Genomic DNA, 269,546 nt, shown 5'->3' on the forward strand with positions numbered 1-269,546 from the left:
TGCTAGCAGTGCAATCCTAGGCATATCTCCTGGAGTCTACTGAATTCAGTAGGGTTTATTCTGAAGTACCATATTTTTCTGTCTATAAGTCGCCCCTATATAGGATCCTCCCCTTTTCTTACTCAAAATTCAGAAATCAATATTTTAAGCAATCAGAAGTTTCACTTGTGAGGCTAGTTTGCAGAGATAAGGTATTGGTGGTTTAGCAACCACAGTTCTTCCCTTGCCCCCCTCCCCCCACCTCCCGGTGGATAAGGCACCTCTCCATTTTTAGGTAAATATTTTTAAGAAAAAGTATCATCTTATACATGGAAAAATATAGTAAGTAGGTTTTTGGAGATGAGTGGCAACACTCCATTAACTGTTGCTTGACACTGCTCATTTTGATTCACATTTCTATAGTTTTGATTCTAAATTACAGCCTGTAGACATCGCCTATATTCCACATATTAACAGGTCTAACATATTTCCAAGATGTCTAGTTATAGCAATGTCCCCCAATCCTTCTAGTGCTACTTTAACACATGTAAAATATCAGTACCTATCACAAAAGTGATGGATCTAATGAAAAATCAACATTGTTTGATAGCTTTCAATAGTGATGGGTGGGGGTGTGCAGATCAAGAATATAAATAGGTATTAGGAATAGGTTTTCAATAATCTCATTTAGGGCTCTAAGGCTCAGTTATAATGTCAAAGAGGTGGGAGAAACTATTTAGTTAAGGCCCTCAAAAGAACTGCAGCTAATACTGTGCCTAAATTAACTGTTCCCAGATGACAACCAGGTAAGAATTTGGACATGCATCTCCTATTAACCAGGTAAAACAAGATTATTATTTTTATTTGTAATTAGGCAAATAATTAGGTAAAATATTAAAATGGAAGCTTTTTGATTTAGTATTTAAATTTTGCAGTATAACCATATTTAATGACTCTAGTGCGTTAGTTTATAGTTTTATTTTTGATTTTTAAAAAATAGGTCTTTGAATTAAAGATGCCTCTTCAATTTTGTACAAGAATGTAACATAAAGATTGGGGAAGCATCTTTTTATTTTTCTTTCATCATCCAAATAATCTAAAGCTAAACCTAACAAACCCATTTTAGACATTATACAAACATCTAGCTCTTTAAAAAGGTTTTAATGCTTGAAGCGCGGAAGGAAAAAGAAGAGGATAAACAGCAACTAGCAATCAGTGTCCTGGTGGAAGAGCTGAAGGACCAGGTTAGGGGCAGATATCATGGAGGAAATCTATCTATGTTGTCTGCAAGAGTAAATATCAACTTGATAATATGTAATCATTCAATCAAAACTAGCAATGTTTTGAGAATCTATCTCTAAGAAGACATAACAAAGGCAAGAAATAAAGACATCAGAAGTAACTAATGCACACTTGGTATATCTTAATCCAAGGGTGGACAATTATGGCCCCACTATGACCTGTGGCCTTAACTCTCAGAATTCTTGAAGTAGCCATGCTTTACAAGGCATAAAAGGGCCACAGTTGTCCACCCCTGTCTTAATCCATTGTATTAATTTCAAGTTACTCAATTACTTCAGACTATATGGACTATATGGCACCTTCCCTGTTGCTGCTTGAGTTAATTGTTCAGGAGAATCTATATATACCAATGGAGAATGAAATACGATGATTAAATAGCACTTCACAAATTATTAATCCTGGCAATGTCCAATTAATTAGAGCACCTTAATTAGAACAGAGAAGCTATACTCTAACATCTTTGTAGCAATCTAATGGAGGATTTGACTCACATTTCCATAGTTTTGATTCTAAATTACAGCCTGTAAATCAGAATGCCTGATCCTGCTTCCTTATTTGCATGATAGAAAGAAGCTACAATTAGAATGATGCAGCAAATAGTTCAAGGTCAGATATCATCAGTGATTACAACAAAGTCTACCTTGTTACCCAAAGTTCCCAATAGTTCCCAAATGTTGAAACTATGGAAACTGCAGATGTCGAAACTATGGAAACTGCAGCCCAACACATCTGGAGCTATCAATCTGCAGAAAGTTGGTAATGACACACACAGATTATAGGCACACTAGAATTAAGCAGTTAGCTCATACCAAACTCCACAGATTTCAAACTGAAGCTATATGCAGGTAACACTTACTGCTAGGGTTGGCTTTTGATGATTTACATCATTAAATATTTAAAACGTAAAACTTGCTTGCCAATCTTCTGTTTTGGAACGAAGCTTCACTGCTAATGAAAAAAGAAAAAAATACTCTACCTGTATTTTCCAAGAGTTTGGCACTAAGTTCCTATTTCAGTTTGCTTGCTGATTCATTAATATGCTAGCTTTATCCCTTAAATACAAGTTTAGAAATACTAATGTCTTATATCAGAATCTTCTAAGCTTAAAGACACATATTTATACCATGGTCTTAACAACTGTTTTTGATGTCTGAACTACACAAGTTATGGCTCCAAACTAGAAAAAAGAATTAATTCAGCTCATTCAGAAACAAAAATTTAGAAAGGGGATATTTTTCAATGAGCATGGATCTTAAAAGCTATCTGCTGCTAATTGTTTTTTTTTTTTAAGAAACAAAGGCATGCACACAAACCTTAGAAACATAGCAATGGAAAAGCTTAATTGTTTAATGCTAACGATATAGCAGGAAATATACCAACGGAAAGGAACAGTAGTTATCTGTTATGGACCCATTGGTACCTCCTTCTTATGAAACTGTTAGCTACCCATTTTTGTTCTTTCTGCAGTTTAACTAAGCAGATGTAGCGGTATGAATGAGAGGATGTGAGAATGGATAGTCACACTGGCAAATCCCATGTCAGTTTTATCAACTGGTTCCAAGCAGTGAGCTGTTCCTATCGTGTCTCAGCTGCCCAAGTCCAAACACAATTCTAAGCTGTTATGTGAAGACAAAGTGAATTGCAGCCATTTGGAATCTTTGAAGCAGGAGTCACAGGCCTTTATAACTGAAGGATTTTTCTAAGCTGAGACCATTAGAGATCTAGAGCAGGGGTATCAAACTTGCGGTGTCATGGTGGCATCCCATGAAGTATCGGGACTTTTTTTCCCTTCGCTAAACCGGGCAGGACATGGCCAGCGCATGATGCACCCGGCCTGCAGGCCAGGAGTCTGACAGCCCTGATCTAGAGAATAAAAGGTACAAAATCCTTTTCATTTAAAAATAAAATAAAATAAATTGAATGGTTGATATTGTTTACTGTGTTTTACCAAAAAGAATGCCTTTTCTACTCTCATTTTTGGATTGTACAATTTTAATACTAATATACTTGCTACCACTGTCTACTGTGTTGAAGTGTAAAGGTTAAATGAAGAAGTTTGCCAAGTGAGAGGCAGAGCGTGGTATTACTTTTATTTCTCTTTCTCCCCCGTTTTTTTCTTTCTCTTTTTTTTACTGGTCTTCCGCTCTATTGCTGCTTTTGAACTTAACCACCATGACTGTAATGTTGTCAGGGCATCCCCTATAAAAAGATTGGAGCACTATGCTCTTGGCTCCAAAATGTGGCTCATCTAATCGTTCTCTGATGAACCGCACTGCTTCCTCATTACTAAATGCATCCCAGAGCCCATCAGAAGCTAAGATCATGAACTCTGGCTGGAGTTTGTCCAGGTCAAAGGTCAAGATATCTGGATCAGGGATGACAACATTCAGATTTTTCAATGGGTAATCCCCAAGAGAACGAGACATGGCCAGGATCCCCTGAACACGCCAGGAACCATTGAAACTGATGAAGCCACCTAGAAGAGAGAAGCAGAGAGAGAGAAAAAGAAGATTAAATGGTGTTTATGGGAAATTGCTCTCAGAAGTTTCCTTTAATAGGTTATTAAATCAGTCAGAAAAAATGATTAACTTCACATTTTTTTTCTTAAGAAAATCCTTTTTTATAATTTATTTGCATATCTCTTGCCAAGACATAGGAAGGAAATCTTGCTCATCAATTGATCCTTGTCTTTTTCAACACAGGGGAAGGATTCCACCACTTAAGGCAAATATAGTCAGAAAGCCATAATTATATGTCCCCTGTCTATTCCAAAATCACCCAGTATTTTGAACCAACAGGCACATCTGAAATTTGAGAGCATACTATGGTCACAAAACACTTTTTTTAAAACCATACAATACAATAACTGGTCAAAATGCTGCCTGCATGTCAAAACTGCTAGGATTATAAAGAGTTTGGAGACCTACCCTATGAGGAATGGTTAAAGGAATTGATCAGTTTTAGATTACAAAAGAGAAGACTGACACATAAAAACTGTGTGTGTGTGTGTGTGTGTGTATGTGAGACTGTGTAAGTGTGCATACCTTCCATTCAGTCAGCTTTGACTCTTGGTAACTATATGGATAAGTCCCTGATTATCTAGGCAACATTTTGATAAATGGCTTGCCATTATTATCTTGGCAGGGCTAAAAGTTTGATGACTGGCCCAATGTCACTACCCAAGTATGGTCTCTATAAATAAAAAGAAAAAGAAAAACAGAGAGAGGAACTTTTTCTCTGCTTAAAGGAAGGATGAGGACCAAGAGTTGAAATGAAAGGAGATGCAGAATGAATATTATGAAGAATTTTTCCACATTAAGAACTCTGTTGCAAAGGAACCATTCTTCTAAAGTTGAACTCTTGTCTCACGGATGATTTTCAAAAAAAGTTGAACTCTTGTCTCACGGATGATTTTAGTTTTGAAACTAAAACTAAGTTGGGATGGTTTAATGGATTTGTGCACTGAGCAGAGGCTTAGATTTCATCTCTGAAAAACCCTTACAACACATTTTTATTTTTATTTTTAAATTTTAACAAATGGAACACAATAAATGAGGTAGCACAAAAAGCTGGAAAGATGCTAAGGGAGATGTTATTGGACTCCCTTGTGTTTATGTGATCCAGCTCAAGGCTCACCCAATGTTCTGTACAGTCAATTTACATACTCGTAGCCCCGCGTCGCGATTGGCTAAAGCGCGCGGCGACCGGATTGGTCGAGCGAGCCGCACTGATTGGCCCGTTACGAATCCCCCGCGATTGGTGGAAACTAATCGCGGGAGATTCGAAGCGGTGCCATTGGCCGCGGCCGCCGCGGCTCGGAAATAAAAGCCGCAGTTTTTCCCTCCAAGCTTAAGCTGTAACCGGAGCCCAATAAAGAGCTGAAACCAAGTCACTGACTCCGAGCTTCCTTCCCGCGACGGACACGACACTGGCGACGAGGGTGGGATCCAGAGAATAACCACCGAGCACGTGTCCCGAGGAAGACAAAGACCGACAAGATGGCCAGCATGACCCCACCAGCACCCTTCAACCCAGCTACCGAGGACTGGGAATCGTACACGGACAGATTCCTAATGTTCCTCGAAAGTAGCAATTTGAAGGATGCGAACGGGCAGAAGAAAAGGGCCGTTTTCCTCACACACTGCGGGCCCGCAGTGTTTAAGATGGCCAAAGCCCTCGCGAAGCCCGAGGATGTGAAGGCGATGGACTGGGCCGATCTCGAGCCACTCCTTCGGAACCACTACGCCCCCGCTGTGCCCATCCTCATCCGGCGGGATGAGTTCTACCGGCGAAACCAGCGGCAGGACGAGAGCATCAGCGACTTCATAGCCGCCCTGCGGGACCTAGGGGGGATGTGCGAGTTCCGGGACCTGGACGATGTCCTCCGAGACCGCGTGGTCCTAGGCCTCAGGGATCAGGCACTGAAAAGTCGACTGATGGCAAAAGGCAACATCGACCTCGGGGACGCCCTGGCCGAAGCTTCCGCGGCCGAAGCCACCCGGAAGTCAGCAGCCAGACTTCGGAGGGCAGACAACGGGGACCGCACTGAAACCCCCGAGGCAAGCCGACGAGAGACCACCACACACCACGGGGACCTGGACCCCGCCTCCGAGACCACGGACGAGGAGGAAGACGTCCACCGGCTACAGACAGGACGGGACCGGCGAGATCAACGGGGTCGTAAGTCGGGAAACCAGTGCGCCGGGTGCGGGGGAAATCACCTTCGATCAGAATGCCGGTTCATCGACGCGATCTGCCGGCATTGCAACAAGAAGGGCCACATTGCCCGAGTCTGCTGACTCAGAAAGACACACAGCCCCCGCCGGCGAGAACCAAGCAACCGGGGACGAGACGACACCCCCCCGAGGACCAGAGATCGCCAAGCCGACAACCGCTGGAGCCGAGACAACCGAGGGCGACGGAACGGGGAAGGCCGCCAGAGAGAAGAAACCCACCAGACGGTCACCATCGGCCATGCCGAAACCACTGATGCCCGGAAGGTCTACGTGGAGGTGAGCATCGAGGGCGAGCCATGCCGGATGGAGGTAGACTCCGGATCCTACCTCTCCATGGTCGCATGGAATGAACTCAAGCGACTGGTGCCAAACATCCAGAAAAGAGGACTGGAGAACCAGAAGCTAATCATCAAGGACTATCAGGGGAACCGCATCCCCGTCATTGGGACCGGACAGTTCGAGGTGACTTTCAAGAACCGCACCGCGACGCTTCCCCTGACTATCGTGGACCGGAACCGACCCAGCCTCCTAGGACTCCAATGGTTCGCACCACTCGGAATCGAGGTCACGGGAATAAACCACACCACAGAGGCCGACTGGGAGCAGCAACTGGCGAGGGATTTCCAAGAAGTATTCGACGGCACCCTAGGCAAGTACCGAGGGCCCCCTATCTCCTTCAGCCTAGACCCAAATGTCGCCCCCATACGCCTAAAACCCAGACGGGTGCCTTTTGCACTCCGGAAGAAAATAGACGAGCAGATTGACAAGCTCGTCAAACAGGGGGTTTTGCAGCCAATCGACCATGCCTGGTGGGAGACCCCTATAGTCACCCCAGTCAAGCCAGATGGGTCAGTAAGGATCTGCGGGGACTATAAGGCCACCCTCAACTGCGCCCTGCAACAAAGCGCCTACCCCGTCCCAGTAGTGCAACACCTATTACACTCGCTGGGGGGGCAAGGTCTTTGCGAAGCTCGACCTGGCGCAAGCCTATCAGCAACTGCCGGTCGATGAAGAAACCGCCGAGGCGCAAACAATAGTCACCCACCGGGGAGCGTTTCGTTGTAACCGACTCCAGTTTGGAGTCAGCGTGGCCCCAGGAATTTTCCAGAGCCTCATGGAGAGGCTGCTGCGAGGAATCAAGGGGGTGGTCCCCTATTTTGATGATGTATTAGTGTCGGCAGCCAACCAGGAAGAATTAGAGGGTCGCCTAAGGGAGGTACTAGAAAAATTCAAAGGGGCCGGGCTAAAGGTGAAGAAAGAGAAATGCCAGCTATGCACAGAGCAAGTCGAGTTCCTGGGGTACCTCCTAGACCGACATGGCATCCACCCAACCGGAAGCAAAATCAAAGCCATAAAGGAAGCCCCCACACCCAAGAACAAAACAGAGCTGCAGGCATTTCTGGGACTGCTAAATTTTTACAATGTGTTCTTGCCCCAAAAGGCGACCGCGGCGGAGCCTTTGCATAGGCTCCTGGACAGGACGGCCAAATGGACCTGGGGGAAACGGGAGGACACCGCATTCAAGAACACCAAAGACCTGCTCACCTCGGATGCCGTCCTCATTCAGTATAATGAGACCCTACCCATCGCCGTCACATGCGACGCCTCACCCTTTGGCGTCGGCGCCGTCCTCAGCCATACACTTCCGGACGGAAAAGAAGCACCCATCGCTTTCTTTTCGAGAACACTCAGCAAACCCGAAAGAAACTACAGCCAGTTAGACAAGGAGGCACTGGCCATCGTCGCAGCGGTAAAGAAGTTCCACGAGTACCTCTACGGCCGCCGATTCACCATCATCACGGACCACAAGCCACTGCTGGGCATCCTGGCGGGGAACAAGGCCACCCCGAACATCCTATCCCCCAGGATGACAAGGTGGTCCGAGTTCCTCGCCGCCTACGACTACCGGCTCACACACAGACCCGGTAAGACGATCTCCCATGCAGACGCGCTGAGCCGCTCACCGCTTCCCGACCTAGGCGACGACCCAGCTCCCACGACGACCACCCTCAGCATAGAGACATTGCCCGATCTACCCATAACCGCGTCAGACATTGCCCGAGAGACTAATAAAGACAGGCGTCTGGCGCGGGTATTACATTGGGTAGAAAAGGGATGGCCAGAGAAAGACAACGATGAAGCATTCAGGACATTCCGAAACCGGCAAACAGAACTGTCACTACAGAAAGGTTGTTTGCTATGGGGGGACAGGGTGGTCATACCGGAAAAATTGCAAGGGAAAGTATTAAAATTATTACACGAAGGGCACCCGGGGATTGTGAGGACTAAAGCTTTGGCCAGAAGCTACGCTTGGTGGCCAGGTATGGACAAGGAGATCGAGGCCTGGGTAGCCAAGTGCTCGCGCTGCCAAGAAACCAGACCAAATCCCCCCGCAGCACCGATATTAGAATGGGAAACGCCCAGGGGGCCATGGTCGAGACTCCATATAGATTTTGCCGGGCCCACAAAAGGGAACACATTCCTCATCACGGTGGATGCTTACTCCAACTGGCTGGAGGTAAGCAACATGAAGACCACCACAACAGACGCGGTAACCAAGGTCTTAAACAAGCTTTTCGCAACCCACGGCCTCCCGGATGTCATCGTGTCAGACAACGGCCCCCAGTTCACCTCGCTGGAATTCGAAAAATTCCTAGCGGAACGAGGCATACGACACGCACTGACAGCGACGGCGCATCCGGCGGCCAATGGTAGGGCAGAACGGATGGTTCAATTTACAAAGAGAACCCTCCAAAAAATCGAACACGGGGACATACAAGAAAAAATAAATAAAATGCTCCTAATACAACATATAACCCCAAACACAACGACAAACAAAAGCCCGGCAGAATTACTGATGGGGAGAAAACTAAGGTCACCACTCGACAGACTACACCCCACATACAACCCGGAAAAACCCCCGGACTCATCAAGCAAGCACCAGGTTTTTGCACCAGGCGACGCAGTCTATGCAAAGAACCTTACCGGAGACCCACTATGGGTACCGGCAACTATAACCCAACTGACAGGACCCCACTCCTACCGGCTGCAGACAACCGACGGACAAACATGGAAACGCCACATCGATCAATTAAGATCAAGAACAAAAAAACACAACCGACACGCAACCAAACACAGACGACCCCATTAACACAAACCAAGAGGGGAGGGAAGATACAGGGAATCAAGAAAGAATAGAAAATAACCAGCAATACTCACCAGTCAACAGCCAGCCCGAAGACTCACCAGGAAGAAACAGCCAGGCCAGCTCAACCAGCCCGGAAAGACCAGGCAGGAGCGGCGAAAGTCGCAGCTCGACCAACCCGGGTAGACCGGGAGGGAGCTGCAACAAGAGGCCCAGCGACACCTTCCAGGAGGTTCCATCGACAAGGCCAAGAGAAACAGAGGTCCCGACCGAACCGGCCGGGAGCCAAACAACAACTAATCTGCGCAAGTCAAGTAGGCAAGTACGAAGCCCCGCCTACCTACGGGACTACGTTACGTAGGACCGAACCAAGAGGGGAGGGGTGTTCTGTACAGTCAATTTACATACTCGTAGCCCCGCGTCGCGATTGGCTAAAGCGCGCGGCGACCGGATTGGTCGAGCGAGCCGCACTGATTGGCCCGTTACGAATCCCCGCGATTGGTGGAAACTAATCGCGGGAGATTCAGCGATGCCATTGGCGCGGCCGCGCGGCTCGGAAATAAAAGCCGCAGTTTTTCCCTCCAAGCTTAAGCTGTAACCGGAGCCCAATAAAGAGCTGAAACCAAGTCACTGACTCCGAGCTTCCTTCCCGCGACGGACACGACACCCAACACTCAAGGTTTTGTCTGAAAAGATGGACTCTATAGCGGAACTTCCACTTTCCATAGCTCTGGATCCTGACTGATCTGTTTTCAGGAAGTTTGGAGAACATTCTGGCCTTTGAATTATATTTAGTTCACAATCCCTAGAGCAGATGTTCCTTCCTATACTAGTTTTGTCTCTAGGTCTTACATGCATACAGAGTAAAAAGAAAATGGCACTATTAGAAAAATGGAAGCATATTCAGTAACATCTGTGATTAATGAGACCAGAGTTAATACAGTGTGAGCATATCCTTTTCTATCATGATGCATTTTATGTTATGCAACTTAAAGCTGATGCAGAAAGTTCAGGAAATATCCAAACATTGCCACGAGGAGTTAAGATTGAATCAATATCCTTGCTGTTGCTATTGAAATGGTTGACACGGATTTCTGTAGGCAGGTTCATCCATACATATGACAAATTGCTGAATAGGAGGAAAATTCAACCTTCATCTCTGTTTGCAACATAAAGGACATTTTCTTGCCTATGCTCAGGTAATCTCCCCCTCATTTTAATCATGTACTGCAGTGGCCCCCAACCTTTTTTGTGCCGCGGCCTGGTACCGGCATCACAAAATCATCTGCGGCCCGGTACCGGTATCAGCAAGCATGGCAAGGAGAGCCGAGCGACCGGCCAGCCAGCCGTCCCCCGCTTCTCTTCGCCACCTTCAACTCCTCCTTTGTACCTGTGTCGATGGGCTTCGGACGGCTTCGGGACGGTCGCTCGGCTCGCCTTGCCATGCATGCTGAAAGAATCCTCGCGCCTTAGTTTTGTTGAAGCCGCCCCCTCGATGAAACTAAGGCGCGAGGATTCTTTCAGCACCCAAACGCCGCTTTCTACCCGGAAAAGCTCACCGGAAGCACTTTTTCATCAAAACAAGATGGCGGCGCGCAGCAAACCGGCGGCCCGGTAGAAACTGTTCCATGGACCGGTACCGGTCCGGGGACCGGTGGTTGGGGATCCCTGATGTACTGTATATCCCTCTGGGATAATTCAAGAAGAGATTCAGACTCATTTGCAAAGATTATTATAATGGATCTCTGTTGTTCTATAGTGAGAAAAGGCTTTATTGTTATTAAAAAAAAATCATTCCTTTTTCTCTCTTTTTCCCCTACAATCCTGCCTCCCTCACATGTTGCTTATTTTCTGGGTTTTTTGGTATCTTTTATTACTACAGTCAATCTTTCCTTTTGCTATAGATTAAAATGCCCTTTTTAAAAAAAGTGGAAGGATTTACAGTTTCTGAATAAAGGGAAAATTTCATCTCCTTTAGTGCATGGCAACAGAAAAGAACTAATGTTCATTTGTAAAGTGCAAATTAGTCTTCCCCAATTATAACTTCTCAGAATTGTGTTCAACATTTTCTCCCAGAACTTTGCAGCAACACCACCTAACAAACTCAGAAACCGAAGCAAGAACAAATTAGTAAAACGGAACAAGGTTGTTTCTTTTTATTTATAAACTTTTATTTATTATTTACTCATTTTAAACACGTCTGCATTAATAGAATTCTCATAGAAATTTACAATTAAACCATTTTTTTGACTTTACTTTTTGACTTTTGATTTTAATTGCACTGATTTTATTGTGTTTTTTTTATTTTGTATTCTAAAACTGTTGAAAGCTACCTTGAATGTTTATAGAAATGGAAAAGGACAAAACCAAGGATAAATACAAATAAAAATAAACTGTGTGTAATCTGCACTTCTATTTTTACAACTATGTAAGCTCTCATTATCCCTATGTTCTCAACTACCTTGCCACATAAAATATATTTTTATTGAGCTTAGTTTATGCTGTTTTACGTTAGTAAAATGCCACAATGCCTAAAGCCACAGAGTAAAGAACAATGGATGATAACTGGATGATTTATTCTTGATAATGATCATAAAAATATGGACAAGTGTAAGAGGAATGGCAAATATTTTCTTGTTCAGGTTTTAAAGTTTGCGAAAATATATTTGAATACATTTTGAAGCCCCAAAAGTATAATTTTTATATTCTCTCTTCTCTCCTTGTCTCATTTTTACATAAAAGAGATGGCTGATGTAATCAACTCTAGTATCCTAATCTTTGAGGCCAACAGATATTCCTAAAAGGTGTTTTGCCTGAAATCTTATAACTTAGAACAGTGGTTCTCAACTTGTGGGACGCAGACCCCTGGGGGGGGGGGCTGTTATGTCATCACTGAGGGTCCACAAAGGTTTGAAGAAATGTTATGATTTAAATATTGAGTTAAGTCTTGGTGGTCCGTGGCCATAAAAGGTATTTAAAGCGTGTTGAGAACCACTGACCTAGAAAATTTAGTGTTCCCTAGTATTGGATAAGAATAATTTTCTAAGATTAAAATAAACCCTCACCAACCAGTTTTAGAAAGCACTCTACACATCTCAAGTATTCTTAAAAATTCTCATTATAAATCCAAATATTGTGTATGTCGAGATGCTGTTGAAGAAGAAATAATTTCTGATTTAAGCACAGCTGCATATTATAAAAGAGCTCAAGCTGAAAGTAACTGAAAGTTTTCCCTGACTAAACTCAATTTATATAAGGAACAGACATTTTACAGCTTTAGAGCCTAGCAAGCTCTCAGCAAAATTTTCATATGGCCGCAATATATACTCAGAACTGAATAGAAAAGCCCCTGTCCTGATTGCATGTCTAAAAAGGCATCACTAGAGTATTGTAATTTTATCTTTGGAGAAAACCAAAAATAACATGTCCTTCAATGTCCAGTACAACTTAATATTGGCAGTATTCCCCACTGGCTAATGTATTCAATCTAGCATTTCCATCTTGTGATTGACTTTCTGGCTGAAACAAGTAGAACAGTTCTGGATTTTCCTGCTTTTTTATTCACATCTCATTTTTTGTAACATTTTACCCTGATGAAGAGTTATGGAGAAGTCAAAAACTTTTACATTTGTGCCATTTTGGGTGGCTTCAATCAAAGGATGTATGGATTTTGCAGACATAACCAAAAGATTCCTCATAACAACTTGCCTAATAGAAAATATACATTAAAAAGTTAAACTAATAGCACATTAAAATAGACATGATTTTAGAATGACAGGTATTTTCCCTCTATCACTCAATACTATAAATTGGGATCATTCAATGAACTTGTTTCTGGCCAGGCTGTTCATCATACAACATGTAATGAACTTGTGGAAGGGGTCGTTTTGGGTTACGAGATATTGTGAAGAGGGCACTTAACATGAATTTTAAAAATGCGACAGGACCTGCACAGAATATATTGTAGCCTACAGAATTCCGGACATCCCTTCTATTTAACTAGAATTCCAAGGCCATTGAACCTGGGACAGTTTCCATTAGAAGTTTTATATTTCCTAAACCGTCTTCTTTCCTGTGCGCGGAAATTGGCATTGCTTTTTTGGGCCATGTAACAATTTAGACATGAAGACCTGAATTACCATGCACCAGTTGAACTCTTCAGTGTTTTAACATCTTGTTATCTCCACTTTAGGTCTACTATGCAGATCCTTTGACTGCATTTGTATGACTTGTAAGACTTTATATGACAGGTTAAGGAATAAATAATACTGATAAATAATACTCATAAATAATACTGAAATTAGGGCTACCATGAGAGTGAAGCTGCTGTCAGAAGCTGAAAATAATAGACACCAGGAATCACGCAGAGTGGGTCTGCTTTGTTTCCTTACAGTTACAGCTGAACGAAACCCATCAGCTTGACTTTGGGACATGGAAAGACAAGGGTAGACATTATTTCCAACTTTCCTCACAACAATTTGTCTAACACTCCTATTTCTTCTCTCGTCTCCTATACTGTTCATCAGTGGTGGGATTCAAATATTTTTACTACCATTTCTGTGGGTGTGGCTGGTGGTCATGGTGTGGCTTGGTGCACGTGACAGGGAAGGATACTATAAATCTCCATTCCCTCCCCATTTCTGGGAGAAAGTTACTGCAAAATCCCATTCCTTCCCACCCCACTAATCTGCTTTCCAGCTCCATCCTCCTGCGCAGAGCAACAAAAGAAGACCCAGAGGATTAGCTGGGACTTGGGAGGCAGAGAATAGATGGGGGCGGGGCCAGTCAGAGGTGGTATTTGCCAGTTTTCCGAACTACTCAAAATGTCTGCTACCAGTTCTCCAGAACTGGTCAGAACCTGCTGAATACCACCCCTGCTATTCATCCTTTATTTTGCCACAATTCTCTAGAAAATTCATTACCATCACATTGCAATAAATAAAACGATGAAAGAACGGGACAAAATAATAAACAAATACAATGTTCTGACATGATATAAAACAAAGAAGCAAACTGAACACCTGTTTCAGAAACTTACCAGCTCTTTTAATCCTCTTTCTTTCTTTCAGCTGATAGGGCTTGTGATCATGAGACAAAGGAATAGCATTTCCATCCTTATCGCACAAAACCCCCCTTGAATCTCCAACGTTGGCCACTGTGAGCTCTTTATCGGACAGTAAAGCAATCAAACATGTTGTTCCTGAAAAGAAAAGAGGAAGACCATAAAGACAATGGAGTGAAAAATCAATAGTGCTTCCTTCATATTCTTTCCCTCATCCTCCTTATTTGCATTCGGGAGCCGTCAGGAATGGCAGCTGCATTTGTATCTGAACAAAACATCTAGTACTGGGATGACAGACTGTTTCATAGCACTGATCAAATCTGACAGACAATTTATTCTTTCCACAATATTTTTTTTTCCTGTATCTGATATTTGGTTGGCATTTCAGGGGCTGGTTCTCACCTAGCTTGTCATTCAGGAAACCTGCAAGAAAAAATATATGGCCCCGTGCCCCAATGGTATATATGGTATATAATACATTCATCCTTATTCCATTTGTTTTCCTCCCAATACAAACTACATGACAAGTGCAAAAACACTTGGTAAAACATACAAAGAGAAAGTTTTATTGTGCACAGTAAATGTCATTGAAAAGCAGATTTTACATTACAAACCACAAGAGGACTATATTCCCATTGATAAACTGTCTGTCTTCTCCCACTGGGCAAGGATAATAAGGGGGAAATCTCCTATTGACATATCCATTTCCTTGTAGCTGTATGTGATTTACAACAGCTTTGGCTTTACCAGGTGTAGGAATATTGTTTAGCTGGGACTCTTGATCCCTATCGAAAGGAATGACATCAAAAATGATGATATCATTCTTCTATTGGTTTCCATTCCATATTATACTATTATTTCTTTATTTGCATAATTTAATCATTTGTTCTGAAGTAGACTGCAAATCCAGTTTTTAAAATTCAGATGAAAGTTTTCTATCATTATTATGAGTTGTTAAATTTTCACTGATAATTTCTTTGCAAGTGTTACACCCGGTCATGAAAATGTTCTTTTATGGGCATTTCTCACATATGATTTATTACAATATTTATTGAACATGAGTAAAGATTGTTGGAGTTTTGACATTTGGTCAACATAGGTACACAGGTATATATAGTTAACAGTCAGGGGAATTGTTAATGTGTGTGAAAGACCAAAGAAAACATTACACAGGCTTTTCTCTGAGGAAACATTTCACATTCTTAGAAATAAGGTGAATATACTAGGAGTATGAAATTATGCATGGTTTGCTGAAAACAAGCAGAAAAAGAAATGATGGTAACATGATTCTTTGGAAGGGTAGATATTGAAGCTGAAGCTCAAATAGTTTGGCCACCAAATGAAAAGAGATGACTCACTGCAAAAGACCCTTTGTTGGGAAAGACTGAAGGCAAAAGGAAAAGGTGGTGGCAGAAGATGAGATGGTAGATACTGTCCTCAATGTAGTGGGCATGAATTTGGGCATACTGTGGAAGACAATGGAGGATGGTTGGGGGGGGGCTGGTGTGCTATGGTCCGTGAGTTGCAAAGGGTCGGACATAACCTAGCAACTGAAAAACAATGATACCTCCAGGATCAGAGAAAATGTGTTTCTCAATATAGATATGATTATGAGGACTCTATTCTGTAAAAAACTTGCCTTGCCAGGGCTTAGCTGAGTCTGGCATTTTGTTCCTCTCAAGAGGCCATCCAGATGCCTTTGGGCTGTTCACAAGTAGGATATGGAGATATGGAGCCTTTTCTCACCACTGATTCCTTGCAGCTAATATTTGAAGACAGGTTAATCCCCCAACCTGAGGTATTAATTTATCTGATCCTATTTAAGTCCATCCTAATTACTGATCATCACTATGCCCTGAGCTAATGAATTTCACAGGCTTATATATTTTGCATGTGAAGGCCCCTGGCTGGCCTTTGTAGAAACTAAAAACAGTTAGTGGGTCTCCGAGTTTCATCCAGCCCTCTATTACTGCAAAAGCAAACACATTCGAACACGAAGTATAGCAATAAACTCAGTTGTACAGAACCAAAAAGAAGACCTTTACTTCTATCAGCAGAGAGCTATACTGACAGAATATATACCTACACTGACAGGGCATGCATAAGTGCACCAACGTGCCTACCGTCCCTGTCCTACTGTTTCTTTTTTATTTGTATCCATTTCATGTATTCATAACCATGCTTATACTTATACCTGTTATCTAATACTTGCTTGACAAATAAATAAATAAATAAATAAAATAAAATAACTCATAGTCTTTTTTTTTCCAAATTGTTTAAGGGTTTCTTTTATGAGGAACACAATGTTTTAAAAAGCAGTTAAGTATTTCTAAGGAACAGAGCTGACATTTAACTTCCCCTATATGAGAACTGCTAAAATTAATTTATTTTTTACAACACTGCAATTCATGTTCCAATTGATCGTTTAATGGTAAATAAAATTAATTTCATGCTTGCATTCTTGTACTTTTGAGTGAACCAGAGGAGTACAAGGTAAATTTTCACCTCAGTTAGTTAATTTACATCTGATTCATAAGGTTGAGACATCTGCCTTTGCATATAATGGAGTTCGGGGGGATTATAAGTTAAATTAAAGGGTATTAAAGTCCTTATTAATGTATACTAATAAAATAAGAGAATCATAGTGGAAGATCTGATCCTAAAATTCTGGTGCCGTTCCAGGTTATAACATGAAAGGGATGTAAACCATGTAAACATCAACAAATCTTAATGTTGCCAAAACTGAGATACACCTTCAACAACCAGCTTCAATACAGAAAATGTCATCCATAAATTAAAAAAAAAAAGTAGGATGGCTTTAGTTTACCTCATCTGTAGACCATGGCATGTTAACCAGAAGGTCTTGAGGGAAAACATTTGTGTTGATGGCTACATCACTATAGATGCTCCTGAACAATTATGCCCTTACAGGTAGCTCTTGACTTACCACCATTCATTTAATGACCGTTTGAAGTTATAAAGTTCACAGAAAAAAGCACTTAGGAAGGGTCCTCACACTTACAATTACTGCAGCATCCCAGGGTCATGTGATCACCATTTGCAATCTTCCCAGGGGGCTTCCAACAAGGGAAGTCAATGAGGAAGCTAGATTTGCTTAACAACTGTGGCAAAAAGGTTGTAAAATCAGGTGTGACCTCACTTAATGCCTATATCGCTTAGCAACAGAGTTTTGGTCCCAACTGTGGACATTAATTGAGACTACCTTTAGAGATTTATGATAACACAAAGGTGCCCACTTATGCTGGCTTTTCATTCAAATCTTCCACCTAATATGAAAAGAACTACAGAAATAACAAGGAAAATATCGGTTAGTGAAGAACATCACAGCCATATGGACTTATCAGATATATCGGCGTATAACACGCACTTTTTTCCCTGAAAATAGGGGGCAATGATGTATGCGTGTTATACGCCCGATATAATGTTAAGAAGCTAGCGGAGGCCGGGCGAAAAGTAGCTGGAGGCGCAAAGCGAAGAGCGGAGGCCAAGCGGAGGCCGGGCGGTGCGAGCGGAGGCCGGGCGGTGCGAGCGGAGGCCGGGCGGTGCGAGCGGAGGCAAGCGGAGGCCGGGCGGTGCGAGTGGAGGCCGGGCGGTGCGAGCGGAGGCAAGCGGAGGCCGGGCGGTGCGAGCGGAGGCCGGGCGGTGCGAGCGGGAGGGCAAGCGGAGGCCGGGCGGCGAGCGGAGGCCGGGCGGTGCGAGCGGAGGCCGGGCGGTGCGAGCGGAGGGCAAGCGGAGGCCGGGCGGCGAGCGGAGGGCAAGCGGAGGCCGGGCGGTGCTTCAAAGTTTTTATTTAGAAATTTAAATTTTTTCCTGAAATTTCCTCTTAAAATGAAGATGCGTGTTATACGCCTGTGCGTGTTATACGCCGATAAATACGGTACTTCCCTTTGTTTTTGCTATGCATTTACTTATATACAATATACAGAGCATCTTCTTCATAGGTTTATTCAGCCTCTGTTTCTATCACGATATACTCTAATGCAGAGGTGTCAAACTCGGGGCCCGTGGGCAGGATGCATCACATGCTGGCCACACCCACACCGAGTTTAGCAAAGGGGAAAAAAGTCATGATACGTCACGTAACAATACCGTGACAATGCAAATTTGACACCCCTCCTCTAGTGTGATATCTGTGCAGCCACAGAATCTCCCTTGAGTACAATACAGGAACCTAATCTGTATGATCCTTCTCTCCCTTGGGAGTTGGAAAAGCAAGGGGACAAATTCTCTCAAGTCACATATTTATTATATGCATTTAATGGAACAGTTTTGATGCCCACTTTTTAATCACAGAAAGAAAACAGCTGTTTGAGTTAGTCCATGATTCATTCAAATGTATTTAAACATAGCTTAAAAACTGAACAGACCAATCTTCATCGATCTGGAACATTTATAAATCACCTACGCTAAAGACCAATCAGAAGTCAGCACACCTGACTGTAAAGACAGGAGCCCGGTGAATCTCTGCTAAGTGGACTGTGTTCTGCCTAATGCCAGCCACAGTTGCTGGGAAAACATCAGGTAATCTGTTGTCTAGACCAGTGGTTGCCAATCAGTGGGCTGGGGACCACTGGTGGTCCATGAGATTGTGAGCAACATGAGGTAGTGAGGGGAGGGGGGGAAAGGGAAGAGGGAGGGAACTTGCCCCACTCACCCCATGTGCCTCGCCTGGCCAGCGGGCCGCTTCTTTCCACTTCTTTCTTCTTCTGCTTTTGGCTGCATGCAAGGAAAGCAGCAAAAGTCTTTCTTTCTCTCCCCCAAATTCCACCAGAAATGAGTCTTTGGGACCATGCAAGGCCTCCTGTTCCAAGAGGCTGTGCCAGCAAAGACTCATTTCTGGAGGAGATTGGGGGAGAGAAAGAAAGACTTCTGGTGCTTCTGCTGCTTTCCTTGCATGAAGCCAAAAGAGGTGGTATTTGCTGGTTACTCAAAATTTCCACTACCAGTTCTCCAGAACTGGTCAGAACCTGCTGAATACCATCTCTGAACTGGTTCATAGTTATGACCATTTCTGAGTCCCAAGGTCATGTGATCTCCATTTGCGACTTTCTCATAAGCAAAGTCAATGGGGAAACCAGATTCACTTAACAACTGGGTTCCTAACTTATCAACTGCTGTGATTCACTTAACAACTGTGGCAAGAAAGCTCATAAAATGGGGCAAAACTCACTTAACAAATGTCTCACTTAAAAACATAAATGTTGGGCTCAATTGTGGTCATAAGTGAAGGACTTGTACACTATTTCATAAGATACAGGTAGTGTCTACCTTCTGAACTTGCTAAGGCACAAAACCCAACCAACGAAAATAAACACTAACCAAACACACAGCGTATCATTTTTACATAGTTTCTACCTGACCTATTTATGTATAAAGCTCTTTACTTTTTAATGTAAGGTACATTTATTTTTATTTCTTTTATCCTATGTAGAAAAAGAAAGAAAAAACCACAACACTAGGATAACAATATCCAGTTTGATTTATGAAAATGTTGAAGCCACTGAATGCATCTCGCAGCCTGCCAACGTGTGAGGAAGCAAACCTATTTCGCTTTGTCTTCACTGCCGTCTACTGTGATTTAATCCACTTAACCTTGTATTGTGGGGGAAAAGGTTACTCTTCTCAGTTGTCTCCACATTTGATGTAAGTGTCCAATAGATAATTCCAAGAATACAATGTGCTGAAATTAAGAATACAACCCCAAGTAAGTGCATAGCAAATGGCTGTAGAAACTGATGGGAAAGAAGCCATTAGAAATTTCAATCAAATCATAGGCTAGCTAGAGCTAAAGCTACCAAGCAAGCTTAGCAACTTTAAGCATAGACTTCAACTCCCAGTCAGGCTGGCTGGGCAATTCTGGGAATTGAAGTCCACACATCGTAAAGATGTCAAGGTTGAGAAACATTGCTCTAGATCTAGAAAATGCTTTGTGAGTTTGCATAGGTTTATTTTTTTATTATTATTTTTATTTATTTATTTGATTTGCCAATTGTTTACAAGATAATAAGTATAAGTGTATACATAGTTGTGAATACATGAAATGGGTACATATAAGAAAAATAAAAGAAGAATAAGAGAAACAATAGGACAGGGACGGTAGGCACGATGGTGCGCTTATGCACGCCCCTACAGACCTCTTAGGAAAGGGGTGAGGTCAATAGTAGACAGTCTAAGGTTAAAGTTTTTGGGGTTTAAAGTTTAGAAAGCACTTTTTTCATACTCATTGTATGCATGTGATTGTGTATGAATATATGTGACTGTATAAATGTGTATATCTATACATCTTTATTATTTACATTTAAATGGTTGTAACTGCAACCTTTTGACCACAGTTACATGAAATTACATTCAGACTAGGTTTCAGGATTAACAACTAACTCTAGCCAGTTACACAGCATGAAGTTATAAACAGCAAGGTAAGGACAATAGAGCTGAGTGGATGCATCTAATATCTGGGACCAGATGCCTCCAATTTTATTAATGTAATCATCAATCAATTAATTGTATTATATTTATTTTTTATTTATTTTAGATTTTTTTAAATCACATCTTTATTATTTTTAGAAATAACTCAAGGTGGCGAGCATGCATAATAGTCCTCTCTTCTCCTATTTTCCCAAGAACGACCTTGTGAGTTGGGTTGAGCTAAGAGAGAGGGACTGGCCTAAAGTTACCCAGCCAGCCTATATGCCTTAAGGTGGGAGTAGAACTCCCGATTTTCCAGGATTTTGAGCCTGGTGCCCTAACCACATCACCAAATTGGTATACTATTAATTATTTAAAATATCCATTTGCGGTTATTATATTCCTGTATGTCAAATCTCTATCCCCCTCTGCCCAAATCCTAAATTCACCTGGTGAAGAAAAATACTGTACTGACTTTCTAAAAGCTGGATGTTTTTGTCGTTATGGCAACAAAGACTCCATAAATTACTATGATCAATAGAATGCCAACTGCCTGAAATTACAAAGAGGGCTTTTCCAGTTTAAGACTTTCTTTTTTGTGCTGTTGCTCAGAAATTGTCTTTTTAATTAACTACAACAAGGAGGAAGAGGTGGAGAAGGAAAATGTATTACTCAGGCTTGGGAAGGGGGGAAAAACAAAGGGTATTGTCAAGTTGTGCCATCTAAAGAGTGAAGTCATCTGCTATCAAATTAAGGTATTCTCTTTTCATTTTAAATTCAGCATCTTTGTGCAGTCGGGTCTTATAAATATAACGGACTTGTCCCTAATTTTGTGCTAGTCTCCACAGTCTATATGGAGTCAAAAGGAGCCTAATTAGTTGAGCTTTTGAACTAGTAAATTCAACTTGAAATACAAACTAAGCCATGAATATCGATGAACTTTTTTCATCTATATGAAGGAGAATGGATCTTCATTTTTCCACTAGTACCTAGAGTTCCTTGTTACATCAAAATCTGAGGAACACTAATTAAATTAAACCGAGGATGGAGAACCTGTGGTCTTAAAGGTAATGACTTACTTCTTGTGGAAGTACAACTCTGATTAATTCCCACTCTTAGTGATTCGAGCTAGGACAAAAATAGTTCAGCAACATGGGCAGAGGACATTGGTTGTTCATCTGGGTTGGGATCTTATAAGTTATCTTTTAAACTACCAGTCAACTTGTACTCTAAGAAGGCAATACTCCTCTCTTAATAGGCTGGTCTGGCTGACAGATTGCTGGTTCAGCAGGGAGGCTCTGATTACCACCATTCATTACTATATTCTCTTTCTTCTCTTTTATGAGCTGGCTTCTCCTTCCAAAAGCTCCTCCTATTTCTCTTTCAAGCAGTAATCAGCAATTCAATAGGTAATCAGCTACAATAGAGAAATATCCAGCAACAACAGTTTGCAGTTTTCACCTTCATGCCACTTTTACTCTCTTTTTCTTTTTCCTCCTTCTCCTCAATTGAACCCTGTTGTCAACTTCCTGTTTACTCTCCTGTTCACTTGTCCTGTCACCATTTGTGGACTGCAAATGTGACAGAAGTCAAAAACAGAACGCAAGAATTGGAGGATTTGTAGAACCTGCAATTGGACTAGGTAAAATTCAATAGCACAGGAAATGGAAGTTTTGCAAAAAGCATTATTCATTGCATCAAATTGTTTCAAGTAATGTAAATGGAAACTGTGCACCTTGGATACCATCTGAAGGACAATATCTGAATGAAATAGACTACGTAAGAGGAAACACTACGTAAGAGAAAACAGAGAAGTGCTATCTTGTCAGACAGGGCATCTGCAGTGCTTATGGAACAAAACGTGAGTTACTAACAAAAAATATATACAGGTTAAATTTAGAAAATTAAAGAACAAGTGTGCCAGCAAGATATATCCTGGAAAATACATAATCAGAATATAAGGCCAATGTATGGAACAGGTTTATAGTACACTTAACTTAGGCACAAGTAGAAAAAAATAAGAAACATTGCTACCTCACACCTGAAAGTATTCCAAAAATTTCAAAGATGAAAAGATCAAAAGGCTGTCAGAATAAGCTAATGTGATAGACAGAGAAGCATAAGCACCAAGAAGAATACATGAGACAGTAGAGACTTTCAACATCAGACAAGGACAAAAGAATATATTTCCATCAAGAAAAGGGGATAAACATAGCAAGAAAAAGAAAAGGAAAATCAGAAAAACCAGAGAATGTTATAGATCTGTGATGGCAAACCTATGGCACACGTGCCACAGGTGATGTGCAGAGACATTTGTGCCAGCAAACGAGCTGCAAGCAACTTACCTCACTGCACATGTGCACGTCTCACAGATGATTTTTGGCTGGTTTGAGGCCTTTTTCGCCCTCCCAGATGCTTCAGGAAGTCTTCTGCAGGCCAAAAACTAGGCCCGTTTTGTTTTTCTGGAAATACCGGAAGTGATGAAACGGGCCTAGTTTTCTGCCTGAAAAGCCTGCAGAAACCTTCCTGAACCTTCTGGGAAGTGAACAAGGCCTCAAACCAGCCAAAAATCCGCTGTGAGACTGCAGGTAAGGGGGCAGTGTGGGAGGTGGGGGTTGTGTTAGGAATGATAGTCACCTAACAGTTGGGTTGGCAATATATAAACCAGGACAATCATTTAATACTGTTGTATCATTTAATACTGTTGTATCATTAAGAGAATGCTGTAATTGTGATTGGCTGAGGTTCCTCCAACGACCATAAGATGGAGCCAGAAACCTGGTTTGTTTCTTCCTGTATTTCCCAATTGCCTTTTGCCTGATCGTCATTCTGCTTGGATTGCTGTGAGTCTTGCAAACTGTTAGCAAACTCTGTTTATACTGAACTTTGTTTATGATATTGGACTTTGTTTTTGGATTATCCCTGGACTGATTGTATTGAATACTACCTGCTTTAACCATGTATGATTTGGACTGTTTGTTGGACTTTGTTTACCCGTTTACTGGAAGTAAAACCTACATTTTACTTTTCAGTGTATCTGTATGCTGCTTGTGTGTTATTCCTCACTATTCTCACTATGTTTCCCTGAGTGCACTCATTCTCATAACGGGGAATACCTCAACAGGTTGTGCACACAACAGGGGGCGTGGGGGAGGCACACATTGCCTTTTGAGTGCTGGCATGTAAGCGTGTAAGCGTGCGCACAATTTTTGGCACAGGAGCCCAAAAAGGTTAGTCACCACTGTTATAGATAAACTAGAACTAGGACCAGTGTGGGAATTCATTTTTTAAAAAATTCTGTGGGCATGGCTTGGTGGGCATGGCAGGGAAAGATACTGTAAAATCTCCATTCCCATCCCATTTCAGGGGAAGGTTACTGCAAAATCCCATTCCCTCCCTACTCCACTAACCTTTCCAGCTCTGTTCTCCTGTGCAGGGCAACAAAAGAAGACCTAGGCGATCAGTTGGGACTCATGAAGCAGAGAATAGATGGGGGCGGGATCAGTCAGAGGTGGTATTTGCCGGTTCTCCGAACTACTCAAAATTTCTGCTACTGGTTCTTCAAAACTGGTCAGAACCTGCTGAATACCACCTCTGACTAGGACTATTAATGGAATAGCTTTCTTATAAGTACAGTAAATGGAAACACTGTGCTGAAACCCTTTACAAATGGAATTGCATTTGTGGAAAGAGAATATATTAAGGAACTGACTCCATTAGAAAGTATAATATGACAGGCAATAGGACACCTGTCAAAAGAAAAATATTAGATACAAATTAAGTGCCTTATTTAAAAATAAAGGAACAGAGGCTGTGAAAGTGCTAACAGTTCCACATGGACAAATTGAAAGAAGACTAAAGTCTGGAACATTTTCTTTTATTTCAGTGACAGCGTAACTATGAAATCTGGGAACTGAGAAAGAACAAAAGCAAGAAGATGCTTTTACATGGGATAACTCAATGCGATAAATGTTATCCACCACTGTTTCTTCAATGGAAATAAAGTCAAAGAAACAGTAGTGGATAATATTTATCTCACTGAGTTATCCCACATGAAATTGTCCTGCAGTGAGTTGTCCTGTAGTAAGTTGGCTGCAGCAAGATGGCCATGGCGAGATGGCTGCAGTAAGATGTCCCATTCTGTTGAAAGTGCCTAGCATGTATTTCTCCATTACAATTTTCACAGAGGTCCTTGTGAATTTTATTTAGTGGCTTGCAACTCTTTCACAGTTGAGACGCATAGATGTTTTGGAATACAGTCCCTACAAGGTAGTCACTGGTTATTTTTGTAGTTGGTGCGCTGGAGAGAAGAGGCAGAGGCAGGTTAACGCTAACAAGGCTTTATTGCTAACTTGTATCTCAGCTGCGGCTAGCCGCAAGCTCATGGCAGCCAGCTGAGAGAGACAGCTGATTCCGTTTGACAGCTCCTTTTATATGGAGCTGTCAAATGGTTCAGCCAATCAGGCTTCTCTGGCTCCTGCTCAAAGAGTGGACTGGAGTGAAGACTTGCTGGACGCAACACTTATGTTTATTGGATTGGGTGAGATTTGTAGTTGATAACTTCTGGCTAACAATGAGAAAGATGCACTCACTCTCACACACACATTTATAATTTTATCTGTCTATCTATCTATCTATCTATCTATCTATCTATCTACCAACCATATTTATTTATTTGCTGCTTTTATTATTTTTATAAATATCTCAAGGTGGTAAACATATCCAACATACCTTTTGTTAGGGATAACATGGATACCTAACTTAGTTTGGGTAAAATAATATATATAAACTATGATTGTGTGTATCACTTTAAATGCAGACCATGTATTTTCGGTGCGGTTGTAAAATCACCATAAGAGGGAGCAAGAGAGCTCACTGTTTGCTGGCTTTTACTGGATTGCTGACAATGATGGATTGATGGTGATAACTGCGTGTTTCCTGTTGCTGAAGGAAGAAAGGAGGTTTTTTACTTCTTCTTATCTCTACTGCGAAGAGATAAATTACTGGACTGATATTTTGTAAGTTTACTGACCTCTTTTTCGACACTGGACTTTGCTAATGGATAATCCCCGGACGGACTGAACTAAATGTATGATATATGGACTGTTTGAACTAAATGTATGATATATGGACTGTTTGACTATGCTAACAATCTTACTGGAATGAACTATTTAACTAGCACTGTGTATCTGTTTTACTGAGTGTAAACTACAACAACGTTTATCTCACATATCTGCCTGCCTGCCTGACTGCCGTTGCACATTCTGCTAGGGTGTATATCCCTAACACTGGTTATGGGCCCAGGTGCACAGTCAGACTAACCAGGATATAACAGGCTTATATAAAGTGAGAGTTTGTGTAGTTACACAATACTGTAAACAGACAGCTGTGTTTTATTAATTATAGTTTAATATCCAGAAAAAGATGGCACAAGTCAATTTACAAAGTTTGTCTCTAATATCCAAACTGGATGGAACAAACTATGTTTCATGGTCTATGAAATGCAGCCTGCTTCTACGCAGAGAAGGTTTGTGGAGTATAATTCAAAACCCACCAGAAGTAGATGCATGGGATCCGGAGGATGAGGATGATGCCCAGAAAATACAAGAATATCAACTGAAGAATGAGCAAGCTCTCTGTATAATAGGACTGACACTCTCTGACCAGCAGCTTGTCCATATTCGTGGAGAAGAAACAGCTGCGAAATGTTGGGAGAATTTAAAGAAGATTTATGTTCGGGACAGTGTAGGAGCACATATAAATCTTACACGAAAACTGTTCAGAACACATCTTCAAAAGAATGGAGACATGCTGAATCATATAAACACTATGAAGAGAATTTTTCAGGAACTGCATGAAAAAGAACTTATCTTCACAGAACTCCATCAAGTTTATATAATTTTGTCTTCTTTAGATGAGAGCTACGACGACTATGTAACTTCATTTGAAGTTCTGCCAAAAGATAATCTTACATTAACTGACATTACTGGCAGATTAATTGAAGAAGCCAGGAGACGGCTTGAAAGGGAAAAACAACCACAATGTGAAGAAGAGAAAATATCTTCGTCAGCCTATACAATTAGAAAATGTTTTAATTGTGGAAGAAAAGGACATTTGGCTAGATTCTGCAAGAAAGCAAAAAGCCAAAATGCCAGCCAGAATGCTAAAAGGCATCAAAAGGATAAAAAATGCATAGAGTTAGCCATGTATAGCAACGAAACTGTGAATAATAATTTATGGGTTGTAGATAGTGGAGCATCGCACTGCATAACGAAAGATAAGAAAAAATTTGTTAAGATGTCCACAAGTTCACAACAGATATCATTAGCTAATGGCTGGAAACTGAAAGCTAAAGGTGAAGGTATAGCATATTGTTCTTGCATAAAAGAAAATGTAAAAATGTTATATGTACCACAACTTAAGTTTAATTTGCTTTCGGTTAGAGTTTTGGTTAAACTAGGTTATGTAATTACCTTTAGGGGAGAAAATTGCATAATAGAAAAAGAAGGTAAAAAAGTGACTGCAACTTTAAAAGGTAAATTGTATGTGTTAAATGATAATTCATTAGAGGTAGCTAACACAGTTTATAATAACGTTAAACCTCATGATGAATGCATACATTTGTTACACAGACGTTTAGGGCATATAAATTTTAAAATGCTTAAACAAACAGTAGAACTATCTAAAGGTATAAAACTAAAGCCTTGCAGTAAGTATTTGCACTGCAATGCTTGTAGTCAAGAAAAAAGCAAGGTAATACCAGCAAATAGATTAAATGGATTTAAGACAAAGGAACCTCTAGAGGTCGTATTTGCTGATATTATAGGTCCTAAAAAACCAAGTGTGGGAGGTGCTCGTTACATACTAAGTATAATGGACCATTATTTCAGATATGGTTTCTGTTATCTAATGAAGAGTAAAACGGAAACATATCAAAATTTCTTTAATTGGCTTAAATTTGCAGAAAGAAAAACTAAAAGGAAATTAGTAACTCTTATAACTGATAATGGTACGGAATTTATAAACAATAAATTCCAAAACAGACTGAAGATGGCAGGTGTTGAACATAAAAAGTCTGCACCAGATAGGCCACAACATAATGCCTTTATAGAAAGACGAGGCCAAACAATACAAGCAATGGCTCGTACTATGTTGTCAGATTCAGGATTACCTGAAACTTTGTGGGGAGAAGCAATAATGTGTGGTAATCATATATTGAATAATGTTAACTCAACAACAGGTGAATTACCATTCACACGGTGGCATGGCAGAAAACCTGACCTAAGCTACATGCATACATTTGGAGCACCAGCATGGGTGCATATTCCTACACAACTGAGACAAAAGGGGCAGCATAGGGCTAAAAAGTTATTCTTTGTAGGTTATGAATATAATCACAAATCATACAGATTCTGGGAAAAAGGTACATCTAGAGTTTACTGTAGTGCTAGTGCACAATTCCTGGAACATGTAGGATGGGAAAAACTGGAGCAAGATTCAAGTAAGGAAGTAATTATAGAAACCTACAAAAGACCAAAAGAACAAATCAGTAATAAGAGCGCAATTAAAGAGGAAGTACATGAAGAGCATATAGGACCAGAACAGGAAGAAATAGTAGAAGAGGAAGAAATAGATAACCAGGAACAGGTAGTACATGAAAGTCCACCTGTAAGCCCTGTAATACCTAGATGTTCTACACGTGTAATCAGACCACCTGACAGGTACCAAGCAAGTGTAGTTTGCCAAGTTAGTAAAGTTCCAACTACTGTTGAAGAACTTAGGATGTATCCTGCAAAGGAACAGGAAAATTGGCATAAGGCAATGGAGAAGGAACTAAATTCATTAAAGGAAATGAAAGTTTATGAAAATGCCAAATTACCTCCAGGTGAAAAGTCCATTGGCTGCAAATGGATATTTAAATTAAAAACTGGTAAAAATGGGACTGTTACCCATAAGGCTAGGTTGGTAGCTCAAGGATTTAATCAAACTGCATATGATTATGATGAAGTATTTGCACCGAGTTTAAAAGCAACAACCTTGAGAGCAGCTTTAGTGTGGGCAGCTAAGAAGAATTATATCATAAATCATTTAGATGTAGAAACTGCCTATCTGCATGCACCATTGCAGCACACTATATATTTAAGGAAACCAGTAGGTATTAAGGATAATAAAACTAATAATGACTGTTGGAAACTTAAAAAGAGCCTCTATGGATTAAAGCAATCTGGTTATGAATGGAACCAATATATTGTTAAAGAGTTAAACAATATAGGGTTTAAAGCAGGTTTAGCTGATCCATGTTTATTTAAGAGAGAGACTAATGGAACAGTATCATTATTATTGTTGTTTACAGATGATATTGCAAAGACTAATAATGAAGCTACTGAAATAATATCATTATTAAGTAAGAGGATAAAATTAAAGCAATTAGGAGAGATAAGACAGTATTTAGGACTGACAATAAACAAAACCAAGAGTGGCTTTAAGATATCTCAAGAAGATAAAATTTACCAATTGCTAAAAACGTATAAAATGGAACTTTGTAAGCCGGCAAAAACTCCAATGAGTCAGGAATTTTGCAGAAACTGATGCTCAAAGTTCAAAATTCGATAAGACTATTTATCAGTCATTAATTGGTAGTTTATTGTATATTAGTAATTGGTCAAGGCCAGACATTGCATATGGCGTTAATCAATTGGCAAGATTCAATGCTGAACCCACTGAACAACACTGGCAAGCGCTAAAGCGTATATTAAGGTATCTTAAAAAGACAATGCACTATGCATTGTATTTGGAGCCAAAAGATGATCTGATTTTAAGTGCATATGCTGATGCAAGTTTTGCAACAGACATAAACACTAGGAAATCAACTTCAGGTATGGCTATACTATTAGGTAAAGCACTGATTGGTTGGAGGTCAATTAGACAGCAACACATAAGTATGTCCACAATGGAAGCAGAATTTTCATGTCTATCTTTATTATGTACTGATTTAATTCTGTATAAACAGTTGTTATTAGATATGGGAATAACTGTTAATGATGCCATTGTAGTGTATGAGGACAATCAAGCAGCCATACGGTTGGCTACAAATATTGCTGTAAAAAGAGAACTAAGCATACTGATCTTTGATATTTGAATGTAAGGCAATCTGTCAAAAATGATTTAATAAGTCTGGAATATTGCATGACTGAAGAAAATTTTGCTGATCAGTTTACAAAAGCCCAAGATGCAGTAAAGCACAAGGAAAGTTGTGAAAACTATGGGTTAAAGTTGTAAATAGATATATATATATATATATATTATATTACCCAAAAGGGGAGAATGTTAGGGATAACATGGTTACCTAACTTAGTTTGGGTAAAATAATATATATAAACTATGATTGTGTGTATCACTTTAAATGCAGACCATGTATTTTGGGTGCGGTTGTAAAATCACCATAAGAGGGAGCAAGAGAGCTCACTGTTTGCTGGCTTTTACTGGATTGCTGACAATGATGGATTGATGGTGATAACCGTGTTTCCTGTTGCTGAAGGAAGAAAGGAGGTTTTTTTACTTCTTCTTATCTCTACTGCGAAGAGATAAATTACTGGACTGATATTTTGTAAGTTTACTGACCTCTTTTTCGACACTGGACTTTGCTAATGGATAATCCCCTGACGGACTGAACTAAGTGTATGATATATGGACTGTTTGACTATGCTAACAATCTTACTGGAATAAACTATTTAACTAGCACTGTGTATCTGTTTTACTGAGTGTAAACTACAATAACGTTTATCTCACATATCTGCCTGCCTGACTGCCGTTGCACATTCTGCTAGGGTGTATATCCTAGGGTGTATTTCTCCTCTTATTTTCCCCACACCACCCTGTGACGTGAATTGGGCTGAGAGAGAGAGAGGGAAACTGGCCCCAGGTCACACACAGCTGGCTTTCATGGCCAAGGCAGGATTTGAACTAGTAGACTCTTGCTTTGTCTGGTATCTGGTGTCTTAACCACTAGGCCAAACTGGCTTTCCCAGAATATATACAAGATTATTGGCTCTTCCAATATATGCTTTCAGTTGTACATACTCTTTGCTTTGCAATCACACTTTAAAAAAAGATGTAAACATGATTGGGTAGATGATTTAAAAATCTTTATCTTTTTAATTTTATTTATTTGTTTGTCAAACATGTACAAGATAACAAGTACAAGTATGAACATAAACAAAAACAAAGGAAGTAAATACAGATAAATGGGAACAGTAAGACAGGGATGGTAGGCATGCTGGTACGCTTATGCACTCCCCCTTCAAGGACCTCTTAAGAATGGGGTGGATCCACAGTAGATAGTTTCAGGTTGAGGGGTTGAGGCTGTAACAACGGAGTCGGGTAGGGCGTTCCAGGCATTGACCATTCTGTTGCTGAAGTCGTATTTTATGCAATCAAGTTTGGAGCAGTTTACCTTGAGTTTGTACCGGTTGTTTGCCCGTGAACTGTTGTGATTGAGGCTGAAGAAGTTTTTGACAAGTAAGACGTTGTGACAGACAATTTTGTGTACTATGCTTAGGTCAGACCGCAAGCGGTGCAGTTCTAGATTGTCCAGGCCCAAAATTTTGAGCCTGGAGGCATAGGGAATTCTATCTTGCCAAAAGAGAGAGAGAGAGAGAGAGAGAAAGAAATGAACGCACTCAAATCTAAATGTGCTTAAAGGAAGGAACTTGGTAATCCTCCTTTGGAACTAAAAAGAAGTCTGAAATCATCCATTCTGAGATCCACATAAAATAAAAATAAAAATATACATTTGTTTTCTACCTACCTGCCTTTTAATGCTTCTTTCACTCTTCAAATGCCTGCAGACTGGAAAAGATACCCTGATAATGATTTTCCTTCCCCTGGTTGGCAAAAGCTGAATATTAATTACCATTCCTAACTGTGTAAGCAATACTTCCAGCTACATTGCCATCTTTTGCTATCATTACAGTGTTTCAAAACGCCTGTGGTGATTCTGCATAATTCATTTCCCTCTTCTGGTCTGACTTCTGAGCACTGCAAATGAGAAACTAATAAAAAACGAGAATTAATCTGTACAGTGGTACAAGAGGAAGAACTGCTTGATTTTTTAATTCTGCTTCTTTGAAGATAGTATCATGGACATTGAATATTTGCAATGGAAATTGTGCAAGAAATTTAATCATGCCTGCATTCTTAGCTCACCGATGATCAAAAGGGACAGGCTGGGCTGGAGGATGCTGGCAGAGGATGTTGGAACTATCACTTTGGATCTGTTGTATCTCTCAGTAAATTCCTCCCCTTCTAGACAAGAAAGTGGGAGTCAAAGTCCATTAAAATGAAAGGGAGCTTGCATGTTGAACAAAAGAATAAAAACCCCATGAAATATCAGAAGGATAAGGAAGGAATGTGGATACATGTGGACTTATAGTTGCCAGATTAGAATGAAAAGCAAAAAAATAATGGGAAGGGATACTAATTTATGGTCAAAGACACATCCTGAGGGGATTGGGAAGAAATGTCTATCACAGGGAAATAACAAAGATATTTCAGCAACAGACAAGAGTTTTCCAAGCCAGCAGTGACTGCTTTGAAAAACTGAGCATAAAGACAGTAATTCTTAATTTGCTATTTCTGGTATTTAGAAGAATAATACACCTGGATTTGAATGTTTTTATTTATAAGGGAGCCCTGAGTTCATTTGGACGCAAAGTGTGTTAATATGCATTCTCTGCATTAATATGCTGCAGTTGTCTAAATCTGTGAAATTGTTTTTTGGTTTTAAAACACCCCCCTCCCCAAATGAACACACATTTAAAAAACAAACAAACTCCGGGTGAGATATTTTTCTAGGAGAAGAAACAAAATTATCATGGACCATTGTCATCCTTCCAGGATGCAGCATAACACAAATGAACTAGAATAGGGCAAATGAACTATTAAGGAGGGGAAAATATGCCAGTTATTTGTGCATCTTTCTCAGTGTACCAACCTATTCTCACTTGCACACTCTTATTTCAAGAGTGTACGCTGATGCGTGAAAGATGGCTTGGAGCAGATGTTGATGCTTCTCTGATATTGTGTTTCTTCTACATTATATGGTTTGATGATATTTATGGATTAGGCCAGAGATCTTGTGTATTACATACTTAAAATGGTGTTTGAATTCATATAACACAGTAAGTCATAATGTAGTTGTCTGTCTTAGCTGAGCATATTGTGTGAATTAAGAGACTGGAGTGAACTATCTTTTGATAGCCAGATTCACACTAATGAAGTTTGCAATGTGTTGATTTTTTTCCGGATTCTTCAGATCTGGAGATTCAAGTCCTTTTTAAAAAAAACACTCATCTTAAATCCATTTTAGGACTCAAACAAGCTTTTCTTGTGATTCTTGTGGAGAAATAGACTTTATATTTTTAGCAACTGGGTTGGAAAGAGCCCAGGAACTATAAAAAGAAGATCTGAAGACCACACATTACTTTGGGGCCTCAAATTGTTCATTTTGTTTTACATTTTACTATGAAAAATTAATCCAGCTGTATCTTAAGCACAAAACTATGATGAATCAAACTGTGGCCAGTTATTTATTTATTTACAATATTTGTTGGCCACCCCAATTGGTTTAAAACTATGTAGTGAATAAGAAAGCCTGAGTGTAAAGTTAGTCAAGTCGAGTTAGTCAAAACTTGGCCAAAAATTTCAGATAGGAATGGCTTCAAAGGAAATGGTATACTATTAGACTAAACAATATGTAGAAAGTAGTTGAAGAGGCAGTGCAAGAGAAACAAAAACAAATCTTTAGCTGAAATAGATTATTACAAAAAACACAAAATCTTCCCAAGCCACAAATTATTAGAGATCAGCTTGCCACAGAGTTACGCTGATGGGCATAATAGGAAGTTGTTTGTTCACTTTCTATTATTTCACAATTAAACAATCTAATGACCCAAGTTAGTACATTAGCTTAAACTGATATTATGAAGAGAGAATTAGTACTGGCTCAAGCAATTCATAACTCTGGAGAGAATGCAGTTCTCTGCAGAACTTGACTGGCCATCTGGTTTTGAAAGAAGGGAAGAAAATAAACATATACATATTTCCAGAAACTAAATATATGCGCATCTCATGATTGCTTCCTGATTATTACATAGCTGCTAAGTAGCAGAAGTGCAAAAATATCCCGCTTCAAACTATTGACCATGTCTCCTCAAAAAATAATGAAGGATTGATTAAACAACAGATGTGCATCTGACTGGACTGTAGATGTATGTAGTTCGGGACAGCATGATACAATATTGGAAACTCTATTCCAACCAGTTAGCCATGCCCTCCAAGAAGATAGTCCATTCCGTTTCTCTCACATGCCTCTTCCCTCCCTCTAGACCAAAATACACCCTTTCTAGCAAAGGCTGGTATCTCTTACAGAAATTTCAATTATTGGTACCAATCTCAAGCTACAAGAGAAAAATAGCTTTGTCTGCAAATATGAAGTGCAGTTAGAAATGAGCTTCTAATTTTAGATATAGAGGCAACGAATGGTTTGAAAATGATACGGTTTCTCCATTTTGGTTTTAATGGCAAGCTATAGTTCGTCTGAACTCCAGGAAATTATGAGAAGGCAAAAAGGAACATGTAAATTGGCTCTGATTCCTGAACTTAGGGCCTCATTATCTGAAGGACCACTTATTTGTATATGATCTTTTGTGGAACACTGAGAGCTGTCCCCACCTTCAAATAAGTCATTATTTCTCAAAATCTACTTGTAGGCACATGGGACTTCTCTTTTTAAACCTAAGCAAGGGAATGCACTTTCTCTTTCCATTTTTAGAAAAGAAGTCAAGCTCTTCCATCAATTAATGTTTTATTTTTTATTTTATTTGGTTTGTCAATTGCTTAAAAGATAATAGGTACAGTATAAGTAAAAACATAGTTATGAATACATGGATACATATAAGAAAAATAAAAGAAACAATAGGACAGGGACGGTAGGCACGTTGGTGCACTTATGCACGCCCCCTACAGACCTCTTAGGAAAGGGGTGAGGTCAATAGTAGACAGTCTAAGGTTAAAGTTTTTGGGGTTTGGGGAAGAAACCACAGAGTCAGGTAGAGTATTCCAGACATTGACCACCCTGTTGCTGAAGTCATATTTCCTGCACTCAAGTTTGGTGCGATTAACCTTGAGTTTGTATCTATTGTTTGCTCTTGTTTTGTTATGGTTGAAGCTGAAGTATTCATTGACAGGTAGGACATTGCAATGTATGATTTCATATACTATACTTTGATCGGACTGAAGGCGGCGTAGTTCTAGGTTTTCTAGGTCTAGAATTTCAAGTCTGGTGGCATAAGGTATTCTGCAACGAGTAGAGGAGTGGAGAACACTTCTTGTGAAATATTTCTGGACTTTCTCAACTCTGTTAATATCAGATACGTAATGTGGTCCCAGACTGATGAGCTGTATTCGAGTATTGGTCTAGCAAATGTTTTGTATGCTTTAGTTAGTAGTGTAATATTACCAGAAAAAAAGCTATGTAAGATTAGGTTAACAACTCTTAACGCCTTTTTGGCTATGTAGTTACAGTGGCTATTAGCACTTAGATCATTAGAGATGAGTACTCCAAGATCCTTGACAGAGTTTGGATCGTCAACAAGGTCTTGACTATTCAGCCTGTATTTTATTTTCTGAATTTTTTTTTGCCAATATGTAGGACAGAGCATTTATTGGTTGAGATTTGAAGTTGCCATTTGTTTGACCATTCTGATACATAGTCAAGGTCTTTTTGAAGGGTAGCAGTATTGTCTGTGGTGTTGAATAGCTTTACATCATCAGCAAAGAGAACGTAGTTGCTCTTAATATCATCACAGAGGTCATTTATGTACAGTATGAAGAGAGTTGGTCCTAGAACACTGCCTTGGGGGACACCACTGTTAACAGGTACAGAATTTGATAGGACGCTCCCAATTTTGACCATTTGTTGTATGTTTGACAGGAATGCTTCTATCCAGTTATGCAGGTGTCCAGAGATATTGTAAGATTTTAGTTTTAGGAGTAGTTTGTCGTGTACCACTGAATCAAAGGCTTTACAGAAGTCTGTGTAGATTACGTCTATTGCTTTGCCCTGATCGAGTTGTGTAGTCCATATGTTTTTGTAGTGTAAGAGTTGCAGATTGCAGGATAGTTTTTTTTTCTGAAACCAAATTGTATATTAGAGAGTAGGTTGTTTGTCTCTAAGTGGAGGATAATGGATTGGTTAATAATTGATTCCATGACTTTACAGGTGATGCAGCATAATGAGCTTGGTCTGTAATACCCACGAAAACTTAAGAATATATATATATATGTTCTGTCTCACCTGTATCCACAGGTGAGAATCCAAAGTTCCAAAGTTATACTGCTCAAACAAACGAACACAGACAATGCAGAGTTAAATGTTTCTTTTTACACAATCCTTGGCAGTCTTCCTAGAATCTGTCTGGCAAGTCCGAGCTGACTATAAATCACGATGCTGCATCCAAGAGGGTTAAACGTATTCTTCCGAATCCCAAAATGCACTTTGCTCCAAGCAAAGATTGAGAGCCAGCACGCCTCCTTAAATCCCCTGGAGGGGCGTGTCAGTCTCTCTAATTAATCCCTGGCTTGACGTCTCCTTTCAGATTGTGATTGACGCTTCAATCTTCTTCTAGTCCTAGCATCAAGCCAACATCCGTCAGTCTCATCCTCACTTGAAGCCTCTGGCTCATTCTGTGGATCAGCTGCTGACACATGAGGTATGAATGAAGTGGAAGGTTCTGGAGACGACCGTGTCTCCGACACTCCTTCATCCTCCTGGCTCACATCTGTGTCCTCTGATGCCTCAGATTCCAAATTCACGGCAGGCTCAAAGCTTCCATCTTCAGATGCATCAGATTCAAAACTCCTAGCAGGCTCAATCCTTCTAGTCACAACATACATACATACATATTCTTAAGTTTTCGCGGGTACTTACATGTATGGTATTCAGCTTTGTTCGGGTATTTTCCCACGTCATTGTAGTTGTGCTTTTAAAGTTGTAGCAACGTTTTGGCAGAATCTCATCTGCCATCATCAGGCTTCCTAAGAATCCCCAAAGATAAAATTGACCTGGAAAACCAAGGCATATATGAAGTCCCCTGTGCATCATGCCCTGCCACATACATTGGACAGACCAATAGAAGAATAAGTACCTGCCTAGATGAACACAAAAATGCAGTAAAAAAGCTGGAACACACTTCTTCACTAGTCCAACACATGAAAGCCACAGGTCATAGCATCGACTTCAGTGGCACCAAAACCCTAGCCACTATAGAAAACCCCAGCTACAGAATTATCAGAGAAGCCATAGAGATTGAAAAAAGACCTGAAAGCATGAATAGAAGAGATGACTCCACCAGACTGTCAATTATCTGGAAGCCTGCACTCTCAAACAAAAAAATCTCCACACTACAAACCAGGCAAACACCTGGGCACAAACAGATCCCCCCTGATACCTCCAGCTCAAACACACCCCAACCAGGCACCCAGATGAAACCTAGCTTCCTAATAAATGATAGCCGTCCATTTACTTGGAGCCAAGCTGCACTAAAAGCCTCCAATACAGGAACACAATGTTGCCAGTCAATCAAGACAAAAAAAGCCACAAAACAGACAGAAGATATTAGAAACACCAATCAAGCAGAACATAGCAAACTCCAAGACCAATGAACACAGACCAGGACTCCCAATCAATCAGGATGAAGAAAAAACTATTCTGCACAGCAGTAGGCTAGCCCCAAATTTAAAACTGAATTGGCTGTGAAAGTCTGACTCACAGACGAACACAATACAGAAGCCTGATGATGGCAGATGAGATTCTGCCAAAACGTTGCTACAACTTTAAAAGCACAACTATAATGACGTGGGAAAATACCCGAACAAAGCTGAATACCATACATGTAAATACCCGCGAAAACTTAAGAAAACACCCACACACGCACACACACACACATATAAAAATTATATTTAATATAAAAAATATGCACACACACACACACACACACATACTTATTTAATTATAACAAAAACGTAAATGCTTAATGATAACAAAATAAAACGTTCTGAGCTGGAAGCCTCTCCCCACCTGGCACCTTCCAAAGAGACAGAAGAGCGGAGCTGAGGGTCCTCGGGGCCACTGCTCCTGGGAGAAGCAGAGGCAGAAAGGGGGCTTTGCTCTCCTTGGGGGACAGCGCCCCTCAGCCGCCACCCCAAGGGCTTCTCAGCAGGCATCTGCCTAAGGAGGACTGCTGCCCTTGGTGATTAATTGGGGGAGGGGAGGGGGAGAAAGCGCCAGGTGGAGGATTAAGAGAGCTCAGACCTGCAGCCGAGGAAAAGCTGGGGGGGAGGTGGGTCTTTGAGCCTCACCTGGAGATAGGCAAGGAAAGGTGTACCTGGGGGCACTTTGCTCACTTTAGCACTTTGCTGCCAAACCCAGCCACAGCCAGTGATTATTTGGGGTGGGGGAGGGGAGAGAGAGAGAGAGAGAGAGAGAGAGAGAGAGAGAGAGAGAGAGAGAGAGAGAGAGAGAGAGAGAATCTTTCGTGTTACCAGGGGAGGAAAGGAGGTGAAACAAAACTCACTCTTTCACCGAGACCTACAAAACACCAATCTACCGCGTTCCAGGAGTTCTTCAAAACCATCAAATGCTCCCACTTGCAATTCCCGCGCCTCCCGGCTCAGGTCCCTGAGATGCATGCTCCCACACACAGCAATGGCAGCGGCAACAAAAGTCCCCTCTCCCAGTGCTCATGGTTAGCTCTCCCCAATAGTTTTCTAGCTTTGAATAGCTCCCGGCTCTCTCTCTTTCCTCCCCCCCCGCACCCACGTGCAGGCAGGAAAGGAAAGGGAGACGGAGCCATGCGCAGCTCTTAGCTCTTCCAGCCCTTGCTGCCTCTCCCAACATTGAAGCCTCGGAGACTCAGGCAAAGCTGCCACAGCGGTAGTGCCCTGAGTTGCTTGCTTCTCCACTACTGCCTCCTCCCCTTCCAGCATCCTTCTCTGGGTAGGGCGATTCTTAACTAACCGAGCATGCTAAGGCAACTCAGGACACTACCGCTGTGGCGGCTTTGCCTGCGTCTCCGAGGCTTCGATGTTGGGAGAGGCAGCGAGGGCTGGAAGAGCTGAGAGCTGTGCATGGCTCTGTCTTCCTTTCTTTTCCTGCCTGCAGGTGAGCGCGGGGAGGGAAGGGGGAAGGAAAGAGAGGCGGGAGCAATTCAAAGCTAGAGAACGAATAGGGAGAGCTAACGGTGGGTGCTGGGTTTGGGGATTGTTGTTGCCACTGCCACCATGTGTGGGAGCTGGTTGGCATGTGCATCTCAGGGACCTGACTTCGGGGTACCACAAAGAGCCGGGAGGCGCGAGAACTGCGTGGCTCAGATTAATTGCTTTTGGGGGCCATTTCTTCTGCGGCCCACCAAAATTTTTCCGTGGCCCACCGGTTGGCGACCGCTGCCCTAGCAGACTTTCCAGCAATGGGTGAGCAAGGAAGATTCTCTCTTGAAGGCACACTTCTTAACATAATTTAATTTAGTTGACTAGAGAAGAATTCAACACCTCTGTGCTATTGCAGTTTATTATTATTATTTCCATTTTCTTCCTACCAATTTGGCTTTCTACAGCTGTTGGGACAGATTGGAACAAGAATAAATAAATTCCAGCTGAAAGAAACAACAGAAATACTAGGTAAAAATACCATGAAACTAGCAATAAAACTTTTCTAATAACAGCTGAGTAACAAAAGTGAGGATACTGAAAACACACGCTTAATCACACAAAGGTTGGAGTGAGGGAAAATAGGGTTTGGGAAGCGCTTTTTTTGCAGTGAGGGGAGGAGGAGAGAAGCTCCTAAAACATTTTTCCCTCTCAGCCATGATAACATGCCGCAACAAGTTGATAAAGACTTTCTTTTAATAAAGCAAACTATACATTCATAGTTTTATTTTAAAAAAAGTGTGTATGAATTATTGCACAGCATTCACTTCTCGACAAAGACCTCATCATCCAAACCAGAAAATGGCGATTAGGACCTTGCTGGGATACAGCTTCCTAACATAGCTATTTCCCTATTTCATGTCAGCACCTCCATCTGTTATAGAACATGATGCATTATGATGTCTTTGTCTTTATGCTAAAGCCTATTAGATAAAGAGGGGGAAAAACTCTACAAAGTTTTAGTAGGCAGGTGTTCCTATTTAATTCCTATCAGGGATAGGTTTAATGAGATTCCATGGGAGTAATTTTTGTATTAGCACTTTCTATTTTGTAAGCTCACCCCACACTCCCAATTATATCAGTATGCTACCATTACACTGATGTGGATTCTTTTTAATCTGACAGCAAACGTTTGATATAATTGATCATCAGGTACAGCTATAACAATAGAAGAGAATACTTGCTGCTCAGGGTTAACTTGGTACTCTCTGGGCTTGATTATTACAGGTTACATCATCAGTGCTAGCTAGATAATGCTGTTACCTAGTTTGGTAATGAAGTGTCTGTAAGAAAACCACCGTGTTCAGAGAGCACCAAGGACCCCATAGCTATGCTCCTGGTTATCCTCAAGCACCTGATTAGTTCAGTTCTTTTTATCTTCTGATACTTTTGCACGATTGGTTGGCAGATTAAAGCCCCAAGTATTTCTCTTTATAGAAGTAAAAAAAATCAGGAATCTGGTAGCACCTTTTCCAACTAAAATATTTTATTAAAAGGAATCAGATACTGCCTTTTTCTTTTATCTTTACTGCAGATACTGCACTGTGGCAGTGAAAATGATGGTGCTATATTTCTAGTCTGCCAAACCAGGTAGAGAATTAAAACGATAATATCTTTCCGTTCAAGAGAAGTTGCTCTCGTCTGACTTCCACTGATTATAATTCAAAATGGTCTTCTGCCTAGGAATTACACTTTTAACATACCTAGGAATTCACAATTCGTATGTGGATATATATGCATTCAACCTGCATATACAATTTACTGAACACTAAAACTATCTAATTCTCTTACGAACCACAGACTTTCTAGATGTGTTAAGATATAATTAAGGGAAGGTGGAAAGAAAGACAAGAAGATGACCAGCAGTAAGGTGAACAGATGCATTTTCAGTGGCTATGAGTGCACCATTGGAAGACCAGGTTAGGAACAAATCCTCATGGGGAAAAAAATCTACTTATGTGGTTGTAAAGAAGTTAACAGTAGCACAATAGAACATAATCATTATCCATCACCATTATCCATCACAGGTACAGTGGTACCTAGGTACTCATCATTAATTGGTTCTGGAGGCACGTTGAGTAACAAAAATGATGAATACCAAACACATTTTCCTCATAAGGAATAATTTAATGATTCACGAGACAGCCAATGTCAACAAGTTCTAGCTTGTGCGTTGAGTACTAAACAAACAATGAGTACCACGGCAAAATTTTCTGGTCAAAATGCGTTAAGTACCAAATTTGATGAGTTTGAAAACAGTTGAGTACCAAGGTACCACTCACACGCTCTATCTACCCTGAATAGGGACTGTAAAAAGGGAATGCCATATTTTAATTTTTAATTTATTTGATTTGTCAATCACTTAAAAGATAATAGGTATTAGTATAAACATAGTTATGAATACATGAAATGGATACATATAAGAAAAATAAAAGAAACAATAGGACAGGGACGGTAGGCACGTTGGTGCCTTAGACAGTCTAAGGTTAAAGTTTTTGGGGTTTGGGGAAGAAACCACAGAGTCAGGTCGAGTATTCCAGACATTGACCACTCTGTTGCTGAAGTCGTATTTCCTGCAATCAAGTTTGGTGCGGTTTACCTTGAGTTTGTATCTATTGTGTGCTCTTGTATTGTTATGGTTGATGCTGAAGGTGGGACATTGACAGGTAGGACTGACAGGTAGGACATTGCAATGTATGATTTTATATACTATACTTAGATCGGACCAAAGACAGCATACTTCTAGGTTTTCTAGGTCTAGAATTTCAAGTCTGGTGGCATAAGGTATTCTATACAGGTATTTCCCTGAAAAGTTCTTTTGTGAACAGGATTTGAAATTATTAAAAAAACTGCCTATATTCCATACAGCGGAATATATATAGTTGTAGCTAAACACATAGGGCTCCTGCCAAATTTGGGGTCCTGTACAGTCAATGGAAGGAACACTTCTATCCAAACATTTGTTTTACCTGCAATCCCTTCCACTGAAAGAATATATCTGCCAGCATGTGAGCTCTATATGCCTTTAACATTTCTCCTTTTGTGTATGGTTAACCATCAATCTTTGCCTTGTCACATTAATTTATAGTATTTTAAATTATATACAAAATTACATTGGAACATATATTTGTAAATATGTTTTCTCTCAAAATTTTAATGTTAACTTAGACTTTTTTTAAAAGTTAGAGCCTGACAGCTCTGTTGAAACAGATGGAAAACATGGAAATTAATGACTAACTATGTTTTGGGAAAGAACAAACAAATTAATTTGTATCAATATTAATAAAACTTGAATTCTGTAAACATCTGCATTAATGAAGATTAATTAATTAGGCTCACATCACCAGATTCCTTATGACACCTCAGTAAGAGATTATTTGTGGAGTTGAAGTCAATGGATTTTTAATCTTTTTGAAATGATTATTAAGCAAAGAAAGACTAGCTATATCTCCTGTAAATTACCTTGTGCAGCCATCTTATAAGATGCTCAAGATTGTATAAAAAGAAATCAGTGTAATGCTGGCTTAGGAAAACTGGCTGTATTAGCACAATTTCTAGATGACATTACATAGTGGTTTAAGATTACAATTGTACAGACACTTATCTGGGTACAATATCCATTGAATTCGATGGATGTTACTTCTAAGTGTATTATATGACATATGAAAAGTCCTATCAGAAAACTGTTGGACAGCTATATTTGGAACAGCAGCTTTTCTACAAGGTCTGGGACTTTTAGGAAAGTATACCTAGAATACCTTCTGGACTATGCAAAATCTTACATGTTGTATAACATATAATTTAGTGTCATCTAGTGACAATGAAAGATTCAGGTCAAGGACTACCTGTACTTGTTTTGGAGAATTTAGTTGATTTGTGTACCATGTAATGCCACGTATTGTAATAATTGGTTGGCTGTTTCCAATATGTTTTTGACTTGTGGTCATGTTATCCTTTTCATAGATTGTGTTGGTTGTGATATAGTGGGGTGCTTTAACTGTAATTGCATATTTTATCATGAGTTGCCAGGAGTCTTTTGGGGTTGTGGTGGGATGTAAATGTAATGGATAAGTAAACAAATAAGTAAAATACATGTGCTGAAAAATTTCAGTACCGTTTAGGAAGTGATTGCTACTACTTGTTTCTGGAGAAATATTAGGAATTCTCCTGTTTGCTCTTTTTAGAGCATTTCTGATCAATATTTAAAGGTCATAGGACAAAGTCTAAAGATTTGTTAAACAAATAATAGCAACCAAATCGTAGCATACAGTCAACATCACCGTAATAAAATTTTTAACGGAACAGCTCTGGATTTGGGACCTTCTCAAAAAAAGACTTTGGAGTCTGTAAGCTCATCCCTCCAAAAATCAAGAGGCAGCCTGTTATGGGGTTCTTCCAAACTACAAAGGAAACACTGCAAACATTATTGTTACTACTTGGAATTTTGTACCCTAATGTTTGCACAAAAATAGCAGAACGTTTTAACTACAATTGCAAAAATAGTCACTATTTTTGTCTATGCTAATCTTAGCTTTTGCATCAATTGCATCAAAATGATGTCCAAGATCCTGGAAGGATTGGTAACACATCATAAAACATAGTATTATATTAGTTATTTGGACCATGGTTATAGAAGGCTATAAATTCCATGGCAGAAAATATTAAGGCTTCAGATCCTACACTCAGATATTTTAGGGTATGGTAGTATATTGGGTACGCGTATCTATAGATTTATATAGCATATCTGCCAATAAAATTAGAAATCTGTAACCAATATTGCTAACTGATAAAGGCATATTGGGTGAGAAACATATATCTATAATATGCTTAGTCATGTAGACTTATTTATGGAAGAAATGTTCTTTCTTTACAGATTTTATAGAGTTGCTTCCAAATTATTTTATTAAAAAATAAATTGTTCTCCAGTTTTCAATTTCTAGAAGAAACACTATTTTTGTTTTTAGAAAACATACATAAAATGTTATTACAAAGATATATAGATAACCATAGGCTGCCACATGTTGTATTTTCTTGATAGAAGGTGATTTAGTTGAGATGGGGAAGGTTAAGAAATCACATACCCTCACTTCCGGTTTTGCCAGGCTTCGGTGGCGGCGGGGTTTCGCGATCTTGCGCGATCCCTGTTGCACTAGCCGTCTTGGTGCCTCCGATCCCGACGGGTCTGGAGGATAAGGCTGCCCCGTAGAGGCAGCCGAAGATAGGGGGGATCCGGACAGGGGTTTGGGGTTTTCGCAGACCCCCTCCCCACCCGGCATAACCCCCTTTTCTCAAGGCGGTGGAGCGGCGGTCAGTAATGGCCGCCACAAAGAAGCCGGCAGCTGGACAAGATTGTGCTGGAGGAAGAAGGAGAAAGTTTTGAAGCGAAAGTTTTTTGGCTGAACTGGGACTATAAGATGCATTTAATATCCTGAAAATCTTGATTTTTTTGAAAGATACAGAAGATTTTTTTGAAAGATACAGAAGAGATTTATAAGCGGTGAGTGAAAGTGCTGAAAGAGAAAGTTTACTCTCCTTCCCTATAGAATTAACAAGTGGACATTGAAAAGCCTGCTATTTTATAGAAGGTAAAAATTTAAAGCTTTTTGTTACAAGTGGGAAGGGAGAGGACAAAAGGAAAATTTATATTAAGATTTTGTTGGAGGAGATGCCTGGAAGATTTTGAGATCGGAAGTTAATCACAATAAGACTTTAAAATACAGATTGGGTTTTTTTTCCCTTTCCAATTGATATTACCCCAGGAAGAAAAAGTATGAAGGGAAGAACTTTGTGCTCTGTTTGGATTGTTTGATGACTTTGGGATTTTGGGGAATTGTTGTAAGCTTTGAATTATCTTGGTTGTTCTAAGAAGAAGAAGAAGAAAAAAAAGAAGAAGAAAAGGTTTATAATGGCTTTATCTGTTGATGAACTGAGAGAGGAATATGGTAAAATAAAGAAAGAAGGCAAAGACGCTGTGAAAGAAATTTTTCGCTTTTTAGAAATGGCGCGTGCTACTTATCAGCAAACACAACAATTGATGGAGGAGGAGGAGGAGGAGGAGGAGGAGGAGGAGGAGGAGGAGGAGGAGGAGGAAGAAGAAGAAGAAGAAGAAGAAGAAGAAGAAGAAGAAGAAGAAGAAGAAGAAGAAGAAGAAGAAGCCATCTTTAACGAATCTACAAAGTTGATCAAGAAAGGAAGGAGAAAGAGAGGAAGGAAAAAGGACATAAGACTTAAAAAAACATCCAAGAAAGAGAAAAATAAGATGCAAAATCAATATAATGTTAGAAAGCAAAAGAAAAGAGAAATACAACAGAGAGGGGAAGCTAAGGGGGGTAAAAAGACCAGATGGGATAAGATAGGAAGGAAGAAGGGGGGGAAAAGCCACAAAGGTATGAAACAAGATGTGAAAAAGAAATATTTTTTTAGGGATAAAGGGTAATGTATAACTTTGTTTCAAAAGGATTCTGCAAGGTACATAAGATAGTATTGTAGCATTTGTATTAGAAATAGAAAATTAGAATTTTATAAGACTTAAGTAAAGATTAAAACATTAAAGGTTTAATAATGATAGATTTTAAGATTTAATAAAATACTAAAAAGAATGTTTAAAATATTTAGTTTAAGTATAGAGTTTAATTGACTATTGTGTGGATGTTAGTATGAACTTATTATTGTAGCATTTGTTTTTGAAATAGATAATTGGAATGTTATGAGATTTAATGTTTAATTATATATTTAATTACTTTATGGATTTATTATTTTCTTTCTCTTTTAAAAATTAGTAGGTAGAATGTACTAAGCAGAATCAGATAGGGAACTAGGTGTTACCTTAAATGTTAATTTAGGGGAGCGATGGAAAGGCATCATACTTCGATTAGTTATTTCAGGAGAAATCTTTTTTTTTCTACTATAGGGAATGAGATAAATGGATAATTGGAAAGGAATGGACAAAAGATACAAGTATAATGATTTAAATTAAGATGAAATAAATAAAATAGAATTAAGAAGAGTGGAAAGCGGGGAGAAGTTATAATGAAGATATAGAATGGTAAATAAGATAGGTAATGGTATATATGATGAGCATAAATTTAATTGAAGTCCATATAAAGAGAGGTAATCCGGGGCCAAGCTACTTTTTAAAAAGAAGTTTTATGTTTTTGTGTTTTGTGTGTGTATGTCCATTTGAGATTTAATAAAACCTTGGAGGAAAGCTAGAGGAGAATAATTGCAAACAAGACAGAGGGAAATATGAATATGATGATTATAAAATGGATAAATATAGAAGAAATGTAACTGAATAAGAGCCAAGAGAAATAATGAGAAATCTGCTAAAAGATATTTAAGTGGAAATGGGATATATCAGAACTATATTGTATAAAGCAATGTTTTATCTGTCTTGTAAAAATTTATAATGGAAAGAGGTTTAATGTCTTCAATGTTTAATGATGTTTTGTTTGTCTTTAAAAATTAATAAAATTTGTTTAAAAAAATAAAAAAAATAAATCACATACCCTAATGGCAAACTGCTTAACTTTTTGCACAGTTTGGAGAACCGGCTAATTCCACCACTGGCTGGCTCTGCCCCTCCCAGGAGTCCCAGCCACTCCTTATCTCGCCTTACCCGCTTTGGCCACAGCATAGCTGCTGCTGCTCTCTAGTTCTTTCGCTCACTAGTTTGCTTACCTTGACCACACAGCCCTTGTGACCCAGCCCACTTGCCTATCTTCACCCTGGCCTCCCATGTGGCCCAGTTCCCTGCCTGACTGGTGAGCCTTCCTTTGCCATTTTGCCAGCGCGAATGGCCTGCCACCACCACTGCCTCCTCCTGGCGTGTGCATGGCCTGCCGCTGTCACCTCTTTGCCAGCCCAAACTGCTGCCTCTTTGCCAGCCTGAACCAAGGCAGCAGCGGCGGTGACAGTTTGCACCAGGAAAGAGGTGGCTACTGCAGGCCATTTGTGCCGGCAAACAGGCTGTGGAGGCAAGCCGTTCACCTCGGTAAGAGGCGGCGGCAGCAGGCCAGTGTCTTGGGGCAGAGTTGTGCCCAGCTGCACCAACAAAGGCTGGAACTAGCCGCCCGCCATTTCCTGTTGCAAAAATATTTTTTAAAAACCCTCTTGGGCAGTGAGACCCAGCAACAGATGAGGTGTCAGAGAATCACCATTGCTGTTTCTGCAGAAAGGTAACTCTAAGGCTCCAGCCATCCCCACCACTGCTTTGGCCCGCCTGAGCCACCCCATCTTGCCATGAGTGACATCAAGTTGGTCACGCCCACTCAGTCATATGACCGCCCCTCCAACAGACTCATCCAGTCATTAGGAAGTACTCATTGTTAAATTAGTTGAATCCCACCACTGCTCTAATAGAATTCCCTTAGTCCTCTTTCTGCCTCATAGGCAGCCAACAAGACTTCCCTTCTTTCTTCTTATCTTCTTTAGATAATTGGTCAAGGGTAGAATTCTTTCCTACTATTTCTGGTTCGCCTTGATTAAAAAAGCATATGGAATGAATAAAAAGGGAAAGAATAAAGGGTGAGACAAAAGCAAAATACATTTGTAGCAGTGGTAGGTTTCAAAATAGTTTACCACTGGTTCGGTGGGTGTGGCTTGGTGGGCACGCTTTGTGCACGCGCACACACTTTGCACGTGCCTGTGTGCCAAACATGGTGTCAAGCATCCAGAAAGTATCCATGATATCAATCACTCTGAGACGTTATCTCTGCAATTGATTTATTAGGAACAGATCTAGCATGTCAAAAGCAATTTCCCAAGTGAAAGCTTTTTCGCGCGTTACACGGAATCCACCTTCTTTCCTCCCTTCTCTCCTCCCACTTCTACACTTCATAAATCACGAGAACCAATTAACTGCAACTGGAAATTCATAATACAACACACAGAATAACCTTGAAATTTTCAACTCCTCTAACTCTCTAAAAAAAATATGTGGCAGCTGAATTTCAAAGCTGACAAATGCAGGCACAGGGGCTTTCCAACTCACCTCCTGCCATTCTGCACTCTCCCTGTCACTTCAGCAGCTGATGCGCGGCAATCTACTGTGCTGCGCAAAGCAGCTGTGCTTCAAAAGCAGGACAAAGGTGCCCGGGTGGTTGGGCAGGTGGGCCCAACAGCAGCTCCAGCAGCTCCTCAGAGAGAACCAGTTTGGTCTCTGCCTATCTTTGGCGCTACCAGTATGCCAGAACCGGGCTGAACCAGTAGAATACCACCATTGATTTGTAGCCTATGAGTGTGTGTGTGTCCACATGCGTGCATTTGTGTACATGTATGTATGAAGGAAAAATATCCCTACATTTTTAGAAGTCCCTTTAAAAAAAAAAAATCACTGTCTCAATCTTTATCCAATTTGTAGAACCAGAACATTTAATTTTTTCCTACATCACTAAATATCACCTGATATCAGGGGTGGGATTCTACCAGTTCGCACAAATTCGCTAGAACCAGTTGTTAACATTCTAAGCAGTTCGAAGAACCAGTTGTTAGAAGAAATGACTGGCCTAATCCTGTAGGGAAGGCAGGAAGGAAACATTCTGGTGTTGCTTACAGAAACTGCTTCTCCGTTAACTCTTATTATATTCTTGGCAGGACTAGACTTCCTGTCTCAAGAACTTCTCTGGAACTTCTCCTCCTTTGCTGGTACTTTGCTTGTGTGGAGTGACCATTCAAAGTTACAATGGCACTGAAAAAAGTGACTTATGACCGTTTTTCACACTTACGACTGTTGCAGTATCCCCAGTCACGAGAGGCCAGGCAAGGAGATGCGTGCCATGATGTGAGTGATGTTGAGTTGGCCATGCCCAGCCAGTCACATGACCACCAAGCCATGCCCACAGAAACGGTTGTTAAAAAATTTGAATCCCACCCCTGCCTGATATCAGTATCATCTGAAATGGAGCTGGGAAAAATCTTGGAGGGCTGAGGCTTTGATCCTGTCCCAAATCAATATTTTTACCAGAACATTTAGGGTTACAGAAGTTGTAAAACTGAAGACTAACAATGATCACAGTGTTTGAAGATAAATATTAAAGTGGTCAAGAGGATTCTGTGGTGCTGATACATTTGCTCTCTAGGCTTTCAATAAGCATCTCAAGCATGGTCTCAGCTGGTAAGTTCTTGAGTCAACTCAAGGGATTTAATTAGCAGTTTCATCTCAAAAAGTATAAATAAAGCCTCGTTTGTAGTCCTTGCAGACATCTCTTGATTATTCAGTCAGATACAGGGTGAACAGCACCCATCTGCTGGAAAAATCCCCCCCTTTGGGATATCACATCTGACAAATTATTTCAGCCACAGACATGCTATCCCTGGGCTCTGACAATCAGGCTTTATGAAGGACTAGGAGACATCAAGCAACAAAGCCACTTATCAGATAAGCAGCTAATTTCATCAGGACAGTCATAAATAACTGTCCATTCTCTTACTGGCTTCAGGGCATTTCAATACAAAGGCTGCTTACATTAAAGTCCTTAACAACTGGAGAAAAGGCGTCTATTAGCGTGTGAAATTGTTAGAGAAGTTTCTAAACCAGAGCTCTTTGAAAAGCAGCAGAAAACAATTTGGACTGTGTAATCTAATTCAGAAATGTGACCAAGTGAGTCAAAGTCACAATAAAAGCCACGTTATTGCCATAATTGGCATCTGGGCTTGGGGTAACTAAGGAGCTGCCCAAGGCTGTCCGTATCAAAAGGCCCCATTTGCTCTGATGTCTGAAAAGAACTGGGGTTTTTGAAGGAGTCAATCCTTTTCATTCCATGCCATCTTAAATCACCCAAAATGCAATATCTGACTTGATGTCATGCTGTTGTCAAATTTGGAATAACATCTAGTACAGCTTAAATGAGAGTATGACATCACAAAGAGTGGATTAAATGCTGAATTGGTTGTTCAGCAATCCAAGGACATAGGGACATTTGGTGAAAAGGAGACAATGAGGCATATCTGTCAGGCACATAGAATTGTGACCATTTATTAAATTGCAGTACAGAAGATTTAATCAAGTCTATACACCAGAATCTGGTCAATTAAAGTTCAGCACTAAATTGGTGCCAGAGAAGGATCAATGGAATTCAAGAGAGATTGGACTTGGATTATTTATGGCAATGTAAGGACTCTAAGTTGATGACAAATTTAACTCTGCCACCTCAGTTCTGCCTGCTTTTCTCCCACAATGCCCTAGCAATCCAGGTCACTGCTTCAATACTGCCCCTATGTTGTGCTTGTACCATTGTCATAATGGGTCTGAAAGAATATTGTTTGTAAATGTGTCTAGGAATTTGCATATGGAAATTCTCAGTCATCCAGGTCATGGTTGTCCCAAAGATGCTTTTTCAAGAGGCAACTGGACTTTCTGTTTTTTTTTCTTTGAAGATGTTTCACGTCTATCTAGGGATTTCTTATCTGTTCTGTCCATTTGCCCAGCCCATTTGCAAAGGGAATGTAATGATATATTATATTAGGATCATTGTATGAAGACAATTGTAAAGCACTGTTTCATAGCAAAACAGAATTTTTGTGAGGGACATCATGCTTAACTTTATAGGGATGGAGATGGTAATCAATATTTTATTATTTTAATTTGTCCTCTTCAAGCAATTTGACCTTCACCTTTTCAACAAAAGCTAGAATGTTATATAGTTCAATATTTTATATCTTAAGGGAAATGATATTAATAACCATTTTCTAGGACACAAAGACTCAGGAAAATTAAAAAAAGGTTTCTTTATGTGTGAAACAAATAATAAACATAAACACTACGCTAATAATAAATTTAACAATTCCCTTGTTTTACTGAGGAAATGTACTTTTATAATAGGAAGAGAACAAAACTGTCTCATGGAAACTATTTATGCTTATGTTTCACAATTTCCTACCTGATCCAAAATAGATAATACCTGGGATATTAATAGGTTCTACCTCTAACCAACCTAACGACTATTGACACAAGATTAAACAGGAGAAAATATCTGATTTCCTCTCCCCTCCCTCTGAATCTTTGCCTTCTATTTTTCTGACCAGTATAAATACTAATTTGCTCAAAGATCCAGTGCCATATTCTGTTTGACAGAGCTTCAAGAATATCCAACACTCACTGTCTGTTGGAGTCCCACTATTGAACATCACTATCTAATATTAGATATGTCAACTTGTACTGACATAGCTGGTGCTCTGGCAAACAAAATATCATGTAGTTGATTCATATCCTCCCTTGCGTCATTACCAAGCTTTACTAAATGCCAACCTGGGTCAATTCATAATAGAACAAAATTCCATAAGGCATTACATTGCAGTTAATAATTTTCCTTTGCCAAAGAAGAATCTCTCTAGATTGGGTCACAATCTATAATACCATATTTTGGACATCAAAATGAACTTTCTTGGAAAAAAGGAGTATAATGCCCTCAACTGTTTTGTTCGCAATTGCTTTTATCTTGAAAAAAGCAGAATTTTGAAATGTAGAAGGTCGCTAGATTGTTTATTTATTAGCCACCAAAGTACAAATTAAAGATCTATTATTTACTGCTTGATCACTCAATAAAAATATCCCTTTTAATTTTGTTCTGCGTGAAAACCTCTCTTTGCAATCTTACCTGAAATTATTTATTCAACATCAATTTTGATATAAAAATACATCTAAACTATTTGTCATTTTTAATTCTAGCATTCATACAAAAGTATATATTTGATTGAGTAAAGTTATTTGAGATGTCGTAAGTGGGAAAAAAACAGCTTTTACTAGATATATATAAAAACTCTTCTATCAGTGATTTTCATGTTATTCTAGTAAGATCTTAAATTTAAATTGCATGCAATTCCAGGTAAGGCTGAAGGGTTAGAATGATGCAATGATTTGTGTATATTTTACAAAAGTTCACTTGATAGTTTATAATTTGCAACTATAGGTTCACATGTAGCCACTAAGACATTTTTCTCATGGCTTCTGGAGGTGCCTAAGACAATAAATTTGTAGGCATTTTGCTTTTACAGGTAGGGAACATACATAAACTGTGTTGTAATATAATCTAAGAATACATCTCCCTTTTGAAAAAATAGAAAGAAATCCCAGATGCGCATAATGTGATCTTTCTACTATACAATACAGCCTTTACCATGGTGGCTCTTATTTACCTCCAAATTCTAAATATAATCTTTGGCCACCCACATTTTTCTACTCTTAAAGTTCTTGGTGAGCAAATAGCACTGATAGCTAGCTACAAAAGCTTGGCAAAATTTTATGAGAGAAAATTGAAATCAGAAGAGATAATGAATATTAGAAGGGCAATGTCTGAGAATTGATCTAGTCCAGAAAAAAGAAGATTCGAATGGATGGTAAGGATTCAATCCCAAGTCATACACACAGTATTCAGCAGAGTTATTAACTAATGGTTCATGAGCATATGATTTATGTGAAAGTTACAAACACCCAACAGATTTATAAACCACATAAATTAATTTCAAGTGCATGGATTAAAGAATCACTGAATACTGCATATATAAATACACATTTAATTATAGTAGGAACGAAAGCATCATTGTTAAGTGCTGTACAAACAAACCAGAAGACATCCATGTCCAGGCTGGCATAAAATAGACCCTCCCAAAGGTTATTTTACAGGTGTGGGCATACATGCTGTCATACAAACAATCTGCAAGATCTAAATAAAAGCCCACACAAGTGCTTTTGGACCAGAGCCTGAAGGAGTTTGAAGTAACAGCTAAATGTAACCCTTTCCCAAGCCTGTATGTTCCAAAGATATAGATCTGCAATTCCAAAAAGAAAAAAGCTTCTTAGAAATTCTGAAGTAGTAGATCCCACTTACCAGAAGTTGATGAGAACTTCACCATTTAAGGTACCTTCTCTAAAAGGAAGAACTACAGCTTTCCTTGGTGCTTGTTACTCCACCAGGCATTCTCATCTGCAAAGACTTTCTCCAGTGTTACAGTAGAACCACCACTATAAGCTACCAATTAGATACCATCAATTCCCCCTATAAATGGTTCTCTATGTGTAGCTCCAGTAGCTGGTTGGGTAGGAAATATGTCTGCCAGTCTGAGTAGTCCATGATTCCAGTGCCTATGAAGTACCCGGTGATATAGTTAGTGCTCTGGACAGTCAGGTATTTTAGGCATAATAAAACATGTCATGAGCAGCAGAATAGCAGGACTGTAATTGGGAAATACTCAAATACGTTGGCCACCTAATGAGAAGGAAGAACTCACTGGGGAAGAGACTAATGCTGGGAATGATTGAGGGCAAAAGACGAAGGGAGCGGCAGAAAATGAGGTGGATGGATGAAGTCACTGAAGCAGTCGGTGTGAGCTTAAATGGATTCCGGGGGATGGTAGAGGACAGGAAGAACACTGTCCATGGGGTTGCGATGGATCGGACACGACTTCATGACTAACAACAACAACAATTGGGAAATGGCAGAGTTGGCTCTCTATCATAGTCCATCACCAGAGGTAGCATCTTTAGTCTGCTTGTTGAGGGTAGTCTTGTTCTTATTTTAGAATTCTTCCATTTGGGATTATTTATATTGAAGTGATGTCTCACTAAGCTAGCCTGAACAAACTATGTGGAGGGAAAAAAGCCAGATGTATCAGCGCCAATGTTTTCTGATTCATTTTCCTCTCTATTTGGAGAGTTGGAGTTTATTTTTGTTGAAAACCCTTTGCTAATATCCACTGAGGTGGTGGGATTTGGGAGATGAATTTACTGATCTACAAGGCTGACATCTGAACTTAACGTGTTTTCCACTTTCATTATTTCAACAGTAATCTTACAGTGCTTCATAAATACTGAAGAGATTGATCTCCTTTGTGTATTTATAAAGCCACTATAAGGGGTTATGGCCAACACAATCTTTGCATCAGTCAGAAATATCAGTTATAAAATGCAGTAATTCTAAATCTGGATTTGAATCTTTCAATGGCTGGAGGTAAAGAGGAAAGGCAGAATGAATCTTTTGGAATACATATTTTAGGTAAACTACTGATATTCTAGAACAGCATTTTTTAATGTGCATCCAAAATGAACTAACTCTGCAGTAGAATCCATCTTTGTTTAGAGAAGGCAGATGCAGAGTAACACTCCAGATGAAGAATTAGCATCAGGGAAAAACAACCTATGTATATACAGTATTTATTCCTAAAACTGGTAATTGCTTTAGTTTAGTAAATACAGCCAAATCTACACTAGCAGCTCTGCTAATGACACATTTGATGCATGCATGTTATTTCAGATTCCTAAATATAAAACACAGTTTGAACATGTTTTAATACAATAAAAAGGACTGACTAAACTGGGCAACACTTTTTTAAAAGTTCCTTTTCTGTTTACAAAAACTATTAACTGGTAGTTCCTGTGTTACAGGAGGCATCCTTGCCCATTCTTACATAGATTAGACTGAATCTTCCATCATGAGTTTTGCAAAATATGCATCCAATTGATTGAAACATTCCAATCCTTGCTGAACTGCACTTCTTCAGAGCAGCAGAAGATGCAGGAGTGGTGTTTTGTAGAAGAGCATTAAGGAAGGGAAGATGGGCATTAATATTCTTGTTAGATGGATTTGGTTCTAAAATGCAAAAGAGCAATTTTGTGTACAAATGCTTTTCATGTATAGATCCATAAAAAAGACCTCGAAAAGACCTTGACTATGTATCAGAATGGTCAAACAAATGACAACTTCAAATCTCAACAAATAAATGCTCTGTTTTACATATTGGCAAAAAAAATCAGAAAATAAAATACAAGCTGAATAGTCAAGACCTTGTTGATGATCCAAACTCTGTCAAGGATCTTGGAATACTCATCTCTAATGATCTAAATGCTAGAGCCCACTGTAACTACATAGCCAAAAAGGCATTAAGAGTTGTTAACCTAATCCTGCATAGCTTTTTCTCTGGTAATATCACAATGCTAACTACAGCATACAAAACATTTGCTAGACCAATACTTGAATACAGCTCATCAGTCTGGAACCCACAGTATCTGATATTAATACAATAGAGAAAGTCCAGAAATATTTCACAAGAAGAGTTCTCCACTCCTCTACTCGTTGCAGAATGCCTTATGGCAGGGGTTGCCAACCTTTTGGACCTCAGGGACCACCAAACTCATAATTTTAGATCCCAGGGACCACTAACTGGTTTTGTGGGCTTGGTCTAATTTGTGGATGTGGCTTGGTGGGCATGTGACTGGCTGGGCATGGCTTGTATGTAAATATAAGTATTTATATAAATATTAAATTTTTTATAAAAAGAGCAACTTTTACCCAAAATCAGGCAAAGCAGGCAGGCAGATTGAGTTGCTCACAGAATCACAGATTCATTCAGAAATCTATCTATCTGCCATTGGCTAGCTCAGTCTGTCACATAAAATTTGCTTGCAAGCAAACTCATAAAATTTGCTAACAAGCAAACTCACAAAATTAACTCAAAACACACCATGTATGTAAATATTGAAATTTTTATTTAAAAAAAGAGCAACTTTTACCCAAAATCAGGCAAAGCAGGCAGATTGAGTTGCTCAAAGAATCATTCAGTGATCCATCTATCTGCCATCGGCTAGCTCAGTCTCTCAAATTTGCTTGCTGTGAGTCTACACTGAATTTGCTTGCAAGCAAACTTTCAGTCCTAAGGGAGGTTTGGCTGCGCTTAGCTAGAAAGAAAGAAATCCAAGCATTTCCTGCTTCCTAGTTAATCTAAATCTCCCGGCACAGCAGAAGAGATGATGGTCGGAAAAAGGAAAAACAGCAACTTAGCAGACAAATTTTCCGGGTAAGGAGTGAGTGGGTGGGGAGGGTTCCTGCAGGCCATGTGGGCTGAGCAGCCTTGTGTTTCTGCACAGCCTGGATTAATTGCTTTGGGGGGGGTGCTCTGGGAGTGAGATTTCTCTGCAGCCCACCAAAATTTTCTCACGGCCCACCAAAATTTTCTCACGGCCCACCATTGGGCTGCGGCCCACCGGTTGGCGACCGCTGCCTTATGGCATCAGACTTGAAATTCTAGACCTAGAAAACCTAGACCTACACCACTTTTGGTCCGATCTAAGTATAGTATATAAAATCATACATTGCAATGTCCTACCTGTCAATGAATACTTCAGCTTCAACCATAACAATACAAGAGCACACAATAGATACAAACTCATGGTTAACCATACCAAACTTGATTGCAGGAAAAAACGACTTCAGCAACAGAGTGGTCAATGTCTGGAGTACTCTACCTGACTGGAGTACTCCAATGTCTAGAGTACTCTTCCCCAAACCCCAAAAACTTTAACCTTAGACTGTCTACTATTGACCTCACCCCTTTCCTAAGAGGTCTGTAGGGGGCGTGCATAAGCGCACCAATGTGCCTACCGTCCCTGTCCTATTGTTTCTTTTATTTTTCTTATTTGTATCCATGTATTCATAACTATGTTTATACTTATACCTATTATCTTGTAAGCCAGGGGTCCCCAACCGCCGGTCCGCGGACCGTACCGGGCGGAACAAGCCTTACCGGGCCGCTGGTTGCTGGGCGCCGCCATCTTTTTGGTAAAGCGCTTCTGGTGAGCTTTTCCGGGTAGAAAGCTCACCGGAAGCGCTGTTTCGTCATAAAGATGGCGGCGCTAGCGCTCGGTGAGCTTTTCCGGGTAGAAAGCCATTTCTACCCGAAAAAGCTCACTGGAAGCGCTGGCGCCGCCATCTTTTGACGAAACAGCGCCCGGTGACATCACCGGAAGCGCCTTTTCGTCATAAAAGATGGCGGCGCCAGTTGACGCCGGTACCGGGCCGCGGCACCCAGCTGATGCCGGAACCGGGCGCGGCGTCGAAAAGGTTGGGGATCCCTGTTGTAAGCAATTGACAAATCAAATAAAATAAAAAAATAAAATAAATCTAAAAGATGCTATGTGTATTCAATTTTCCTCTTGTGTTTCTGCATGGCTAATTGTGGTATGCCTGGGAGTTAAAAGAGAGAGGATGGATGGATGGATGGATGGATGGACGGATGGAAGAACTCAGCAGATCCTAGAGAACTTCTAGTAGAGATGAGTAAAACCCCAGTCTGTTGAATTCATGACAGAAGATATTCCATGTGTAGCTGCCTCATTACTTCTATCTCTAAACTTGTTCATGCGTATCTCCTTTTGGCTATGTGAACATATCTAGAATCTTCAAAATACCAATGAGACAAAGTTCCCTAATGCAGTCATTGATTTAATCTTGAGCAGCATCCAAAAGTTGTAAGCTTCTTTTCTTTCATATGTGACTGTAAATTACAGCTTAGCATTATGCACACAACTTGTGTGCACTCATGAACTTTCCAGGGTAACCACAAAGTGAAAGAAAACATCCATTTCCATTTTTAAAGTAGGAATGGAGTGAACAAAAGATCCATTCACATACAATAATAGTATCCTGAGGATGAGCTCTATTTTATTGTTTATGCATGAATCCATGGATACTTGACTTTGATTGCTTCACTTGATTGCTGTTCTTCCCTCCTAGGTCAAATTATCTTGAGAATGCCATTTGCAAAATGACAGGATTTAAGCATTATGTGATGATTTGAATCCGTCTGTTATTTTGGCCTGGAAAGCTTGCTTATTTATAAATCTTGTCAACACACATGCCTATTTTTAGTGAAGCTCATTTTACTAGATGGCTTTCATGTATTTTTTTATTAATGGAAAAGATTTTCAAGGAGAATTGTCAAGAATGTAGAGGGTATTAAATATATGGTATGGCTGTACAGCCAAATTAATAAACATAAATGCATTATATAAAATGCTAGCTATAAATGATAGAAGAGAAATGTAACCTAAATAAAGTTATTCTATCATGAGGTTGAATTTTAATGAGTTAGGACTAATCTATATTATTTATATTATATGATACAGCTGCATGTTGTCCACAACGGTGATCAAAATATCTGAAATTCAACTCTATTGACATTTCCTTCAAAAAAACTTATGATTTTGTAATACAACTATGGGTATTATTAAAATAACCTTCTATAATAGATGAACATTTTTCTTATGGACTTGAACTGCATATAGTTTTTGAATGCTAGATCTTAAACTGTATTTCCAAAAGTAAGTGGTCATGAGTTCAAACCAAAACTAATCTCTCTCTCTCTCTCTCTCTCTCTCTCTCTCTCTCTCTCTCTCTCTTCCTCCCTCCCTCTCTCTCACACACACACACCTTTCAAAATCAATTAATTCTGCTCAAGTAATCTTTTCAAATCACGTATTTAGTAAAACTGTACAGAATAAAGTTCCTACTTTGTGTTCTTACTCAACCAAGGAAAAAGGACACTAGTAGGTGAGCAGATTCTTAAGTGGCTTAGTGGAAACTGCTTGGCAGAATAAACATAGAGTTTTCTGACTACGTTAATATTTGGTTGTGTAACTTTCTCTTTTCATGACCAAGGACATGCAGTGGAGAAAACAGCAAATGAATGTAAAGTCTTAAAAGTCAGGACATACTGAAAAAGGTAGCATGGTTTTTAAGATCTCTTTATTATTGTCATTTTTTGAACTTTATTGCTACCATTTGTATTATCACGTTCACATTTCAATCTAATAATTTTCAGTCAATGATTGATTCTAAGGACCTAGGTAATTGCTGGCACGTGTGGAGATGTGGGTGCTGAGTCAGTGAGCCAACTCCTTGAACCAGGGAGGCTGTGGTAGACCCTGTGTCAGAAAGACACACTTTGAAGAACCTCGTGGTGGGAAATAAGATGTGTTTTTCCATGAACAGCAGATTCACATGTCATATCACATTAGGAAACCCCTTTGGTTCCAAAATACTTTGCTTTAAGATACATGCTGGTGGTTGCAATCATAATTGGGAAAATGGTATTTAAAGGCAACTTGTGATTAAAATGTAATCTATGATTTGGTCCTTATTAAAGTCTGAACTTTACACAATGTGTGAAATGACATCATTATGAGAAAGCTAGAAGACAGAAATGCCACTCTGTGTAAGTTGTCTAATCCCACTGACTTCTACAACAGTTACCCAAAAAGTTTGGAGAGCAAAACAGGGGAAGTTCAGGTTTGTTGGGGAAAATTGTGCACAGATGCAACCAGTTGGTGAGAACAAAAAGGAAAGGAACAGTGTGTTTGTTTGTGTGTTTTGGATAGATAAATGGTCCCCCATTCCACAATTTCTCATGGAACACCACCAATTTCTTCCTTAACTCTAAGTTTCCATGGAACACAATCTAAAAAAAATCTAGATTAGAAACTCTCTCAGAGTAGTCTACTCTAATATTTAACAGTGAAGCAACTATTTTAGGGAGCATATCAGTGGTGGGGTTCAAAAATTTTTACTACCAGTTCTGTGGGCATGGCTTGGTGGGCATGGCAGGGAAAGGATAGTGTAAAATCTCCAGTCAGAGGTGGTATTTGCCGGTTCTCCGAACTACTGAAAATTTTTGCTACCGTTTCTCCATAACTGGTCAGAACCTGCTGGATACCACCTCTGGAGCATATACCATGAACAAAAAGCAATGGCTCCTAGTTATTTCCCTCTATAGAAAGCCAAGGTTATGTTTACTGTTTGGCCTCCTAATTTGTCAGCTGCATCAAGGGCACTAGAAAAGGCCATCCTACCACATACACTGTTAGATTCGATTCATCTGCCAGTTGGATTTTATATATGGCAAAACAAAGTAATATGTAGCAAAATAGTTCATATTGCCTTATTTTTCTACTTTCTTCTGGCAAAAACAAAACCTGGTCCCTGGGAATCATCTGCTAATCTTGACATGTTGTTGTATAACTTGAAAATCAAATCTGCAATCTGCATCTGGAATCAAATCTAACTATTTACCAACTTCGATTTTTGGTCAAATATAGCTATTTCCTACAATAGCAGTTTTGCATCCACGTATCCTCATGAGAACTACGTTGCAACACTCTTAAGTTTCTAAAGTTTTTGAAGCAAAAAAAACCCGACCAGTTTGCAAGACTTTAATGCTACCGTTGCAGGCCATGTACGTGGTACTCTGCACAGCATAACAGATCCCTCACAGACGAGATTTTTGACTGGGACTTAATAGAACTCCAGCTGCTTGTGATTATAAATGTTAAGTATTTCAGAGGCAGCCAAAAGATGTGCACTTTTACCACCCTGCTGATGCGAATGGAAAGAGTTAGGCTGTCACCTGAAAGAGCTATAATTTGCTCTATTTTAAAACAACGGCATCTCCTGCCCATCCTCAGTTGTCTATCTATTCACAACCCAGGTAGATCTGAAACCAGTTTGACCTTCTCATTAAAATGAAGGGTGTTGATAAAGCACTGGAATCTATCATGACAGGAGGAAATGTTACTTTGGAATTGATGTGAAGCTTAATGATAGGGGGGTTTCAAATCATGAACATCTGCTGCAATTATTATTATCATTATTATTTTAAAACACACACTTCTTTGCACAGCAGTCGCAATCAAGCCCTGCTTCAGAACAGGTAGCACCATTAAAGCTAAACAAGAGATTTGATTAGAATGCCAAGTCTGTCACTCAGCCTCATTATAGATATAAATACAGGACTTCCACTCATAGTATATATACACCGTTCTAATGATGTTTTTTTAAGTGCACCAGATAAATATATTTTTGTGTTTATCTTACAGTTGGTCTTCACTCATATTTGATTGCTTTACTTCAGCATTAAAATCTACCTATGTAGGAAAAAAAATGTTTGACAAGTTTTGCACAAACAAATATTTCTGAGTGAAGGTAAAAACATTCCTTCCCATTTTTAAATGTCATTCTTCATAACATAACAAATCTATAATTTTCCTTCTTCAGTCTAACATTCTTTTTTTAAAAAAATCTTTAACATATCTTTAACAGATTAACAGAGTTGGAAGGGGCTTAGATCATCTAGTCCAACCCCCCCCCCTCCGCCCAAGCAGGAGACTCCACACCATTTCTGACAATAGTGGTCCAATCTCTTCTTGAAAGCCTCCAGTGATGAAGCTCCCACAACTTCTGAAGGCAAGCTGATAGTTGATTGGTTGATTGTTCTGTCAGAAAATTTGTCCTTATTTCTAGGTTGAATCTCTCCTTGATCAGTTTCCATTCGTTGTTCCTTGCCTGGCCTACAGGTGCTTTAGAACAGTGGTCGCCAACTGGTGGGCCGCAAGAAAATTTTGGTGGGCCGCAAAGAAATGTCACTCCCAGAGCACCCCCCAAAGCAATTAATCCAGGCTGCATAGTAACACAAGGCTGCGCCGCCCACATGGCCCGCGGGAACCCTCCTCGCTCACTCACTGCTTACCTGGAAAACTTGCCTGCTAAATAGCTATTTTTCCTTTTTTTCCCCGACCATCAGCTGTTCTGCTGTGCCGGGAGATTTAGATTAGCTAGGAAGAAGGAAATGGTTGGATTTCTTGCTTTCTAGCTGGTTTTTAGATCTTCGGCTCTGCTCCTAAGCACAGCTGAACCTCCCTTAGGACTGAAATTTCTATTATTCAGTGCAGACTCACTGCAAGCAAATTTTATATGACAGACTGAGCTAGCCAATGGCAGATAGATAGATCAATGAATGATTCTGTGAGCAACTCAATCTGCCTGCCTGCTTTGCCTAATTTTGGGTAAAAGTTGCTCTTTTTTATAAAAAAAATCAATATTTATATCAATATTTATAATATTTACATACAAGCCATGCCCAGCCAGTCACATGACCACCAAGCCACACCCACAAATTAGGCCACACCCACAGAAATGGTTATTGGTCCCTGGAATTTAAAATTATGACTTTGGTGGTCCCTGAGGTCCAAAAGATTGGAGACCCCTGCTTTAGAAAATAGCTTGAGCCCTTCCTCTCTGTGACAGCCCCTCAAATATTGGAACACTGCTATCATGTCTCCCCTGGTCCTTCTCTTCATTAGACTACCCATGCCCAGTTCCTGTAACCGTTCTTCATATTCAAAACAGAGGAGTAGGTAAAGGGACTCACATTGCATGCAAATTAAAAAAAAAAGGTTTCTTGTTATTTCTTGTTTCTTTTTATTATCCAAACAAAAAATGGATGGTTTTTTTGTATCAAAACTTGAAAAACTTGTGGATATAGCTGGTGCTACCTGAATGACCACTTGTTTGGTGACCATTTGAAGTTGCAATGGTGCTGAATGACTGGGAGTTATAAATAATCCTCACATTTATGGCTCTGGTGGCATTCCATGGTCATGTGATCACTATTTGTGACCTTCACTTCCAGCTTCTGCTAAGTAAAGACAATGGAAAGCTGGCAGTAAGTCACAAGTCATAGTCACGTGAGGCCTCTTAATAACACACATGATCCCCGCTTAATGACAGCAATTAGAACTGCTGTTGCTAAGTGGTGCAGTCACATGGTTTTTCATCTTACAATTGTATCACTTAACAACGGAGTTTCCAGTCCCAATTAGCGGTGTTGAATGAGAAATTCCTGTATCATTACTGAGCTGACATAATAATTTGTAGATGCAAGAATGTTGTTGTAGAACATAGCATACTTGAGTGGTACTAAAAATTATATGGGGAAAATGTGAGGGGAAAATAAGAATGCTAGTTTTGTGTATACCTTTCCTTAGCATTTTTATCTCCCTCATCATGTCCAGAATGAACTCCTGTCATGGAAGGAATTCTATAGAAGATACTGTAGATTGTATAGTACAGAATCCAGTTTCCCCAGCTGGAAGAAGCAAATATGGTTTGTAAGATTAGAAAGGTATAAAGAAATGTTGTGAATAATATATAAACACAATTTCCTATTTTATCCCTTTTTTTATCCCCTAAACAATTTCAGGACTGGAAACAAAAAATAGGACGATGAACTGAGCATGTAAAGTTGTCAGTATATTTGAAATTCTGAAACATGCTATGAGTATTCACACAAAATGTCTGCCACAAATTGTATGAACAATCATCATAAAGACAAATACTGAGAAGCAAAACAAGATGGCTGCTTCCTGCCATCCCCTCAAATTTCTCAGGATCTTAGCTGCCATCTTACATTATGCTTCTCTTTTTTTCTGGGTGGGGTACAAAATATTTCAGTATGGCATTACTAAGAAAACAGATACTAAAAATACTATTGTGCATTTAGTTTGGGGCATGCAATTTTCTCATTGTTTTATATTTTTAAAAATCCAAAAATTCAAGTGGGCAAATAATCTCATAATCATCCACAGAGAATACTGTGGTGACTAATGAAGCAAAATCTCTTCAGAATAAATTAATATGAATTCTGACTATGCAGCATATATTGTACCAAATTAGCATATCCTTTTCAGGGTTGACTGAAGGAATTGACATTACAGGAAATGATCAAGATTTGGTTAAAGGAAACAAGTAGAAAAGGTGGAGAATTCTACTGAAATCGCTATTTTTCTGCAATATGAAAAAATAATACTAATGATGCTAATGATGTGAAGAGTCAACCGCCTTTTTAAAAAGGAAGTATACTATTTAGTTCAGCATTCTATCTGCTTGGCTGAATATGCCAACTAATGCTTGGCCTGGAGAATGTCAAAGTAATATAAAACATAGATACATTAATGTAATAATGCTTCTGTTATATGAGAGTAATACAGAAAGGAGCATATCATAATGCATCATTAAATAGCTGGTTTCAAAGAATACCTAGGTAAAAATACCTGCTACGTGGAACTGAGCCACAAAACTGTGGCCACACTTAAATTGTCAACCAACATACCTGCCTCATCATAGGATACAGTCAATTTTTCCAGCATTTCTCGGTCGATTGAGAGAATTTGTTGCTCCAGGATGGTTTGATAGGATAGTACACTGTTCTCCTTATCTTTCTCATAATCCTGAAGATGTTGCTTTAGGACTTCTGGTAAGCGGGACTTCACATATTCTGCTGCTGACTACAGAGAAGAAAGAGGGGAGAAAGAAACCAAAGTTGACTTTTATGTGCCATATTACTTTTTGTGCCATGTATACGTATACATAAAATAAGAGGTAGTTTTAGGATTTTAGCAGACATGAAATACAAGAATTTAAAAAGTGCAACCTATATAACCACAGCCCATCTTAGAGATATTTCTAGGCATCCTCTTCAGGTTATTCTTGACTTCTTTCATTTGTCAGATTGAGAAGTCAGGTCTTCACAAAGTCTAAAATATACTGAAGTAACTCCCAACATTGAAACTTTCTATTTTATCAACACAAAAGAGTTTCAGGAAAAAAGGGGGCTATAGTAAATGTGGGTCTTTCTGGAAGGTAAGGCATTCTTGGAATGTCAGAAAAGATGCCAAGATACATCAAGAGAAATGGACACAAGAACATTTTTCACTTAAGACTTTTCAAATGAGAATGTGCACATCAGCACACGCAACAGAGAAAAGCATTCACAAAACTACATATCACTGGAAAAAAAGGACATGCAAATATCACAAAGGAAAACTGTACAAAAAATAGGAATAATTTCATGTATCTTTTCCAGACAGTTTATCAATTATGGAACCAAATTATCGACAACTTTTAAAGACAAAATTTTAAAAAAGGGAAACAGAATCTGCCATTCCTCAACAGATTATGACAATTGGCCAACTGAGAGACATCCAAGGCACCAAATCACTCCTGCTACTCAAAGGAGTCATGCCAATTTTTTAAAAAAGATCTTTGATCTTGGTGACCATGCCATTTAAGAAGAACTTAAATAAAGTTGTCAGAATGAATGACATCTGTAAAGTTTCTTCTCCATGGGTTAAATACTGAGGTGGATCCAACTGCGCTGTTTTCAATTTACTGCTGGTGTTTTAGCAAAGCTGATTAGTTTTTGAACTAATTAAGCATGTCATATCACTCTGCTTTCTAACCTTTAAAAGCCCAGTTCTGAGGACTAATTCTTGCAATGCTGTGCTGCAGCTTGCAAGACCATGGGGGTAACAACGTTTAATTTTCAGAAAAACTCCAGAAGAGGTATGACAACTGTGCTGCTTATACTATTAGTCTACATTCTCTGAGAAGACATGCTGCTATGGCAGATGGAAAGGGAAATAAAACACTGCAGGCGTCCAAAGCAACTTTTACTATATATTTTTATTATATATTATACCAGTAGAATTATAATATAAATATTACTATGTTTACTATATATTTAGCTGTATTCTTCCTAGCAATAGAAGACGTTAGTTTAGTTTTCATTATAATTGTTGCCCCCTGAAACAAGCATTATGCCACATGTTACTCTACTTTTACATTGATAACAATTTTTACATCTTTGGATCTGTTGTGAAGAATGAAAAATGGACATATGCTTCCTAGTCAACTCAAATAAGTTCCTTGCCTACTTGTGATAAAGGCTTCACAGTTAATGACTTGGTATGCTTCTAAAGCACTTACTTGGTAAGGCAGTACTGTACCTCAAGGTGTACATGCTGCCACCATACCTCTTGACTGAAGTAATGGACCAATTAAGAAGGTACTCAGTGAGAAATAATTCAATATAACATTTAGATTAATTTCTCAATGTCCAAAATGCATGAAATGTTATATATGAGATCTCACAAGAAAATGTTTCCTGTAATCCAAAGATAGCTGAGTTAGCCCAAGCTATCACTAAAGCTGTATTCAATTTGTCTAGGGTCAGGCTAGGCTATTTGTAACAAAATTATTTCCAGAAATACAATAGCCTGCAATGTAACACAATAAATTTAATACAAGATTTTTAAAAAGTCATTAATTTCTAGCAATGGAAGAAAGAAGATAGACTACATCGCTCATTTTATATGAACAATTTTATAACATACAGAGCCAGTTGGGTCTAGTGGTTAAGGCACTGGGCTAGAAAGCAGAAGATTTTAAGTTCAAGTTCTGCCTTAGCCATTAAAGTCAGCTGGGTGACCTTGGGCCATTCACTCTCTCTCAGCCCAACCCAAGACCACAACTACAACCATCACAGAGTTGTGGAGAAAATAGAAGGGGGGAAAGTATTGTATGTGTTCACTGCCTTGAGTTATTGGTAGAAATAATAAAGGTGGGATACAAATAAATAAGTAAGTAATAACAATCTTTACCAACCTGGTGTTCTCCTTAGGTGTTGTGAACTAAATCCCCAACCCACATCATTTCCTATATCTTCTGGGAAGCCACAAGATAATTTCTGAGTCTGTAACTTTTAAATTGTGGTCTAGGACCTAAACAATTCACAATTATGCAAAGGTGGAAAGCCTCTTTAAAGCTTCAGGTGGCAGTAGAATGTATAGACTTCTAATTTCTAGCCAGTTGGTTTCATGGTGGTTAAGGCACCACACTAGAAATTAGAAGTCTACCAGAGGTCTCCAACCTTGGCAACTTTAAGACTTGTGAACTTCAACTCCCAGAATTCTCCAGCCAGCATGCTGGCTGGAGAATTCTGGGAGTTGAAGTCCACAAGTCTTAAAGTTGCCAAGGTTGGAGACCTCTGGTCTATACGTTCTACTGCCACCTGTGGCTTTAAAGTTAACTGGGTGACTTTAGGCCAGTCACTTTCTCTGAGGGGTGTGCTTAGGCAAAATAGGAGAAGGAAAGAGTATTAGTTATGTACACCATCTCAAGTTATTTAAAAAAAACAATAAAGGTGGGTAAAAACAAACAAACAAAATTGAAAAATGCTTGAGACTAGGATACATTATTTATATATAAAAGCTTGGATCCAGGATAGGTTTCTTCAATGGAAGGAATGCTGAATTATCTCCAACATCTATAAAGTTTAAACATCTAAGCAATGAAAAAGATCATTCCTTAATGGAATTAAGATTATGCTGGATTGATGAAACATTGTGCCAATGATACTTCAAGACCTCAATATATCAAAAGAGAGACATCGTCTGTTCAAACTAAAAGGATGTCATTTACATCATTTACTCTATTAGTGTAATTATGTCTAGACTGGTTTGAATATTCTTTATTCTGTCTACTATTTGGAAAGAAGGCATTGGCACAAATTTTGTCCACTGAATTTTAAGTCCATTTCATTAAGGCTTGTTGAAGCAAGTCATTGCTGTAATAATAATATTCTTACTACTACCTTATGACTATGTTAGTATGGCACAGTATTAAAGAGAGCATTCTCCCCAAACCCAGTCAACAGCGGAATTCATCAGGGCTACTTTTAACCCTAAACAGCCAGGCTTGTGCTAGCTTCAACTAATCTTCTTCAATCAGTTTAGAAAAATAAGAGAGAGTTGACTTCTCTTTCTGCTGCTGGAAATGATGGAGTGTTGTGAACAACTCTGCAAAAACAGAAGGAAAAAAAGAGGGCTATATATATTTTCTTGACCTATTCATTAAAGCCATGACCTGAACATGGTAGTGCCTCAGTCACTTTGGTCATGGTTGAGTTTTCTAGTATGATTTCTAGTAGGAAAACTAGTTTGGTCTACTGGTTAAGGTTAAGACTAGAAACCAGGAAACTGAGTTCTAGTCCTGCCTTAGGCATAAAAGCTAGTTGGATGACCTTGACCCAATCACTCTCTCTCAGCCTAACCCACCTCCAAGGGTGGTGGTGGTTGGAAAAATAGGAAGGAGTAGGAAGGAGTTTGCCACCTTGAATAGGAAGGAAGGACTTTTTGAATGTTTAAAAGAGAAACATTGGGAATTTGATGAAAAGCAAGGAAGACATATTGACAGAAAGAAAATAGCATATATACTCATTTGTAACATAGCAGCATGTTAGCAACAGGTAAAAAGTCAACAGTAGTACTTAAATATTAATATTTGATCACTGCAATGGAAGGAAATCACATTAACTAATTTCAGATAAGTTGTGTAAAGTTATTACTAGTTACAAATAAAACTAAATACAATTGAAAATATTTTTAGTAAAAGGGGGAATATGGGATTTGTAAGATACATGTATCAGATTCTAAATCTAATGAAACTGAGATTGCAACTTTTATTTGAAAAAGAAAAAGCAAGTGTTTCCAATTCCCTCTCATATTTGATTCTAAGTTGGCAGAGTACATCATACTGATGAATATTTGTTCATTTAATAGAAAGCTGTATAAAGATCCAATAGTCAATGTCTGCAACTCTATAAAGGTTGAAGCAACTCTATAAATTAGACAACTTTATACGCTGAAGAGCTGTGGAAAGTTGTAAGTATATTCTGTATATATTTCTAAGTTCACAATATTTAGAGTTGTCTGGAATTTGCTAATGTCCTAAACCAGGGCTATCAAACTCGCGTCACGTACTGGTCATGCCCTTTATTTAGTGAAGGGGAAAAAAGTCCCAATACGTCATGTGACTCAGGACGATGTGAGTTTGATACCCCTGTCCTAAATTAAGCAAGGTCTCTCTAAAACATTCAGAATTTTTTTTTTTATTCCTAAGAAATAGTTGTTACTATTTCTTGGCACCTCTAAATCACCAGCACCAGGGCTACAAGACTTTAAATTCTTGGAGAATGCTTCACAGTCCAGAGAAGTTTGGCTAGGAGTTTCTATTGTAAGTGGAATTTGCTAATAATTTATACTGTTTCTAGAGCGAGTAAAATATTAAGACTCAACTCCCAAATTATTCTTAGAAGTGGAGAGACTTGGCTGCAAGGAAGAATGTTCTTGGTAATTTAAATGCATTGCTAAATAGGATTACTATACCATATACTGAATCATTTCTCCTGTTATATTAGAGATTAAAATTTGGTAAGCTTTTTGAAAGGGCTTTGGGGATTCTACCCAAAGCATATTTTAAACTGCCCTGGGACTTTGGCAGGGTGCCTGGAAATGTCTGGCCTGGGGAGGGGAGGGCGGCAGTGGGCACCCCGCAGATGCTGAAACTTTCCCTTGCCAGAAAGGCTTGGCTGACCCGGTGCAAGGACGAGGGCTAGTAGGGTGTGTGTGTGTGTGTGTGTGTGTGTGTGTGTGTGTGTGTGTGTGTGTGAGAGAGAGAGAGAGAGAGAGAGAGAGAGAGAGAGAGAGAGAGAGAGAGAGAAACTCATCTTGCTTCCCTTCTGCTAAGAAAAGTTTGCAGCCGTTCTCCCATGTGCACTCCCCTCGCCATGAAGCCGTTTCTATTGGCCGATGGAAGCGGCTAGTGACTCTGCCTTTTGGGAGCTTCCATCGGCCGATAGAAACAGCCTCGAGGAGAGTGTGCGTGGGGCGCTTTTCTCAGGAGCACCCTGTGGGCAGCCACGCCTCACCCCAAAGCGGCTGGTGACTCTGCCTTTGGGGAGCTTCCATTGGCTGATAGAAACAGCTTTGTGGTGAGGTGAGTGCGCATGGGTGCTTGCCCCGAGGCCGCTTCTACCGGCCGATAGAAGCGGCTGGTGATTCTACCTTTGGGGAACTTCCAGTGGCAGCCTCATGGAGAGGTGAGTGCGCATGGGGCACTCTAGGTGAAGGTGTGCGTGGGGGAAGAAATTAAGTCACCCCCAAAAAGACGTCCTAGCCGTTTTTTGGGGGCTCAAGAAAAAACAACAACCGGCCTTATTTTATGAGAAACACGGTAAATGCATTCACACAGCTGAATTGTGTTGAGGATAGTTTTCTCTAAGCTGATATTTTCCAGATTTATTACTTTATTATTAATTTATTAAGAATAAACCCTTGGCTGGGAATTTTCTAGCAAAGATAAACATCATATTTTACATAAACATGAATTCAAATCTATAGACACATAGAAATTCTAATGCTTTTATTTTTTTTAAAAGCAAACGCACATCAAACTAAACATACAAGAAAGTAAATTTCTAAAAGAGATACGTTTTTATTATCTGACTTCCACTGGGCTAGGAAAATATTTTCACTGAAAAGAAACATATCTCCTCTGGAAGTTTCCATTTTCATTGTCAGAGATTGTAAAATGTAACAAGTAAAAGGATTGGCAACAATTGGAAGTGTAGATGGATAAAAGAGGTAACAAATGTATTCAGTGTCATGGAACTGTCTGGCTTGCAAAGAAGTCTTGATTAGACTGACCTTTGGTTTGAGACAGAAATCTTAAGTTCATCTGACAATTTTAACATCCCTGTAGGAAGACATTATTCACTCCCAACTCCCAATTCATACAGGTGTAGAACTGGGTATGTGCAGGATGCATGCTATATTTTTGAAATGCTGATTTTGGACATAATTATCTAACTGCAATATTTGACCTAACCATAAAAGGACTGAATATCATATTCATTGTAAAAGATTACGCTTCTGAAAAAATGCACGTTGTGACATATTACTTAAGGTATTCTGTTTTTCAATGCTATTTATAACAGAACAAACTCATCAATTTAATTTGGAAACCCCATATTTTAAAATCATTCTATAAAGAATGATTTTGTTGTTGTCCATTTCAGTTCTAATTCTACAAAAATCTATGTGGAGCTCAATATAGTCTGAGGTCAAATCTGAGCCATTATAACTTGGACTGGTGGATTAAATGAAATAACCACATTGATTAAATATTTAGAAAACAAGCACTCAAATATCTCAGAACTGTTGAGGTTCTGTAAAGGATGTTTTTGTAGATGACAAAGCTTAAAATCTGTAATTCAGTTCAGAGAGATTTGTCTGTAGTACAACATATTCAAACCATATACAGTATTGAATATAACTTGCAAAAGAATTGCTAATAAATTCATTATTGATTTTCAAAAGCAGTAATTCTCATGCTCACAACAGAATCATTTTTGTCATCACGTTAGGCTCGAAACTGGCCAGTAGTTATTTAAAGCCATTAGAAAAAATCCAGGGTTTGGATCATTGGCTTTCTTCAAGTTTGTGGGCAATTCTCTCTTCCACAATGAAGTGTTTACAATTTTCCCAATGCAAATGGTCACACCTACTCAGGCCGGGACAGGTAGGATTCCAATCTACAGGCAGAGTGCCAATCTACAAAAACCCTATCCACACACAATCCTGTTACAGCTGAAGAAACCTCTTAGATGAGAAGTGAAAAGTCTTCAAAGAAAAAACAGTTGCCTCTTGAAAAAGCACCTTTGGGACAACCTGGATCAGGGGTCTCCAACCTTGGCAACTTTAAGACTTGGGGACCTTCAGCCAGCAAAGCTGAAAGTCCACAAGTCTTTAAAGTTGAAGTCCACAAATCTTAAAGTTGTCAAGATTGGAGACCCCTGACCTAGATGACTGAGAAACTCCCCAGATCTATCTATACCCTTGGCAGTGGACAGTCTGGAAACCCCCACCCCCACTTCCTTGAATTTCACAGACCAAAGGGAATTCCAGATAACATATAAAAGACTCTGGCCATGAGAAGTCAAGACTTTGGTCAATCCAAGCAACTTTGTTAGCAAAATGCTGTGCAAACTGATCACGGTGACCAGGTGGTAGATTTGACTCTCTTTAACCCTAAAGAAGGCAGCTGGACAACTATAAAATAGGACAAATGAAAAGAACTTTGCATCCCCAATTGCTATGGAATAAGTCTGAACCTAAGAATATATCCATGCTTGGTTGGATTTGTTTTCTGTCTTCTTCTGCTAGGCAACATCTCTGGAGCTTTATTTTTTGAAATGAGCAATGACACAAATGGGATTGGCCTCCAAAAAAGGACTTCTTGTGGGCAACCACCCCAAAAGTAGTGGGTTTGTCTCCTGTTGTCAGTGGCTCACCAAGCACCAAGATGAACTGTCCACTATTAAGCTGGGGAAATCCTCAGGTTCTGTCTGGAAACCAATTGCTGAACTTTTATTCTACAGCAGGGGTGTCAAACTCGATTTCATTGAGGGCCGCACCAGGGTTGTCTTTGACCTCAGGATGGGTGTGGCCAGGGTGGGTGTGACCTACTTGACCAACTCGTGTTGGGGGGGTACCTGTGGTCCAAGCGTTCTGCCAGTGAAAATGGGCTCCTGAACTCCATTTTCGGCTGGTACAGCCTCCTGCAACCCTCTGTCAGAGAAAACAGAGCACAAGAGGGTTGAAGGAGGCACTGCAGGCCAGTCCTATACTGTTTCCAGGGCAGCCCCGTGGGCCAGATCTAAACACCCCACAGGTGCGATCTGGCCCACGGGTCTTGAGTTTGACACCCCTGTTCTACAGCATCGCTATAATCAACTAAGAAAAATGCCCAATTTAAAAAAAAAAAAGATCTGATTTGCTCTTGAAAAATCCAATTTGACTTTTGTTCTGCCAACGCTGTTCAAAGTGGTTAAAAAAAATCAGGTCTATGATTGTGCTAGAATAATTTTGAGTATGGAAATACTTAGAATGATGATATAAGAACCTTCCTTTTGTTCCATTTTTGAAGTCAGGGACAACATTTGTATTGTTCAGTACCTCAATAGCTCTCTCATATTTCTCATAGGTAATACATAAAGAATCAGTCAGAACGATGCCTTAAATAGTCTAGGATACAGTTCATCTGCTTGTGGAAACTGATACTCATCTGAAGTGAATTTCTGTTTCTATTACTCTTAGGTTTCAGACCTGACTCTCTCTTCTGAGTAATTTCCTGGTGAAATGGTGGAACATATACATTTTTGTTGAAGACTGACATTTTGCTATCTCCACAGAGCTACTGGTATTTTTTTTCCAAGCATAACTTAGCAAGCTCTTTTCACTATTCTTAGCACTGTTAATATATTTGGAGCTATTTCTTTAATTGTACAATTCTGGATGACCTGTCTGCATCCTCCTTTGACCCGGGTTCTCACTCCAAATCTTATAAGTGCCATATTTAGTTAATCGGCTTGAAAAAGTAGCAGCTATCCCTACTCCCAGCTTTAAGACCATAATCCCTGTCTAATACACATATAAATAAAAGAAATAAATCACAAGACAAATGTTTCAGCCGTCTTTTTGTCTACAGTCTATAATTAGACAATGTGCAAGAATGTGATAAATCACTGCTGTGAGGATAAACAACGTGAGTGCCCATCGGCACCAATGAGCAGTTTCAGTGGGACATCCTCCCATGTGTCCTTTAAGCCTTTTTTTCCTTTTGATATGATAAATATCCATTGCTGGGATATTATGCCACCCCTGAGTCACTTGTTGAGATTGGGTAGCTATAGAAATTAAATAAATGAATGAATAAATAAATATTGAATTTGTATTTCTTTAGTTGATTTGCAGTATATGGCTTCCCAACTCCAATAATGCAACTGAGGGTTGCCTACAATAACACATATGTGAGCACACACACACACCCCTCCAACATTTAATTAAATCAAAGTACAACTTCAACAGGTGATTACAATTTGTTTTTGCAGACTACAGGAACCAGGAGCACTACTCAGGTGATCCTGAGGACACAGATAAACCTTCAAGTGCTTCAACAACCCTCTAAAACAGGGGTCTCAAACTTGCGGCCCGCAGGCCAATTGCAGCCCGCAGGACGATATCCTGTGTCCCCCACCGTGATATGAAAGTATAATATTAGTGCGGCCCGCGGGATGGATGAAGGAAGTCCCGCCCGCCGTTCCTCATTGTGGCTTCTTCTCCACCCTGAACTTTAACAAGTCCAAGTACAGGTCCAGACTTACTGATGATCATCTTCAAGCCATACTGAGGGTCTCAAGTGCCTCCTCTCTCAAGCCAAATGTGGCTCAGATATGTGAGAGGAAGCGTTGTCAAGTCTCTGGCAGCAAGGAGTAAGCTGGAGAAGCCATGTTCTGAGGAACTGCTCATGATTCATGTGTTCAGGACAGTTCATGTATTGGAGAAATCATTAACTGTTGATGACATTTGAGGATATCTTTTTAACAACGTTTTTTGTGGAATCCCTTATGCGGCCCAACCTCATCCAGACTCTGCCTCCAGCGGCCCCCAGGTAAATTGAGTTTGAGACCCCTGCTCTAAAAGAATGCAGATTATCAGCTGCCTGCAAATAATATAAATCCTTCCATTCCCCACCATCCTGTCAAAGCTGAAGAAGCTTCTTGAATGAGAAGCAAAATGTCTTCAAAAAAAACAACAACACAAGAAAGTCCAGCTGCCTCCTGAAAAAACACCTATGGGTCAACCATGACCTGAATTGCTGAAAATCTGGTACAGACTTTTAGGTGATTACAAACTCACTACAACACTCTGTCCCAGATGAAGATACTTCTCATCCAGGACACAGCACTGCAGGAAAGAATTAGATATTTATGACATTCTAAAGACTAGCAGGTTTGGGGCATGGAGGTGAAGGAAGATTGTTTAACAGAGCATATGCTGCAAAAGAAAAGGAATATCTCCTGGGTCCAATCAGGTGGCATTGTTTCAGAGAAGGAAAATTCTTTCACAAAACGATTAATCTTTTTAGCTTTTATTAAGTTTTTTAAAGAAGAAATTTTTATGTTGGAAAGCAAAGCATTTGTCTCATAGACATCTTTAGAAAAATGAAAATGAAGGCTCAAATCCATTGTATTGTTTCTCCAGAAAAAAACATAATGGGAAGCGAAATTCATAGACAGTGGCAAAAGAGCCTAGTGGGAGTAGTGTGAAGCAGGACTGCCATTTCAGGCTTTTGTGATTGACATAACTATGGTGGCAACCACTTGGTGAATAGGGAAGTGCTTCTATGGCAATCATTTTGCAAAAAGACCTCTATGCAACAGTCCTACATGTGGAAGTGTCTACAACATGTCTACAAAATTCCCAGTACACCCACTGGATCCAGAAGTCTGAGACAGTCGTGCTATGAACTCTTGAGCTATTAATTGGGATCATTTTGGAGGAAATAAGCAGATGCTGATGTTATTCTCAAAGCTTGGCACGTAACTTGCATAATGCTTGCAACCAATTGTAACGTGTCAGTTGCTTCTTTGCAATGCAAAGGAGTTAAAAACACCATTTTGATTACAAAATTATGTGTTTCCTTCCATTCATTTCAAATGAACCTATTAAAAAACCTCAAAGGAGCATTCCATACTAGTTGCACAAAATAATTGCCCCAGCCTGAAAGATAATTAAATGTCCTTCAGCTACAGTCTATTTCCCACATCATACGTTTTTATTTAACAAAAAAAAAAAAAAAAACATACCTATACTGTAGTCAAACTAAAGGAGTTTAAAAATTATTTTGAATCATTGCTGCAGTTTAATGTGCTTTTGTGCAGCAAACCAACTGCACAACTAAAAGCACAGTTCCTTCATAAATCTATTGCAGGGGAAGAAATAGATAAATTATCTACATAGAAAAGGTAGAAATGATATATTTTTGCTAATAGTAATTAATACCTGTTTTGGACTTCTCATCATTGGTAATATGGACTTAAAAAGCACCTTTAACATAAATAATAATACTTTATCTTCTTGGTCACAATTATTTTCAATTTACACTTGGGAAGCTGAGATGGAAAGCTCAACCTAGAAAAATATCCAGGACCTTAGAGTGATTGATACATGGAGAATATTAATGATGAAAATTTTTATGAAACTCTTGGATTCAGACATTGGGAGCTGTTGAAGCCTGATTATTCTACGGGCAAATCTAAATATATCCTTTGGGAAGGAGAATACCTGATTTCCAATATTAACTTATGTAATGTGTATGTGCATGTGTATATGTGTGGATATGTTTGGATGCAGGACTTCGCATAGAAGAGCTGGCACTTGATGCTCCAGAAAGCCCTAAAAATATCAATGCACACAGGTGGTTTAGTTGATGTATATAGAAGGATTTCACCAAAAGGTTCTAATCACTTAAGAAGGGCAATTTAGAAATGTGCTTTCAGGCATTCTCTTACAATATATGGAGACAAAGGAAAAGCTACTACCTCTTAGTCATTCTATTCATGCATACTTTTTGGCTGCTGGGCACCAACAACTCAAATGTTTAATCAACATTTTAAATGATTGAAGATCTCATGTAAGAACATAGAGATCTTTCAAAAGACTTTTTAAATATCTAAAGCAGTGTTTCTCAACTCCGGTAACTTTTAGATGTGTGGACTTTCACTCTCATTATTCCCCAGCCAGTGGAAGGAAGTTTGTGAAGAAAGCTTGTTTGTATTTGCAATCTCATTGTCTCAGTTTTTTGTCTGGCCATTGAGCATGTCTGAAGGGGACTTTAGAGAATAACATATAAAAGTGGAGAAGAACCTCAAATAGATCAGAATCTGTTAGTTTAAAAATAACCCTGGAATCCCGATCAAGAGGCAAAGCATTATGCAATGTCATTGCACAAATACCTTCATCCTTTCCATTGCATGAATTAGGGTGCAAGGGCTTAATACATCATGGAACCCCAACAAATTCTCATAAAGTTCTAGGAGTCTACAAAACACAGTCTGAAAAATCCTGAAATAGAGACTTATATTTTATTTATTCCATTTATATTCTGTTTTTGGATCAGCTGCACCTGATGTACATGTTATTATCTATTTTATTTTATTCTCCTTAAATTTTTTGATTGGTAGATTAGATCTAAAAACTGTTAAATTGGCTGATCTAAAATCAACCAATTAGAAAATAAGTAAATGAGTAAGTCAATAAGTATATATTTAATGTCATCTATAAAAATATTCTATGCAAGTTTGAGGATGATAAAAATACCATTTTGAGAAGAAAAAACAATCCAAAACATTCTGGTTTCCAGCAGCGATATATGAGAGAATAACCAAACATGATCTTAAGTTCATACTTGTAAACAGGCCATTGTTTTTAATCACACAAACATACTGAAGTCACCCAGAAATAAACAGATCTACAAAGCCCCAATTTTTTAAAACCTTTTTCACATAAAACTTTTAATGTAAGATAAGCCCGTTTTATATAATGCAACTAAAGGAACTAATTAAACAGAGGAAGGGCATTATTTCAAAAGGAGACTTTTTTGCTTCAACAATTTATGACATTCATTGGGTTTAGCAACTTGTCTTGCAACACATGCTTCTACCGAGTGAATTAATTATAGCCCACATTGCTAATCCCACTGCTAAAAATAACCCAGGTTTTTCTTATGTTCTAACCGTTTTCCTTACAATACAATTTCTGGCATTCTATTTCATCTATTTCAGAAAGATGTTGTTCTGACCCAACTCCCCAAACACGACAAACATCTCTAACATGAACTCAAAAGATTCTTTTATTAGGAATGCCGGTAGCCCTGGCAAAACATTTCTCTCGCAGGCTAACAAGTCCATCCATCCAGAAGATGGAAGATGCCAGACCTATTCCCCTCTTCTCCCTGCCTTTTATCCGCAGAGCTAGGGTGGGGCCTCGTTAGGAGTGGCGGCTCTTCTTTCCCCAGGATCGGTCCACAGCTTTCCCCTTCTCTGCCTTCTGTGCATCTGCGCATCAGGCACTAGACCCAGCTGTTCCTCTTCTTCACCAACCACCTCCAGACCTGGGAACTGTTGACTCTCCATCTGAGGGCTGATGGATGGCCCAGGCTCTGCCTCTGTCTCTCTCTCTCTGCCAGCTCCATTCCCTCTTCCCCCTCAGAGCTCCCAGGTTGCCCTGATGCTGACCCTGATTCCCACGCCTCCTCCTCCTCCGATCCAGCTGTTGGAGGGGCCAGCGGCCAACAGGCCATAACAGATGTAATTAGATATCTGGTAATCAGCTTGGTAATACCGCACCTCCTTCTCATACTGATCATTACCCACTTCAATGGTCAAAAAGCCACCAAGACTGGCATTGCAGAGTTCAATGCATCTTCAAGAAGAGCTAGAGAAATTTCTTCTTGAAATCCTAGCAAGCTCTCATAATTTTGTGAATAAAATGAACTGTGTTCTATGCTTATAAGAACTTGGGTAATAGGATGGCTGTGAGACATATTTCATAGTGGACAGTCCTTGAATGGAAAAGCTGATAGAAGATGTGTCTCTGCAAAGATTCTCCATTTGAAGACCTTCAAGTTTGGCTTAAAGATAAATCAGAAAAGAGACTTTAGCTGGCCAAATTCCTGTTTTAGATAAGATGCTTTGTAAATAGACATAAGATGAATGCACATTTTATACAAACCTCAGACAATTTGTCATCTTCTTTAGGAACGCTTAAATGACCACTCTATGCTATAATGTAAAATCTGGGTAAGAATGGGAGATACAGGATATTTCCATATAAAGGAGTCCACACTTCCTGTCCAAGATCCAAATTGGATTTTCTGTGGAACCTAAATATAGGTGGGTCCTATTTTCTATTTTTAAAGTTTACTTTATATTCCCTTATTAATATTTTATTTTGTTTATTAATTAAAGTTATGTTTATTCTGTGATTTGTGTTTCATGCTATTATTGGTAGAAATTATATTAGCAGGGTTTTTTCTCCTCACTTCAGGAGAACAGGAAATTTTAACGTTAATCCGTGTAATATTAAAAAAGAACTTAGCTGTTGGAAGATTCACAAGGAGAATTATTGAAGGGAGGAACATTTACCTTTTACTTTTCAAAAATAATTTTGCAGAAAAAGCACTCATAATAAGAATGGTTGTTATACATCAAGAATTTTTGAGTTTTTAAATACAATATTACTGTAGAAATAAAGTAGGTTTTTCACAAGCATATGTAAGCTGCCAAGAATTGTTTCAACAGTGAAGATGAGTAGCATATAAATTAAATAAATATATTCTTCTGCTATAGATTTCCCCGGACATATAATTCACCTGGTTATGCCAGGACTACTGGCATTCCATGTTCTATTTGTCTGGCAATTCTGCAAGGTAGAATCCCCAGCCAAGGTAAAACACTAGTCGTAGGAGTTCATCATGGTACTTGAGCAGGGATGCTTAGATCTGGCCTATGGGGCTACCCTGGAAACAGCAAAGGACTGGCCTGTGGTGCTTCTGCCAGCAAAAATGGAGCTTGGAAGAGCTGCATGCCGCCTTCCCAAAGTCCATTTTCGCTGGCAGAGGGTTGCAGAAGGCAGTCACAGCCAAAAACTGGAGCTCGGGAGTCTGTTATTGCTGGCAGAGTGCTCATGCCACCACAGGCTCCCCCTGACACGAGTGATATTCAGCTGGCCACACCTATCCTGGCCACACCTACCCCAGTCCCTGAGGTCAAACACAACCCTGATGCGGCCCACAATGAAATCGAATTAGACATCCCTTGAGGAACACTAAATCCCAGCCTTGCTACAAAAATGCAGTCTTAGCACTATCTATAATACTTGCTGATCAAGGTTCTTCCCTTCCAGTCTTCAGAGTATTAAAAAGCTGAAGCTCAGGAATCAACAGCTAGTAATTATTTCTGAACATTTCATAAAACTGAATGCTAAACATGAACCTATCTGCAAAACAACCACTTCTATAGCAGCCAAAATATGGCATTCCTAGCGTTTTTATTCAAATAAAATATCATACCCTCATGAAAAAATTAATTGGGTTTTTTGGAGATGTGAACTCTGAATTAGTATTCAAATGGAAGTGTCAAGGATATATTAAATCCATAATTACAGTAATCCACAGCTGCTTCAGTTGTACAAAATAATGAGCTGGCCGGTGAGAGCTGGTGTCCATGAAACGGAAAGGAAATGCCATCTGGTCCAGTCTATGTTCTAGCTTAATACTCTAAGTACAAGAGGGCTCGATCTTCCTTGACAGGATCCATTGATGGATTTATGGTTATTAGTTTTCCAAGATAAGAGCACTACAAATTAAAGGGGAAAAAGGAGTACAAGATACGCTTACCACACATATATTCAAAATGTACAGCCTTTCCTTTATTAAAGAAGAGCTTGTTGATTCAAACAAAAAAATGGATCTATAAATGCTAGCTAGTGTATTTTTTAATGTGCGCTAGTAACACAGAAACCACTTTAAATCATCAAAGTAAGAACACAGAGTGCACATGTTTATGCATCTGTACATTTTTTTCAGGAAGATTAACTAGATTTGGCATACACAATCTAACAAAGAAGTCATGGTTTGAACTACAATGGCATCTTTCATCAAAGACTGCAGCACTATAAAATACTAATCCTATGTGCTGTAGCTAATATTAAAGTAACGTAAAATTTAACAAAAGACAAGATGAAAAATACAGTTGCATGCCAAGGTCCATGCAAATTAGTGACATGATTAGGCCCCAAAATATTTTGTGTTACATTTTTATAGAAACGTGTATTTGACATAAACCAGTTTTTTACTGTGTCTTTCTCTTTAATAAATGTTTAAGATAGGTAACAGTAAAGGTTCCCCTCACATGTAAGTGCTGGTCGTTTCCGGCTCTAGGGGGCAGTGCTCATCTCCGTTACAAAACCAAAGAGCCAGCGCTGTCTGAAGAGGTCTCCATGGTCATATGGCTGGCATGACTAAACACTAAAGGCGCACGGAACGCTATCAAGATAGCTTAAATATATTATTAAATGTTTTTAAAAGGATCAATTTTTTTTTAAGGAATGAATAAAAAATTATAATAGAAAGGATGGTGCCTTAAAAGATTTTGGCATTTAAGAGAATATAAAAAACATTCAACCATGCCTGTCTCAAACCTTTTAAAAGATGTTCATGAAAGGTTTGAGATTATAATTGATTTTGGTCTCCAGTCAAAAGCAAATTATGTTATTTGGCTGCTTTGGATGAAAGGATGTTTTTCTAATAAGAAAGGGAACCTAGAAGTGTAGAAAATCAGCATTATATGTAATGTTGCCTTAATTGTTTGTACAACTTATAAGCATTTGAACATACATGCTATCTAATAGATACCAGCTCAGAAACTATGAAAATTTGAAGTTATGAAAATGGCAGAAACTGAACTGATATATGGCTTCCATATTTTTAATGATAGCTTTGTAGTCTACAGATATTGAGAAAGCTGACTATATCAGTGAATGCTATTTGCACTGCAGACACACATTAATAATGTAAAGGCACTAAGGTGGAAGTACTAAGTGTGTAACGAAATATAGTATTCCTTGAAATGAATTAGTTCCTAATGAAATCAACAGATTTGATCTTAAAATTATGCTGAATTATTACAATTACAATAGCTGTTGTTGTAATCTTAATAATGCAAATAGGCTCCACATTGTTCAGTTTAAGATTAACCGAAAGATAGCTGAATACCACTGTCATTGAATAAGGTAAAGTCATACCACTATTCAAGCGATGAACATAATTCCTAGTACACGTGCTTAAATTTTATTCAATGCACCAGAGGGTTTGTGTTTTTTTTGCAAACCAATCTAACTGAAATACATCCATTCATTTCTACAGAAACTCACACAAAGTTAATGATGCACTTCTTTTTATAACACAATACCTCCGGATATTTTGATGATTGTCAATAAAGGCACTTCAAAATAGACTATATACATTCATAATAGATAGGCCTGTTAGTGCCTATTATGTAGTAACATGGTGATTGCAACTTCGATCTTCATAATGGTCAGATGCTGAGGCATACATTAGCAAGGGTAGTTATTATCTCTCTGAGTTTGCAGAGCTTTGCTGGGTCATTTGGCTGGACCATGCCTGACTGCTCAAAGAGATATATTGTGGGTATCAACCAACAAGGTGATTAGTGCAGTCTCATGACAACAACAAATTTCATAATGGCTGAGCATTTCTTCCTGGACACCTGAGTTCTTTTTTGTGGATGTTCCTGTGTGAAGATACAAAAAGCATCTTTATTTTAATTTCTGTTCAGGTCATAAAAGAGATAAAGGGAGAGACTGAAGGACTGTATAAGTGAAAAGAAACCACTTCTAAGATAGGATTTCTGTATTTTGTAACCTTTTAAAAATGTTTTGTAGTAATCTGGTATTTTACTAATACTACAGTACATAACTGCAAGAGTGTTCTATAAACAGCAGGTGCTGACAGCAGTTAAGGCTCATTAGGAATTATCTATTATATGGAAATTTGTGGATTTCAGACATGGTTGCCTATTGAGTTAAATAAAACAAAAAACTAAGTTGCTTAGAAGAATAAAATAGAATCAGAATTTTTTCATTCTACTTATTCAGTCGACTTTGCTCAAAGTTAATTTAGTCCTCTTTGAATGGTTTGTTCTACTAAAGTAACTTAATTATACAACAAAGTCTTTAAAATGTCTTCAACATTTTTATTAATGATCTGGATTAGGAGCTGGAGGGAACGCTTATCAAATTTGCAAAAGGTACAAAATTAGATGGGATAACTAATATCCTATTCTCCAGATGAGCTGTTCAGAGCATCCATTGTTTGTTTGGGATGATGCTTCTGTCGCTCGTTTGATAGGCTAGGCTTTAATTGAGAGGACGCTCCTCCTCCTCCACGGGACTCCTCCCTAGCGTCCCCAGTTTTTGCTCAGCCTTCGTGGATATAGGCAGCTTAATTTCCTTTCCCTTGGCTGGAATAGCAAAGGCTTCAAAAGGAGTCAACAAAAAGGTTTGCTTTTAAACTCTAAACAACTCCTTTAAGGCTTTTAGTTTCAATGAGTCAAGCAGCTCCCTACGATATATAACTCGAGCCAAGGGAGCTCACCGTAGCTTAAGATAATGATCTCTCGCCCCCAGGACGATAGGAGGTAATAATACCTCAGCTGCATGTCTAACAACTCACATTACGATCTTTTCAAGCCGAGCCGCTATGATCGCCACCGCCGCTACAATTGCTGCCGCCCGTGCCCGACGGGAGAGGCTCCATTTTAAAAGGGTCCGAGGCTTTTTTCTCTCCCCTGGGAACACCGTCTGGGGTGGGGGCATCAGCGCCCATCTGCCCCACCACACCTTTTTATTCAAGGGGAAACTCTGCAGTATCGACTCCCCACAAGGCATGGAAGTACTGCTGAGCCGATTTAACTCACTACGCGCCTAAAGAGATAATGGCTGGTGCCATTGCAGACTCACTAACCATGCGGTAGTGATCTGCATTTTATTTCTGGAACTGTGAGAGGCTTTTCTTTCCCCAAGCAGGGGTCTCCTTCCTGGAACCTGAGAGAAATCACCCTAATACATATGTGTGTGTATGTGTATGTGTATGTGTGTGTGTGTGTATATATATATATATATATATATATATATATATATATATATATATATATATATATATATATATATATATATATATATAAATATAAATATATTCAGATATAATTATTCTATTTTGGACCCTTATTCATTAAGGAGGAAACTGTTGGCTTATGCCCTCACAGAATTAAACAGCAGCACCACAGCGAGCACCAAGGCCTGTGTCCGCCTGTGCAGGAAGCTGTCGCAGGCCTACATCTTATTTCAACAATTCTTCCTTTCTAGGCCTATGAGGTGTTCCTAATTTGGCTAATTCGGAAATAATAATATTAATAACAAAATAATAATAATGATAATAATAATAGGAACAAGAATAAGAATTCAGTATTCTTACATAAGATTATACAAAACTGGGGAGCGTTGTTTTAGGGTTTCCTGGCCATTGCTGGTTCAGGCCCCTGGGCGTGCCAACCGCCCAACATTTCAGCCTCATTAACAGTAAAATTTAATAAGCGGTCACAATGGCAAGTGGCAGTAGCTCAAGAGCCATGTCAAATTCTCAAAACAAATTGAAGCATTCTAAGTGTATCTCCTAAGCAGCAGAAAAAGATGCTAACAAGCGCCATAAGGTACTAGAGGATGAAGAAAATTCTCAAACCTCATCTCCTCCAGGCCTACTTCGGCTCCAATCCCCCTCTGCAACCACCCCTGAATCTGTCTGTGTAATCCAGATGCAGCGCAGCTGCACAAGATCAGGTAGCCCATCTAGATCAGTACAAGTGACTCGAAGTGACTGTGGCCACATTGCTCCAACAGCGGCCAGATTCTGTCAAGATGATGAAGTCTTTCTTTCCTAATTAATATTTTGCTATGATTCATGTTTTATGTGAATGCATTGGATATATATCAGTGGTGAGATTCAAATTGTTTTACCACTGGTTCGGTGGGCGTGGCTTGGTGGGCGTGCTTAACCTAACGCCCCTGCGCAGCTTTCCCCACACCGAGACCTGCAGCACCAATTAGGTGAGAGGATAAAGAAGAGAAAAGCACAGGGGTAAGTGGGAGGGCTAATCCTGCAGTTTTCTCTTCTTTCTCCTCTCAGCAGTTTTCCTCTCCTCTTAGCTGATCCTTGGAGGCTTTTTTTACTACCGGTTCGAATGAACTAGTCCGAATCGGTAGCATACCACCACTGATACATAGATATAGATATATTGAAGTAGAAACGATGTTCAATGATGAGAAATTGAAACAACTGGGAAGGTCCAACCCTGAGAAGGGATGGCTCCCTTCAGGTGTCTGAAATGAAACAAGGTTGAATTCTGTTCTCTATCATCCCAAAGGCAGGACATGGAATAATGGATTACAATTAAAGAAAGCATCCAGCTCAATATAAAAGAAAATGTTCCTAAAAGTAGGAGGAGCTTGTCTCTGCATAATTAATGGGACTAATTATGCAGAGAGAAGTAGTTGTTTTTTTATACTTAATATAGTCAAACAAAAGGCTGAAAAACAATTTGTCAAGGATGCTCTAATTCAGGGATTCTAACATTTGAGATTATCAACATCCTCCTTCTTACTCTGCATGGATGTGGGTGATATTTGCAAAGTTACAAGTCCTGGGAAAGGCCAAGCACAGGATCCAGGTGCGAAGATTCTTTCTCTCTGGTTTTTGTGCAAGAAGCTCCACTTACCCTTGCCTTACCTTGGATGAAGGCACTTGGCCTCATCTTATGTCTCTTCCAAGGGGATGGCTTTTTCCTGGATTTTTTCCTGGGAAGGTCTCCCTGGATCCTGGCACTAAGACTGAATGGCAAGGCCCATCCAGGACCAACATGATAGCCCATGAAAAGCTGGTAGAAGGGGAAGATAATACTAGGCAACAGCACTTCAATCCTGGCTAGATCATCTTGGTTGGTGCTCAGAAGTGAATTGGTCAGGAAGTGTGGTTGCACGTGCAAAGGTGATCCAAGCAAAATCCTGGGCTGGAGCAAGCTCTGAAGTGATTTCAACTTTAGGTATGCAAGAGTAGTTTGCACAGATACATTGCTTCCAGGCTGTGCTCTGTTGTGCCTAGACAAGTCAATGGACACCTTGTCCAGAAAGTGTGGTTGTTCTACCTGAGTGTAATCTGATGGTTCTATTTTGTAGGTGCGTATGTCACATACATTCATTCATTATTTTAACTGTGATCTTCTCAGCACCAGAAATCCCTGTTTTAATTTGGATCCTGTACTGAGCAAGAGACTTGATTCAACCTAAATTATTTTCTTCTCATAATGAATGAATAATGAATAAATGTAAGGTAATTTCAGCAATATCTTTAAAATGGATTGTATTTGATATTGTTGCCTCCTCTGAGGTTATTAAATCTTCAGTGGGTTCTCTAATTCCAGACCCAATAAAAGGAAAGACTTACATATGAATCTGATATGTTATAAAGAAAGACAAAAAAAAAGATAAGATACTTAATGAATATGTCAGAATCTTAACCCATGTGTGGTTTAAGACCTGGTTTATTCTGAATATGACTGTCACAGGACAAAAGATATTATATGTTTAATTAAATGTATCCATTGCATTCTGTGTGGAAGGAAGGAAGGAAGGAAGGAAGGAAGGGAAGGGAAGGGAAGGGAAGGGAAGAAAGGGAAGGGAAGGGAAGGAAAGGAAAGGAAAGGAAAGGAAAAACAGAAGGAATTGTATTATATTGGCTGTATCATAAAGGCTTTGGTTTACTGTATCCTTTTGATTTGTTTATCTTACAAGCTATTTCATGATATTAATTTCAGACTTATATTTTGAGAAAAAAAGGGTCAAAATCAAGAAATGTACTCTCTGCTTTTCTAGGAAGAGAAATTCTGTCAAGGAACAAGTTAAATGTGTCCACTATCATCCTGACTGAAAGACTGAAAATATCTACTTTGGAAGTTCATCAGAACCTCTCTCGACATCACCTAATCAATTTCAAATTTAAACTTAAAAGTAAACCATCTTGATGTTTTTAAAAATAGGTGGAGAAAAATTGAAGGTGAATGCCCCCACCAGTAATGACAGTTCAGAAATCAAAGCAGTCAGCAGAAGTGTAACTGGTTAGCAGCACAGCATACAACTTAATATCTGGTAGTTGTCACAAACGCTTCCACAAAGTGCTAAGGGGGAAACAGATCAGACAACTGTGTTCTGTCTCTATCAAATTTTCCCAAAGGCCCAGAGGCATTTCCTTTTAGTGGTGCTCATGTGGATTAAATCTGTATGGGTAATGACATTTCAGATTCAGTGTGTTCTGCATAAATATCATTATAGTTTCTGCTCTGATACTCATTCTTCATTTCAGGGTTTGTTTGTTTTTTGTTTTTTTTTAAGAAAACGTAGTTTCTAATTTCTGCTACCAAGGCTGATTAAGTCCTTTTACCTTTGTTTTATTCCCTTTGCCCCAAAGCAGTGGGACACAGCTCGTGAAGAAAATCTAAGTAAAGCTTTTCATAGTTTTTGGCTTCTTTTAATTTATTTACTCATTTATCTACTTTTGCAATTCCAAAGCAAATCCAGCAGAGGAAGGAATATTTAATTTCAGCTTATACTAGAATGAGATGCCTCACCTTCCTATTCCTTTTCTGCAGCCAATATTAAAGCAGAACTGAATACACTTGTTTTAGTGTATCCAGTATGGAAATCTGAGGTTTTTCATCAGAAAATCAATCCAATTATCATATGAATTTTTCTAGTACTGAACTGCAATTAATAAATGCAGATCTCCATCAAAGAAACCCTAACAAGTAACTGAAATACCGCACTGAAATTTATATGGGAAGAGCAAGAGAGAACGTGTTACCACAACTGTTGCGGCTTGCCTAATTTTTTCCAATTCTGCTGAAATATCCACACCAACAGTGTTTCCTAAGAGCAGAATAGACATTTTTCTAGCAGTAAAAATGCCTATTCTTCTAGCGTACCTTTACCTTTGGAGATAAGACTGACATCTCTCCCACTTTCTAACTTACTTTTTGGGAATCTTGTATTGTATTACTTTTTTATTCCTTATTATTAATTAGAATCTATTTATTGCTTTATCTTGTTTCTGTCCTATTTTCTTAGCCAGGTGTAACTGAACTACAGCTCCTTTTTTCCCTTTCAAACTGGCAGAAGAGCCAATTACTATAATGAGTAAAGAAAGTGCTACCTTTCACTTAGGTCTGTCTTCCTTATACATGACAACTATTTCAAAAACTACTGCAGATCAATCAATCTTTGGGGATTTTATGACCCCAATCTAATGAAATAATGCACATTGCATTGTCTTTAGTAGATGTAATGATACAATGGTATGTAGGTCATGTCATCTAACTCTCAAGGCGCCAAGCGAAAATTGGGACGCTGGTTGCTGGCGCCGCCAAAATTTTTGGTAAGCGCTGGTGAGCTTTTCGGGTAGCAATAGCTTGAGGCAAACCTCAGAAATGTACCAGTGAGCTAGAGAAAGCCATTTGACCAAAAGATCAGGGGTGGCGCGCCATCTTTTTGACAAACAGCGCCCGTGACTAGTAAAATTTGACAGACGGGCCAGGTCAGCACAAGATTTTTGGGAATCGCCCCCCCTTCCCCCCTTCTCCTCCTTCCCCTCCCCTCGGAGGCCCCTGAGTCAGGAGTTGCTACCGCCGGCGCGGCTCGCGCGGCTCCAGTCCGCGTTGCCTCGGGAAGGGAAAGGCAAAAAGGAAAGCCGCGGCGGTGCTTTGCAATGGGAGCAGCGGCACCGGAGGCTCAGGCTCAGCAGCTCCTGGTTTTGCCTTTTCCTTCCCAAGGCAACGCGGGACTGGAGCCGCTGCGGAGCTGCGCCGGCGGTAGCAACTCCTGACAGCCCCAGCCGGACACCTGAGCGGAGCCCAGGCGAAACTGCCTGTTGCTGCTGCTGGAGCACCGCCGGGTCGCCTCCTCCAAGCAGCCTGCCTGCCCACCGGGCTTCCCCTCTGCTGCGCGGCTCGGGGCCAGGCACGAGCGCCCGCGAGTTAAAAGGAAGCGGAAAGTTGCTGGGAAGTTGCTCGGGTGCTGGGAGCAGGCTTTTAAAGTGCCGCCCGAGCAAAGTTTAAGCAGCCCGCCCACCCGCCGGGCGGAACCCTTCCTGCTCCTCAGCGGGAAGACGCTCCAGCCTGCAAACTTTGCCTTTGCAAAGTTTAAGCCTGGAAGCCCCGGAAACCCAAGCAACTTCCCAGCAACTTTCAGCTTCCTTTTAACTCGCAGGCGCTCGTGCCTGGCGGAGGGGAAGCCCGGAGCCTCCTCCAAGCAGTCCGCCCGCCCGCCCGCCAGGCTTCCCCTCCGCCACGCGGCTTGGGGCCGGGCACGAGCACCCGCGAGTTAAAAGGAAGCCGAAAGTTGCTGGGAAGTTGCTTGGGTTTCCAGGGCTTCCAGGGCTTTGCAAAGGCGAGCGCCCGCGAGTTAAAAGTTGCTGGGAAGTTGCTCGGGTGCTGGGAGCAGGCTTTTAAAGTGCCGCCCGAGCAAAGTTTAAGCAGCCCGCCCGCCCACCGGGCGGAACCCTTCCCGCTCCTCAGCGGGAAGACGCTCCAGCCTGCAAACTTTGCCTTTGCAAAGCCCTGGAAGCCCCGGAAACCCGAGCAACTTCCTAGCAACTTTAGGCTTCGTTTTAACTTGCGGGCGCTCGCGCCGCCTCGAGCCGCACGGCAGCCCGCTCCAAGCAGCCCGCCCCACCTGCCGGGCGGAACCCTTCCCGCTCCTCGGCGGGAAGACGCTCCAGCCTGCAAACTTTGCCTTTGCAAAGCCCTGGAAGCCCCGGAAAACCGAGCAACTTCCCAGCAACTTTCCCCTTCGTTTTAACTCGCGGGCGCTCGCGCCTGGCCCCGAGCCGCACGGCGGAGGGGAAGCCCGGAGCGCCGCCGGGTCGCCTCCTCCAAGCAGCCCGCCTGCCCGCCCGCCGCGCGCTCAGGGCCAGGCGCGGCGCCCGCGAGTTAAAAGCAAGCGGAAAGTTGCTGGGAAGTTGCTCGGGTACTGGGAGCAGGCTTTTAAAGTGCCGCCCGAGCAGGACCGCCGAGCCGGGAAACGGGCACCAAGGCAGGGCAAGGCTCCACCAGCAGCGGCCTAGCTTTAGGTGGCTCCAAGCAGCCCGCCCGCCCGCTGGTGGAACCCTTCCCGCTCCTCGGCGGGAAGACGCTCCAGCCTGCAAGCTTTGCCTTTGCAAAGTTTAAGCCTGGAAGCCCGGAAAAAAAAGGGAGATCGGCGGGATTCACCTTCGGAGAGGTCGCACTCGAAGGTGATTTCGAACTCCCAGCCGAGGCCTTTGCAAATTTCTTTTCTTTCCTACCCCTAGATTGCTCCGCACTGTTTTGCAGCTTTGGGGGCCACGTGGCACAGGGCAATATGCCACGCCCAGCTATTTTTTTTCAGGGGCAGGCCAGATTGGACAGACCAATGGCAGCGATTTTTTTTCAGGGGCGGGCCGCATTGGACAGACCAACGGGCCGGATGTGGCCCGCGGGCCGTAGTTTGCCCACCCCTGACCTAGATTATCTGGCCTCAAGAGACCATTATCTCTATTAACTGGATCTTTTGAAATCAACTATATCTGAGTGTCCTGAAAATGACCAATAATCAATTACCTTCTAGTTACTTAATTTACACAATTCACCTAAATATCATTCTTTTGAAATGTAAATAATAGACTTTTTATATATTTACAATTCTCATTTACCAACACCCAACAACATTCTTCGAAGAATCATGTTTCTTGTCCATCATCAATGTTGGTTTTCTCTGTCAAATATTTCTCACATCGGTACGGATGAAAACTCAATCATATCTATGCATTGACATTCTATTGTTTTTTTTTCCCAGTGGAAAGGAAAGGTAGTGCTAATAATAGAGTCAATTAAACCTAGATCATTTAGTCAAAAATAAATTAACTGTGTTGAATTGGATTTACTCCCAACTTTGTTCAACCCTAAAGCTGAAAGCTTATACATATTTTTTAGGAATAAATTGCAATAAATTCAAAATATGTATTCATGTATTTACATATATACTGAATTAGTACAGTTCTACAAAATTAACAATGTGAGTTAAAATTCAGGGAACATAGGTACACATTTAAAAGAAAAAAAGGATTTGCTAGTTTTTGGATAGCAAACACCTTGAAAAAATGATCAAGTAGAAATAATGATTAATGAATAAAAAAGAAACAATTACTGTTTTCCTCCTAACAGAATTTGTAAAATGTACAGCATAAACGAAGCTTATATTTTATTTTCAATCATAATTAACATTACAATTGATTTTAGAAAATAAACATTGCAATTTAAGAAACAATGCTGCGATAAAAAGTATCATTTCTGCAGTATGCCAATTATGTATATTATAGCTAACACTCACACTAAATCTGATTTTCCTATTCCAGGAAACCGATTATTTAAAATATATCTCTAGCAAAACAAGAAATGATGGGGGCCAAAAATGAATGTGTGATTAATGAATGTGAATTGTAAAAGTGAGTGACCACAATAAAAAAAGGCCGAGGCAATTTAGTCATACTGAAAGAATGAACCAGGACTGAATCAGAAAACAAAGATAAGGAAAGAAAAGATGGAAACCACTGTTAGCTAGAACTAATGATTCTCAAAAAGAGAGATCCAAGGAGTTTAAGAATGTCTAAAAAAGCTATGTATGGATACTGTGGTGGAAGTAAAAATGATTTTAAAAAACAGAAAGATTTGGGGGCATAGTAGTTGGCATTAATGTATTCTCCATTCAGTGTTCTTCTCATAACCTGCTTTGCGTGGTACTATTTTTTCTGCAGTTTATATTGTGTTGTTTGTCCTAAATATATTATCTTAACTGGATGCCTCCAGAGAATAGAGAGAAAAACACTATTTTACAAAATAATTTCTAGTAATACCCAGATTTTCACAGGAGTTTCAGTTGTTCTTTCTGAATGATAGTTAAACTAAAATCTGTACCCTTGAAGTACTATGTCCAATTCTGGACAACAGAAGTCAAATGTTTCTGAGAAATTAGAATTGATGTAAAAAAGAAATGAATAAGAAGCTAAATTTTATAAGAACTGTCATATACATGAGATAAAATGGTACCTCAGTACTTGACTGCTTTGAAAACTTATCAAATTTGGTATACAATGCATTTTGATGTGAACATTTTCTCCCTGTATGCGTTGTTTGTTTGGTACTCAATGCAAGATAGAACTTGTCAATGTTGATTGTCTTGTGACTAATACATTGTTCCTAATGGGAAAAAATTGTTTGGTACTCATCATTTTTGTTACTCGGCGCACCTCCTGGAACCAATTAATGATGAGTACCAAAGTACCACTGTATACGAAAAAAAAGATATTTCAGAGAGTATATGATAGTACCTGAAAAGATGATACACAGAAGGTCAAGATTTGTTATTCCGTGCTGCTGAATACTTAGATACAGATGTACTGTACCTTGGTACTCGTCAGTTTATATTAAGAAAAACTTCCTAACAATAAGAAATTAATTATTGAAAAAGGGGCCGACTGCTTTCTGTGCTGGAAGTATCTAACAAATGAACTGATGATCTGTTGGGGCTGCTTTAAATGAATTTTTCCAATGAACATAGAATGGAAATTATTGATCTGAATGACCCCTTTCAACATCTTTCAACCTCTATGACTTCAGATTTTCCAAGGATTAAAGCAATTCTGCTATAACATTGAATGAAATAGAATTCCACACAAGATTCTTTACAAGTTAAGAAACCTACCATTTTTCCTAATTCAGATGCCATTTTAAATTTTAACACAATATGCTACATACCATTTTCTTGATTCTCTGTCTGACTGGCAGATATGAAAAAAAGCTCTGTTTATTTCATAACAGTTCCAAAAACAGTTTCTAGAAATTGTGAAAGTGCTGAAGTATTGTAATAATAATCCTGTTTTGTTTATTTACTTCAATAATTTTAGCTATTTCTGGGAGCGATCATTAATACGCATTTAATGCCTGTCATAATGCAGAGAACTTCAAAGATACCACTGGAAGTTTTTTTTTTTTTAACCTGCTCTGTTTAGTAAAGCCTTGAATGAGCTCCTGGCCTGATGAGATAACAATACCACTTTGATTTTCCTATGTTTGTTCACTTTAAAACTGACACAGCCTGACGTTTTCAAATTGCACAGTACCTTTTGAGATTACAGAACTTCTGTATCTATGACAACACATGACAAAGCAGCTGCTGACAAACTTAATGCTTTGAAATATTCCCAGAGATAGTTAACATGTTCCTTCTATGAAAAAATTTAAATCAGATTGAAACAGAGTTCATAAATAGGGACTGGATGACAAGAAAACATATGTTTTATGTAAAAAAACATAAAATTTGCTTAGTTAGATCTTACGTACCATAGTTCCTAAACCAGGATGGCTACAACTTTGGAACGTTTTAGGTCTATGGAATTCAGGCTTCGCAACTGAAATAATCTATGAAAAAAGTTAAGTTCTAATTATTCTGAGTATTTTACGTACAATGAAAACCTAAATCTTGTTAAGAAGATCAAATTGTTAACATGATGTATACACATATTTTATGTATATATACATATACAGTATTATGAATATATCTTTGATTTACAATAGTTCATTTAGTCTCCATTCAAAGTTATGGCATTGAAAAAATTACTTATGACCATTTTTCACACTTACAACTGTTTTAGTTTCTCCATAGTCACATGAGTAAAATTCAAATGCTTAGCAACTGACTCATATTATGACAGTTCCAGTGTCACAGGTCATGTGATCCCCTTTTGTGACCTGCTGAAGCCAAAGCCAAAGCCATAAGGAAGCCAGACTCACTTAACAACCGTGTCACTAATTTAGCAACTGCAATGAGTCACTTAACAACTGTGGCAAGAAAGGTTGCAAAATGAGGCAAAACTCATTTAACAAATGTCTCACTTAGCAACATAAATTTAGGGCTAAATTGTGGTTGTAAGTCAAGGGCCTGTACTCCAAGGTCCCTGCCCATTCATTTTTTCAGTGAAAAGTGTTTTTATAACACTTGAATTTAATACCAGATCATCACTTCCACCTGAATAAACATCGATTAGATAGTCAATTAAAAAATAGAACTTGCATACTATATGAAACTGCTTTCTACTGGAATTGTCCAGCCAATCTAGCTAATTTAGTTTCTTTTCAAGATTTTAAAATATAACTTTGCATTTTGAAAACCATGTATCTGGGGTGATAAAATTGCTCTGGGTTGAACCCATAACTTTGCATCTGCAAAACATGAAGTATGGTGATTTTTTCCCCCTCTTACAAGTCAGATTTACCCTACTGTTTCTGTCTTCTAATTAAAACAATATCTTGTTAATTCATTAGTACTGCTTCGCCGATCCTGTCAGTATGACTGGAACATTTTAAAATATTCCTATTTTTAAAATAGTAAGAAACACAAATGAAGGATAAATCAAAACAGACCATTATTTCGAATAGAGTGAATAAAAGCCACATTTCCTTAAGACTGTTGTGAGGAAGGGAAACAGCATAGGACTATGACTGCCTGCTGACCATAAAGCTGCTCTGAAGAAAGAGCAGGTGTGGGGATTGGAGAAGAAGGCTGAGGGAAACAGAAGATTCCAAAGAGAAGCCTACAGAGAAAGCATTTGCTGAATAATCTCTATCGGGCAGGCCTATATACACACATTAATTCTCCCAGCCTTTTATGTTGCTCATTGACCAGGAGAGATGAGAGCTAGTTCTGCACATTGAAAAGTCTTAGGAGAAAGGAAGGAGTAAGAAACTACTCAATAAATAGTTGTTTATACAGTAACCATTATACTGCTAGTGCAAAATCTGAAGAACAAACCCCAATCTGTTGCTCCATTTAATAGTTTTATTTTGAGCATTACACTGAGTTATCTTTCAACTGCTGAGGCTCCAAAGAGTCTGTTTTTGTTTTCAACTCCTGAATACTTAAAGCAGTGATCCCCAACCTTTTTATGCCGCGGCCCGGTACCGGCATCAGCTGGGCGCCGCGGCCCGGCACGGCATCAGCTGGGCGCCGCCATCTTTTTGATGAAAAAGTGCTTCCGGTGAGCTTTCTACCCGGAAAAGCTCACGGAAGCGCTGGCGCCGCCATCTTTTTGATGAAAAAGTGCTTCCGGTGAGCTTTCTACCGGAAAAGCTCACCGGAAGCACTTTTTCCATGTTCTTCGGGTGGAATACATTCAAAAAACCACATGATTTTCGTGTGCGAGCTTTTCCTGTGGAGTTATCCCAAGGCATATCTCAAAATGGTGAAAACTCAATATATAGGAAAGAACTCAATTTATAGGAATGCATAACTTTTGAATCTGACCTCGGATTTCAAAATTAAGCTCATTTTCATGTTCTTCGGGGTGGAATACATTCAAAAAACCACATGATTTTCGTGGGAGAGCTTTTCCTGTGGAGTTATCCCAAGGCATATCTCAAAATGGCGAAATAACTCTATAGGAAAGAATTTATAGGAACGCATAACTTTTGAATCTGACCTCGGATTTCAAAATTAAGCTCATTTTCATGTTCTTCGGGTGGAATACATTCAAAAACCACATGATTTTTGTGTGCGAGCTTTTCCTGTGGAGTTATCCCAAGGAATATCTCAAAATCGTGAAAACTCAATATATAGGAAAGAACTAAATTTATAGGAACGCATAACTTTTGAATCTGACCTCGGATTTCAAAATTAAGCTCATTTTCATGTTCTTCAGGGTGGAATACATTCAAAAAACCACATGATTTTCGTGTGCGAGCTTTTCCTGTGGAGTTATCCCAAGGCATATCTCAAAATGGTGAAAACTCAATATATAGGAAAGAACTCAATTTATAGGAATGCATAACTTTTGAATCTGACCACGGATTTCAAAATAGATGGCGGCGCCCAGCAACCAGCGGCCCGGTAGGACTTGTTCCGCTGTTGCGGTACCGGTCCGCGGACCGGTGGTTGGGGACCCCTGACTTAAAGGACTAGGAAGAATATATTTCAGGAGATTCTCCATATCTTGGAAAGTCCAGCGTTTGCTTTCTGTTAAGTGCTATTCAGGTTTCCACTTCTCTATCTACAAGGGCCACTGACATAATAGTTATACACTGATCCAAGACTATCACAACTGCTCAGCTAAAGCAAGAAGCCATCCACTTTGGGCAGCAGCAATATAATTAGGATTATATATGCACAACAAAATAAATATAAGCCTATATATATATGTATATGAAGATGCTGCAGGCACACGATCACTTTGGCAATAATGGCAAACACTTCTATTGATATTGTGTGGGCGAAAACAGCTTCTGAATTTTATTTAAAAAAACCCACATGGATAGAAAATACAACATGATTGATGATGCACAGTCAGACAATGAGCCTCACAATTTAGATGACACTGAGGAATATCTGAGGATTTTTAAAAAGAACTAATAGTGTTAGTTAAATCATAAAACTAATGGTGTTAATCTATGTGACTAGATTAAAATTTTCAGGACATCTGGTTAGTGATGTTGCCATTTGGAAAAATAATTGTGAAGCTGTAGAGACCTACTTCCAAGTCTGGAGATGGATTATAAGAAGCCTGACCATGTGAGCTCAACATAATGAAATATGAGATGATGATGTTTTAGTTATGTCTTATGTTATGTTTCATGTGTTTTGTTTGTTGTTAAAACAACAAAAACTTTTACCAAAAAAAAAAAACAAACAACATAATGAAATATGAATGCACCTAATGCTCAGCAAATTCACATTGCCTGAAAATGAGATGTTAGGTTGAGAAGACTATTTATTAATTGATTGATTGGATTAATTTTGCTGTCCAATTTGCAAAAATGTAAAAAACTCCAGAGGAGAAAAGCTAGATCCTCAAAGCTTGAAGGTCAACGAGGACTGGAGCCCCTCAAATCTCATGAGGGAGATAATTCCAGATAATAGGTGTCACAAAATAAAATCTTGCCTCTTAGACACGCCATTTTAAAGAAGGATCCTGTTGGAGTATATAGGATGGGCAAAAATGTTTAGCTATAACCTTCACTGTACTGGAAAAAGTCAGAAGGAAAGTCAATCTGGAAATGTAATGTGAACTCAGCACGTCTCCTGATTGTTCTAAAAATATATTTGGTTTTATTTCATAGCGGGGGAAATTTGCAAAGCAATTCTTTTGCTCTGGCTGCGCTTTTAAAATAAATCAAACTCCATCTAATCCAGGCCATGGACCTTTGACCATTGGAGAACAACTAATTCATTCTGCCCAACTGCAATGATTCTGAAGCTCATGGATTGGTGAGTAATAAGCCTACAACCATCATTAACTTTTCCAATGATTTTCTGTGTGCAAAACCAAAGCTCTGAAGTGGATCTGATATCCATTAGGGCATGACAGATGCCTAAGAGCACATTGATTTCTTTATAGCACTGATTTACCCAACTTTCTGGGCAACTGATTTTTTGGTAGTTTATAGGCAATACCAAGCTTAAAATCTAAGAACCAATTCAATACTTTTTAAATATGGCAATTAAACACTCTACTAGCTCTCATATCTGCTTAATGCATGCATTTCTGTGTTAATAGCACATTGCTTAATATATGCAGTAGTTTGTACAGAGCAAATATGCATTAATTTGCATTTTTAACCCTCTCATCTGATTTTTTTAAACATTTCTAATCTAGATGCCTCCAAAAGTCACTTAGAAGTCAGTGTATCAAATCAACAGTAAGCTTAGTTTATTTTCCTCAAACAAAAACAAACCAAACTCATGAAAAAATGAAATAAATTGTTATTAAGCAAGAACCAATCAGCACAACAAAATTAATCGAATTCAATAATCTTTTTCCCTTTCAAAGCTTGTTCTTTAAAGTCACATTTAATTTTACAGTTAACATGCTAGATAAAATGTCCCAGCATGAACATAATATGAAAAGATTGAGAAACTGTAATAAGTTTTTACAGGTTTCAGTGTATATTGGAATGCAGCTCATTTTTTTTTTAGTCATCAAAGAGATGAGACAATAGACAATAATTTTCTGCAGCTAAAAAGAAATCAAATTTACCTAGTGATGATTTTTATCTTCACTGACAGTGGACATAAAACACAAATATTCATGGTACAAGCTTTTGTGGTTTTTACAAGAATTTGTATTAGGTTGAAACTGTCTGGGCATATGTCATAAATCACAGACAATAACTAAAGTGACATAGATTTTAGGAAATAAAAGTAGAACGACAAAAGTGAATATATAATGTCTAATTTAATTCTACAAGAGAAATTATGGCCTTTATTATCCTTAAAATAACCTAATCCCAAAAATCGTTCCCCATGGTTGGATTTGTTTCTATTCCAGAAATGTATATATTATAACTATTCAAATCTTCCTTTTCATTTGGAGCTATAGAACAATATTAATTTTCTCACTATCAGAATCTTTCTGCTTCAATTATATTTTTTAAAGTCTTCATGCAGTGTTCATCCTCTACTTTAGAAATATAGTTTAAAGCAATCCTGGAGGATAGAAGAAATTAGTCATCTGCATAAAATAAGCACAGAGTAATTTGTATGTACGAAGTAAATCTAATCAGAATGAATAGAATTTAAATATAATATACCACTGCATAATGAAAAAGACAATGATGTTGGGCAAATCATTTACCTCCAAGGTTTGTTCTTAATATAAAAGTGAACATGTCTTCTTTAAAGGAAATTGGGATAAAAATTCAGGATAATAATAATTTTATTCTATCTTTTCTCACACAAACTCTATACAATATTGTTCAAAATAGTATCCATTTGTGAAGGAGTTTGTCTTGAAGAATATGATATTAATATACCTGTGGATGTGAGGGTGGGGTATGTTACTTAGATGCCATGCTAGTTCTCTCTTTCACTGAAGTAACCAATCTTTTCTGAAGAATATGATTTTTGTGCATAAAAAGTATACCCTGCATTTTTTTGTACAGTGGTACCTTGCTACTAAACTTCTTTGAAACTCATTGAATTTGGTACGTAATGTATTTTGATGTGAAAATTTTGTCCTGGTACTCATTGTTTGTTTGGTATGCAATGCACAAGCTAGAACTTGTCAGTGTTATCTGCCTTGTGATTCACTATATTATTCCTTATGGGAAAAATTGGTTTGGTACTCATCATTTTTGGTGTTCGTTCCTCCCTGAACCAATTAATGATGAGTACCAAGGTACCACGGTAATAACAAACTATATTCAGTAATATATCTTCCTTCCTGTTATAGTAATATTTGGGGGGGTAGGCTTTAAAGAAAGTGAAATTTTTACAACAATCGATACTGCTGTTAAGGAGGAAAAAAGGAAACCCTACTGCAATAATAATGTTGTTTAATAGTCTTGAATTACAAAGAAGCTTAACAACAGTCCTTCAATCAACTTTGTTTGAATTGAATATTCTGAGTTAATATATGCCGATGTTCTTCCAAGATACACAGCTAAGTTAAAGATCCTCTGTTATAATGAACAATAATAGGTGAAGAGAAAGAATGTATCAGCTCTTAAAAAGTCTAATGAGATGCTTTCCTACTAAGATTATCAGCAAGAGTGAAACAAAGCTATTTTTATTGGATAGATGTGTGTGTGTGTGTGTGTGTGTGAGAGAGAGAGAGAGAGAGAGAAAGAGAGAGAGAGGGGGAGGGAGGGAGGGAGAGGGAGAGAGAATAAATGAGATATATGAAAATGACTTTATAGAGTCAAAATATATAACAAGTATTTGATTTATCTTCAGTATTAAATTGCCCTTTAATTAAAAAAAAGAAGCTGCTTGTTTTTTTTAAAAAAGCCATTTTTTTTCATTTTTCATTTTCTCTTAAAAAGCAAACAAGGGGCTAGCTATCCAAAACCATTTCTCTTCTATTCATTGAGCTATCTTTAATAGTTTCCTCATAAATAAAAGCTGAAAAGCCCTTTCCACTTGAAGAATATCAAGCCTAATATCTTTGGGGCTTGTACTAGCAAGAATTTTAAAATTTTCTGTCTTAAAATTGAACACTCAAGATTTGTCGAGAGACTAATATCTCAGTGGTAATACTGAGTGTGTCAGAGATAGAAGGAAAAAAATAAATTTCAATTTCTTTTGCAGCAAAACAAGCTGCATTAAAATTAACATTTATGTTCTGTAGAAAAACAACAGACATAGCTATTAAATACAATGACGATATGATCAGGTCAGTTCTATCCTAATTATACACTAACAAAAATCCCGCTATTTTTCTTGAAATAAATGCCAACAGCAACAACAAAACCCCAAAACAAACTGAACCTGATTAAAGTTTTAAAAAAGGGTATCTGAATCAAAATTGGAATTCTCTTATTCAGTAAATTGTTACCATGCCAATAGTATTCAAGTACACTACAGAGCATGGAAATTGTGTTGAAAAGCTCATCCAAAAAATATAAACAACTGGAGGAGATCCAACAACAGTCCTCTTATTTCAAACCCAGCAGGTTAGTGTGAGTCACTGATTTTTTGCACTCAGATGAGTCAAGAGAAAGAATCCCAAGGATACATAAATCTTATATAGAATGTTGATTAGACTGTTTAAGCATGCACACATCTATGAATAAAGTTATTGCAAGGGAGAATTACTTTACAAGTGACAAGGATGAAATATAACAAGAAGGAAGAAAAGAGTATCATTCAAAGTGTGAAATACTACTATTATGTTCTTTGAAGTACACCATAGCAACCTTGATATATGAGAGGTGTCAAGACCCTAGTTGTAATTCTAACAAGCTGACCCTGTACTTAACTCCAGAAAGAATAGTGGTAAGAATTACACCCTTCAAATCTGTTGAATTTCACTATGGACCTCAATTCTATAAGCATCACTGTCACTGACATAACACTGGCACAACTTATACAAATTCTACAATTAAATGAACAATTAAACATAAAAACTTTAGTTACAAAGTGAACTATGAAATATGTATAGGAGGGATATTTTTTGTAGATTCTTATTTTGTTTTTCTTCACATAAACTCAATGTGTCTGTGTAATTACTAGAAAGACCTTGTGAGGGAAGAAGAAAAGAGCAGACAATTTGCTTATTTAATTTGAGGTGAAGAGATGGCAGAGATGAAAACAAATGAAGTTGCAAATAAAAGTTTCAAGGTCAAATTCTCTTTCTCCAGGACAATAATTAATTTGAGGTTTAGAGAAACTATTGATTTTTATGATGTATCATAACACGTTTAGCATATACCATGACTATCAATCTATAAAGTGATTTTTTATTTTACAAATATACAGGGAAATTTCACATGAATCCCAAATATAATTTATTTGGTAGCAAAAATTAACCTGTTATAACACAAAGCAAAAACAGCACCTGAAGAATGTTTGTTTTGTGATTACTATTTAACAATCTTATATTGAGATGTAAAGTCAATCTATTCAAACTATCAACACTATTAACAACAGTCACAAATCTGAAATGGAATAATATTCTGTCACTGTCCAGAGTTTTATGGATGTATGTGCAAAATTAGGTAGGTAGGTATATAGATGATAGGTAGGTAAGTAGATAGAAGGGTAGACAGATAGCAATAGCAATAGCACTTAGACCTATATACCGCTTCACAGTATATACCGCTTCACACATAGCTCTAAGCGGTTTACAGAGACAGCATATTGCCCCCAATAATCTAGGTCCTCATTTTACCGACCCTGGAAGGATGGAAGGCTGAGTCAACCTTGAGCCAGTGAGAATTGAACTGACAGACAAAAGACAGACAGGAAAAATTGGCGGGGAGGAAGGAATTTGGATATTTTAAGCAGGAACCCATTTCTGATTGTAAAACGTGTATAACTGAGTTGAACTAATGACATAGATACCAAAATGGTGGATAGCTTCTCCCTTTTAGGACTGACTATCAGGATGCAGCAATTAAGATACATGTCGTAGATTAGTACGTGGTAGGATAGCAATTGAGGCCTTGCTACAATCTGCTACAATCTGTCCATATCTACAAAGATTAGAACCACACAGGGAAAGATTTTTGCTTCTATTGAAGCAAAAGTTGGACTTTGAAAAATCAGGATAGAGTATTATCACTCTGAATCATGGAGTTGGGAAAGACTCTGGAGAATACTATGGATACCCAAGAAACAAACAAATGGATCATAGAACAAATCAATTCCCAGTTCTTGTTCAAAGCAAAAATGACAAGCCTCAAATTATTGTAATTTGGACACATTATGCAAAAGTCCAGCTTGCTAGAGAAGTCCATAGATGATAGAAGGAAAGAAAAAGATGGTGACCTGTAACAAGATGGACAGATTCAATTACAGTTGTAGTAGGTATATAGTTAGGAGACGCAAAGCTAGATAGACAGATACTTCTAGAGAAGTCTATCTATGCAATCATGAAAAATAGGCACACACAATTGTATATAATCAATTGATCAATCAATCAATCATTCAATCAAAACAATTGACAATGAAAATTTCTGATTCAATTCAATTCAATGAATATTCTGCATATTCTTTTTCCCCTGTACTAGAATCATTATAAAAATCTTAATCAACAAGCTTATGTGGCGACTATCCAGATACAAGAATAAGTCAGATTTATACTGGAATATTAATTCAGTTATGTCCATCAACTTATCATACTCCATTCTGATCTTTTGCAGCAGTTTCTCAAAGACAATGAAATTTATAGGTATTTGCAAGGAGCAGGATTCCCCCCCCACCTGAAAATTCAGTTAAGAGATGGTTAAATTCCAGAGTGGCTTAAGCTTGCTTCACTTGTAAAGTATGGAAGCTAATAATAAGCCAACATGAACTTTGGAACTGAACTGTAATCCCTTGCAATGGGGTGCAGTTGGAGAGACTGAATGAAGCTGAATGTTTACTGGCTGGATGCCCTTCCTGACGCCTAAGCAGAGCTCATTAGCAGATATTTTCTCTTGTGCCTAGAGCAGGGGTGTCAAACTCGCGTCCTCACAGCATCATCACATGACATATCAGACTTTTCCCCCCTTCACTAAACTGGGCGTCAGCATGGCCAGTGAATGACGCATCTGGCTTGCGGGCCACAAGTTTGACATATACCTGGCCTAGAGAGAGAAATATCTACCATTACCTAGGATCGAACTCATGGCTTCCTTATTGTGAGGCAAGAGTTCCATCTCTACACAACCACACCACTCTGAACTGTGATGGCAATTAAGTATTGTATTAGGACTGGAGGATTCAGGTTCCAATCAGCCGCAGGAAATTGAATGTATGATTTTGATCCAATCACCTTTTCTTAGGACAATCTGCTCCACAGGATTGTATTGTGGGGAAAAATGAAACGGGATGGAGAAAGGGATTGCTATGCACATGCCTTAAACTTCTGGAGCAAATAAATCAATATTTGGCAACACACATTACTTATTTTAACATGACTTTATTTTGGTTAGGAATACAAAGGATTGTGCTGTGAAAGGAAAGATAAAAATAAAGACCTCTGATTTACAAGTTGAAAGGACTGAATCACTTCAGACAACAGAATGTTCCAAAGACTGGCCATCTAGTCATGAAAATAGATTAAGAGAAGAAATCAACAACAACCAAGCATTTATAATTTATGAATAAACAACTTTGCCTCACCATTCATAAAACTAGAAAAAAACCAGACACTTCCTGTGTTCTACTGAGTTAAAAATGTAGTGTCCTCCAGCAGCTTGTACCCTTGAGAAATCTACAGGATAAGAATTCTTCAGAGACATTTCTGAGTCCCTTACAAAACAAGGCACATTTAAATGTCCAATACTAAAATTATTGATCCTTTGCAAATTGTATTTATGTGACTATTTAAAAATATTGTTCTTTTGTATGCACTGCTTTTTTTCTGGAAGAGAGGAGAAGAAATGGAAAAAGAGCTTTGAACTTGCTAATTTCTCCCCCACTGCTCTGAAGTTTGCATCTGTTCAAGCTACTTGCTTACAGCTGATTTGTTCCCTGCCTATGCCCCGAACCCTACACACACTGGAGAAGCATATATTCTCTTCGATGTCTGGGAAAGCAGAACAAAGCAAAGCCTCACTCTCCAAGTGTGACCAGCAGAATTTTTGGCACTTCATTCCAATGGCTTTCATGTTGAAGTTGGGGCATGAGACTCCTGGGATGGGGCCCAAAGCTGATGGAGATATTTCTTTCAAGTGATCAAAGCCTAGAACTTTAGTCAACGAGCCTCTCTCTTTAATTTTGCATTTCTCTAATCTTAATCAAGACCTACTTTTCTTAGACATTAATGATTTTATCATTCATCGTGCTTTCTATCAATTTACCTTTACCTGGACAGAAATTAAAGCTAACTATCCAATACTTAAAAAAACCAAAAACCCGAGCATTATGCTGGCAACATTTCAATGAGCTACATCAGCTGCCATACAGTGTTACCAATTTTTGCTGGAACCTTAAAAGCAAATCCACATTTGAATTGCCAGGAGTTTGTTCTTAAATTGACACTAAAACCTAAAACTTCTCTCTGCCATCATTATTTGGTTGAAGCACATTATTCTTGTGACATATTTTCCGGGGGAAAAAATCAGTTCAGGATCAGGTATCTACCCAGACAAAAAAAAATTACATTCAGCTTTTCTGTAATTGTCTGACCTTCCACAAGGTACTCCCATTAATCATCTTGTCATTCAATGATCCAGTAGCTTCTCTATTTCTAAGGCCTTTACATTCAATGTATTGTGTATTTTATTATTATTGATTAAATTCTTATCAAAGTTTTTTTTTAAAGCATCCCTTACTGTAACCCTTTCTGGAAGGTCTTTTTTTTTTGTATTGACCTCATTTGGACAAGACTTTTATCTTCTGAAAAAAGCTTTTATTTTATTTTTCTAAGCATCATTTATTAGCCAGGTTGGTGGTTTCCTTGGACTTTGTTATTCTTGATGAACACTATTTTTTGCTGAGGACATACAGTTGAGATTTTCAAGTCTTGGTTATATTTTCACTTTCCTTTGTGCTAATCTATTATTTTATTTCCATAGCCATCTATCTCAACAAGTGACTCTGGGTAGTGTACATCATAAAAACACTAAAAAAATACAAATAAATGTACATGGTGGTCAAATAAAATTATTACCATGGGTGTTATATAGCCAAGAAATGGAGCCTTTATTATACTTGGGGCCCTAGGTCTGGGTATCTAAGCAAGACTTCATGGTCTTATGAAAGTCCAACAAGTTTGGGGGTCATCTTGATTTCTAAAGAGAATGTTCTTAGAGGACAGAGGCTATAGCAAAATGGCACATTCCTGGTTCTCCTTCGCTGACAGACTCATAACACCTCCAAGCTAACAATTTGGCAGAGAAATTTCCTCTAAGTCATCTTTTCTATGGCTAATCGGTTTTAAGGAACAACCCCTTAAAGCAGCGGTGTCAAACTCAATTTCACTGAGGGCCGCATCAGGGTTGTGTTTGATCTCGGGGGGTGGTGGTGGCAAGGGGCCGTGGCCAGGATGGCATGGCCAGATCAACATCACTTGTGTCGGAGGCGCCTGTGGTGGCCCGAGCCTTTGCAAGCGAAAACGGGCTCTCGAGTTCTGTTTTTGCCTGCAACCCTTTGCCAGTGAAGACAGAGCTGAGGAGGACAGCCCTCCCTAGCTCCGTTTTCACTGGCGGAGGGTTGCAGGAGGCCGTGGCACCTGGAAATGGAGCTCAGGAGCCCGTTTTCCCTGGCAGAAGCACTGTGGTCCAGTCCTTCATTGTTTCCAGGGTGGCCCTGCAGGCCAGATCTAAGTATCCTGCCTGGAGAAAATTTATCTAGACAATCACTAAGAGTTGACACTGATTTGATGGCACATCAGATGGGTTTAAAGACCCCAGCAAGGTGTGGCAATTTTGAATAATTACACAATCCAGTTTTTAAACTTAATCTCAAATTACAGATGGAAAATCTGAGTACAACTCAACCCACATGGGTTCTCTGTGAGTCCCTAAAAGGTTAGGGTGTATCTCTTAAGACCCTCCAGAATTTGACAGAAATTTTTCTTTCTAAACATGTTAAAGGGAGGGGGGTGACTGTGAAGTAAACAATTACAATGAACACATTAAATTAAATTAAAATGAAAGAACACTGATTTTTCATCATCATTGCTGTATCTTTTTTTTAAAAAAAAATTTCTGTTAACTGTCTGGACTAGTCCCTATGATTTTCTTGGCAAAGTTCAGAAGTAGTTTGCCATTGTCTCCTTCTTAAGGCTGAGAGAAAGTGATTGGCTTTGTGCCTAAGGTGGGACTAGAACTCAGAGTTTCCTGGTTTCTAGTCTGATGCCTGAATGACCCACACCAAAGTGGATATTGACTTTTGTCATGTATTTTCTTATTTTTTGGTCTTGCCATCCAAAAGCTGCTAATAATGCTGGAGTTCTTATTCAGTACTTTTTCTTTAAATGATAACAACTGAAATCGGGCTTCAGGATTTAGTGACTGTGGTCTGTACTAGTAAACGAATGAATGCTTAACTCCAGTTTGGGTGGGATGATCAGCACCCAACAAACAGTTGGCCTAAGTCTATAAGCCAGTGGCCCCCAATCTTTTGCGCACCAGGGACTGGTTCCATGGGTAAAGGTTATTCTGCGGACCGGAGGGGAATGGTTTTGCATGTTGCCTGCATCCCGCGGATGGGGCTTTGCTTGTTTGCTGGCATGCTGCTGACCGGTGCCAGTCCATGGACCAGGGATTGAGGATCCCTTCTCTAGGCTTTCAGGAAAGCAGTTAAGGCCTGGCTCTTTCCCTAAGTCAGATTGTGAGTCCCCAGGTGATGAAGACTTCTGACTGCCATTTTATTGCCTTAAAATCAGTTATGTCTCCATTCATTGTATTTTTCTTCTTTTTGTACACTTTTTGTACAATCAGCATATGGTTTGAGGTGGGCAGCATCAAATGTGTATTTTCAGAAAAGGCTCTACAATACACACCTGCAGAGATCAAAGTTCTCGTTTATTCTCAAATGAACTTCAGGAATACAAATTCTGAAAGTCAGAAACAAATCTCATCCTACAAAAGCATCGTGTTTTGGGCACTTGCATTCATTTAGTGACCAGAGTCACAAGGGCACTGAAAACAGTGACTTATGCCTGGCACTCACACTTATCATCCCCATGGTCTCATATCAAAATTCAGGTGCTTGGCAACTGGCCTGCTTTTATGACTGTTTTATGACTGTTTATGACCAAATTTTGCACTTTACTGGGGTCATGTGAACATCATTTGTAACTTTCCCAATTGGCTTCTGACAAGAAAAATCAATGGGGGAAGCCAGATTTGCTTAATGACCACACGACTCACTTAAAGACTGCAATGATTCACTTAACAACTGTGGAAACAGAAGTTGTAAAATGGGGCAAAACTCATTTAACAACTGCTTTGCTTAGCAACAAAACCTTTGGGCTCAATTGAGCACTACCTGCATTAAAAAAGAAAAAAACCAAGTGGAACTTAAACCACACCATTGCAACCACCTCTTGACTTTTTTTAATCATACCATGCAAATATCCCTGGTTCTGAGGGGAAGCACGAGGCCCAAATCATGCAGAGACTTCAACTTACACACATATAAACAAACCAGGCTAATATAAGGAAAACCAGGGAAGTGAAATTACAGAAAGAATCATACTTAAGAGCGAAGTAGAACTTGGTTTGGATGGTTAGTTACCCAAATTGTGAAAATGTAGATAGATGCATTTAAAACTAACGTTCCTTCCTGATATGTTGCAATTAAAGTTATGGTGCCTCTACTATTATCAGTGTCTGTTTGAAACATTAACCAACAATTTGAGATGAGCTGCCACGTGCTGAAAAGTTCATCTTGACAGACTGCCTAAGTGGTTGATAGAAATGCCCCAGTGTGACAGGTTCAATATATTTAAAACTGCTACAAGTCTTACTAGCCACTGGGGATAAAGAAATCTGAAATAAACATTCAGGATATACAATGATTAATTACCTCATTATCTTTCCATTAGCATGAAAGACAACACTCTGTGTGTGTGTGTGTGTGTGTGTGTGTGTGTGTGTGTGTGTGTGTGTATAAAACCATCATTTTAGCCATGGTCTTTCCACTGCAGGATGAAGACCTCTTCCACCTTTCCAACCCATAAGATCCTAAGCTTTCTTTTGCCAATTGGGCCCGCAATATTTGCTGATATCATCAATCCATCCTCAACTTACAACAGTTCATTTAGTGACCGGGTGAAGTTACAGCGGCACTGAAAAACGTGACTTATGACCATTTTTCACACTTATGTCCTTTGCAGCATTCCCACAGTCATCTGAATTATATTCGGATTCTTGGCAACTGACTCACATTTCATGACGGTTGCCATCTCCTTTTGTTGGGAGGGTTCTTAGAGATCATCTAGTTCAATCTCTTGCTCAGAGCAGAGATCATTGGAGCTTCTTTGACAAATAACTGTACAGTGTCTGTTTGAACAACTCTGTATAAATCAACATTTTCTAATGTTGAGCCTGAACTTATTTCATTGTAGTTTTAACCTTTGGAGAATAAATTTACTCCCTGTTCTATATGACAACTTCTCAAATGTTTGAAGACTAATATCTCCCATAAGCCATCTCTTCGATAGGCTAGGCCAGAGATATCTAACCTTTTTGGCACCGGGTGCCCAAAGTGCGCACATTCCCAAAATGCAATGTGCGCGTGTCCCCTGTGCATGAGCACCAACCCTTGCACATGCGCACATGAACCTGCACACATGCCCTGCCCCTGTGCATGTGCGCTCATCCCCCGTATGCCCCACCCCCTGCACATGTGCGGCAGCGACCTAAAGACCAGCTGGCTGGTGGAAGGCACACACACACATGCGCGGTGCAGCTGAACTGGGGTGATGGCTCGCGTGCTCAGAGAGGGCTTTGCGTGCCATCTCTGGCATGCATGCCATAGGTTTGCCATCATGGATCTAGGCTTACTCAGCTGCTTACTGTAATTCTATCTGAGCGCTCTTCAGGGGGTGCCCTTGAAGACCATCTAGAAACTTCAACTGGTCCAGAATGCAATGACATGAGCAGTGATGCCTTTGTATTCTCATGTAACATTTCTGCTTCACGACTTGCACTGGTTGCCAATTAGCTTCCAAGTGTGATTCAAAGTGCTGATCATTACCTATAAAGCCCAGTTACCTGAAGGACCATCTGTCTCCCAAAATATCTACCTGGCCAATTTGATCTTGCAGGGTTCCTTTGATTAAAGAGAATAATCTACTGGGAACCCCAACCCTTTGGCATGAGGTTTCCCTGAGATCCAGAAGGCCCCACCTTGCTGTTGTTTAGACAAGCTGTGAAGATAGGGCTCTTTATGAAGGCCTTTGGTGAGGAAGACTGAGACTCCTTGTTTCATTCCACCTGGTTTGTCACATTTGTCATCTTTGATTATTTTTTTCTTGTAATTTCGTTTTTTAATTGTTGTGAGTTACCTAGTCATTGGGAGCTGTGCGACCAAGTTTAATAAATTATTATAATTTTCTCATGGAATAGGATTTTGAAACCTCTCACTACCTTGGTAGTCACAATCTGTCAAAGCCCCCTTTTTTAGCTATGATGGACCAAGTATCCCACTAGGTGTCTGACTAAAGCACAGAATCATGTAACAATTACTTCCTTTGTTTTTATTCTTTTATCCTACTAAAGCACTCTAAAATGGCATTTGCTCTCCGAAGAGCTGCATCAAAATGCTGGCTCACAATTTGCCTCTGGTTGACAAGGACATGTGGATTCTTTTCACATGCCATACTACCAAGCCATTTGTGCCTTTTCCTACTCAGTTTGAAAACTTTACATTTTTCACTCTTTATATTCAACTATAGTCGTTGCAGCTCACTAGTCCAGGCTGTTTTTATCTTTTTAAATTCTCCTTCTTCCCTCTCTCCTCTAAAAATATTAGCCATCCCTCTTAACTTAGTGTCATTTGCATTCTTGATCAGCACCTCCACAACTTTCTCATCCAAGTAATTGATAAGACTATTGAATAGTATAGGGTTATTTGATAGGTCAGAGCCTGGTGGCATTCCACATGAAATTTCCTTCAAAGATGAAGTGACATCATTAATGAACATTCTCTAGGTGTGGTCCTTCAGCCAATTGTGACTCTATTTAACAGTAGTTACATATAGCCAGTGGTGGGACTCAAATTTTTTTACTATCAGTTCTGTGGGTGTGGCTTGGTGGGCATGGCAGGGGAAAGATGCTGTAAAATCTCCAGTCAGAGGTGGTATTTGCTGGCTCTCTGAATTACTCAAAATTTCCACTACCAGTTCTCCAGACTGGTCGGAACCTGAATACCACCACTGCATATAGCCCATAATTTACCATTTCATTAAGTAGAAGTTGTCAAAGGCTTTACAGAGGTTTTGCGGCACAATGTCTAAGGCCTTCTTCTCACATTGTTAATAATGTAGAAATAAAGTTAATCTAACATGATTGATTTGTGACAAACTTGTCTCTCCTGTTAATTGTTTAATAATCTGTTTGAGGTCTGTGCCTAGTCAAGATGACAGATGTTAAGCTGAGGATCTGTAAATCCCTCTTCCTTTGTTTCCTTGAAGTTACGTACAGCAGGTCTCCTCTAGTCTTCTGAGATCTCATTGGTTCTTGGAAGCTCTAAACATTACTGAGTACTTGCATAATCACTGCCATCCATTTGTTCAGTACCTTAAACTGTAATCTATTTGGCACTGGAAAAGTGTACTTACTTAGATTAATTAAGTTCATTGTTATCTTATACTTGTCTATTCTATACTGCACTTCTTTGCTTTTCTCCTTGGCACAATCACAATAAGCCAAGACTCATTTCCATTCTGAGAGAAAGAGAGGAACAAAATAGAACTGAAGAAGCTTCTTGGATAAATGTAAACAATCAAGAAAGAACAGTTGCCTTTGGAAAAAAAAACACCTTTGGGATAACCATGACCTAGATCATTGAGAATCTCCACAGACATTTGAGCAAAACAGAAGATAAGAAGTTCTGTTTCCAGAACATCTGAACATCAGTCTGCAAAAATATGGTCGAGAACTAGATGGCAGGGAAGAGTTAGCTAAGTCACCTCAATCTGATTCTTTAAATGGGAGGCACTGCAAATTGAACTTGGAATCTTATGCTTGGGAAATATTCTTCAAAAAGTAAGCTGTGGTATCTTCCTGTTGAGATTTGCTATCAAAATGCCACTCAACTCAAGTTAAGCAATTCCCCTATGGTTCACAGATCAGCAAGTAGCTCAGCTCAAGAAACTGAATGCAAACTGATCTGCAAAAACACCATTGATCATCACCAGGGATACAGATTATAATGATTCTCTTTCTCTGTGTCAAATTATAATTATTAGCACAATTATATGTTTTGGCAATGCATACATAAACAATGAACAAAGAAATAGAAATTTAGTTCCAATAAGATCCTCCTGGGAACACCAAACATATAAGCAGCAGTCACTGCAGTTGGCATGTTAGACAATGAAAGGAAAGACTTGCTTTCAATTCCCCAGCAATACATTAAATGATCTACTGGGTGACCTTGGTTTAGTCACTCTTCCTGAACTTGATGTATCTTACAGACTTTTTGGAAAAATAAATGAAGGATGGAGAGAGGAATAAGGAGAAGTAGCAGGAAAAAGAAAAAAAACCTGAGGCGTTTATAAGATTAAGTTTATATATTTTAAATGCATTATGTGCCATTCTTCTCCACTTTACCAAAAATTGCAACAATTGTAGAAAATCAGGTTAAGAGTATTTAAGTACACTTTCAGTACAGTGAATTTTACTCTGCCTGCAAAAGAGATACTGGATTGCAGTGCTCTGTACCTCTTTCTTTATCCCATTGAAGTAATTCAAACCTTAAATCCATGTTCTAAACTAAAACACAATTGGGATCTCGAAGTACAACTAATCTGCATTCCAATATGAAAATATACTAAATATAATTGGTATTCATTTATTCCATGAAAAAAGCAGGCAGGTCTAATACCAGTTAGAGCAGGTATTATATCCCAGAACTGCATTATATTCCAGACATTCCAATTTTCCCCCTCTTATCTCAACATAAAAATAAAATTAAAAATAACAACAACCTACAATGGGGAACAGAGAATGCCCCAACGGCAAGTTGAAGCAATATTTCAGTTCACTCAGTCAGTTTCCAATTAACATTTGTTTATCATTTTGTAAACAATTTTGGAAATGGTCATGATGACCTCCTGGGATTTCTCTCTTAACTCAGGCCTGTAACATTTCTTTAAAATAAGTTGGCAATGGGTAAACTCTGAGATAAAATATTTTAAGAATCAGCAAATAGCATTGCCCAAGAGGTGAGCAAAGAAGCAAGAAGCAAATGAGATACACATACAAAAAGAAACATCTGGACTATAAAAACTTCGATTCTCTGCAAGAAATCTCCTGAACTTCCCCAAATCTGTTGAAAGGATAGAGCTGTGGACCCTTAGTCAATCTGTATATAAATAAAATGTACCTATTATAATCTCCATCAAACTCAGTGATGCTCTTCCAAGAGGACTGAATTCTGAGGAAATACTGATTTTCTTTGGAATACATGTCCATTAACAGTATGCATCAAGGACCTGTTTTGACTTAAAGAATATAAACTACTCTCTTGTATTCTTTTAAGCATGGGCACGAAAACAATGCCCTTATTTTAAATCTCCATCTTATCATGAACTACATCACTACAGTAGTTAGTCTATTCGACTCTATGAATTTAACAAATGGCTTGATTGTATCTTGAACTTGATAGAGAAGGCTATTTTATGTTGACATGCCACCATAAAAAGAAATATATAAGAATGCTATTGTTCGGGCGATGACAATTCAGATGTTGGTTATGTTGCTATAATCATCATCTCCCCATTGTAACACCAGAATCAAACACTGAAAGCTTTTCCAGGAAAAGGAGGAAACAGTAATTTTAAGGGATACCTTCAAGGCCAGGATTTGTTTTGAAGCTGATTGCTGAGTGATTTTACAGAAAGACAACTGGAAAATAAAATAAATCCCAAAAGGTTTATGCCAAACAATCTTTTTTTTTAAAAAAAACACCTTCCAGAACAGACTCTGCTTCGCTCATTAACTCACTCACGGACAGAAAAGGTGATCTCAGTTCACCTACCAGGGAACCTGAAGTTGGTGGAAGATCCTGTCTCCTTCGCTTCATCTCAGCACAACGCCAGCATCCAAAAGACAGTGAGCCCTGAAGGCCATTCCTAGGTTTTTAAGCATTGTTTTCCATGACCTTGTGCTGACTTTCATTTAGCTTAAATTTATTTACAGGCAACACTTAAACCTAGCTATTTTCTTACTACAAGTAGGCATCGATGCTGTTCCAACCTTTGCAATTGCAAATGCAGGTTTTCTCAAAAACAACTATAATTCTTTTCTACAGTTGTGTGCTTCCAACAATACTGAGTGGAGTTCTTCTTTAAAGAGTGGAACAGATCATCTTTCCCCAGGTCTTGAAAAGCAATTCTGGGATGGGCGCTCAGCCACAAGAGATCCTGAGTCAGTCTTGTGGGCTGTTCTCCAAAGTTGCTGTTCCCAGATGCTCAGATCTATTTCTGCAATCTATACACGGTCCTTGGAAAGGGTCTTTATATAGCATTTGATGAAGATAAAAGACATGCTGGCCATTTTTTTCCACAGGGCTGGAAATCCAGGTTGGGTACAAACTGTTGTTTCCTGCTTAGTAGCCTACTATTTTGAAGTACTGATTTAAACAGTCCATTTATATAGCAAGCAAGATCAAAAGGCAAAGCCTTCCTTGGATTGTAATACCTTAGGATGGGTAGGAAATTATAGGTTGTTCTATGCCCCCATTATTCTACTAAGATTGGTTTTGCAAATGTAAGTCCAAACCCTTTGGAGAAATCCAGACTACAAAATGGGATCAGGAAAGAAGAAGCACAGCATCAGATTCTAGCATGAATAGCCACAAACTAGTTTATAGGAAACAGACTAAAAGGCTCCTTTATTTGAAAAGACTTGTTTCTATTAATTAATAAATGTATTATCTTACATAAATGGATTTTCTTTTTCTATTAACAGTCATGAGTCCTGCAGCACACAAGAGATGTGTAAGCTTTTTCAATTACCTTTAAGAAAACTGAGAATAATACATTTCCCTCCACAATTAAACACCACAATCCTGAACATTTCTTAGCTTTTTATTCAAGTTAACTGTGTAACCAGTTTTTCCTGATCTATTATTTTCTAAATGTGTTGGACTTCAACTCCTAAATTCCTACATCCAAGGGCCGTGCTGGCTAAGATTTCCAGGAACTGAAGTCCATAGTTGGAAGGTAGCAGGTTGGAGGAATGTAATATAACCTGGCATTTTGTATATATATTACATAGGTTTTGATTATAAGCATATGCTTACTGATTGTTGTGTGCCTTGCCTTTATAAATTAATATGGAAGTTGATCTTAGCCTCCTGGGAAATCTTCTTGCTAATCCAAGAAAGATAAGACCTAAGCTACCTCGGGAGAATTATTGAAAAAGAACTTTCCATAACAAAATACTACATAAGCGCGTGCACAATTTTCGGCATGGGAGCCCAAAAAGGTTAGCCACCACTGTCCTATCTGCTAGATTCGATGGGTAGAGATTCTTGGAGAAAGGTGGTCCCTGTTTTACATGTGATCTAGAAACACTCTGCATGTGGAACATCATGTTATATATACTACAATTAAAATAATAAAAACATCCACAATAAATATACATAGCAGCTGAATTTTTTGCCAGTTTAACAATAAAGCCAGGGCCTTTAGCATATTCAGCATCCCAGCCTATGGAACTCAGCAGGGTTTCTAGAACTTTATGAAAGGTAAAGAGGGTTGGGGTCCATTCTCATCTCCAAGGGAAGGATATTCCACAAAACAGGAGCTGCTGCAGAAAAGGCCTGTCTTCTAATTTGCCAGCTGACACTCTTTGGCTGATGGGATCTGCAGCATACCCTATATTCGTGATGGCGAACCTAAGGCATATGTGCTGGAAGTGGCATGCGAGAGGTCGCCTAGAAGAGCCCCACTGAGCATGTGCGCATGCTGCCTGCCCGCCAGCTAATTGTCAGGTATCTGGCATGCATGCACAAGGGGCAGGGGGCCGCACGCACATGCCCAGGCATGTGGCATGCACAGGGGGCCCTCGCACACACGCACAGAGACCTGCAAGGCATGGGGGGGTTCACGCGTGCATGCGCAGAGACTCATGGTACACAAGGGGGCATGTGCACATGCACAGGGGGTGTGGGGGCCCCCATGCGCATTGCCTTCTTGGTGTTGGCATGCAAGCGCACGCAAGAGCGTGTGCGCAATTTTTGGAATGGGAGCCCAAAAAGGTTAGCCACCACTGCCCTATCTGCTAGATTCGATGGGCAGAGATTCTTGGAGAAAGGTGGTCCCTGTTTTACATGTGATCTAGAAACACTCTGCATGTGGAACATCATGTTATGAGTTTACTGATATGACTTCTACTTAAAGCCATTAGATACTGCCAGAAATAATTGGAAATTCGACAGGACTATGGTTTTATGCTATAGAAATTCTACAGGACTATGGTTTTATGCTATAGAAATACGTTGCACTTCAACTCCTAAATTCCTACATCCAAGCATCATGTCTGTGGAGATTCTGAATCATCCAGGTCATGGTTGTCCTAAAGGTGCTTTTTCCACTTTTGCAATTTCTTGGGGTTTTTTTTTCCCCTTGAAAATGTTTCACTTCTCATCCAAGAAGCTTCTTATGTTCTCTCAGAATTCTTGGCTAAGAATTCCAGGAACTGAAGGTAGCAAGTTGGCAAAACGTCATATGACCTGTCATTTTGTTTATATATATGACATAGGTTTTGATTCTGACTATAAATACGTGTCTGTGTCTTTATAATTTAATATGAGCAGTTGCTCTTAGCCTCTTGGGATATCTTCTTGCTAGTCCGTGAAAGGTTACCATGGGAGAGTTACCGAAAGAAACTTTCCATAACAAAGTATATTTCTCACTTACATGTGACCAAGAAACACACTGCATGTGAATCATGAAGTTATGAGTTTACTCCCTTTTGTTCAGTGCCATTAGAGGCCGCAAGCAGGAATTGGAAACTCCACAAGACTATAGCTTTGTTCTTTATAAAGATTTACGCCTGGAAGGAAGAGGATTTGTCAATTTCAGTAGTATACACATGGAAAGCCCTATAATCGTTCTGCAACTATAATATTTTATTATCTTGATTGGCAAGAATTGACTGATCTGTTAATAGATAGCATTTTCTTTTCCATAAATGTTTTCTGAAATAATATTTGCCTTAGTTCTTCTCCAATGTGCCTTCACTGTCCAGTATCATTCAGAGATACAGGCCATGGGTGCTAGGATACAACTTCTGCAATGAAAAAGGAATGTTTGTTTAAACTGAAATGGTGCAAAGATAGTATTTCACGCCTAGAGATGGGACTCCACATATGAAATGTGGCTAAACATCAGCTATGTGATGTGTACTTTGGGATCCTTTGTCTATTATAGAGACCAGCCAAACTTCTGAGAAGAATGGAAAGAAAGTTCTAATATGGGTTTATCTATGTTCTTGGGAATGCTCAATTTGTCAGGTTACTATATATTTTAGTTTCAACCTCTTTTGTCCTGGTTTCTGTCTTTTCAAAAGCTATGTTATTTTGGACTGTATGTCAGGAGACAGGCAGTTTTATAAGACATAAATGGCTCCAGCAACGACACTGCAATACAGACACAAACATAGTTTACCTACTGAAGAACACTTGCTTTGTTGAAGATTTGTAGACTAACTACCTTAGATTATTCAGTAGAGGAAACAGAAAAATATGATATGACTAATATGAATAATCAACTACGTCCTCACCAAGTTCTATATAAATAAATAAGGTGTGATTCAAATTTTAGTTTTTGAAAATGTTTTGGGAATCTTTGTTTTGTTTTGTTTTAGAAGGGGGAGGAAATCTTTACCACAGATTGAAACTCTAAGAGCTTTTAGCTTTGTAGAGAAACAGTTTTCTTATATGGAGTTTAAACGAAGATGCTCAATTATTTGTTTTATCCATCATATAGGTGCAGATTGTTAAACAGCAATAGGAAATTTAAAAAGCTTCCCCAGATTGGTGGAAGCTTCTTGGGCATAGCAAGCAGTTTATTTAAAGCTTCCTTTATGTGGTACAGATAGTCCTTGGTTAAGGACTACTCGTTCAGTGACTGTTCGAATTTGCAACAGCGCTGAGTGAGTGGTGGTTATGACCAATCCTTGGCCTTGCAACATTCCTGTGTCCATAGAGAATCCTAGGCATGATTATGAATCCTGTTAACCAATTACAATAGCATAGACATTCAAAATTATTTCTTTTTGTTTTGCCTTTATGTGTACGTCATCTACCATATGTTCCTTTCCAGCACTTTTACCCAACTTTTATGGGTGGGATAGTTTGGCTGGGAATATTGTCCATTCTAGACCCAACATACTTGGAGAGCATGAAACTCACCTAAAAGAAGATTGCTTTAATCAATAAACATCTCAATTCCTCTCTAGACACTAGGCTACGTACTGTTTGGGTTTACATATCATGCTACTTCACTCCAGAATAAAAATTATTTGGTTTTAGCTTTTCAGGCTATGTAAACCCCATTGCTATTTCTTAATCATCTGCAAGTTTTACATTGAAGTGTACATGATTTATAATCCAGTATGGTGGGCAGGTTGTATGAAATAAGAAAAAATATGGTGAGATTCTGAATTCTATGCATTAGGGTCCATTAGTCTAAATTAAGCCATTAAGGAAAATATTACAGAATTCAAAATCAGTCATGAAGAGAACTTATGACATTTATTTCAGATTTGTCTGCAATTCTTGCATATCACTTTTGCAATAATCAACTCATCTAGAAAACTTTGGGACTTTGGAATAAAACTTTGGGGACTGTCAAAACAAAAGTAGCAACGAAAGAGGCACCTTCAGGAATAAAATGGCAGCTATATCAGTAAACATAAATGAGAAACGCTCAGATTTAACATTGTAATTTCCTATCACAATAGGCTGCCTTGTACACACATATAAAATATTATTCCCTTTCACTAAAAAGGATTTAGAAAAACAATTACAGAAAATGAAAAACAGAAGAAGTTATATCCAAAGCACACCCAATAAGTTTCACATTATTTTTCAAAACAACCAGTTAGAACTTAACCCAACAAGACTGTGTTATTAACTGTAGAAACCGCATAACATTTCCCTTAAACAACTACAACCCCCTCACAACATTTCTGCAGAGAAATGTAATTTATAACAACAAAGGAAGAAACATGCCAAAAGCTTTTCTGGAGATAGTTCTGATACTAATTGTAATGATCTGATACCATGAAGAAGATTTGGGGGATATTAATGATTCAAGGTGCTTAAATGCAACTGCTTTTTAATTGCCTCAATCACTTGGAATCATACAGAAGATTTAAATTTTAAAATCTTACATGCAGCTTGTTCTAACCACACGAAGCAACGGCATTTGAGAAAAAAACCGCACCGTCCTTCCATGGAGCTGGACGTGAATTTACTTTCATTTTATGTTCCTTTCAGTCTTACATGTGAAGTTCATTCATTTTTTAGTGGTATCATTCAAGCTCCTTCATTAAGGGATGAGCTTTTAGAACATAGCTTTTGACATGCCACTCAAAAACTAGTGTTGCCTTTGCATTGATGTGCAATGAAGTGAATATTTCTGATTTTAAGAGTCTAAGAGAGTATTTCAGGCTGGTTACATTTTATACATCTTTGAACAACAAAAATACTCTGGCAAGTATATGACCATCATGGGAAACCTGAAATAAAATAAAATGAACACTGTGCATTTGATGAGCCACATAATCCGAAATTAAGAACGATGCATTAAACAAATTTGGGGTCAAATGCTGGGGAAACCAGGAGAATCAGGTAGTAACAAATGAGTATCAGGATTTATTACTAGCTTAAGCTCTCTACAAGAGTCTGAGCTACTAACACTCAAGGGAAATTAGTGGGAGATAAGGAAGGCATTCAAGGTGGGCTGGACTTAGATTTTTTTTGCACAGGAAATCATGACTGCTGACGTGTTTGACCCCCTCCCTCAGGCTCAGTCTGGGCTGGAATAATTGAGAACTTTAGAAAATTGAAATAAGAAAGAAGGAAAGTAAAAGTTTTTTTTTTTTTGTGTGGACTTTAACGATCATAAAATACAAGAGTGTGTAATGATGATATCTCTTTGGGAATTAAAAATGGAACTTAAAAATATGAGAGAATTACTACAGGAAAGAGGCGAATCACTTTGTTCTGTGTTAGAAAAAATGGAAATGGCGATTGAAGAACAAGAAGAAAGAGCTTCAGAGGAGGAGGAGTCGATTCAAGGAGAAGACATTTTAAATAGACAATTAACACAAAGAACGCTACAAAGAAGTGGGGAAAGAAGGAAGGTTAAAAAGTTGAGATTTAAGAAGGCAATCAAAAGGGGGAATACCTGTGAAGTCAGGAAAGACCCAGCAGAAAAGGGGAAAGGAAGTATTAAGAAAGAGAGGGATATAAACTGGAATGAGAAAAGATATGGGGAAAAGAGGGGGAGGAGAAGAAGCAGTAAGAAACAGGTGCATGAAATAAAGAAATACGGAAATAGTAAAATGTTGAAAAGAAATTGTTTTTTCAGAGATAATGGTTGATGAATTAAAAAGGGGATTCTACAGGGTGACAAGGGGTAATAAGAATATTTCTGCAATTAAAAATATTTAGAAAATAGGGTAATATAGATACTGATTACTCTTATTAAAAATTAAGGGGGAAAATATGCTGCAGAATCCAAATGAAAAGATGTAATGATTATTATTGTAACTTCTTAATAATAATGATTTATTGGGAATCAAGACGAGGGAATAAAGGTATATTTTAATCATTGAGGTGTCACACTCAAAGCAGTAAAAGAGGGGAAACCTATACTGTTTTTTTTTCTTTTAGTGTTAAAATTTGTATTAATCTAGAATTTATAAAAAGAATGTGTAATGGAAAGGGAATATGACAGATTAAAGAACCAACTAAGGTACTTCCGGTTTGTCGGCTTCGCGAGCGGCAGGGATTCGCGATACTGCGCGATCCCTGCTGCGCTAGCCGTTTTTGGTGCTCCGATCCGGACGGGTTCGGAGCTAGGCTGCCCTGCAGGGGCGGCTGAAGATAGGGGGGATCCGGAGAGGGGTTTGGGGGGTGTTGCAGACCCCCTCCCCGGCCGGCAGAACCCCCTTTTCCCAAGACGGTGCAGCGGCGGTCTGTAATGGCCGCCACAAAGAAGCCGGCAGCTGGGTAAAAATGCGCAGGAGGAAGAGGAGAAAGCCTTTTGAGAGTGAAAGTTTTCTTGGTTGACCCAGGACTCTAAGACATATTTAACACAATTCCTGGAAATTATGGCTTTTTGAATGATTCTTTCCAGAAGAGAAAAAAAGCGGCAATTTTGAGGTGCTGAAAGGAAAGTTTCCTCTCCTTCCCTACGGAATCAACAAGTGGATACTGAGAAACCTGTCTTTTTCAGGTAAAAACTAGCTTTATGTGATAAGTGGGAAGAGAGAGGACAAAAAATATATTTATATGTTAAGACTTTGTTGGAGGAGATGCCTTAAGGATTTGAAGACTGAAATATATTCTAATAAGGCTTTAAGATACAGATTTGGACTTTCTTTTTTTTTGATTGATACTACCCCAGGAAGAGAAAGTGAGAACTTTGTCTTGGCTTGGATTGATTGAGGACTTTGGGATTGTTCTATTTTTTTGAAATATCTTGGTTGGTGCAAGAAGAAAGAGGGGAAAAAAAAGAAAAGAAAAGATTTATAATGGCTTTTTTGCTGAGGAACTGAGAAAAGAATATGAGCAAACAAAAACAGATGGCAAAGATGGTGTGAAAGAAGCCTTCCTTTTTTAGAAATGGCGCTTGCTAACTATCAACAAACACTACAACAGATGGAGGAGGAGGAGGAGGAGGAGGAGGAGGAGGAGGAAGAAGAAGAAGAAAGAAGAAGAAGAAGAAGAAGAAGAAGAAGAAGAAGAAAGAAGAAGAAGAAGAAGAAGAAGAAGAAGAAGAAGAAGAAGAAGAAGAAGAAAGAAGAAGAAGCCATCTTTAATGAATGTCAAAATTTAACTAAGAAAGAAGGAAGAAAGAAAGGAAGGGAAATGAAGGACTTAAGATTTAAAAAAACACTCAAGAAAGAGAAAAATAAGGTGCAAAATCAATATAATGATAGTAAACAAAAGAAAAAAGGAACACAACAGAGAAGGGAAGCCAGTAAGGCAGAGGCTAGGAGAAGGGGGGGTAGAAAGGTCTGCTGGGGGAAGAAAGAAAGGGAAAAGGTGGAGAAAAGCCACAAAGTTTTGAAATTGGATGGGAAAAGAGGAATCTTTTTTAGGGACAAAGGGTAAAGTACAATTTCTTTAAAAAAGATTTTGCAAGGTACATAAGATGGTATTGTAGCATTTGTATCAGAAATAGAAAATTAGAATGGTTTAAGAGTTAATAAGAGATTAAAATGTTGAAATGTTTAGTAATGATTGATTTTAAAATTTAATAAAATATTAAAGGGAATGTTTAGAATATTGAGTTTTAATTAAAGAGTTTAACATGACTATGGTATTGATGTTATTATAAAATTATTATTGTAGCATTTGTCTTTGGAAAAGGCAATGGGAATGTTATAAGATTCAATATTTAGATTTATTATTTAACTATGTATTTAATCATTTTGGATTTGTTATTTTTCTTTTATTTAAAATAAAAAATTAGTAGATAGAATGTACCAAGCAGAATCAGATTGGGTATTAGGTGTTATTTTAAATGTTAATCTAATTAATTTAGGGGGAAGACAGAAAGGCATCATACTCTGATTAGTGATTTCAGGAGAAATTCTTTTTTTTTTATTATAAGGAATGAGACAGAGGGATAATAAAGAATGGACAAAAGATACAAATATAATGACTCAAATTAAGATGGATTAAATAAGATAGAATTAAGAAGAGTGAAATGTGTGGAGAAGCTAATATAGAAGACATAGAATGGTAAATAAAATAGGTAATGACATGTAAGATGAGCTTGAATATAATTGAAGTCCATGCAGAGAGAGGTACCTGGGGCCAAGTTACTTTCCTAAAAGATTTTTTATATGTTTGTGTGTTGTGTGTTTATGTTTCTGGGAGAATTAATAAAACCTTGCAGAAATATAGAATGAGAATAATGGTCAGAAAGAGAATAATCAAGTCAGAAAGAAATAGATGAAATAATAATAGTGAAATTGAATAAGAGTAAAGAGAAGTAAAGAGAAATTGGATAAGAGGTATTTGTATGCTCATATGGAAATGGTTTAAAATAGAATTATATTGTATAAAATAAGGTTTTATTTGACTTGTAAAATTTACAATGGAAAAAGGTTTAAGTATGTAATGGTTAATGATGATTTGTTTGTCTTTAAAATTAATAAAATTTGTTTAAAAAAAAAAGAACCAACTAAATTAATAAGTTAATATAGACTATTAAAAGCAAGGAGAGACATTGGTAACCCTATTATTATTATTATTATTATTATTATTATTATTATTATTATTATTATTATTATTAGGCAAACACATATTGTTTATCTTTATTTTTAAAACAAATATTAAAGGATTATATTTGAAATAATTGAAATGAAACAAAAAGATGTTTTGACTGAGACCAATGAAAGAGGCTAGAATTAATGTGTTTGTTGCTCTCCTTACTGAAAATTTGGAATGGAAAAGGTAATAGAATTAAGTATGCATATATGAATGTATAATTGCTGTCATATTTGTATGTAAAGGTGATGACCCGGAAATATGTTGTCCACCAAAAAGAGATTTTTGTTTTTAATGTGAAAAACTGAATAAAATTTGTTACAAAAAAAAAATAGCAGCAAATATCTTAAAATTGTAGTCAATTTTAATCCAATGGAACAATCCAGCATAGCAGTGATAAATAAATAAATACTGACTTCCAAGCAATCTAAATCTAAAATACATTAATTTCCTGTCCATCCTTTTTATGACAAAATATACTTCAATGACATTTACACGGTATTATAGTAATAAATGTGAAGTTCGCTACACACTTTCCTGTTTTCATATTTTCCCCACAAGCACTCACTATTTAAAATCCCTCACATGTATCCTTGGGAAAACTTAAGCCAGGGGTCTTCAAACTTGACAGCTTTAAGACTTGTGGACTTCAACTCCCAGAATTCCTTCTCCAGTCATGTTAGCTCAGGAATTCTGGGAGTTGAAGTCCACAAGTCTTAAACTTGCCAAGTTTGAAGACCCTTGTTAAGCCATTACCCTGTCTGGAATATTTTTTAGAGGCGGAAAATCAGGTAATTTTTCCGTTAAAAGCTCTGTTCTAAAAGATGATAGAAGTTAAAAAAAAAAGCCACTTGCACCTTTGCTTTCAGGTTTGTACTGAATGTGGAACACCCTCCACCCAAACTCGCAAGCCCTGTTGATAATTTGGATGGGTTTTTGTGTGTGTGTGTCAAAAAGAGAGTTTAAATTGAATTTAGGCTTATGGGTGAACAACAAACAAAATATTTAGCTTTCAAACATTACATTCCTAGTTTTTTTAAAAAAATCAGAATGATTTTGCTTCCACTTTAAAATTTCTTCATGCCCATAAATTGCAATTACTTCACAATCTCAAGGTCACTTTTTGTTAGTTCCACTTAATCTGATTCTGACATCAGAGCAAAGTATAAAATTGTGTGAGCTTTTAGTAGAAGACGACCAGAAAAGTACAATAGATTTGGAAACAAAAGAGAAGTGTGGGAGTTATGCAGAGATTAAGAGAGAAAGCAAAATTTGGAAGTCGGGTGTTAGAAAATTAAATGTTTCAAGCTAGTACATGTATTAATTCTGGGAAGTCCACTTTAAGGACAATTCAGGAAAAAACAAGATTTAAACGTCACTAGAAACTAAGACCTTTGAAGAGAGATGAAAGGAGCTGTAGTCTTCAAAAAAAGACTGAGCTGTAAAATAAGCTTCAACAATCTGAAAGGATGTCAACACATGTCCTCTCTCATTCCACATTTCAGAGTCCAATTAGAATTACAGGAAGAATAGCAGAAGAAAAAAATATTGCAAGAATAAGAGGAGTTCAACAATGGGACCAATTATTTAGAGAGATAGGTGCTTCCCTTTCAGTAGTCCTTGGTGCTTCCTTAGCTTGGTTATTTTTTGCAGATGTTTCATTATCCAAACTAGGATGTTATAACAATCAAGCTTAGAACCCCTCATTTCAACTCTGAGCTACAAATATTCTCCTTTATTGTTTCCTTTTCATTTCAATTTTCATTGTTTCCCACATTTCACGTAAGGGGTGTGCATAAGCGCACCAACGTGCCTACTGTCCCTGTCCTATTATTTCTTTTGTATTTTTTTTATTTTTCTTATATGTATCCATGTATTCATAAATATTTTTTTACTTATACCTATTATCTTGTAAGCAATTGACAAATAAAAATAAAATAAAAATAAAATAAAAATAAAATAAAATAAATGGAGGCTAGAAAAATTCTCTGACTGTTTTAAACTAGATCCCTGCATTGTCCAAAGAGTTAGATTTGAAGACTGAAATGTGTTAGGCCTGCAATTGCCATGGTTTTGGAAATCACTTGTCACATATAATCATATCCACGTAGATTCTGGTGGAAAAAAACTGGGAAAATGAATGAAGAATAGCTTCAAAAACAGTTTTGACCCTCTTCTTTCCTTTGCTGAATCCTAATCTAACCCACTCCTATGTTTTCTTAACCATATTATTGCTGAATTTAGACCTTTCGGTATACACTGTGGGAAGAAATATCTATCTGGTTCAGTTCCAAGCTGGGAGAAAGACACTGGAAACATGGAGGCTGATTGGAAAGATGATTGCTTGATGAAGCAGAACCACATGGGTTTGTGGTTTTGGGCAGCTGACAAAATGGAGTTGAGAGTGAGGTGTTGTTATATCTTCTTTGAGTTTTGTATTTGAGCTTCCTGTTCCTGTGCAAGAACATCACTACTATTGGCTGTTGTCAGATTCCTATGGGGTCATGTAGGGGTCATAGCTGACTCTATAGGCAAAAGAGGAAATGCAAACCCTAGATGCTTGTCTGAGGTAAGTTTGGTTGAAGTTTCAACTACTCTAGGGGTGTTGCAATGTCTGAAATACCCTTAGGAAATTGTGCAATGTAATGAGCTCTGTGTCTTCTGCTAAATAACAGTGGGTTAATCCTATTATGTCCTGAAGGGTCACATGTTCTATTATTAATCCTATCACCCTGATAGGTCTTTTGTTTTGTAGATAGGCTGGCCCAGTCTTTCTTAATGGGCACAAAATAACTGCTGGGGGGAGATATTAAGAAAGAGTGAGTCTGCTTCCTGCCTCTAAAAAAGCCATGTTTCTTCATTTCTCATTTAGGGAAATATAATATTCTGCCTTTTTAAATATTCCTCAAAATATTTTATTCTTCTAGGAGGTGGGGCTTCCCACAATATTAAGTCATATATCTAACATTTTCCTATGGATGTCACCTCTGTAACAATATTAGTTCTTCTGAAATAACTTTTCTTAAGATTTTTCCGCCTGATTCTTTCTCCCTATTGTTCTATGAGAAATTATCTCTGATTAATATATAAAAATAGAATCTAGACACATTATACTTTTGGTGATAATGAATTTCTACACTTCCAAAAAAATTGATTTTTCAATGTTGCATCTGAGATCTTTAAGCCTCTCCTGGAGCAGTTTAATTTCAGAAACATATAAAATAAAAAATGTCTCTTAATTACCTTTAGGATTGCAATCTGCTTAATGCAGATTCTAGCTCTCACTTAGAACCTGAAGTAGCATAGAGAACTAAATTACAGGAAAAGCAAAACTTTTTTTAACCCCCCCCCCCCCACTTCTTGCAGCTTTCGGATCACAACAATGATAATATACCTAATTATAGGTATACCAAACCTATAAACCAAATATATCCAATTAAAAGCAAATGAATATAAGTTGAAGAAATATTCTAGTATAACTCCATTCTGCCTGGAGAAACGTATTGATTGTGGTTTCATGTTTATGCAGAATTTTTGGATAATATTCCAAAAATATTCCAAGTAGCAGTTCTTTTCATGAAAACAGGTATGTGATTTTGTTGAAAATTGTTCAGAATGTGTTTCTTTAAAATCTACTAGTTTTGGACTTCAAAAATGCAGAAACCACTAGATGGTGAGAGTTAAAAGAGTTAAAAGCTTTCTGTATCTTCTTTCCATATAAGGGTTAAGTGGAATCTTAGAGTTCTGGTTTGTCTAGTTTTATGATTTTGATATAAGACATCAAAGATTTGCAGCATTAAAAGAAAGTGTTGTTTTCCTTCTACTTTTTGAATTAGGAAATTAGGAAAAGGCAAAAAATAAAAACACCTGGAAGGAATTTAAGACAGCAAGCAATTATGAGCTGTGTTTGTTATCTCAAAAGATGTCAGCATCTACCAGGACTTGTCTGGGCTTGGAAGATGAGAAGGATCGAGCTTAATAAAATGAGAAACCACTAGGTAATGTAAAGGTGGAAACAGAGGGCAAGGGTAAATTACTTCCATTAGGGGAAAAAAATCCCACAATAGCTTTGTGGTTTTAAAAATATTTTTCATAGCACAAAGCCAGCCCTATACGGTCCAGGAACACAGCGCAAAGGGGAATTTTGGTATGCTGCAGCCCTTTTAAATTCCATTCTGCATTTCCCCCTCCTTTTTGCCATATGAAACCAGCCTCTCTCAGCAGGCAGAGCAAGAAGGTGTTGGAGAAGGTCAGCTGGGGTGACAGAGCATAGAGCAACAATGGGTCAGAAGGGCTTATATGGAAGAGGAGATAAGTGGGTAGGTTATCAAGTGCCCAAATTTTGATTATATGACCTCAGGTAAGCTGCAACAGAGGTAACTGTGGGCATGGGGTGTAAATCCCTTCATTCGGCACTATCATAACTTCAAACAGTTGCTGAAGAAATATTTATTTATATTATTCCTTATGGGAAAAAACCTGTACTCGTCATCTGTCAGGTCTGCCATGTCTGCTTTGCTGGCATCCTACTGTAAAATGCAGGAGGGGGGACAATGGGAATGGGAGGGATGACAGGAATACAGGAACCAGAAGTGTCAATCCGGAACAGAACAGTGATCCAAGGACATGAAAGTGAGAACGGAGTGCCAAACCTCAAATTTGTTACCAAAACACCAAATTCGAATATTATTGGACACTCATGAATTGGTCAAGGGGGGAGGGGCCCAGGAAATGAGGAAAAGGCAAATTTTAAGCTGGAATATTCAGATCCAGCTTTGCTTATACTGTAACCACTTGACTTTAGAAAAAGTATACCTTTCACAACAAATGGAGTGTGATGACCCGGGGCGTGACACAAAAATAACCAAGTCACAAAAATAGAAGAAAGTCCCTTTAATGCATCCAACTTGGCTTCAATGTCCAATTATCCTGAAGTAGCATAGAGAACTAAATTACAGGAAAAGCAAAACCTTTTTTAACACCCCCACCACTTCTTGCAGCTTTCAGATCACAACAATGATAATATACCTAATTATAGGTATACCAAACCTATAAACCAAATATATCCAATTAAGAAAGTCTCTTTAATGCATCCAACTTGGCCCCAATGTCCAATTATTCTCGGCTGGATATCAAACTCTTAAAGAAAACAGTTTACGGAGGGAGTAAATGCAGTACGCACCCAAAGTAAAGTTAATTCGAAATAAAAAAATCCAGCACAAACCACACTGAAGGAATTCCAGTGGCAGGCAAGGATGATTAATTGCAGACTTCTAACAGATAATGTAGCAACCACAGTAGGGAGGAAGCCAAAACACAGATAAGCTCAGAAAAGAATGCACGCTTTGCTTCCAGCAACTTTGCCATGCACAGTTTGTCCTTTTAAACAGTCCTCCCAGCTGTAGCCCATGAAGGGGATCAGGACCCCTTCCTCCCCCGTAGACCACGCCACTCACATTTCTCCCTTATCTGTTCCTCCCTGCATGCCCTAGGAGGAAGTGGGGATGGGCCTTCCTCTGAATGCTCATCCCACCTGTGCCCTTCCCCAGTTTCCTCCACAACCACCGGAGCCACACTCCCACTCCCTGTCAGCTGTTCCATCTCTCCCTCGGAGTCAGACTCCAATTGGGGCATGAAATGGAGTCAAGAGTGTTCCTTACCTAAATACTACAAGCCTGACATCATTTTTGGTACTCTTTGCGCCTCCTGGAACCAATTAATGATTATTGAGGTACCACTGTACCTGTAAAATGATGACCCAAACCTGGCATATGTTATGTACCTGTAGTGTGTTCCAAATTGGCTTATTATTTATTTATTATTTTTATAAGTAACTCCAGTATTTATTTTTATAATTTAGGGTAGTGAGCATAACTATGGTAATACTCCTTCCTCCACCTATTTTCCTCACAAGAATAGCCCTATGAGGTGAGTTGGGCTGAGAGAGAGAGAGAGAGAGAGAGAGAGAGTGACTGGCCCAAAGTCATCCAGCTGGTTTTCATGGCTAAGGCAGGACTAGAACTTCACTGCTTCCTCAAATATTGTGAATGGAACTATCTGCTCATAATAACTTACTGCAGAAAGGCAGATTCTAGTGGTATGTCAGGGGAACATTTTAATGGAAAAAGCTGTTCAATGGAAAAAGCTGTAGAAGGTTCCTATTGACTGCATCTATTCAAGAAGAGGGTATATAGATGCTTTAACATACCAAGAAGAAGGCTGAATGCCATAATTTGTGTGTTTCCTTCTTAGAAATTTCAACTTGGTATCACTTCTATTCCATGCAAGTTCCTGAATAATAGGTCCAAATTTTAAAATTAGATTTAGATGTTTCATGGAGCAAATACAGATTTGTTTTCTCTCAACTCGGATTAAATTCTTTTTTTTTTTTTTTTTGAGAACTGTATTATTGTCAGAAACAGACTACTATAACTGTCATAAAGAGATAGACCTAAAAGAAACACAAGCAATCTAGTTTTAGTCCTTCCAAGTTATATTATATAATAAATAGTTCAAAAATATTATTGGTAGTGGAAAATTTGTAGTTATTACTTCATTAACAATTAAAGTAATAAAAGAGGATTGTTCTGTGGAAAAAATAATTGTAGTTATTTATAGTGTGATTATTATTAATCTAATCACTCATTCATGGCAATAGAAATGGTGGCAAAGTCAGTTCAGAATAATAAATTATACTTTTTAACAATGTAGTGATGGCGACTATTATTCACTGAATAATAGGTAATGGTAATGGAGAAGAAACATTTTTCTTAAGAAACCTGTGATTCTTTTTATTGACAGATGCGTTTCCAAAAGCTGAGCACAATACCCGTCTGAAAATGGTTTCTCTTTTCCATGTTAAAGTCTGGAAGACATTGCAAATTACTCTACTTCCTTCCTTATCTTCAGGACTTTTTAATATTGGAAATCAGTTGGGACAAAAGGGTTTCACAGAATGGATTATAGATGTGAGAAGAGAATATGACTGAAGGATTTAACCCACCATGCATACAGGTAGTTACAACCCAGATTCAAATTTCCAACTGTCAGACACCTCTAAGTCATGTGCCTGCACTTCCAACGGGGCCACATGTGGAATATTTACTTAGCGATCATGGGTTCCTTTATGTCAGGGCACAAAAAAGATCATAAAATCAAGCCAGTCATGTGACCACTCCGCTTTACAACTTTATTACTTTAATGGGCAAGTTCCATTATGGTATAAGTCAAGAACTGGTTGCATACGCCCAAATCATAACTGCAGCTCTTACATTCAGGATAAACTTCTGTTTGCAGACATGAGCTAGTGGTCCAGCAAACTTATTTTTACGCCGAAGACAATTTGACTCTGACATTAGCAAGAAAACCACTGCACTTTTGAAAGATATAATGCTCCACTGAAGTTAAAGTATTGTTTGATCAAGGTTAACTGAAGTGAGATCAGTAAAATGTAAGGCCACAATCTGTTTCATAAAAATAGCACAACACAAGGAACATAGCTGCATAGTTTACTAAAGGATTTACAGTATGTAACTTAGTATTTTACATGTAGCTAAAATTGCTTACACTGGGCTGGCAAGAGTTCCCAGAAATAATCTTTCTACATTAACTATTAACTGCCCTTTACTAGAAAAATAAAACTTGGACTCTATGATAGTTCTTAATTTGTACCTTTAAGGATGCTACTTTGATCCTCCTCTAAAAAAATGAAGATACCTAAAAAGACTTTTATGCAAACAGTACCAAGAGCAGATAAACCCAAGATCTCCTCTTTGCTAAAAACAATCAATCAATAAAACAAACAAAACACTTTCACCCAATCCTACTTGTTCTTTTATTGCTTGAAGAAAACACAAGAAATGCTGTCTCAAAGCTGCCCATTCTATGCTTTTGAACTGAAGATTCCTCGATGACTCTCTTTCTCTCTCTCTCCCACCCATCCTCCATCAAATAACCTACTATGAGGTATCATCCAAAATCCCAAGAGGTTTCAGGCAGAAACACCAATATTTTAGGATATTTTGTATTCTGCTAAGCCATTTCCAACACTTTCATTCTGGGCTTTTAAGTGGTTGCTTCCAAAAAGTTGATAGCAAGACTTATATACCGCTTCACAGTGCTTTACAACCCTCTCTAAGCAGTTTACAGAGTCAGCCTATTGCCTCCAACAATCTGGGTCCTCATTTTACCCACCCCAGAAGGATGGAAGGCTGAGTCAACCTTGAGTCTGGTGAGATTTGAATTGCCAAATTGCAGGCAGCTGGCAGTCAGCAGAAATAGCCTGCAGTACTGCCTCTAATCATTGTGCCACCACAGCTCAATATGCTTCTTGATGGACTGCAAATATTGCATAATCCTCTTAGTGACTGCTGGCAGCCAGTGATCAACAGAAGTAGCCTGCAGTACTGCATTCTAACCACTGTGCCACTCTTAGCTGAATGAACGACAATGATTCTGAGAGTGTACTGTGCTCAGACCTTATAGGAAATGTAATTAAAGAGTCCCAGATCCTACTGACTAGGTCAACCCAAACATTGCTACTTCAGTTTGCCACCACAGGTTATTCTGTGAAGATGCATCTACTGATATCTGTCAAAAGATACTTTGCCTAAAGATTACCCAAATCTGGAAAAAGATTAGACATACATAGTGCACAGTTCCCAAATACTATCCTAGTCCTTTGCAGAGCAACTTGGAAACATTAATATTTTAGATCCATCAGTTTATTGTTGGATGAAAATCCTACAGACTAATTCAAGAAAAAAAATGGGTTTGTTTTGGGCAATTATTAGTGTGATGGAGGAAGGGTCAGTATGGATTGGTGGCAGAATTGGTTGTATTTAGATCAAAGCTCAGTAAATATTTTGAAGATGAAAGCAGGTCCATATCATAATGGCAGAGAAAGCTAATTATGCAGCATAGTAATTCTAATTCTCTATGTGTAAAACTTTGGCTATAAATTGTAAGTATGAATACATTCACACTAATTATTTCTGCACCATTACAGAAAAGGTGAACCAATCCTATAGATAATGAGAGTTTTTCTCAGCTTTCTTCAAAGCTCAATATTTCTGCCATTAAGCAAGAAAGGTCAGTTCATGAGAGATTGAAGTGTTGGATGTTTTTAAACAGATGCAAAGGGAGGGGGAAACAGGACCATAACCATAATTTCATCATTTTGAGGATAATGACAGACTAGTGGCTACTTTCATTTTCTTCCTTTCCAGTACTTGAATACCAGTCCCATACTAATTTGCCAACTTTTGTTAGGTAAATAATGCTCATCAGTCAGAGCAAATTAAAACAAGAGGATATTTCAGTTGTGTTTTTACAAAGATGAAAAGCAGCTTGTATGTAAGTTGCCATTATCCATCTCACTCATGAAGAGTGACTCAAATCTTTCCCTCATCTTTCCCCTGTGTTATTTGATACTATTGTTTGTAGAATATGATTTAGTAAATCTTTAATTCAGAGTTCCTAGCCATTCATCGATCATTAATCTAATAATCTTTGTTGCTCTTTTCTCTACCCTGGAAGGAGTGCAGAAAAGAGCAACAAATAGCAATAGCAGTTAGACTTAAATACCACTTCATAGAGCTTTACAGCCCCTTCTAAGCGGTTTAGAGAGTCAGCCTATTGCCCCCAACAATCTGGATCCAACCTCAAAAGGATGGAAGGCTGAGTCAACCTTGAGCCTGGTAAGATTTGAACTGTCAAATGGCAGGCAGCCGGCAGGCAGCAGAAGTTGCCCGTAGTACTGCACTCTAACCACTGCACCACCGTGGCTCATAATGATTAGAGGCTAAAACTTATGAAGAACAGTTGCAGGAATTGGGTTTACCTAGTCTAGTGAAAAGAAGGGCTAGGGCTAACATGATAGCAGTGTTCCAATATTTGAAGGGCCGCTACAAAGAAGAGGGGCTCAACCTATTTTCCGAAGTACCAGAAGGCAAAACAAGAAACAATGGATGGAAACTAATCAAGGAAAGAAGCAACTTAGAATGAAAGAGAAACTATCTAATAGTGACAACAATTAACCAGTGGAATGGCTTGCTTTCAGAAGTTGTGGGTGCTCCATCACTGGAGGTTTTTAAGAAGAGACTGGACAGCCACTTGTATGGAATGGTATAGGGTCTCCTGCTTAAGCAGGGAATTGGACTAGAAGACCTCCAAGGTCCCTTCCATCTCTGTTATTCTGTTAAAGCCCCTCTTTATTTTCACAGCTCTTTCCTCTTCATGTATTTCAATGCCAATGCCACATGTTCTGAGAAGACATAGTTATGTGATTTCTGTTGGGTTTCTTTCTTTTCTTTTTTTTTTTTTTTGCAAACAAAAACTAAATTATTGCTGCATATGGCTCAAGTTAAGCCATTAAATTCATCAAGGGCATTTTAACTTCATACAGGTACTCCATGACTTACAACCACAATTGGGACCCAAATTTTTGTTGCTAACCAAGGGGATTAAGTGGACCTCAATTTCACCATCTCTTTTGCCACCATTGTTAAGCAATTTAGTACAGCTGTTAAGTGCATTGCCCTCACTGCCTTTGTTGGAAGCCAGCTAGGAAGGTTGCAAACGGTGTTCATATGACTCCGGGATGTTGCAACCATCATAAATACATGCTGGTTGCACCCAAATTTTGACCATGTGATTGTGGGGATGCTGTGATGTTTACAGTTGTGAGACCAGCTGTAAGTAACTTTTTTCAGGGCTGTTATAACTTTGAATAGTTGCTAAACGAACGTTGTTGAGGATATTTACATTGTTTCCATTTCTCTATACAGCCAATCTATCACTTCAGTCCTGCTGACCTTGAAATACTGGGTATACTCAGGGAACATCATACACAAATCAGACTTCCAGATGGCTAATATGAGCTTCGAAAAAGATCATTCAATCAATGTCCTTGTCCTAGAGTAATAGCAATAGCACTTAGTTTTATATATTGCTCCGTAGTGCTTTACAGCCCTCTCTGAGAGGTTTACAATGTCAGCATTATTGCCCCCAACAATCTGAGTCCCCATTTTACCAACTTTGGAAGGATGGAAGGCTGAGCCAACCTTGGGCCTGATGAGATTTGAACTGCCAAATTGTAGGCAGCCTCAGTCAGCAGAAGTAGTCTGCAGTACTGCACTCTAACCACTGCACCACCATAATAAGAAATAGGATTTTCTTATTCTTATTCTTAATTTTCTAGTAATAGTAAATTTGATCGAACTCCTGGCTGTGGGCAGAGTTAGCCTGCAATACTGCATTCTAATCACTGCCCCACAGGGATAATCGAAGTTCTAGAGGCAACAAGCTCCTCTCAATCCCACCCCCCCCAAAAGTTCAACATAATAGATCAATAAAATAATATAGGAACAATAAAATATTACAACATTAGAGACATATGTCCTTTTTGGTGTTTCTAGATACAATTATAACCAAGTTGAAAATAAAAGTTGCTCAACTGCCGACACAATTGATGGAATGAGATAGGTGTTTTGGAGTTTTGGAGACCCTGTGAGGAAGCACTCTGAGATTTAATTAACATTCAAGATTATAGTCTAAAATGCATTTCATCCCTTGTCAGTACCTGCAGCTCCACAAGAACAAGTATGTTAAATGCATGAAAAGCAGAGAGGAAAATATTCTTAGTTTTTGTCACAACTGAGATAGAACAGATGGCACTTTTCTCCTTGGAACAGCAGAACTTTTAAGAGTCATCTCTTAGCTCTAATTCAGTTAGTTCGTACAGAAGGAGGTTATGCTACATTTGGTGCTAGCAACTGCAACAATTTTTCTCTTAGGACAGAAATTGTTCTAGCCCAGGGAAATGTCAATGCAGTGTTACCACATCCGCTGCTGTTTCTTACTTCTTAAATGCTTTGAAGAAGAAACGCAGTCTTCAGATGGACTTGCGTATTACACATTAAGTCACAATGCCATTCATCTGGTTTTGACTTGCCAGAGATACTGTAGATGCATGTAGTTTATATCTTAGTGGCCACTGTATTATTTTATTCCAACAAACTATTGTTAAATTCCAGACTTTAGCATAAGACAAGCATACCATAGTAAGTATTATTTTATTTTATTTCTTGTTTAATTGTTTAATTCTTGGTCATGTCCCTGGAATTTGCTTGGCAAAGTTTTTTCATAAGAGTTTAGCCATTGCCTCCTTCTTAGGGCTAAGAAAGAATGACTGACCAAAATCACTCAGCTGGCTTTGGGTTTAAGGTGGGACTAGAACTCATGGTCTCCTGGTTTCTAGCCTGATGCCTTAACCATCAAACTGGCTCTTAAGCCTTTATTGGTAAATTACAATTGGTTAGTCCTGCTTAATCTATTAAACCAGAATCCAATGACAGAATGGCTTAACAGGATATGCAGACACAATCTTAAAATATTGAGACTCATGTCTGAGATCAGAACTCGTCCAAAGAGTTGAAAGTTGAATAAATCAACTGCAGTCATTATCATCACTGTGCAATGTATAATAATGATAAGAAAAAAATAAAAATAAGAAAGACCGGGTAATTGTTCTTAGCTACATAACTGATCTGTGGGCACTTCCTCTCAGCCTTACAAGGTTGTCCAGATAAAAAGTACACTCTGATGAACTAATCCTATTTTACTGTAAGTTTATTTTAACTGTAAGGCTATTTTAACAGAATTTTGCAAGACTGAAAGTTCATTTTTCCCTTCTCTCTTTTTAGTTTCTGAAAAACTAAGCAGAGTCCCTTCTGAAACACTTCCCAAGCCCCCACCCTACCCCAAATATGGCATGGTATGCTTCTTATCAGGCTGTTGCCTAGGCTGCAGATCTTCCTTCCATTCTCATGTATTATTACACTTCCACATGTCAGTGGTTTAATTCAACAATTCCTCACATTTTCTGAAGCCAGCAATGTGATCATCTTCTTTGTACATCTTCCTTCTCTCAGGCTTTTAAATCCCACAGGGACAGATAGATACCCAAATTCCACTCACTGCTCCCTCCAGCTGACAAAAGAAGGAAACTGCTATTCTGCAAGTACTCCATCTCAATCAAGTATGGGATAGCAAATATCCCCAATTTCATGCCAAAAGTGGAAATAAACAAAATGTTATCATCCCCCCAGCCTGGTTGCTCTGATGGGAAATTAAGCATTTGCATTGTTTGCAAAAACAAACAAAAAACAAATCTTGATACCTTTTCTTTGTGGTATTTAAAAGGATGTAAAGATGATATGCCAGTTTTACACCGCAATTTTGTAGCCAGGCAGATTACCCAGTATTATAACCATGCCAGGAAGCAGCTAGAGTAGGAGACAGGGGGAGTAAAATCAGTGCTTCCCACTCTAGGAAGAAGATGAAGAGTTAGAGTTAAGGCTTGCTAGAACTCTGGATTTAAGAAACGGGTCAAACAAGAACACAAACTACCTTAGCACTGCAAGAAAAGGTTCTCAAGCTGTGCTCCAATTTCAAGTAAACCAGCACAATGCAATTCCCCTCCGTCCCCAATGTAATCTATAAAAATGAGCCAATCTTATGCAACTGGATCACTGCTTTGTCCTATGCTGTGTCCTGCTGAAATGACCACTGAAGGGAGAGAGAGACCTATAGTAACAGCTGGCTCCAACCATCGGTATAAGGTGATTTTGTCCTTTCTTTCAGACAAGGCTGAGTCAGTACATCATCCTTCCATAACGATGTATCTGATAAATCATGCTTCATTCTTAGAGAGCCAGTTTGGTGTAGTGGTTTAGGCACCAGGCTAAGAAATCAAGATACAGATCAAGATAGCCAGGCATGAAGCTAGCTGGATGATTTTCAATCAGTCAACTCTCTCTCAACCCTAAGAAAAAGGTAATGGCAAACCACTTCCAAAAATCTTGCCAAAAAACCTGGATGGACTAGTCTAGCCAACTTCCAGGAGTTAACTTGAAGGTACTAAGACAATTCATTAATGAACTTTATGTACCAATGAGAATAATAGATATTTCATCCTGATTTCCTTTTAAAGTCTCCAAGCAGAGAGAGATACAGATGTTACACTGTGTCAGGAGTCCATGTATGGGGTGTTATGTGACCCAGCCCATAAGTCACTGAGCACGAAGGATCTGGAAGCTCCTCAAATTAATGCACCAAATATAGTCATCTACAGCAGCAGTCCCCAACCTGTGCAGCATGGCAACCCAGTTGGGGGGGAGGGGAACTGGGCCATCGGTGGGCTGGTGACACGCACCCACACAGCCTTTGTGGAAGTGGTGGACCAGTGTGCATGAGCACCAGTAACCCCAGCCTGCCAGTCATGCAAGTTGAGCTATGCATACACTCCAACCAGCCATTCGTGCAGCCCAATTCTGAACAGGCCATGGTGTCAGATGGTGCTCCATTCAAAATCCAAAATCTTAGACTCCATTGTTATAGAGAAAAGAAACTTTTACTGAAAATCAAATGGTAGCATCAAAAGAATTCTAGATCTGAGAACTTACGGACAGAAAACACATATACAAAGTTATGGCAACATTCCCATCCACAATAGTTCAAACAGTCCATCCAATCGAAGATGTGTATAATGTCATGTGGGGCATCTTCAGGTGGTCATGCAGACATCTGGCTGTTGACCTTGACCTAGTTTGATAAAGAGCTGCAGTTGCGCAGTTAGCAAGCAAATAAGCATAAACAAAGTTTTCCCCAAGATATACAGTTCATTCTCTCAAGCCTCCAGCACACTTCCCACCCTACAAAGCCCAATTGATTCATCCTCCCCCCGTTACTATGGCATCTGAAAATGTAGCGAAAGAAAGGAATCTTGAAGGCTGACAAGACTCCTGGTAGTAGGCTGCAACCTGGGAGTTGGGGACCCCTGATCTAAAGTGCAGAGGTCTATGAGTTCAGTTCCTGTAGACTGAATTCCATTGACTAACATCTGTCTTCCTTTGTCTGAAGAATTCAAAACAGGATAAAACTGATCATGTGGTGTCTCCTAGTACTTACTGTAACTAAGAAGAACTAAGAAGAACTAAGTCAAATTAATATCCCAACAGATTTAGTGGAAAATAACATTAAAAAAACGATATGAAAGTTAGAACAACATGAAAAATTACATTACAGAGAAGTTATGCTACTGGGAAGAAAGAAAGAGGATGCTTGGTAGGATGATAAATTGAAGAAGGCTTTGGGGAAAATGTATACTGCTGAAAAAAAAGATGAAGATGAGGAAAATATATTCCAAAATCCATATAAGGAGAAAAACACAGTTTAAAGAATATAGTGAAATGGAGCAAGGAGCAGTTAATATTAAGAGAGGCAAAGAAATCTGATGGAAATAAAACATTTTTCTGAAAGTGGAAAGAGGTATAAACAAGGATCTTTAGCAGTTCATGGAATTAAAAACAAAAGTAATAAAACAACTGTCATGAAACTGAAGTGAGAAAATCCTGGAAGACATATGTTAGTATATGAAATAGACGTTTGACATGAATATCAGAATCATATAGAGCCAATGTTAGATTGTTTCATACAAAGAGGAATACAGATCCGAAAATTAGTGCATTGAAGATCCAAGTAAGTGCATCTGATAAGAAAAATACAGTAGACTCTGCGATTGCAAGCTATATGCAAGTAGCAAAAAAGCAGAGCAAACAGGTAAATTTGTGTATCTTGATAGAATATTTACTAAAGATTGGTAAAGAGATGGCAAAACTTTTAAGATGTTCAAATGCTGATAAAAACGCAGTAAAGAGTAGGTGGCTAGTTACAGGGAATGAATCTCTACAGAAAAAAACAAAATCAGTTGTGTTTGCCTATGCTCTTATACTGTATGGAAGAAAGAGCTGGGCAGGCCAGGAAACCCAAATAAGTAAAATAAGTGAAAGGTGTGTATATACTGTAGCAATGTCACAACAGTTAAATAATTCTATTCTTACTTATTGATAAAATGTGCCAAAATGCAATGTGTTGCATTTATTTTACAACAGCACAATTAGAATACCAAAATGAATTCATTACAGGGACAGGGGGAAAAAAACTTCCAAATGTTCATTAATTGCATGATCAAGGTTTTCAGCTCTCTTACAGGAAAAGCTGCTAAAAGATGAATTGAGACATATATTACTATTAACCATCCTGCTCTCTAATTTCTGGAAGTGTGTTCCCAATTGGCCTTTAGAAGGCTACCACAATTTAATTAGTCTCTCTATGTGTCAAATTGAAACATGCCTCTAAAATGATTAAACTAGTGATTTCTATACCATCACTCCTTCCTGCACATACACGTATATGTAATTAAAATATTCAAATATTTGTTTTCCCTATGATTTTATTTAATATGTATAAATTCCAGTTGGCTTCTCATCCAGTTTACATAAGATTTAGAGTTGGTTAATCTTATCACAGACTTATGCCTGTATACCTTCAGGCAATTAACTGAGTCATGTTACTGGACCCAAAGATGCAATCTAGAAAAAAAAATGATGTTAGTTCCATTGCAAACAATCAATCTAAACAGGCAATTAACTGAGTCATGTTACTGGACCCAAAGATGCAATCCAGAAAAAAAAAAAAATGATGTTAGTTCCATTGCAAACAATCAATCTAAACAAGAGTGACAGTTTGGAATAACCATTAAGATACCAGGCTAGAAACTGGGAGACTGTGAATTTAAATCCTAAAGGAAATCAACCCTGTTTTTGGAAGGACAGATTTTGAAGCCGAAATTGGCTAATGAGAAGAGAGGACTCATGGGAAAAAACCCTGATGTTGGGAAAGACTGAATGCAAAAGAGAAGGGAATCGAGATGATGAGATAATTAGACAGTATATCATCAACTCAGTGAACATGAATTTGGGCAAACATCAAAAGGCAATGGAGGACAGGTGGGGTCTGGCGTGCTGAAGTCCATAGGTTTGTAAAGAGTTGGACACAAGTTAGCAGCTGAACAACAACATGAGTTCAAAACCCACCTTAGGCATGACTGGATAACTTTGCAACAGTCATTTTCTGTAAGGAAAAAGTAGCAATGTCAAACTACTTCTGAAAAAAGAAAAGAGCCTTGTGAAGAAACTGCAAGGACTTGTCCAGGCAGTTGCTAGGAGTCGACGCTGACTGAAAGGCACCAATAATAAACAAGTTTACTCCAAGTATATCATTTCCAGTGTACTGTCTGTAGGACTGTGTAGCTGACATCTTCTTTTGGACCACATTTTCATTTATAGTCTTATTTAGAAAGCAATAAGAAGTTGTTGTTTTTCCTTCCTAGCATTTCCCTGCAGGTGGCGGTTCCCCTTCCCCTCTATGAACTGAGTGTTGATTCATTGGTTGTGACAGCAACAAGAATCCCCATCAAATATCTACTCTTTTTGCATCCAAGTTGTTTTGCTAGTGGAATGATAGATTCTCCCAGTGCTCCAAGGCAATATGTTAAGTCAATAAAGTAAGTTCCTGACTCTACCCAGGCACTGTAGATAACCTTAGAAAAATCGTATTTTACTGGAAATGCACTTTTTAAGCTAATTTTTTATTTTATTTTAAATCAGAGATATGCATGCTAAAGTAATACTCCAAGGAAATCAAGTTTTAAATCAAATTCCAATGTACAATGTGAAACATATTTTCTCCCTCCTAAGTTGAAGAAACCCTTCAGATAATGTATCTTCTGCTTTTCTCTTTAACCCTCACCACTACAAGTAGTCATTACCGTAGTTTAGTGACCATTCAAAGTTACAATGACACTAAATAAAACTAACTTATGACCATTTTTCACCATTATGACTTTTGCAGCAGTCCCATGATCATGTGAACAAAATTCAGATGCTTGGCAACTTGTTTATATTTATGATCGTTGTTGTATTCCAAGGTCACATGATCACCTTTTGTGACCTTCTGACAAGCAAAGTCAATGGGGAAGCCAGATTCACTTAACAACCAGGTTACTAACTTATCCATGATTCACTGAGGCAAGAAAGGTCAAAAAATTGTGGTTGTATGTTGAGATATATGTTGTAGGTAAATTAGAGATGACTGATTTTAGTGAGTCTATTTTAAGTAGGCAACTTCATAAAGAAAAATGTATTTAGTTTCAATTCTCAAACACAATTTCATTCTTCTGAATTCACTGGGATTTTGGACAGCTACTATTCTGCTATTACCATCTTACATAACTTTACTTAATTTTAAAACTTAAAACATTTTTCACAGTTGTTTTGATCGTAGTGCCCCCTCCATCCTATTTTAAATGGTCATAAATCTCCTACAGTACATAGTAGGCACAGGACAGAGTTAAGGCCTAGACATCCTAATAAGAGCAGAGTTCAGAATCCAAAGTTTCAATTTTCTTTAAAGATGCCTAAATTATACACCCATCCATCTATATGTCCTTATTGGTGCTAAATTTTATTTTCTATTTCTGTTTCTCTTCTGCGGAGTTTAAGGAATCATTTTATATAACGGATATGATGATTCTTAATACTTGATTAATCTTTGCACATTTCATGCAAGTTACGAACAAAAACAAATTCAGAAAAATGAATGTACTGAATATTGTCCAAGAGTTAATATTCTTTTGGTTAGTGAAATTTCTTAAACGCATTATGAAAACACAGTAAGTGCATTTATTCATTCTTTTGGTTTACATATTCATTAAGGAACATAAAACAATTGAAATCTTTCAGTCACAGCACCAAACCATATTAAATATGAATCAGTTGCAGCAAGAAATGGTATCCTTTAGAAACAACTGTACAAGGGTAAAGAGGTTGAGGGGGAACTGCAATATTTTGAAAAGATTATTACGTTCTAAACCTGCTTGAGGAGCAACGAACAGCATGACTTAAAATAACCATAACAACATAGAACATATATTATTGAGTTTCTTTTTTTTCTCTTGCTTGTAATTCCTTATTCTTGGAGGATGAAATATATTAAAAGTGAAAAGATCAGCAATGTTCCTTCTACCAATAATGAAGTCATCAGGAAAATGCCCAGGGGGAAACACAGACTAGAAAGAAGAGATATTTAACTAGACTGCAACCTTCCTTCCTTCCTTCCTTCCTTCCTTCCTTCCTTCCTTCCTTCCTTCCTTCCTTCCTTCCTTCCTTCCTTCCCTCCCTCCCTCCCTCCCTCCTTTGCAATATTTGTGGGTTTTTGTTTACAGCCCTTTTGGCAAGGAATGGTAAAAACAGAAGTTAAAAAGGCAATTGTTCTCTCTATTGTACAGCATAACATCTGGATATTTCTCTCACTAAAAATAACAAAAGCATCAAATAGTAGTCACAGAAAATAATTATCTTAATGAAACACTCATTGAAAATGGGTAGAGAGATGACAAATAGAAGGCAGAAGCAAAAGAAACAAATAAGTATCTCACTTCATTGAGTGTTTTTCTCATAAGCTGAAATTTGCAACAGCTGTTCCAATGGCATTTCTAAAAATTCTTGCTATGTGAACCATTTCGTTCTTCAGATGAAAAAGTTACTGTGGGAGTAACACTCCACATGGAATCCGTAATATATTAAGAAGCTTCTATCTAGCAGGCAAAATAAATGCAAAAATATGCTAGAATTGAAAAAAAACAAACCCAGAGCTATTTTGAATGAATCCAAATTTAAAATACAAGTTATGATTATCTTCCATGAAAACACATTTAGGGCAATCAAATCAAAACAGAATCTGTTCTAAACAAGAGCTAATCAGGGAAAACCTCTATTTATTAGGTTTAAAAATGCCATTTCTCCTGTTAGCCTATAATTAAAGAAAATTGGTCCAGAGAACTGGAGAGTGAAACTTCAAAAGTTGGGCTTTAAGTTTAGATCATTGTGTGTGTGTGTGTGTGTGTGTGTGTGTGTGTGTGTGTGTGTGTGTGTTTAAACGGACATATTGAGTGTAAATACTGCAATCATTACAGAATAAGGCACCTTTCAACTTGTGTCTGACTGCAAAATTTTGGCCAACAGTTTCTCTAGATAAGTCAAAACTAAACTCAACATTGAATACATACTGTGTTTCCCCAAAAATAAGACTGGGTCTTATATATTCATTTGGACCAAAAGACACATTAGATTTTATTTTGGAGGGTATGTCTTATTTTGTGGCCACCCGTCTGTTCCCTCTTTGCGGCCGCAATGGTGTATAGGGCTTCCCAGGGCAGACATACTTTTTACCCGGACAGAGAAAGGATGGAGAAGAGTTAAAACTTTGTGTGCTTGCAAATGGGACAATTTGAAACCTCTATTAGGCCCACTAGAAAAAAACCAGGCTAGGGCTTATTTTCAGGGTCAGTCTTATTTTGGGGAAAACACAATATATATAAAATTTCACACTTGCTGTCTTTAGGTAAATGATTTTATTTCATGCATCTTCATATTTTCATCTTTTGTTTTAAATAAAATTCCATGAGACTATAGTCTTTCCTATAATAACAATGGTAAATTCAATAATAATACAGAACTTGTAAGTTCATGCATATTCATGGCACGTTTATCCCCATTTTGCTCTACTCTCATTGTCTTAGCTTTCTTTCTTCTTACCTTTCATTTCTTTCTAAGCTGTTGCAAAATTAAAATCAGTTCAGGTTAGTTTGCATAAGAAGTTCTTAAATTTAATTTGTGTAACTCCCATTGCTTCTTTTCAGGTTTTGTAGTGCTACCCTCAAGATCCCAGGACTATTTATGTGAACTGTGATTGTTCCAAGTAAAAGAAACATCTCCCGAACTACAAGGACAGTGGAACAGATTAATTTTACTTGAACCTTACGTATTGCAAGAAAGCTGAGTTTGCAAAGGTACAAATCAATTTTTTTTAGCAACAAAGTGGCTGTGCCTTTGGAATTGAATTACCATTTATTTTCATTACATTCTGATTTCAGTATTAATTCTCATGCATGAAAAATAGTATGTAGGAGGACGGGGAAAAGCATAATGAAGCACGAAATCTTTATCAAGCTGGTAAACAAGAGTTTCATGCTCAGTGAAGGAAATATAAGAGGCTAAGGCAATGAAAGTGGACTAATCTTCTCTTTTCATAGCAAACTTACAGTAATATGAGTACAGTATATCCACAGGGATACTAAAACAATTGAGGGAAAAAGAAGTTCATTTCCTCCTTTTTATATGTGTGCATGCACAATTTATCTCACCATGATTATATGTAGTAGCTCAGGATAATTTAATAAGAATTTAATGCTTATAAGAGTCATTCATTACTTGCAGGTTACCTTATGCCAATGTTTGCTGCTAATTTTTATCCATCAAAATAGAAAGGGACTAACAGAAAACACTGAGGGGCTTTTACAGTATAGAACATGCAACATCTTTCCAAATCACCAGCGAATATATAAAGCAGATCTTTCTCCATCAACTGCATCATGAAAACCAGGGTGATCTGAAGGTAAGTATTAGGGAGAGCTTTGTTCATATCTACTTTCAACTACTGAAGTTTACTAGATTTGGGGGTCTGTCACTATCTCTCTACTTCCTTGTGGAGAAACTTAGAAAAGGGAATATAGAGTTTCTGGAGAAAAATCAGCATATAGATTTAATAAACGAAACAAAAGAATGAAGTTCACTAGAAGAGACCCTTGTAAATTCTATGATTTTACAATGAATTTGCACACTATTGTCATTTGGTCACTTCCAATTCTTCACGAACAAATGGACATCAGATTGTCATAATTATCTGCCAGAAATTCCTTTTTTTGAGTGTGAATTACCCCAAACTACCATCAAATTATACATCACTACCATATTCACAGATAACTTTTATAATTTGATGGTGGATTTCTTAGTACTCTATGCAAAATCCATGAAGACTCATGTTTTATCCCCAAAATTTAGTACCCCACATAAGTGGCATGGTTTTAATTGAGAGGTGATTTGCAACACCGTAATCCTTAATTTGAAGGTGGTTTTATGGGCTGTGTAAGGGAGAGAAATAGGAAATAAAGTGCAAATTTTGGATAATTAATTTCTCACTTACAAGATCTGACATTTATCTTCATGCCAAATATTGAGAGTTCATCCATTTACAGCACTCTCTTAATTAGATTCACAGGAATTGGGGGCTTTAAAAAAGAACCAATGTATGTAAAGTATTGTAACATTATTTGGTCACTAGGACTACATCACTACAAAACTTTGCATTTGAGTGAAGGTTTTTAGGAACTTTGTTGCAGCTTTGTCTAACAAATTCATTCAGAATTTAATGTCCACCAGCTATATAAGATAACTTGCTGATGACAAGAAAACAGGAAAAGCAAGGTTTAATTAGAGATACTAAAATTATTTCTTACAGCATTTCTAAACAACTAGGTAAAATGTATGTATTTGTTTAATGCATATTTTGTATCCTTTTCTGTTGTCTTTTAGAAAAATCTACACAAGACTGTAGTCTTTCCTGTGATAACAATGGCCAATAGAATAATAATACTACACTTTAAACTGGCTCAATACTTCTTAAGAATGTGTTTTTGTCCATTCTCTTTGCATTCTCTCTTCCTACTCTTTTTTGAAATCTAGCACACACTGGAAGTTGAGAAATCAAATTGTTGGGTTCAAGGCCCTTCCTGGGCCGCTTGAAATTTTAAATGTTTTTGATAGTGAGGCTGGCAAATGCTGTGTATTTCATTTTCAATCATTAAACATAATGGAATGTTCAAATAGAAATGAGTGTATTGCATAAATATATACACTGTGTAAATAAAATCTTGAAAAATTATGCAGAAAAACTTAGGAAATGGTGATTGATAAAGGAATATTCAAATCAAGGAGTAATAGGTAAACAGAACAGAAGGGATAATGTTAAAAAGTACAATTTGTTAACAATCTTTGAAGGTCTCTGGATAGTACAATTTGTTAACAATCTTTGAATCTCTGGTCTCTGGAATGTTTTGAGCATCACATTTAGCCTGATCTCAAGCTGCATATATTGAATATATTGAAATGTGCTTTTTAGTGCTCCTTTTCATGATTAGCTAATCAATTTATCAGAATTTCTAAGCCTAAATAAGAATGCATGTTCATTTTTAATTAACACACATCCAGTTGGAATTTATCGTTTTATGGCCATAAAAAAATCCAAAACCATTTTGCAAGGAGTATAGAACCTCAGCATTATTTAACAACATCTTAAATTTCAGGTATATGAAAACATTTATTACAATAGAAAGACCTTCATCCTGAAAATAAATGAAGACAGGTATAGCTAAGATAATGGACAGTTGCAGTTCACTCAGTTCCTGCTTCTCCAAAATGTGATGGACAAAGGATAAGTTGGTGGATTACACAAATAAATGGAGGTGGCCAAACTTTATTAGTTGGCAGATTGTACTTTAAAAAAGATGCAATGTAAAGAAAAAACACCATGAATATACAGAAGAAATCTACAGAAAAAAAAATCAAACTGATGTCAAGAATTTGATTATTACTGATCCAAACATTCAGAATGAAAGGAAATGGCCCCTAAACAACACTTCTGACAACAAACCTGCAGAACTAATTAAAATCTCAAAAGATGATGCTGTTAAAGTGCTGGATTGTAAGCAAGTATGGAAAACAATGCAATGGCCAAGAAACTGGAAAAGGTTGGTTTATAGTCTGATTTCAAAAAAGGATACAGTTAAACAATGCTCAAACTATTTTTTTTCCAATGGCAATACAAGATGTTGCAATCATTAGCAGTTTATAGAATGAAAATTGGCAGCATATAATATGGATTTGCAAAAGCCTGGGGCATCTGAGATCACATTCCTAACATCTGATGGATAACGGAAATGACAAGAAAGTTCCAAAAAGACATCTAGTTTTATTCTATTTGTTATGCAAATGTTTTTGACTTCAAAAACCATTACAATTTAATCAGCTGGTCCTTAAAAACATGGATGCACCAAGCCACCTGATCTCCCTCTGGAATAATTTCTATGGTGTTCTGAGAGCAACAGTTAGAATGGAAAATAAATCAAAATGTACCAAAGGTGCTTTTAAAAAAAGGCAACTGGACTTTCTGGTTTTTCTTTAATATGTTTCTCTTCTCATCCAAGAAGTTTCTTCAGTTCTAATTATGGGCAAGAAAAGGGGTTTAATCAAGTAAATGGTTCACAATTGGGAAAGAAGTACTGTATACCAAGACTGCAAATCATTCTCTTGATTATAAATTATATGCAGAACATGTCATGAAAAATGTTGACTAGGAAAAATAGAAATTGGAGTTAAAATTGCAGAGATAATAATTAACAAGCTCATCTATGCTGATAATACTCTAATTCCAGGAAGCAATGGAAGACTTATACTTCTTGTTCAATATACAAATAAGGACAATAATGATGCAAAGAAAATGATGTTGAAGTACTAACAGGCTATCTTTCTAAGGTCAAAAATTTCCAAGGATGAAATAGAAGGCAATGCTTGCTTAGTACAAATATTACATTCACTTCCATATAACTATTTTCTCCCTCCACTTACCTGGAACCAGAAGAAAATTGTGCAGCCATAATCCTGCCATCAAAACACATCCCAGCCATGTGCCCAGAACGGGTTGTGCTTTGTTGCTCTCCTATCAACTTCAGTGCATAACCTAAGGAATATATTTGGTGGATCCCTTGGCTGAAATTCCAGTTTCATCAACACCGTCTACCATACAAAGTTTTCATCAGTTGGTTTAGTTGGTTACTCCATTTTCTTCTCACTGTATCATCTATCAATATAATTTTTTAATTCCTTGAAACTATAGGGAATCAGGCAACTGACCAACTACTAGACAGTAGCAAAGAAATTCTGCATTTCTTAGGTTTTCTCCAGTGATGAAATGGAACTTCCATTACATAAGAGTTGTTGAAAAGCTGGAATTTGAGAAAGGGGATTTAGTTGTGGAGATTGAGAAGGGAGCTAAAGCTATCATAATCGTACAACTCAAGGAAAAGAACTGAGAAGAAGACTCCTGGAGCAGAGGCCACTGAGAAGTGACTTGCCAGCTAGGCAGGCTGTAAAATAAAAGAGATGACTCCTTTCAATTCCACTTCCAATTATATGCATAAATCCAGATACAAATGAGTAAATTTCAGACCTTTACTGGTCAACCAATTAAAAAAAGAAAGATTATGGAAGTCAGAGTTCCTGTTTCTCTCATCTCTTCTTCTTGAAAGTCTCAAGTGATGGTGCTTCCACAACTTCCGAGGGCAAGCTGTTCTATTGGTTGATTGTTCTCACTCTCAGAAAGTTTCTCCTTATTTCCAGGTTAAATCTCTCCTTGTTCAGTTTCCATCCATTATTCCTTGTCTGGCCTATAGGCACTTTGGAAAATAGCTTGACCCTTTCCTCCCTGTGGCAGCCCCTCAAATATTGGAAGACCACTATCATGTCTCCCCTGGTCCTTCCTGCAACCGTTCATGAACAAAAGGGATTGAGAAAAGAATGTGTAAGGATGAAAAGTGGATGAAGAGAGTAAAAAACAATAATAAACCAACAGAGTTACTTGGAGCCACAAATCTGCCACTATGGATCACAGCATTTTAGGCTGCTAAATCCATATAGATTAATATGCCCTATAACTGCCCACACACAGTGTTTGGGGACAGGATGACACACCCTTTTATTCAAACTGGAGTAGCAAAAGCCATCTGCAGGCCCCTTCACTGTGGCAGTATTAATACAAATGTTGTGTGTTGTGGAAAAGTTTTCCGGAAATGGTTAGTGAGCAATCCCCACATCAGAACAAGGATGCTTTTTAGATTTGGTCAATGACACACCTGTACAAAATATTTAAATGCAGAAGCATTACACTGAAAACTAATACAGGTTTTCCCAATTGTAAAATATGTCTGTGAAAGTTAGACCAGTAAAAAGGCTGACTAAAGTAAAATGGATATATTTGAATTGTGGTGCTAGAAAAACAATTGTTGAGAATTCAATGGACAGTGATCACAACTACAAGTTAGATTGAATATACTAATAATAAAGTTAAAATCCTGAATATTTTAAACATTCTTTGCAAAGGCAAGAGTCACTCAAGAACATCCTGATGCCTGGAAAAATTGAAATCAGTTGAAAAGATCAACAGAAGACAAGGTGATTATCATCAATGACTCATGCATGAGCTTACATGAACTCAAATAAGCTCTTAGTCATTGACAATTTTGATAAAATGATGTGCACTGGTGACAAAGAATCAGAAGTGACTGGATTGAACAATTTACAACTCAGTTTCACAGTTTCTAAATTGTGTCACATTCATTCCAACCAGCAGCCATTATTTAAAACAAAACAAAATTTCAGCACATGCTTTCCCAAAGGGCAGTATCATGCACAAAATTTGGAGAGGTGCATTATTATTCTTAGAAATAGAAATTAAATTAAATCAGATTTCAAAGCAGACTAAATTGAAATCTTAGGTAGTAATATAAATCACAGCTTTATCAGGGATGACCATTGTGTAATCTAAACCACCTCCAGAATTATCCATCATGCTACATCCACTTTTTTGTTTAAACTAGCAGGCAATCAACACAAACACAAGAGTATGGATTCCTCTATTAAATGATATAAGAGCAATTTACAAGGGATATCGGGTAACTTTTCTCCCCGTTCAATTTAAACATTTTAATTACCACCAACTTTCTTAAGCCTTGACTTTCAGATGAAGTTTGATTGAATATACCATTCTAAACCTCAACCGAATAAGAATTAAACTGGAAATACTGTAAGAAGTGCTTATAAAGAGCTTTTTAAATTAAAATCAGAGTGGAAGCTGATGGAATAATGAATCCACTTTTAAAAGGTATTACAACGATGTCTTCCAGCAGCATTAGATATTTCCCCAAAGAAGTATAAGAGTGTATGGGTTCAAAGTCCTATTGCAGAGCCTTCTTCTGTAAATATCTCTATTGGAAGAGTTGTACTTTTTACGATTTAAATATAAGAGACTACAATGTTATTTGAACAAAGAACACCTGTGCAATAGGAAGGATAATTGCTGACCTTTTTATACAGAAATCTAGGTAATGAGTGATGGCATTCAAAAAAGGTACAGCACAATGAAAACTCCTTAACTGAACATTTGCCTTGTACAATGGAAGCCTTGCTAAATGGCTTAATTAACTTTTTACGAGTAGATTGCTGAGATGTACATAAAATCATCTTTGTTGGTTAGGTTTCTTTTCTCTCCTTCCAACACAAGTCTTATTCCTGGTGCATAAAAAAGAGAAGCAGCCTTTACATATATTTGAGAACAGTGATATATTTGTTCAATTATCCACAGACCTCTTCATCAAATTAAAAGATGTCTATTTATAGCTGATTATACTGTAGGAATGATCTAATAAAAAACCCACAGAGTGACAAAGTAGTGTCAGAATCTTTATTTTCTTCTTCCTCTCTTCTTTGGAAGGGTTTTCTTTTTGAACATGAAGCAGGAGAATGTCAGGATTGAAACACTGCAAATATAAACTGCAAGTATTCAGGGCATAAAATAGACTTTTAAGGAAGAAATGCAACCCATTCAGTACTGCAAGCAACAGAAATAGGTACATCTTTTCCTTTCAACATTCTGTTGAAAATTTACATTGCTTAAGCAATAAAGCAAAACATTAGGAACTGAGTAATTACTCTAGTGCTTTGGGAATAAATCAGGATTTGAAAAGTAGATGTGCAAAAAGACCAAAGAACAGTAATGTATGAACAGTAAGCAAGAATAAATCAGTAAATAAAATGCCTGGAGATAGCTTGTTGGAATTCTTTTAATTTCTAAGAATCAATCCAGCCACTCTGATTTGTAACTGATTCAGAATTTTCAAATTCCGTTTCTGGCCTTTTGACATTCCTCATATTTGCAATGCCAGAATCTATATTTTCTCTCCAATGAGCTACTTTAACGAATCTTTTCCTTTCAATGCAAAAACACACAAAACTGTAAATCTTGAAAGTGCCCAAGCCTTCAAATAACCTTGGCAATGGTCCAAAAACAAACAAACAAACAAAGCAAGGTCACACCTGGTTTGTACTTGGATAGGATTTCATCAGGAAATCTCAGGAACACAGACTTGATTGAAAATCAAGACTTCCTGGAAACACCAATGCTGCTAGAAAAAAACTACATGGATGAGTCTATATGATCTTCAGGAATAAAAAATAAAAATTCTTTTGAGTTATATTTTTTACCCAAGGTATTCTACAACGAGTTCCTTCTGGCTCTTAATTGCAAACATCCCCTATGAGAATCTGAGCACGAGTTGCCCAAATAAAATTAATGGCATGTATATTTTTTATTACTATTCTTCTTGTTGACTCAAATGTTAAATGAAGACAGCAACAAGCCAGATAAAGAGATTTATATGCAAAAAAGTCTTTTTTATAAAATATGGAACTCCTTCTCAGGAGTGGAAAATGCAGATAGAAAATAGACACACATCTAAACACAATTCTTCATCCACATAATGCTAGTTGGTAAACAAGGTACAAACCTTAGGGACAGTAACAAGGAAAAAAACGTACGCAGACAGCTATATTTCTTTTTTCTACAATTTTCTGGAATAAGAATGTAGTACAAAGTAAACATCTGGAGAAGTAATTATGTATTTTTGCCAATATATTATATCCCAGTTCATTTTTTCAAATGGCTTAAATTTCTTTATGGAGAATTTTGTGGATAATATACAAAATTAAGGCCCCGTTAAGAAGCCAATGGAGCAAAAGGACAGAATTCATTTTTTATTCATCACAGTTAATATGGAAACCAGTAATTTTGCAACTGAGAAGGGAAAAAAATTGAATTTATATCAAATTGTTATGACTTAACGGATGAATATTTTATTACCTAATTGATTTTTTTTGCAAGGAACAACAGGCCCCCATGGGAGGTGTAGAAGTGAGAACATTTATAGAACAAGTGTGTGTTACCATCTCAACATTTAGATAAGATGTACAAAATTGTATGGGCATATTTGGAAACCAGCTGACCTATCTGAAACTCTAAGAAAATATTTACCTGCAAACTTACGACCACAATTAAGCCCCCAATTTCTGCTGTTATGTGAGATATTTATTAAGTGAGTTTTCCCCCCATTTTACAACTTTTCTTGCCACAGTTGTTAAGTGATCACTGCAGTTGGTAAGTTAGTAAACCGGTTGTTAAATGTACCTGGCTTCCCCATTGACTTTGCTTGTGAGAAAGTCACGCAAAAAATGATCACATGACCTTGGGACATAGCAACGGTCAAAAAGATGAACCAGTTGTCATACAATTGAACATGATCATGGGGATGCTGTGAAGGTCATAACTGTGAAAAATGGCCACAATCACATATTTCAGTGCCGTTGTAACTTTGAATGGTCACTAAATGAACTGTTGCAAGTCGCAGACTGCCTATACTATAAGAAGCTATGTCCATGCAAAACTGACAAGTTTCTTTTCTCTAGCTTAAATAAATTACTTGTTTTCTGGAAAAAAAATTAGCCTAATTTAATCTGGAAAACTGCTGCTTGATCTTAACAACATAAAACTATTTTACAACATTTATTTTTATTTAAGTTTTTTTTTAAAGGTAGCTCAGAGTTACAAAATTAAAATGATTCTTTCAGAATATCTGATCCGAAGAAATGTAGGCAGTTGAGTGGAGCACATTAACCATGCCATCTGTTCATACCTTTCCTGTGATATCTTACACAATACATGCCAACTCAGAAACAAGCCCAAGTGAGTTGAATATGACTTGCTCCTTAGCCTATGTGTAGAATAGAATCAAATATTCAGGTGGAAATTGTTTTCCCATGAATGAAAATCAAATTTTATTTATTTTCTTATATGGCCATCCGCTCATTGTGTCCAGTTATGAAACATTACTTTTTCTTAAATCCTCATAGCACTGTTTTAACAGTATAACAAGACTGAAATTGCATTCCTATTTAATACAGGAATCAGTAATCTTTGTGGGACAAGTTTTACTGGGGCCGGCCTATAAAGATGCAAACAATTTCTTAAGAGAAGGAAACCTGAGCAAACTTATTGCAAATGGAGAGAAGCCTTATTGACTCACATCTAGCAATTTTCTTCCAAATTGCTGCTTGACTACCATCACAATCTACTTTAGGATCATAGAGAGGACATGAAGCATTCCTGCTACAAGTGACTTTACTACAGTGAAGTCACATCTGACAGCCTGTCGTAGAAGAGATTGATGAGCTGCCAGAAAGGGAGCAAGAATTGCTATACATGGCAGACATTACAGGAAGCTATCCAGGATTATGAGATGCCCGTCCATGATTTATCAGTTCGATTTGAACCTAAGACAGCCTTGACAATTTAAGATGTGTGGACTTTAAGCAACAGAAATTCTGGGAATTGAACTCCACACATCTTAAAATTGTCAAGGGTGAGAAACAGTAACCTAAAAATTATGTTGGACCATAAACATGACATTTAATCCAAAATCTTACTGTCAATAATCACCATCAGATGACTCCATTGATCAGGCAAGAGTTTTTAATTGTCACTTGGGAATAATTACTTCAGTTAAAGCACATTACCATCAGATCATAGAGTCTATTTTCCTTTGTTCAGATGTCCCAGCAGCAACTGACGAAGAATGGACCATGGAGGTTCCCTGAGTGCTGTCCCAGAGTGCTTTGTAAAGAATACAGTCTTGACCATTTTGTACATAAAACACTGTAATAAAACAAACATTCTGTTTGCTTCCATTATGGCCTGCTGCTTTATATTACAATATACGATTGTACAATCTACAATATTTTACTATGTACGTAAAACATCAATGCAAACTGCTTGCAGAGAGCACACGGTTAAACTATAGAATTCACAAAAGCTGGTAGCTTATAAAGCTTTAGAGTCAAGATTAGACATATACAGAGAGGATATAAATGATTACAAGCATTTACTGCAGGTTAGCCAAGATTCGTTCAGCTCGGTTATAAGGCAGCTCATTTTACTGTATAACATTGTACCACAATACCTATCCATCATTCACCTATGTTTTTCACATTTCCTCCGTACAGAACAGCAAAGCAATGCAGACAAAGCACTTGGGGAAGCCATGTTCTACTGATGAGGGGATAGAGATGCTCTTGCAATTTGCTCTCAGTGCCAGTGACTCCCTCTGTATAAAAGTCTCACTTTGAAAGGACTACCACAAAAAGCCATATCCCACCAACATGTTTCTTCTCCAATAAGAGATTGTGGAGTAAATCTGAGAAATATCTATTGCTTGTGACAACTGCTCTTTTTTCTTTTAACTGAAGAGAGATTGGTGTGGAAAACCAACTACAGGGAAATGAACACAAACCAGTAACAATACACCAATTATAGAACATTGGTCAGTTATTACCGGATTGAGTAGACAAGGTAAAAATATGTATGCACTTTTATTAAAGAGGTTCATCATTATTAATTGACATTAATATTGACAAATATTTATAAATAAGATATACAGTCAGGCTTTTAGCAGACTTTTTCCACATTTTCAGCTCCATCAAGCATTTTAAATGCTGAATAGCTACTGTCAATCAGAGAAAGTTATGAGTAAAAATGGAAAATCCGGGCATGCTTGGTGGTATAAGATATATTGCAGGATTGCTCAGTTCTTGTTGGAAATTCTGGGAACTGGAAAAAGGGAATCTGGCATATGTATCCTTGTGTAAGCCAGAATGGTGTTAAATCTCTTTTTCTGCATATCAAAATCAACTATTCTCTCCTTGACTTTTTCCAGGTTTTGTCTAAACCAGAGGTGGTATTCAGCAGGTTCTTACCAGTTCTGGAGAACCGATAGCAGAAATGTTGAGTAGTTCGGAGAACCAGCAAATACCACCTCTGATTGGAGATTTTACGGTATCCTTTCCCTGCCACGCCCACCAAGCCACGCCCACAGGTAGTAAAAAAATTTGAATCCCACCACTGGTCTAAACCCAATGTAGATAGCTAACAGTATTGTCAAATTAACAAAATCATGATAAATACAGTTAATTATTAACAATAGGAACATGGGAAATTAAGAATTTAAACTAGTGTACAAATAAAGTTTAAGTTAACATCACCTTTTGATAACTTCATGGACCTTTGTGTTCTATCAGAACTTCAAGGTCAGCCAGGAAACAGACGGTAAAAAGATTAGTTTACAAGAGGGCTATCAAATTTGTGGCCCACGGGCAGTATGCATCACGCACTGGCAATGCTTGGTTTAGTGAAGGGAAAAAAGTGATACGTACCATGACAACGACGTGATGACCTGAGTTTGACACCTGTGGTCTACAATGACTATTTTATTGTTGCAGAGTGTACTTAGCAACAGAATGCTAGATTTTGAAAATCTTTAGAATTCCCTTCCCCCCTCCTTATACCAAAGAGAATCTAGTCAGGGTATCCTTGAGTTGCTTTCTCACCCCTTGCTCTCTTTTAGGGATAAACTGATGTTTATGTAATTGACTTTGCATCCTTTACTTAACGTTATGTTTGTACTTCACTGTATTTTCTTGGAAACCTAAATGGTTTATCGTTGCCATTTTGCAAGGTGTTTTTGGACTTTCTAGTCTAACCTCACAACTGTAGTATTCCCTGGTTATTTACCATCCACGTACTAACCCTTTGTAATTTCTGAGTTTATATAAATTCATCCAAATGGTATCACTGAACCCAAATTAAACAATTGCCTTGACTGTACTAAGCAGATGAGTTTCTAAGAATTGAAAGTGTGACAATGTTGCTTAGCAAGCTAGTTGAATGCATTTTATTCTTTCTATGATTAGAAAGAAAAAGCTGAGATCATCATTAACAGTTGATGAAAATAATGGAGACCTAGGCCCATTGCCAGAAATGTGGTGGAAGAACCCAAGCATGTAGAAGCAAAGAAAAATTATGCAGTGACTCAGTGTGAAGCAACTTCTTCTAAAGGCACAAATGTATCCCCAGCAGTTAACAATTTAATAAAATTGCAGACTGCTCAGTTACTTTGCATTGTGCAGGACCACGGTACCATGGAGCTGTTGTTTTTTTTTTTTTAAAATATAGACTTCAGCAATGTCAGCAAGTATTTGGTTTACTACCATAATGAAGAGTTACAAAAAAGAAGTAAAGAAGAACCCTAGAATATTTCTGAGGGTGCAAGACAATCTCCTTGCTGTGACTTACTCCAACTCATATTTTCATGTTAAAGACAAATGCAGCAAGTTAATACATTTTCTGTGTATTAACTCTGTATATTCTATGTATTCATGAAAACTATGCAAGTTACTATATTTTGCCATGTTTCTTCATTGGTTGATATTTTTCTACTGTAATGCTGAAAATTAAATAATGCTTGAAAATTTATGTTATAAACAGGAGGCCAAACGCCTTCATAAATGATGCTGACAATAGTTAAATACTTATATCTTAATAGACCACAGCTGCAATAGAACAACACATACAGTACAAACCAGATTCCCAGCCTCTTGTAAGTTTGTGTTCTTGCAAGAGATCTTGCAAAATTTCAAAAATGAGTTTGCTGGAAAAAAAAATGCCATTTTATAATTTGTATGAGTTATTTATTTTTATTTGTAAAATTTATTGGCCATCCTTATCACAGGGTAACTTTGGGTAGTTTATGCTTTCAATCTAAACAGAATACCAAGATTTTTCAGCCTAGGAGTTACATAAACCTGCCAGCACCATTGAGATTAGCAGCCACTTCTAGCTAATGTTTTTTCCAAATGAAACATTTGAGATCCAATAATTTATATTTTCAAAATTGGGGGTGGGGGGAGTTGATGTTGCACATTCAAGTACCATCAAGCTTTTGATTTCTTAACAAGAACAAACATTGCCTGCTGAATTCTGAAATATATTTATACTTAGCAAAATGGTGAATACGTTTAGACTTTGATCTAAACCTAAATTCTATTTTAATTGTGTTCAAAGGACTTTTCTTTCCCTATCAGCAGCATTATAAATTATGGCAATTTTTATTTTCGCTTCTTCCTTATTATTATTCTCAGTTTTCCAGTTTATCAAATCTGTTCTGATCTCACTGTTTTTCTTTAAATCACTTTCCTGTGTCGTACAGGGGCTTCTGTAACATTCTGAACAAATTGATTATTCTAGGTAGAATTATCGGTGTTGGCGTAGCCCTTTTTGAATTTCAGACATGTTTTCAATATCAACCTACTGTAGTATTGCTAGAGATTGCATTAAAAATGATACAATAAATTAAAACTATTTTAATTTTTTCTTTTGAGAAAGAGACAGAAGCACAAGTTAGTCCTTGACTGCACCAGATTATTGATGTGTGGTTGAAGATTAATCATGCACAAAAGTTATTGGTAAACATCTTGACAAATGGATTTCTTTGAGACTGTCAGACATTTAATCAGTGCATCTGGTTAGAACCTTTCTGTCTAGTTGTAACTTACAGGGTCAGTGTTCAGAATAAAAATAGGATAGCTCCTGGCACATTTAATTTACAGGAAAATGAGTTAGAATGGAAGCAGAGTTCCTGTTAATAGTGGAAGAAGAATTGGGTATGTTCAAGGTGAAGGGGGGGGGACGGACAGCAAATAACTTGGCAGATAGAAAGTCTTAAAATAAGATTGTTTTCCCTACAGGTTATACATGTTAGAAGTGTGTGCATATACACATACCACTTGTGACAGATTCCGCCCCCTCCCTCCCCCATAAGGTTAGAGTCTTACAGAACAACCTTTTCCCCCTCTGGCCTGATTAGAAAGTAACTCTAGGAGCCATATTTTAAAGCCTCAGCTGTATAAACAATAAAATCAGAAGTATATTTGAAAAGTCCTAAGATCTCTCAGTAGGTTGCATCAATTGTTTACATTTCTACATATGGGATCAAAGGCAGAAAGACACTTGAAATAGAAGCAAAATAAGGTGTCCCTTAACAAGGAAGAGAGATACTTCATTATATTCCCATTTTTCTGATTTTTAGAAAACACTGGGAAGCAGAAAAGTGGGGGTCTCCAGGAGATAGGGATGTCTGTAACATGGCTGGTTTCCCATTTGCTCTTCTGTGACACAAGGCAATATAGCAAGATGCTCGTATGCAAGCGCGCACGTAAGGCAGCCTTCTCAACCATGGAGAGAGAGCTAATTTGGTGTAGTAGTTAAAGCTATTGAGGCAGAAACTAAGAGACTGTGGGTTCTTGTCCTGCCTTAGGCACAAAGCCAGCTGGGTGACCTTGGGCCAGTCACTTTTTAGCTCTAAGAAGGCAATTAAAAAAAAAACACTTTTGAAAATGTTACCTAGAAAAGTACAAATAATTGTCTATGTCATTGCCAAGAACCAAGACTGATCTAAAGGCACAAATAGTAGTACTTTTAAAAAATGGCGGCAGCAGACAAGAACCTCCTGTAGTCCTGCAGATGAAACTCCTATTTGTCATCCTGCTAAAACATTCTTAATGCTTCTCAGCAGGTCCATGTTCATGGAAACAGATTGGGCGTTGGTCCTTACCTGACACGCCATTTCTCTGGAGCCGTGAGGATCATCCAGAGAGTGGGAGGTGCTTCAGTCTGCGTCATTGAAGGCTGAACTTAATTACTGAGGAATGCTCCGCCCTCCATCACGTGGCTCCTTGCATTCCCCAGTTTATGCGAAGTCGAGAGTGAAGAGAAGATCGTGCTCTCATCTTACTATGCTAAAAGGTTCATTGGCCAAAACAAGACCCCACCAGACGGTGAAATAAAAGGGTGGGGCTGGATGATCCTCACGGCTCCAGAGAAATGGCGTGTCAGGTAAGGACCAACGCCCATTCTCCTGAGAGCCGTTCGGATCATCCAGAGAGTGGGACATACCGAAGCTTGGCTGTCCTACGGGAGGGACTCCGTCTGGTTCTGTAGTCCCTGCGGTTCTTTGAGGACTCGCTGGAGAACTTGTCTACCAAACGAAGCCTCTGCCGAGGCTTATAGTGCCTAATGAAGGGAGATGGAGAGGCCCAGGTGGCCGCCCGACAAATATCCGCAATTGGAGCCTGGGTGACCCAAGCTGCCGAGGTGGCTGCACTTCTGGTGGAGTGTGCTGTTATTCCGCTGGGTACCGGCAGAGCCTGGGACAAATAAGCTTTGGAAATAGTAGCTCTAATCCAGCGGCCGATGGTTGACGGGGACACCTTGTGGCCTAATTATTTGGGCTGAAAGGAAAGGAATAGGGATTCGGACCTCCTGAAGGGCTGGGTACACTTAATGTAAATGCGGAGGGCCCGTCTTATGTCCAGGGTATGCCAAAGCTTCTCCCTTTCCCGCGAGGGATTGGGGCAGAAGTTCGGAAGTGTGAGTTCCTGTGCCCTATGGAAGGCTGAGTTGACCTTAGGCAAGAAGGTAGGGTCCGGTCGGAGGACCACCCGATCGGCATGGAAGATGCAAAGGTCCTTCCTCACCGACAAGGCTGCTATCTCCGATATTCGGCGAGCCGAAGTAATGGCCACCAGGAACACGACTTTGAATGTTAGGAACTAGAGTGAGGATTCCCTGAGAGGCTCAAAGGGATGTTTAGTAAGGGACACCAGGACCTTATTGAGGTCCCAGGTAGGGTATCGGTGTATGGTTGAGGGACACAAGTTAGTGGCTCCTCTGAGGAATGCCCTAATGCGAGGGTACCCAGATTGTCGCAAACAATGATGGTTGAGAGGGCTGTGACCTGACGCCTCAGGGTGTTCGGGGAAAGACCTTTCCTCAGACCCTCTTGGAGGAATTCCAAAACTTGAGCGATGGAAGGTGAAAGCGGGTTGACCTGGAGCCTATGGCACCACTTGCAGAAACCATTCCAAGTGGCATTGTATATTTGGGTTGTTGAGGGCCGCCTGGCGGCTAAAATGGTCTCAATAACCTGGTCAGAAAACTGCTCCTTTCTTAGACGTTCCCGCCTCAACCTCCACACGGCTAACTGGAGCCACTGAGGATCTGGGTGTTGGAGGGGCCCCTGGGAAAGGGATATCCTGTTCGGGGGATCTTCCAGGGGGGGGCACCGATAAGTTGCAGAGGTCCGCAAACCATGGGCGTCTGGGCCAGTAGGGTGCCACTAGAATCAGCTCTGCTTTCTCGGTGATGAGCTTCTGGATGACTCAGGGGACCAGGGCTAATGGAGGGAATGCATATAGAAGCCCTGTGGCCAGGGGCAACGGAGGGCGTTGTGATTCTCGGCCCCGTGGGAATGGTACCTCGAAAAAAACCTTGGGAGTTGTGCGTTGAGTGGGGATGCGAAGAGGTCTACTGACGGGAGACCGAACATCATGGTCGCCTCCCTGAATAGTGACGGGTGGATGCGCCACTCGGACTGATCCACCGTGGTCCTGCTTAGCCAATCTGCTTGGGTGTTTGAGACCCCTGAGATGTGTTCGGCTTTGAGGGAGAGGAGGTTGCGCTCCGCCCAACGGCAGAGACGCTCGGCCTCTCTCATCAAACGTATGGACTGGGTGCCCCCTTGTCGGTTGACATGAGCCTTGGCGGTGACGTTGTCCGTGAGTATAAGGACATGCCGCCCGCGAACATGAGGGAGGAAGTTGCGCAGGTGGATGGCGCGGAGTTCCAACCAGTTTATACTGCATTCCCGTTCTACCTGTGACCATCTGCCCTATGTCGAGAGCGAGTGGATGTGAGCGCCCCATCCGGACAGGCTGGCGTCTGTGGTGAGGGTGAGGCGTTGGGGCTCCTTGAAGTAATGACCCTTGAAGGCACCTTGACCGTGGCCTTTGAATTGCTTCTGCCGGTCCTTTGGAACGGGAGCAGGAACCACTGTAGGGATCTAGTGTGTAAACGGGCCCAGGGAACAATGGAGATACATGAGACCATTTTACCCAGTAATTTAGACAATTCTAAAATTGTTACCTTTCTTGATCGTCTGATATGTTTGACAGTTTCCTGGATGCTAAGGAATCTCTCGGAGGAAAGGAAAACCTTTCCTTGAACTAAGTCAATGACGGACCCCAAGTGGGTGATCCGTGTAGATGGTAACAGTTGGCTCTTTTGCCAGTTAACTAGGAACCCATGGTCTTGGAGGGCAGAGAGAGTAGCTCTGATATCCTTCTCTGCTTGGAGTCTGGAGTGAGACAGGATGAGGATGTCATCCAGGTAACAGTGGAGACGAACCGGGAGGTTCCTGAGATGGGCCGCCAGAGCCGCAAGGACCTTAGTGAAGGTTCTCGGGGCAGAGGCCAACCCAAAGGGAAGGGCCACATATTGGAAGTGGCGATGGTTGTAGCAAAATCTGAGAAATTTGGAATGGGAGGGCCGGATTGGGATGTGAAGATACGCCTCTGAAAGGTCTATAGAGGATAGCCAGTCCCCCTTCCTGATGCCCAGTAGAATGGACTGTAGGGTGTGCATCTTGAACCTGCGGTAGATCAGGTAACGGTTAAGGCGTTTCAGGTCTAGAATAGCCCTCCATCCACCTGAGGATTTGGGGACCACGAAGAGGTGGGAGTAAAACCCCTGCCCCCGCTGGGATGGTGGGATGGGTTGAATGGCCTGTATGCTGAGGAGATGATGGATAGCTGAAATCATTAAGTTGCGTTTGGTGGAGTCCCTCGAGGGGGGGGATGCCATAAAGAAATCAGGGGGGACGCGCTGGAATTCAAGCGCGAGACCCAGTCTGACGGTGTCTCGGACCCAGGCATCTGAAGTGGAGGAATCCCATCGGTCGGCGAAATGCTTGAGGCGTCCGCTGATGGGAAGGGAGGGACGGGATCTATCTGGTGCATCGGAAAGGCTTCCCTCCTGAACCCCTGAAGGGGCGCCTGTAGCTGCCGCCCCTCCTGTTCCTGTCGCCCGGATCGGCTCGATCCTGGGGCTGGAATGGCTGGAAGGAGGGGTGTCTCGGATACCTGGGCGGGAAAGGAGACTGGTAGAAAGGTCGGGAGGAACCTCTCCGAAATGGCTGAGGGGCTCTTGACTCTGACCTCCGAAAAAGGGGAGGAAGGAATTTTTTCTTGCTTCGGGTTTCGTATAGCAATGGCTCCAGGGCGGTGCCAAATAGTTTGTCCCCCTTAATGGGGGCAGTGGCCAACTTAACCTTGTTTTTTACGTCCGCCTGCCAGTGTTTGAGCCAGAGCAGGCGGCGAGCTGTAACATGAGAGGTTATTGCACGGGCGGAGAACTTAACCGCGTGGTAGGTGGCGTCCGCCGAGAATTCTGCCGCAGCCGTCAATTTTGCAATGTCCTGATGTGCCCTTGTGTTAGAGGGGGGAACATGCTGTTTCAGTTGGCGGAGCCACCGGATCGAAGACCTGGTGAAGAAGGAAGCGGCCGTGGCCGATCTAATGGCCCAGGTGTCAGCTTGATGAGCCCTACATAAGGCCAGTTCGGACCTCTTGTCCTCGGGTTTCAGAGCCTCCAGGGGATCACTGGGGGAGGAGGAGGATGCTAAGCCCACGATGGGCTCATCTACCTCGGGAGTGTTAAGCAGGTTGCAGAAGCTCGACTCGAGGTTAAAGAACCTCTTGTCCTGGCTGGATGGGGCCGGAGGGGCCCTTGTAGAGTCCAACTGGTTTGAGACTAGGTTGTGAAATATGGGTGGGGCCGGAATAACCTCCGCCTCCACCACGGGCTGCCTAAAAATGGCGTCCTCTTGTCCCTCCACCGGGGAAGGGAGAGCCGAGGAGGACCGAACAGACAGGCCAGAGATGGTCTTGGCCTTAATAGAAGCGATTTAAACATGTGTGGCTTGAACAGACCCACAAAGGTGGGTTGATCGGGAGTGAGACCCTCATCCTCGGACATGTCCCCTTCCATCGGGTCTATCTCCCATAGGGGTTCCCCATGGTGTGTAGAACCCCATTCAAATTCCTCCTCCTCCCCGAACCGATCCAGATCCTCTATGGCCTCCTCCAGTTCCCCTTCTGGGAGAGGACTGTCCCCCTGTAAAGGTACCTGACCATGAGTAGGGTCCAATCTAGGCGAGGACCTGGCTGATGGCGAGTCGTGTTCGGGCGCCATCGAGGGGGGACTGGACCTGGACATCTGGCAGATAGCCCATTCCATCCATGCCTGCATGTGCGCAGGGATCTCGACTGTGGCGGCCTCCTCCTGGCGCAGACCAGCGGCCGTGGGCGTGAATGTAGCTTCGGGCGTCCGTCTGGTGGTTGGTCCGGGGACCTGGTGTCCCTGGGATGAGCTGCGCCTGGAGAGGGAAGAGCAATCTGGAGGAGGGGGGGTGTCTGGAGGTAGAAGGAACGGAGGGTGGTAGGGCTGGAAGCACTGGTTGTGCCTCTCTAGATCGCCTGTCAAATTCTTTCTTCAGTGCCCTATGATGTCTTAGGGCGTCTCTCTGAGAAACCTTGGAAGTATCCTTAGAAGCTTCCTTAGCCTGTCTGCGCAGGTGGTAGGATTTAGATCTGGCCTTCAAAGAAGGGCCTTTAGTGGAATTGTCATCTGCCATTATAGAAGAAAGGACTAAAATACCAATTTAAGGTGGTTGGCTCGCCAAGGGTTCGACCTACAACAAGGCCGGGTGTCCTTTCAGCTGGCCCGCGCCCCCTTTTGGAATTTAGACATATACAATCTATAAAATTAATATTGTTATAATTATTAATATATCTATACGAATGCGTACAATTAAAGATATATAAACCAATTAGTATTGAAACTGTGTAATAGTCCTTTAGCGAGAAAATATATCTATCTATCTATCTATCTATCTATCTATCTATCTATCTATCTATCTATCTATAATATTTATTATTATTATTATTATTATTATTATTATTATTATTATTATTATTATTATTATTATTATTATTATTATTATTATTATTATTTTATAATATTCGATTCGAGGTCTGGTTCGGTGCTCCCAGGAAGGAGTGGCCCCAGAGGTTGCTGTAAATTATCACCAATTTGCCAAATGAACGCCTGAGGCTGGAATGAGGCCTCTGGCAGCTGGAGCTCCCAGGCAACAACCGGGAGGGATAGACTGCAAGCTTCTGCCCTGAGCGTGCTGCGGAAGCCAACAAGTTTTGCCAATAGTAATTAATACCTAGTAGCTCTCACAGGCTGGAAGGCCTATGACTAGAGCTAGCCCCTTCGCAGCCCAATGAGGCCTTTAAAAATGGCGCCCAACACGCGGCGACGCCCAAAATGGCGGCCGCCCACGATCCCTTATCCACGGGCCGCTCAGAGCAATTAAAAGCCTCTCCGGCACGTCTAGAGGCCGAGAGAGGTAGCCAAGAATAAAAGGCAAACCTGATAAATAATAAAGGACTTTGCAGTAATTAGCTTGAATCGGCCAAGGAGTGGAAATTACACAGCCTAATCTCACGAAGGCTGAGCATAAACTGGGGAATGCAAGGAGCCACGTGATGGAGGGCGGAGCATTCCTCAGTAATTAAGCTCAGCCTTCAATGACGCAGACTGAAGCACCTCCCACTCTCTGGATGATCCGAATGGCTCTCAGGAGAAGTGACCCATCCATATTAAATTTTAGGAAAATTCATAAGACATTTCCATCATGATGAAATCATAAGTCATATCACTCATTTGAATTTCTACTTTTTTTAAACAAAATTGTCCTGTGGTCTGCATAGTTATTCACTTCAGAAATCTTAGAATAAAGAAAAAAAATGTAAATAGTACCATGATGAAGAGCTGACTATTATTCTTATGCTGAAAATGGAAGTTTACATAAAAATAATTATTTTTTCAGATACTGTAATGGACATGGAGTAAGCAAAGGATTGGGAACCTAACACTGCAGATAGAATGTATGAATTTGTTCGGAACCAGGCTGTGCAAATGGCAGTTGTGCACCCTCGCCTGCACAGCTCCATGTGCACAAACGGCAGGCACTCGCACATGCGTGTGGAGCTCCATTCGTGCGAGCACAGAACTATTTCCTTCCCCCCATCCACCCACCAGAAAGGTTGGGGACCACTGCTCTAGAGCCAAGATCATTAATAACTCTAATAGGTTGGAACCTCAAAACTTCTTAGCCTGTTTTTCTCTCTCATGCCTGTATTGGGAAAACCCTCTGTCCTCTTCTACTTTGATGACTAGGAACATCACTCTATAATAAAATTTGGGATGAAAATGGAATATCGCTATGTTGCCAAAGCAGAAATCTAAATCCCTTCTGTGTCAGAATGCCTGCTTGATTCAACAGGCAATTTCAGTAACATGTTGAGCAGCGGGAGTTACGTAGTGGAAAATATGGCTGCACGATCAATATAATCCATAGGTTATTTTTTTCCCTTCCAAAACTGCAATGCAGGGCTTGATTTTTGTATCGGGAGGAATTACTTAGCTCAGATGTGCTTTTATATCTGATTTCTGTCATGGTTATCATGAGTTTAAATGAATTTAAATTCAATTTAGGTTTTTTATTTTGCAGTTTGCATACATATTAGTTGATTATTCAAACAGGAAAAAAGATCAAATCATTCTAGTGAATCATTTCACACTTTATAATTACAGTAAGGGGGAATACTAGGAGGTATAATATAACATGCGTGAAGGCCACAAGGCCGGATAAGCTGTTCTCTAACTAAATACAGTATTTGATTCATATCTTATACTAACTCATGAGCTTTAATTATGGGGATAATTATTAATAGCCTTTATTGGCTGAAATCACATAGTTCAAATAACACTGTGGTCACTCTTCTAGCACATATCATTTTTTTTCCAGAACAATGTTAAAATTATACAGAACTATGTTAAAAATATGAATCTCATCTACATGCAGACATGTTTTCTATTTTCCTTTATTTTACATCTATAGGATGAAAGGCTTCATAACTACAATTAATAGCAATTTTCAAGCATTAACATCTATGGGATTTCAAATTGCTCTAAATCCACATTTACACAACACGATTAACCAGGCAAGTAAAGAGCACTGACACTTGTTTACCATTATCCTAACTTAGGCTCAGGGAGTTGTATAAACCAGATCATAGATTTAGTTTATGTGTTGACGCACTGTGCAAATTAAAAATCAAGTTAATTCAGTAACTTGGTGATGCAATGTGTAGAAATGCAGCCTAACAGTGGGAACCAAGTATTTTGCCACAATGCATGAAAAGAAGATGATGGTAAAAGATGGTTTTCTTCCTCATTACACAGTGGATGTGTTACAGAGGAGGTACAGGGGATCAACTAGGACTCCATCTGCTTCAATAAAGCTGTTCCCTGTTTATTCTCTCTGACAAAGCCTCACCCAATTGAAGGCCATCTCTATATGTTGAGATTCCAGCTCTGAGGATTTCTACCAGCATGCTGCCTAGGAATTTTGGGAACGGCAACCCTAATACCTCTGAAGGACATCATGATAGGGAAGGCTACAGCAGGGCTGTTAAACTCCTGGCCCATGGGCTGGATGCACCCCATGCTGGTCACACCCACACCCAGTTTAGCAAAGGGGGAAAAAGTTCCGATACATCACGAGATGCCGCCGTGACAACATGAGTTTGACACCCCTGGGCTAGAGTTAAGAGAAAAAATATAGTTTTAACAACTCTGCCTCAAGAACAGATGTTTTCTGATGATATTCTGGGCAGGTAATAACAAAAAGCAGCCCTGTATTTGTGAGGAAAACAAAAGAAAAAGAAAAAAAGGGGGGGGAAACATATATTTTGTATTCAGCTTTTTATGTGGGGAGATTAGAGCTAGAGATAGACAGATAGAGATGGGGGGTGGAATATTGAAGTTGCCATAAGTAAATATTATGGTTTTTCACAAGCAACTCAACTTCTGATAAGGTTGCTTGTCCCTTGATTTATTAGATTTATATTCTGCCCATGTACAAGAGTTCAAGCTGACATATATATAACACTCCCGCTTCCTATTTTTCTCCCAACAACAATCCTGTGAGGTAAAGTAATTGGTCCAAATTGGCCCTCCTCAAATATCTTTACTACTAGAGAGCCTGGACAAGCAGAGAATTGGTCTTGTTGTCTGAGATTCTAATCTAAAAGGCTTCAGACAATCTTTAAGCCCAAAGATGACCATTTCTGCAATAATGCACACAACAACATGGCTAGTCAGTGCTAGGAACATTCTCATCATGTTTCAAGGGCCTGTGGTTGGCTATCTGGATTCCTGATTTGTTCTCTTGGACTTTCAACTTGGACCTAATTGTCTGGCTGAACTTTTAAAATCAGAAGTGGTCTTGCTTCATTTCCTCACTGCCTGTACAGAGATTCTGGGGCAGGGTGTTTCCAAATGGCTGCAGTGCAAAATAAGATGTAAACTGCAACTGGGAGCTTGGACCCCATTCAATTTCAGCCCTTGATCAATGCAGAATCTATGATGCATACTGCAACTATAGCATCTTTGACAGATGGCTTTCTAGCCACTGCCAAACAGCTCTTATCTTTAGAAGCTTTTTTTTCATTCTAATGTTTAGCCAAAAATTGCCTCCCTCTAAATTTCCATCCACTGGTACCAACATTGATGATAAATTTTTCCAACAGAAGATGTGACATAGACCAGGAATTGTTAAAAAATGTACACAAAAATAAATTGATCAAATGTTCCAAGAATGGTTAAAAGGTAACAATCTCTTTTGATACGTCCTCATTCACTCTCATTCTTACCCCAACATGCAGACTATTTAAATCTACTGTACTTCAATCCAAATAAAACAAAACAAACAAATAAAACTTAAAATGCAGTTTCCATAATGCAAAAGTTGGTGCTAAAGAGAGCATTTTAGAGACTGAACAGAGTGATATAATATGTTCTAATTGGTGTTATGTTCATTTCCAAATCATAACCTGCTTTGGCACATCCAAGGCTTTTGAAGAAATGTGCTTCCATCTGTTGTCATTACTATAAGTGATTTAGTAGTTCTTCAGTTATCTAGCACAGAAAGGAATGAAATCAGACTATAACCTATGAATTCATGATTTTATATTCATGATTTTATATTTGGAAGGGCATACATTGCATTGTTTGATGATGTTACAGTAAAACAAAATAGCCTTTTCTCTTGGAAAAGATTATTTTATTTCAGAGGTCAGTCATAAAATCATGCAATAAAGAAAGGATGCCAACTGTGCATAGAGGGAGCATGCTTTTTTCATTTCCCCAATAGTTGACAGCATTTCCAAGCTATCAACAGGGTGAGAAAGTCCCTCCTGTTCTTTATTTCACTACAAAGAAGAGAAAGATTAAACATTATAAAATTTTATGATAAGAGCTACACTTACCTGATTATACTCTTTTTATAATCTATGGATTATACTCTGATCTTGGATTTAGATGAATCTGTAATTATAAGCTCAAATGATCACACGTCAGGCACATTAGTTCTCAGGAGAAGCCTATAATGCTGGGAAATATGGAAGGAAAAAGAAGACAAGGACAAGCAGAAGCAAAGTGGATAGACTTCTGAAAAATGTGAAGGATCAGGTTAGATCCTAAGAGTTGACCTTGACTTGATGGAACACAGTCTAACAACTTAGGCTGTCACTACAACATTTCTCTCTGTGTTCCTTTACACATTTTATGACTTGGTAATTCGGTAACCACGAATGTAAACTAGAAGTCAATATATCAATATATATTAAGAAAAGATGAACAATTTGTTGAAGCAGGTTCATAAGCAAGCTATTTGACAAAGAGGGAAACAGAGAAACAGAGATGAAACTAAGAACATTATAATGAACAAATTCTAAGAAAGCCCTAGAAAGCCTCATTTGGTTTTTTTCAACAATACATGTTTATATTTAAGCAGACTGTTATATTTAAAAAAGTGCTGAACTGTAATACTATTATCTGCAAAATGTTCTTAACAGCATTCAGCATGCCTTCTCCCATTTGTTCCTCCCTGCCATGTGTTGGGAAAAGGTTGGAAAAACTGGAATTAATTTCACTGTTAACTCATCTGTGCAATGCCTTTTAATCTCTTCTGCTGGACTCATCTAAGAAAGCCATAACACTTATTCTTTTGGATACCAGCTTTGAAGACAACACCAATATCAAAGTACAACCCACACAAATCTCTGTCGATAGAACCTGAAATCCTTAACATACATTCCTGAAATACCTCATCGTACACTCCCTCCTTCTTAAGTTATAAGTAAAGAACATAAATGTGTGGAATCTGAATAATCAGGCTTGGGAGGAAGTTAGTATTCAATAAAACCCACTGTTTGGAAAAAAAGCTAAAACCAATCAGATGCTAAAACAGATAAGAAACGGTTAACAGAATTGCGAACTGTGTAAGTACAAATGCCGCTTGTAAACTAGGCAAACAGCCAAGATCTGACTGATAAATAAACAGAATGACTTACTGAAGTTCAGATTGTGCTTAACCAGCAGATGAGATGCAAGCAGTTACCAGGGTCAAAAAAGGTCCTGTAATCTTGCAAACTAAGGCATAACCATCTCTTCCAAATCAGTTTTTCCTATGTTCCCTATAGCTGAAGCACATATTTCAGCTATCATCCTAAAGTATCATCCTTGAGAGTTGATAAATTAAGAATATGTGAAAGATAGCTATTACAATTCATTCTAGGAAATCTTTCTTAGCTCTGCTAAAATTACTTTTCTTTTTAATTGGAAAAAAGTATGAGACCTTTGGAGAACTTTGTAAATGAGGTAACACCATAGACAATACTGCTACCCTTCGAAAAGACCTCGACTATGTATCAGAAGGGTCAAACAAATGGCAACTTCAAATCTCAACAAATAAATGCTCTGTCTTACATATTGCAAAAAAAAATCAGAAAATAAAATACAAGTTGAATAATCAAGACCATGTTGATGATCCAAACCTTGGAGTACTCATCTCTAATGATCTAAGTGCTAGAGCCCACTGTAACTACATAGCCAAAAAGGCATTAAGAGTTGTTAACCTAATCCTACGTAGCTTTTTCTCTGCTAATATCACACTACTAACTAGAGCATACAAAACACATTTCTAGACCAATACTCGAATACAGCTCATCAGTCTGGAACCCACATTACGTATCTGATATTAACAGAGTTGAGAAAGTCCAGAAATATTTCACAAGAAGAGTTCTCCACTCCTCTCTACTCGTTGCAGAATACTGGCCACCAGACTTGAAATTCTAGACCTAGAAAACCTAGAACTATGCCGCCTTCGGTCCGATCTATGTATAATATATAAAATCATACATTGCAATGTCCTGCCAATGAATACTTCAGCTTCAACCATAACAATACAAGAGCACACAACAGATACAAACTCAAGGTTAATTGCACAAAACTTGATTGCAGGAAATACGACTTCAGCAACAGAGAGGTCAATGTCTGGAATACTCTACCTGACTCTGTGGTTTCTTCCCCAAACCCCAAAAACTTTAACCTTAGACTGTCTACTATTGACCTCATCCCTTTCCTAAGAGGTCTGTAGGGGACGTGCATAAGCGTACCATCGTGCCTACCATCCCTGTCCTATTGATTCTTTTTATTTTTCTTATATGTATCCATTTCATGTAGTCATAACTATGTTTATACTTATACCTATTATCTTGTAAGCGATTGATAAATCAAATAAATAAACAAATAAATGAAATTCCAAAGGACAAATGCTATCTTGAATGCAGTTCAGCATTTATTCCAGCTAGCATTGATTCTACCATGATTGTACTGGAAGCAAAAAAGCTAAATTTACTTGCAGGATATTTTCAATCTAAAAAAAAAAAATCACTATTCTTGAGCAAAATATTGGATTTTATATATGTTTTATCACTGACCAGGATTCTTGTTTCTTTCATTAATGAAACTGAATTTTATTATAGTTAAATAATAAATGATAATGATCGGTATATCTAGCCCAGCATATTTTGTCTAGGGTAATCTTAGACAAAAAGCTGTACTGGATCTATTACTGAATGATGCAAACAACATTCCTACCGCAAAATTATGGGTCTGTCCACATTCCAAAATTGAATGATTCTTCTTCAGCAATAGCAATAACACTTAAGACTTATATACTACTACTTATATATCTACAGCACTCTCTGAGTGGCTTAGAGACAACTTAATGCCCTCAACAATCTGGGTCCTCATTTTACCGACCTCAGAAAGATGGAAGGTTGAATCAACCTTTAGTGGGTCAGGATCGAACTACTGGTAATGGGCAGAATCAACCTGCAATACCGCATTCTAATCACTGCACCACCACGGCTCCTCCTGTACCCTTGCATTAAAACAATGATCTTTCAGTGGGGATGTTGGTAAGAATGTTCAGGTCACAGATGTGTGTTTGTCCATGAAAATGAATTAATGAGATTTTATTTTATGCTTCCAATGCTTTTACGGCACTTCAAAAATGTCAACTCTTTTATGTTACTTGAATACTTTTGGTTTCACAAGAAGTAATTAAGCCAGGACTGGCATTTGCAATAGGTCTTCTGGATCTTCTGCATTAAGTAGCAATAATTAGTCCATACGCAGGAATCTTTTAAGGTTTGATTTTTATAACCAAACAAAATGCACATGTCACCACAAGGTTCTATCTGGATTAACTGAACTTGATAATAACTTGCCTTATCCAATTGAGCAAATTGTCAGCCGATGTTAGAAAGGGACAGGTTGTCGGGAAGGCTACTCCATTGAGAATATAAACATTTTTGCCTAGCAAAACAGAGAAGCTTTTAGACAAGCTGTCTTCCAATTTCACATTGATAATACTTATTTTTACCCCAAGGTTGGGAAACCAGGGCCTGCATGCTATCACCAGCTTTTTCTGAAGAACTTAAATTCTCCTACATCTCATTACTGAAATCTGGCAGAAAGTACCTATTTTCAGCTTCACTGTTGTCCCCATTTTTGTTAAAGCAACTGTAGGAAGTAACACATTACATTTCTGTAGACTTATTCTGCATTAACCCTTAAGCCCGCTCCAACCCTAATATTGGAAATTTCAACGCTTCTTGCTCCAGGGAAAGCACTTTATTATTAAATATGCTTGTTTGCCCCTGCAACTTCTCTTCTAATCCGCAGTGCCTTTTTAGAGTTCCTGGATATAAAGCAGTAGTTCACTCCTGTTGTGCCCCCTGCATGAAGTGAGCTTTTAACTTTTAAATCCTGGTTGAATATCTTATGGACACATTTTGGCTTTTGTTTCATGCTTTGTAACAATTGTAATATCTCCATCATTTTTTTAAAAAAAATGGAGTGTCCACTTATATTCTGAAAACATCCTCACTGCATTACAACAATTATTCAGTTATATAAGTGTGCTGAGAGGTTCAGGGGAAAGGTGACATGCTTTTAATAAAAATAATAACTCCATTACTTGATTAGGTTCCCTCTGAAGGAATACACTTTTAGCAACTTATATATTGTAATAAAAAGGACAGAAAACTGAAAAGTAAAAAGAAGGCATTTTATTACTATGAAAAGGGAAACAGAAACTGCTCAGCCTAGTGATATAGATAAGAACAACTTTATATTGATAACCATTATTTAAAAATGGGACTTTGGGGGGAGGTAACCAGGCTTTTCCTCATTTGAGTTGGAAAATTTTTTGTATCTGAAGCTGTAAAAAATATACTGTTTATTAGTGATGACTAGAATCAGTTCGATGAAGCTCAAATGTGGTTCAAAATAATCCTGACGTCCAAAAAGCTTGAATAGAAAACTTCCAACAGGTTTCACTGCACCAGGAACTTGATTTGGAGGGGTGCTGGGGCTAGGAGTTAACCATTTTATTGCAATCACTCTACAAATCTGATTGATTTCGGTGGACTTAGGATAAGTTGCAGGGTCCTTAATCATGTTAGTTACCAACCAAATTAATGTAGTTCATGTTATCATTCTTCCTGTCAATTATTTTCCCATTCTCCCCCTTTCCAACATTTCTAGGTAGGAGTTTTATGTGGATTCTGAGAGTTATCACATATGGCTTATAAACTGCATTTGGTTTTTATAACTCAAACTTTGCACCATGGAGAATGTAGATATGAGATGAATTTGAGGAAGGAGATGATTGGATGTTAGGAGATATACGAGGGCTATCCACAAAATAGATTACGTTTTCATCTGTAGCAAGAAGGGCCGGAGCTAGCGCGGCCATCTTTGGTCTGTGCGTCCACCGCTCAGTCTGCATCTAGTCGTGCTAGTGGGAGGTTCGTATCGTTGCCCGTTATTTCACAGCAAACGTTTGAAATGTGTGCTGCAATTGAAAATCCCGCGAGTTGTGAGGTGCGATCAGTGATAAGGTTTTTGTTGGCAAAAAACCATAAACCGATTGACATTTTTCGGCAACTGTGTGAAGTGTACGGGGACAACATCATCACTGAAGGTGGAGTGCGCCAATGGTGCATTAAGTTTACAAATGGCCGAACTAACATTCATGATGAACAGCGGAGTGGACGTCCGAGCATTGTGACTGATGAACTGGTCGCGAAAGTCGATGACAAGATTCGTGAAAACCGCCATTTCACAGTAACGGAACTTTCGCTTAGTTTTCCACAAATTTCACGCAGTTTGTTGCACGAAATTGTTACACAAAAGCTAAGCTACCACAAATTTTGTGCAAGATGGGTGCCAAAAATCCTGACAGAAAACCACAAGAGTCAGCGTATGGCTGCATCATTGACATTTCTGTACTCTTACGACAAAGATGGAGATTCATTTCTTGATCGAATCGTAACTGGAGACGAGACTTGGGTCAAACATGTGAACAGCGAGAGCAAATTGCAGTCTATGCAGTGGGGGCAGACAAATTCCCCCAAAAACCCAAGAAAATGTTTGCAAACGTTCTCTGCAAGGAAGATTATGGCAATTGTGTTTTGGGATAGGCAAGGTGTGCTTCTTATCGATTTTCTGGAACATGGTGCAACAATAAACTCTGTGAGGTATTGTGAAACGTTGCAAAAACTAAGAAAAGCAATTCAGAACAAGCGTAAAGTTAAGCTAAAAATTTTTGTTTTTGCATGACAATGCCCGACCACACACAGCAAATCGCACTCGAGAAGTCCTGAATGCTTTCAAGTGGGAGATTTTTCCTCATCCGCCCTATAGCCCCGATCTTGCACCAAGCGACTACCACTTGTTTCTGAGGATGAAGACCTGGCTTGGAACACAGCGCTTTGACAACAACGTGGAACTGCGGGCGGGCGTGACTGACTGGCTCAAATCTCAGGTGGCTGAATTTTATGACAATGGAATTACAAAGCTTGTTCACCGCTATGATAAGTGCCTCAGTTTGTTCGGTGAATATGTTGAAAAGTAGTATTTAAGTGTCACTTTCAAGTGTATATAATAGAAAAATTTTCCTACACTTTGTTTTTTTTTCTATCGCAAAACGTAATCTATTTTGTGGATAGCCCTCGTAGTATTTCAGAGTGATGGTACCACCAGAGTAAGACTCTGTGTCTAACATCTCTTATATCCCAAAGGGAAAGACTCCAACACATCATTTCCTAGGATTATTGCATGTGGTGAGCAGGCTCTCTTTAGAGAAGGTGGTCCCATAGGTAACAAGGAACCAAGTATGGAACTCTGAGAATCAAAAACAGCACTCTAAATTTCTGTGAGAGAGTGTGAAGTGTTTGAGAAAGAAACAAGTGGGACTTCAGGCATAAATAATTCACAGATAAGGGAGGACTTTGTACTTAATCCCTATAGTAATTCTTGTATTAAATCACCTAATTGAAGTCTTGCAATTCTTGCTTAGTTGAACCCTCATGCTGTGAGGAGTTTGACAATTGTACTCAGAAACATGCTAGCAATCATTGTAACAGTCACAGATAGGTTTTCCATTGCTGTAATGACTCTCATTTGTCATCATGTGGGATGTTGCATTCTGCTCTAGTTGAAGTGCTCAAGTATTCTTCACAGTCATTCCCACCTGTAATGATTGCAGAAATAAGGGCACGAGCAGGTGTTGCCATAGCTTCCCAGTCTAAAATTGGGCACAACCGGTTGTATTAGCTGAAGTTGCAAGGTCTCTTCTTACTGAACAAGGGGAAATTACAACTCTAGGTAAACACTTATCGTAGACCTGTTCCTTCATGGGAGTGGAACTCTGCCCCAAGACTTTATAGGGGACATCAACAAATATGGTTTCTTCAGAGAGAAAAAAAACACTCCCTTGTTAGGATTTCAGTTTCGATTTTTTTTTCAACTCATCCAGTCCCTTACTACCTCCAGACAATGGGTAAAAATATCTGATATTTCTCCTGTCTAACCAAGAATTACTAGGGAAAATACTTTCCATGCTCAGTTTCATATTCTTTTCAAGATGTCTTTTGGCTGGCTGTGGAAAATAAACGTCAGCTACGTTTTCAGTGGTTAGTTATTTGCTGCCTGCTGATAAAGAAAGGCTACTATTGTTGTATACCTAGGGCTAGCATGGACGACTCATACCCTTTAATGATTTTTGGGGATTAGGTAGACAAGACTGCCAGATTTAGATGCATAAAAAATACAAAATTGGAGCTTGAAAGCATCAATGATTGTTATCCTGTGGTGTAATTTTTGTATTGCAGAAGTTTTAGCAGCATGGAATTGATTGCTATGCTTATTTGCAATTGACCTTGAAGTTGATAATGCATTTAATGTTGGTAGAGAGCCCAACCTTTTGCTATATAAATACTTAATCATGAAAAGAATATTTTGTAGGAACTTTGGTGTTTAAGTGGGGATTGGCTACCGTTCCTTTAGGTAACAAGAAAAGAATTTTTGTATGCAATAGGATTGTGTTCTGTGCACTTAGGAAATTAGGCTTTTCCTAAGCATAATCCCTATTACCTCTTTACATTTATCATTTCAAGCAAATTAATGTTATGAAACTTATAACAGAAACTGAATAACTATCAAAAATGGTTTTATGTAACATGTATGACTCTTTACCAGATAGAAGCTGATTTTTAAGTGGAATTTGTTTTGTTTAGCATAGGTGAAGCTGATACCAGATCTGAGAGCACTGTGGACAAAGTCTGGCTATAGGAAATTTTCCATTTTCTTACTCTAAGAAAAAACAAAACAAAGAGAAGTGGTCCAGGATATGATAGGTTTGAATTAAATGCAAATTGGAAATTTTGTGTTGTTTATGCTAGGCCTGGTTAACTTTAAATTTGAAAACTCAATCTGTCATTCAGTTCCATACAACTACAAGTTGTAGCTTGACAGGAATATCAGACATTCAGTATAACAACACATAAATCTAGCAGCAGAGCCCTTATGAGAAATAAACTGGAGTTGGTATTGCTTTTCCACTGTTGAGTATAAAACCCCCAAAATCCATGATGGGAGTATCTGTCAAAGGGAACAGCCAATTTTCCTAGATCCACTTAAAGGCAAAGCTAATCACACAACATCACAACACAACAAAGAGCACATACTTTGACAAATAAAGGGATTTATGGATGCTTCTTCCACAGGTAAAATAAAAAAAATGCCATGCTCATATTTTCATAGCTTTGCTCCTGTGGATGTCACACAATTATGTTTTGAAAAATGTCTGCAATCTTCAATTCTTTCTGTCAACTGCAGAGCATAGAACGCAGATTCTGTGCTCTATAGACAGCTGTTATTAAATAAGCTGAAAAGCCACTTTGGAGTAGTGGTTAAGGAACCAGGCTAGAAGCTAGAATCGAATGCAGGGTCTGTATTTTAAAACACCTGTATGGGATAAACTCATTCAAAAACTTGAGGTCAAGGATGGCTCGCCATCCCCCCGTTGCCTTTGGGACCACAAAGAGCCTAGAATAAAACTCAGCTCTTGTTGAGTCGCTGGAACCTGCTGAATGACCCTGATGTCCACCAGGTGTTGAATGGCGGATTCCATCAGGGCCCGTTTTGAGCTATCCCGAGAAATGGGACAGGTCACAAAAAATTCTAGGGGTGGTGAGCGAAACTCTAGCTGTAAACCTGATCTCACTTTACTGAGTACCCAGGCATCCAACGTTGACTCCTCCCATCTGGAGGTGAAGAATGCCAAATGACTTCCGATGAGGGGGAGAACAGATCTTTACTTGAAGTGTCGGAATGAACGACCTCCTCCTCCACAAAAGGGCCGTTTACCCATATTCTGCTGTTGTCTTCCAGATGCCTCTGGGCGTTGCTCTTGGTGAGGGGGGTATGCCCTCTGGGGCCGGGAAAAACGAGGATTAGATTCGGCCCCGAAAGAAGAAGGATGGAAATAAGGTAGGCTGGTCGGTAGTCTGCTCTCTTTCCTGTCAAAGAAAGGACCTTCCTCTTGTTCTTGGTTTCAACAAGGTAAGGTTCTAGGGTGTTTCTGAAGAGCTTATCATCTGTGCAAGGAGCTGAAGCCAGCTTCCGCTTTCGGCGAGATTCAGTTTCGCAGCCACAAGAGCCTCTTGCAGCCACTGATGAGGCCATGGCACTGGAAGCGAACGTTGCCAAATTGAGGGTGGCGTCCGCCATGTATTCTGCTGCTGCGATAATCTTGTTCAGATCCTGATGCGATCTGAACTCTGTTGGAGGTAGCCAATCTTGTAGCTGATGCAGCCAGCGGAGCGAAGCCCTTGTGAAAAATGATGCTGCAGTTGAGGCCCGGACAGCCCAAGCTGCAGCCTGGTGATTGCACTTGAGTGTCTGTCAGGATCTTTTGTCCTCGGCCTTGAGTACATCCTCAGACTCCATGGGAATGCCCGAGAAAGAAAACGAGGCTACGACTGGAGCATCAACAGAGGGCACAGCAAGAGCACTAGCCAAGGAGGGGCCGACATTATAAAATCACCTATCATGAGATGATGGGTGAGGCCCTGCAGCAGGGGAGGTACATTGCTCCTGAACTAGACCAAGAAACAGCAGAGGAGAGGGGAGAACCTCCGTGTAGACTACTGGTTTAGAGAATAGGGAATCCCCCCTAGCCAGAAGGATCCCCTTGTGGTTCAGTTACCACCTCCTCAGAAATCAGCTGGGCGGTGACCAGAGCCTTGTGAAGGAATGGCTTGAATAGAGTGGGCTTGAAGACCACTGCTGAGGGAGGTTGTTCAGGCCGAAAATCCTCCTCATCTGACCAATGTTGGTCTTTGATCTCTCTTTCGTCTTGCTCAGACCCTGAGGAGTGACTGTGATTGGAGGGGTTGGTATAATCCCTCTCCTCGTGATCCCCCCACTCTGATTGAGCAGAAGGGCCACTGCACTCCTGATGTCGGGGTAACTGCCTCTGCTGGAGAGGAAGGCTTTGGGAGTAGGCTGGGAATAGAGCCTGACCGGCCCCTAAAGGATGAAGAAACTGTTGAAACCCTTCTGCGAGGCCCTGCCTGATGGCTACAGAAACTACATCTCGAATCTTATCAGGTCTGCTGCCCGTGGGGCAAAGGCCCGCAGCCATGGGAGTAAAGGTAGCCTCAGGCCTAGACCTCAAGCTATCCTGGATGATCTGTCCCTGAGGGGGACACCAAGAGGCCTGTTTAAAATTGGGCCCAGATCTACTTAAATCCTGGGGACAGAATTGATCCTCAATTCTTTCAGGGGACCAAGACTGAAGATGGCTGGTGGAGGTAGCTACTCCCCCCTCCCCTGGAGGTACCCTCTGGGCAAACCTGCAATTCCCCAGGATAAGGAGCTTGTTGCAATTGCCCTCTCATTTGCTCCAGGGTTTTTGAAAACTGCCTCTCCAAGGAAGCATGCCTCCTCTTTTCGGCCCTGAGTTTGGCCTTGGAAGTTTTCTTGGGAGCCAGGGCTTTGACTGTGATCTTGGCAGCAACCTCTCTCTGTGCAGATTGGGTTCTTTCTCTTTTTCTTGGGAGACTTGAAGGCCATGGTCTTCTAGGCCTGAGATTTCTGCCTGGGCCCTGTCTTCATCCATAGTGCAAATAGGCAAAGCACAAGAGGTGCTGGAAGCAACCCTTGTATCGGTGCTGCCTATTATAGGGCCTTAATCCAGAGCAACCAAAAATCTGGGTTATGGATTGGAGCTCCTGTGGTCAGGCCAGTTAAAAATGGCCGACCGCCACATGCGTTATGCCCCAATGGTCTTAAAATGGCTGCTCGCACTTGCAAAGATCTAAAGAGACCAGCTCATGCTCTTTAGGCTGAAAAAACAAGCCCCGAGCAAAAAAAAAATCAGAGAAAAAATGGCTGCAATCAACACAAACAGCAGTGAGGCACTGTTATCAGCGGCTCCAATCTCCACAATCACGGCTGCCCAATTTTGCCTTGGAGAGCTGTGAGGGAGGCTTTTTAGATGCTCCCTGTACTTATAGCCTCCCCGAATGCAACATCGAACCTTCGGCACTGCACAATACCGGATCCTCAGGAGCTGTGCAAGAAGACTGATCTTCTAGTTTAAAGTTTTGCTGATGGAGTTAACAAACACTGATTGCTTCCACGACACAAGCTCTGAGTCAAAGCTGGGAGGGGCCAGCAAGGGCTGGCTTTTTATATAGAGGCAGACTCAGCTCTATGACATCACAGGGAGGAGTCTAACCCATCCTGGACTCTCGATGTAGCGTGGATGAGAAAGCATCAGACTTTCAGGCTTTTCCTCATTTGAGTTGGGAAACATTTTCTATCTTTATAAAACTGATTCTAGTCATCACTAATAAACAGTATATTTTTACTGCTTCGGATACAAATTTTTCCCCAACTCAAATGAGGTCTGATGCAGATCCAATTCACCTCTTCATGCTATGTCCTTCTATTTCTGTCCCTGGCCAATAATGTATGCCAACTGTTGTTCTTACTTTGATCATGAAGTTTATTCTTCATCATAGTAACAGAAAAACATACAGTAAATAAAAAAAACTTAGGGCAAAAGCATATAAAAAATGAATGCAAGTGTTACAGTATTACTTCTTCTCTTTGCCTAGAACAGGACAATGACTCTTCTCCAGGGCCATGTAGCCAAAATGTTTGCCCCCAAACATTCACAACTGTCCTGTTTTCATCTTCAGTTGGACTTTAAGACAACTAGCGCAGTAATATATGATCCAATACCAATTAATCTTTCCCAGTACAGCCAATGATAAAGGCACTCTAATATCTGGGGGCCATACATGGCCATCCCTGGTTTTAAGAATTAGGCCACCAAAGTAGACAAGTTGCCTTTTAATTCTGCTTCTCTTGATATGGTCTTTTTTCTCATTGGATTACACAATGGCCACATTCATGGGCTGTTTGTACGCTATTCTTGATTAAATTAAAATGGGATTCTGTAACTTATGTTCAATATCCCACTGGAACTCAACCATTTAATTCAGTTAATTTAAAAGCAAACAAATCAAACTATGACTGGAATGGACTTTTCCCCCCAATAACACTATCTGAATACAGTCTAAATAAATCCAGGTGTGCCAAATTGGGACAACCATGAATAATTACAGAATGAACAAACGAACAGATCTTTATATAAATTCCAGGAAATGTTCACAAAAGGGCAAGAAAATCTCCCCTTTCACCTCTGTAAAACTAAGTAACAAAACATATACAAGCAGCTGGCAAGCTGCAATTATAGACTTGCAATGCTCAAAATGGATTCCACCCAAAATACTGGAAATTTCCTTGTGACTTCTAGCTAAAACAAGGGAGTCTTTAGATTTCTGCATGGCTGTCTTTTATAAAACAATTTGCACAGACATGTTCATTCATGAGTGGCAGTGTGTGCGTGCGTGCGTGCGTGTGTGTGTGTGTGTTTCTGCAGGTGAAAATTGCAGTGGTTGAGTCAGTGCCAAAAAAATGGGAAATGTTCACTTCTATCCAGGCAAAGAAAGACAACAGCAAGGGAGTGGGACAGTCTAACTACAGTATTTCATCAACAGTTATTTGGAGGAAACTGTAATTAAATGTGCTGTAGAGCCTGATTTATTGCCAGCATATGTGACTATTTCTTTTACCAGGTCAATTGGGAAATTACTATAAAATTAAATTGGTGCAGAACTTCTCTTCTATAAAATGCTAAAGTAATAGACCTAAAGGCCATTAAGACTTTCCAACAAGAATGTCGACATGGGAGGGGCAAATGGCAAAACGTGTCATGAGACAAACTCTACCTCTTATCCATTTGTGTATGATATCCTGGCACAAAAACAAAGAATGAAGTTTGCAACATGATATCATAATGTACATTTCAGATTTCAGAGTTTCCACTCAGGCTACACTTGAGCAAAAAACCCCTTTCTTTATCTGGCACTTTTTTGTGTGCTCCTAATGCAAATACAATCAGAATAGAGATGGAAGGAACCTTGGAGGTTTTCTCGTCAAATCTCCGGCTCAAGCAGAAGACCCTATACCATTTCAGATAGATGGCTGTCCAGTCTTTTCTTAAAAACCTCCAGTGAGGAAGCACCTACAACGTCTGAAGGCAAGCTGCTCCACTGGTTAATTGTCCTGTTAGGAAGTTTCTCCTTAATTCCAGGTTGCTTTTCTCCTTGATTAGTTTCCAAACAGTTTCCATCCATTCTGTCCAATTCTATGGCTTTGACTTTGACTGGCTCACTCCAAGAACTGTCTAAACCACGGGTGTCAAACTTGCTGCGTCATGATGCCGTCATGTGACCTTTCATAATGTTTTCCCATTCACGAAGCTGGGGTGGGTGTGGCCTGCACGTGACATATCCTGCCTGTGGGCCGCCATTTTGACACCTCTGGTCTCAATTTTATCCTTGACAAATTGCTAGTTAGAACATAATGCAGAGGTCTAGACAGACCCCAAGCTGATTTCATGTAAATCATTATAACTTTCAATGGATTTCAGGGTATTTTTACAAACTCCAGTGCAACATTTCTCAACAACCTGGCCCTGCATCACCAGCAGATGGAGAACAAAACAATAAAGCTCAATCCCAACTCAAATCGAACATAGGTCCATGCCAGCAATAGGCAGAAATAACTGTGAAAACCCTCAAATCCTCCAGCTTTAAAAAAAGCTAGAAAAGGTACATCCTGGGTCCAATATGGAAAAGCTGTGAAAAGAGCTTGCCATTTGGCACAGCATGACTGTGAGTAAGGAGGCAGCCTCTTAATGCATCTGTTATGCAAATCTAATTCTCTGTACCTCCACCATAATATTATTCTGCTTTTTTACAAGGAAGAATCCATGTACATTTTACAATATGTTTTGGGGAACCAAAAAGACAGCAAGAAACTAAATGTTTATTTTTAAACATGTATTTTAAAGAAAAGACCAGAGCACAATGCTAGAGCACAGGGTTTGCATATCAGATGAAGTTTAATCCTCAGCCTTTCGAGCTACAAGTGGAAAACACTGGCCTAAAATTCTGAAGAATCACTTGAATGTTAACAATGTTAGGCTTGACAATTTCTGGTAGTACCTGGGCTTCTATAACATATTTACCTAGGTCACTGAAGAACCTAGCAGCTAGAACAGGGGTGTCAAACTCAAGGCCTGGGGGCTGGATCTGGAGGGTTGCTGGAGGCTGTCACAGCCAAAAACGGATGGCCCTCCCAAACTCTGTTTTTGCTGGCAGAGGGTTGCAGGAAGCCATCAGTCGAAAATGGAGCTCCAGAGCCCGTTTTCAGTGGCAGAGCGCTCAGGCCACCACAGGCACCCTGACATGAGTGACACTGAGCTCACCACACTCACCCTGGTCATGCCCACTCTGGGGCCCCAAAGTCAAACACAATCCTGATGTGGCTCTCAATGAAATTGAGTTTGACACCCCTGAGCTAGATCATACATACTAACCTTGGTTAATTTTGTTGGTGGTGCTTAAGATGTTGGGCAAACTCAATCCTTTAGCCTACAATATATACTGTGCAAACCTAACAACAAATAGTAATCAAGTGTGTTGTCAAAATTCAGCTATTACATTACAGCTTCCTATCTGCCTATTTTAGAATATAGGTTAAGGTTGCTTAACTCTTGACTTCATGCAGGATAAAACTCAACTTAACTGAACAGCTTAACTAATTAATGCTAACATCCAAGAGAACTGATTCCTAGATTCATTTTACCAAACACTAGAAACTAGAAATATGAGACTGGACATCTTGTGGTGGATTGTCATACATGATGTTTTGAACATCAGCATGAAAAAGGCAAACAAGCTCAAGAAGCAAGCAAACCAAATACACCTAATGACTCCTTCCTGGGGAGAGAGGAGAAAGATATCAGAAACTAGACGTTTCCTTTTGGAGTAAAGGGAAATGATATATGGACACAAATGCCAATATTAACGGTATTCAGTGTTAGTATTTGTAATTAGGATGGATTAAAGTCCATTAGTAGAAAAGAATTTGGAGATGCTGGGTACCAAGTACCATCAGATATTAGATTCTAGTTGTAGAAATAATAGTATGATTTTTACTTGTTTTCTTTATTATTTTCATGTAACATTTCTGAGGGGATATAACCTATAACCATCTTAGAGAAAGGCTTTTTTGCATTATTTGGGCCCAGAACCCAGCCATAAGTGTACTTGTGCATGCCAATAAAATACATTACATCTCCCAACATTTTGCCTCCTTATTTTAAGTAGGAGTATTTCACACAACAATCTAATGTGATAGGATTCCACGCCATTCAAATGAATACAGATTTATTGTATGCTAATGATCTCTACACGAATCTGAACTAACAACAACCAAAGCAAATTCATGGTAGATAAAAGACAATAGAATTCAAGGTGAACTTAGATCCTTGTGGGCATTAAGGGACTTGAGACTGCTTAGCCTGGTCTACAGATAATATAGAAATCCACTTTAAAGGTTTTGCTAAAAAGGAAGACCATTTTGAATAACCTCATCTTGTGTTAACTGATAATCTATAAGAAAGTATCTCTGTACGAAACAGAGATGGGGAATATACTGTGTTTCCAGACATTGTCATTCTCATAACAAGATTGAAGGACAGAAGCTTGTTGTCCAGAATGCAAAACAAGATAAGATGTCACAATAGAGGATTAGAAGGCAAGAATTCCAGGCCATCCTAGCAAAAGTTATAAATTCTAAGAGATGCAGCCCCAACTTGTCTGGAGACCCCAATTTTAAAGACCCATTCTTGGAATTTAAATCTTCAGTATCAGGATTATGTGCACCCAGCCAAATACTCATTTAAATGCAAGGTATTTTCCCCTTCCTTTAATGAGAGTGCTGCTGCGGATCAAAGAAATACATTATAGGGCATGTACCTCTCCTTATCTGAAAAAAAATTCTGAGTGCCCTCCAGCAATTTTATAACTACTAGAAATGGAAAAGCTTTACTGGACAAAATATTATTAGAATCCAGCTTTGCACAAGAGTCTCTGCTATTAAAAATGGATGCATAATATAATTAATGTTTCTTCCTAAGGCAATTACAAAACAGAAGGAGAGAGAAGGGAAAACATTATAACTACTTGGAACTATGCAAAGCATAGCAAAAAACATAGACACAAATGGCCCTTGAAATTTCCCTCTATGATGAGTACAATGGAGTGGTTAAAACACATCCTTGAATTGTCTCACTGAAGGCAGTCAGCTGTTTACCCAACTGTGAATCAGACAGGTTCAGGGATGATGAGGACCAGTCATGCTTCAGCATTGTAATCAATTTGTATCATCAGCGGTATGATGGATGCTCCACGCTGCGTCTTTTCTACCTGCTCTATTTATTCCATTTAAAAATAATCTTGAGACTTTCCACTCCATGTTAGCAATTTTGCCCCATCTGGCTCTTCTATCTATTCTTCAAATGCCTGTGAAACAATGCATTCTAAATCAGCATTTTATGGCTTATACAGAATGCCAAAACCTACAGTCCTGTAACTAAATCTACTCTCCAATCCCAGACATGCAAATGAACCTTTATTTAAATCATGTACCTTTAAAAATAATGAAATACAGCAACAATGCTTGGCATCATCCAAGTACAGGGACTTTTAATATCAGGTCTAGATTAACCCATTTAGAAACAGAAATCGGGAACCTGTGGCTTGCCAGATGCTGTTGAAAAATAACTCCCAGCCTTTTCAGGAAGCAGAGCTAATGTTGAAAGGTATTGCAAGCTACTTCTCAGCAACATCTGGAATATTCTGTGTAAGGAAATCAGTTATTTGAGGAAGAAGGCACTCCAGTTCTCTGGAAGTAGAATATTCCACTCTTTCAAAGTGAAGAGAGAGAAGGCAAAAGAATAACAACTTGTATTCAAGTGTTACCTCTAGAACACAGGTGTCAAACTTGTAGTGTCACACTGCCGTCACATGACATTTCACAATGTTTTTCCCTTCATGGAGCTGGGGTGGGTGTGGCCTGTGTGTGAAACATCCGGCCGCCAGTTGGACACCCCTGCTCTAGAAGATCCTTAGTCAATAGAGTCGAATACCTATTAAGACCACCATTCTATTTCTTCTAATTGTCAACAAGAATACCTATAAACAAAACATGATCAGAATGACTCTCTTCTATAGCTGCTGCTCAGCAATTAGAACCGCTTCCAAATCCTACCTATGAGATTGCAGCAAGCAAAAACAATTCCTGATAAGATTATTTAATTTCCTTTCATTGTTTAATTTCCATTAGACCTTTCCTGCTGTGCTGAAATGCAGCCTAACTATACTTCAGGAGGCAAAAAACTGCACTGACCTGAAATAATGAAATCTTCTATCTCCATTGCTAATCTCTATCCTACTTCTATTGCTTCTGTTTCAAGTCACTGCAGTCACAGGATTTTCTCCCAAGAGAATACCTGGCAAAACCTAACAGATTGGATATAACTTACAACTACTCTTGGCTGCTGCTAGAACAAGAAGTTTAATACTGGAACAGCTAAAGACACTTCAAGCTGTCTCACTGGTAGGATACAGTAGAGTTGAGGTGAGATGAAGATGAGGACATGCCAAGAAAAGAAAGGGAATGAGGGCAACTTATCTCTTGCTGAGGCAGAAGTGAGGAAAACCCTGCATTAACATAAATGTGATGTAAACCACCTAATTGAACCATACATAAATTTCCTTTGTATAATCCTTACTTTTACCATCGCTGCATTTTCTGCCTTTTCATTTTCAAAAAAATGTAATTAATTGTTTTTTAAAAGTGCAGACGTCTGATTAAATCTTAGAATAAAATGTGGCCCAGTTTGAACAACTAAAGAAAATAATTATTTTGAGCCTAGTTTATAATACAGCATCTAATTATTTGATTTCACTGATTCATGTGGCCATCAGTATAACTGACAGTGACTGGGTTTTATATACAGTATAAGCAAGATATCACCATTGTAAATATTTACCATATGTTAGTGTAATGCAAACATATTTCATTATCAACAACTAGAGAACATTTCTATAAATGGGAAAAGACCACTAGCACTCATGAAATCATGTGTGTATTTGAGATTTCATGAAGAGGTTATTAGTCAATGGAGCAAAATTCAAAGCCAATGTGTCAAATTTTCAGCACAAGAACCATATGGTTTCCAAACTTTAAACTCCCTATATTTAAAAAATAAGGAGCACGATACAAAAGGAAGAAATTCAAGTGGTGCAGTCTTCAATACGACTATGCACATTAATCCACTTTAATCTACATCAATTTAATGACTTCAGTTAGCAGTCTGGCAAATATTTTCATCATTCTGCATTTTCTAAAAAGTAAGATTTATATCTTTCTCTAGTATACACATTTATGCTTGTCTCTTTTACCCACAATAATCACTCATATTGGAGAAGTGCATTTTGCAAAAGACAATCATGTCCCAAACTGGATATTATTCTCAAAAGTATGAGTTTGATCGCCTCACTTAGCATGATTAATTGCACAATATTGGTCTCAGTGCTGGATTGTGGGTACATTTGCCTACATGGCTTTAATAGACATGAAAAAAATATCTGGACTGAGACCAAGTTTTCTCTAAAGATATGTCAGGTACCAGAATTCTTACATGTGCAAGCTAAGATTTGTTAAGTAAGAGAGCAATAGCTATAAACCTTTCCCAGCTAGGATTGCCAGAGGTGGAAGTACCTATTTTTGATCACCGGTGAGAAATTTCACTGACTTTCTCTTCTGAAAATGCTTTTGTAAATTCTTCATAATAATGAATGGAACAAACTGCAATTCAATTTGAAGAAAAGCTGGTAGCATCAAAGCTTCATTGTTTTTTCAAATGATTATCTCTAGCAATTATAAAGAGAAATATGCACATGTGTTTGTATATACCCACAAAGTTATATACCCACAGAATATGTTCTAATGACATGTATATTCCAGTATAAACTGAACATAATATATTTTTAAGTGTTCTGGAGGATACTATTTTTCTATAAGTGAAAATTACAGTGAATGTAGGCCAAACATAATAACATCTTTCGTGGAAAGTAATTAATTTTTCTGTGTTACATAACAGTTAAAAGATACTGTAAGCTTTTCTCAGTTGCTTTCTACTGGCTCAAAGAGAGGTAAGACGAACATTCTCCATTCTTATATACTGTATGTCCCATGCAGTTTGAGATTTCCATTCATGGTAGAAAGATCCAAGATAGAGAAAGCTGAGAAAACATGCTTTGAAAAATAGGAATATTGATACAATTACAAAGCCTGCAGCTGAAATTTAGATGGGAGAAATCTAAATTTTGATTTTCACCCATTTTTCTTCTTGTATTCTCCAACAGCTGAAGGCCACAGAAGCCTTACTGGTAATAATCCAAAAGTTGGGGCTGTAATTTCAAATTCTTTTTTCATTGCTTCAGAATAGGGGGTGTCAAACTCAATTTCATTGGGGTGTGCATCAGGGTTGTGTTTGACTTTGTGGATGGCCATGGCCAGTGTGGGCGTGGCCAGCTAGATGTCACTCATGTCGGGGGTGCCTGTGGTGGTTTGGGCAGAGCTGGCACAGCCTCCTCCAGCACTCTGTCAGCAAAAACGGAGCTTGGAAGGGCTGCAACCAGCTCTTCCAAGCTCCGTTTTCAGCTGCCATGGCCTCCTCCAGCACTCTGCCATCTGCCACCAGGTTGTAGATCAGTGATTGATGGGCCGGGCTTAGGCACCATGGGTCGGTCCTTTGCTGTTTCCAGGGTGGCGCAGCAGGCCAGATCTAAGCACCTCGCAGGCTGGATCCAGCCCGCAGGCCTTGAGTTTGACATGCCTGCTTTAGTACCTAAGTACTAAAGATGTAATTCCCAAAGGTGTAATTCTACAGCTTGTGTTCTCAACAGGCAAAAAAAAAAAATCATACTGTGATAACATGACACCTTGCTGCCAAATCTGTCACAGTAGCAATGGGGCAGGGCAGTTAGGTAGCCACCCCCTAAAGATAAGGTCTGATAGGTTCACCGTTTTATCAAAGTGGAGTAAGAAGACATCAACAGGTGCAACAGTAACATGTTTGTACATAAAAAGACGTTTGCCTTGCCAATTTTATCTTTAAAACTCAGCATTTCCAAGTGTTCTTCATGACTTGGTACTTTTTTGATCTTTGGACTTAAAACTGAATAAACAAAGCCAAAACACACCAAAAAAAAACCATCCTAAGACAACTTTCTACCAATAACAAGGTATTTCTAGCTTAAAAGTATTTCTGTCCAAGAGCAAGTTTCTCTTCCAAACAAATCTTTATGTAAAACATAGTGTAGAATACTTATTCAACTGCTCTTTGAAGTCAATAAAAGCTAGTACGGAATAACCACTTAAATAGCAAACATTCATCCAAGTCTTGCAACACATTCTTCCAAATACCTAGCCCTCATTTTTAACATATTTCTTCCTGTGAAAACATTAAAAAAATATAGAAATTCACTGAATGCTGGCCAAGTAAAAATATTTTTCTTTATACAGAAGAATTTGCAGTGTTGTTTCTTCCACGGATAGTTAAAAACAGAAACTAATCATATTTAAATTGAAGGGCATAAAGTAATAACCATCATACCAAATATTTTAATCCTTAACCACTTATCTATGAGCCTGCTTTATTTGTAAGTAGGAACCCAAATCAAAAATTTACTATTTACATATCCAGCTTCCTGAAAGTCAAGCAAACACTTTATACTTATAGACAAGTAAAATCAACCACAGGTAGTCCTTGACTTACAACAGTTAAGTTTAGTGACCGTACAAAAACAGCACTGAAAAAAATGATTTATGACCAATGCAGAATCTCCATGGTCATGTGATCAAAATTCAGACAACTGACTCATGATGGTTTCAGTGTCCTTTTGATCACCTTTTGCAATCTTCTGACAAGTAAATACAATAGGAAAGCCATATTTACTTAACAACCGTGTTTCCAACTTAACAACTGCAGTGTTTCATTTAACAACTATGGCAAAAAAGATCATAAAATGAGAAAAACATTTAACAAATATTTCACTTAACAATAGAAATTTTGGGCTCAATAGTAGTCATAAGTTGAGGACAATATGTATTAGTCTTTTTTTATTTGAAAAGTAGAAAAATCATACTCAGATTACATATAAATTACATATAAATTTATGTAAGGTTTTGACAGATTTCTTTACTGACTTAACAACCCTGCAATTAGGCCATCCTATCTTCACTGAAAGAAAGTAAACTTAGAGAATCTGTACCAGAAACTAAAAGCAAAATCATATGCCCGCCCACATTCTCAAGACTGTACTAGACTTCAACACCCATAATCCCTGGCAAAGAGAGGCACTGATAAAGAATTATAGGGTGATTAAATCCCAACACATTTAGAGGGCACCAATTCAACAATGAAAATTGCTGTGGTTAAGAAGCGTCATATTTAATTTCAATTCTTAGCAACAGCAATTGGTGCCGTTTTGTTTCCCAAAAAACGTCACTGAACTTACATTCCTACAACGTAAAGTACATTAATTGCAGTGATGGGTGGACTCAGTCAAGGTCATGTTACATATTAAACCGAATAAGAGTCTGGCTAGAATCAACTCCTTGTACCTGCCACCCCCAAAACTCTCAGATTATTCTGGCTCATTAACTCTTTTTTTCCCACTGAATTCTGCACTGTTACAGCAGGTAAGCAGTCCAAACAACTGACTGAAAAAAGCCCAACCGTCTTGAATGTTACTGAATAAAATGAATTAAGCGCAATCACATCCCTCAAGGTGACAGTTGAAGGATGTTCTTGTTCAAAGAACTCATCAACATAGAATAAATTGCAAAGGCACATCCGGCATTTTTGCAAGTGCTTTTAAGTACATCATAAGACAACTAAAGCTTTTCCATGACAGGTTGGAAGTGATAACCTCCTCCGTTTAAAGAGACCACCAAAAAAAAATATCAATTTTTTTTGCGGTGATATCTTGTAGAATGTTTACCTGTGTAAGAAAAGAATGAGAAGAAAATCACCTTCCTGTTTTATACATAAAAATAACAAGCACACAAAAATAAAATGTTTGCACTCAACTATAGTTATTTATAATAAAAAAGAAACAACAGCAGCAGCAATAGTAAATGTATATATACTGCCAACCCCCAGAAACTATTATTGTAATTATAAAAAATTATAACATAAGTTTCAGCTAGAGAAACTTTTTAGCTCAGTGTGAAACAGATTCTTTTTTTAAAAAAATGGGTAATAACCCCAGTTTAGGAGGAGGGGAAAAAAAACCCATTCCTACAAATAACTCAGTCTTCCATTTTAGGCTAACTGATGGGCTGAGATTTGCAATTTTAAAGAGAAGTATATGAAGAGGGTTAAAGATTAAATCTTTCCCTCTCACCCCTTCCAAAAGAATCACCTTTGGCACAATAATGAAAACTAAATAGGACCTTTGAAAAAGGCAGAAGTTCCAAGACCGTGGGAGGTTTTAAGCTAGATCAAAAGGTCAATATGACATCAAAATCCTAAGCACTTCGATGTCAGTTGTTTGCTTAGAATTATTTATAAATCCCAAATACAAACTAATATTGAGTAACGCAGGCACATATGAGCTGCACTCATGCACTGTTTATGAAGACAATGCAATCTTCTAATACAGAATCAGTTCATACCGTCTATTTTCTATGTATTTCAGAATCATATTATAGAATTTTTTGACAGAAGCAATTACCCAAGGTGCTTGTAAAATTGATGCTACACATCTTTCCATATGGGAGGCAGGAGGTCCACTTCAAGAAAAGTTTCTCTGTGTTAGTGGCCCCCAACTTTTGGGTCACCAGGGACCGATTCCGTGAAGAGAGTTTTTCCACGGACCAAAAGAGGTGTGTTTTTGTGTAGTGCTTGTATCCCACAGATGGGGCTTCACTTGTTTGTGTGGCCCGGTTTCTGGTATGCTGCGGATTGGGTACCCCTGATTTATGTGACTGCATTTCTATCTGCCAGTACCTACTTTAGTGCTATAACCTTTTAAAGATACACTTAGATTAACAAGCAAGTCAAAGTTGGATTTTAAAGAAGCAGAACAGAAAGAATACTGACGCTTTTGAATTTTAGCGTTGGAGAAGACTTTTGAAATACCATGGATAGCCAAGAAAACAACGTAGTTGTACAACAAATTAATCTAGCATTTTCACCTGAGGTACAAATGATCAGGCTCAAATTATAGTATTCTGCACACATCATGTAAACACAATGCAAGCTCCCTTGAAAAATAGAAAATGCTAGCAAAGGAGGGAAGAGAACAACCTGCGGCAATATGGATGGATTTGATTGTAACGATAATGATGCCCCATTAGGAAACCTGAAAAGTAAAGCTGGAAAATGATTATCCTGGCTAAGGTTTAACTATATGGTCATGAGGAGTCGACACCAACTTGATGGAATATACAGGTCATCCTTGACTTACAACAGCTCATTTAGTGACTGTTCAAAGTTACAACGGCATTGAAAAAATACGACAGATACAATCGTTGCAGCATCCGCATGGTCACATAATTTACATTTGGATGCTTGAGAACTGGTTTACATTTATGACATCTGCAGTGTCCCGGGGTCATGTGACCTTGTGCAACCTTCCAACAAGCAATATCACTGGGGAAACCAGATTCCCACCCTGTTACTAATTTAACAACAGCAGTGATTCACTTAACAAATATGGCAAGAAAAGTCATAAAATGGGACAAAACTCACTTAACAAATTTCTCATTGAGCAACATAAATTCTGGGTTCAATTGTGATCGTAAGTCGAGGACTACCTGTAATAAAATGTATTAAACATATAAGCAACTCTATATTTTAATCTGGGTAGGAGCACAATGTGCTGATTTAAGATTATTCAATTTAGGTAGTCAGAAAGGTTTTGTTCAGTATTAATAAGTATCCACTAAAACAAACAAATGCATATTATACTGTATCTGCAAACATATGGCTTAATAGCTAAAAATTTGCTTATTCACTAATAAAATTCTGCAAAGCATCATTCATGTAATGAAACAAAAGGTGCTGTTAAACATAGGCTGAAAGATAAAAGCTACATTTAAATTTCTAAGCACAATAGGCATTTTATCATGTTTTAAGACAATGTTTTAGATGTGGCTAAGCTAATGATTTGGAAGGATGAGAGGTTGACTGTAGCACATGAGGAACAACCAAACAGCTTGCCAAGCTATCAAATCTATTTTAACCATAGTTCAAACTGCTGACAGAAGGCACAGAGTATCTAATATGATGAAGGAGCAGGAAGGGGATGGGATCAAAAGCAGAGTTTCTTCGCAGAGGACAAAGCACCTGACAGGACAATGTTATCTTCAGGAATTTCTCCCAAGCAAAGGTGAATGGGACTTGCAGAGCAATGCTGTTTACACATAAACTTCAAATGACGGCACACAATCTCTTCCATACTTTCATTAATCTCAAACCCTTATTCCCAAATGTCAACTAAGAAGAGAAAGTACATCTAATCTCAACCTCAGATTAGATGACCTAACCAAAGCTTTCAACAATAACATGAATTCAGTATCGGCTCTCTCTCATATTGGTTAACAGCGTGAAAAACAAAGATTTCAAAAGACAATAAGCCAAGAACTGCTCGTTTTGAAGAGGGCAGAGGGAACAACTGCTCATCCTATGCTACCCAGATTTCACCCCCAACTCCAGATTTCATCCTATATAACTCCAGTGCCCATAATTGTTATCAGGGTGCCAATTTCCCCATTTTGTGACTTTGGAGAGCCATGCAGAATATGGAGAGCAATTCCAGCCACACTCCAATCAAACTGCTTCTCATTAAGCCCACACACAGAGAAAGGGCCACTAACCACCCAATCTCCTTATCTGACAAACAAACAGAAGATTATCAAGAGGCACAACATATCCCATTATAGGAACAGCTGCTCTCCCCAGGAGGTTCAATTTCTTTCTGATCACCATCAGAGCTTTTCCAGCAAGTTTGATTTATCAGAACAGCTGTAGGAAATGCAGACTCTTGATAAAAAAAAAATACGGAAGCAAATAAAAACAAATCCGCCAATTACTTCAGCTGGTATGAATGTTTAACTTGGGCACGAAACCCCCTCCCTTAACCATTCAGAGCCACCCTCTGAATTCAAATGGAATAGAATGAAGCCACTTTCTAATGTGTGGCTAATAAACACACATGCAGTTAGTCATTATCCAAATAAACCTGGCTTCTCCCACACAACTGCAAAAAAGCTACAGCCATTCTTCTGCGCATATGCTGCAGGGAGGCACATGGCATCTATTTTCACTTCTATTCTAGGCAAGCAACTCATCTCAGTGAGTAAAAAAAAAAAGGATACAGAACATACCATAAACAAAGTCATAATGAAGAAATGTTGCAAAAAAGGAGTGTGGTAAAGTTTGCCAGCACATCCCTCCGTCGGCAATCGCCTGATAGCTTTTACTTTACAGTCGTACATTTATGCTTTATCAAAACAAAGGTAGCTTTTAACTAACTGCAGATACCATCATTGAAGGCAAGTCAGTTTTGATTCTAAGAGCTTATTCCAAACACATGAACGAGCACAATTAATGCTCTTAAGGTTCTGGATCAACAATTTCAATTCACTGAAGATTCAGCTGCATCCCCTTTTTCTTTCCAATGACACTCATGGAATTGATTTTGAGCAAATCAAAGATTGTTACAACAGCACAAATCAACTTTGCAGCTAACTTACAAAGCCCCGTATGATCACTGCCCAACTTCCCAAACATCTGAACACAAAACAATAGCAAATTCCATCACCCCAAACCAGCCTGAAACTTGCCTCTCCACCGTGTCCATCAAATATCCCAAATATGGATGGATGAGTCTTGTTCACCAGATCCGTGATCACTTCAAACCTGTCTTCCATGTGGTCTCTCCGGCCTTGGATGGAATAAACAGCCACATTGTGGTTCTTAAACTCCCAGGTCTTGGAAAACTCTGCATCCAGCACATCTAGACCCCCAAGTTGGTCATTTTGCATAATTTCAGCTACCTTGCCCTTCACCATTTTCACTGCATCCCTGCTGGACTTGACTATGGTTTTCACTTCATCCGTATGGAAGAAGTAGCTCCATAGGGCCAGGCTGATGCATAGCAGGAACAGCGTCTCTGGTCTCAGTAAGAAGTAACGCATGATCCGACCCAGCAAAGAGAGCAAAGTCATTGTATCCTCTATCATTTATTACAGAGACAGTAGATCTCCCCCTCCCACACACACCATATACCACACACCCTGACGGTTGGGATGGGTCTAAAGGCAAAGCAGCAAATCACTGCATGTTCCTGTAATGCAAACCCCACAGAGGGCAGGGTTAGTGCTGCTAAAAGTGCTTCCTCTTTCTCCTCCGTTCTTCTGTGCGACTGCTTCAGGGCGGCGCGGAGTCCCAGATGGCAAAAGAGAAGCTCCGATGTCAAGTTGCAGAGATCTGGCATGCACGCTTGGGGAGTCGAAAGACACCCTTATCCTTCTCCACTTCTCGCTCCTGCTGCTGCCGAAGAGAGCACGTAGTAGTAGCTCCTGGAGAAACGGCTGCAGAAAACCAGCTGCAAGACAGCAAAGGATCAGTGCAGGAGCTGCTAGAGGCACCAGCGACAGCACAAGACCTATCTGGGACTGCTGCAAATCGTCCTGGGCTCCTTTATGCCCCTTTTCAGCCAGGGCAGAGGCAAGAAGAAAAGAACATATGGCACAAAGGCACGTTCCTCCTTCTTCCTCCCTCCCTTAACTGTTTCTCTGGGCATTCATCCTGCCCGCCCAAGGATGAAACTGAAGTAGGTCAGTCAATCAATTCATATTGCCCAACACCATTCCTACCCCCGGTACTGAGTCCAGCAATAGCCCAGGGCAGTTGCTAGCCCAAAGGAGGAAGGCAGAGAGAAGGAGGACCCAAAATCAAAAGCACACTACGGGTGTTAACTGTAGGGTGAGAAATGGGGTAACAATAGCAGCAGCAATCAGTTTTTAAAACCAGGCAGGCAAGTTAGCCCGGCTAGATTCAAACAGAACGATCCCAAGAGGGAACTTGGAGGGAGGAATGAACAGGCCAGTGGAAATACTGTACAAACAAACAAAAAAATAGGCTGGCTCTACCATAAAGAGTGTCCCATCAGGTCAGTGTTTCTAAAAAAAGGAACAAGGCTCTAAAACCAGGGCAGTCTTGGCTGAAAAGCCACCCTTCGTGGATGCTTCTAACCATTGCCACTCAGCCTTTTCCTTCTAACATTCCATCCCCTGAACATTTATTATTATTATTATTATTATTATTATTATTATTATTATTATTATTATTATTATTATTATTATTATTATTATTATTATTATTATTATTATTATTATTATTATTATTATTATTATTATTATTATTATTATTATTATTATTATTATTATTATTATTGCTGTTATTATTGTTATTAGTTATTACTGTTATTTCTATGACCGGCTCTGCCACTATGATCTTAAAGGCAGCTGCAACTTTGGGAAAGAGAACCGAGGGGGACAAAGCGGGATGTAAGCGGCGTGGGGTTTTCCTCCACCAGACCCCCCTCCCCAAACCTGCTCCTCCGCTGCTGCCGCCTGTTCCTAACGGAGGAGCGCATAGACGTTACCCGCTCAAAAGCCACGTCGGGCCCCAGCCGGGAAAAGAAAGCAGCCCACCTCGCGCTCCTTCCCCGTTGCTTGCAAAAGGCTGGTCGCACACTTGCCCCAGCGGCAATCCGGGGGCTGGCCAAGCGGCGACTCGCTTCTCCACCTTGTGGCTTGCAATGCACCCGCCGCCCTTTCCCGGGCCTCCTCTTTCTTCGACGCCGAATCTGCCCTCCCCCTCGCATGCCCTCCCCCGCCCCCTTCCCTCGGCTGCTGTCACCTGCAGGGCCGATCGCAAAGGTACCTGTCTGCCCTTTCTTCCAGAGCCCGTCCCTCCCACTGGGCTGGGCTCGAGGGCTCCCGAGCCACCACTCAGGGACAGCGATGCCTACAACTCCCGGCAGCCTTAGCGCCAAGGCGCTCTTCCATGATTGGCAGGAACTCCGCCAAGGGCTTCTGGAGTCTGAAGTCCACCAGTTCTCACAGCCAGCCTTGCTCTCTCGCGCCCTCTGCCGATAGGTACTGTATATAACGATACACCGATAAACACACGCACACACAAACAGACACACAAACACGCGGTTCGCTTTTTTTGGTTAGTATTGTAAGCAATCTTAGCAAAGTACACTAAGGGAGTGGGAAAAAATCGTTAAGTGTAAATCAGCGACATGTAATTAAAAAAAAACCCGGAATGCAGTACAGAGGAAAACTAGTTTATCTTTCTTTTATTGGGTTTCTATTTAAAAAACAACAACGGTTAAAGAACTCAACGTTGCCTTTTGTTCCCTAAGTTCTTCTTTGAAGAGCTCTCCAATTCCATCCAAACAACGACCACCTCAGTCTTTCCTGTTAAATTTATTTATTTTATTATTTATTTGTTTAATAAATTTGTACACTAGCCATCTATCAAGCGAACTTGCAGGTGTTTCGTTACACAAACTAGGTAATATTCAGTGCTAGCCTGAAAACAACCAAGCTCAGAGAGCGCCAAGGAGCGCTCATTTTAACCCTGAGCTACCGTGTTTCTCCAACAATACAGCCCCCCACCCATAGGAAGCCCAAGGCTGGAGCACCAAGGGTAGCAGCAGCAGAGACTCTCGCTCGCCTCTTCTCACACCCACCCAGCCGCTTGGGATTAAACCAAAACGCAGCGCACGGCGCTCCCAGGTACCTCAAAATCTTTTTTTTCCTACCGCCTACCGTCCCTGTCCTATTGTTTCTTTTTATTTTTCTTATATGTATCCTATATGTATCTTATATATATTTCTTATATGTATTTCATGTGTTCATAACTATGTTTATACTTATACTTGTTATCTTATAATCACTTGACAAAATAAATAAATAAAATAAATAAATCTAAAAGAAAAAACCTACCTGGACTTTTGGTATGTTATTTTCTGGATCCATTTCCTTCTTGTATTATATAATCTATTTAATATTCACCAAAGTTGTGTACTAGTGCATCTTGAAAAACATAATGCTTTGGCAGAGATTAAATTGGATAGATTCCATTACCTCCAGGCTCTAATTAAAGTTTTGTCTGCCTGTTGTATTCTGTTTTCCTTTTGCTATGGGGCTTTAGATAGGCAATCTGAAGTATAATATTATCCTTACAAATTGAGTGATAACATTTATTAGATGTGCTCTATCCTGTATTGGCATATACTGCACAGTGGAAAAGAAGTTACTGAGCTGACATTAAAGGTTCATGTCTTCCAAGTCAAGCTTGATTTCTTATGTTTTCATGGACAATCTTTGTAGTTTTCTTACTAACAGTGCAAAAATGGTTTGCCACTGCCTCCTTCTGGAATGTTTCCCGCACAGTTTCTAACTGTAATTACATCAGTACAGATTATTATGCTTAATTGTTTGGAGAAAGTTTGACATCTGGATTATAGACGGCAGGATTTATAGATACGGTGGACAGGTTCAGGACCTATTTGAACAGAAATGAACTGTAGTGAGGGGCAGTAGTTATAGTCTTGGAGGTGATCAAATCAGGCAGAAGATTCTTCTTTGGGTGCAAATCGTTATAGGCATCTGATGGATAGGATAGTTACTTAGAACCACTCTTGAGTTGGACTGTAGCTGAGTAGGGGGCTAAGAGAGGGGTTTTGTTCTGTTATTTCTGTGGGTCTGATCTTGTCACAGGTTTTCCAAGGGTGAATGAAGCCCCTTTAGATTGTTGGATGTTTTTTTCCTGGTGTTGTCATTTGCCTCTGCCTTTCCTCCTGAAGAAATTGCCAAGGGTTATATAAGTTGTATAAATATTGATCGCTAAATAATTAAAGTAAAATCAATGCTAGATCCAAAGGTAATTTCCAACTGTTTGCTAACCTCCCCTTTGGGGGGAAAGTTGTGGAGAAAGTGTTGTCCTGGTTCTCCCTCTTTCTCTGCCATCAGTTGGGATGAGACTTTCTAGGTTGACCAAATCAAAAATTAACTCTACAGGAAGTTTAGAACTTATTGACATAGACTGTAATAAAAGAATCTGGCAAATCTGGTTGTACTTTATCTCTCTTCTTTCTTAGATCTAAGTGAATTAGGGAGGTGTCATCTGAACTGTTTCCAAGTGCTTGTATCCTTATGATTTATATTGACTGTTTCCTAGTATGATTTGATTGCTTACGGTACCCTATGATTATCATTAAGTGTTGTACCTAATGATTCTTGACTCTTGAGGAATATATCTTTTATTTTATGTATACTGAGAACATTTGCACCAAGTCAAATTCCTTGTGTGTCCAATCACACTTGGCCAATAAAGAATTCTATTTCTTTCTATTTTCTTTCAGCTCTTTATTCATAGGTAATATTTGTTGCATATTTCTGACACAATCACCTTCTTCACTCTCTGCATGTAGTGGTGGGAATGGTGGTGGGAGAGATTGAGCCAAAACCTTCATACATTCCCCATTTCTATTTAACATCTCTACAATGCCAATGGCAAACTAATCTTTTTCTTCCAGAACAATGCAGCTGGGGAAAAAATGTCCAGTCTCTTCCTCCTTAATAGTCTCTAAGGGCCAAGAGAAGATGGGCAGAAATCTGACTCCGATTGCATCATCACCAACACAATCATGGAGGTGTCATAGAACATTTGTACGGCCAGGCATGAATCAGAAGAAAAGGCAAAATGCTATTTCAACACTGCAACAGCTAAATTCAACTATATTCTGCCTTTGCCACATCTGTTCTTCTCTCCAGGATTATCTCTCTGGTTCTCTGCACTGTGGTAATTCAGATGGCTAATAGGTAATCTTATTTTGATCAAAGGTGGCACAGATGAACCGCATTGCACAGCTAGTGCTAAAACGTAAAGCAAAATTTTGAACTGGAGCAGGTAAACAGAGGATGATTTGACAGTGATATAATCCATTTAGTCCTCTCTAAGTACAATTGATGAATTATCTCTGATCTATGGCTAATGCTCCATGTGTATTAACTCCTAGCCTTCTTCTGCAATGCTAGACAGGAAACTGCTGCAAAGGCACTATAGAAATCTAATGTAATACAGGTAGCCCTCAAGTTATGACCACAGCTGAGCCCAAGATTTATGTAGTTCAATGAAACATTTGTTAAATGTGTTTTGCCCCATTTTATGGCCTTTCTTTCCAGGATTGTTAAGTGAATCCCTGCAGTTGTTCAGTTAGTAACACACCTTCCCCATTGACTTTGCTTGTAAGAAGGTCACACACAAAAGATGATCACATGACCCCCAAGACATTGCAACTATCATAAATATGAACCCAGTTGCCAAAGCGTCTGAATTTTGATCATGTGATCGCAGGGATGCTGCAACAGTCATAAGTGTGAAAAATGGCCATATGTCACTTTTTTCAGTGCAACTGTAATTTTGAACAGTCATTAAGTGAACAGTTGTAAGTTGAGGACTACCTGTTATCCTTAAATATGCTCATTCACTGCTTCCTAAGGGCCTGCTGGTGGTCTACAAACTACAGGCAATTCTTGATTTACAACCATTCATTTAACAACCAAAGTTACACTGACTTTAGAAAAAGTGACTTACAGCCTATACTCACACTTACAGCTATTGCACCATTCCCATTTGAGTACTTGGCAACCGGCTCATATTTAAAACCCATTGCAGTCTCTGGTCTATGTCTGTAATAAATTAAATTGATCAAACACATTGCAGCATTCTATTTGTAATTTGTGACTCTTTTGCTGATATCCAGTGAAAAAGCATGCACCAGGGAAGCTGGATTCGCTTAATGACATGCAATTTGCTCAATGTCCATCTTTAAAAATCGCAAAATGGGCCCAACTCAACTTACGATGGCTTACAATGAAAATTCTGCTCCCAATTGTGATCTTGTTGGGGACTAACTGCATATAAATCAAAATTTACACAATGCTGATGTTCTTCCTTAAATACCCACATTTCTTGAGTCATCCAAGTCATTCAAGATATTAGCCTTTTTAAAAATGCCCTTTAATTTGTGAATACTACAGAGGTGCACATTCCATGTTGCCTACAAGCACCGTTTTGCTAAGTCTTGGCTTATGTGGCAATCCACATTAAGAAAATGGCTGGGAATTGGTCTACACACTTATGCTTGATTTGGCATGAAGAAAAACCAGCATTAATTTTCTAAATACATAAAAGAATACAGTAAACCACAATTATCCAAATGAAAAGTAAATCATCAACATGTTCTACAGCATTTGGTTTTTAAAAAGCAGTCGGATATTTTCTCTTTATGAAGAAGCAGTTTATTTCCATATTATGGATTGATCCTGGATATTGTACAGAGTAAATTTTATTTGAACTGTTTATTTTATTACTATTATGTTTAGTCATATGTAAAGTACTGTATCTGCATCTCTTGCAGCAAGATTTATTCCAGAATGATTGTATTTGTCTGCTTATATTTTTAAAAATAGCTACTTCCTTTGTGGCTACTCTCGGCAATATATAGTTAAGATCTATATTCAACAGAACAGTTAATCAAATCCATTCTAAAAATGGAGAGCAATGTCCAGAACTGCTAAGCAATTCATTACTTACACATTCTCTATTGCAGTAAAATATCTCATGTAGTAGTGTTCTCATGCTGCCTCTAAAGGGAAAGAAAAATTAAGGAGGAAATTATGTAAATCATGTTTTCTGTAGAGAATTTTGTCAGTCTGAATAGTTGACATTTCTAATCCTTGTGGATAAAGTGACTAAAATTCAAGGCAGTATTTTCATATAAGTTTCAGGGCTGGTCAAGATGATCTAGCCTTATCAGAGAGTCCATTCCTATTCTGGATTTTTTTCAATTTAGGATTTATTTTTAATCTAGTTACTGCTAAGCAATATCTGTTAAATGCTGAAAAATCAAAACCAAAACAGATGATAACTGGCTATATGTTTTAGGATGTTTAGTATAGTCCAAGAAGTCACAGATGATAACTAAAGAAGACTAATTTGTCTATCAGAGATAAAGGGAAGATGGGGGAAAATGAGATCAAGGATTGTGTGTGTATATAAGTAAGGTTGGAACTGGCTCAAGAAAACAAACAAACAACTAACTCTATACTGTGCAGGAAATCTTTGGTTCTCATAGAAATGTAATGGATGCAATAATTTATTAGATTCTTTATGCTTAGTTCTTAAAACTGAAATTTATTTAATATTTAGTTCCAGTTAGACATTATGGAAAGGCATGGGTGGTTAAGAAATATGATACAGATGATAGATACAGTAGACAGGTAGGTAGGTAGGTAGGTAGGTAGGTAGGTAGGTAGGTAGGTAGATAGATAGATAGATAGATAGATAGATAGATAGAGGAAAATTGCCTGGACTTACACATATGTCTTGCCATGCAAGGCAAATGGGTGCATTCATGCATGCATGCTCCATCTGATGAATTCCTTTTGCTGCTTTTATTTTATTTATTTGTTTATTTATATATTCTTTTTGTAGGTATGCATTTATTCCATTCTAGGGGCACACACACCCATAATTGCATTTTATATCAGTTGAAGCTTCTGGAGGCTTCAAGGGTAGATCCATGTAGAGTCTTGTATGATTGTCCTTAGGTCTATGAAAAACTTTATATATTATTTATACATTAGAGAACTGTTATAGATTGTTCTACAGATTTGGGAAATGACAACATTTCAAAATATTGAACTTTCTCTGTAAACCTGGTATATCACAGACCAATGAAAAGCAGTGCATTCTTAGAGAGATTCAATGTTTCCTTATCACACCTGATTCAAAATCATTGAAGTTTTCTAATCATCTTCCTTCACAGAGTTCATGTATTAATTTTATGGATAATCTCATCTTATTTGCAGGAGGAAGGTTATTTACAAAATTAAGTTTTAACAGCTTAAAATAGAAAAGTTAAAAAGGCTGAAGTTTAGGTTACTTTTTACTGCCGAAAAGGGGTTAAGTGAAATGGAAAATTGCTAAGTATATGATTACTAGAGCTAGCATAATTCGGATTATACAAATTATATTATATATATTCAAAATGGCCACTGTTATGCAAGACAACTGATACTTATTTAAAATGTGTTATATCTTGAGCTTAACTGCAAAATAAAATCCCCCCTCTCTCCACCCACTCTCTCTCTCACACACTTATATATCCAAAAAATATAATATAATGTAATCCTGAGTGCAATTGCGTTAAAATGTAATAGAATACACATAGAGAAATCTACCAAAACAGAAATCTTGTGAAGGGCAAAGAAGGAAAATGAAATTACTATTATGGTTCATCGCAGAGTCAGTCAGATGTTCAGACTGGATTTGGCATTTTTAACCACCTATCAAGTCCTTCCTAACAACCTGGGATAGGTAGAGGTTGACGTTTATATGTATTCGTGGTATCTTCACAGGATGTAAGCTATTCCAAGTAAAGCTGCTTTTTGGAGTTGACTGATGGCGATTTATCAATGATGATGTGGTACTCCAGTTATTATTAAATATATATGCCACATGTCTCGCCCTGGAGCTACTCTAGGTGTCCTACAATAATGAAAAACAAAGAAATAAAAAAAGTTTAAACAAAGCAAAAGAAAAATAGAGCAGTAAAATAAAAAGAAAACAAAGAAATTACATCATTATGACTAGTAAAAAAGATGGGTGAGTGGGAAGCAGCAAATGGGGGATGGGGAAAAGGAGATGGGGTCTGCTGTCAATCTAGCAGAACTCTGAGGCAGGTAGCTTTCTCAAAGAACAATTTATTGGATACATCATATTGGCACAACTGGTGAAAACTGACTCTGAAAGTTCCTGTGGTTTTCACCTAATTAAAGAAAGTTCTCCCTTCCCCTCAGGTCATCAGTCACATTGTCCAATGATGGTGCTAGCAAGTTGCTTGGTTATTCCACTCCTCCTCTTCACAGCCACTTATTAGAATGACCTTGGTTCCCACAAGAAAACTTTTTGTTTTGATGGCAAAGCCAAGCCATCTCAATTTTCCCCCTCCATTTTGTGGCAACCATGAAGTCTCAAAGATGGCCTCAGCCAGGTTTGTTTCAGAGTTGACAGTTAGGCTGGGGCTCCCAGGCGAAGAGAGACCTGCTCAGATGGGTCCATTGTTGAGGTAGCCATTTTTATCATCTCTCTCCTATGGCTTGTATTTTTGATTTTATGGTATTTATTAATAAAGTTTCCCATATTGTACATTTTTTGTTTTTATTTATTGTTCTTGCTATTCTTGTTTGCTTATCAGTATCACCTTGGATGAGTTGGGTGGATATATAAATTTGATTAACTAATAAACACGAATCCTTCCTTGTTCCCATCTCATACTCCATATAACAGAGGCATATGTACCAGTGTTGTATTCATGAAAAAGGAAACTGCTTTAATCCAGAAGAGACCGTTTTTAAAATGGCCACATTTTCTTCTGATTCAAAGCATGGTCCATGCTCAAGAAAGCATGGAGGAAGTTGTGACTTGGTTTATTACACAGCAACTGTGTTTCTAGTTTTCTGAGAATCATAGAACATAGTATTAAACCTCATAAACTTCAAATATTACCTGTCTCTGAAGAACAGTTTTCCATTGAAAGGCTCCAAACCTTTTAATTGTGTAAGAATCTTGGCATTTTAACTTCTGTGCTATGTCTTACTTGCCTAGCAAATTACTGGGTTATTCACCTGCAACAAGAAAATTATGGAAAATCAATGGAAATCAGAGGAAATATGTTAAAGTCTCGGAGCTGTGGGAGTTGCAATCTTAATACACCTGGATGGTGCCACATTAAAGGTAATTTGTCAAGAAGAAACATGTTTTTATTCATACAGAGTAATTCACAATCATCCCTTTGCACATATTTTCTTTGCATGGCTGTTCTAGCTGTGAGGACTAATGAAAAATGACAATAAGAAAAATTCTACTACTGCCCAGAGGTCATAGTCACTTGTGTGCTGAAAAGAAAATTGCACATACCACTATCTAAAGTAATAGTAATAGTATTAGTTAGTGTCAGCATTAGACTGATATTAATAGTTCAGTCTTCATCTTCATTAGCATTTCAAAATTGGATTATTGGAAACTTCCTTTTGTCAAGTTACTTATGAAAAGGCATAAGTACAGTAATGGGAGTTCTATGCATTTATGAATAAAACCTCCAAAGAGCCTCTAAAAAGAGATCTTTCCACCCGAAGGCCAGACAAGGAATAATGGATTTCAATTTGATTGACAAACTAGACCTTCTTTTAAAGCTGAGTGAAAATTCCTTCCGGAACCACACATTATGAATCAAATTCCCTTCATGCCTTGCTCATGAAGGTGAATGGAGATCCACGTTTTTTTCCAAAGACATTTATTTTTCCCCACATTAAAAAGTGGATCTTGCACCTTCAGGAAAACAGTAGAAAGAAAGAAAAATCAACAATTGTTCCACTTTTCACCATTTTCACAATTACTGAGATGAACATACAAAAGTCCATGTTTGCTTCTGCATGGAGTTAGATTGGGGAGAAAAACAGAACAAAGCAGAAGGTATTCAATATTCCCACATGTTGAAAAGAAAGCAAAAAATATACTTCATATTATGTTCCTATTTAAGAAAACATGTATGTGGATTTTTAAAATATTTACAGCTTACTCATTAAAACAAGTGAATATGGTAAGTAGGAAACTATTAACAGGTAATCCTTGATTTACAGCCACAATTGATTGTTAAGTGAGTATTGCCCAATTTTATGATATTTTTTACCACATTGTTAAGTGAATCACTGCAGTTGTTAAGTTAAAAGCATGGTTGTTAAGTACAAGGCATTGTTTTCTACATAATGTATCCCTATTGTATGCTTGTTTAATGTCTCTTTCTTTATTTCTATACAAAAATCAGTCTCTTTCTCCCAAGTAAGCATATTTCATAAGGAAATGTGGGTGGTAATAACAATATTTTCCTGCTCCCCTGTCCAAAGTGACCCATCTGCCTAGGGCAGATCGGAGAATATTTTCCAAACTGGAAGCAACAATTCATCCCAAGCTCATGGAAGCCTTCCTCATGAGAATACAGGTTGTTCAAAATATAGTTTCCATGACAATTAAAGTTGTATGGAATTAAGAGTCCCTGCTTTGCACAAAGGCAGAATTTTGGGAAGAAGAGTAATAGAATAGAATAACAGAGTTGGAAGGGACCTTGGAGGTCTTCCAATGGTCCAACCCCCTGCTTAGGCAGGAAACCCTATACCATTTCAGACAAATGGTTGTCCAATCTCTTCTTAAAAACTTCCAGCATTCGAGCATTCACAACTTCTGCAGGCAAGTTGTTCCACTGATTAATTGTTCTGTTAGGAAATTTTTTCTTAGTTCTTGGTTGCTTCTCTTCTTGATTACTTTCCATCCACTTCTTGTCCTGCTTTCAGGTGCTTTGGAGAATAGTTTGACTTTGTCTTCTTTGTGGCAGCCCCTGAGATATTGGAACACTGCTATCATGTCACCTCAGTCCTTTTTTTCACTAGACTAGACATACCCAATTCCAGCTACCGTTCTAAGTTTTAGCCTACAGTCCCCTAACTAATCATCATTGTTGCTATTCTCTGCACTCTTTCTAGAGTTTAAACATCTTTTATACATCGTGGCGACCAAAACTGGATGCAGTATTCCAAGTGTGACTTCCATATCACATGACATATCCTATGACACCTTTGCCATACACATAACCCACTGACCTTGGCCATTCCAACTCTCAGTAAACACCAGGTCACAAAATAATCACTTAAGCATTTCTGCCCATACTGACTCTTGGACTGCGCTATCAAAATGTATCTCCCTCTAAGAAATTGGTAAATATCAGCAACTAAATGAAACCATAAGAAATGCCTCAGGATGTGGAAATCCTTTACATACAGAGAGGATGAAACTGGCTAAAGGTCACAGCCATTCAGGTAAACATTTATTTCAGGATACCAGAGATTATACCTATTAATAAGCAACTGCCATCTGCAGCCTAAATGTTAGCTAAGCAGCCAGTTCATATGGTAAACAACTGGAAAAAAAAAAAAGTCACAAGCTCAGTCTAGCCCCCAAGTGCCCCCTTTTGGCTATCCAGTTAATTGCAGCTCCCAATAATTCCTAGTGGGCAGATTCTGTTCCTAGAGGGAGCAAAGGAAAGGTATAAAGGCAAACATTTCAGACCTGTAACTTCTGTTGCAACCTTCAATTGCTCTGTACCCTTGAATAAACTTTGCCTCCATTCCTAGTGACTGGTCCTGTGTGTTCTATGGAGGACCTGGCTAGATTTGTATCCAGAATTTTCTAACATGTTCAACATAAAAAGGAACGAAGTTCAAATGATGTTATAAATTACTTCTTCCTCGGTTTTGTTTTGATTTTTAACAAACCCCAAAGCTTCTGCAAGTGGTTTCAAGCATAAACAGGAACTCAGAAGAAGAGTCTGATTAATTGTAATTTTTCTGCCAGCCACTTTCTGCTCAAATTGGCTCTACTGTATTCACAGCGGATTTTTTCCCTCTCCCTACTTTTCAGGGAAGAAAAAGGAGAAGATGATGTTTGCAAAAACTTAAGTTTCAGATTCTTTTGCAGGAAAAAGAACAACAACAATGTGAGACTCTCTCTTAATGCTAAGAACGAAATTTGTTCCCGGATATGTGTGTGTATATTCTTTTCTCAAATGTAGCGTATCAAAACACATCAACACAAGAACAAAAATATAGATATTAGTGATAACAAAATATAAGAACAAAATGCATACAATGCAATTAGGTTCTGAACTGGGGATTTTTAAGTATAACTTTAAGTGGAATTTATTTGTTTTCTCTTCTCAACTTTAATATTTAATTAATTGTATTGTGATTTGAAATGGGGGAAAAAATCCCACACTTTTTTCTCCTTTCCACAGCATGACAGAAACTAAGCCATAAGAAAACGTACCACTCATTCCCAAGGTTAGACCTAGTGCAGGAAAGAGTAATTAGATGTATGCTAATCAAAAATAAACAATTACTTGCCAGTGTTACAATGTTTTCTATATATGAAAAACTACAAGAAATTTTTGTCTCAGTGCCAGGTGAAAAAAGCTGATGCCGTGCATTAGCTACATTTTTTTACAAGGCAGTACTCTCATGTATATTAAAGATGATCAGCTTTCCATTAATAGCAGCTGTTTAAATTGTTTTTTTAATTAGGTACACAAAGTTTTGATTGACAGCTATATAGAGCACAGGTAGTCCTTGACTTACCACAGTTCATTTAGTGACCATTCAAAGTTACAATGGAACTGAACAAAATGATTTATGACCATTTTTCACACTTATGACCATTGCAGTATCCCCATGGTCATGTGATCAAAATTCAAATGCTAGGAAACTGACTTGTATTGATGGTTGCAGTGTGATCATGTTTTGTGACCTTCTGACAAGCAAAGTCAATGGGGAATCCAGATTCATTTAACAACCATGTTGCTAACTTAATAATTGCAGTGATTCATTTAATAACTGCCAAAAAGATTTTAAAATGGGGAAAAATTCATTTACCAACTGTCTTGTTTAGCAACAGAAATTTGGGCTCAAAATTTGTAAGTTGTAAATCAAGGACTACTTATATTTAAAAAGTAAGATTGCTTAAAGTAAAAAAAAACCTCCCCTCCTCTTTCATTTTTCAAGTCCATTTCTCTGATGTCTACAAAAATATATTGAACCTCTAAGGAGTAACTACAAATTAGAAGGCCAATTAATATAAATAAAAATGTATGATCTGTAGATTATAGTTACTATCTCTAATTGCGGAGAAAGAATAGTAAAAGAACATTGAATAAGTTACACTGAACAAAATGAAAAATAGTAGAGCTAGCTGGCTAGCCTTGTTACTAAGATGAATGTATTTGATAGTGCCACTTGACGGGACATTACAGTACATACAGAGAGACTTGAACAATTTTTGGAGACAAATGAGCACAGCTGATAACAGTTGTTCCTGACTGGTGTAGGAATGATATAGGAAGCAACTCTGTCTTACAATGAGACTGACAATTTAGCTTTGTGCCCAACTACTGTTGATTGTATTAATTTTGGAATTCGTAAGCACAAACAGAAATGGAAAGTTCACAGAAGTACAAGAAGCTAAACTTAAAAAAACTATGTGAACCTTGTGATTGCGTTCTTTTCGCTGATGATGTAAAGCTGTTCAATACCACAGACAATACTGCTACCCTACAAAAAGATCTTGACTATGTATCAGAATGGTCAAACAAATGGCAACTTCAAATCTCAACAAATAAATGCTCTGTCTTACATATTGGCAAAAAAAAATCAGAAAATAAAATACAAGCTGAATAGTCAAGATCTTGTTGATGACCCAAGCTCTGTAAAGGACCTTGGAATACTCACCTCTAATGATCTAAGTGCTAGAGCCCACTGCAACTACATAGCCAAAAGGCATTAAGAGTTGTTAACCTAATCCTACGTAGCTTTTTCTCTGGTAATATCACACTACTAACCAGAGCATACAAAACATTGCTAGACCAATACTCGAATACAGTTCATCAGTCTGGAACCCACATTACGTATCTGATATTAGCACAATTGAGAAAGTCCAGAAATATTTCACAAGAAGAGTTCTCCACTCCTCTACTCGTTGTAGAATACCTTATGCCACCAGACTTGAAATTCTAGAACTAGAAAACCTTGAATTACGCCGTCTTCGGTCTGATTTAAGCATGGTATATAAAATCATACATTGCAATGTCCTACCTGTCAATGAATACTTCAGCTTCAACCATAACAACACAAGAGCACACAATAGATACAAACTCAAAGTTAACCGCACCAAACTTGATTGCAGGAAATATGACTTCAGCAATAGAGTGGTCAATGTCTGGAATACTCTACCCGACTCTGTAGTTTCTTCCCCAAACCCCAAAACGTTAACCTTAGACTGTCTACTATTGACCTCACCCCTTTCCTAAGAGGTCTGTAGGGGCGTGCATAAGCGCACCAACATGCCTACCGTCCCTGTCCTATTGTTTCTCTTATTCTTCTTTTATTTTTCTTATATGTACCCATTTCATGTATTCACAACTATGTATACACTTATACTTATTATCTTGTAAACAATTGGCAAATCAAATAAATAAATAAATAAATAAATAAATAAATAAATAATACAAAGAAATACTGGATTGTTTCTGGAATTTGGAGGAAAAAATTATCAGAGGCACATTTAGTAATTAAGAGAGTTCATAAAATTGCTACCTTCATGGAAATTACTGCTAGAGGCACTAGAGAGCTGCTATCAGAAAGAAAAGTGATGTGAAAAACTTTCCGTAGCACACAGAGAGCAACAGGTCAAAACAAATAGTGCTATTATTGTGGCAGACCTCTGCATCATTTCAAATTTAAAGACAAAACCTACAATCATGTGGGATATATTGAGAGAAAGTTTCACTGAGGGAAAAGTCATTTACTAGAAATAAATAATCAAGACATTACATTAAAATAGTTCCTACATAGGTTAAGAATTTGATGATGGAAGTGAAACAGATATAGCTTACCTGGAAATGTGAAGCATAAAAGCTAAAATGCCTTCAGCAATGTGACTCCTACCAGTAGTGAATGATAAAAAAATATTGATGAAACTGCTGAACAAGAAGTCATTAAACAAGGACTATCTTTTAAGTACAAGTACCCCCTCTCATTATGAATTATGCTTTTATGTAGAGGAGGATACTAAAAGATGTGTGGAAAAACAATAATTTGTTCATACTGCAAGATTTAATTGTTGACATAATGCAGATAAATTTTTGAGACTTTTACTTCATAATAATCTAGTCCTGGTTCTCAACTCCCTGTTCATGGACTGGTACTGGGCCACAGCATGCCAGGAACTGGGCTGTGCAAACAAGTGAAGCTCCGTCTATGGGATACAGGCAGCACATGAAACCACACCCACTCTGGTCCACGGAAAAACCTCTCTCCACGAACCGGTTCCCGCTGCTGAAAAGGTCAGGGGCCATTGGTCTAGTGTACTTAATTTTTTTCTGGTACAAAGTGCAACATGAGCAGAATTATAGAAATAAGGGAGAAATTTGACACATTTTTTAATTTATTTGCCACCTTTATTATTTTTATAAATAACTCAAGATGGGCAAACACTTACAATACTCCTTTCTCCTACTATTTTTTCCACAACAAGCATGCTGGGATGTAAATTGGGTTCACAGAAAGTGACTGTTTCAAGGTCACCTAACTGGTTTTCATGCCTAAAACGGGACTAGAATTCAAAATCTCCTGGTTTCTAGCCCAGTGTCTTCACCACTAGATTAAACTGCCTGTAAGATACACCTATAAACAATTATTAATTTAATTTAGAAACTATTTCTCAAAAATTATAATTTATATATTTATAATTATATATTTTATAAAAGTGGAATTATAAGAGCTGACTATTACACACAACTATCAACAAGTATTAATTTAATTTATAAAGTATTAGTGAAATGCTAGTCAAAAATGGAACAAGGCATGTCTAGGTGCATGCATTTGAATAGTGTAATAAAAGTGCAACCACGGAAATTTCAGTAGAAGATTATTAAATTCATTCCAAATATTATATTCCAGATAAAACTGATATAAGAGTACTTGATTACTAAAATGATTAAATTATTTTCTAAAAATTGTTGGAAGTGCAATGAGCAAAGTTGGATCATTTTTTCATATTTGGTGGCTATGCAGTAAAGTCCAACAATTTTGGACAATTTGAAACAAATTTTGAAAGCTTAATTCCCCCTGCAACCAGAGATATTTCTGTTAAGTAGTACTGAATCGTATGTTCCTTGAAAGCATACTGAATTAGCTTAATATATACTAACTGCAGCAAAGACATTATATGCATCCTACTAGGAAAGATATTCAGCTCTTCCTTAAAGGAATGTCTAATTAAATAATGGGACTAGGCTTGGTGTCCATAATAATCTCATATTTAAAAAGTAAATTTGATGTATAATTCAGTTCTACTCTGGAAACCATTCTTGTAATATTAACTATTGCATGGATTTATGCTACATTCTAAATTTCTGTTTTTTCTTTAGAGTTTTTATTTCAATTTTATAAGAAATTAAATTCCTAGCATTGACCTAGTTTTTTATAGCCTATAATTCTTTTTTGTGATCTGGGCAGTGTTAAACAAGATATTTTAGTCTGCAACTTATCTTTAATCATGATGTAACATATGGCATGATCCGTGACATTTAACCCCTACATATTATATAAATATATAATATGTAATATTAGAAAATTTTTAGACTAGTATTTCCCTGATATGGTATTGTTAATAATTTATTTCAGTTTTTAATGACTTATTTTTTAATTTCCATTTGTTGCTTTGAGTTACTTGCAACTAGGTATCTTATACATTAAAAGAAACAAATGCATAAATTAAAAACCCAGCCTTTAACATAGAAACATCAAAACATTTTTAATGTTCAGTTTAGCCATGTCCCTTTTTTCCACTTTGCCATGTAATTTTGAAGCTCTTTTGCTGACAGCAAGAGTTGCCTTCCATCTAGCAAAACAAGAGTTTTGAAATCCAGATCCATTTCCGTCGATTAAATTACTATTTGCATCAATTAGAACTTTTTCATAGTCAGCTTCCCAATTTTTTTCTGCGTCAACACATTTGTCCCTGGCAGTTTTACCTTTCTGCTGCCTTGGATGTAATAATTCTATTGTCTCGCCTTTAGTCATTACCTCTGGAATGTGGGTTAGCTTGTTTCGTACCAATAACAAGAGGGCGGAGGGCTTTTAATCTGAATAGCTTTTGGACTGCTTCAGAGTAACATCATATCTGTCTGCTTGGTTTTAAATGCAACTTTTCTATTCTCTGCTAATTTCTTCTCAATACCTCTGCATGTATTAAAAGCTTCATCACTAATTACATGTTTTCATCTTCCCAATTTCTGGAGCAGTGGTGTCCAAACTTGGCAACTTTATAGACTTGTGGACTTCAACTCCCAGAATCCCCCAGCCCACCATGTTGGCTTGGAATTTTAGGAGTTGAAGTCCACAAGTCTTAAAGTTGCCAAGGTTGGAACCCCTGTTCTAGAGCGTTTATTTCTTCAAGGAAGTTCCATAGGTTGTTTAACATTAATCCAATTAAGATTATTTCATGTTCTCATGGGGTTATCAACTGGGGTAATAACTCTAGCATTTCATTATCATATATAGATAGCCTCAGTTTTTCACTCATCCTCTTTGTATAAGACAGTATACACTATTATAAAATGTCTTCAGCATTTATTCATCTCCTTTGCATTTCTATTTATTCCTTAAATGAATCAAAGCCAAATTGCTTACTACTAGAAAAATAATTCTAGTTGTTTTTTCATCAGGTCTATCGTAAGAGTTCTATTTGTAACAAAGAACTTAAACTGCTGTGGATTTCTCAAAAACATGTCAATTTCGAAAAACCACTGTTCGGATTCAGGTCCTTCCAGTTTCTCAATAAATTGAAATTTCAATCCCATTTCTTTGCCAAACTCTCTCTTAAACCTCTTTAATTATCTATCAAATTTATACAGCTGCCCAGCTCACAAAAAGTGACTCTGGGCGGTATACAACAATTAATTAAAACAACAGATATATATATAAAGAGTCATTATTTAAAAAAATATAAAAACAAAAAAGTGAGAATGATTGTTAACCACAGAAATGGATCAAGATCTCACTGGTTCCTTGGAACCCTGGTCTAATGACATAGCAAGATCTGGATGGACTTCTGGAAATTAACAACATACATAACCTTTATTAACCACTTTTAAATTATTTAAATTGAATTCTTCCACAAAACCATCTTTCCTAGAAAAAACATTAAGCTATAACCTGTTGTGGTAAAAATCACCAAGAAAACCAACAACTGGAGGTGTAAACCATCATTTTATTCGTCCAAAGATAGCTTATGCTGAGTCTTCTTGCACCAATACATGCCAATAGTAAGACCCACAAGGCTATAGAAGTCTAATACAGCTAATAGCTCAGAGGCAGACTTAGCATGTGTTTGAAGTAGCAGAAAATTCTATGAAATGAATTGCTTTACAACCAAGAAGGAAACATGACAACCATAATCATGAAATGATGAAAAAGGATTTCATGGCATGAAAACATTACAAAAACATTGCTAGAAATGCAATCAACCAGTTTTGATATTAAATTGCATCAAAATCCTATTTAACATTCTAAAAAGCAGGAAGAAATAGCCAGCATATAACCTTAACTTCTGTCTGCTCTTTAGATGTGACTAATAGGCACAGATTAGCCTAATAATAAACATTTTTAAGAACGCTAAGGGAGGTATAGAGAAGATACCAAGAACTTAAAGAGACATACAACAATACTATCCTTATATAAATAAATATACCAATTGATTTAATCTGAGCTTTTTACTCCAATCCAGCACAACCATGGCTAAAATCCTCCAGTTGATCTGAGTGGATATGATATGAAAGGTAGCTTGTTTCAGCTTTTACTCTTAGGATTATTTTTTTCCTGATGTACAGTTGAAAATTACTTCCTTCTAATTTAAAATCCATCCATCCCTTCCTTCCTTCCTTCCTTCCTTCCTTCCTTCCTTCCTTCCTTCCTTCCTTCCTTCCTTCATATTTCATGTTTCTAAGCCACCCGCCACCTTCAAATCTTCACTTGTTTTGTTTTTTGTGATAACTCAGAATAATTTGAGTAATTTTTTTACACAAACTATTTTGCATTTTTCCTTGTTGAAATTATCTCTTGTTAGTTTCTGTTGTTCAAACTTAATCAGTTCTTCTGATTCCTATTTTTTTTTCATTTTATTTGTCCAAAACAGCTTTAATTCAATGAACCTTAACAACAAAGCAGACTAGAGTACATTCCAAAGGCTTCAAACTAATTATCCACATAAACAGAGCTTATACAGTACCTAAAAGTCAAATGAACAAGATACTTTTATTAAGATGACATACTGAATGTTATGATTAACATCCAGGTAAGTGTCCCCTTCTGATTTCTATTCTTAAGGTGTTTGTTATTTCCTCTGTCTTTGTGTTAGCTGCAAATGTGATGATCCTATTTTCAAATATATTATTTAAGGCATTTATGATTATGTTGCACAGTTGAACACTATATCCACCACTTACTTGTTATTAAATAAACCGGTCACTTTGTTTAAAAAAGAAAAGAAAGAAAAGTAAAGAACATTGGCTTAGTCTGAGATTATTTTTTCTGGATAAGACCATTCTAGCTCCTTCAAGGAATTCCTTATTGTCTAAGTATCCATAAACACAAGAATTCGTTCTAGAGTTTAGCCTATTGTCAATATGCAATTACTTGGGTTTGCTTTTGAATACATGAGTAACATTTAGTCCCCTTGGTCCTCAGTCTTTAGGACCATCTTCCATGGTTTTTCAAAAATCCCAAAAAGGTGTTTCAATATTGTATTGCAAACTCTTTCCACAGTTTTGGTTGTCATTGTTCTAGTCCTGAAGATTTAAACTCATTTATAATAATGTATTCTCTAACTTCTTTATTTATTGGATTGACACTCTTTTTTATCAATTGTTCTGTTTCAGGCAGTCTGAATGAAATCAAACAAAGTATGAGCTTGAAGGCTTGGTGCTTTAACGCCAGCTAATGAAAGAACTGGTTATGTTACAGACTACTCCATATTGAATCACCTATTTGTGTTAAAACTTAACCACCTAAGTCTGATGAACTAAGAACCATGCTATCTACTAAACTTCAGGAACAAAACAAAAGCTTGCTAGTAGAAAATGATAATGCTAACCAGAGATAAGAATTAGCAATGATACTTGCTAGAAACTGCTAAAGGCCCAGACCACACATATAGAGGTTATTATTTTGATGAAGAGATGTGGTTGGTAAACATTTCTTTAAAAATGCTGCAAGTAGGCCAGTTAACAGATAATAACAGATAATCAGATTTGGAAGGGACCTTGTAGGTCATCTAGTCCAACCCCCACCCAAGCGGGAGGCCCTACACCATTTCTGACCATTTCAGTTATTGAGAAGTAATGTGACACCTTATAGCTATGGGCAAAATCTGGGCAGGGGTCTGGAGGTAAGAAAAAGTTCATCATTATGGTTTAGGATCTTCTTCTTGAGCAACTTGCTTGAGCAAACTGCTTCTTGAGAATTTGACTAGAAGACCTTCAGATTCTCCAAATCTGTTACTTTATTATTCTGTTACTCTGTGGGAAGCCACCCCTCCTCCTAGAAAATGAAATATTTTGATGAATATTTAAAAAAGGCAGAATATTATATTTCCCAAAGAGAGAAATAGAGAAACATTTTTAGAGGCAGAAAGCAACCCCCCACTTTCCTTAATAGCCCCAGCAGATACTGAGGCAAGCTTTTATAAATGGAGATTTGGTAATCCATTCAAGACAGGATATTTTAAAACAAAGGCAGAATGGTAGAATTAGAAGCAGCCATCACTCAAGATCCAACACAGGACAAAGCTACAATAGGAATTATTTTTTATCACCCTCAGGGCAGTCCAAACTTCAACCAAACACCTAGAATTTGTACTTTGCCAATAGAGTCAGCTATGACCCCTACATAACCCCTGTATGGCCCTATAGGAATCTGACAACAGCCAATATAATACATGTTCTTGCACAGGAACAGGAAGCTCAAGTGCAAAGCTCAAAGAAGGTATAAAAACCCCTCACTCTCAATTCCATTTTGTCAGCTGCACCAGAACCATGTGCTTGGTGGTTCTGTTCATCATTAAACCATCTTTCCAATCAGCCTCCATGTTTTCCGTGTCTTTCTCCCAGCTTGTAACTGAACCAGATGGATATTTCTTCCCACACCCGCTAAGAATTTAAATGAGAACTTAGAGCCAGTACATCCAGAAAGGGATTAAAAACCAATGTGTGAAATTGTAACCTTGTGCTTCTTTGCAAAAATATGAAAGTTTAATTTAATCCTGATTCTTGGGTCCTCTTTATTTTTGCAGAAGTTTACTGAAAGAGTCGGTAGGGATGCCATCTTTGCTTCTGTGCAGAAATAAAGTGTTTGAATTCCATTTTTCTTGACTGCGTGAATAATTGGTTCGTCACACCAGGTAAACAAATAACGAAAGTGGCTCTTGGCCATCAGGCTGAGGAGTTCTGGCCAGTTCCGGTAATCTATTACTATTCTATCTTCTTCTAGAAGGAGGTGCAGTAATTTTCTTCTTTCTTGCTGATACAACACTGCCAACACCCGTGGGAGCTTTCTGCTTTTGCTTTTTTCAAACGTTAACTACTTGCTGACATATCTCAGTGGTGATTCATATTTCATCTCTCCTTTTCAACTCTTATCTCAATCTAAAGTTCTCAATGTATCAACAACACTTTCTGAAGGTGTTCCCATTTTCTTTGGAATAGTTTGCAATTGTACTCCTAACACCTTACTTTGGTCATATTCTTAAATTGCCTGCAGATTCTTTGACCTGAGAATATATGTCCACAGAACAAGTCCTGGGTACAGGACAAGAGATCCTAAATTTATTGAAATTGGCTCTCCTGAAATCTACTGTGAATGTATATCTACAGTTTCTCGTTCTATTGTACCTTATACCCCAAGGTACTAGTCCTAATTTCCTAATTTCTACAGTTTTTATTTCTTTAACCAGCTCTTTCCAACAGATTATGTATGTATGTATGTATGTATGTATGTATGTATGTATGTATTTTTATCCTATCTTTATTATTTTGATAAATAACACAAGGTGGCAAATATACTAATACTCCTTCCAGCTCCTATTTTTTCCCCCCGACAACAACAATAATCCTGGGAGGTGGGTTGGACTGAGAGCATCCCCCAGCCAAAAGTCACGCAGCTGGCTTTCATGTTTAAGGTGGGACTAGAACTCACAGCCTCCCAATTTTTAGCCTTAATCACTAGATCAAACTAATTAGTCTCTTCTTCAATTTTCTAGGAAATGAAACAGTCAGCAAGAACAAGAGGAATGCTTGGATCAGTCTTGACTAAACTGGTTTTCCAACAAATTTCCAGTAAATCTTTATTTATTTGACAAATTTATACAAGGATCTCTCTATCCAACATGTAGCTCTGAGCTTATTACTAAATCTTTCTGCCATGAAAGTTGTGTAACCTGTCCCTGAAGGGCATTATTTTGATTTTCTTCTCTCTCTCCCTGTCTCCCTCCCTCCCCCCTCTCTTTCCTTTATTATTTTTACAAATAACTCAAGCTATTGTAGAATAATACTTATTTGTATTCTCACCCAAATGCTGGACTCTTGTGTTCAAACTTCTGGATTTCAATTCATGTTTGGCCTTTCACATATAATGCCCCTTTTCTTTCTTTTGTCTATCTTCTCCTGTCTTTGCATCTAGTCATAAGCTTCTTCCCAACAGGTTCCAGCAATGCCTTCTGTATCATGTTCTCCCTCCTGCCTGCAGTAAGACTTGTAGTTCTTTCTGTTTGTTCCTGTATTCTGTGCCTTTGTATACTGATAACGGAAGCCTTGGATTACTTAATTAGACCAATTATTTCCTGTATTTGTTTGCTCATCATTGGCCACTTTATACTATGCATTTCACTCCTAGTCCTGCCCCTAGTTCTTGTCACTGACTATTTTTTTGGCTCTCTTCCCCTTTCTCTATTGTGACAGGTTACCAATCCAAAAAAGTTATTGCGGTTTGTGTATGGCTCATAGATGGAGTTTATTACATGGGTGTCTATGACATTTAAGGTTGGCATGATTTATTTTAATTGATTATTTTTGGTTTTAATTCTTTGTTTTGACCTTGTTGGAATTGAATATAAAATGGTAAAGCAGGAAAGAAACTGAGAGCCCATTCAGTGGAGTGGTGAAGGTGTTGCCTAGAAACTATGTGACTATGAGTTCAAGTTCCACCTTAGGCATGGGTGACTTTGAGTCAGTCACCTTTTCTCAGTCCAATACATCTCACGGGGTTGTTTGTTGCTGTGGGGAAAATGGAGGAGAAAGCAGTTGGTATGTTTACTGCCTTTTATATTACCTTGAACAGGCAGGATAAAAATTAAGAAAACAAAAACAAATAGTTTGATGTGGTAAAATTGTTGATACAAAAAAATCAACTTTGAAGATTGATGAGACTCCTGATGTGGGGTGAAAAGATAGTAATTGTGTTATAGTATGACTGAAAAGCTAATATTTCTTAAGGCTGACAAGGCTATTTTTCATTAAATGTTCTTCAGTCACTGCATTAAATACCAACATTAGGTTATAAGGTAAGAGAAATATACATATTTCTGGATTTTTAAGTCTACCGGGTTTGGGTAAATCCACCTCATTTTATCTAAGAATAACAATTTGATTGTGGGCCAATCACTCTCTTTCAACTAACCTACCTCACAAGGTTATTGTGGGGAAAATAGGGGGAAGATGTGTTGGGTATGTTCTCTTATTAGAGGTACAAAGGAGCTGCAGGTACAAAGGAGCTGCAGGGAGGTACAAAGGAGCTGCAGGTTATAAATTGATGCCAATTCATTCAAGGCATATCAGTATTCATATAATTACATAGCATTATTATACAATAATGCGCACAGCTCTCATGTCAATATTCATGAGAGCTGTGTAATTTTTTATATAAAAATTTCCAGTATCATATTGGGATGGGAAAGGCTCGGGATAAATCATAATATCCACATATTGCCACAAGTGAATGTAGAGGCACAGTATTTTTTAAATAGAAAAGCATTTTATTCAAATATAAATCAAACAGTCAAGAAAATGAATGTTTCAATTATGAGGAAAGGTTTGATGTCTTTTTCTTAGGAACATTTATTTTTCATTTGAAGTGTTTTCATTAAGAAAAGGTTATTTTATTGTTGATTTGTTTGGTGTTACAATTTATATCATGTACTTTTTTTTACAACTCAAAGTGGTATTTATAATATACCCTCCTATTTTCCGTACAACAACAACCTTGTGAAGTGGCTTGGTCTGAGAATAACTAACCAGCCCACCCATAAGTTATGAAACTTGCATTCTAGATCTAAGGGAGCAGTGAAACTCATAGTCTATCAATATCTAATCCCTCCACCTTAGTTGGTCTTCTTTTTAATAAACCACATTTGATGGCTGGGTTCATATCACATGTCAAGCTGGAGATGTACACCTTGGATGCTCACAGTTACAAATGGAGGCCTCATAGACTTTCCGTAACAGTTATTAGTAATAGCACTTAGACTTATATGTCACTTCACAGTGCTTTAGAGTTAAGTGGTTTACAGAGTCAGCATATTGCCCTAACAATTTGGGTCCTCATTTTACTGATCTTGGAAGGATGGAAGGCTGAGTCAACCTTCAGCCGGTCAAGATCGAATTGCCAACCTCAGGTAGTCGGCAGTCAGCAGTAGTGCATTCTAACAACTGCATTCTAACTGCATGGCTCAATACTATTAAATAGTATAATGTGACAGAACGGGGAAATTACAAAATAGAAACCAGGGAAGTAAGAAGTAAGTACTCAAGAAAAATAAATTGGCTTGTTTATCATAACTAAAATCCAATTCTATATTTGCAGAGAATGGGAAAAAATCTGAATTCTCCAGTTCCAGATTTCCTAGCTGATTAGAAGTGCACTCACACAGGACAATTTTTAGGATGCTTCCCTGATATTGTGCTGGCTTGGAGGCTAGCAGCATAAGAACTTTGGGGAAAAATAACCACCCAAAACATGAAATTTAAGAAAATCTTTCCAAATCCCATAATCTATTAAACCATATTGCAAGGATAGTTGCAATTGCCGCTTCAATTACATCTGTTTTTAATGAAAGTTTATCAGGTATATCTTAATGTAGAAAAAACATACGTTTTCTATTACATAGAAACATTGTGTACCTATTAATAAAAAAACACTGCTTAGATATTATGAATATTCCTAGATTTGCATTACATTATGCACAATTTGCCACTTTAGTTAGTAGCTGCCCTCGGGCAGGTCAAAATTTTAAAATGTGGGAAACGCCCAATGCCAAGGATCAACCAGTGCTTATTAACAATTCCACTGGGCAGAAATATAGCATAGGCATTCAAGCTGAGGGACAGTTTGCCCCAGGGCTCCTTCAAATGTTGCCACAGAATTTTTAATATCTGAAAAAAAGTAAATGATTAAAAACTTGAAGTGTAAGCATGTTGATTGTATTAAATGAATGTAAATGACATTAGCATCCATTTCAGTTTTGTTTTCTGGTCTGCCTTGTTTGCTTTTCATATTCAGTTATGGCCTATTTTCCCCATTTGAATACCTTGGTATTCTCAGTCACTAAGGGGATTATGCAATATTTGCAGTCCACTGAGAAGCACATATTGAATTAGTGAAGTTTCCTTGTCTTGCCATTTTAAATGTTATATTGTAGTCAGCTTTCATCAATCAGTTCCCTGGTTTGTTTGAATTAATAGTAAGTTGGAGAATGAAGTCTATGCAACATGAGAAATACTTTAATGGATTGCGTTATTCCACCTAATCTAATATTTCTATTTTTAATTTGATTGCTATAACTTGCAGTACAAGCAACTGTCTTTCAAAATCACTTGGAAAACTCAGATGGATCAAAATGTAGTGAATCCATTTTTTGCCTTGATGGTGCCATATTGTCCCACAGCTGCAGGACCTGCATGTTACTTAAGATGTTGGTTGCCCCTTTTAAAAGCATTAGTACCCTAGGGCCTGGTTATCTAAGAGATTTTCTTTTAGACATTGCCCAAACTGGACAATCGTAGAAGTGAAGGTCCCTAACCACCAAGTTGTGCAACAGAAAGGGAATCCTTGAGTTACAGCCATTCATTTAGTGACCATTCAAAGTTGCCACAGCACTGAAAAAAGGGACTTACAACTAGGACTCACATTTATGACTGTAGCAACATCCCCACAGTCACATGATTTGCAACCGGAATGTATTTACAACAGTTGTGACGTCCCAAGGTCATGTAGTCACCATTTGCAACTTTCCCATCCAACTTCTAACAAGCAAAGTCAATGGGAGAAACTGAATTGACTTAACAATGGCAGTTATTTGTTTAGCACAAAAACAAATAGCAAAAAGGTTGTAAAATTATGTGGCAAAAAGGTTGTAATATTATGTATGACTCGCTTATCAACTGCCTTGCTTAGTAACAGAAATGCTGGTTGCCATTGTAGTCATAGGTTGAGGACTACCTGTGTTTCCCCTAAGGATTTCTCTGCAAAGAGGATGGACTACATTCTTACGACCATCCAGAGAGATATAAAGACCTGGCTTTTCCAGGGGACCTGGAGCTGTTGATGTAAGAATCACTTTTCCTATATTTATATTTATGATATATGTGTTATTTGTATTATTGTATTATAGACAGACAGACAGATAGATGAACCATGTTATGTCCAGTTGAATGAGTAAAATATATGTATAAACAAATATTAAGTAAATGTGACTTATAAGCAATGTATACAATTAGTGCTTCTTTCTGCATAACAGATTGGAAGTCTACTGATATCTTTTTAGATATTGTTCTCAGAGGATTACATGATTTCTTTCCCCTTCATCTAAATATGTCACTATCAAACAGAATAGTTAATCTTTAATAATCTATACCTCATTATTTTTTGCCTTTGATGAAAGAAGTTTGACATTTCTTTGAACCAAAATGAAAATACATCTGCATGTCTCTTAATACAAAATAAATGCTGGGCCCGCCACACCCCATCCCTCTGAGGTCAAAACACAACCCGGATGTGGCCCTCAATGAAAATGTGTTTGACACCCTTGAATTAGAGCCTAGGAAAGGGGACTTTCTCAGAGGAAAGTGTGTTCCACAGGGTGGGGATCACTATGGAGAAGTCACAATGCCTGGGTCCCACTAGATGACAAAATTTATGGGAAGAGACCTGGAACGCATCCATCTTATTAAAACAATTGGAATAGGCAGATACTTTCAAGCCATGATTTTCACGTAAAGCATGGTTTCCCAATCTTGGCAACTTGTTTAAGTTGCCAAGGCTGGGAAACCCTGACCTAAAATAAAATCCAAAAGTAATAAAAGTCTCTAAATACTTTAAAAGCAATTCAGGATTTGGACAAATAAGCAAGTTTCCAATATGATGGGGCATATATTTTCACACACACACATGCACCTGTTTTAACTGCCTGGAATCTTTTGGAGGGTTGAGAAAAACAATTAAAGAACAATTAGGCAAATAATCAGATACATAAAGATATAAGGTTAATCACTGGATGTATGGTTTATAAAAGCTTACAGTTATCAACCAGGACAGAGTTTGTGAATAAGAGGATAAGAACATAAAGGAACATAAAGGATAAAGTCACTGAGGTGGAACAATCATATTATCGTAGCAGAGAATCCAAAATAATTCAACATCATGGCTGCCAATGTGTATAGTGGACTGTATTAAGCATGGAGAGAAAACAGGATAAACTTGATAGCTTAATGCAGGAGTGCTTGTAATAGTATCAGTAGGTATTACTATAATGAAATTATCATCAAAATTGTAGAATAGAATAGAATAGAATAGAATAGAATAGAATAGAATAGAATAGAATAGAATAGAATAGAATAGAATAGTTATTGGCCAAGTGTGATTGGACACACAAGGAATTTGTCTTGGTGTAGATACTTACAGAAGTTAAAAGCATATTTTATTCAAAAGTTATTTCAAAGGAGAGAAGGGATACATAAATGCATTAAGGAATACATACACATAGATAGAAATTATTTAACAAAGTTCTGTTAGAAGGATACAAGAAAATGGGGGCAAAGTTATGATACCATATTTTCATATCTCCAAGCAATCAAAAATAATTAACTTTCAGGTTAAGTCTTACTTTCTTGGACATATAATAATGGCTGCATTCCAAGCTCTGAAGAAACAGTATCTATTACTTCTCAATTTGCCCCAAGTGAACAATACAGATTCCTTACTAATCTCCTGGCAGAGATTAGAAACAAAGCAACAGCATTATCTTTACGTTGGCAAATCTGAACAGTAATTTTGGATGTTAGACTATGTCAGACTAAGGAGTTGACTTGTATAGTGTAGTGTAGTGTTATATAATATCATATTGTGTCATATTATGTAGAATAATCTACTAATTGTTTATGGTATGGTTAAAGTAACTGTAAAAGATTAAATTAAATGTGTTAAACATCCAGAAATACAATTTTGCTATTTTGCTAAAGAATTGCTAAATGTAAGAACAATTGCTGGTAAGACAATGGTAGGGTTACCAGTTTTTACCTCTTGCATGTGGAGACTTAGCCACAAACTTAGTTGAGTACAAGTAGTCCTCAATTTATAATAGGTCATTTAATGACTATTTGAAGTTACAGACAGACTCCCCAAAATCTATTTACAAGTGGATTTCAAAGTTATGGCAGTTGCAGCAACTCCCCAGTCGTTTGTCCTTTGGAGTGACCACAGGGGTGCTACGACACTAACTCACCCATCAATCTCAGTCCGCTGGTTCCCTGCAGCCACTCATCCACTCAAGGGAGATCAGGCAGCTGTAAAGACATGAATCATCTCTTCTTTATCTGTTAAGGAGGAGTTCCTGCTGGATCTTTTTTTGGATTTGGACAAAGAAAAGGACAATAAACAAAGACTTCTACATAGACTTCTGTAAAGCCTTTGATTCAGTGGTACACGACAAACTACTCCTAAAAATAAAATCCTATGGTATCTCTGGACAACTGAATAACTGGATAGAAGCATTCCTGGCAAACAGACAACAAATGGTCAAAATTGGGAGCGTCCTATCAAATTCTGTACCTGTCAATAGTGGTGTCCCCCAAGGCAGTGTTCTAGGACCAACTCTCTTCATACTCTACATAAATGACCTCTGTGATCATATTAAGAGCAATTGCGTTCTTTTCGCTGATGATGTAAAGCTGTTCAATACCACAGACAATACTGCTACCCTACAAAAAGATCTTGACTATGTATCAGAATGGTCAAACAAATGGCAACTTCAAATCTCAACAAATAAATGCTCTGTCTTACATATTGGCAAAAAAATCAGAAAATAAAATACAAGCTGAATAGTCAAGATCTTGTTGATGACCCAAGCTCTGTAAAGGACCTTGGAATACTCACCTCTAATGATCTAAGTGCTAGAGCCCACTGCAACTACATAGCCAAAAAGGCATTAAGAGTTGTTAACCTAATCCTACGTAGCTTTTTTCTCTGGTAATATCACACTACTAACCAGAGCATACAAAACATTTGCTAGACCAATACTCGAATACAGTTCATCAGTCTGGAACCCACATTACATATCTGATATTAGCACAATTGAGAAAGTCCAGAAATATTTCACAAGAAGAGTTCTCCACTCCTCTACTCGTTGTAGAATACCTTATGCCACCAGACTTGAAATTCTAGAACTAGAAAACCTTGAACTACGCTGTCTTCGGTCTGATTTAAGCATGGTATATAAAATCATACATTGCAATGTCCTACCTGTCAATGAATACTTCAGCTTCAACCATAACAACACAAGAGCACACAATAGATACAAACTCAAAGTTAACCACACCAAACTTGATTGCAGGAAATACGACTTCAGCAATAGAGTGGTCAATGTCTGGAATACTCTACCCGACTCTGTAGTTTCTTCCCCAAACCCCAAAAACTTTAACCTTAGACTGTCTACTATTGACCTCACCCCTTTCCTAAGAGGTCTGTAGGGGGCGTGCATAAGCGCACCAACGTGCCTACCGTCCCTGTCCTATTGTTTCTCTTATTCTTCTTTTATTTTTCTTATATGTACCCATTTCATGTATTCACAACTATGTATACACTTATACTTATTATCTTGTAAACAATTGGCAAATCAAATAAATAAATAAATAAAAATAAAATAAATAAATAAAGCATATGTTGCAGGAATAACTGAAAAGCTCAGGAGAATTTTCAACCACCACAGCATACCTGCACACTTTAACCCTACAATACACTAAGTCAGAAGTTTGTCCACCCCAAGGATAAAACACACAAATACAGACTGAGCAATGTGATATATCTGCAGTAAAATGCAGTGAGACATGTGCAAATCTGTACATTGAGAAACAAAACAACCACTTCACAATCACATGGCACAACATAGGAGAACAAACCCATCAGGACAAAATTCAGCAGTCCAGCTTCATTTGAAAGACAAAGGCCATTGTTTTGAAGATGGCAAAGTCCACATTCTGGACAGAGAAGACCAGAGATTTGAAAGAGGGTCAAAGAGGCCATCCACATTAAAACTGAACAGCCCTCTTTCAACAAAGGTGGAGGGATATGACACCACCTATCTCCTGTTTACAACAAAGTCCTTTCAGCAGTTCAAAGAAGGTTCCACACCCTTTTGAACTATTCAGGTGACTCAGGGCACAGATAAACCTTCACATGGCCTCAATGACTCTCAGAGAGAGTGTTAATGAGCAGATGACTGCAAGGAATATAAATCCTTCCATTCACCACTATTCAGTTTGAACTGAAGAAGCTTATTGGATGAGAAGCAAAATATGTTCAAGAAAAAACAAAGGAAATTGTCGTTTGAAAAAGTACTTTTAGGACAACTATGACTGTCCAGATTGAGAATCTCCTTAGACATTTTGCCTCATTAATCATGACCAATTTTAGGGGGTGGTGCTCATCTCCATTTCTTAAGCCAAGGAGCTAGCATTGCCTGAAGACATTTCATCAGTTGTATCTGGCTACAGCACAAAGTGCATGGTAAAACATGGATAGCTGTTATTTTCCCGCTTGCTTATATGTGGTACCTATTCATCTATTTGCATTTGCATGCTTTCAAACTACTATATGTTTTAGGCTTTAGTCCCCTGAACAACAAAGATGATTAGGGGACTGGAGGCTAAAACATATAAAGAATAGTTGCTGGAATTGGATATGTTTAGTTTAATGAAAAGAAGGACTAGAGGTGACATAATAGCAGTGTTGTGATATCTTAGGGGTTTCCACAAAGAAGTCAAGCTATTCTCCAAAGCACCTGAGGGCAGGACAAGAAGCAATGAATGGAAACTAATCAAGATGAGAAGCAACCTAGAACTAAGAAGAAATTTCCTGACAAAACAATTAATTAGTGGAACAACTTACCTCCAGAAGTTGTGAATTCAATACTGGAAATTTTAAAGAGATTGGACAGCCATTTATTTGAAATGGTATAGGGTTTCCTGTCTAAGCAGCGGGTTTGACTAGGAGACCTCCAAGGTCCCTTCCAACACTGTTATTCTAAGATTCTTAGGTTGTCAGGACTTGGGAGAAGAGACGGGAGCTCATTCTATCTCATGGAACTCTTATATTTAACATTCTAACATTCAGCGTCCTAACCACTGAGCCAACCATATCCCTTCACAAAGAATTGAAGCCTACTTATAAAATAGAACCTCCTTTAAAAAAAACTTGACAGTATCCTAAGAATAGAATGTGTTGCACAGTAGTACGAGTTAGTTTGCCTTGTGGCTGGGTCTGAAAGAAACTGACCCTATATCAGGCCAGGTGTCTCTCTCAGAAGCTGCAAAAAACCAGAAAGATAAGTTGGGTGTTGCTGGGTCCTGTAAAAGTCTGAGTCCTGCAAATTCCAACAAGCAAGCGATATGGTATTTGGGCCTATGTAGGCTTCTCAGGGCTCCCCCACCCCTGAGGCATTCTCTGCTGTATTTTACAACTCTCATATTTAATGTTTCCTTCAGACAAAACAAAGTAGGGGATTGTTAAGTGAGGCCATTTTGCTTAGCAGTTATTGTGACATGCAATTGTAATGGACAGCCTCTATTACAGTTGTATCTCCAGAGCTATCAGTAGCTCAATGTGCAGTCTCCCTCCCTTGGGGAAGAGCAGAGTCCAGAAGTGTGAAGAACCATTTAGTAATATCGATACAATAAATATCCATCTTTTCCAGAGTTTCATTGTATTGTTTTCATTGTTAATTTGTGGTATTTGGAGTTTTTGAGGAAGTGTACACATTAACATTACACTAAAAGGATGCGTGATGGCAAAATGTTTAGGATCCCCTGGGACCACTGAAATGCATGTGAAATAAGCTAATCATGATTAGTGTTTATTTAAAATATGTATATACTGAAACATTAAGTATCTCTAATTAAAATAATCCTTGCCATTAAATATTGAATTGGCCTTTGTCTTGGCAAAACACCTATTTATTGTTCTTTCTGAAGAAGCTAAGATTACCATCGTTTTTTCCCCCCAATAAGCAAGGAATAAGGATTTAATGTTTTATTTCTGTCGAGGTTTGTTTATTATTTAACAGAAGTAAAAACTCCATTCACATTGTCTACCTTTTCTGGAACTGGCTATTCGAAATATTGAACTTAATAAACTCAATTATTCTGGATGTAGAGAAAAAAAAGCCAAACTTGTCTTTATTATATTGTCCATTTCTTGCCAGACTTTGATATATTACCAATTTATTACAGTCAGGTCACTTGTAGCATAGAAGATGCATGAATTTTCATTATGAGCCAAGTTTTTCAGAGTGATTTAATTATCTGTTATTAAATGTGGATGGTGAAACAGTAAAAAGGGGTGGAACTCTGCAGCATATATTATGTTAGGTATTGGAGACAATTACCAAAACTCTCAATGCAATATGACATTAAACAGTTCATCAGGTTGAGGACAGCACCTTGGTGTATTTTATGTCAACAATTCCTAACAGGTAAGTTTCTTTGATATTGTATGAGATGGTGCAATTTGTTTCCTACTAAAAGATTGTTGGTTTTTTGCTATTTATATTGTAAAATATTGCATGCTTTTAAAAACAAAACAAAACCTTAATCTAAAATAAATACTTACTAAACAGGGTGTTATTAATGAAGAGAATTCCAAAAGAAATTGAGCAGGCTCATAACAGAAAGGCAAGTTCTTACCTTTATATTTTCATCAGAATTTTTAATTTAATAAGAATATTTATTCAAAGTTTAGGTGAGATCTTCACATGCATGAAGGTCACCTTTGGGAAGTGCCTTAATTTCTGGGGAAACGATTTTTAAAATACTTTTTTAAGAGTATCCCATCTTTATGTTAATAGTGTAATTATTGAACTCACAATAATAAATATAAATGATAATATAACCATCTACATCAAACAAAATGGAATAAATAAACTACCTAGAACTTACCATGCTTTAAATTATATACTTCTTTTTCTGATCTACTTTGTGTAGTTTAAGCAAGTGAGATTCAAATTACATAAAATGATATTGATAGGGTCAACACTTTTATATAAAACCAAATATAAAAAGATGACATTAACAAGACTGAGTAAACCTTTCAGAACTGCGCAAATATGCAGGAACAGAACATGGGGCAGTGATCCACTGCATGCTCTATGTACTTACGGTAAGTTACACTGTAAGACTGCAATTGTGTTTAGTTTTGTTAACTGCTTTCTATGTTTTGAGAAAAACGTACTGATGACTCTAATGTACCATGAACTGTTGATATAATTTATGCAGTGGTTCCCTGAGACCAGAAAATTGTTTCAAGGGTACTTCCAGAGTAAAAAGGTTGAGAAACGAGGCTATTATAATAGAATCCTGCAAGGTTGACTCCTTTCCCTTTCCTTCCAGTTTATATTCCGGGGAGCAGTCAGTCAGGGATTCTTCCCATTGCATTCTCTATTTCCTGAGCTCAATGCATGTTTTATACATGGGGTGTAACCATCTCTGAATAATTTCTGCAAGATTGTCTTTGTGGCTGCCTACGAGTGATGACCATACTCTGAATCAAGTCTATAAGCTTATTGGCAATGAATATAATGCCTCTAAAGACAACTCCAATTACACTATATTGCAGAAGTCCAACTGGACCTTCATCAGCATGAAGTCTATTATTGTGGTCAGCAGGGGTGGGATTCAAAAATCCCAGCAACCGGTTTGCTGGCCAGTTGCTGGGTGGGCATGGCCATGGTGGACGTGGCGTACCGGAACTTCTGGGAGAGCTGTTTTTCACCTTCCCCAGGATCCGAAGGCTTCCCTTGTGCCTCTGGGAGAGTGAAAATGGCCTCCCCCAGAGTTCAGAGGCCCTCTGGAAGCCGGAAACAGGCCCATTTCTGGACTTCTAGAAGGCTCCTTCTCACCCTCCCAGAGCCTCCATGCAGACCCTGCCCTTACCGGAATCCAAAAGGGGCTGCATGGAGACTCCTGGGAGGGGAGGGGAGGGTGGGGCCAGCCAGTTGGTTCAACTACTGGTTCAGCAAACCAGATGCAAATTTAATATCCGGTTCGCTCGAACCAGTCTGAACCGGTAGAATCCCACCCCTGGTGGTTAGGGTATGTTGGTTCAGGCAGGGTTGCAATTGATATATCAGCTGAAATTCGGTGAAGGCTCCTCTGACATGATGCTCGAGTACATGAGCTTTCCCACTAGTTTGCTTTGTACAACATGGGGAGAATTTTGTCATCAGAGTAGGTTCAAACATGAGACAAGTTGTTGGGGAACTCCCTCTACTTTGTCTGTGAAAAAGTGGTTAAAAAATGAATCAACTACATCTGTTTTCTAGAGTTTCTACGCTATATTATATTGCTATTTTTATATCACTATGCTAATTCCTGTTACTACAATTACTATACTTTATTATACTATTCAATTACTATTACAATATTTCCTCTACATATAGATGGCCCTTGACTTACAACAGTTCCTTTAGTGACCATTCGAAGTTATAACGGCACTGAAAAAATGACTTATGAACACTTTCATACTTATGACAATTGTAGCATTACCAGGGTCAAGTGATTTAAATTTGGATGCTGGACAATTGACTCATATTTATGATGGTCGTAATGACCCTGAGTCATATGAGCCCATTTTGCCACCTTCTGACAAGCAAAGTCAATGAGGAAACCATATTCACTTAACAACCATATTACTAATTTAAGAACTGCAGTGATTCACTTAATTGTGGCAAAAAACAAATTGTAAAAAATGGGGCAAAACTCACTTAACAAATTTCTCACTTAACAACATTAATTTTGGGCTCAGTTGAGGTTGTTTAGTTGAGGACTACCTGTGCTATATTCCATTGTACAACTGTTCTATTATTATAACATTTCCTCTTTACTATTACAACACTACACTCTAAAATATTACCAGCAATGTTTTCTTCTTACAAATCCTGTTGTGTCTTCTGCCTTAATCCCCCTTTCCCCCTCTCTAGGATTTCTTCTGCTTTTTTTCATCTATTAATGGCTAACATAGAGAGCATTTACACCTTTTTGCTTTGCTTTCCTTGCTCTGCCTTTATCCTTTTTTCTCTGAACCCTTTGAAGAAAAAAAAAACCTTTTTAAATTCAGCTGCTTTGCACTATTTACTATTGCTGGTGGCTGCAGAGCTTCTAAAACAAGCATGTCTTCCCACACCTGTTTCAAGGTTGCAGCTCTATTGACAATTCCACACTGCTGACACTGTGAAAAAGGCTCCAATGGGGAGGGATAGGAGGCAGCACAAGTATCTGCAATTTTTCTAAAAAGCCTGCTTTTCCACATACCTTATCCCTTTAAGAAAAAAATATCATTTTTTAATTATGTTAATGTAATCTTACTGTCTTTACAATACCACAATGAGAAGAAATAAGGTTTTGCTGTCCATTTCAATGTATGATATTAAATAGATATGATCATTCTAGTGTCCGATGCCATCTGATCAGTCATACACTGTATCTTTCATGTGTTGCAATCAAGTGAATAGTTGATGGTCAATTATTATAAAATTTCTAACCTCAATGAAATACCTATAGAGCATCAGTTGCCCATTTTAGCCTGTGTGCTTCTTTTTCAATTGTTTTGTATTTTTGTTTTCTTGGGAAAAGTTTCTCCCAGATATAAATCAAGATTTAGTTTAATCTTTTTATTGTTTGTAAACCACCCAGAGCTGCCTTTACGATATAATAAATAAATAAAGAAATGAATGAATGAATGAATAAATAAATAAATGCCTTTTAAATTTTTTATTAAATGCTTCCTGGCATTCTTCAGTCCACTTTTATGGGTTCTGCTTCTCTTTTGAATAAATCTGCTAGTCCTAAGAAACGTCAGACTTTTTTCTCTGGTTTATAACTCTTGGAGGTGTTCTTCCCAGGAATTGCTATAGGTAAGGATATCACCTAGATACACAGCACATCATTCCCCTTGGCCATAGGCTGGATCTCATCAAGTCAGGACAAATGTAATTTTAGAAGCCAATTGAGAACAATGATATCCCATCTTTTTTCTCGTTTGACTTAGTTTGTAACATGTAGTTCTTCCTGCATTTAACATTCCTTAATTCTGCCTTGCGCACTTCTTATGACCATTCCTGCATCAGAAAGCTCTGTCCACAGTCACTCCAGCCACTTCAATCTCTGGATTGAAGTTGAAGACAGTGGGGTTCACAATACAGCAGCTCAAAGTAGTTAAGTACACCTTGTGGTTTACCCAACAAATGCCACTCTTAAAATAACTTCATTGGCTGGCAAATGCAAGTTAAAGTGCTAGTTATTAAATTTAAATGTTCTTTTGACTAGGAGTTCTGAAAAAACAAAATAAAAAACAATTTAAACAATTAAAAAAGTAATTTGTTTATATGGTGCATATCTATGACAAACCATATAATAAAACAGATGTTATCATTGATTACATGACAACGTTGCAACCTGCCTAAACACAAGTTCATAATAATAATAATAATAATAATAATAATAATAATAATAATAATAATAATAATAATAATAATAATGGCAGAGTCATCATTAATCCCATCTCTACTCCAACTGTGAACTCCAGAACACAATTTACAGCTACCTTTCTTTCTTTTTCATTAAAAAGAAACCAGAACTTAATAGACAATTAAAAATATCTGCAAAGGAATGTGGAATACCTGCAATTTCTATGTAAGTGAGGAAATTCAGGTATATATACACTTTCCAATCATAAACACCCAAGGATCTGCAGTACATATTTGCAACACAAATACTTAAGATTTATTTATATTTAGACTTTTTTATGCTGCTTCTATTACTTTATAAGTAATTCAAAGAAGAAAACATACATAAGGCAGTATTACTTCCTCCTCCTATTTGCCCCATAACAACCCTGTGAGGTAGTTTGGGCTGAAAAAGAATGATTCTCCCTAAATCACACAATAGCTTTCATGCCTAACATGGAATTAAAAGTCAAGTTTCCTGCTTTCTAGGCCAGCACCTAAACCATCATCCCAAACTGGCATTCAAACTGCCCAGAGATGCTGTTGATTGTGAGAGGGAAGCATATACATTTAATACATAAAACAAAATATATTCCTTTCTGTTTTGAAAAACTTCACTGAAGAGAAGAGAAGAGAAATGAAACAAAACCTTGGCTACTTTAAAAAACAAGATATATAATAGCTTGTATATCTTGAGGTTTTTGTATTTCTGTACAGTATTTGGTCATGTTCTTGGGAACAAATTCTGTTCTTTCCTCCTCTGGAATGCTCTTTTCTTCCAAAGCTATAAATCTCATGCACTGGCACTAACCAAGCCAAGGATTTTAGGGACTTTCCTCTAAGCACATTACCCACACCCCTCTGTCTGGTCCTTCCTCTTCACAGGAAATATAGGTTTTTTTTATCCCTTCAAATCAGCTATTGGGCGGGAGGGCGGATGGGACTCCTGGTGATTATGGATTAGATTATGGACTGCAGTTTTCTTGCAAAAGTTTTTTGGGAAAGTTTTATCTTCTTCCTTGAAGGGCTGAGGGAAAGTGACCCAAGGTCACCCAGCTGGCTTGGTACCAAAGGCAAGACTAGAACACACAGTCTTATGATTTCAAACCTTACACTTTCACATTATATCAAACTGGCCAACCAGAAGTATTCTGGGAGTTGTAGTGCATGAAAGACATTGTCCTATAGGGTGGTATGCTTCTCTCCCTCCCTTAAACTACAAATCCTACAGTGTCTAGTCTCTGGAGATTCAAGCTACAGGCCTCAAAGGCCTGGAACCACTCAGTCTGAGCGGATAGAAAGAGACCTACAAAAACCTCAGGGTAGCAAAGCAAACTTCAAACACACTAGAAGCAGGGATATAGAATCTAAGGCAGGTAAAAGACAAACTGGAAGGCCACCAACCCTCAGAAAGAGGCAGGATCCACAACTAAAAGTTGAATAGATAGGACTGGAGGCTTAGTACTGGCTGGGGCCACTAAGATGAAGAAGCAGCTGCAAAGAGCCAGGGTAGTGTAGCCTCAAGAGGCAAGCAGTATTCTTGCAACTTAGCAAGGCCTGAGAGCAGCCCTTCTCACCCTCCAAGGGGATTTTTCTACTTTCCTGAGGGCAGAAGTGGTAAAAGGAAGCCTTAGGACAGGAGGCTTTTATGACCAAATGATAACTCTTGTGGGTATAATGGAGTTGCCTTTACAGCCCTGCTCAGATGTACAGAGCCTTAACTTAATGAAAAGTTTTCCGCAGAGGTCTTTCAAGTCAGCTCCCTGCCCCATTCCTCTGAGAATAGGGGATAGATAAAGAATAAACAGGATGGCTTCAGAGGCCATTAGGGCCATGTAGTAAAGGGATGGAATTTCCCTCTGGATTGTGTAGCTGGGAAGCAAGTGATTTGTGTAAGGATTATTTCTTCATTCCATTGGCAATTCTTAGCAGTCAATGGTGTTGACAAGACTGAATGCAAAGGAAAATGATAAAATAATAAAACAAAATAAAATAAAGTATAAATCTAGAAGACAGAATACACATCACATACTACAACAAACTCATCTATAATACCGGGCCTGCATCTAGGAGAGGAGCCAGAAATTCAGCCTTCTGAGGGCTGACAGAGTTGGGGCCAATCAAATTTTGAGGAAGGTTATTTCATAGGGCAGAGAAGACATGTCAGGCATGTCTCCTGGGCCTATAACCATCATGTAGGATGGACAGAGATAATTGGAAATAAATACAAATATAGAGGCTCTCTGCCAGGAAGAGGAATGATAAGTACGCTCAGCAAATATTGATAGCTATGTTTACAGAATGTTGTGTACGTATATACACAACTCAGTGCCCATATGTGTTGAATTTCCTGTCAATATTTCTATACCAAAGCTTCTCAGATCAGATTTTCCTTAGCCTATTAATGGTACAAAGGCTCAACACTCTTTAAGATTTGTTCATTCTGTATTATCCATGAGAGCTAGTAGACTAAACAGAGGAACACTGAGTTCTAATTTTTGCCTGGACCCCCAAGCCTTTAGCCCAAGTCACTCTCTCTTAGCCCCAGGAAGATGACAATGATAAATCACTTCGGAAAATTTCTGCCAAGAAAACTGCAAGGACTAGTTCTGGCAGTTGTCAGGAGTCAACATGAATTCAAAGGCACTCCTTGCCCCCCGCCAAAACCCCAATCACATTGATATTGCAGGTTTCTTTTTATATAAGTCCATTTATTTTGCTTTTCAAAGTTGGACATATGGTTACTGATCTGAGTAGCTAGTGAGAATATAAAAGTGTCGAGAAAGCGACCAAATCCAGGAAAGCAAACTTTATTTTCCATTATGCAGACATAGCCCAAAGACTATAAATCAAAAGGCACTTTAAGAATTAGATGTTAGGGTTGTATGGCATGAGTCTTCATGCTCTCAGAAAAAAAATGTCTAAACTGGATGAGCCCACTTATGAATAATTAACTATATTTATTACTAATTATTAATCTTTTTGCTTTCATCTTTTGTCTTCTGTAGTTCTGCATATTTTTTTGTTCTGCTGGGTCCCTTAAAAGATCAAGAGTACAAGCATAGAAGGAAGCTTCAGTGATAAACTACTTCGCCCATCAAATACGTAAATACTATTTATCCTTCCTTCCTTCCTTCCTCCAATAAATATGTAAATACTATTTTAAATTTCCTCCCTCTCTCCTTCCCTCAGAGTAAGACAACTCTAAAGCTGGCAACAAGTGAAAAACTGCTTGTGTAGATGATCTGGCAACAAGTGAGACTTACTTCTCTAAAAGATCTATGCAACTGTTTTACTTGTGTGTTTGTGTGTGTGTGTGTGTGTGCGCGCGCGCGTGCGCATGAGCATGTACATGGGGGAAATAAAGCATTACAGACTATACATTAGCTGCTCTAATCCTGTACCATCCACATAACAAATAACTTGTGTAGATATTATTCCAAAATACTAACAGAACACATGTTGGATTCTGCCTATGTAGGAAACAAATGCACACATGCCATGGAAGCATAGATGTCATATTATTTAAGAACAGAAACAGTATAGAACAATTGTGACTCCTTTTCCCATTCAGGAATGCCTGAACCCTCTTCAATTCTATCAAGTAGCAGATTGTTCTTTGGTGCCCTCTAGAGAATTTTTGATATAGATACAGACATAAAATACATTATACCTCTTATTCTAAAATCAATAAAAATGCCACAGTATTTTTATGATCCTAAAGAATTCTGATCATAAAACCCCTAAAATTGATATATGATTTTTATATTCTTGTAAGCCACCTTGAGTCACCATGTGTGAATAAGCAGCAATATAAATATCACAGTGGTTTCCAAATTGAAACAAAGGTAGATCAAATCTTTTCTTTAATCAGAGTGGTCAATTTAGCTGTTTCAGCCAATTCCATTAACTTCACCGTCCATTTTTCCATTGTAATAATTTGTAAGTCCCTCCATCTTTGTGCATACTTTGTGCCTTGCTGCTATTATCATATGTAGAAACACAGTCCCATGTTTCTTTTTAATTTGTTTATCCATAAAACATAAAAGGAAAACCTCTGGTTTCAGTTGCATATTTATCATAAGAATTTTCTGGATTAAGATACATATCTGGTCCAGTATTTCTTAGCTTTGTTACATACCCACCAAAGATAGTAAAAAATATCCATACAAATATTGAACTATATAATTATAGTACTTTCTCTTTTCGTTATATGCTAATCTAGAATGACTAAAGTATAAGAGATCAGTTATGCTTAAATTGGTTTAGACTTCCATCTGCAGCTTTTTCCTTTCTTTTGCTTGATTATTCTGAAGTGGCAAGCAACTTGCTTTTCATAGGCTTGTAAATTCAGGAATTCTTAGCTTTTACTGTGAAAAAGTGTCTTGTAAAAACTTATAAAAGTTAAGTACTTTTTGCCACTTTTCTACCACTAGATGGTATTCAAGTGACTAACAAATACTCTTGGAACAAAGTTTGAACCACACGAATCAGACGAAAGTGCATTAAAAATCCATTCGAAATGAAAGAAAATAATAAAACCTGTCATCAACTTTATTAGCTAAAAATACTCTGACTTTTTTTTTTGCCTCTAACAACTTTCCTGATTGCTGAATTAAGATGCTCTCCATCCATTCTAAAATCATCAGAAAACTGCTCCATAAAATTTGCTAGCCAAACTGCTAATCTCTGTTATGCCTCAGAATGAGGCAGAGAAGGAAACACAATTTTATCTTTTCTAGGTAAGCTCCAATAAAAGCTATCTTGGGATGTGGAAATTTTTTTCTCATCATGAATGAAAACAGGAAAGACAGCAAGAGCTTTAGAAATGTTCTCAGAGTAAACCAGAAGGGGGAAAAATAAGTGAAAAACAACAACAAAGGAAAGGAGACTAGTGGAGTCATTGCTGATACCAAAAACTTTTGCACCCCCCCTCCCCCCCACTCTTACACACAATTTATTTTCTTGGTGAAAAGGACTATGCTTTTCTTTTGGGTCCTATTTGAGTTTTTTCCCTCCACTTCACCTCCATTAATTACTTTATTGACCTCAAGGGAGATTGGTAGGCCTAGGATTGATTAATTATGTATTGACTCTTAGCAACCCATAGATTGATTTTCACCATGAGTTAGGCCTATAAAGAACCCTGTTCTTCCAGAAGATTTTTTCAGGCAAGCAGGACTGCACTTTTAGTTTGTGTTTATAAAATCATAGAATCATAGGATTGGAAGTCTATGGAGATTCTGTCATTGTCCCCAAAGTGCTTCTTCAAGAGGCAACTGGACTTTCTTGTTTTTCTTTGAAGATGTTTTGCTTCTCATCCAAGAAGCTTCTTCAGTTCTGACTGGATGGTAGGGAATGGAAGGATTTATATTCCTTGCAGACAGCTGGTCATTTGCATTCTTTTAGAGAGCTGTTGAGGCCACTTGGATGTTTATCTGTTTTCTCAGGGTCACCTGAGAAACTGCTCAGGTTAACTGCTGAAATGACTGTGTTGTAGAATGATGATGTCATATCCCTCTTCCTCTGTTGAGAGAGGGCTGCAATTTTGACATAGATGGCCTTTTTGACCCCTCTTTCAAACCAGTTGTCCTCTTTGTCCAAAATGTGGACTTTGCAGTCTTCAGAAGAGTGGCCTTTGTCTTTTAAATGCGATGGAACTACTGAATCTTGTCCTGATGGGTTTGTTTTCCTATGTTGTGCCATGCATTTATGACGTATTTGTTTTGTTTTCCCAGTGTACAAATCTCCACATGTTTCACTATATTGTACTGCACATACTACATTGCTCAGTTTGTGTCAAGGTATTTTATCCTTGCAATGGACAAGCTTCTGTTTTAATGTATTCTTGGGTTTAAAATGTGCAAGTATATGGTCTTGGCTGAATATCCTCCTGAGCTTTTCAGATATTCCTGCAATGTATGGAATGACAACAGTTTCATTTATTGTTTTCTTCTTTGTCTGTTATGGAGGAGCTGCTGATGGGTAGTTTTTGGAATTTGATGAATGTCCAATTCAAATAGCCACACGTTCTGAGGGCTTCCTTGATGTGTTTTAGTCCTCCCCCCCACATCTTTGCTGGTAGGCAGGCCTTCAGCTTGGTGGTAATGGGTTCTGATTACTCCCATTTTGTGCTCCAGTGGATGGTGAGAATCAAAATGTAAATATTGATCTCTGAGTTTTCTGTAAACTTTAATGTTAGAAGTGGAAGTGGAAGACTTCTGTCTTCCTTAATGTGCACTGCACAGTCCAGGAAGGCTAGATTTTTCCTTATATCTTCCTACATGAATTTGATGTATCTGTCCACAGAGTTGATATGTTTGTTGAATGCCTCCAATTCCTGTGTGTGGGTCAAGATCATCATACAGTTTAGCCTCTAGACCCCTTATCATCTTTGTTGCTCTTCTCTGATCTCTTTTTACGGCCTCAGCATCTAGGGATTTGGAACTCGATGCAATACTCAAAAGTGTATCATCTCTAGTGCAGTATAGAGCAGTATTATCACTTCTTGTAATCTTTATGCTGTCCCTCTATTGATACAGCCTATGATTGCATTGACTTTTTGGCAGCACTCTGCTGGCTCAAACTCAAATGGTCATACACCAGAGAACACCAGAGAACACTTCACAGCTACTACTGCCTATTTTATATTTGTGCATTTGATTTTCCTGCCTAAATGCAGGACATTACTTTTATTACTAAATTGCATCGTGTTGGATAGGGCCCAGTGCTCAAGTCTGTCAACATCCTTCTGAATCTTGAGTCAACCTTGCAAAATGTTAGCAATATATATTTTGCTTACCTATATTACTGGTAACCAATTCCCCCATAAGACTGATTTCAAAAAATACAGTCCTATGGCAAAATCAGAAAATGAAAGACTGCTCACAATCTCCCATGACCTGCCTGCCACACATTCTGTAGAATAATTTTTTTTTTATTTCTGCTGCTGAAAGGGACTGGATGACAGGGAATACAACAATTATATTGTATGAAAATATCATGCAACACAGTCTGGCCTTGTTTACTGAGTTCAAGTAAAAGTTTATGTTGATATAATTTTTTGCTGACTGAAGGACAGTAAGAAAGCAAATTAATGCAGTTGTTTTGATGGAGACTAGGATTATGTAGAACATGCTGAACTAAGCCATTAGTTAATCCACTGGCTTTGTTGCATTTCCCCTTTCTCAACATCACATCTTGGAGGAAAACCAGCTGCAGTCACAACACTGTTGTTTGATGGATGATGTTGACAGGTGGCTAGACTCATGGCTCTCCTTTACTGGGGAGTCCCACCCTACCCTACTGAATGGATCAGCTGCCAAAGCTCATAGCAGTCACCAATGGCAGGTTGGAAGTTCCATTAAAATGCTCATTACTAGGTAGCCTCACCCATCAGCATTGGGTAACACTTTTAACACTTTTCACCAGTAATGAGCTGTGGCTCAGAAGTTGGGACCCCTGAGTTAGAGCATTTTGTAATAATTTGACAGGACATAATAACAGTCTATATAACTATGGTAAGATCTGACATTTGTAAAAACAGGCTCAGGTATAAACATTAATTTTGCTGTTGTTGGAACTTGATTATCCTAGAGAAAATGAATCTTGGGATAGTCTACATAGCTATAATCCCTATTTCTTGATTTGCTTTGTCAAATCATAAGAGTGTTTCTGCTTTGTCTGGGTTTCAGCTTCACTGCTTTCATTACCAACATCAAATGCTAATTTAAGACGTTGAATAGCTTCCTTGGATTTTGGAGGAAAGGGATGAGGAAAGGTGAGAATGAAGGGAGAGGTAATTTCCTACTGAACCTTTCAATTCTCCCAAATGAACTCTTCCTAGCACATTCTGTTCATGTTAAATAATGCGAGGAACAAGATGAACTTTTAAGGAATATCACAGCCATAATATCAAGGACAAATTTCCAGAGGTTACTTTCTGAAGCTGCCCTCCAAGAATGGGAATGGTCACTGAAAAATTCCAGGATATTCTCTTTTCTACCTTGTACAGGCACATATCCAAAACCTTTCTGCCCCATGATGCCATATATTTAAAACAGGATAGGCTAGCTAGCTGGTCAAGAATAGATTGCTGCAGCTTTTCCATCTTTAGGTCTAGTGTGATGCCATGCTGTAAATCCAGGAGGACATGAGACTTTTCCTGTCTCTTTTCAATTCTCAGACAAGGTCAGCAGACTGAAGTCCTAGATAGCTTGTTGTTTTTCTCATTCATCAACTTTTATTTCTCAGTAGTAACTTTTCAATTTTCCTGTTGGCAAAATCATTGTGGATACTTAATGAGGACACAGTCTACAACAACCAGCAGCAATCCTTGTTCCTGAAATAATTTGATAATTATAAATAATTGTATCTGCCCTTGCCCATTAATATCATAGCAAGCATTTTCTCATTCTGCCTGTCCCTGTAATTTTTAAGTATCTTTTCTACTATCAGACAATAAGCACTTCAGGTTTGCTTTCTTTTAACAGAAATTAATTTCCAAGTTGCTTATGTGGCACAGAATAAGCATTTCAATTTTGGTCTCTTCTTAAAATGTATTAGGAAATTCTAAGCAGGCAACTGCAAAGTAGTTCTAAAATATTTGGGAGAACCACAATTAGAACTTACTAGAAGTACAGGAATTTAGAATTAAATATAAATGGGAAGGGTTGGAATAAGATCATAGTATCAACATAATGTAATAAAACATGCATTCATCACAGAAATGTTTATGCTGTGCTAATGAAATTTAATGTTAACATGCAAAGAAGATGTGAAGTAAGCAAAAATGGGTGTTAGCACATTAACATACGAAAATATTTCATTATTTATTTTATTCTTTAATTATTTATTTTATATTCCATCTTTACTATTTTTACAAATACAGTAACTCAAGGTGGCAAACATACCCATGCTATAGTTTGGTATAAGTTGCCATTGAGTTATAAAAAGTAGAGAAAATAAAGATCTGTAAATAAATGGCATTTTGGCTTGGTTGAATTATAGGGCTCAAAAGGTCTGCTTAGGACATTCCCTCCCATCTGTGCAACATTCCGTGGTAAACAGCCGAGAAAGATACTATCTAGCCTCTGCTTGAACATATCCAGTAAAGGAAAGACCATCATCACTCTGCATAATTGATTCCTATTGTTCTTTAATTTATATTTCTATAACAAGACTATCATTTCATGTGCTGCACATGACGGAGAAGAGGTATTGATCTATGTGACTTCCTTTCAGATACTTGGATAGGGCTGCCATTTCTTTCCCAATCATCTTTTCTCAAAACTAGAAACTCCTTTCCTTCCCTCTTTCATCATAAGGATTAGTTTCTAATACCCTTCTGACTTTTGGTGCTATTTTCTAATGTGTTGGAATTATTGCTTAAATGTAGAACGCAAATATGAACAAAGTACTTGAGATGAGTTTGACCATAGTATATAAAGCAAAATAGCAATAGTAATAGCACTTAGACTTATATACTGCTTTACAGTGTTTTACAGTCCTTTCTAAGTGGTTTACAGAGTCAGCATATTGCCCCCAACAATTTTGGGTCCTCATTTTACCCACCTTGGAAGGATGGAAGGCTAAGTCAGCTTTGAGCCTGAACTGCCAAATTGCAGGCAGTCAACCGAAGTAGCCTGTAGCACTGCACTATACCACCATGGCTCATGAAATTATTACTTTCTGTGATTTGGAAATTATACTTGGGGGAATCAATTCTCACAAGGTAAGAAACAAAAAGCTGGAACCACTCTTGCCTGTTCAATTCTGTATAATTTGCACATTTGATAAGCATTCTCTCCATTTTTAAATCCAAATCATTAATGAAATTATTGAAAATTAGAGGACCCAAGATTGACAATTGTAATATCCTATATTCTCTCAGCTTGATAACCAGAACCATTTATGTGTATTTGTTGAGTTTGAATTTGAGCCACTGTGTATTCATATCTATCAGGGTCTTCAGCTTATACGTATGGTAACTACCCTGTGGTAAATTTATCATGGTGTAGTTCATCAAATACTTTGCTGAAGTCAAGGTATACATTTTTCACAAGCTATTGAGGAAATTTTCTGATTAAAAATTAGTTATGGGTAAGATTTGTTCTTGACAAATCCAAGCTGAATTCTGGTAATTATTACATTGTTCTCAATCTTTATTAAAATGGATACTATGGTAACACTATGGGTTAAAAACTGGTCCTATAAAGTTTATTATATGGTGTAATCATACCACTCTCAAAGGACCCATAATAAAATTAATTGCTGACTAGGAAACATGGGGGGTATGTTCTCATATACGTTGCATATTTCTCATCTCTAATTTTTCTGAATTTTCATCTCATATATTTTTGCTTTCATAAATATGTTGATTAAAACATTTTAAAAGTCTTATTTCTTTTTTACTGTTAGGTTTATCATCTGGGCATTGCTAAGACAATGATGGATATCAAACGAATGATCAACAATTTCCACTGGTTCTACTGGCAATTCCAACTGATTACAATGACACATATGATGGATTCCTTTGAATGGTGGCTTTTCCACAGCCTTTTGTTTTTTACAGTGATTCTGCTAGTATATATTTTTTATGTCATTGTGCCTATGCAATTCGACTTGGTTCTAGAGACTGTTTGTCATCTATTTGGTTTACAATGCAAAAGTAGCAGACCAGTCATCATCTGAATTTGCTACACCTCACAGGGACTGTGTGATTGTGTGGAACTTTTTCTTCTGGCTTATATTGTTGAGTTTCTTTTCAAAGCAACTTTTGGAAGTTTCTGGGATATACGAATTAAACTTTTTTGATCCATGAAAGAAATATTGTGGGGGAAAAATCACAATAATTGCACCCAACAAGTGGCCAAACTCTACTTCTCTGTATGTAGAGAGCTATTTGATGAATGGCATGTCATATACACATCTTAATTTTTCCAAGGAAGCTTATCTCTCACATTTTTAGGTTGTTTAGAAGCTTCATCAGATGTTCATTTACTGTCAGACTATTATTTTTATATACTTGTTATTATTAGACTTTTATTGCAATTCATTATGTAGAAGTACTCTGTAACAAGCTGTAAAATAAGAATAAAATTGAAAAGGTAGAAAGGCCAATAAAGAAAGTTTTGTCTGTAGTATATTATAAAATGTTTAAATGCTACACTAGTGAATGTAAACAACAGGATTGGGAATTAATTTGATTCCTATATTTTAAATATTATCACTCTTCTGAGTGAATTTACACTGCTCAAAAAAATAAAGGGAACACAAAAATAAGACATCCTAGATCTGAATGAATGAAATATTCTTATTAAATACTTTGTTCATTACATAGTTGAATGTGCTGACAACAAAATCACACAAAAATTATCAATGGAAATCAAATTTAGCAACCCATGGAGGTCTGGATTTGGAGTTACACTCAAAATTAAAGTGGAAAAAAACACTACAGGCTGATCTAACTGTGATGTAATGTCCTTAAAACAAGTCAAAATGAGGCTCAGTAGTGTGTGTGGCCTCCATGTGCCTGTATGACCTCCGTACAATGCCTGGGCATGCTCCTGATGAGGTGGCGGATGGTCTCCTGAGGGATCTCCTCCCACACCTGGACTAAAGCATCCCCCAACTCCTGGACAGTCTGTGGTGCAACGTGGCATTGGTGGATGGAGGGAGACATGATGTCCCAGATGTGCTCAATTGGATTCAGGTTTGGGGAATGGGCGGGCCAGTCCATAGCATCAATGCCTTTGTCTTGCAGGAATTGCTGACACACTCCAGCCACATGAAGTCTAGCATTGTCTTGCATTAGGAGGAACCCAGGGCCAACCACACCAGCATATGGTCTCACAAGGGGTCTGAGGATCTCATCTCAGTACCTAACGGCAGTCAGGCTACCTCTGGCGAGCACATGGAGGGCTGTGCGGCCCCTTAAAGAAATGCCACCCCACACCATTACTGACCCACTGCCAAACCGGTCATGCTGGAGGATATTGCAGGCAGAAGAACGTTCTCCACGGCGTCTCCAGACCCTGTCACGTCTGTCACATGTGCTCAGTGTGAACCTGCTTGAAGAGCACAGGGCGCCAGTGGCAAATTTGCCAATCTTGGTGTTCTCTGACAAATGCTAAACATCTAGCACAGCCCCACCTGTGGACGTTGGGCCCTCATACCACCCTCATGGAGTCTGTTTCTGACCATCTGAGCAGCCACATGCACATTTGTGGCCCACTGGAGGTCATTTTGCAGGGCTCTGGCAGTGCTCCTCCTGTCCCTCCTTGCACAAAGGCAGAGGTAGCAGTCCTGATGCTGGGTTGTTGCCCTCCTACGGCCTCCTCTATATCTCCTGATGTACTGGCCTGTCTCCTGGTAGTGCCTCCATGCTCTGGACACTACGCTGACAGACACAGCAAACCTTCTTGCCACAGCTCGCATTGATGTGCCATCCTGGATGAGCTGCACTACCTGAGCCACTTGTGTGGGTTGTAGACTCCCTCTCACACTACCACTAGAATGAAAGCACCGCCAGCATTCAAAAGTGACCAAACCATCAGCCAGAAAGCATAGGGACTGAGAAGTGGTCTGTGGTCACCACCTGCAGAACCACTCCTTTACTGGGGATGTCTTGCTAACTGCCTATGCTTTCCACCTGTTGTCTATTCCATTTGCACAACAGCATGTAAAATTGATTGTCAATCAGTGTTGCTACCTAAGTGGACAGTTTGATTTCACAGAAGTGTGATTGACTTGGAGTTACATTGTGTTGTTTAAGTGTTCCCTTTATTTTTTTTTGAGCAGCGTATATCATTTAATATAATTACAATATCTTTATAGTTTAATTAGTGGTGCTTTGCTGGACATCAGCAGCCCCAAATCTTTTGGACACCAGGGACCGATTCCATGGAGAGAGGTTTTTCTAGGGACCAGATGGGGTGTGGCTTTGTGTGCTGTCTGCATCCTGTGGATGAGGCTTTGCTTGTTTTCATGGACTGGTTTCTAGCATGCAGCAGGCTGGTGGTGGTCCATCCTATTATTATTTTTATTAACTTTGACTAGTTTGGTTTTCTGATCTTCTCATTATGTCAAAGTTAACCTCATAACAGTTTTTAACTTGAAATTATAAATGAAGGATTGTTGTAAATCTTGTAACATGTAAACACAATGTCAGAAGACATTGCACTTTATCTGTCTTCTTCATCCTTGTTACGTATGAGAAAGCTTGCAGTTCAGACCTGCATCTTAGAGGTGTACTATTTAGCATATTCTTAATTCAGTTAGGATTCAATCTTCATTCCCAGCAATATTACATATATTCAGTGCTTTGTATGAAGAATTAAATTGTTTACATAGCAAAAATATATTAGGCGTGTTTGTGTAAAATTATAAGGCAGAACTCATGTATTATGAATTGTTTGTTGCTGTGTGCAAATGTTTGCTCTCATACTTATCCTGAGCTGAAGTGGCTAAATTAATCCAGTAAAAATAATTTAGAGGGTTATCCAAACTGGGAGCTCTGACTTTACTAACCTTGAAGCAATTAAGGAAAGGCAAGTGAACAAATATTATTCATGATTTTGCATCAGATGGAGCACACATGCTTGAGTGAACATTAAAAACTTTGAAGTACGAAACTTCCGGTTTGTCGGCTTCGCTAGCGGCAGGGATTTGCGATCCTGCGCGATCCCTGCCACGCTAGCTGCTTTGGTGCTTCCGATCCACGGATCTGGAGGCTAAGGCTGCCACGAAGAGGCAGCCGAAGATAGGGGGAGCTGGTGAGGGGTTTGGGGGTGTTGCAGACCCCCTTCCCAGCCGGCAAAACCCCCTCTCCCAAGACGGTCGAGCGGCGGTCTGTAATGGCTGCCTCAAAGAAGCCGGCAGCTGGGTAATACTGAGCAGGAGGAAGAGAGGAGAAAGTTGTTAAGAGAAAGTTTTTGTGGCTGACCCAGGATTTTAAGAGGCGTTTAATCCTGAGAACTATGGTTTTCTGAATAATACTTAGTTTCCAGAGGAGGATTTTAAGTGGCAAAATTGAGTGCTGAAAGGGAAAGTTCACTCTCCTTCCTTATGGAATCAACAAATGGCCATTGAGAAACCTGTTGTTTTTTTATAAAAGGTAAAAACTTGGCTTCTTGTTATAAGTGGGAAGAAGAGAGGATATATATATATATATATATATATATATATATATATATATATATATATATATATATATATATATATATATATATATATATATATATATATATATTTTCTGAGGTTCTCGGGTATTTGTATGTGGATCTTTGGTTATTCGGGTTTTCTCCCGCGTAAGATTTGAAGTATCTAGGCAACGTTTCGATGAAGTCTCATTCATCATCTTCAGGCTTCTGTCCTCAGCTCTGTGCTTCTCACTCTGAGAAGCTGTAAAAGTCTGACTCACAGACGGACACAATACAGAAGCCTGATGATGGCAGATGAGATTCTGCTGAAACGTTGCTACAACTTTAAAAGCACAACTATAATGACGTGGGAAAATACCCGAACAAAGCTGAAGGCCATACATGTAAGTACCTGAAAACTTAATATATATATATATATATATATATATATATATATATATATATATATATATATATATATATATATATATATATATATATATATATATTGTTGGAGGAGATGCCTTGAAGATCTTGAGACCAGAAATTAATTGCAACAAGGCTTTAAAATATAGATTGGAGGTTTTTTCCTTTCCCTTTGATACCTCACCAGGAAGAGAAAGTGAGAACTTTGTGTTTTGTTTGGACTGATTGACTCTCTCTGGAACTTTGGGGAATTGCTCTAACTTTTGAAACATTTTGGTTGCTTTAAGAAGAAGAATAAAGAATGGCTTTATCTGTTGATGAACTTAGAGAATATGAAGAAAGAAAGGACGCTATGAAAGATGCCTTCCTTTTTTTAGAAATGGCGCTTGTTAATTATCAAATACAACAACAGATGGAGGAAATGGAAGGAGAAGAAGAAGAAGACGCCATCTTCAATGAATCTAAAAATTTAGTTAAGAGAGAAAGGAGAAAGAAAGGAAGGAAAATGAAGGACTTAAGATTTAAAAAAATACTTAAGAAAGGAAAAAATAAGATGCAAAACCAATTCAATGTTAATGTTACTGAGCAAAAGGAGAAAGGAATACAACAGAGAGGGGAAGCTGGAGGTAAAAAGGTTAGGTGGGATAAGAAAGGAAGGGAAAAGGGAGGGAAAAGCCACAAAGGTATAAAACAAGATGGGAAAAAAGGAATTTTTTTTAGGGATAAAGGGTAATGTATAATTCCTTTAAAAAAGAAGATTCTGCAAGGTACATAAGATGGTATGGTAGTATTTGTATTAGAAATAGAAAATTAGAATGTTATAAGAATTAACAAAAGACTAAAATATTGAAATGTTTAGTAATGATAGATTTTAAAATTTAATAAAAGATTAAAAGGAATGTTTAAAATATTGAGTTTAATTAAAAAGTTTAATTTACTCTTGTTTTGATCTTATTATAAACTCATTATTGTAGCACTTGTTTCTTGAAATAGACAATTGGAATACTATAAGATTTAAAATTTAGATTTATTATTTAATTATATTAATTATTATGGACTTATTATTTTCTCTTTTTAGAGGTTAGTAGGTTGAATGTACTAAGCAGAATCAGATTGGGTATTAGGTGTTATTTTAAATATTAATTTAGGGGGAGGATAGAAAGGCATCATACCTTGATCAGTGATTTCAGGAGAAATTCTTTTTTTTTTTTTTACTTGCTGTAGGGAATGAGATAAATGGATAATTTGGAAAGAATGGACAAAAAATATAAATACAATGATTTAAATTAAAATGAATTAAATAAAATAGAAATAAGAAGAGTGAAAAGCGGGGAGAAGTTATATAGAAGATATAGAATGGTAAATAAGATAGGTAATGGTATATAAGATGAGCACGAATTTAATTGAAGTACATACAAAGAGAGGTAATCTGGGGCCAAACTACTTTCTTAAAAGAAGTTTTATATTTTTGTGTTTTGTGTGTCTATGTTTTCTTTGAGAATTAATAAAACCTCGGAGGAATGTTGGATGAGAATAATGTTAAACAAGACAGAGAGGAATGAAGGTGATGATTATAAACTGGATAAATATAGAAAATTAATAATAATTAATGAAATTGAATATGAAAAGAGAAATAATGAGAAATTTGTTAAGAGATATTTATATGGTTATATTGAAATGGTGAAAAATAGAATTATGTTGTATAAAATAATATTTTATTTGACTTGTAAAATTAATAATGGAGAGGTTTTATGTATTTAATGGTTAACGATGGTTTGTTTGTCTTTAAAATCAATAAAATTTGTTTCAAAAAACAAACAAACTTTGAAGTACAAATTTAATCAATGGATGTATTATAATTGTATGTATGAATTATGCGTTTATTTTATACATCAAACATACTTCTGTAAGTGAACCAAATAGACAATACAAATATAAAAATGACATATATATCAGGATATTCAATTTTCACCAAAATATCTAGGTTTTTTTAAAAATGGATTTTATTTTCCTGTTACGGAAAATTTTCTGGAGATTTTACATCAGTGACTCACATGACAAGTTCACATTGAGCTCTAAGCCAAATTCAAACAAACCCATTTTATGACTGAAGAAAATGTATGAAGTGTCTTGGCTTTGCTACAGGAAATTTTAATATACAGAATATGCAGCACTTGCCTTTGGGTTATGTTTAGCATAACAAAAAGTCAAATTATCATAAAAAATTGGGAGAAAACAGAATCAATGTATTTTAATGATAACTTGTCTGCTGGTATTTATTTTTATAGACAAGGGGAATGGCCATAATTCAGAGTTAAAATGTAAAAAAGTCCAATATTTAGACCCTGCCACAAGACAGTGGGAAATATAATTTACTGAAGATCTTGAGACAGAACAACTTATTGATCTGATTTTTGAAAAAAGTGCTCTGCATCACCCCATTGAATGAGCAAATGAAATAATATACAGATCTGGCAAGTGCCTCATCTAAACAGTCCATTAGAATCCTCTTGAACAGGGGTCTCCAACTGCTGAGCCGCAGCCTACTACCAGGCCATGGCCTGTTTAGAACTGCACACAGTGCAATTTGTGTGAGCGGTGGGCCGGTATGCATGTGCGCAGCTTGACTTGCCTGAGTGGCAGATCAGCATGTACGTGCATGCGCGCAGGCCCATCACTTGTGTCTTCCCCCCCACCAGCTGTCAAGTCCTAAAGTTTGGAGACCACTGCACTACAATTTTCAGAGATGACACACTAAGTACTAGGAACTTTCTCAAGCAGAATAGTTACTCTGAAAACCTTGTCCATAAAGCAGATTAAATGAAACTTAACGATACTGATACTAAATTTATTTCTTAGTTTTTCTTTCAGTATCGAATGTGTGACCTTTTTTTGGCCAGAATTATCAGGGAAAAGAATTATCCAATATAATATACATGAGAATGTGCAATTCTGTTGCAAATTGTATGTGATTTTGTAGGACTGAAATGAGAATCAATTAAGGAGATGGAATGAGAATTGTTGACATTCAGCCGGACTGCTGACAAACGTGTTGGATTGAAGGATTATTTCCATCAAATGAATTTTAGTACACAAATAAAGAATTGCTTCATGTCAATAGAAGTTTATGATATTCATTTGAGTGAATAGTGCTATTGACTCTTTTTTAAAAAACATGTCCAATTAGATTGACCTAGACTCAAAAAAGACACATGGGCCCTGCATGGGTGTTGCTTATCTCTCTATAAGGATTGGGGAGAGGTTTTATTTTGTAAAAACAAATATAAAAGTGATAGGCAAGTGGTTCCTATTTTCTGTTATTGTTGTTTCTATATTATTACTATTACTTTGACCACGTTTATACTATTACTTATTATTCTATTACTTATTAATCTATTACAATAACCTATATACTATGCTGTACTAATATTAATACTGTATATTAGAGATGTATACAATACTATTAGAAAATGGTATAAAATATATTTAATATAGTATAGCAATTCCAGCACATGGATTAGAGAGTAAGTGTATTGTAAAGAGAGTGAAAAAATTGAAATGGAAATGAGCTGGTCTCATAGCAAAAAGAACTGATGGAAGGTGAACTAAGTGTTCTGACCCAACCTGGTTCCAAGAGAGCAAACACAAGACAAAGGCAGCAGTCCCCACCTTTTAAGGTTTCATTCACAAATTCTGTTTCTTCACAGATAAAAGGCTGCTTCCAACTAATTAGCTCCAACAAGAAAGAGCCTTGCCAAGTTGTTCTTCAAGGCTGCCAAAAACCCACAGATAAGAAATAGTTTACAAGAGTTTTCAAATATTAACTATAATGACCACAAGGCTGGTTTTCAGAGCGTCTTGGCCTTCTGCAAAGAATGCTTCTTCAAACCTGGCTTTTATCCTCTTGAGGGAGGGGCCATTACCTTGCAGCCTTACTCCCGAGTCACCCATGCTGCTGTAACTGCTCTCTCCTACAAGCAATCCTGCACGCACGCACACTTGGCACAGGCTCCTCGGGAACCTCATCGCTGCTGCCAGCCCCCACAATCTCTGAAGGCAGCAGTCCACTCCCTAATGGTCCTGGCCCCTCATCTGAGTCCTCGCTCTCCTCGTCCGCACCTGCTGCCGGCTAACCACAACACTAAGGCAGTCATAGAATGGATCCCACTTGGTAAAAAACATCCAAAAAAGAGACCTAAAACAAGATGAATCAACAACATCAGCCAGAAAATTTAGAGGCTGAAGTAAGTAATTAAGTAAGTAAGTAAGTAAGTAAGTAAGTAAGTAAGTAAGTAAATTCCTTATATGGAATGATGCTGAGATGGGAAATGAGTGACTGGGTAAGTATTCAGTTGGAGAGATTGATTGTAATGTAGATAATGTGGTGGAAGGAGGGGATCTCTTCAGTGGTCCATCTAACAGCTTGCTGTTAATTCTCTTGGGTATAAGGAACAATTTCATGGAATTACCTATTGTTTCTTTGATTCCTGCTCAGAAACAAGCTTGGTAAGGAATAAATTTTCAGCACTAGTATGCATCAACACTTCTTTCTTAAGCCTCTTTTATCTTAAGTCCTTCCTCTCTCTTCTTTTTCTATTAATACTCAATAGGTAGAGCTCTTGCACCTTTTTTATGTTGTTGAGCTAGTATATTATTTCTGCTCTCTTTTGGACTCTCCATTCTTTCTGAAGACTGACACCCCCCACTTCTATTGTTTGGCTGTTGTATTCTGTTTGCTAGAGGCTGCAGATCTCTAAAATACAGGTCCCTTCCTGTCTCCTCCCACACCTGTGCCAAGATTGCAGGTTTATTGGCAACTCTGCTAGGCTGATGGGGGGGAGGTGCAGATGGGAGGGAAAAAAGGCAGCCCAGGTGCCTGCAATTTTTTTTTCAAGCAGCCTGTTCTTCCACAAATAAGAACAGGTTGGGTGAAGAGGGCATTTTTCACAGATGGCTCAAGAAGTCATGATGGGAACAGGATTGGCAAGGAAGCTGTCAAATGGAAGAACCTGAAAGCAGTAAGTAAATCAACATTGCTCAAAGAGGTGTGGCAAGGATATGATGTAAAGAAGCCCAGTTTTCTGAAACATTAACCACACACTTTCTCCCATGATAATTTGGCTCTGTGGGATAGGATGAAATCAGAAGATACAGGCTGTTCCACCACAATATTTTATGACTGATTTTCTCTGTAATTGGCAAACTCTTGTTGATTAAATCCCATTAACTCTTTCAAATATTATTTGGTTACAAGTCTTGTCATTGCTATCAAGTTGATCTGATTGTGTTCTGACCCAAAGCCTTATTCAAAGCAAACAAACACCAGAGATAAAAGCAAAACCTTTTTAATGCTTCTCTGTGAATTCCATTCATTCACAGTAAAACAAATTAATTGTCCCAGATAAGAACAAGCCGTGCCAAGGTTGTGCAAGACTGCCAAGAATACTAGATTAAATTGCAAGGAAATAATCAAAACCTAAAGTCTCCAAACACAAACCAGGATAGTTCAAACTTCCACAAGACTTGAAGTGCAAGAACTTTTTTGCTTCCTGCAAAGAATTCCACCTCTGAGGGCTGGCTTTTATCCCTTAAGCTAGGGGCCATCACCTTGCAGCCTTACTCCCGAGTCACCCCTGCTGCTGCAGCTGCTCTTTCCTTCGAGTAGCCCTGTGCACACACACACACACACTGGGCACAGGCTCCTCGGGGTCCTCTGCATCACTGCTGCCAGATTCCACAAGCTCTCAAGGCAGCACTCCACTCTCTGATAGTCCTGGCCCCATCCCTGCACCACACACAGGCCCCTTATCTGACTTTTCACTCTCCGAGACCTCAGCTGTCCGCACCTGCTGTGGCGAACCACAACAGATTGGAACCAAACTCCAACTGCCTCTGGACTCTGATTTCCCTTTCCTTCCCAGTATTTTGCAACCCATTAAAAGATTGCAACCTCATATTATAGTTAGCAAGTCCAGCCCTTGAGGGAAGAAATACATAAGAAATATTCTATGTCCAATGTTCTTCATATCACCTTTTAAAATGTTGTTTTTTTGAAACTTCTAAAACTACAGGGGATCTCATGGGAGATCTATTTAAATCAAGATTAGACACTTTTATCATGGTAGCTTTAGTTTTGCTCAAATGTTGGATCTACCCAACAATTCAGTCAAGTTTGTTACCTAAATTAGGCAATGCCAGGTTCCAACAATCATTATATTAACCTTTCAAAAGGAGAAATTGTCCAAGTAAACCATTTATTATTATAATCTGTTCAGAAAATGTGATGTGACAGCTGCCAGTTCTCTAGCTGGTGTTGGCCTTCATACAATGAGTTTTTCCCAAGAACCTTGGATGTTGTTATGAATAAGATTAGTTTATGTATTGATGCAAGCACTGTGGCCTTTTGTAATTGACTTTTGGGAATTTTCTCAATCTGCAGATTTTTTTAAGTACCATCCAAAGAGATTTTTTTTCCAATGGCATTCAGGATGCTGGTAATCATTGGGACTACCATAGCCAGTTTATGCCATAATCTTTCAATTTCTATTTTCAGATGTTGATACTTGTAATATTCTCCAGTTCTTTGTCTTCTAGACCAGGGATCCCCAACCCCCAATCCATGGCCCAGTGCTGGTCTGCAGCCTGTTCAGAACCAGGCCATGAAAGTGGTGGGTGAGTGTGAGCATGCATGCATGCTAAAGTACATTTGTGAAAACGGTGCACATGCACATGAAACCATGCCAGGGGTGGGCTGCTGGGAGTTCGCAGGGGTTTGGGAGATCCCTTAGCTAAGATTCTGCACAGTTTGAAGAACCCCCCAATCCCACTCCTGGCTGGCCCCGCCCACCCCGCCCCTCCCAGGAGTCCCTGCATGGCCTGTTTTGGATGTAGGTAAGTGCAGGGCGTGCATGGAGGCTCAGGAAGGGCAAAAAATGGGCCTTCTGGAAGTTCAGGAAGGCCAGAAATGGGCCCATTTTTGACTTCCAAAGGGCCTCTGGAGGCCATTTTTCGCTCTCCTGGAGGCTCAAAGAAAGCCTCTGGAGCCTGGGGAGGGCAAAAAACTCCCCCCTGCCGTGGTGCAGGATGCCGACTAGGTCATGCCCACCATGGCGATGCCCACCCAGCAACCAGGCAGAGAACCTGTTGCTAAAATTTTTGAAGCCCACCCCTGAACCATTCCCTCTCTCCCCTCCCCCACCACCCCTGCCAGTCTGCAGAGCTGGAAAGGTTGGAGATCGCTGCTCTATGCTGTTTTCTCCTGGCGTTACCACATCAATTATCCACACTTTCTTCTTTTCAACCACAAGTATTGTATATGTGGTGAGCACTAAGACTTTGTCACCAGCCAAGATTTTATCAGCCTTTATTCAGAAATCGCACAACATTTCGACCTGCTCATTTTCAGCTACAGGTAGTCCTGTGATGAGCACAATTGAGCCCCAATTTTCTGTTCCTAAGTGAAACATTTGCTAAGTGAGTTTGCCCCATTTTACAATCTTTCTTGCCACAGTTGTTAAGTGAATCACTGTAGTTGTTAAATTAGTCGAATTGTTGTTAAGTGAATCTGATTTCCCCATGGACTTTGCTTGTCAGAAGATCATAAAAGGAAATAACATGATCCTGGGACATTGCAACTGACATAAATAGGTGTCAGTTGCCAAGCTTCTGAATTTTGATCACATGATTATGGGGATGCTACAACAGTCGTAAATGTGAAAACTGGTCATAAGTCACTTTTTTCAGTGTTGTTGTAACTTTGAATGGTCACTAAAAATGAACTGTTATAAGTTGAGGACTACCTGTACTTTTTCAACTATATGTTCTCACCAATTTGTCATTACTGGTATATGATATTTTTATGGGTGTTCTAGGGCAGCGCTGTCAAACTCGTAGCCCACAGGCCGGATGCATTATACACTGTACATGCCCATGCCCAGTTTTGCAAAAGGGAAAACCGTCATGATACATCACATGATGATGCCGTGACGATGCGAGTTTGACACCCCTGTTCTTTTTTTTTTTTTTTTTTTAGAAAAACATTAAATATTTAAAAACATCAAATACAAAATACAACACAATTCTTTAAGACAAAAAACACTATAAACATTACAAACCATTTTGATGGTGCTTACATACCGTTATTGTTCCCATGCATATTTCATATTCCTTGTTCTTATACATTATCCTTCTTGTATTATTCATTCCTTATTTATTTACTCGCTTATTTCTGTCATTTATCCATTTGTACCAGTTTTTTCAACTGTATAGTACTTTGAGTCTTCCTTTTGTTTTAATTTTAGAGTAAATTTGTCAACTTCAGCCCAATCATAATTTTTTGGATTATTAAACCCTCTGTTGGCATGAGGTCTCCTTTCCAGCATTGTGTGAGCGCTAGTCTCGCTGCAGTGACTATGTGCAGAATTAAACATTTTATCTCTTTTGTGTAGTTTCCTTTTATTATTCCCAATAGGAAAATTTCTGCTTTGAATTCTATTTGGAAGGTCGTAATTTCTTTTATCCATGTTCGTATTTTTATCCAATGTTTCTTGATTTTTGGGCAAAGCCACCAGATGTGGAAGAAGGTGCCAGTGACTACTTACATTTCTAGCAGACCAGGTTTAAGTTGGGATACATTTTGGCTAATCTTGAAGGGGCCAGATACCACCAATAACACATTTTATACTGATTTTCTTTATATACCCCTGATTTCTTTATCATGTAATTCTTTTTCCAAATTCTTTCCCAATCCTCCAGGTCTATATTATGTCCCACATTTCTTGCCCATGCTATCACTGGACCTTTCACTAATTCCTCTGCCAAATCAAACTCTAATAAATAATTAGTCATCTTTGAAATTAATTTCTCTTCCTTACCCCTCAAGAGTTTATCTAATTGGTTTGGCTCTACTTCAGTTCCATATTCCTCCTGATGTTTTTTATACTTTGTTTTTAATTGGAAGTATGGCCACCAATCTATATTCAACCCTTGGTCTCTAAGTTCTTGATTTGTTTTTAATACTCCTTGGGGATCTAAAACGTCATAGTATCTGGCCATTTTTCCAATTTCCAGTATTGGGGTGTATCAATGCCTCCATGGTGGATACCCATCCTGGGATTTTTATATAGTGTTTGTTTTTGATTTCCCTCCATATTTGTATTAATGAATCCTTAGTATATGTCTATGGAAGTAAGTGTGGGTCTTACTTCTTGGGTTTCCCATGAAGGCATGCCATCCCGCCTATAAATCATGTCCCTCTAGAGTTAAAGTTCTTTTATTTCTTAAATTTGCCCATTCCCTAATAACACCCCCTGTTTTAGGTGATAGTTTTGATGACTGTGATGTTTATGATGTTTATAAACAGCAGGGGCGATCTTGCACAAGTTATATACATGATCTACCATTCTTTCTGCTTCTTTGCACAATCTGCACTTTGAATCACTTGATGATTTTGCAGTGATGGGAGGCAAAAATTTAATAAATACAAAATAAAATGATTTTTCAATTCTGTCCTTGATTAACTTTTAAAACTTGATGTCTGCTCATCATGGTCTGTCTGATATATTAACCTCTGTGATGTCTGTATGATATATCAGTACTAAACAATTATCTTTAGAGACTATACAGTTGAAAAACATGTTTATGAGATACAGAAATTTGAGTTTTCTGAAAAAATAAAAATCAATTGTCTTCCTATTGAAGAAGAGCTGAACAAACCGCAAACAATTGCAATTTAACTGGTATGATATTGATGAGACTTAGTCGGCGTGCTGGAGCATTTTCCTCCTAAATGTTTCAACATGTTCTAAAATTAGGAAATATAATAATGGATAAGAAAGTTTCAAATTTGTCCATGGTTAATAAAGGTGGTCATATACAATCCATTTTAAAATCTCTGCAGGGCAATGTGACCATATACATAGACTAATTCCTATCTTATTAGTCACAGGGGAATTCAAAAAAGCTAATTAAAATGGTAAAAAGCGGAAATATTTCACACTTCAGGATCTGCTGTGATTTATTTGTTTGTTTTTTTAATATAAATTTTATTTGGGTTTTCACAAAAACATAATACAAATAAAACATCTTTTTTGGAGAATAGCATGATCCTGGGTTATCACTTCTCCATACAGACACAAACTCAATTTCATAGTCATCTTTGTTTTCTATTCCATATCTTATTACTATTTTAACATTTTCTCCATAATTTCCCCCCCTTGATTTTCTCAACTTTATTTTTAATTATCTCATATCTAAATTCAGTTATATATCTTTTTCTAAGTTTCAATGTCTTTCTAATCATTATATTTATACTTTTGTCTGTCCTGTTTCAATTTCATATTATCTTTTCTCATTAAACAAATTTTCCCCTGTAGTTATTAATTGGAGTATGACTCGGAGGTTTGAACCTGCTCTGTCAGAAGACATAGGCTCGAGTGATGAGGAAGATCTGGCATTAAGGTTTGAGCCTGCTTTGTTGAGTGACACAGATGGGAGTCAGGAGGAAGAGGAGGACTTGGCTCTAAGATTTGAGCCTGCTTTGCTGGAAGTTTCGGAGTCGTCTTCCTCCCCAGAATCTCCCTCCCTGATTGTGCCTCAGGTGTTGGCAGATAATCAGGAGAGCGTGCCGGAGTCATTGGATGAAGATCAAGCCGAGAAATGCTGGTCTGATGCAAGGCAAAGACGCAGGCAGAAACGTGACATTCAACGCAAAAGGAAATGTCAAATCAGGGACTGAGAAAAGAGACTGACACGCCCCTCAGGAAATATAAGGAGGCGTGTTAGCTCTGAATCCCTGTTCGGGTCAACTTGTCTATTTGAGTTCGGATGAATTATTCTGTGTGGCGGTCGCCTCTGATTTATGTCGCCTCTGATTTATGGTTTTGCTCGTTATCGGACTTGGTAGGCAGCTTGTGGGAAAACTGCCAAAGAAGGATTCAGCCAAAGAAAGTTAACTCTGTCATTCCTGTTTCTGTCTGTTTAAGTATTTTCCTTTGGAAATTTGGACTCTCACCTTGTGGCTACAGGTGAGACAGAACACCTTTATATCTTTTAATTTTATCCATTCAATTCTTATTTAAACTTCAATTTATTCCTTTTCAATTATAACATTCAATATAATACATAACTTCCTCTTCCTTCTTGTGCATCTTCTTTCTGTTTTTTAAGTTCCATTTTCAGTTCTTCCAAAAGTGATGCCATTTTCAACACTTTTAAACAACCACCCGATTGATTTTAATCATTTAAATCCATTAGCCAAAAATCCAAAAATCACCAAGTAATCCAAATAATCCAAAGCTGTTTCTTCTTGCTTTTTTCTTTTTTCTACTTTCTCTTCCTGGGGTTCTATTATTTTGTTACAAAGTTTCAGTTAGAATGTATCTTTTAGGAATCTTGTTAAAGTTTCACTGTAAGTTCCTTTTAGGTCCAGGCAGTCTCCTCCATTTTTCCAGATCCCGCCCTTTTATTCTTTCCTTTTCTCTCCTTTCCTTCTTTTAAAGGTTTTTGAGTATCCAAAAGTCTTTATTTCCCTTTGACATTTTATTTTCAGTTTAAATGCCTATTGATGTCAAAGTGGATTTTTGTCAATTTCTTACTTAAATCTCTTAGCTGTCAGTATAAGGAAGGGAAGAAAAAAAAAGGCAAATCCTTTTCCTTCCCTCTCTCTTCGCTGCTTCAAAATCTTGTTTGGGAACAATGTTATTTTTTATAGTTCAAATTCCAGGGTACCTTACGTTGTTGCTTTTTCAGTTCAACCCAGTCAACCAAAACTTTCTCTTCTTATCTTCGTCCTGCACATTCTTTTCTGGTCAAGTTCTTCTTTGAGGTGGCCATTTCTGACCACTGCTGCAACCGCCTTCGGGAAAGGGAGTAATGACCAGCTGAGGAGGAGAGATGCGGCTCTCCTCGACCCTACTGGTGGTCTCCCTCCTCTTTACCTCTACGGGATGGCTTAGCCCCGAATCCAGCTGGCTTGGGGCGCTCTGGCAGCAAGCATGGATTGAAACCGCACATGATCGTGGATTTTGGTCCGTCACTGAAGAAGCTCAAACCGGAAGCCCTGCTGTGATTTATTTGTTAATGTTCTGCAATTACAAGTAATTCTCAACTTACGATCATAACTGAGCTCAACATTTCTATTGCTAAGTGAGACATTTGTTAAGTGAATTTTGCCTTATTTTATGACCTATCTTGCGACATTTCTTAAGTTGAATCACTGGGTGGAATCTGTGGCATGAAAGCAAGAAGTATGATCCATTTGATTCTGCTGTAATTATTTGGGTGTTTCTATCTGCAACTTTTTTCTGAGTCATTTGTTTATTTGCTTCCAATGGTCTAGTTCATGGCTAATAGGTGGTTTCTAGACAAAGTAAGCTACATTTACACGAACTCTCTGGGGTGTTATTCATATCCAGCTCTGCTGTTACCATGTCCAGCTCTGCTGTTCCTTATCATATAAAACCTAGTACATAGCACCCAGGTTGATAATCTTGATAGTAATCTAAATTAAGGAAAAATTAAGTCCAAACAAAGTGATGCACTTATGGTGAAAGCTGTTCTGTATGGGTTTACACCCTATCTGGAAAGAGCAACATCTAGGATTCCCCAGCTGTCTTTGAATCTGCAAATTCCAGTTCAAGTTATAATGAGGAAACAATGACTAAAAAGTCACCTGAAGCCCTTCCTAAGCTACTCCCACAAAGCAATAACTATTGTCATATCCTGTCTTGACTGTTGCAATAAACTTTATAAGGGGCTGCCCCTTGAAAAATATGTCAAAATTATAGTTGGTAGAAAGCGAGGCTGACCATGATGAGGCACCGTTTTTGCAAGACACATATATGAAAGATCTAGATAACTGTTGATAAGGCAGGACGAACTGATCAGAGTATCTTTATTGTTGCTTGCTAAGAGACAGGAAATTCATTCAGACTACAGCACTCACTATTAGATAAATAGTGAAATAGGGAAGTTTAAGGAAAAACCTTCTTTCAGCTGCTTCCTCCCTAAAAGCAACTTAAGGCTACTTTCACACTTCCTTTCAGCTCAATGCCAGATTCCACCACAGCCAAATACTTATGTAGCAATAGCAATAGCACTTATATACTGCTTTATAGTGCTTTACAGTGCTCTCTAAGTAGTCAGCATATTGCCCCCAACAATCTGGGTCCTCATTTTACCTATCCCGGAAGGATGGAAGGCTGAGTCAACCTTGAATGTAACACAGGGCATGACTGTTAAAAGCGGTAAATGATTTAGCATAGTGGTTTTCTTCACATGGACCTCCTTTTGTGGCCACAGATCATGGCTGTGAACCCTTTCCAAGTCTTAACTCAAGATTTAAATCATAACATTTATTTAAGCTTTCGCAGACTGCCTCTGACATCATGGCCCCTCAGAGGTCCGCAGACCACAGATTGATAACCCTTGGATGTTAAAGGTGTAAAGACTTTCTAAAGAAAAAAACATCTTTTACACAATCATTTTAGATTTCTTAAGTCAGCAGGAAAAGCCCTTTTGAAGAGTCATCTTCCAACTCCATTGCCAGGAGATTATCTGGCAGATAGAAGGAGCTGTGCTATGGAACAACATCCTGCCCTAGGATGTGCACTTCACCACTGCATATTGTATTCAAGGCAGAAGGCAAAAAAAAATCATTTCTAGTTAGGTCTATAGGGTGTACCAGATTAGGAAACCAATGCCATAAATGTCTAAACAAACAATATTTCATTGGAAAAACTATAGTAATAGAACCTTGCAAATCGAACATGTTTCCCTCCTCCCAGATTTTATCTTCATGTCAGTTTGGGAGAGGCCTGTTTGATGTTCATTGCGTTATCACTGGATTTTCCCCACAGTGGTGAGATTCCTTACGCCATCTACATTTCTCTCATCAATCTTTTAACTCTTAGCTGAATTTATTTTATTTTATTTTATTTAATTTATTTCCAATTTTAATAGTTTTTTTAAAAAAAATTTTTTGTCATAATTTGAAATTTGGAAGGTCGAAGGTCAGGCAGCAAGGATATCAACTCAATTATTTTGGGAAAGATGCAGGGGTGGGATTCAAAAACCCCAGCAACTGGTTCTCTGCCTGGGTATGGCCATGGGGTGTGTGACCTACTGGCATTTCCGGAAGGGCTGTTTTTCACCTTCCCCAGAGTCCAGAGGCTTCCCTCAGGCCTCTGGGAGGGCAAAAACAGCCTCCCCTGGGCTCTGGAGGGCCTCCGGTAGCTGGAAACGGCCTGTTTCCAGACTTCTGGAACTCTCAGTTCGGCCATTTTTCACTTTCCCCAAAGTCTGGAGGCTTCTCTCGGGCCTCTGGGAGGGTGAAAACTGGGCTCCAGAGGGCTTCTGGAAGCCGGAAACAGGCCTGTTTCTGGACTTCCGGAGCTTCCAGTTTGGCCCATTTTTCGCCCTCGCAGCGCCTCCGCACAGACCCTGCAATTGCCTGCATCCAAAACGGGTCTCATGGAGATTCCTGGGAGGGGCTGGGCAGGTTGGGCAGGGCTAGCCGGTCAGTTCAACTACTGGTTCGGTGAATCCGATGTAAATTTAACATCTGGTTTGCCTGAACTGGGCCGAAACAGCTGAATCCCATCCCTGGAAAGATGGATATGATAAAAAGCAATGAAAAGCTTTCTGCACAAATAGAACAAATGTATAAAGGAGCCTTCTCCCAAGAAAGAAATATGAACTAAATTTATTTTTATCTATCTTTATTATTTTTAGAAATAAGATGATGAATGTATCTAATAGGCTTCCCTCGTGAGCTGAGTTGGGCTGACAGAGCGTAATTGGCCCAGGGCCACCCAGATGGCTTTCATGGCTAAAGTAGAACTAGAACTCACCATCTCCTGCTTATTACCGGTTTGGCGACCCACACCTAATTACCACTACCGGTTCTCCCGAGCCGGTGCGAACTGGTTGAATACCACCTATGATTGTAATAGTAAATGATGCCATCACTGACATGTTAAGATCTACCAGATTTTCCCTAACTTTGTTAGCATTTGCTGCCACAAATTCCATCAAATTTTCCGTATCTCTTTCTCTTGAAAAATGGGAAAGAGAATGGAGAGGTAGTATCCACAGTCTTCTCAAAATCCCAGTTGGTGGTCTCTTGGAAAATTTAAGCATGTTTGACATTTATGCTTAAAATTCATAGTGTAAGTGATTCTTGATATGGAGTACTAGTCATTAAGTTGAGTTAAATAGTCTCATCATAATTATCCATTTATGAATCATTCATCTTGTCCAAAATATGCTAAAAGTTAAGATTCCAGGAGTCGAGCTCAACTTTTAGTGACTATATTCTTGATAATAATACAAAATTAGTTTGTTATTGCCTTTTTCCTGAATGTGAATGAATTAAGAGACTACTAGGAAATGCCATGGATAAATTCTACAGTGGAAATAATTTATTCATGGCATTTTCTGGTAGTCTCTTAATCCGTTTCTGAAGAAACTCATCAGATCAATGGTTGTTTCTGATTAATGCCTGAAGAAAGTCATCTGGGGATTCAATTTTTTCCCCCAACAGTTCTGTGGGTGTAGCTTGGTGGGTGTGACTTGGTGGGCATGGCAGGGGAAGGATATTGTAAATCTTCATTCCCACCCCACTCCTGGGGGAAGGTTACTGCAAAATCCCATTCTCTCCTCAGCCCACTAACCTGCTTTTCAGCTCTGTTCTTCTGTGCAGGGCAACAAAAGAAGACCCAGAGGATTAGCTGGGACTCATGAGGCAGAGAATAGATGGGGGCAGGGCCAGTCAGAGGTGGTATTTGCCGGTTCTCTGAACTACTCAAAATTTCTGCTACCAGTTCTCCAGAACTGGTCAGAACCTGCTGAATACCACCTCTAATCTGGTGTAACATCTGCAATGTTGTCTTTATTTATTGAGGTAAAGCAATAATACATAGTGTGAGTACTTTTACTTTGAATAGTTAGAACACGAGGACTTTAGGTTCCTATGCTCTGATATGGAGCACCAGCCCAAGATATTTCCATCACATTAAAGAACTATTTTACTTTTTGTATGATTCTTAGGAACTGGTTAGATACATCCCTGCAGTTTTCTCAGCAAGGATTTTTCAGAAATAGTTTGTCATTGTTGCCTTCCTTGGACTGGTAGAAAGTGACCGGTCCCAGGTCACCCAGCTGGCTTCATGTCCATGGCCGGACTAGAACCCAATGTCTTCCGGGTTTCTAGCCTCATGCCTTAATGACTACCCCAAACCTGATCTCTAATCTGTAATTATCTTTATTTGATATTTTCATATTCACTTTCTGTTTAATATTATAAAGACAGCAAAATTGTGTTTACTTTTGCTCTTGTCAATTTTCAAGTTCCTCCCATGGGAGATTTTCCACTTAGTAAGAGCACAGTAATGTTATTGTGCAACTCATAATAAGGTTTGCATGCACTACTTAAACATCAATTCAGATTTTCTGAATTATTTTAAAAAACTGATTTATTATATTGCTATTTACTGATCCTGGTACTTAGCCATTTCTATTTAGGTAACAGAAATAAAGGAAAATAGGTTTATTTATAACCATGTATTTATGCGAAACTAAAGAATCTTTTAATTTTTGTAATGATAATATAGCATTTGGGATTCAAAACTTTAGTAGGAAGTCATCAAGCTTGGAATAACGTGTAGGTCAACATTGCAATAATGAAATAGTAGTCTTCTTAACTGTGTGGCCTTTAGGTTGAAATGACTCATGCTTTTAACTTAAAACATATGCTTAGATGTAGTTCTATAGGGTTGATTGCATTAACTTCTTGCTAGCTGACAAGGTGGCAGGGATTTCAAGACGATTTTAGGTGTTAGAGCGATGATTAAACACAAACAACTTTTCCAAGTAAGGTAATGCTGAGCCTTCACTATACTTCCATTACTCAATATATTTTCTTTTCTTTTTTTCTCCTTTCCTCCTTCCCCCTTTCTCCTTCTTCCCTCCCTCACTTTCTTTTAAATATACACATAAAATTCTGTTTTTTTTAAACTATTTTTTTTAATAGGAACATAATGTTCTTAATTCCAACGAAATCTAGCAGAGCTTCAGCGTTAGATGTAATATATCGTAGCCTTACATTCTTGTAGGATTTTGTAGATTCTAGTACTACTTAGTCCTGTTACAGTTTTTTGTCTTAGTTTATAGCATTTAGATTCTTCATTGTATTATGTATTTGTAGCTTTATAGGATTCTTTAATTTGAATACTCCGTAACGTTATCTTAAATGTATTTTACCTTATTTTATTATATCAATATGACTTTTACTTTTATAACTAGTTTAGTACAATTGTTATGATGATCTAGATTAAAATAAAGTCAATTGATTGATAGTTTCAGTGGGTTTAAGGGTCACACTGTGCTTTAAAAAAATACTCTGAAAGTATTTTAGTTGAAAGATCTTCTTCCAAGAAGAAGATACTACAGCTTGTGAAATCATAGCTCTACTTAAAAATGATCCAGATGAGTAAATATTTTGAAGTTCCTTCTACAAAGATGTAATCTGGATTTAATCAAACTTGAAGTGGGCGGGCAGCTAGGCGTGTAGAGGAGTTTTAAGCATCAGGCTCTTGAGTGTTCATGAATGTCATTCCTTGGTTTTCACTCTATTGTCTTGCAGCAACGGACTCCGGCTGGACTCTCTTATCTGGATTCATAATAAGGTGAGGGTCCTTAAAGTACTATTTCTATAGTGATTATTAATTAAAAAAAATTCATAAAATGAGGACTGGAAGGTTTTCTCCCTTTTTGTTTGTGTAAGAAAAATAGTGCATGTTCTGGAGCATCTCTTTTACTCCCCCCCACCCCTTTTTTAAAAGAAAAGATGCTTCTTTTTGGTAGCCTCTTAGACAAGCAGATGTAATTTATGTGATATCACAATTCCATCTACAGCCCATTTTACATTATTAAAAAGTGGGTGGTTTGTAAAGAAAAGTAAGGCATATTAGCAACTGCATGGAGAAATCTGTGTCAGTTTCTTATCAGTCTAAGCAAACAGAGACTTTTCCAGGTTTCAGTGCATCCTGCTCCCCTCTCACTTCAGTTTCAATTACAGCTTAGGAGCCTGAGTTCTCTAATACAATTCAAAGTTCTGTCCTCTAATCACTGCTTGATTTTTTTGTGTCTGTGTGTATTTTTGCATGGACAGTGCAGGCACAAGAGCAACAACCTCCTTGAGAATTCAAGATTTGTCTAAAATTTTGGGATGCTGAGTGTGTGGTTACTTATTACTTCACCTTTCTTTCTCCAGATTTAATAATAATATCAGAGAAAGTGATATATACAAAATATAGACTTTTGAAATTCTATACAATTTGGGAAAGAATACATTTAAAAGAGAGGAGGCATATTTTACTCAAAGCAAAGAGTTTGCTTTTTTTCAGACTATTCAAACTTTACAAGTATTCCAGAGGAGAGAAAAATGATACAGTGGAGGAAATTTCTCTTTGGTAATATATTCAGCAGGCATCATTTTGGGATAATATGTTTCAAGGTGATGGAGTAGCGGTAGTCAATTCCTTGTAATTTTATGTATAATCAATAACTATAGTTTTCATTTTTAGATAATCAATTTTTTTAAAAATCAATGAACTTGGTCATAAGTAACATATTTGCAAAATTTGGTTGAAAGAATGTTAAAAATAATCAGACAATCTTTGTTATGAAATGGGACAAAATAGACATGCAAACTGTAAATAGATTAAATCTTGAAGATTTTTTGCAAAGAAAAATGTTCTATTACACATTAATTGTTAGCACAAAACTTCATCTTTTTTCTATATTGTGTAAAATTGTTGGAGAGTCCATACATTTATTTGTTTATTAAATTTATAGGCTGCCCATCTCACTTTTGAGAGACATGACCATTGCAGAATTTAAGAAAATTAGGAATATTAATATCAGTTCAATTTAAATTTTAGTTTAAATAAAACTATCATTTCCATTTCCAAAACTATCATTTCCATTTCCAGAAATAAAATATTCAATTCTATAAAAGAATAGCTGTTAATGCTTTTCAGTGGGGATAAACAATGCAGTAAATGTATACAATTATACCTTGCACTTATTCTTTGGTTATTTTTTAAAAAAGAAATCTTAATTCAAAATTGCAGCATTCAATGCTATAATCAGATGTAATTTCAGGATTAGGCAAACATGTCTTACATTTAAACATGTCAACATTGCGAAACAATGTAGTTCAGTTTAGCAAGGGATTAGACAGAAATACTTGAGAAGTTTCACAGGATAGCAGTTGCATTGTCTTGTATCAGGTAGATCTATGCAGTAAAAAGAGTCTTTTCCTGTATAGCTCTATCTGATATGAAAAAACAAATGTCCAGAGATTTACACCACATTTCTGTTAACTAACAAGAGAATATCAACAAATTTTTACTTAAATCTTGGCAGAACTACTTTCATTTGTATGTTCTGTAATTTAATAGATATGCAGCTCATTTTCCCAAATAAAAGTTTTGTAAAAGCAGTATCTAAAACATACATTGTAAAAACAATAAATGTAAATATGTGGGCTAAAATACTGATTAAAAATTACCTATAAGCTAAAACAAATATTTAAAAATATCAGGAAGTCCAGAAAAATATAATATTTCAAAGAACCAAATAAGTTATATTCCTCTTTCACGAGGACCCCTTCAATGGCATAGATCTAGCTAAATGTTGCATAAACGAACATAGAATTTCTGTTCTATTGGGCAATTACCATAACTGAGATAATGAATTTCATAGATAGGATGTACAATTGTGCTCATAAGTTTACATACCCTGGCAGAATTTATGATATGTAAACTTATGAGCACAACTGTACCTGCAACGTCAAATTGATGTTTGGGATAATAATCAATAAAGAACTATTAAGAAAGAAAACTCACAACAGACTTTTAAATAAACACCTTCTCATAACATATAGGGAAAGATTATGTCTGTGGGTAAACATTTAACACAATTTGTGGGTAGTTTTTGATGCATGCTTTGTCTCTCGTAGTAAATCATAAAAATATTTTTAAATCATGAATTCAAGTGTAATTTGATGTCAAGAACAGTAACATTAAGAAACATATTGGAAACATAAAAGACAAAGAAGTATTCAGATTCTAAACTGGCATTTGAGCCACAGTGGCACAGTAGTTAGAATGCAGTACTGCAGGCTACTTCTGCTGACTGCCAGCTGACTGCAATTTGGCAGATCAAATCCCACCAGGCTCAAGGTTGACTCAGCCTTCCATCCTTCTGAGGTGGGTAAAATGAGGACCCAGATTGTTGGGGGCAATATGCTGACTCTGTAAACCGCTTAGAGAGGGCTGTAAAGCACGGTAAAACAGTACATAAGTGTAACTGCTATTGCTATTTACAGAAAGAAATCATGATTTAGATAACAAAAAAGTTTCCCACCTCCTTGTGATAGAAACATTACTTGTGACTGTAATGTTGTATATATAAAGTATTCATTTAGACAACAGATAATCTTTGACTTAGAACAGTAGGTCTGGTGACCATTCAAAGTTATGACACTGAAGAAAGTGACTTATGTCCATTTTTCACATGTATGACTGTTGCAGCATACCCATGATCATGTGATCAAAATTCAGACACCTGACAATTAATTCATTTTTATGACGGTTGCAGTGGAGTCATTTGATTGCCATTTGCGACCTTCTGACAAGCGAAGTCAATGGGGAAGTCAGATTCACTTAGCAATCATGTTACTAACTTGTGATTCATTTAAAAAATGTGGAAAAAGATAATAAAATGGGACAAAACTCACTTAACAACTGTCTCGCTTAGCAACATAAATTTTGGACTCCATTCTTATTAACAAAGAAATGGGCCATAGGACCATAATCCAATGTTGTATGTATACTGTGTATATACATACAATGACAATAAAGAATTCAAATCAGTTCAGTTCATAATCTGCTTATCGGGGAAAATGCTGACTTTTCTCAATGAAAAGAAGAATAGCAGAGGCTAGGTATAGCTGAGCACTTTTGAAAGACTAATTCTTTTATTGATTTACCATAAGAATTTCCCTTGTTTTCACGTCGTGAAATTAGTTTCTGTGCTTTTTAATGTGATTTTACAAAGGCATTTATTTTTCCCCATTGTCCTTTTCTTCCTCATCAATGTCAATATGCAGATGAGCCTATGAAATATGACTTATTTTCTTCTCCCTCAGCATAGTCTTCATGTTACTAAACACTAAATTCAGGATAGAAATTTACAAAACTCTGCTAGATAGATGGGAAAATAAGGAAAGAAAAATAAGAAATGTAGGAATTGTCCCATTGCTACATGGATGAGCTTACACATAGAACATGAAGGAACCTAATTTTGTTCAGTGCTAGGCAATACGTTTCCTTGGGTTACCTCTGAAGGATTTATACTGAAGATTTAATGTACACAACATAATACAGTTGAGAAAGTCCAGAAATATTTCACAAGAAGAGTTCTCCACCTCTCTACTTGTTGCAGAATACCTTATGCCACCAGACATGAAATTCTAGATCTAGAAAACCTAGAACTATGCCGCCTTCGGTCCAATCTAAATATAGTATATAAAATTATACATTGCAATGTCCTACCTGTCAATGAATACTTCAGCTTCAACCATAACAATACAAGAGCACACAATAGATACAAACTCAAGGTAAACCGCACCAAACTTGATTGCAGGAAATACGACTTCTGCAACAGAGTAGTCAATGTCTGGAATACTCTACCTAACTCTGTGGTTTCTTTCCCAAACCTCAAAAACTTTAACCTTTGACTGTCTACTGTTGACCTCACCCCTTTCCTAAGAGGTCTGTAGGGGGCATGCATAAGTGCACCAATGTGCCAACATCCCTGTCCTATTGTTTCTTTTTATTTTTCTTATATATTCATTTCATGAATAACTATGTTTATACTTATACCTGTTATCTTATAATCGCTTGACAAAATAAATAAATAAATCAACATGTTAAGACATACAACATAATTTGCAAACCAGAGGCTGATTCATAAAACAGGACCATAAATGAGCACATATGACCTACATATATGTAGGTCAGGTTGAACTATGGGTCCTTTGTAATCTCTGGCTGGTTGTTTGATTGAATACATCTTATTACCCACTAAGTAACATCATCAGTATTAATATGTTTTGGATTTGCTTTGTATATAGCAACTTGTCCTACCAGTGTTGGTGGGAGATTGGTTTTCTCCTTGGCAGTTCAAATCTCACCAGGCTCAAGGTTGACTCAGCCTTCCATCCTTCCGAGATGGGTAAAATGAGGACCCAAATTGTTGGTGGCAATATGCTGACTCTGTAAACCGCTTAGTGCTGTAAAGCACTGTAAAGCACTATATAAGTCTAAGTTCTATTGCTATTTAGGGGGATTATTTTCTGCTTTGTTATTTGTCTGATATTAATCCCTGCTTATGTAGGTGTAGTTTGGTAGAAAGGATGTGTTCTAGTCTTTTTGCTTTCTTACTTTTTAATCATAAGCTTTGAATTGTGTGCAAATGTGGTTTCTATATGCCTATTAATGGTTGGTAAGTCTGAAAGCTACGCTTCCAGGAATTCTATAGCATTTTTGGATTTAGCTTTGTCTAGGTCCCTTCCAGCTCTGTAATTCTATTATTCTGAAGGATGCTCAGTTTGCCATTTGAAATTATGGTGAAATCTGTATGTGTTGTGAAATTAAGTTTTCATAGTATCTTCTAACTGCTGGTTGGTATTCAGATGCAACATGCTAGTTTTTTGCCTGTCTATTCTATACAGTGGCTGTTACAATCCTTACACAATATTGTAGATGAATCTTCTTTTTAATTCTTTGGCTTTGTTTTTTGATTTACTTTTACAGGGTTTTAGCTAGTTTGTGAACTATGGTGATAGTATGTGGTTGTACTGTTGATAGTTTGAGATGTTTTTAATGTACGGTAGTTTTATTCTTTTTCATAGTTTGTGTTGGTTGTGCTGTGATGGGTTGAGTGTTCAGGCACTTTTTGATAAAGTTGCGTGGGTATCTATTTTGTTGGAAGAAGTTATGTAGGCAGTCTGTTTCCTTTTCTTGGTATTCTAGGTTCCGGTCTGTTTGTACTATTTGAATAATCTTAGATATTCTCTTGGATTGGTCCTTTGATAATACAGAAAAGGAAAACACCACAACCCCACTAATACCAGCAGCACAAGTTACTATATATGAACAGGGAGCAAATATCACTCACTAGGATTGATTTTGTTACCTAGTTGGGTAATGCAATGTGTGCAAGCAAACTACAAGCTCTGTGCTAAGGACTGCATTGTTGTTTATTTGCATAAAAATTCTTCTAGGCACATCAAAGTTCACATAACAATCAAAGTGATTGCAGTCTCTTTCCTTCTATAAGGCAGGAGAATGAAGTTTTACTACTTATAATTTACTTTGATGATAAAGGCAACTCTTCATTTTCCTGATAAAGCCGTACCATTCAAGGTAATTAATTTTATCTGTATTCTGTTGAAGATGTTACCTAACCTGGTAACGAAAAGTTTGGAAACCAACCCACAAGCTCAGAGAATGAACCTCCACCCTCATCCTACACCTGACCTGCAGACATTCACTATCGCAAATCCAGGAAGATGAGACAGTGTGGGCTTCCCTCAGTGACTGCCTCACTAGAATTTTCCAATTGGACATGCTACACTAAGTTTGAACAAGCTTAGTCTTTCATCTTGATTGTCCTGCTTTATTTCTTTTTTCCCCCTACTTTTTTCTCCTACTTTTCAGATCTATTATCTGCTCACATCACTGATGGTATGAAAGTTGGGAATCCATTATTTACTAATTTTTTAAAGGCTTTTCATGAATACCACAAGGACACATAACTTTCATCTTCTGACTATTTAAATAATTTATCAGTTTCTTAGAACTGAGGAATTGAGAAAAGTAAGTTAATACCTTGGTGGTTCTCCACCTAAAAGTGGTGTAAAGAAGAGAGCCGTCTTGGGTATTGTCCAATTCACCTGCATTTTTTATTCTGTAACCTATACTTTGGTCTTCAGGAACATTAATTACTAGTTCAGACTGCTGGAGCTGATCTTTTGGGGTAATTTATCAAGGAACACATAGGGTATTTTAAAAAATTGGTCACATTTTGTATTCCTATGTATTCGGATGTTGTAAAAATGGAAATTGCTTAGTTTTGTCTTGGCTCAAACACCTCATGTTTTAGAAATTTCTGCCATATGGTTTCTATACTTCAGAATCAATTCCCTTTGAATAATATTCAAAGTGATCTTACAAGGTTTAAAAAGGCTCTTAAAACACTTTATTTTTTCAGGTTCTTTGAAAGACCTTTTCAATAGCAATACTTGGTAGGACTTGGATTAGGTTGGATTTATATTGTATTGCTAATTTTATTATGCTTATACTATATTAAAATAAACAAATGAAAACATAATTATGATACTATCGGTTCTTGTACATCACTAGCTAGGCTTCTCCATTGTTTCCTAGGACCAGAGACAATGACTAATCTCCAGGAAATCATCGTTGGATACAGGTAATAATGAGCTTACTAATTATAAATACACACATTAAGTATAGTGAAGCAGTTACTTTAGATTGGGATGCGTAAGGGGTGATGAACTGAAGTAAATACCTCATGTGATGATGCCATGTTAAACTGCAGCCCAGAGCAACGTCATTATATTTAAGGCATGCTGTGGCTGTGACATATTTTTGTACT

General features: G+C 38.3%; 1 protein-coding gene across 8 annotated transcripts; it reads right to left on the reverse strand.

Annotated features, from left to right (window-relative positions):
• Positions 1-2,595: 2,595 nt before the first annotated feature.
• Positions 2,596-194,402, reverse strand: PPM1L (protein phosphatase, Mg2+/Mn2+ dependent 1L). Of its 8 annotated transcripts, none has more exons than XM_026665862.2 (5): positions 194,332-194,402; positions 192,225-192,988; positions 63,626-63,800; positions 14,201-14,362; positions 2,596-3,757 (listed from the first exon to the last, which is right to left on the reverse strand). In XM_026665862.2, exons 2-5 carry the CDS (start codon positions 192,621-192,623, stop codon positions 3,411-3,413), a joined length of 1,083 nt encoding a protein of 360 aa, XP_026521647.1. In that variant the 5' UTR covers positions 192,624-192,988; positions 194,332-194,402; the 3' UTR covers positions 2,596-3,410. The 8 variants fall into 8 exon arrangements, with proteins under 8 accessions (XP_026521647.1, XP_087821381.1, XP_026521628.1 ...); XM_087965255.1 differs by having other exon boundaries at positions 63,626-63,796; positions 192,221-192,988; XM_026665843.2 differs by having other exon boundaries at positions 194,308-194,374.
• Between the last annotated feature and the right edge of the window lie 75,144 nt (positions 194,403-269,546).

This window comes from Notechis scutatus, chromosome 4 (assembly GCF_049901735.1).
Source record: "Notechis scutatus isolate UNSWTSFEM ecotype Mainland chromosome 4, rNotScu1.2, whole genome shotgun sequence".
NCBI lineage: Eukaryota > Metazoa > Chordata > Lepidosauria > Squamata > Elapidae > Notechis > Notechis scutatus.

What these genes read in the sequence shown, in the direction of transcription:
- PPM1L (XM_026665862.2), bottom strand. Translation starts at nt 192,623, where the DNA reads ATGATAGAGGATACAATGACTTTGCTCTCTTTGCTGGGTCGGATCATG. An exon ending in TGTATCCTATGATGAGGCAG is followed by an intron (nt 14,363 to 63,625) that starts GTATGTTGGTTG and finishes TTTTCTTTTCAG; the next exon opens with GAACAACATGTTTGATTGCT. An exon ending in AAAGAGGATTAAAAGAGCTG is followed by an intron (nt 3,758 to 14,200) that starts GTAAGTTTCTGA and finishes TCTCTCTTCTAG; the next exon opens with GTGGCTTCATCAGTTTCAAT.